The following is a 202,421-nucleotide window of genomic DNA, read 5'->3' on the forward strand; positions in this document are numbered from 1 at the left end:
GGTGCATGGCTGCACAGTTTAGAGGGAACATCGGTTGCTACTATTTACATAACATAACTTTATTTTTCTATACTGCCTTAATCAGAAGAATTCTAGGCGGTTTCCACAAAAGAGAAAAACTGGACAATCAGTGAAATACAAAATAGTAAAAAATGAATGCAACCTATTTTATTAAAAAGACATTAAAAATTAAAAATTGATAGGATAAGATTATGTTAAAAAAATGAAGATAAAAGCAAAGATTAAGAGATGAATTTATCAAATAATACTGTCTTGATTTCTTTTCTAAAAGCGCCATAGGACAACATGGTTCCACTAATATAGTTACCCAACCAGGACTGCTTGCTTGAAAAGCAAGCATCCTATCTAAATAAGACCTGAGTTTACAGCCTAAAATCTTCGGGTAAGCAAATAGGTTGCAGTTCCTGGTTATCCGCACAGGGTTATATAACACAAAATGAGATAGCAGGTATGTAAGTGCCAGTCCCCAAACTGACTTGAAACAGAGGCATGAGAACTTAAACCTTACTCGTGCCTCCACTGGCAACCAGTGCAGTGATCAGTAATAAGGACTGATATGATCACTTTTCTTTAGTCCGAATATCAAACGAACAGCCGTTTTCTAAACTATTCTTAATTTTTTCACAACTTTCTTCGGTGCACCCAAGTAGACAATATTATAGTAGTCCAATATGGATAATACCAATGCCTGCACCAACAGTCTAAAAGCTAAAAAATCAAAATAATTTTTGATGGTCTTTAACTTCCATAATATAAAAAGCACTTTTTCACCACCAAATTTGTGTGCTCTACCAAAGTTAAATGGTAGTCTAAGGTGACTCCCAATATTTTTATAGATTTTAAAATTGGATAGTCATGACCATTTAGGTGAAGTGATGTCTTAGTTATTTTGTCATTTGGACTTACTAAAAAGATTTTTTTCTGTATTCAATTTTAGTTTAAAATTGGTTGTCCATTGTTCTAATTCAGACATAATATAAGAAATTTATTCTAAAATTTCTTTCATTATGTTATTCAAAGGAATTAAAATGGAAATATCATCAGCATATATGTAAAAAAGATTAAATTTAGCTTCTGCAGCAAATGTCCTAGAGATGAAATATATATATTAAATAGCGTGGGTGATAATGGGGAGCCTTGAGGTACCCGTGAAGGATTACTCCAGGAATGGGAGTATTTTCCATCACTCACCACTCAATAGGATCTTTTTTTTAAAAAAACCCCAAAAAAACCCCTGAAACCAATTCCATGTTCTTTCCGAGAGTCCCATTTCATCTAAGCAGTGTAACATTATTTCATGATCGATCAAGTCGAACGCACTGCTAAGATCCAGTTGTAAAATTAAAGCACTAGTACCTGTGCTAAAAAACCCATAAAGATGACTTAAAATTGAAGCTAATACTGTCTCGGTACTAAAACCTTTTCTAAATCCTGACTGGTGTTCATTGAGAATATTATGTTTGTCTAGGTAATTCACCAATTCTAGATTAACCAATCTCTCCATAAGTTTAGTGAATAAAGGTATGCTTGCTATGGGTCTGTAATTTGATTTTAGAGCAATGGATGCCTTTTGATCTTTTTGGGATAGGTGTGATCAAAATGTCCCATTTCTTCATTAAAAATCCCTCTTGTTATAACAAAGGTTAACCAGTTGAATAAGTCCTTTTTAAAATCAAGTGTTGCTTCTCTCATTAATTTTGAAGGACATGCATCTAGTATGCAGTTTGATTTAGCATATTTATTAAACAAATTTAGAAATTGATGCCAGTTTGGGGATTCAAAGTGATCCCAAAACATATCTGCCCTAGACGCCTCTTCCTGAATTTCAAATTTGGATTCACTATTAAAATCAACTGTAATTGGAGATATTGTAGCTCTCAAATCAAGAATTTTATTATTAAAAAATTCAGCAAGGGTTTCAGACGACGGAATTGATTCAGTTTCCTTTTTCAAGATTTTTGTGGTATCAGTTAGCCTATTTACTAGCTTAAACAGTTCTCTACTATTTATTTTAGAAGTTTCAATTTTCTGTGCATAATATTTAGAACGCTTTTCTTTAATCAAAAATTTATAACTTTTCATTTTCTGTCTCCAATTTATTCTATCTTCTTTGTTGGATTTATGCAAATTCTTTCTAGTTTTCTTAGCTCCCTTTTAATGACTAATAATTCTGAGTCAAACCATTCATTTGAGACCCTCACTTTCTTTTTATAAGTTTTTAGTGGAGCTATTTGTTCTAAAACTTTCTTACTAAATTTTTCCCAATTTAGAGGGAAATATTGATTCTCCTCTGTTTTAAAATGTAATTCATAGTGGGACCAAAATTTTATTGGGTTTATAATACCTCTTACTAGTAATTAATTTAGTAGTTACATTTTTGTTTCTGGTTTTTGAAAAGGGTTGCTTCTTTTGCTAACTTAACTCAAAATTACATATATAATGGTCTGACCAGATGCATTTCTCCCATGCCCCCAAACTGAATTGAATCTTTAAATCAGTTATTTCTCTTTGTGTGAAGGTAATTAAATCTAGTTTGTGTCCTTTTTTCATGAGTTATCTCTGTGTCTAGTTTAGAAAATCCTAGTATGATTAAAAAAGAATTAATATCTATTACTTCTGGGTTTCCCGTTTATTCCATATGGATGTTTGTCACCCACTAATAAATTATAAGATCTTCTCAAAGTATTTGTAGTAAGAAACTCCAAGAATTCTTCTTTGGCATATAACCATTTTTTGGGAGGGATATAAAATAAAGTTATAACTAATGCATCTTCCAATTGATTACTTGAGACTTTGCAGGTTAGTATTTCCAAATCCTCTGTTAACTTAAAATCAATCTTATTAAAATCAAAGAATTATTTTAAAATTATTGCTAGGCTGCTCCCTTTTTTCCAACTCCTGCATCTAGTATGGGTTTCTGCCAGGTACTTGTGAGCTGGATTAGCCATTGTTGAAAGCAGAATACTGGGCTTGATGGATCACTGGTCACCCAATATGGCTGTTCTTACGGGTATTACCTCATACTTAAGGCTTCTGGTTTTCATGGATTTTATTTGGCAATCTGTGGATCCTGCGAAGAGCACAGAGCTGGCAGCAGCATGGACATTTTGGAACTGCTGTCATCTGTGGCAAAAATCATAGCTCTGCGCTACTGTTATAATTGGCAGGTACATCAGCACTTCTTGCATCCCAGAGTACCTTTTGGGCTATGCAGATTGTTTAAACAGACATTTGAAGACCAGAAGCTCTAACTACAGTGCACATTACAATACCCCTAGGGGAATTCTGCACCAAAGCCTTAAAGTTACTGTTTCTAGAAAAATAATTTCTATGTATGGTAGTTTAAATTTATTATTACCAGACAGTGACTATGCTATCTTGTCAAAGTGTCCAGTATCTTATATTCTTCATTGGATTTTTACACTTTTTTTGTTCCACAGAATTCTCCTAGGAGTAACCTACTGGAAAGTAACCTTTAAAATGGCAAAATAAACTCTAAATAATACAAATGTAAAATTATTACAATTAGAACAAAAGTCCAAGACTGTACAAGTTTAACAAATATCTGTATTTTATTTTGTAATGAAGCAGATAACCCTGTCAAAAATGCAGCTGCCTCTAGATTTGTAAGTGGGATGTGCACAGCAATTTGAACTCCTATGTTCTGATGGTTTGTGATTACCATGCAAATTGAATTTTTAGCGTCTGTTCATTTTCAATGACCGCAATGTCAAATTTTTACTATCTAGTGCAGAACTGTATAACAGTAAAATATTTTCTCTGAAAGTGTATGAAAAATGGTGTTTGTATCCATGCATTCTGAAAATTAGAAAAGTAGTCACATTGGTCCCTGTATTTCAGTGTTTGGTTACCCTTAAAAGGGTGATGAGTTTCCTATGAAGACATCATCTGTGATCATTCTTACTTGTATATTTTTTACTAATTTATAATCCCTTTAATATTGATAGTTTGAATGGTATTACTTTCAGAAATGAAGTCTTTCAACCACCCCAACTTCTAGTGTACTATCCTACTATTGTGAATTAAATTACTTGTGATTAGTACATTTGAGTTTGAGTCAAATGGTCATTACTTTTTATGTTAGAACTAGATTTGCTGCTACCAGAAATGAAAGTGCAAATTCTGCACTTGCACTCCACTGTTACCGCTGATGACTACCGCAGAATGTCATTTTGATACCCAGATTGCACCAAGCCAAAAAAAAGTCTACCTTTCAGTGGTGGAAGTTTTCTTTGGGGCATAAAGGGATTAGTGAAGAGAGGACCATTTGACCGTTGTTCACCAAAGGTCTCATTTTCAAAATAAATTGACTGTGCATGCCTTGCTCTGTTCTGCTAAGTTTTTGAGCTAAATGCTAATAGTCCAGTATCTTGAAATATTTATGCTCCATTTGTTCCTTATGCTTCCAACAGAGGACATTTGGGGTCAGCTGGAGATAAATTTGTTTCTGTTTCATAGATCTTGCTGTCTGATGCAGAGTAGAAAGGACCAAAGTCACTGCATACATGCTTACAGCCTGCAATCCACCATCACCAAATGTGGTGCTACATGAGACAGGACTCTAGAGACACTGAGATTCACTACTGGGAAGAAGAGGAAAGGGGCAACATGCAATGGCTTCCCTCTCATACATCTTTTTTCTATTCCCCTACCTCATTTATACCTTTTCCAATGACATAAGCAATTTCCCAAATGTCCTGAGAGAGATTTAAGTCCCCACTCCACTTTCTTCACTCACTTTTGTCCCCTATTCTACCTCTCTCTGTCTCTTCAGACCTAGTGACCAATGTGGGCATTCACACAGTGCTTCAGCTCCCTCAAGAGATTCTGAAAAATGGAGGCATTCAGAACACACAGACTGCGTACAATATCCCCTACAAGAAACTAAGGGAGGAGATATTAATGTGAGATACCATTAGCACAGGTTATTTTAGTTAACCTTGGTCTCTCTGCATAAAATGGGATCTGTGCTAAAACTGCATAAGTAAGTTATAAATTAACATATGTTAATGGGGCAGTTACTAAAGTGGGCTGGGGGATTAGAAACCCCTTTTATAAACCGGTACTAGTAAGTGCCATGTGGCAAAAGCCCAAAGCCCTTTAAATCCCTATGGGCTTCAGGGCATTTACCATGCCAGCCCGTACTAAAATGTTTTGGAAAAGAGGACCCAAGTCACTGTATAAAATTTAACTTATGATTTTTTAAAAAACATATAAACCATCTTAATGGTTGCTTATGTTATTAACGCCCCCCCCCAAAAAAAAAAACCCCAAACCTCTATTGCTGGATAATTAGACAAAAAAACCCCCACCATTTAAGATACGAATCTTGGGCTTTTTGGGCACAGTTGTATGCACATTGTTACTATTACAATTTTAATTCTGGTAGAAAAAAATAGCTGTCTTCATATAAGGAGAACTACAAATGATTTTAAGCTCTCCATATGTTATATTTTAAGACTTTCATTGCTGAGCTGCTCCAGCTATTTTTATATATAGGTAGAGGAGTAAAACGTTTCACACATCCATCCTCTGCAAAATCTTATCTTGCTTAGTTGAACCCATAGGATGAAAAGTGGGCAAACTACCCTCTTGGTTGACATAAAAGGTTGACACAACCTCTGTTAGAAAGGAAGTACCATACACAATGAAACTCCAGCTTCTGGGATCCTGAGGAAGGGCTCTCTGTAGAAAAGAGCCTGCAAGTCCAAGATCCATCTTGCTGAGACTATTGGCACCAGAAATACCGCCTTCAGCGTGAGATCCAGAAGGGATGCCTCTTGGGAGAGGTTCAGATGGAGGCTTAGAAAGGCCTTTCAAGATGATCTTAAGATTCCAAGATGGAAAAGGCTGGCACAATGGAGAATACAACCTGATCACCCTCTTCAAAAACCGGGTTACATCTGGATGAGATGCCAGTGATAGCTTACCTCCTCGAACTCGGAAGCATGAGATGTTTACCACCTGAACTTTGAGAGATGCCACTGCTAGGCCTTTTTCTAGTCCAGCCTTAAGAAATACCAGGATCACAGGAATTTGTGCTTTGAAAGGCTCTACTTGATGTTTGGCACTAGAACTGGAAAGCCTTCCAGGTCTTAGCATAAGCCGCAAACTTTGACGGTTTCTTTGCTCAGAGAGTAGTTAAAATGATCACCTTCAAATAACCCTTATGGGTTAAGGCTGTGTGCTCAAAAGCCATGCCAAAGCGCCCTCTGTGAACCAGTAATGTAATGCAGCTGTCTTGGAGATGCACTAGATATGACTCGTGATTCTGCAGATGACCATGACCAAGTTTGGGAACCACTGCACTAAATGTAAAAGAAAAATTAACAGCACACACCCATTCATAAAAACCCAGAGAACTCACCCTGTCATTTAACTTACTGCACTGATTTAATTTTGACACTTTTTCTTGATGAGCAGTACTCTCCAGCAACTTTGAACTTCCAAGATAATAGGAATTGGCCTCTATGGAGTTATAGCAACACAAGCCTTCAGTCTTAAATGTCATAAGCTCCTACCTCAATTTTTAGCCCTTCCCAACTTAGCTCTATATGAAACCTAGGGTCTGAGAGCATGGCTTCCATAGCTTAGACCTGTCCAATTAACACAAATAGCCTTGGAATCATCCCTAGGTTTTTTTAGTACACGGCCTTGGTCTAATGTCCTATTTAAATTTGGGAGAAGCTCTTTCCACAAAGGCTACTGCACTGATATCTGTATATTTATTAAATACAAAATCATAGTTCCAATATCTTAATCAAGGTCTCATGTATATATTTAAAAAAAATGAAATAAAAAAACCAAACATTCTTGAATGACCTACAGAGCTGTCAAACTGAACCATCCTTGCAAAAGTTTTAAATACAGGGTAAAGTCCTGCTTGCTCAGCAACTGGCTCGAACTTTAAACCACATTTGCTTCAGCAGAAAAGAGAACCAGAAATATATTGTTTTTCATTTAACATACCATTTAACACAGATCTTCTGCAAAAGTACTGTGTGTTGGATAAATGACTCAAAAATTGGCACAGTTCAATGTACACCAGGGCTGAAGCAGATGCCTAGAGAATGGCATGATCTTGTTTCAAATGTAGAAGAACATGGACATATTTCTTTAAAATCAAGTCAAAAGTTCCTTCTAGAGACTGGTCTATTCTACAAGAGAGCACAATACTAAAATTAAATAGGAGGGATCCGTTATCAGAATTTTTGTCACAAGGCAAATTTGGTATACAATACTTGGAGGGAACAAGTACTTACTTGCCACAGAGGGGGGACCAGGCTGTCAGTTGTTTTTGTAATATAGCAGAGAGAGAGAGATCAGAGAACCTTTTTTCATGGGTAACTCTCAATAAAAAAATTTTAACAAACAAAAATTGATACAACTCATTTAAGAATGAATTTATCAATATGGGCTATTGTTAAGACCTGTTATTTTACTGTTAACCCCAGTTAGTTGGTAAAATCTTAAAGGTAGCCTGCATTGATAACTATATCCCTTAGCATGTAATGAATACTGATTTTGCATAAGTAAAATGTATAGAAATTAGCATGCAAACATGCACCAAAGCCTTAAATTTGGTCTCCAGCTTTTCCTGATATTCACATAACCACACTAAGAACTAGAGCAGACTTATCCAAATTCAGTCCCCATAGGTCACAAACAGGTCAGATTTTCATAATACCCCTAATGAATATTGTGACAGGGAAGCCCCTGTTACAGCTAAAAAGACTGCTAGTCTAGTCAAAAGTATAGACCTCAAACCAGCTGTTACCAAAATAAAGGCTGTACACCCTGTTAAAAGCCCAACTTTTAGAAAGGATAAAGGCAGGTGATTTCCCAACCTGAAATGCAGGTACGGAGGGCACAAAAACCACTATGGCCTAGATTCACTAAACTCACCAGTCTGGATCGTTGTTGGGCGATTCATGGCCGAGTTCTGCCTGGCGACTGATTCACTAAAGAGTCCTCATGCAAATTATCTGATCGGATGCGTGCCCCACGGACGCTGCAGAGTGATTGCGACGCACACACAGACCATCCTGGTTGGCTGTAGATGCAATCCGTGCATGCGTTTGCTCTCCGCACAAGCAAGGTCAAAACAAAGGGGGAGAGGTAGCATAGGTACAGACAAGTTGAGATTATGCAGCTCCCGAAAGGAATCATTTTGTGCAGGCAGAATGGAACAGAGCACGCTCTGCAGACTACGGAACAGCACGCGCTTTAAACTCGCGGGTTAAAACCATGGGCTCGTAGAGAGCAGAGAGAAGGGCGGCAGAGAGCAGGGATTTCAGGGCGGCAGAGAACAAGTGAGTTGGCAAGGACAGTAGTGATTGGTCCTCAGCAATCATTTCATTTAGGATCAGCAAACCCAATCGGTGTTCCTTTTTCTGTTTAGTGAATCGATGGGTTCCTACTTATGCATGGCATTTCCCCCTCATTTGCATGTGCGGATCAGATCATAGATTGATCACACAGTTGTTTAGTGAATCGGGTCGGGGAACAATCAGGTTGGGAAATGATCGCAAAATCATAGGTACACGATCGGTAAGTTTAGTAAATCTAGCCCTATCTGTCCCCTATTATTCTTTTCCCAGCAGAGGGTGGGGTTAGCCAGGGTCCTGCAGTCAGGTCACTCCAAGTGAATAAATTAGCTCCAGCTGATTCTAATGAGAGAAGCAGAGCAGAGCACATGAGAGCAGTTCACAAACTTCTCTTACCCACCAGAAACGAGGTTTTTCTCCAGACCAACCAGCAAAGACAGGAAGCCAAACCCTAGAGGTATTGCAGCCTTCCAGTTGAGCCTTGGGGGGAAGGACTGGAGGTTTATTCTGATGCAGAAACCTGCTTTGAAAATGCCCAATCACTCAGAGAGGGGGATGGATGGGAGGTAGAGCAGGAAGTAGAGGAATTAATGGAAATCTCTAGTCCTAGTGCTAGAGTGGGGAATGTACATTGAAGCTGACCCAGGAGAATGTGTGCTGGAGGAAGTTATAGACATATGAATGAAACAGTGAGAGGCTGTTTCCTTCCTCCTAGTAATAAGTAAAGTCTCTGCCCACAGAAACCTGAGCTGAAGTAATGCTACAGGTAGCGACAAGGCAGCAGTGCCTAAATAAAACGGTGTTTAAACCTCACTTTACAAAGTCCCCAAGGAACCAAAGCTAAAGGACATTTGGGGGCATATGGGAGGGCCTGAAGACCTAAATGCAAGGGAGGCTTGCTTCCACACAGCTTGCAGTGCTGTGAAAGGCCTTAGGGGAACAAGTTGCTTTTAATTGAACTAGAGTGAGAGAAAACATTCTTGCCACTTGATTTTTGTATTGTGGTTTGAAGTAGTGCAAGCACCTGCAGTGCCCAAATAGAGCTGGCAGAAGTGTGACTAGGAGCAGCCCCCAACCCCAATAAAGAGGGAGCTTAAGAATACAAGAATCTGGAAAGTACATTTTTATTTTTGATATACTGGCAAGGACTGTCCAGTCCATGAAATGATTCACCCTGAAGTGTGGCGAAGTAAAACTGTAGGGCCAGAGACTGTAAAATGCAATTTCCTGTTTTGGATAATTTTCCTGTTGCAAACATTAAACCCGGTAAAGTTTTGTTTATAAGAAATCCAGACTCCGGGTTTTCCTTCTACCAGCCATATAAAAGGCACATCAAAAATCTTCCCTGTGGTCCAAGCTGGGTTTTCCCACTTGATCGGGGCATAGCCAGGACACAGTATGAAATACATTGATTTGCATACAATAGAAGCATCTCATGCATATTCATTAGGGATATCCTAAAAAGCTGGCACCTCTGCAGCCCTTGAGGACTGAACTTGGACAAGCCTGGACTATAGCAATGCTGGGGGACTACTAGCCTTGAAAATTAAAGTGTCAATAAACTCAGGTCTCCTCCTTTAAATTAAAACATATTTATTGAAAAAAAGACTAAAGTAACATTGTTATATCCTGTATAAAGCAAAGTAAAAAGAGGCATTTTTTCTGCACATACAGTGTACAATGAAGAGCAATATAAACCAGCAGCACAAAAATAAAACTTTTATTCAGATCAAAAATACAGAAACAGATCAGTTCACAAGGACCAGTTTCTAGTATATCTTCTTATAATCTATATATTTTCAGCCCAATACATTTTGGCACTAAGTCTGCCTCAGAGACTCAGTCTAACAGATGAAGTACTGATCCTCTGGTTAATGATAAATATTTTCTAATCAGGGCATAAACATCAAAATATCATAATAAATAAAAGGGAACAAACCATAAAAAAACAGACAGCAGAAGACAAAAAGGGGAAAACCAAAAAGAAGACAAATCAAAATCTCTTACCATATAAAGATAAAATACATCACCCTATTCAAACACATATATCTGAATACTGGACACAATATCCCTTATCCTTTCATAGTGTCATTCCAATCATTAAAAATTCAATAACCATTATAAATCCTGCACTAATACAGGTAGGCCATGGAAATGTAGCCTACCTCTTGCGATAGTACGACAAGATGAACGAGAAAGTGGATTGTTTTTATTCATTTACCCACAGAAGGGCTGAATAGGAAGGCAAAATAAAGCTGGAACACTGTACCCAGGGCAATACCACATCACCAGACAGAGAGCAAGGGGCTATGGCCTCATCCCAAGAGCGTGGCACCGGTATTAGAAGCGAGCTACTTTTCCGAGGCTCACCATGTATATTCCACAGTATTAGAGACACGGAATACTGTCTGTATCCAAATTAAACATAAAAAATGAAGGCAGATAAAGACCATGGTCTATCCAATCTGCCCATCCATGCCACTATCTACTATCTCTTCCACTCTTTAAAATCCTCTTTATTTATCTCAAGGTTTCTTTAATTCAAATAAACTGTCTCAATCACTTCTACCGGGAGGCCATTCCATGAATTTACAACCATTTCCATAAAGAAGTATTTCCCTTAGATTACTCCTGAGTCTGTCCTTTTCACTTTCATCCTGGGCCTCCTCATTACAGAACTTCCTTTCAATTATGCATTTATACCATGGCAGTATTTAAACGTCTCTATCATATCTCTGACCTTTATTCCAAAGTATACATACTGAGATCTTTGCTATCTAGTACCAGCTTCTTATCACCCAGAGAGAAACAAAATTCATACATATTCTGTTACGGAAATGGTAACTCTTAGTTAAAGAAACTTTAATTTTTTTTTGCTCCCCACACACGCTTTCATTTTTCTCCTCTTTGTTTTTTTAATGGTTTATTCTTCCTTTTTCTTTGTGTCAGATGTTCATGCTTTGATTAGGAAAGTGTACTTATCATTGACCACAGGACATCTATTAAACTGAGTCCCTGATGAAACATGGGCTGAAAATATACATGTATTGGTATAAGAAATTGATATAAGATGATATACTGGACACTAGTCCTTATGAGCCAATTTGGTTTGTACTTTTGATATAAATACAATTCTTATGCTGCTGTTTTTATACTACTTTATATTTGATATTCTATAGAAAAGCAAAATTTACTCAGTAACCGATGGTAAATGTCAGCATATGTGCAACAGTGGAACATCAGAGCTTGTAAAAGAAAAAAAAAAAAAGTAGCAGAATATCTTTTAGAAAAACTTATACATTCACAGAGACATTTTTTATAAAATATCTCAATATTCATCAGTTATGCCAATGAACAATTTATTACTTACAAAATTACTTTCTGAAAATAGAAAAATAGATTCAGGACTTTTACAAGAGACTAATAAAATCACTTGTGATTTAACCATTTATTTATATACTGTACATTGGTAATACTTCCCCAAGTTGCTTACTAGGTTTAAAAAAGGCAACAGAATACAGCAGTTTTCAAAAGGAGCACACCAAAAATACACACAAAACTGTACAAGTATTACTTCCAAGGAAAACTAAGACAGCAAACCATTTCAGATATTATAAGTACCGGCTACAGCAAATGTTTTGGTGAAGAATTTGTGTACTGCCTATAGAGTAACAGTGTAAACATTCCCTTGCAATACTGAAGTAGGCACAGCTGTGGTTAGGATCCTTCCATCTCTTTCTGACAATGATAAAGTAAACAGTCTGGTAGTGCAGAACAAGGTGATCTGAACCAAAGAGCTAACATCCCTTTATGGAGACGACTGTGCAGCAAAGCAGGCAAAGATGGAAGTAGCTGGCAAGCTATGATCCCTTCTTCACCTTAAAACAAACAAAACAAAAACTGCAGTCAAAAAATGTTTAAAGCAAGACTAGGTTAAAGCTCCTATAGAAAGGAATCCCAGCATCTCTGACGTAAGCACCCTCTTCTGACCTAGACATTCTCTTGCTCCTTTGGGCTTTCAACCAAGGTTGTGTTTAAAAATAATGGACGTTCCCTTGGACAAACGGGGGGAGGAAGGAGGCAGGCAGCAAGCATCTATACTATACTGCAGCACCGCAGCAAACTCACAGGGGAGCCACAGCAAATTTTAAGACCTGCCCCAACTAGTAACAGCTGCAGCAAACAAAATACAGCTGCACTGCAAAAAACCAAGGCTGTTGGTCCCGCATCCTCATTACTTCTTGTTCTGAAGAAGAGCCGGCAGCAGTGGGTTTGTACAGTACTGCCAACGATAGCTGTATTTTGCTGTGGCAGCAGCAGAGATATTAGGGGAGAAGGGGACAGATGCTGAAAGGATGGAGGAGAGAAAGAAGACAGATGCTACATGAACATAGTAACATAGTAGATGACGGCAGATAAAGACCCGAATGGTCCATCCAGTCTGCCCAACCTGATTCAATTTAAATTTGTAAATTTTTTCTTCTTAGCTATTTCTGGGCACGAATCCAAAGCTTTACCTGGTACTGTGCTTGGGTTCCTACTGCCGAAATCTCTGTTAAGACTTACTCCAGCCCATCTACACCCTCCCAGCCATTGAAGCCCTCCCCAGCCCATCCTCCACCAAACGGCCCTATACAGACACAGACTGTGCAAGTCTGCCCAGTACTGGCCTTAGTTCAATATTTAATACTATTTTCTGATTCTAAATCCTCTGTGTTCATCCCACGCTTCTTTGAACTCAGTCACAGTTTTACTCTCCACCACCTCTCTCGGGAGCGCATTCCAGGCATCCACTACCCTCTCCGTAAAGTAGAATTTCCTAACATTGCCCCTGAATCTGCCACCCCTCAACCTCAAATTATGTCCTCTGGTTTTACCATTTTCCTTTCTCTGGAAAAGATTTTGTTCTATGTTAATACCCTTCAAGTATTTGAACGTCTGAATCATATCTCCCCTGTCTCTCCTTTCCTCTAGGGTATACATATTCAGGGCTTCCAGTCTTTCCTCATACGTCTTCCACTTCAGGTTATTGAGGCCAGCAGCATGCCTGATTTTAAGGCCAAATGGAATAGACACGTGGGATCTATTCACAGAGAAAGGTAGGGGAGGGTCATTGGGGTGGCCCTTATCTGCCGTCTATTTCTATGTTTCTATCATTTTTGTCGCCCTCCTCTGGACCGCCTCAAGTCTTCTTACATCCTTCGCCAGATACGGTCTCCAAAACTGAACACAATACTCCAAGTGGGGCATCAACACCTTCTTCCTTCTACTGGCTACGCCTCTCTTTATACAGCCCAGCATCCTTATGGCAGCAGCCACTGCCTTGTCACACTGTTTTTTCACCTTTAGATCTTCGGACACTATCACCTCAAGGTCCCTCTCTCCGTCCGTGAATATCAGCTTCTCTCCTCCCAGCATATACGGTTCCTTCCTATTATTAATCCCCAAATGCATTACTCTTCATTTCTTTGCAATGAATTTTAGTTGCCAGGCATTAGACCATTCCTCTAACTTTTGCAGGTGAACAACGGGAAGGGATTTGATACACTGCCTTTCTGTGTTAAAAGTGGTTTATATATATCTAATATAATAAAGCCCTAAGCGCGCATGCGCACTCCCACCTGCGTGCTCCCATTTTCCATGCGCTGTAGGACACCGCAGGTAGGAGTGCAGGATTCCCCGAGGCGGATGTCGGTCGCCGCAGCTGTCGGCGGCTGCAGGCCGTGGTGGAAGATGGCTGAAGCCTAGCTGGAGGAGGACGAGGAGGAGCTGTGAGAGCTCCGCAGAGGCAGGAGATGAGGAGAGAGAGACAGAGACAGATGGATGAGAAGGACAGAGGGGTTACTAGGGGGACCAGGAGAGATGGTAGGGGATAGGGAGAGATAGACTTCAGGGAGTGTGGAGGGGGCAGGAGAGAAAGATGGTCTTGGGGAAGAACAGAGGGGGACAGGAAAGGGAAAGATGGCAAAAGAGGTGAAACAGGGTCAGAGAGAGATGGTAGAGGGTGTGAAAGGGGGAAAGGGAGAGATGGAATGGTAGGACCACTGCTGCTTTTGGGCACTGTGGGAGGAAAGGTTGGTATGTCAGGACTGCTGCTGCCAACTCGGGTAAGTAAAGACCCTGTCAGGAGGGCCAAAAGGGTACAAAGGAAATGGTGAAAGGTGAGGTGGTGGGACTGGGATCAGTGGGAGGCAGGGTCCGGGCATGATAGAGGTGGGGCATGGGTGGGGTCAGGGTCAGGGTATAGGTGGGGCTATTCTAGCACCCGTTACTGTAACAAATGTAAAGGGCTAAAACACTAGTATCTAATATAATAAAGCCCTAAGCGCGCATGCGCACTCCCACCTGCGTGCTCCCGTTTTCCGTGTGCTGTAGGGACCCGCAAGTAGGAGTGCGCATGCGCGCGGAGCCTGTCGGCCGCGGCGGTTCTTGCGATCTGAAGGATGTGAGCTGGCCAGGGTGACGTCAGCGGGGGCCGGAACGGACTTTAATTCTTGCCTCCCAGGCTTCTCCTCCTGCTCTGGCTGGGCCCGTGTAAAAAAACCAAAAACCACCAGAGCTCGCTTCAGGTCCGGCAAAGGCTGCGGGTCCTGAAACCTTCCGATTCAAGCAGCGTCTGCAGCACTCTACACATGCTGCTTCGGGGCCTTCTACTGCCCTGATTTGCTGCAGATGCTGCTGGAATCAGAAGGTTTGTCGGGACCGCGGTAAGGGGGGGGGGGGGGGGGCGGTAAGGGATTAAGGGAGCCGGCCAGACCGCGGGAAGGGAAAGGGGGGGTAGGGGAAATGTTGCTGCTGCACAGGGAAGTAGTGTGGGGGGAGGGAAATGGAGGAGGATGGAATGCTGCTGTGGCTGCTGCATAGGGAAGTGGGGGGAGAGAAATGCTGCTGCAAAGGAGGCAGGGAGAGAGACAAGATAGAAAGAAAGACAGTGGGTGGAAGGTAGACAGAAAGAAAATAAGAAAGACACAGGGGCAGGGAGAGACACAGAAAGACAGACAGACAAAGGGGGCCAGGGAGAGAGACAGACAGCAGGAGGGAGAGAGAGACAGAAATAAAGACACACAGACATATATTCTAGCACCCGTTAATGTAATGGGCTAACATACTATATGTGAACATTTCTTAAGAAAGAACTGACTATTTCATGGAGTGTCTTAATGTGTGTGTGTGTGTGTGTGTACTAATGTGTGTGTGTCCCAGAAATCAACCCCTTCTCCTATCTCCACTTGTAGTTCATATTGTGACCAATATTCCTCTGGATTGATATGAACCCTTGTGAGATGTTCTCTTTTTATCTGTGGACGCATTTTAGATTTTAAATGAGTCCAGATTAGATTGAAATAATAAGTAAAATGATCAGATATCATGACACCAACTGCCATCAGATTGAGAGATGGAAGAGTCTAAGATCTCCTTTGTGGACATAGCTACCACATCTAAATGATGGCCTTTTACATGTGTTTGTGTGGGTAAAGGGAGATTATAATTAAGCAAAGATAGAATGTTTTCAATGTCTTTCTAGTCTGGATTGTCCTCTTCATCTAAATGTAAGTTTATGTCTCCTGCAATAATATTATATGATGAAGTGATTGAATTATGTAGAAAAATTTCGCAAAAGTCCTCTCTAGCTTTTGGCCAACTTTTCAGCGGGACATAGAATAATATGCAAGAAAGGGATATACCTGAATGGAAAAAGAGGGGGAGGATTAGCAATTATTTTTAAGGAAGGATTTGAATTTGAACTACTGGATTCAAAAATGACCAATCAACTAGAAATATTAGCCTGCAAAATTAGCAATAAGGATATTGCTAATTTTGCAGGCTAATATTTCTAGTTGATTGGTCATTTTTGAATCCAGTAGTTCAAATTCAAATCCTTCCTTAAAAATAATTGCTAATCCTCCCCCTCTTTTTCCATTCAGGTATATCCCTATATATATAGGCCCTAAATCCCTAGTTATAGGCCCTAAATCCAGTAATTAAGTGTCCTCATTGCTCATATGTAACGTGACCATTTATTTTTTTCATCAAAACGGGACATCTATTAATATTTAGTCCCGCCCCCAATCCCGCCCTAGCCCCACCCCAATTCCACCCTAGCCCCACCCCCAATTTCTTCCATTCATTTTTCATGTACACACATTATCTTATTATTTCATAATGGTAACCATAAAATTTTTTAAAAAACCACAAAGCACCCTATACGCAGAGAAAATGTTAATTATTTATATTCGGGGGGTTTCAATGATGTCACCTCAGTAAGTATAGAAAAATAGACAAATATAGTGCAAAATATAGACAGCAGATATAAATTCTCAAAACTGACACATTTTTATAACTAAATTGAAAATAAAATTTTTCCTACCTTTGCTGTCTGGTGATTTCATGAGTCTCTGGTTGCGTTTCCCTCTGACTGTGCATCCTATCTTTCATTTCTTTCTGCACTCAGGCCCAACAATTGTCCCTTTCTATTCCCTCCCTCCTTCCTTTCTATGTCCTTAGTGCCCCCAGTACCTTCCTATGTCCTTAGTGTCCCCATCGCCTCCTTCCTATGTCCTTAGTGCCCCCAGATCCAGTGTCAGTTCTACTTTGTACCTTTGTTCCAGGTCTCCATTCCCTCTCTCTTCCTCCACTGTTATGATCTTGCCTCTCTCTCTGCTCTTCCTCAAGGGCTCTCCCTCTCTGTCTGCACCTCCCAAAGTCCTGCTTCTGCCTCCTGTCTTTCCCCTTTGGTCCAGGCCTTTATCTCTCTAGTCTTTCTTCTACTTACAACCCCCCCCTTCTCTGCCGTTTTCTCTCCTTCCTTCATCCCTCCTTCCTATGTCCCCTCACTGCTTACAGCCTTTGTCCCACCCCCTCCCAAAAAGCCTGCCGGCCTACCTCCCCAAAGCCAGCCTTCCTGTCTACCAACCCCAGAGCCAGCCTACCTCCCCCAGAGCCAGCCTGCCTGTCTCCCCCAAAGTCAGCCAGTCTGCCTGCCTAGCTCCCCCAGAGCCAGCCAGACTACCTGCCTCCCCCAGAGCCTGCCTGCCTGCCTACCTCCCCAAAGCCTGCCTACCTACCTACCTCTCTCCCCCAGAGCTAGCCAGCCTGCCTGCCTACCTCCTCCAAAGCCTGCTTACCTCCCTCCCTCCCCCAGAGCCAGCCAGCCAGCCTACCTCCCCTAAAGCCTGCCTACCCTCCCTCCCTCCCCCAGAGCCAGCCTGCCTGCCTGCCTCCTCCCCCCCCCCCACCGTGGAAAACAAAAGCCTCCCTCCAGGCCCGATTTAGGTCCACTGCCGCTGCTCCTCTGCTGCAAGCTACTCGAACCCGGAAGCCTTCTTTCCGACGTCAGAATTGACGTTGGGAAGAAGGCTTCCGGGTTCGAGTAGTGGCAGCAGAGGAGCAGCGGCAGTGGACCTAAATCGGGCCTGGAGGGAGGCTTTTTTTTTTGGTGTGGCAGGGGAGGGACAGGAAGCGATTGCCTGTCCCGTTGTCCCTGCGCATAGCTTCCGGACAATGTCTCTGAAAACGGGACATTTTGGGCGTCCCGAAGCTGTGTATGGGGACAACGGGACAGGGGATCCAAAAACGGGACTGTCCCGTTCAAAACGGGACATATGGTCACCTTACTCATATGCTCTCTCTTCCCTCAACCTTCCCCTGCTCCAATGAAACAGGAGACCGAAGCCAAGAATCAAATCTAGGCCCCTACATATGGGAGAGCAAAGCTAAGCCACCATGCCTGCCCTCTGCTTAGTTTTATAATGGTATGAAAACAAAAATATTTTATAATGAGAACTCCAGTGTGTTGATAATTTTATTGTTACATACTGCGTGTGTGTGTGTATATGGGGGGGGGGGGGGGAACCAAGGAGCCTAGGAGGAAGGCGAAGGCATCTTGACTGATATGTGATGTACTGCCGACAGTATTCAATTTATCATCCCCATCATGTTTGGCTGCTATGCCTGGTTCACATGATGGTGACTTCACAACCAGCATTTAAAAATGGGTGACCTGGGCCTACACAGAGTGATGGGCGGGTCTATGGTCGCTTTGTTAGGCAGACTGGATGGACCATGAGGGTCTTTTTCTGCCCTCATCTACTATGTATTTTGCTTACCTATAATGTCTACAACATGAAGTCGCAGTTTTTGCTGTAGAGTATTGATTATCACAGTCAGAGATTCCTGAGTATTTGGCAATTTAATATTTTGCTTTACATCATTAGAAAATGAAAGCCAACATTTCCCAAAGTCTTCAGTAGTAATTTTCAATGGCCTAAATAAAAAGAAAAAAAAAATACATATTACTTAAGCTTTATTCTACTTACCACGAACAACAACTCGTAATTTTTAAGAACATAAGAACATAAGAAGTTGCCTCCGCTGAGGCAGACCAGAGGTCCATCTTGCCCAGCGGTCCGCTCCCGCGGCGGCCCATCAGGCCCAATTGCCTGAACAGTGTCCCTGACTAATTTTGTAACTGCCTCTAATCCTCTAATCTTATCCCAATAACCTACCTCTACTCCTATCTGTACCCCTCAATCCCTTTGTCTTCCAGGTACCTATCCAAACCTTCTTTGAAGCCCTGTAGCGTGCTCCTGCTTATTACATCCTCCGGTAGCGCGTTCCATGTATCCACCACCCTCTGGGTGAAAAAGAACTTCCTGGCGTTTGTTCTAAACCTTCCCCCTTTCAATTTCTCTGAGTGCCCCCTTGTACTTGTGTTCCCCATAATTTGAAAAATCTGTCCCTGTCTACTCTTTCTATGCCCTTCATGATCTTGAAGGTTTCTATCATGTCTCCTCTAAGTCTCTATGCACTAAGTAACACACAAGCTTCACAAAAGCCAGTAGAGAGATGAGAAAACAAATAATTTTAAAGACCACAAGGCCAGAAAAACTGTAGATAAAGAATTCACAGCTCCTTATGAGGGAGCAAGCTAAAAAGCAGAAAGTGTTGACACCTTCGGGCTGGACAGTGGCATGGGCGCCATGATGTTCTGCTTCCTACTCTAGTTCACTCATTCATAACCAGATGACTGAGTTTTCAGGAGTCCCACAAAGAATATGCACGAGATAGATTTGTATGCACTGAAAACCTTAAGAACATAAGAATTGCCATACTGGGACAGGCCAAAGGTCCATCAAGCCCAGTATCCTGTTTCAACAGTGACCAACCCAGGTCCCTTACTGGCTAGGTGGCTTAGGTTACAAAAGATCAAGACTGCACCTGATCTGATACACCAAGGTGGGATAAAACTTCTTTGAAGATGCCTTCAATTCCAAACTTCAACCTACCTTCTAAGTCCCAATATCTGTCTTACTATTCATTCCCTCTGTAATTCCCTCACCTGAACACTGTGTCTTGATTAGCTTGTAAGTTCTTTTGAGCAAGGACTGACACTTCTGTGTTTGATGTACAGCGCTGCATATGTCTAGTAGTGCTATAGAAATTATTAGTGGTGGTAGTAGTAGTATAAAACTGAAGACAGAAAAGTCTTTAAGGCCATGGGATGGCACCACAGTAAGAATCAACTCATCCAAGCCGCCTCCTCAAGCCCCATACATAGTCATCAAGATTCAAATCTATGCAATTTGAGGTACAGGAGAAAGCATGGTGATTGCAAAGCAATAACCAGAAATGAATTTGGCCTTTATCTTCCGTCATGTTTCTATATACAGGGTACATGGTTTCAGGAGACTAAATTATTTCTTTTGGAGTTTTCCTGTGCCATGGTTGAAAGCAATATGATCTATAAATGCATAACCAGAATATTAGTATTTCTGTTTTCTGTATCACAATGTCAACAGCAATACTGTACCTGATGAAATCAGACAGAACTAAAGTCACTGAAAATTCAAGCTGCATGGGGACATCTGCCTCAAGGTGGTAATGAACATGGCCAGAAAGCATCCCCTGGTTACAGGGTTTCTCCATCTCTACCCAACCCAGCCAACTTTCCATACTTTGCGCAGTTATTACTGGAGAGTGACGGACAAAACTCTCCGATAGCTGTAAAACAAGAAAATGTAGTTTTAGGCAGCTTACCAAATTGTGGAACAATAAAGTCCCTGCCCCAAGGGTTTCAGTTCATCACTCTAACTACTGGACTATAACTTTACTTAAGGTAAACAAAACACTAAGACAAGATTTAAAAGACCACTATTGTTTCAATGAAAAAGGAAGGCCACTGGGAATATTTTTGTGGCCATTCAGATAGCAAGCACATTCACTTTTTGCTGTACTTTACTGTCAGAGGGAATGTGCTACCGAGGTGCATAGCGCCTGCGAGGTTCGCTACAGCCAGCTGCAATCCTCAGTAGGCTTTTTTGAAGAGGAGGGCAGACATGAATGACCAGGAAGCCAAATACTGAACAGGGGGAGCAGGGAAGAGGTGCTACTGGACAGGGGAGGGGAGATAACAGGAAGGGAGAAGGCCTACTGCTGGACAGGGGGAGCAGGGAAGGGGTGGTGGTGGACAGCCGAGGAAAGAGAGAGACAGAAAGAAAGAAAGACAGAGGCCAAGCAGAGAAAAAGAGAAAGAAAGACAGACACACACATCTATTCTAGCACCCGTTACTGTAACGGGCTTAAATACTAGTATTACAATATTTAAAATAACATTCTTCAATCCCTTCTGATCACATATATCTGAATAAGAACAGTTTGGCAGCCAAAACGCCTCAAGTCTAGTAGGTTATTATAGTTCAACCAAAATAAATACATTTATGAGAATGCCAATTTACATTTCCAAATGCTGTAGACTGGAATGTTGCATCAAAAAAACAGAGCTAACTAGCTAAGCTTAAAACCTATGCAAATTTAATGGGAAGATTTTTAAGATAGCCAAGCTGAAATGTTCCACAATCCCAGCTCAATAAAGATTCAGAAAGGGAAATCATGTGCATCTGATAATTTGTGTTCCTTGAGTCTTTACAGGCTAGTCCAGACACATGGGTTTATCCCTTCTGCCAGCAAATGGAGAAAGAGCAATACTGTGTGACTTTCCATACTAAGGCCTAGATTCACTAACCTCCTTTTTTTGGGCGATCCGTGGCCAAGTCTTAGCAGGCGACCGATCAACAATGCGCCCTCATGCAAATTGCGGTGATCGGAGGCATGCCCCACACTGACTACACGGATTGCTGCAGAGCGATCCTGATGCATGTGCAGACCATCTTCTTTGCCTCTAGATGGTTTGCATGCACTTGCTCTCCCCGTGGCATAAACTTTGCTTTCTGACTTTTTTGCAATTTTTTGACTTTTACTTGCGAGCCCGTAGTTTTAACCAGCGGGTTTAAAGTGGGGCTGCACTGCTCTCTGCTCTTTGCCCTTTAGCTCTGAAATCCAGTAAAACCATACTTCCCCCAAAGTAAAGCTGCCCTGCAGCCCTGAAACCCCAATTATACTTCCCCCAAAGTAAAACCACCCTGGTCTCTGCCTCCCCAACTCTCCTGACTCACACTACAGGAAAGGACTCTCCTGCTCTCTACCACCCTTCCATGTAGTGCGAGCTTTTGGTTTTAACCCGGGGGTTTAAAGCGGGGCTGCACTATGGCATGTTTTGTTCCAGAACACGCTGCAGTGCAGCCCCACTTTAAACCCCCAGGTTTAAACCACACGATTGTGAGTAAAAGTCATAAAATTGCAAAAAAGTCAAAAAGCAGTTTATGCCACGGAGAGAAAGCACATGCACAGACCATCTACAGGCAAAGAAGATGATCTGTGCATGCGTCAGGATCGCTCTGCAGCGATCCATGTAGTCGGTGTGGGGCATGCCTCTGATCGCCGCAATTTACATGAGGACGCGTTGTGGATCGGTCATCTGGGAAGACTTGGCCACGGATCTCCAAAAAAAAAGGAGGTTAGTGAATCTAGGCCTTAGTGGAAGTAAGATAACCAATGGGACACTGTCGTACCAGGATACAAATTATATCGAAGTGAAAGAGTGGATCGAATTGGTGGAGGCACAGCATTATATGTTAAGGATGGCCTTGAATCGAATAGACTAAAGTTCAAGTTCAATTTATTTGATATACCGCAAATATAAAACCAAGGTTTAAATCTAAGCAGTTTAAAATATAATAAAATATAAAAGGGAGGAACAGACAATAAACAAATATAAACCCTACAAACATTTCAGAAGACATGAGGGAAGAAATGTGGATTGGTTACAATAAAATCTGGCTACAAAAATTCAGATCTTAACATTGTATCTGGATATCTTAAGCGCTTCACTTCTGGCAGTGACCCTTAGCGAATTGAACACACAGGCATTTGTTGTTACCCTTATTCTTTGCGGTATATCTTATACCTTATTTACCATGGACCCCTGACGAAGGTGTACTGTCCGAAACGCGGACCGTGTCGGGTCCTATGGAGGCGTGATTCTGATTCCGATTTTTTAGGCGCAGGTAGGCACCTTGAAACTCAGTTAATAACATCATTTAAATGGTGTTTTTTACTGAGCTTGGGTGCCTAAAAAAAAAAAAAAAATTGGTGCTGGTTAGAGAATCAGGGGTCCAACTGAACACAAATACAAAAATAGCAATGTTTTCATTTTTGTTAATAAAACCAAATCAACTTACCTTAAAAGCATCAGAATCTACAAACATTAAGCTCACAGTGTTAAGTGCTGAGCTACTCTTGTTAGCAATAAATAAAAGAAGTAACAAACTGTCCTCCTTCCAGACTTTGCAAGAATAGACTCTTAGGACATCACTTTCAGCAAGCTCCTGGATATCTGAATGAGGCTCCTCAGCCAGATCCAAAGGTAAGGAAGGTCTACTGTGATTTTTACTGTTTTCTTGCATTTGTAGAGGGTGAAAAATGTTCAGGCTATTGCTAGAAAACAGGGATGAAAGCTTTGCACCAAGGTCAACTTCATTCAGGGACTTGGCTCTTTCTAGTGGTACTCTCGAGTCCAAATATTCAGGAGTATGCATTGAGGAAGTCCTTAGCACTGGCTGCTCAAAGGGATGACAGCGCTGCTCCAAGTTACTATGTTCTGCAAGGTCAGGCCTGGATGATAAGGAAGCGATATTTAGGACAGGGGATGCTTTGCCATTTTTCATCTTATGCGATTTAGAACTTTTTTTGAACTTTTGAGCTGAACGTTCTGACTTTCCCATCTGCAAATTAAGATGAAACAAAAAAAAAGCATGAATATCACTAAGAAATAGCATAGTTACTCAGCTGTAATAGGTGTTATTTGAGGACTGCAGGCAGATATTCTCATATGTGGATGAAATCATCCACGGAGCCTCAGCACAGACAGCCAAAAGGTGCATTTTTCTCCTTTCATCTCTCTTTCCTTCCCCCCATGTGGTTTTTAGCATTTCTCTCTTCTCATTTCTTCTGCTCAGATCTGATATCTGTCTCCTTCCCCATTCTCTGGCATCTCTCTCTCCTCTCTCTTCCCTTTCATTTTCTGGTCTTCCTTCTTTATTTTCTGCCTCCATCTAAATTAAATTCTTTCTTACTCTGCAGTCCTCAGTTTACCTCTTTTCATTGTGTCTACCCACAGCACGCCACCCCTTTCCTTCACCCCTCCACTATCTCACTAACTATCTTCTTCCCCCATCCAGCATATGTCCTTTTTCTTTATCCCTCCTTCCATCCAGTATGTGTTCTCTTTCTTCACTTCCATTCAGCATTTGCTCTCCCACTTCCCTCATCTGCCCTCTTCTCTCTCCCCTTTCTCCCCACTTCCATCATCTGCCCCTTCTCCCCACTTCCATCATCTGCCCTTTTCTCTCTCCCCTTCTCCCCACTTCCATCATCTCCTCCTTCTCCCCACTTCCATCATCTGCCCTCTTCTCTCTCCCCCTTCTCCCCAGTTCCATCATCTGTCCTCTTCTCTCTCCCCCTTCTCCCCACATCCATGATCTGCCCCTTCTCCCCAATTCCATCATCTGCCCCTTCTCTCTCTTACCCCCCACTTCCATCATCTGCCCCCTTCTCTCAATCTCTCCATCCACCACAGGCCCATCTCTCACCTTTCTTTCCAATTTTGGTAACAAGATCGGCAATGCCCCCCCCCCCAGATCGGTAACGGGCCTCCTCTTCCCCGGGCATCAACAGCACTTCAGATCGGCAACGCTGTGCTCAATCCAAAGCTTCCATTTGACTCGAACTGCCTGGGCAGAAACAGGAAGCTGCGTCAGAGGGAGAGCAAGGTCAAAAGAAGAAATGCTCTTAGTAGACAAAAGGCTAAATACTGAAGACCCTTGGTAAAATCACCGCCAAAATTGAAGTATAGTAGTCGTACCGGAAAAGAAAAATCCGAAGACGACAAGAACAGAGTATTGGAAAAAATGAGAGGCCGTAAGAAGGACCTGACCGTGCAAACTGCGCTAGGTGACTGAAAAGCGCAAGTACATACCGGAAGCCCTAAGGAATGATTTCAAAGAAGAGGCTTCCTTGAAAACCAAAAGAGCAAAAACTCGTGAAGAGTAAAAATACTGCACCTGGGTGCGAAAACAACAACAGAACCTGAAAGGTGTGAAATGAATCAAGTTGGAAGAAGAAAAAACAACAACTCCAGACCCCTAGAACTCAAGGATGCCAAGGGTCGGATAGCAGCAGAAAAGCAAAAAATCCCAAAGCCAAAAGACTAAAGGATCCCAAATGACAAAGTGTTGCGATCAAAATCAGGAGAAGAAAAAAATGATCCTAAAAGGATTGAACGGCCTCCTCCTCCCCTATAGCCACTCCCAAACTTCCGGCATGAAGTATAAAGGGACGTAGGGAACTGAGGAATAGTCTGGATGTTCCCAAGCAGACACCCTCCATCATTAGTGGAACAGTGGAAAACAGCAAAGAACGAATACACCTGGTTGATCCTGCATCGCAGCAAAAACAAGGAAAGAGCTGTAGTGACGGGGGAACTAACTGATAAGCTCTCCACCCTTGTTAGTTCCAGCCAGCCAGCCATAAAAAGTCAATGTTCATAGATGCTTCTGGTAGTAGTAATACGTAGGTACTGATAAGGCAGAGTCAAGCAGCAGAAGACGACACTATGTATCAATCAATTTGATGTACAGTAGGAATGTCAACTCTCCTTCTATAGCAAACACTGAAAAGAAAGTCTTAATGTTGAGGATATGCTCTGAAGGAACACGTAAAAAAAGGCTGACATGAGTTGAATGTTGCCGTCACTAGCAGGTATACAAACACTAGATCCTGAAGACTTCTTCAAGGTCTATTGTGACTAGTGATTCATAAAGAAGTTAAGGCATATCAAATGCAGAAATAGAAATCACTCTGTATAAAACAAGTCTCATAGAAGCCCCTGAAAAGAGGAAAACCAGATTCTAATCTGAAGAGAAAATCTGTTTCAAAAAGGGAAAATGTAAAAATGTTAATATTTCCCTAAAATTTTTGTGGAGACTGAAGAAGCAGAGTCAGGCAGCGGAAGACGATGCTGTGAGCAGCTGAACTGAAGAAATAGCAGCATCATGCTGTGGAGGAAGACTGGTACCGGCGAGTCATCAGTGTTGAGTGTTTGACAAGGAATAGTGGCACCGATGGAGACTCCACTGCAGATGCAACCAGTGTCGAAGACTCAGATCGGATTGGTACCGAAAGAGTTGGTGGTGACATGGGCAAGCAAAGGGTCGGCACCAGCATCAGAAAATGCTCACCAAATTCTTCCCCAAGCAAGTTGTGCATCTTTTGCATTAGGGTAAGCACCGGTATCCCTGCTTTGCAGACTAGACAGGCACCGAGAAAGTTGGGGTTGACAAGGATACAGTAAAAAACACACCCCCCCCAATTCCTCCCATAGCAAGTTATCAATCCTTTGCTTAAGGGAGAGCACCAGTACCGGTAGTTTTTTTTTTTGGTACCATCAGTATCACATTCCGGTCCCATACAGTACGGTCCCAGGTGCAAAGAAGAAACGCTGGTACCGTTGACTGTTCATCAGCATCATCTGTATCGCTGACTCGTCCCATACGGATGAAATCGATGTTGAGATCCAGATCGGGATCGGCCACTTACGGAACTGCAGCAAAGGTAGCATGAGTTGAACTTGAAGTGGAGCTCAAGCTTTGGTACCGTTTGCTTTGTCATTGGTACCATCAGTGTCAAGGTCCGGTGCTGTAATGATCAGTGACGGGAATGGGACATATATAAACACCGGTACCATTGGCGTTATCACCGGTACCCATGGTGTCATGCTCTGATCCCATGAGAATGAGGCCTAATCAAGCCACTCAAGATCGGAAGCGGGCGCCTACAGGACTATTTCAAGGTCAGCATGACTTGACTCAATGCTAGTGTGACCTGAGTCTCAATTGAAGAAGTCCACTTACTCAAACAGCACAATGCAACATTGGAGGCAGGCAGTACTGCTGATGTCGATAAGAGCGGTGTCGCCAAGATCGGCGTCGGAGTCGATATCGACATCAGTCTATGCTTAAAAAGTTGACATCGCTGGATCCTTTGACATTGAAACTTCGGCCCCACACCTCCAGTGAGGGGAAGTCAAAAAGCAGGATGAGAAATTCCATTGATGAAGAAAAGATTCTGTTCTTCTGGTTCTTCTTTTCTTTTTTTGTTTCTAAATTGAAGACAGTGGCTTCAAAAGAACTAAAGAAGCTAGAACACAGCTTCGTTTGATGACTCAGTCAACCGTTTGACATGAAGGGGAAACAACAGCCAAGTGAAATTAAGGTCTGAGGCTGAAGTAAAAAAGTAGGCCCCCATCCCCGAGTCAAACTTGAAGACGAGCTAAATTTAAAAGAGAGATTACTTTTTTTTAATATAAAGAAAACAACACTAAAGAAAAAAAGAGGAAAAAACTGACTAAAAGTCAGAAAGCCGCGAAAGCGGGAAGGCAATAAAAGTTAAACGATCGTTAAACGCTTCTTCTTAGCTCTGCGGAAATGACAAAAACTGAGGAGATGTGTGCCCTGTGTCGGGCGGGAAGGCACTCACGCATGCGCGGTGTGGGCTACTGCAAGCTTTCTAAAGTCTTAAAGTGGCGTCAGTGACGTCACCCATACATGAGAATATGCTGCCTGCTTGTCCTGGGATAAGTGATCTTTATGTATAGCGGTGATTGTGGAAACTGGTTTGATTAAGGTGTAACGAATTTATTTTATCCAGAAAATCAAAAAGGGACGTTAATACAACTTTTTCAGCAATTTTGGCTTGAAATGGCAAGTTTGAGCTTGAACAATAGACAAGTCGGTGACAAGAGTTTTGCTATTCTTTATCTTTGCTCATACAATAGCATGTTTCCAGATAGCTAGGACTAGTCCATATGTAAGGCTGGATGTTATCATGGTATGCATGAATGAACTAAGATGGGGAGGTATCTTTTGAGAATTCCTGATGGTATTAGGTCATGCAGGAAACAATTTTTGTGATCTCTTGAGGTAGGGGGGATGTTAAACTTTGATAGGGTACTGGTACAAGCATTATTCAATTTGATACACGTTACTGAACACTAATCACAAAAAAACTTACCAAACTGATAGCACCGCTGGACCCTAGTCCAATAAATAATGTTGAGGCTAGCTGCTGTTTTTCTCTCTCCCCTTCCGAAATAGCAACCGTGGGCTCATTGGCTGGAGGATTAGAGGGTTCAGCAGCATCTTCCAGGGGATTGGTGACCTGGGCCACATTTCCTGTTTTACTTTCCTTTTTCAGAAGATAGCCTTCTTTTCCCCACACTTTTTTCACACCCTCAATCTTTAAACGATTTTTCCTTTAAAAAAATTACAATTATGCTTAGTTTTTATTTTATGAAAAACTTAAATCACCGCTGGTAAATAATAAATACTCAAAAATACACAAACCAGGGCAAAAAAAAGGATTACTAAATATATATATATATAACAAAAATGCAGATAAGCACCAATTCAAATATAAAGGAAATAGGAGTAGCCCTCAGATAGTAAATTCAACCATGTTCATGGTCCATTATTACTACTGCTACTGGGGTATACTCTTTGTCTTTTACTGGGCAAACTCCATCCAAACAAACTGTGCTCGGTACTTAAAAAACTTGTGTCAAAACTATATGCTTCAAAATACATAAAAAAGTACTATCTGCTATCCATGAACTTCACTAAAAGCATTCCACCCAACAAACACTTGACACCGCAGATTTCGATTTTGAAACTGCATCAGGGACTCGGGTCAGCCAAAGGCTTAATCGTATACAGTACATAAACATTGCAGAATGCTACTCTTATATTCAGTCATTTCAAAAATCTTCACACTGCATTCTGACTTCTGCTGCTTTAATATGACTTGACTGCGTAAATATCTACCGAAAATATCTACCGGTAGTTCCACAGCTCTCTCCAAAACCCTATACAGGGCTCAATCACTACCTACTCTTCAGTCCTTTCAGCTCAGTCAACACCATATTGAAGAAGCACAAGTCCTAAGAAGAATTTTGAAGTGACAATACGTTTTGAAGCATACAAGTTTTTGAAATATCGAGTTAATTGTATATTTAGACATTCAAATATATTATACAATATCATCATATATTGGACAAAGAGCACAGTTTGTTTGATTCCGTTGGATGGAGTTTGCCCAATAAAAGACAAGATAGCAGAGTGCTGTGTGGATGGAAAGTCCAGCCCCACAGTGGCTGCAGTTTGGCTTGCCATTGCTCATCTAGAGAAACAGCAGCAGTTTGGGTGGAGATGGGAGGGAGGTCATCAGTGACACGGCAGAGGATTAGAGAAAGCCGCGAAGCAGCCGAAGCTACTGGAGGGAGGTTTGCTGCTCTTGCTGGGAGGGTGAAATTAGAAAGTACAAGAAAAACTGTATTTGTTTGCTACACAAGTGCTAACTGGTTTTGGAAATTTCCCCTATGTACACACTTACTCTTTTAGCCCTGGTTCAGTGCTGTTGCCAGAGAACTCCGAACGAAGAGAGAGATCCGAAGGAGAATGCCTTCCAGTGACAATCGAAGGGGGGAGGCTTGAAGAAAACGAAGGCCCATAGGGCTCAAAGCTTAGAGCTGTAACCAAAAATTGACAGGTTAAACAAACCACACATTTTGTGTTACATAAAATCTGAGTGACTCATTTTATATCGTTTGTAAACTATCAATCCAAAAATAAGAATTAGTTCTCAATGAAGCACAATCACAAATAAAATATAGAATTACACATAACTAACATACAAACAAAACACAAAACAGACATTCATAAACCAAATTACAACACAAAGCACACAAAGTCAACCAGACACATAAATAAAACAACAATTAAAACAGCAAGTTAACAGCACACAACTCCTGCTTACAGCAGAAAATTGAAAAATACCTGTAAGGCAAAATATGATTTCAACTTATGTTCTTATGTTCTAACTTCTTAAACCTCAAATAAAATTTCCTGTCAGCAGATGCTGCTGTAATGAATCCCAAAGATATGGGCCTGCAATTGAAAATATTTGACTGTTGTGTCTCCCCCATTTGATTTTTATTTTTTTAACAAGAGGACCTTCTCATAACATCCCATCAGCAGAGTATAAGAACACACAAATGTATTTTTTCAAAGCATCCCTTTGAGCACAGTGTTTTAGCCAGGCGCTCTGCCCGGCTAATTTAGGTGAGAACCTGGCTGTCATCTTGCATCCGCAGATCTACAAGCAGCCCCGCTCATCGCACCACCAGAGGTGTCCAACCTGCGGCCCAACAAAGAGTTTTGTGCAGCCCAGCTTCTCCCTCCCTCCCTTCTGTGCCTCCCTCCAGTGGGTAGTTTTCTGGCCGGCTCCCTTGCTGCAGTTGTCCGCGGGTGGCGGCTCATGCACGATCTGCGGCTGTGTCAGAAGCGTTCCTTCTAACGTCACGTCAGAGAGAAGGCTTCCGAATTAGCTGCAAGGAGCCGACACCACCCGCAGACGACTGCAGCAAATGAGCCGGCCAGAAAATAAATACTTGCCAGGAGACACGGAAGGAAGGGAACGCTAACAGCACAGGCGTGGATCGCTGACAGCCATAAAATAAATAGTTCCAGCACAGCCACGGATTGCGTGAGCAGCCAGCCACCACCGCCCACAGCTTTCACCAGAAAAAAAATTGCAGCATAGGAGCCGGCCAGAAGGGAGGGAAGGAGGGAGAAGGTAGTGTTGGGATTCGAGAAGGAGGGAGCACAAACTTTGGACAAATGATGAAGGAAGGAGGAGGGCGCATGAGACATAGGATTAAAGAATGGAGGGAGTGAGGGGGAGGGAACAGTAAGGGAGAACTGGGTGTCTGAGAGAGGGAAAGAGATGGTGCACATGGAGAAATGAAGAAAGAGGAGAACTGATGGGCAGAGAGAGGAGGGAGGGGAAGAGAGAATTATTGGATATGGTGGTGGGAGAGGAGTGAGATAGAGATGCATGGGTGTGGAAAGGAGGGGGAGAACATTATGGGCCAAAGAAGCCTCCTGGACTGTTTTTTTTTTTTTTTTTTTTAAAGTACAGAGGGGGAGGGTATTAAAAGAAGTGCTAAATTGGGTGTGGGGGGAGAGCTTATGGGGCCAGAAACAGAGGACAGAGAGAGAGATGGTGGGCAGTGGTCTGAAGGGAGAGAAGTTGGAACTGAGGTGGTGTGAAGGAAGACGGAAAGAGATACTTGAAGGGAGAACTGTTGAGAAGAGAAAGGGAGAAACAGTAGACCTAGGGGAGGGAGGCAGGCAGGCAAGGGGAGAGATGGAGAAAAGGGAGGGGAAGAGAAAGGGAGAGAAGTTGGATCTGGGGATGGAAGGGAGGTAGGGAGAAATTTTAGGCCTGTGGATGCAAGGCAGAGATGCAGCATCTCTCTCTCTTTTTCTCCATTTCATTCTGTATAGTGGTTTCTTCTTGTTCTGTGCTTAGATTAAGAGGTGAACTATTGTAGAACATCACCTTCTAACCCTATAGTAGACAAATAATCAAGCAATTAGCTATCTCATGGAGTCCTCCCATGTTCAAATCACCATAATATCATCTACTGCCGAATGGTGGTTCATATTTTCTCTTAAATGTGATACTACAGAAGAATAATCACACTTGATTTATACAATGACTTCCAAAAGAGACCAAATGGTGAAGGCTTCTAGTGCCTGTGCTGTTCTAGAGAAAGCTGGCTTCTTTACAAGCTGCTTGTGCTGGCCAACATAATTATGACAAGATAATTGTGTACAGTAAGCTTTGCGACCCTACAAGCTGGCATCTAAAAGGAGAGCCACGTAGTCTCAAACTCAGATATATCACCACAGAATAATTCTTATGATGTCTGATTATCTCTTAAAACCTTCAAAGAAATTAGATCATTTACGGTCAACTTCATACAAAAAATTGTTAAACTGTCCTTTTTAGTTTCTCTGTAAACAGTCTTCATCAAAAGTGTTTTTTTTATTATGGCCTGGATTCTCTAAACGGCGCCGTTGTCAGCGGCTATCGATCGTGTATCAATCACGCAACAGTGCCATTTACAGAACTGCATATCTGGCAAAGATAGGCATCGGAAATGTAGGCTAGTGTTTTCAAGACCTACATTTCCGGCACCTTTATAGGAGCTCTACAGTGCCTAACACCATTTCTGGCATTAGCCATGCCTACAGTGGCATTAGGTACCATAAAATGTCTTTAGAGGAGCAATTCTGTGCTGATTTTTAAGCGCCATTGAAATTTCTTTTAAGTCCTTTTTTAAACAGCATTTTGGACTTAATTTATGCACCAATAGGTCAAATGCTGGTGCCTAAGTTAAGGTGCCATTTAGAGAATATGGGCCTATGTGTCCCAAATGACATAGCCCCTAACAATTTAATCCACATACCAAACAAAAATAATCCATGTGTTCATGGCTTAATACAAATACTGCTTCATGTTGAAATGCATCAAGATAGTTCAACACATGGGGGAGCCCTATGACAAAAAGTGGCACAATTCAGTGTGCCATTCAAGAAAAATATTAAATTGTTATTTATATGGAAAGATCCTGTAAGTACTCATGAAGGGTTATAGGAATGGAGCTAGGAAGATAAAGAGGGACAGGGAACCAAAAAGCGGGAAGTGTTAGATTTTTGAAAAGAGACAAGTTTTCAGGTGTTTGCGGAAGGATTGGAGGGAACTTGAAACTCTGAGTGGGGATGTGAGGTTATTCCAGAGTTCTGTGGTTCTAAAGGGGAGAGATGTTCCTAGTTTTCCTATGCGGGATATACCTTTTGTAGAGGGGAATGATAGTTTCAGTTTTTGGGAGGATCTAGTGGAATTAGGGTTAGAGGAATTCCAGAAGAGTGGGATAACGGGAGGGAGGATGCCTTGTAGGATCTTGAAGGCTAAACAGGCACATTTAAAGAGGACTCTGGAGTGAACTGGGAGCCAGTGAAGTTTGGACAGAAGTGGGGAGACGTGGTCGAACTTGCCTTTTGCGAAAATAAGCTTGGCCGCGGTGTTCTGGATTAGCTGAAGTCTATGGAGTTTTTTTTTAGTTAGGCTTAAATAGATGGAGTTGCAATAATCCAGTCTAGAGAGGATGGTGGATTGAACAAGGATGATGAAGTGAGAATGATGAAAGTACGATCTCACTTTCCTCAGCATATGATGACTAAAGAAGCATTTTTTTACCAAGAAGTTGAGGTGGTCATTGAAGGAGAGAGAGGAGTCTATGATGATGCCAAGGACTTTGCTTGAAAACTCAAGCTGAAGAGTGGAGCCGGAATATAATGGGAAGGAGGTGGGTAAATGATCTAATATTGGGCCGAGCCAAAGTAATTTCGTTTTGGACTCATTCAATTTCATTTGTACAGAATGTGCCCAGGAATGGAGGTTCATTATACATATGGATATGTTCTCAGCGAGATTAGTGAGGTTCGAATCAGTCTCGAGGAGGATGAGGATATCGTCGGCATAGGTGTAGAGAGTTTCCAGGGGGGATAGGTGAAGAAGTTTCAGAGAGGACATGTAAATATTGAAAAGGATAGGAGAGAGGGGTGAGCCTTGCGGGACTCCACATATCGGCTTCCAGAGAGGGGATGAGGTACCGTTTATGTTAACGGTGTAGGAGCGTAAGCGTAGGAATTTCGAGAACCAGTCTTGGACTGTGGAACTTATGCCTATTTCAGAGAGTTGGAAGATTAAGATATCATGATGGACGACGTCGAAAGCTGCGGAGAGATCGAATTGTAGAAGTACAGCGAATTTGTTGCGAGAATGAAGTTGTTGTACCTTAGAGATTAGTGAGGCTAATAGGGATTCGGTGCTGAAGTTGGGTCTGAAGCCGAATTGGTAGGGTAGGAGAATAAGAATCTTTCTAGGTAGGATGAGAGTTGAGTGGATATGATGGATTCTAACATCTTGCTTAGGAGAGGGATGTTTGCTATTGGACGGTAATTGGAGGGAATAGAGGGATCAAGGTCGGTCTTTTTCAGTAGAGGGGTTAATGCAATATGTCCCATTTCGGAGGAGAAAAGGCCCGATGTTAGAGCAGCATTTATAAGTTTGGTGAAGGAAGCGATGGCCTGTGTAGAGATATTCTCGAATAGGTAGGAGGGGAAAGGGTCCAAGGTACACTTGCAAGATTTTAGTTTGAGGCAGAGTTTGGAGACTTGCAATTCGGAAACAAGCTCAAAAACAGTCCAGGATCTGTCGGCTGGAATAGGATTGGAGACAGGTAGGGAAGGGTTGAGGTCAATAGAGATTAGGGAGTTCTAGGAGACTGTAGGCGGGAAGGAGCATCTTAGGGTGGTGACCTATTCATTGAAGAATTTTGCAAGGGCATCTGCTGATAGCGACGAGGGGAGCAAGGATGGGTCCTTTTTTGTAGTTAAGGAGCGCCAAATGTTAAACAACGCACTGATCTGGTTGTTGGATCTGGAGATTTTATCTCCGAAGAAGTTCTTCCTGGCTTTTTTTAGTAATGAATTGTAACGTTTAATATTGACCCTCCAGGTCTGTCTATCTGAGGGGGATTTAGATTTTTTCCATTTGCGCTCCAAAGTGCGACATTTCTATTTCAGCTCTCTATGGAGCTGTAGATACCAAGGAGCCTTTCGGGGGTAGGAGATGGTTTTTGTGGATATTGGAGCGAGGGAGTGATAGATGGATTCGGAGAGGGAGATCCAATTGCACCAGTAGGTTCTATATTCAGATGTCAATTTTACTGTAACATGCAATCTAGTTTTTTGAAAAAAGCAAATGAAAGAGACAGTCCAAAGCAACCAAGTCAAGCAAAAAAAACACAAAGGGCATCCAAGAAAGGGTTAACATCCAAAATGTATTGAAGGACCTGACACAGGCCATGTTTTGTGGAATGCCTGAATCAGGAGTCTACTAAAATAATATAAAAATATGCATTGGCCACCTTATAAAAAAAACTTATAAACTTATATAAACAATTATCATAAAATAACGAAATACAAGTGTAAATATAATAAAATAACTTCTTGAACAAATAAACCTTATTATTTAGCAGACACAAATAATGCAAAAATATTAACATGATTTAACACTTACACTGATGATAATTTCATCACGTTAATATTTTCACATTATTTGCGTCTGCCAAATAATGCAGTTTATTTTTCAAGATGTTATTTTAACATATGTACAACTTATAAACATATAAACAATTAACTTAAAGAATATAAGTTTTATAAGATAATACATGCATATTTTTATATTATCTTTAGAAGACTCCTGATGCAGGCATTCCACTAAACTGATCCTGTGTCAGGTCCTTCAATAAACTTTGGACGCCAACCCTTTCTTGGAGGCCCTTTGTGCTTTTTTTTTGCTCTACATATACAATAAAGCAAACTATGTACTTTAAGGTTTATGGGTTTCACTATCAAGTCACCTTTTTCTTGAGAAAGCTTCTCCTCCTGGCGCTGGTGGCGAGGCTTATAAGGAGCTGCACCACAACCAAGTGCTTCTGCCACAAATCCGTCTAGGAAAGACAAGGAAGCATCTGCCTATATAAAATGCAAGATAAGAAAAGTAAGAATAAAGAAGACCCACTACTGGATAGAGTTAAGCTGTCACTTCTCAGAATCAGAAGAGTCGAGTATGCCAGTACACCTTAGTGTCAACAAGTCCTTCAGCAACTGAAATCCATCATCACCAAGGTGAACAATATCCGACATGGCTGCTACTCAAGTCCCTATCCCAAAAGAGCTCAACCCTTATTGGTGCACTGAGCAAATAGCAACAACACAGTAAAAGAATATTCAAAAAGGTGTTGCTATGTTGGCAAATATAATATGTAGAATGGCTAAGAACTGGTATATGGAAAAAAATTCTTAGAATAAAATGTATTTCTGTGTTGCACAACTCTTTCTTACACCCTACAATCAACACAGACCTAGTGCTTCAAGGATAACCACCTCCTATACAGGTTAAAACCACGAGATATACAGGGTGGGCCAAAAGTAGGTATACAGTATTTATTCATTATTTCTTTTTAGTTTACAGGTATTCAATGGGTATAATACAGAACTGAACAACAATCAAGTAAAAGCGAAACAATGTAATTGATACAAATGTTATTTGCGACACCTGTAAACTAAAAAATTCATAATGAATAAATACTGTACACCTACTTTTGGCCCACCCTGTATAGTAACGCCATACAGTCACAACTGCTTTTCATTATGAAAAACTTCAGAGTAGACTGTGTTGTATTATAGAGTCAGACCTGATATACCCACTATATTATCAAGCCACGTTAGGGTTTTTTTATCGCCAGCCGCAATGGTAAAAGCTCCGACACTTACTATAAGCGTCAGAGTTTTTACTGCTGCGGCCGGTGATTAAAAACTCCTAACACAGCTTAATAAAACAAGGGGGGGAGGGGGATAATCATATTTCAGCACACCAAACTACTGAAACATTTTTTATATGCATGGAATGGCATCAAATTTTTTCTGAAAGTTTAGATGTAGTGAAAAAAAAAAAATGCTGATGAAAGAAAGAGAGACATTTGTGTAACACCAATGTCATTAATTTTGCCTCTACTGTTGCACAGCAAATACATGGCCCTCTGTCATTTTGAAGAGGATTCCCAAGTACTCTAAGGAATGGGTCAGTTCCAGATTACTCTTCCGGAAACTGATGATCCACCCCAGGTCCTCTAACAGCTGCACTACTTGTGCCACTGCTTCGCAGCCTTCTGCCTGGGACGGGGCTCTGATTAGCCAATTGTCCAAGTATGGATGCATCTGAATACCTGACTTGCATAGGTGTGCTGCTGCCACCACCATTACCTTGGTAAAGGTATGAGGCGCTGTGGCCAATCCTAAAGGTAGTGCCAAGGACGGAAAATGCATCTTCAGCAAAGCTAACAATAAATCAATGGGTCACGGGTCAACAAGTTAGTGTCTGTGACAGTTCAAAATTTTAATATAGTGCTGAAAATAATCAAGTTTTTCTTCCAATTTCACAGTACTGTAATGTAATAAAATGAAAACAGCTGCACAATAGAATGTCATTGCAGTAATCTGTTAAAGTACTAAGGCTTAAGTTCAACAAAGCGAAATGCAGAATTGCACAGAGCATACAAAGTAAATATACAGTTGTATATATAGTAATCATAAAAAAATAAATAATAATAAAAATAAAACAAGCGAACTTGCACCATTGCTGTCTCAATTAGAACTAGAGTAGTTTGGCAATTAACGCAGTACCAATTAGCAAGAGGCTTATATTCATCAATTGTAGCTTTATCTGCTGACGCTGCATCTGGAGACAGGAAAATTCACTACGGGTTAAGGGTCAAAGGCATGATGGGTCTCAAAAGATGACCTACTGTCAGCTCTGCTCTCCAGGACATGAAACCTGAGATACTTCCTAAGTGCTTGGAAGATGGGAATATGCTAGTAAGCCTCTGTGATACTGAGACAATGACTGAACACACATTTACCATCTGAACTAAGGCACTCTCAGGATTGCATTGACAGACTTCAGATCTAGAATCAGTCTGCAGTCATCCGAGTCTTTCTTGAGCACAAAGTATATAGAGTATCTGCCCAAGCCTGAGTATGCATCTGGGACAGACTCCATAGCCTGAATTCCTATTAGGCGCTTTACTGTCGTCTAGATTTTGGTCACTTTCTCTGGAATTCCAGTCAGGAAATCCACAAAAAAATCCTGAAGTATAAGACAAAATTCGAGCTTGTAACTCTCTTGAGCGACATCCACTGGACTGATCAAATCTGATTCCAGTCCTCCCAGAACTCCAAGAGTCTCCCTCCTATTCAGAAAAGCTCAAGCTGCGGTCTGGCATCATTGGGACATCTTGGGAGAGGTTGCTCTAGAAAGACCCCAACGTCTGCACTCATTTGTAGCCTCCAAACCTCTGCCAAGTCCATGAAAGAGTCCCTGTGCTGATGAGCTTGCCAATTGGTGAGACCTCCTGTAGTCACGAAAGGAACTCCTACATGACCCCATAACACTAGTCATAAGGTTGGCCAACCCTTTGCCAAAAAGCATCTGCACTTTGAAGGGTAGTCTACTTAAGGAAGCCTTAGATGCCGAATCATCCACCCATTGTCTCATCCAAAGCGTTCTGCAGGTGAAAATAGAGTACGCAGAGACTTTACTCATTACTCTAATCACATCATATAGAGTATCGGCTACATAGTCCACTTCCAAAAGCAATACTTGGGGGAAAGTGCTCTCCTCCACAGCCAGAGCCTGATACAACATCTTGTGGCAAGCGCACACCCCAACTACCACTTTAAGACCCAAGGCTAAAGCCTCAATCTGCTTTTTGAGCATGAGATCCACCCTCTGATGCTGTGCATCCTTCAAGATAACTCCACCTTCACTAGGAAGCGAAGTTCGCTTAGTAACTTGCACTATTACTTAGGTTGTGTAAATAGCTGCTGAAAATCCAGAGCCATTGGATATAATTTGCACATGGCCCCGACACCCCTTAAAGGGCCCTCCAGCACATCCCAATGCTCTTTCAGCATCATGGTGATCTCTGGACACGAAGAAAAAGCACAGTTACTTACCGTAACAGGTGTTATCCAGGGAGAGCAGGCAGATATTCTCTACATGTGGGTGACGTCACCGATGGAGCCCCCTAGCGGATGTTTTCGCAAGCAAACTTGCTTGAAGACCTTCAGGCTTGCGATTCGCTCACGCATGCGCGCGTGCCCCTCCAGCCCTGCCTAGGGCATGCATCTCCTCAGCGTGTCCTCAGTTTAGATAGCAAGCAAAGAAGCCAACCATGGGGAGGTGGATGGGTTGCGAGAATATCTACCTGCTGTAACTGGATAACACCTGTTACGGTAAGTAACTTTGCTTTATCCCAGGACAAGCAGGCAGCATATTCTCTACATGTGGGTGACCTCCAAGCTAACTAGAAAGGGATGGAGGGAGAGTTGGCAATTTAGGAGAATAAATGTTGCAAAACTGACTGACCAAAGTGGCCATCACACCTGGAAAAAGCATCCAGACAGTAGTGAGAGGTGAACGTATGAACCGAGGACCAAGTGGCAGCCTTATAGCTTTCCTCAATGGGAGTGGAGCGGAGGAAAGCAACAGACGCCACCATCGCCTTGACTTGTGGCCTGTGACTCGACCCGACAGGGAGAGACCAGCCTGAGCATAACAGAAAGAAATACAAGCGGCCAACCAGTTAGAAAAGGTCTGCTTAGAGACAGAGCGACCCAAGCGATTAGGATCGAAAGAAAGGAACAGCTGGAGAGAACAATGATGAGCAGTGCGCTTCAAGTAGAAGGCCAGCATACACTTACAATCAAGAGAATGTAGAGCCACTTCCCCAGGATGAGAATGAGGCTTCGGAAAAAACACAGGTAGAACAATAGATTGGTTGATGTGAAAATCAGAAACAATTTTAGGCAAGAACTTAGGATGGGTATGGAGAACCACCTTATCGTGATGGAAGACAGTGAGAGGTGGGTCCGCTACCAAGGCTTGAAGCTCACTGACCCGACGGGCAGAAGTGAGAGCAATAAGAAACACAACTTTCCAAGTAAGATACTTTAAGTGAGCCCTTGCTAGTGGCTCGAACAGGGGTTTCATCAATTGAGCAAGGACCACTTTAAGGTCCCAAACCACCGTAGGAGGTTTGAGGGGCGGATGAACGTGGAAAAGTCCTTTCATGAAGCGGGAAACCACAGGATGAACAGAGATAGGCTTCCCGTCAATCGGCTGATGAAAAGCAGCAAGGGCACTAAGGTGACAAAAGGCTTTCAGAGCGAGGAAAATCGCTCGAAGCTCCAGAAGATTTATGTGAGAAAGGCGGTCTGCACGGGACCAAAGATCCTGGGTGCGCAGACCGTCCAGGTGAGCCCCCCAAGCATAGGTCGACGAGTCCGTCGTGAGGACCTTTTGCGGAGGAGGAGCATGGAACAGAAAACCTCTGGAGAGATTGGAAGAGAGCATCCACCAATGGAGAGACCTCTTCAACAAAGGAGTCACAATAATGCGTCGAGAGAGAGGATCCTGATCCTGGTTCCATTGGACGGCAGAGGTGAGACGGCAGAGGTGAGTCACCTTGAAGCCGAGACCCTGAAGGAGCAAGATGGTCTGACTTGTCGCTCGCAGAACTTCGTTGCGAGAAGACGCTTTGATTAACCTGTCGACGAGGTAGGGAAACACTTGCAGGCGCAGGGCTGCAGCCACCACAACCAGACATTTCGTGAATACCCTCAGAGAGGCCGCCAGGCCGAAGGGAAGAACACGATACTGGAGATGGAGATCCCCCACCCGGAATCTCAAGTACCAGCGAGAGGCCGGGTGTATCGGAATGTGCGTGTATGCCTCCTTGAGGTCCAGTGAGCATATCCCGTCCCCCTTGTCCAAGAGGGGATACAATGTGGGAAGGGTGAGCATTCTGAATTGTTCCAGGATCCAAAACTTGTTCAGAACATGGAGGTCCAGGATCGGCCGCAGATCCCCTGTCTTCTTGGGTACCAGAAAGTACCGGGAATAAAATCCGGAGTTCCACTGCTTCTCAGGAACTTCCTCGACCGCCCGAAGGCAAAGAAGAGCCTGAGCTTCTTGTAGGAGGAGGGGAAGCTGAGACTGAGCAGAAGGAAACTCTCTTGGAGGCAAGTCTGGGGGTATGCGACTGAAGTGGAGGGAGTACCTCTCCCGGATGATAGACAGGACCCAACTGTCGGAGGTAAGACTCTCCCACTGGGCATAGAAATGATGGAGACGACCCCTGATGGGGAAGGGGGGAAGGCTCCAGGAGGAAGGAAGCCCGAAGGCTCGGACTGGAATTGTCAAAAGGATGGCCTGGTCTTCGCTGGGGCCGGCGGCTGAGTCTTAAGTTTACGTTGTTGCTGCTGCAGGGGCCACTTCGAAGGAGGCCTAGAGAAAGCAGGAGTGGATTTTTGTGGATACCTCCGGAGAGGGATTTTATATGGGCGAGCCGGAGGGGCCTTAGGTTTAAGTTTCACTAGAAACGCAAAGGACAGCTCGTGGTCCGAGAGGCGCTTCGTGGCCACCTTGATGGAATCATCGAAGAGCTCATGACCCACACACGGGAGATTGGCAAGGCGATCCTGTAGATTCGGATCCATATCCACAATCCGGAGCCAAGCGAGGCGACGCATGGCAATCATAAAGGCTGAAACTCTCGAGGACAATTCAAAGGCGTCATAAGAGGCCTGAAACATATACAGGCGGAGTTGGGAGACGGTCTCCTCAAGGAGACGAAACTCCCGACACCAAGGCTCTGGTACGACCTCTCGGAACGAGCGGAGGCATTTATACAGAACCGGAGGTAGGATGTGAAGATGAAATTGTAGTTAAGGACATGGTTCACCATCATCAAATTTTGATAAAGGTGGCGACCGAATTTGTCCATCGTACGGCCTTCCTTGCCCGGAGGGACGGCAGCGTAAACCTTCGAGGGGTTAGACTTCTTCAAGGAAGACTCAACCACCAAGGATTGGTGGGAAAGCTGAGCACTTTCAAACCCTTTAAGCAGGATAGTCCGGTAACGGGACTTCAACTTGGAGGGAATAGCCATGACAGCATTCGGCATTTCCAGGTTCCGGAGAAACGTCTGCCGGAGAACATGATGCAACTCCCATTTCCGCCAGGTATTCCTGGGTAAAGCGGGAGTCAGCCTGAAGATCCAAGTTCAAAACTCTGCCAATGTCAGAGATGAACCGAGAAAAGGAGGAGGTCCGAGAAGAAGATTCATCCTCAGGGGAAGACTCCGATCAAGACCGGGGTGCAGCCGAGAAAGAGGGAGAAACTTCCCTGGAATAGTAAGCCGGAGCCTCAGAATCCCGTGAATGGGAGACCGAAGAGGTTCGACTAAGGCGTGTAGGGGGCATCGAGGAACGGCCCCGCGCCATATGGACCGGGGAAGACCCTGGGGCCCAAAGAAATCGCTGAGAAAGCCTCAGAGAAGATGGGGTATAGGAAAAATCCCCAACTGGCTTCGAAGCAGTCCCTTTAGAAGCTGGCAAGCGCCTCGATGGGGAACAAACACTAAAGTCCAACTCGAGGACAAGCATGTGTCTAGACAGTTTCGAGGACGGAGACCTGCCCCGACAAGGCGGGGAAGCCCAGGGCTGTTTAGAAGAGGTGAGCCTCGCCGCAGTAGCGGGGGGAAAAAGTGGCCCCCCAGCTTGGACCTCCCAAAAGTCACCGGTGACTCAGGAGAGGAAGACCCGCTCGAGGGAATCCGACGAGTCTTACGGTTGAGGCCTCGAGAGACGAGGGGACGCTCAGGCTGGTCAGACCGCGATTGGGTCAAGACCGAGGTCAAAGGCGTCGAAGTCGGGACTAGTTGGCTTACCACTGAGGAAAATTGTGTGGTAATAATAGCCTTAAGCATAGGCACCGAGAACAAAGGTAGGTGGGTCGGAGGTGCAGCAGTGCGCTCCTTTGGGAGCGACCTCAAGGAAGAGTATTCCCTACGTGAAGAGGCACTCTTAGATTGATGTCTCGAAGATGCCGATGAGGCGGCGCTAACATGAGACTCCGAGGTAGGCTTCTTCGCTGGCATACCTGAGGAGGAAAGAGGAGACTTACCCGAAGCCGGGGTAGCAGGAGGTGCCGAGACCAGAGCCTTCGAGGCCGACGGGGACTTCGAGGCCGAGGACTTCAAGGCTGAGGCGCCCGAGGGCGTTGAGGCCAAGCTCAAGGCCAGTCCCGCAGGATCAATGGGGCCAAAGAGTTGGAGAATCTTGGCCACCCGTCTACGAAGAGCCCGCGGTTGTAAAGTCGCACAACGGGGACACGACTCAGCGCGGTGCTCTGCACCCAGGCACTCCACACACCAACGATGAGGATCGGTTGCACTTAGTGCAGTGTTTAAATCCGGAACGAGGCCGGGACATAAGAAAAAGGAGAGCCGCAGCCCCGCGAGGCCAGGCGGCCAAAGGAAGACCGGGAACCCAGTCAAAAATATACAAACTGAAAAAAATGAAAATAAAGAAAACGAAAGACGCGAGTACAGTGACTCAAAAGAAACAAACCAAATAAGCCGCAGTGGAAGAGGGACAATGAGATTGTGCGAAGCAAGGGAGCAGTGTTTCTGGCTCCACGGAAAACAGAGAACTGAGGACACGCATGCCCTAGGCAGGGCGGGAGGGGCACGCATGCATGTGCGGGCCAATCGCAAGCCTGAAGGTCTTCGAGCAAGTCTGCTTGCGAAAACGTCCACTAGGGGGCTCCGTCAGTGACGTCACCCACATGTAGAGAATATGCTGCCTGCTTGTCCTGGGATAATATGTGGACTGGGTCTTAGAATTGCTTAACAGAGAAGATCGAGCTGTGGACTTCTGCGGGGGATCCAACTTTAACTCCCACAGGGAAACCACAAAGACTTCCATTAAATCCGACAGGTTAAAAGGTCTACACAGTGGTTGGGTCCTCTCCTTGGTTTATGGTTAGCACAGACTTCTGGCTATGAGCACCCACCTGTGACCTGGACTCCCAGCCTGCAGAGTCATTTTGGGAGAGCAGGGCATCAAGCCCGACTCCTCGTCATCCCAATCTTTCTTAGATCGGACCTCTGGATCCTGAAAATCAACCCTCTACAGTAGAATCGAGCTTTGCACAGGGGAACCCCCCTGAGGCTCCTTTAAGTTTCTGATAAATTTCAAACATTAAACTCACAAAATCAGAGTCAAAACCCTGCATTGGATCTCTTAGGATCTCTGCAAGGCCATATCATGTCTCCTCACAGGTTCAGAGGTATCTGAGTGCTTGTGTTTCTCCGACAATGCTGAGTAGCTCTCAGGAAGCTCTAAAAGGGGTTTCTGACTGAACAGCTGGCTGACTGCGACTCCAACTCTTTGAAGGGATCAAAGGAGGCTAAACCCAGTGTTCCTGCCTCCCCCCCCCCCCTAAACCTCCCTTCATGTGTCCTGCAGCATGTGGCGCATGGACACTCCTCAGCTAGCCATCACAAATTAGGCATGATATAGGGATAAAATAGCCTGAGGATTCCATTTCTAATGATTTTGAGTAAAATTGAGGTGTTTTTGAGGCAAGGCAAGATGGATTGAAAAATCCAAGATAGCCACCATGGCCACAATTTCAAGACAATATCAGCCCAGGAGAGCAATATTAAAAGCCAAAAAGTTCAGAAAAGGGGTTTTTGGAGGTGAGGGATCTGAATCATGGCCCCAGGAACCCCCAAACAGTTGATTTTCGGAGTTCCCCCACCCAATGTCTCCCATAGATGGTAATAGACTACTCACAATCCTGTCAGGTGACTGCCTGAATCAGCTTCACACAGCAGCTGGGATCTGGAGAAGATTTTCTGCCTCAGGTAAGCATGCAGATCCTCCAGAAGCTTGTCTCTTCGGGTTGCCTTTTAGTCAGGTTCCAAGAGCCTGAAACCCTCAATCCCACTAGTTCCAGACACATCTTTTTTAGGGGGGCTGTTGCCAGCAACCGCAAATACCTCAGGACCAATACGGAAGCCCATCAGCCTGCGCTTAAGCGCCTATTAACCAGGGGTGAGCTATGTTCTCAGGGGACCAATCCCCGAGCTGTTCATAAAGTGGACCAGATGTAGAGCAGAAGAAAAGACACCTATACAGCCTGCTTGCAGAAGGAAACACAGGGAGGTGGAGCTGAAGAATCTGTTTGATGCCTTCTGCAAGTTTCCCACTATTATGGGTATAAAACATATAGTCTAGACTACTATACCCTTTCCAATGGAAAGGCCCCTATACACGGCCAAAACAATACTAGATGGGAGGGATCTATCTCCAAGGCAAAAGACAACAGCTGACCGCTTATAGGAGGCGACAGAGAAAGAACAGAATCTGAGCACAGTGGCAAATCAGGCCCCAATGAAGATTTTAAAATGGCAGCGGTTCCCACTGAAATAGAAGCCGCCAGCAAAGTTCACTCTCCCTCAGTGTGTGCACTCGCTGAGTCCCCCTACACAATATTCTTGGCAAAGGCACTTTTTAAGATCCTGAGGCTGCTGATGGAAAGGCTATAGAGTCATTGCCGGCACAAAAAGTACAGATCCCAACCACATCCAGAGCTCGACACTGGCAAACCGCACTGTGCTTCTGGTGCTGCAAGCTTATCTTCCCTCTGGCCCAGAAAGGGATGCCCCTAGGAGAGAAGAAAACTGGCAGTGTCAAATATTGGAGAGAAAGACTGGCAACTGCAAGGAGCAGATTGAAAGAATGACTTGTTCCCGCTAGTCAATGTATTTTTATTATTATTTTATTTTTTCAATTGCTCGTTTGGTTATACAGTATAGCAAGCAGACTGGCTGTCGGCTTATAAGCAGAGCAGACCAGTCAAGGTTTTTATTTTGTTTTTTTAAAACTAGGTCAAAACCAAAAATAAAGTAACATAGTGACATAGTAGATGACGGCAGATAAAGACCCAAATGATCCATCCAGTCTGCCCAACCTGATTCAATTTAAATTTTTTCTTCTTAGCTATTTCTGGGCAAGAATCCAAAGCTTTACCCGGTACTGTGCTTGGGTTCCAACTGCCGAAATCTCTGTTAAGACTTACTCCAGCCCATCTACACCCTCCCAGCCATTGAAGCCCTCCCCAGCCCATCCTCCATCAAACGGCCATATACTTACACAGACCGTGCAAGTCTGCCCAGTAGTTGCCTTAGTTCAATATTTAATATTATTTTCCGATTCTAAATCCTCTGTGTTCATCCCACGCTTCTTTGAACTCAGTCACAGTTTTACTGAGTTCAGGATCTAGGAAGGGGAAGAGGAGAGGGACTTGGCTGCCCAGATGTGACACCCCTGGGACTTGAGAGTCTCAGTCCAGCAGCCAGTAAAACAAAGGAAAGAGGGAGTTCTTAACTTTTCCATACAACAAAAATGAATAGGGAATTCTCACCCCCAGAAAGGAATCAAAACCTCAGAGAGACTGTACATGCTTACCACATGTACCATCTGCTGAGAAAGAGAACAGACTGGCTTCCAGGTGACTGCAAAGCCCACTTATAGATTAAGTCAAAGCTCAGTGGTTCTCAGCCTCCATTTGCTGGTAGAAGTGCATAATACCCATTTGTGCCAGTCCAGAGGGATGCTATGGAAGATACTTATTCGGAAAATATTCATAGCATCTCTCTCATTGGTTTTTCTCTCTACATATCAGTGACATATATACAGTCAACTCTATGTCATCAAGAAAAATGGAATCATGTCTGTAAAGCTATTTACATTATACCACCTAATCTGAAGATTACAGAAGTTTGACAAAAAAAATTTCAGCTGGTAAGATATGCATGGGAAGAAAATCTCTCATTCCTTCATTTTAATGCTATTGTCACAAGTGTTACAAAAACCTGTAAGGACTGTTTTAGGCTTTCAATTTAATTTCAGCAAAATCCAGGAAGGAAGAACATTTTTTCAAAACACTTTAAACTCTAACCCTGGCTAAAAACATTCCAAACTGTTACCAAGTACGAGAGTATAATAATTCTTGTTTCCATGCTCCAACATACTTCAAGGACCTTAATAATAATAATAATAATTTTATTAAGAGAGTTGCCTGTCTACATGACCACCTCACGTTATGGATTCCTACCTATCACACTGATTTTAACAGTAAGGATTACTAGGCCTTGAGGAAAACTGTTAGTAGAAAAACATTCTAAAAATAAAATGCAGGATAGGATGTAGATCTTACCACAAGATCCTCACAACTGGCATTGACTGGAAGCAGCTTTTTCATGACTTCTGGGTTTTTGTGAAGGATTTGTAACTCAAAAGCACATTGTCTCAGGCACGTATCAAAAGAAGAACTAAACTTCTCAGTGAGTTTATCAACTATATCAGCAGACGGAGTGAGAGCTGCCAGCTTAGTGACAGCACCCAGGAGCCAAGCCTTAGTCTCAGAAGTCACAGAGTTGAGCTCGAGATATGTGGACAGTTTTGCCATGATGCTCTCTGGATGCACATCAGTTTTGAGGTAGGAATACTCTCCCAGCACCTGCGAGTAACAATATTAAGTGACATCTATATACAATACACTTGAGGCTGGTAGCATCTGCACGGCGGAGCCTATACTGTTCTGTTGGTGGCTGTATGGGTGCATTCTCTGCATTTCATTGCATGTCTTTTGCAAGAGTAATGTGTAATTGGGAGAGAGGCATCAGGCAGCTCTGCAACATGGCTTGGGTAAGCCAAAGCAAAGAAATCCAGCCTGAGAGGAACCAGAGACAGTGACTTGCATGGGCTACATGAGGGACTACTAGCCAGTAGCCTCACATGTTCAATGTAAAAAGGATAGAGCAGGAGAAAGGAGGGGAATTGAGGGAGTACAAGGATAAGGGAGTTAGGGAATAGGGTTAAGAAAGGAAAGAAGGAGGGGATAAGATGGCAGAGGGCACAATGTGAGGGACACTCAGGACACACTAATTTAAGGTTGAAGTCTGGATATGAGCAGGGGAGATGAGAACAACACGGAAATGCTGGGAAGGGGGAAAACCTGACCAGATACCCAATATGCAGGTGCCAGCCAACATTCAGCCAGGTCCCACATAAGTGTCATTCAAGCCCTTGCCAATATTCAGCTAGGCACTCACAAAAATCTGGTGGCCGTTCAGACCCAGATATTTAGTGCTAGTGCCCACACGTGGCCTAGCATTGAATATCCATGTCTAACCCAGCCAGTAACAGGCTTTAAAAAAAAAAAAAAAAAAAGACAGCGCCACGGGCTTAATATCGATCAATATATTTTTTAAGCAATTTTCTAATAGAAACATAGAAACATGATGGCAGATAATCTGATTTTGCTTTTTCTCATTTGCATTATTCTTCCACCAGATTATGTGGTACTTTATTACTACATTTTCCACAGATTAGAGGAGTACGATATAAACAACAGCTCAATTCCTCTTTTGCTTACGCTGCGATTACAATTTGGAATAATCTACCCGTTCACATTAGGAAAGGGATTGGGCCTTGTATACCGCCTTTTTGTAGTTTTACAACCACACTCAAAGCAGTTTTACATACAGGTACTTCAAGCATTTTCCCTATCTGTCCCAGTGGGCTCACAGTCTATCTAATGTACCTGGGATAGTGGAAGATTAAGTGACATGGTCTCAAGGAGCAGCGCGGGGTTTAAACCCACAACCTCAGGGTTCTGAGGCTGTACCTCTAGCCACTGCGCTACACTCTCCTCCTGATATTAATTAATTTAGGGTTTTGTAAAAATCTGAAAACTTTTTTCTGATTTGTTGTAATATTCATGGTATGATATTTTAATTATTGATTGCTTTTGTATTCTCCTGTAGATTTTACGGCTTCTTTCTTTTTTTTTTTTTCTTTTTTTTCAAATTCTTTATTCATTTTTTCATCTTACATCAAGTACGCAATATTACATCAATTGAACTTATACACATCACTTGAATTTCTTTCTATTATCATTTTAAAAACATAAATTTACTCCCTCCACCACCCACCCTTCCCACAGATATTGTAATCAAAAATATCATATAAACATTACATTCATAATTATTGATTAAACCTTTAATATAACTATATACCACCCCCCTTCCTCTAATTATAAATGTACTTATGGCTTCTTTCGATGTAAATCATCTTAAACCTTTTTGGTATAGTGCAATTAATAAGTTGTGTATTAGATTAGATAAAAGCCAAATGGCCCATCCAGTCTGCCCATTTGCAGCAACCACTATCCCCTCTTCTCCCTAAGAGATCCCACGTGCCTGCCCCACACTTTCATCAAACATCCTTACCCAGCTGATAACCTGAAGAAACCTCTGGGGATAATGAGCATTCTTCTCCAGCAAAGTTAGATATGACTGGACGGCATAAAGTCTTAGCTGTTGGGCTTCTTTTTCATCATCAAATCCTAAGCAGAAACAGAAGCAACACATTCTACTTAGTCATTTCAACTGCAAATATTTCAAAACATATGATAATGTAATTTTAAGCAAAACTATAAAAACAAAAACCAGACCTGTCTGGTTCTGTCCTCTGCAAAAGATCAAATATATGCAAAAAAAAAAAAATGCATAAGTGCATCTCCAGAGAACAGAGGGACATATCCCTCAAACTGATTCAAATATTTTTTCTTTGTAGTATATCAGCATATGCCATTAGCCAAGTAGCTCCAGAAACTTGTACAACACAGGAATGCTGCAAAAGTGTGGCATTAAGGGACTTGTTTTCAGTTAAATATATATTGATTGATGTAATTAAACTACATTACTCTTAGTCAACTGGTAACACCTCCAAGTTTACTGTGCTAATTGTAGTGCAATTAGTACACAAATGTATGAAAAATGAGCTACCTGTAGCGAGAAAACACATTTTTGATATTATGAATCAGACAAAACTGGCAAGTAAAGCCTGTGTATTGTGTAAAAAGCTGAAACCATAAACAGTCTTCTCTAAATTTTGGCAAATGAATGGATCTCCACTGTCCTACCAATAAGCTTACCATTGTTTCTTAGAATATGCACTTGTGACTCCAGTGCTTAAATATGTCTGTGACTCCTCAGAATTCTAGGTTGCTAAGACAATGTCTCCTTCTAGATGAGGAAAGATTAGATCCCTGGTCATAAGATTCCCTTAATCTCCATAACTGAAGAGATGTTTCAAGGTATTGTTAGTATCAGGGTAACAACTGTGTTTTCTAAGATCCTGTTCATTTGGAAGACCTCTTGTCTGATAGGATAATGTAAGGTTTGGGGGCTCAATGGGGTGGTACTGAGCAGTAAATAAGACTGATGGTACGGCAAATTTTTTAAAAAAATTTTAAAGTCTTTTCTTTCCTTATTTTATTGCTGTTTTATACTTGGCTTGTAGTCTGCTCCTTTTGTGGGTCTGAGTCAGCTATTTTCTTTTTTTTTTTTTACTTGCTAGTACAAATAATCTAATGCATACTATTGGCTTATATCACACACACTCACGCACACACACAATAACTGCTGGGTTCACAATCTGAAACAAACTGTCCTGTAAGCATATGATCTATGCCTGTGGTAGAAACCTCTACCATAGATTTGTAAAAGCCAGCACTAGGAACTAATGAAAGGCTGAGTGCCATCAGCCTTTTCTCCCCCGACATGGGACATATTTCATTGGCGAAATCTAAATTTACTTCCTGCTTAACTTTGTAGAAAGCACAAACTGCTAATTCAACATATTAGCTATAAGTGATGCCGTGCCTCAGAGACCGAGTCATCCAGCAAGATATTGTTATGCCATTCTTCGGTCGGAGTCTCAATCACTGGCAACTGGCATGTGCTGTCTGCACTAAATTATTTTTTAACTGTTTTCTTTTTGTACATATAAATCTTTTTTAATTTGTTTCTTGTGTGTTTTTTATACTTAAAATATATCGTAAATATCCAAAAACTCAACCATTTTGATAAGATAGTGCACAAATTCAAAAAGCACTTATCTGGATTATCTGTCAGCACTGTTTCAAGCCCAACGGGGCCACCGTTTCACCCTGTATGGCTTCGTCAGGGGAAATAATTGACAGTGCCTAAAACACAAAACATTCGATTATATTTTACTGTATATTACTTAAACATGATAGCACATTTACTATTCAAAGTTTAACTGAGCAACTTACGGAACAGGAGAAATACCTAGCTCCTCTGCATGAAACTATTTAAACTACCCAATGCGGGCCTGCTAGTACTTACGTCACTTACGTAACAAACGTAAGGGAACTATTTTTACTGAATGGGCAAACGTATCCAATGAACATGCAAAAAAAAAAAAAAAAATTCATTGGATACGTTTGCCCATTCAGTAAAAATAGTTCCCTTACGTTTGTTACGTAAGTGACGTAAGTACTAGCAGGCCCGCATTGGGTAGTTTAAATAGTTTCATGCAGAGGAGCTAGGTATTTCTCCTGTTCCGTAAGTTGCTCAGTTAAACTTTGAATAGTAAATGTGCTATCATGTTTAAGTAATATACAGTAAAATATAATCAAATGTTTTGTGTTTTAGGCACTGTCAATTATTTCCCCTGACGAAGCCATACAGGGTGAAACGGTGGCCCCGTTGGGCTTGAAACAGTGCTGACAGATAATCCAGATAAGTGCTTTTTGAATTTGTGCACTATCTTATCAAAATGGTTGAGTTTTTGGATATTTACGATATATTTTAAGTATAAAAAACACACAAGAAACAAATTTAAAAAGATTTATATGTACAAAAAGAAAACAGTTAAAAAATAATTTAGTGCAGACAGCACATGCCAGTTGCCAGTGATTGAGACTCCGACCGAAGAATGGCATAACAATATCTTGCTGGATGACTCGGTCTCTGAGGCACGGCATCACTTATAGCTAATATGTTGAATTAGCAGTTTGTGCTTTCTACAAAGTTAAGCAGGAAGTAAATTTGGATTTCTACAATTTTGACTGATACTTCCTTAGTAATTGTATTTTGGTTCCACCACATATTTCATTGACCCCTCTACTGAAAAAGGCCGACCTTGACCCCTCCATACCATCAAATTACCGTCCAATAGCAAATAACCCTCTCCTAACCAAGTTATTAGAATCCATCATATCCACCCAACTCTCATCCTACCTAGAAAGATTCTCTATTCTCCTACCCCACCAATTCGGCTTCAGACCCAACTTCAGCACCGAATCCCTTTTGGCCTCACTAATCTCTAAGGTGCAACAACTCCATTCTCGCAACAAATTTGCTGTTCTCCTACAATTCGACCTCTCCGCAGCTTTCGATATCGTCCACCACGATACCCTAATCTTCCAACTCTCCGAAATAGGCATAAGCTCCACAGTCCTAGATTGGTTCTCGAAATTCCTACGCTTCCGCTCCTACACCGTTAACACAAACGGTACCTCATCCCCCCCCCTGGAAGCCGAAATGTGAAGTCCCGCAAGGCTCACCCCTCTCTCCTATCCTTTTCAACATCTACATGTCCTCTCTGAAACTCCTTCATCTATCTCCCCCTAGAAACTCTCTACTCCTACGCTGATGACATCCTCATCCTCCTCGAGACCGACTCGAACCTCTCTAACCTTGCTGAGAACATATCCACATGTATAACGAATCTCCAATCCTGGGCCCAATCTGTACAAATGAAACTGAATGAGTCCAAAACAAAACTACTTTGGCTCGGCCCAATATTAGATCATTTACCCACCTCCATCCCACTACCTTCCGGCCCCACTCTTCAGCTTGAGTTTTCAAGCAAAGTCCTAGGCATCGTCATAGACTCCTCTCTCTCCTTCAATGATCACCTCAACAACTTGGTAAAAAAATGCTTCTTTAGCCTTCATATGTTGAGGAAAGTGAGATCCTGCTTTCATCATTCTCACTTCGCCGTCCTCGTTCAATCCACTACTAGACTGGACTACTGCAATTCCATCTATATAAGCCTAACTAAGAAAAACCTCCATAGACTTCAGCTAATTCAGAACGCCGCGGCTAAGCTTATTTTTGCAAAAGGCAAGTTCGATCTCTTCTCCCCACTCCTCTCCAAGCTTCACTGGCTCCCAGTATACTCCAGAGTCCTCTATAAATGTGCCTGCTTAGCCTTCAAGATTCTACATGGCGTCCTTCCTCCAGTTATCCCACTCTTTTGGAATTCCTCAAACCCACACTCCACCAGACCCTCCCAAAAACTGAAACTATCATTCCCCTCTATAAAAGGTATATCCCACGCAGGAAAACTTGGAACATCCCTCCCCTTTAGAACCACAGAACTCTGGAACAACCTCTCATCCCCGCTCAGAAATTCAAGCTCCTTCCAATCCTTCCACAAACACTTGAAAACTTGGCTCTTTTCAAAAATCTAATCACCTCCCGTTCTCCAGTATCCTGTCCCTCTCTATCTCCTTAGTCCCTCTCCTATATCCCCTCATTGTAGTTCCTTTCCTCTTAATTCTGTAAACCGTACCGATCTCTACGCTTGCGGAGATGGCGCGGTATACAAACCTAAGGTTTAGTTTAGTGTAGATAATAAATCTGAATCCTCAAATTCTGGATAAATTATACGAGGGGGGCTTAAAACATATGGGGAAAAAATTTAAAATATGTATATCTTGGAAGAGAGATAGAATAGGGGAAATTTATTTTGCATTTAGCTCACATCATTGTTAGTAGTAGCTCAAAGTGAGTTACAGTTTGGTACACAAAGTATTTGACAAAGAAAATTAAGTAATCCCATGGTATAAATGCTGCTCCTGGTGGAATTCTGCACAAATATTAAAAATAAAATGCTTTTTCTATACCTTTGTGGTCTGGACATCTTATTTTTCCAGTTTCTCTTTTCTGCTTTCCACTCTGTTGTCTGCTTCCCCTCTGACATGAGCCACCTTCAGGGGAAAGAAAGTGACCCGAAAAGGTGAGGGGAAGGGGGCAGATGATGGAAGTGAGGAGAGAGAGAAGGAGGACAGATGATGGAAGTGAGAAGAAGGAAGAGAGAGCAGAAGGCAGATGGATGTCAGTTGAGAGGGGAGAGCAAATGCTGAATGGAAGTGGGGAAAGAACACATACTGAATGGAAGGAGGAGATAAATAAAGGGCATATGCTGGATGGAGGAAGCAGATAGAGTTAGTAAATAATGGAGGGGTGAGAGAAAGGGGTGACAAGCTGTGGGTAGACACAGTGAAGAGAGGGAAACAGGACTAAATAGTAAGAAAGAATTTAATTTAGATGGAAGCAGAAAATAGAGAAGGAAGACCAGAGAAGAAAAGGGAAGAGAGAGGAGAGAATGATATCATATCTGAGTGGAGGAAATGAGAAGAGAGAGATGCTAAAAACCACATGGGGAGGGAAGGAGAGAGATGCCAGACCATGAGGGGAACAGAAGGAAGATGCTGGATGTCAGACCAAATTGGGGGGGGGGCAGGAGGAGAGATGGCAGGGAAAGACAGACAGTGGATGGAAGGGGCAGATGCTGGACTGAAGAGACAGAGGGCAGACGCTGGATGGAAGAGAGTGAAAAGACAATGAAAGCAGAAACCAGAGACGACAAAAGGTAGAAAAAAATAATTTTATTTCTATCTTGTGATTAGAATATATAAGATTTGAAATATATATCTTGCTAGAGCTGATGTTAGACATAACTGGGGAGTGCAAAGCCCAGGCAGTGCTTCTTTAGCTTCCAGCTGGCTTAGGGCTCTCTCTGACCAGGAGGCAGTTGCCCTAGTTGCACTCTCCTAACACCATTCCTGCCATGTGTGACTGTGGTATTCTGTTACATGATATTTGTGTAGCATTCTGTAATAATTTGGCTTATTCAGTTTTCTTGATAGTAGAGGGGATATATGTGAAGGGGAGGGGAGACAGGGGTTTTGTTGATCTTTGCCCTGTATTATTTGTATTTATAAAATGACAATTGTATAAAATATTGTTTCTTTTTATACTTTAATAAAATATGTTCAATATAAAATCATAACTATTTGAGGCTTGTGCGGATGGGATCAGATGGTTTGTGGGACCGAGCTCACGGGGACGGCAATGGTTTTTTAAAAAATTTCAGTCTTAGTAGTCTGCCGGTCCACAAAATAATTATTTTATTTCCGCCGGTCCATAGGTGTGAAAAGGTTGAAGAACACTGATCTAAAGCAATCAAACAGCAGCAGCAGCCAATCAGGAACTGGATCATCAAAACACTGCAATCCTGGGGTGTCAATATGTACACTTGCTGCTGTATAAACATAAAATTGCCATGGAAACAACCATGTCAAATCACCGGTAGGCGCTGCATCTAGAATCGCTTTTTTTTTTTTTTTTTTTTTAATATAGACACCTTAAATGTAGGCCAGCATTTTAAAGGCCTACATTTAAGGCACATAGGGATGCTTAATGCCACTTGCACACAAACCACGCCGGCTTACTGTCTAACTTTGGGACGTCATTTGGAGAATTTGGCCCAAAATATGTTTGGTTTTTTTTTTTAAAAAACTCAGAATATGCACAAAAATATAATTTGTAATTTACAATATCGACAATGATTCAGCAATTTCTGCAAGACATTTGTTTCTATAACTTAAGGTTTTTTTTCTTGAAGCAAGAGCAGAAAGATACAACTTGAAGCAAGCATCCTCCTGAATTCCATTCACATTCTAAAGCCAAGAATGCATCAAGTACTACAGCAAAGGTTATCAGCCACAACACTTCTGTACTGGGACCAATGATAACATGCTAAAAATGTAGCATACCAACATCCTTCTCAGAATTCTCTATTAGCCTTTTGTCACAAAATGAATTGTATTTACCACTGCAATGTTCTGATATTTCCTTACCTTCAGCAAGAAGCCTTAAGAAGTTGTTTGGGATGTATGGATGCATCATATCACCACCCACAGAGAAGATCACATTCATGGTCTGGATGAACCACTCATTGCTAGGAGAATATGTGTTCAAAGTGTTAAGGCCATTTACAAGGATTCTTTGCTTATAGTCTTTTTTTTGGGAGGGGGGTTCCTTTGCATTTGCCAATATATACACTAAAACAAGCCCACTGACTACTTCTGGAATGAATGCTATCAGGAAACAAAGTATATATTTTTAAACATCAGTTTTTTGCACAACACATCTTAACTGATTGCTCCCCACTATGAGCACATGTGATAAAACTGGTAAAATCCTAGTCATGGACCTTTCTCATGAGAAGCACCAAAAACTCCTTTCCTTCCATATAAATTAATAAGAGCTGAGAAAGATTTGAGAACAATGCTTTGTGAGCATGGTGCTACAAAACATAAAAGACCACCTGAAAATAGTAGTCCTATGTAGTTTCCTCACAAATGAGCAGTGGAAAGGCTGAAAAATAATCACTATTATAAACCCACTCATATTCCAGATATTCATCTGGGGGCAGGGTTTATTGAATGAGGCTGTGAGAAGAACCCAGAAACTCAATGCAAAAATATTCATCCACAGCATAAAACAATTGCAATCACTTCTTGATGAAGAGGTTCTACCTTGGTTATCTTTACTGCACTTACACTGACCCAATTAGAAAATACACTTCCCAATTTACAGTAGCTTTTTCACTCTTCCTCTCTTACAGAGGCCATTAAATAATTCATCCCCAAATTCTAGTCTTGCTACTAAAAAATTAGTGGTGTAAAAGAACTTTAAAAGCACACTGTAGAATCCAAGTGGGAAGTGATTTCAGCTAGGTGAAGCTTGTTCAGAAGTGTTTCTGGAGACCTATCACATGTAAGGAAACAGAACAACTGTTTTTTGTGTTTTTAAGAAAGAAAAGAAAAAACATTTATGGGGCATTGATAGTATCTTGGTCTGTACTTACCCTAGCACTGGATATATATTAGACCCTTACTGAGATTCTTATCCTGTGTCCACAGGAAATAAGTAAATCAAGCCCTTATAGGGAAATGATAGCACTTGAATCTACACAGCTAATATACATAAGAATAGCCTTACTGGGTCAGGCCAATGGTCATCAAGCCCAGGAGTCTGTTCTCACTGTGGCCAATCCCGGTCACTAGAACCTGGCCAAAACCCAAGAAGTAGCAACATTCCATGCGATCCACAGCAAGCAGTGGCTTCTCCCATGTCTTTCTCAATAATAGAGTATGGACATTTCCTCCAGGAAATTGTCCAAACCTTTCTTACCACAACCTCTTAACTATTGTTAAGACAGATGTCTCCACTCCATGCTTTCTCTTTTGCTATGGCTTCTTCATACCGTCTCAGTAATTGGGTTGCAACCTTCACACGCTGTTGCTTGTACAGATCAGTAAGCTGTTTGGGCATCCATCATGTGCAGACTTTCCTGTATTCCAAGTCATCATGCATTATGGCAAATGTAAATCCATAGCCGATATCCAAATTTTAAACCAACTGAGATACTGTTAACTGTCGGTCTTCTCTAATCAAGGCATCTGCCCTGTCAATGTGCTCTTGTGTGCGCGATGTTGATGGGCAACCAGAACGACCTTCATCGGTTACACCTGTTCTTCCTGTTTTAAACCTTTCATGGTGCTATATCCATACTGAGTCAATATTCGATGGTGAATTTCCAAGATTTCATGCCTTCTGCCCAAAGAAAGCGCACTACTGCACGTTGTTCTTCGATGGTGCAATCTTGCAATGGAGCATCCATGTTTCTAACTTTGTGGCTGCCATATGAATAAAGGCCAAACACTGCACTGTGTGTGGACAAACTATCCAACAGGCAATGTATGAGTACATATGTTGCATTTTGCTAGCTCTGTTCTGGTTATTGCATAATTTAACAATTGCCTTTAATTTTTGATTTGCCCTCATACTTTACTGGGCAGACTGGATGGACCATGTTGATATTGTTACTATGTTAAATCAGTATGGCACAATTTATATTAATATCCGTTCCAGTTAGGGAGTCTAGAGTAACACCAAGAACAAAATTAAGTCTCTAATGTCTGCTAAGGTTTCAAATTGTCAGTATACTCTCTGGAGAAAGAACTTCTTTCATTAAAAAAACCTTTGGAATTCACTGTTGGTTGACTGAGCAGATTTGTTTGTTTATTTCTCACCTGCCCTTATCCAGAGCGAGTTACACATTAACATACAAAATAAGACATTAACATTTGCCATACAAATCAATACAAAAACACACTATAACAAATTACAAACTTACATATAAAATCAAATTGCAAATGACATGCATTTCACATCAACAAGGAATATCGTTTAAGGCAGAAACTGGCGAAACCCTAACATACATCAAAATATAAAATTATATAAGATATACAAGATGCCTCAATGACAGACATCATTATGCCAGATAAAACAGACCAGACTATTGAACACCTCCATGACCAGCACTCAGCACTTAACAGTCATCACTCCTTCTCCCTCAGCTAACTCAGACTCTATATTTCATCTTACAGAACAGGTGTCTTTTTCAGCATTTTCCTAAAGTTCTGTAAATTTTGCTGTTGGCGAATGTATCCTGGAAGGTTGTTCCACTCCCTGGGGCCAATGCAGTGAAAGACACTGTTTCAGGAAGAGGAAAGCCTTAAGTCCCGCACAGATGGAACAGACAGATCACAATGCTCAACTGAGCGAACCAGTCAAGCTGGCTCATGTGGCAAGATGCTCTGGACCAGGTGTTTAGGGGCCAACTTCTGTAAGCATATGAAAACATTTACTAAAAGCTTGTAACGTATCTTGTCCCTTACTTTCAACCAATACAACCTTATAAAATATTCTGTTACATGCTCGCATCTGTCCAATTTAACCAGAGAGCATACCACTGAATTATAGGCCACCTGAAGCACACCCAAAACTGATTCTGGTACTCCCAAGAACACCAGACTGCAATAGTTGAAAATGGACAAAACCATCGACTTTAACACCATCCTAAACATTGCAACCTTCAAATAAGGTCTAAGACCATTGATTAACCAAAGATGAAAATACACTTTCCAAATTACTGCATACATTTGCCCTCTCTTAGTGAATCCCGAGTCCAAAACCCCTCCGAGATACTTCACCTCGCACCACACCAATACTCTCTCCCCCAACAACTCAACTGTCTCCGGAACATTAGCACTCTCCTCCTCCGCCAAATTTGGCAGAGGGAGGAGGAGGAAGCTGAAACAAAAAAGTGGAGGTAGAGAAACTACAGACAGACATTTGGTATATTTTGGGCCACAGATTCTCCTGTTAAACAAGTCTTGAAAAACAGACTGCAAGTATTGGTTCCTTATGGGACTATTACAAGAAAGTCCAACAAAACTCACAAAAGGCAAAGTCAAGATGACGAAAAAAAAACCAAACAAACATTGCAAGGTACATTTCAGCTTAAGGACAGTTTAATAGAGACAAAGAGATGCAAAAGCCTTCTTCAGATAACGAACTGATAATTTTAAGAAATTCTTGTCTATCTTGAAAGGAAAATGCAAACAATACAGAATGAAAAGCTGTTAAAAATAGACTCATTTGAAGGATATTTTTCAGCAAGTTCAGCAATTTTGCCAGTTAAGTTTATAATGGTATATTCTTCCTTGCTTTGTCTTAAATAATCCAGCATTTTCTGGACTATGGCAGTTACATTCTGTCCATTGGTAATTCTGTACAGCAGTTCTAATGTCTGTGGAGGAAACAAGATTATTTAACTAGCAACACAGAACTGAAAATAGTCTCAAATGCAGACTAGGGAAGCTAATGTTCAGTTACAATCTCAGACGGATCAATTGCTGAACTGTAATTTTACTAACTCTTTTGCTCAAGAGAGTTCCTGACAATTTTTGGAGTAAATATATGGTTCAGTAATGACTGGGTGACTTCTTGAAATCACACCACATTGAGATATCAGAAATGGAAGATTACCATTTTCTTTTCTGACAGCATCATTTTCACTGAAGCTAAGTTTGGAATGGATCAGCCACTATACCTTACAGGCCTGGAGTATATACCACAAGACCCAATGGTAAATAACTCATGATAAGTAAAGATGATAAAGGATCATCCATGAGAGTTGTCTCTGAAATTAACCATGTTCTAAGGTTCCATTAAAGTTAAAATTCTTAAAAAGCATATACTTTACCTCTTTCTTAATGATCAGATCAGGATGGTCTAAGCACTCAATTATTGTCATTTGGTGTTGCAGTGCCAGACTTGGATCTTGCTGGATCACATAAGTAAGAGCCTTGAGACCTACAAAGGGTAGCAACATTAAAATGTGCACTGCAGACAGCTAAAAATCTGTAGCAGCCTTCCAAATACTGAACAGTCTTACCTAAATACTTGAGATTGATCTTCGGAGACAAAACAAACTTTCCAATGCATGTGGCAGCCTTCTCAAACAAGTCTGATTTTGGATAAATGGTATAAATTGTCTGCACACACTCAAATAAAATAGCTGTAAAGAGGAAAAGTAGAGCGTGAACATTTGCAAACTGAGAAAAAAAAGATACAGAAATAAAAAGCAATTATAAAACCTAGAGTGATTTGTGCATAGATTCCCCCTTTTCCCTCTAGAGTTGCAGGAGAAAATTGCAACAAAGTAGATGGTTTCACTTCTCTGTTTCTCCTGTTCCAAGTCTGAACTGATTTGTAAACCTTGAACTGGGTTCTTTTCTAGCAACACTGCTGCCAAATCAAGACAGCAATCTGACCTAAAAACTCAGAGATTAGAAAAATATGGCCCAAAGTATTTCCCATTGTCCTGGGAACCACAGGTTTGATTAAAAAAACAATTTTACAGGTTGCCTATCCACATTACCTTTTATGAAATGCAGAAGGAAGCTCTCTGGCACTATGCAAATACAGGTACAAGATCCTTTATCTGAAATCCTTGGGAGCAAGCATATTTCGGTTTTCGGAATGGTAATGTTAAGTCAGAAAAAGACAGATCATAAGGCCATAAAATTGCCACCAAACTTTTTTTTTTATTTCAAAATAAAGCAAACATTAAACATTTCAAACACAAAACTGTTCACCAAAGAGCCTTCAGTCTGTCATATGCCTGTACTGGCTGACATGACCCTGCCTCAAATTTTCATGTAGGACAGATATAAAATAAAATAAATATATAGGAGTGCACATCCCAACAATTTTCCAACACTGCCAACAGCTGATGAACGAGGACCAAGTTGTTTATGGAGAGAGTGTGCACAACTGAGGAAAGAGTTTTACTTTCCCATTTTACAAAGCTGCTACCACGGATTTGTGAAGGGGCCAAAACAGTGCACATTACTGGGGAAAGAGTCGCAAACATTAAACACTTCAAGCACTTCAAACACAAACTTGTTCCAAACATAGGGGTCCTTTTGCTAAGGCGCCTATAGAATATAATGGGTACCTTAGCATTTAGCACACACTAATCTTTAGTGCGTGCTACATCAGTTAGCTAGCCTTAGTAAAAGGACCCCATAGTCTTTAGTCACACACAGTCTTTCTTAGCCAAAAATGTCTAATATGCATCATCTTCTGTCTGTATTCAACTATCTAACGATGGTGCAGGAACAGACTTTTTCCCATTTCATCTGTCTAATTAACAATGGTTTCTGTTTCAGTAGTCTCTCTTTGATCGAATAGACTGTCAATCTCATGCTCACTGATAAATGCAAGTTGTTCCATGCCAGCAATTAACTGGTCACACATTTTCACCATATCATCTATAGGGATTTTTTTTCTAGTGTTCACACAGTCTTAATCATCACTACTATCTTCAAGCTTTTCTTTTTTTTTTTTGAGTTCAATATTTTTTATTGAGTTTTTTGAAAAAATATAAGAAACAGTTCAAGTACAGGGTATCAAAAAATAAAACAAAACATTTAGTATAACAAATATTCAGTTGTATTGTGCAATGTAGAATTGAATCGTTTTAAAATATCTAAAGTACTAGGACTGTTCATGAAAAGATAATAAAAGAAAAGATAAGAGGAAAGAGAAATTGAAAGAAGAAAGAAAAAGAATAAAATGAGGAAAAAGATGAAGGTAAAGAAAAAGAAGATGAAGAAGAGAGGAGTGTCTATGAAATAGATTGAACATATGAGTCTAGGAATTTCCAGGGTGATTTACATTGTGTCAAACTTTTGGAAAGTCGAATTATATTTTTCTTTTCATAAGCATATGATTCAAATTTATGATACATGCTCAAAGAATTCCACCAAAAGGTATAGTTTAGTAATGAAGAGGACTTCCAATTTTTCAAGATGTGCATAAGGGCAGTCACAAACATTGCATCAATGAGTTTAGGAGGACAGTTAGACTGTGTAAAACAAGGGTGTTGAGATCGGATTTAACACCATTTCAGAATCACTGAAGGACTGCACAACAGGTGCATCTTAGTCAATATTCAGCTATTCATTAATATCGGCTGCCTCTAACTTATTAACATTTTCAGATGACAGACTTCTGGCATAAGCAATGAGGTTTGATTATCATTGTTTCATTATTGACTTGGAAACCTACAAAGTCTTCCTCTACAGGTTCATTTTCATCGAACATTGTTGATGGTCAAAGTGTAGAGTACTGAAAATCCCATAATTTCACTCCCAATATTTTTCTGTGAGTGCAGATGAATCTCTAATGTTTATAGGGATCCTCAGACCACCGCTCGAGTAGCATAACTCACAGTGGTCCTAATCCTCATTAGTCCCAATAACATTAGTTATAGCCAATAAAATTAATTTGAAGTATTTTTTCTTTAATTTTAATTAATTTTATAAATATAAGTTACTTAGCTTTTCTTAATTCATTCCCCTTGCTTGCCGACGCGTTTCAAAATACATGAACAAGGATACATGAACAAGGTCAGTCCTAAAGACTATTCATTAACAGACGCAATAGTGCTATCATGTATGTTGGCTCTTTCCAATCATTGCCAACTTTAATTTATGTGTGCCTGCAGCACTGGTACATGAAAGAACAGTTACCATATCCTTTGTATCCTTAAAACCAGATGGTGCTCGTTCATCAGCTGTTGTCAGTGTTTTTCTAGGAACATAGCACCAGTATTAAGCTGTTTTACCAGCATTGTAAATTTGTTCAGGACTAAGATTTCCAACAGATATCCTCTTGAGATATTTAACACCATGGTGCTTCTTAAATTTCTATAGCCAACCTTCTGAATATTCACACTCACTGTCAATGTTCAGTTTTTGATAGTATTTTTTGGATTGCTTCATTACCATCAAAACAGTCAATAGCATGTGTTCACACCTTCTTTCCCAAACCCACTCAATCAGCACACAATCTACTGTAAAACTTAATTTTTTTGCCCTAAGCAAAGTTTTTCTAGTTTTCATTAATTTCTGGTCACTCTCGTTGTAAAACTTCAACAACTTATCTTTCTGAGTGGAATCTGCATCTCTCTCTGTTACTTTCCAGCACATCTACAAAAGTCCTAGGGGTGACCATAGACAATATATTATCATTCCATCCACATATTTCTATGGTGAGTCTCTTCTTTTCTTACTCTACGTCAACTCCATTCTGTTTGCTCTTTTCTCAATCGCAATACCATGAGAATTCTCTTACACTCATTATTTTTTTCAAAACTCAATAACTGTAACTCCATTTTTATAGGTTTTCCTTACTATCAGCTTCACAGGCTTTAATTTGTCCAAAACACTGCTATCCATTTACTATATAACCATTCCAAGTTTGACCATGTCACTCCTCTTTTAAATTCTTCCAGTTACTTATAGGATCCCTTTCAAAAACTTAACATACTCTCATTTCAGATCCAAACCTCTGGTCATCCCTTATTTTTCGCTACTCCATTACTTCCATACACTCCCCAAAGGACACTTCATTCTACTCAGTGAAATCTCTTTAACAGTCACCTCTTTCAGACAGACATTTTTAGACACTCACAGAAACTCATGTTTCTCTGTTATAGCCTCAATCTTATGAAACTCTCTTCTTCTCTAAGGTCTGAACAATCTTTTTACATTCAATTAAAAACCTATTATTTTGCACTGGCTTTTATTTTACCTTCTGACATATCTTAAAAATTATGATTTTCACCCAAATTCCTAACATCACATAAGTCACGATTCCTCAACTGGTTTTTGATGCATAAAAATAATTAAATTCTCCTCCCCTTCCTGTTTCAGCCTTTTCCATGCAATCCCCTTATACTTTTAAGATTCTTTCCTATACCATTTTCCTTATGTACCTGGTTTTTTTTTTGGTCAAAGACTTTGCCCCAACCCTAATTTTTCTAATCTAATCTAAGCCTTAGATTTATATACCGTATCATCTCCTGAATTAGGGGGTCAACTCGCTTTACCTAAGACTTCAATAAACAGGGAAATCAGTTTAACTAACATGTGGAATTATTAAACAAAAGACAATTAACACTCCTTAGTACCATTTCCCAAAAACTGTTGAAATAGCATTATTTTCATCGATTTACAAAAAAATCTGGAGATAGTTCTAATATAACTTTTCTTTATATTTGCAGTCCATCAAATAAACTAAATTAAACTCCAAACTTTTCTGCTTCTGCCACCCTGAGTGGAATCTACAGCTCTTCTTTGTCACTTTCCATCCCTCTGACCTGAATTTTGCAGAGATCAGCAGAAATGCATGCACCTGCATTGGTTTCAGCATATGTTACATCGGGAAAATTGATTACTTCCGGTTCGCGTCAAATTTTGTTTTTCAAAGCTTTTCGGTTAGAATTTCGGATAAAGGGATCTTGTACCTATAAGCAAGCATTAGCAGTAAATTTGAGAAACTGAGACTATATATTCTGGCTTAGGAGAGAAGTTCATTGCTTTCATGGAATGCACAAAATTAAGGAACAAAATGCCTTTGGGAAAACCAAACTAAAAAGAAAACGAGTAGACAGAAAACAGTGGGCACTGATGATATTCAAAAGGTAAGATTTATTGTTTCTTACTTCACAAACATATAAAATTGATCAATGACTCAATACAAATCATATTTCGGTCCGAAGGCCTGCCCCAGAGGTCAAAGTTTGCCAAATGTTTTAGTTGCAAAGGATGAAAATGTAACATGACACAAAATGAAAGACAGAGTGATTTCTTATATCATCCAAAAGAACTGCAAATCACAAAACAGTAGCAAAACACTCAAAACTGTGTCAAATTGAATACGGTCTTTTGGTGACATAGCATACAATTTGGCACTGGAAATGGAGAAGGGACTTCTGCCTCAGACAAGCAAGGGTGGCTTGCCTCTTTGGGTTGCCTTTTATTCAGGTCCTAAAACCTGAAACCCTCGACCCCCTCATGCTCCCACAAAATCTTTCAGGGGGGACGCAGCCAACTTCCACCAGGCCTCCTGGCTAGTCACGGGGTATAATCAGCCTGTGCTCCAGCATCTGACACCGCAGGGGTGAGCACCGCTCCCACAGAACTTAATCCCCTGCTCCAAGTTTTAGAGCAGGCCGGTAAAGCAGGTTATCTTTTAAAAGTGTGGTCCTTCTGGCCCTTTTTCCAGGCAGAGCTGTCCCAGGACTACCAGGAACCTCTTAGCACAGGGAAGCCTAAAAAAAAATCTAGTGCAGAGCAGAGGAAGACACCTTCCCAACTCGCTTGTAGAAATTAAGACTGAGGAGAGAGTGAGACAAGGAGGCAGAGCTGAGAAAAATGACAAGTTGGGGTTCACAATCTACCTGTAAGGAATTGTATGCTATTTGCACAGGAACTGAGAGTTAGCACTCATGCACTTGCTACTTCCTATTTAAGCAGCAGGTGCATCTGTGCTACCTGCAAACATGATAGCATGTGATAAGTTACCATGTGCAAACTTCAGTGCAGAGTCCACACCCATTTCCCACCCCATAATGGAGTATGCAGCTAGCATCTGTTTAGCACATGTTAGTAAAAGGGTCCCTTAGTTTTTCAGCCTGTCACATGCAGATTTTTTTTTCTTTTGTATTTTCTTCATTTTATTTTTGACCACTTCTCTCTTTTATGCATTTCCTTAGGATTTTTCTTTTATTCACACCTGTCATCCCATGCTTTCCTGTCAGATTCTGTCTCTATCCCTTTTAATTCTGCATCCTTTTACCTACCCTCTGCTCTTCCAGGAAGGTTATACTCCCATTCCAAATGAGCTCAAAGTACAAAAGTGCAAGAGGTAACTACCAGGCCAAAAATAATTCTACCCACATGAAAAGCAAGTGCTAAATCCTCATTTTTACCCGTAGAAAGTTCACAGTGTGCTTTCCCTTTGAAATCCAATGCAAAGCCTATAGACGAAGAGTAACTGAGCTTTACATCAATGCAAATACCCTGAAAACTGCCTCCTCAAAGAACTTACTACAACATGGCATTATGGGGAAAGCTAAACCATATAGTTGTCCCAGTTAAATGCATTCCATCTGCTCAATGTATCTGAGTCAGCAACAGGAAATTAACTATTTCTGGAAAGAAACATATCACAGATTTATAAGTTTCATTTGTTCAATGACTTAAAAGAAATACATTTTTCCTCTTAGACCAATCTTCTTTAAATAATCAGAAGAGAAATTCAGGAATCCTGCAAATTAGGAACAAATAAAACAATCTTAATTTCAGGTATCATGTGAACTTCCCCCAGGTTATAAACTCATGCAAAAAAAATAAAATTCATATTTCTACATACAGGATTTGTACTTGACACCCACCATAAGTAATATTGTGATTTATCTCGGCTCTTCTTAAGGATTCATCCAAAACGTCATATATTAATTCACTTGTCCTGTTACAGTGTAAAAAGTCACTTTGTGAGAAAAAAAAACTAGAGGATGATAAAGCAAAACTAATTTTCAACAGGTTGTCCAGTTTCTAGGGCTGGGCCAGTGGTTCAGGGAGAGAGGTGCAAGAAATCTAGGTTTGATTCCTGAACACAAAGCTTTCTCTTGAGCTGGGGATACTGCAAAGGTAACGCTCACAGTTCCCACCGGAGCAAGAAGTCTCAGCAACCAAATACACATAACAGAGACCGCATAGGGGGTGCACACACTAGATTCTAGAGAGAGTCACAGTGTGTGGCCCCCAGCTGAGGACCTCACAGGAGGGTGGCAAATAAAAAAACAATGTGCATAATAAAATCCAAAGTAGCTATGAAGGAGCCACCAGCTCTAATTAAGCTAGAAACCCAGAGGAGCAGAAGGAAGCTACAGGGCTTAAACCAAAGAAGTCAGATCATCTAATAAATTGCTAGAGAAAATGAATAAACTTAACATTTTATTGACAAATTTTGTCAAAATTCTATGCCAAAATTTTGGAATTTACTTAGCAAATGACTAATGTACCTGGTATATTGCAACAGTAGTTTGCTCAAAATTTTCCAAAAGCAATTTACTAGGATGTGCTATGCTAATAATAACAATATATAGCAGACCTAAATGCTTCAGCAAAAGGTATTACTGCTCAGCCCTGTAGATTAGTTACCCATGAGAAACAATGAAAAAGAGATAAAATTAGGTTACAGTGTGACAGTGCTATCAAGATTTAAAGTCCCAATACACAGTGTCCTCCAGGTGTAACATCTCATGCCATCATCTTCCAAACTAATCTTGCACAAAGGAAACCAGTTACCTTGGATCATCTTTTCCTAGAAACCTCAAGATTCTTAAGAGCTGAATTTGTAACCATGGGGCTGGAACGCTGTGGTAATTAAAATCCACAGGAAGCTTCCCTCCAACAACCTGCTTCAGAATCATTACAAAACTCCCCGTCAACTCTTTGTAGCAGGATGGATTGTCCTACATAACAAAATATATGCACAACTTATTTTAAAATATTGTCTAAAAAATATCAAGAAATAGGCTACAATGTGAACTAGCAACTACTGATGTGGCGATCATTCGTGTGAATTATTATTATTTTTTTTTTTCACTATTTTTATCCCAGGGCTTTTGCTCATTTTTAATAACCTTCTCCCATTCAATAGCTCAGTTATAACAATAGTATGAACATCCTCTGAGCCTAGCTAATAGGGGTCACTACTATATAATGCTTGGGAAGAGCTCCAACTTCTGTAATATTTTCAGCTAGAATTACAAATGTGCCCCACTGCATTAACCTGAATTATTAGTAACTAGGTTCCACTAAATAAAATTGGACTTGTGGTAAAATAACTCATGTTAATTGATATTAGGATATGCTATTGCAGTACAGCACTCTACGAGTAGTAACGCTGGCCGCTATATTGTAAGGTAACAGGAAATCGACTTCTCCTATAACCCCACTCCCCTTCTTCATGCAGACATGCTGATGGATTAGGTAAGGTCACTGCAGTTACGTATGGGCATTCTAAATTTTTAAAACTTCATTGTAATTTGGTTTCATCTACAACAGCGGTCACAAACACGCGGCCCACGGGCCACATGTGGCTCTCCAGGTTTTATTTGCGGCCCACGGTCTGGAGGCAATCATTCTCTTCCTTTTGGAGCAGCAGCCGGCTCATTCGTTCAAAGTCGCGGGTTGGCAGCTCCTTGCACTATCCACTCCTGCATCGGAAGCCTCTCCGATGTCACAACATCAGAGAGGCTTCAGACGCAGGCACAGATCTCGCAAGGAGCCGCCACCCGCAGCTTTGAACGAACGAGCCGGCCAGACACGCTGCTGCTCCATGGCGTACCAAGGGGGGGGGACGGTCCACTGTTCTCCCTAGAGTGCGGCTCGCGGCTTGTCTAGAGCAGTGGTGCCCAACCTGCTTCCCTTCCCTTTGCTGCCATCGGGGATCAGGCTGGCACCGTGTTCTTTGATCTCCCTGCTTCTCTTCCCTGCAGGGCCGACCAACTCTCGCGGCCCGACATCAATTCTGACGTCGAGAGGACGTTCTGGCTAGCCAATCGCTGCCTGGCTGCCCGGAACGTCCTTTCCGACGTTAGAATTGACGTTGGGCAGCAAGAGTTGGTCAGCCCTGTGCAGAAGAGAAGCAGGGAGATCTCGGCCTGTTCCCGATAGCGGCTGCGGCAGCAGCCTATTCCGCAGCTGCGGTGGCATGGGGGAGGGTAGGAATGAAGAAAGAAAGAAAGAAAGAAAGTGGGGTGGGGGCAGGGAGCCAGAAAAAAAGCAAAAATGGGGCACGGAATCAGAGAAAGACAGACATAGAGAAAGAAAGAAAAAGTTGGGGAAGGGAATGAGGTCTGGAGAAGAAGAAGCATACAGGAGGCTGAAAGAAGGGAAGAAGTATTGGATGCAGAGTCAGAAGAATAAAGTGCAACCAGAGACTGATGAAATTACCAAACAAAGGTAGGAAAATGATTTTATTTTCAATTTAGTGATTGAAATGTGCCAGTTTTGAGAAAGAAAAGATATTGAACTTTAAATGTGAGTGCTGCAGAAAAAAATAGAGTACTTGTAGGGCCAAAGAAAAAATAGTTAATGTCTTATTAAAGACATGACAATTTTGCATGAGGTAAAACTCTTTATAGTTTATATATCTTTCCTTTTAACTGTTAAAGGAAAGTTTTATAAACTATAAAGAGTTTTACCTCATGCAAAATTGTCATTTCTTTAATAAGACATTAACTATTTTTTCTGCGGCCCTCCAAGTACCTACAAATCCAAAATGTGGCCCCGCAAAGGGTTTGAGTTTGAGACCACTGATCTACAAGATTATCAAATAAAAACACATCCTTTTCTTTCACCCAGTCCCCCACCTTCCACTCTCAGAGGAAATCATTTGGCAGGTACTTCTGCACATGATTACAGACACATTTCAGACCTTCCAAAACAGTGGGAGCATACCTTCAGAATGTGATCATCTGTCAGATCTCATATCTTTTAGACTTTTATACTGCCTTCTTTCCCAAAAAGGAGACTCATCGTAGTTTACATCATGAGAATTATAAAATAGATGAATATAGCATACTTAAATACAAATAACAGAGTTTAAAAATCCCTAATATAAGCAGCCATGTACTTTGCTCTCACTAGGGACAAGAAAAACAGTTAAGGAAACTAAAAAAATGGTTTTCCCTCCGTTCTAAAGAACTATACTATTCAACCATCTGATCAAATTTAACCATGTGTCTTAAAGAGCTTAATTATAAGTATACCTTAACCAACTGAAGATAAATATGTAAAGAGGCTGCCATGACACCAACATCTCTGTCACAAAGTGCTTTCCGAAACCAGTCATGAATGTGCTGAACTTGATTGGGAGCGATGAGATAGAACTTATACAGCGCCAGCACTGCTTTTGCCCTTATTATTTCTCTAAAGACAAAAAATACTTTTTAAAGATCACTTTGATTTTACAGTGGAGGTTTGCTCAGCAAAGGTCCTTCTCCCCTCCCATCTTGTGACACAAGTACTAATCTCCATAAACAACAGAAACTAGAAACATCAATAAGATACTGTGGAATACTAAAACATCATCACCTGTCTTTAAGAAGCTGACAGTACCAGATTACAATCTATATTTTAAATCCAGAATGATCCCAAATATCAAAATAAATCTCAAGAGGAAAACAAAATTTAAAAAAAAGAAAGAAAACCCCTCAACACTAAACCAATGCTAAGACATTAATCAATATATTTCTATTTTCTATTACTATAAAGGAGTAGGAGACTATCAGTAATTTTATATCATTAAAGTAGCATCCACAACTGCTTAACTGCTGTTACACTATTGTTTTAAATGCAAAAACACTACCCAGTTTAAAACATACATCATTGGTCTACCAACCCTGATATATAAGGTCTGCTCAAAAGGTTCCAGGGCAGTTTGAATTGTGCACCAATGGGAAGTTGTTTTGAAACGCGTTAGGCGGCGTTGAGTAGCTTGAAACCTCATGAGTAACCTCCTTTTTTCCATTTGTTGATATCTGTTTTCATCTTCGAGCAACAGCAGTTTATGAGAAGGTGTGTTTTCGTGACTGGCTACTTTTCATCATGTGCAACCTCAATGAGCAGCACTATAGCGTGATGTTCTGTTTTAAACTGGGTAAGACTGCTTATCCTATGATACTGTGATATTTGGTATGGAAATGAGAGCAAAAAGTCAAATTTCTGCAAATAATAATAAATTACTGCTAATAATGACTGGTGTTGCCATTCAGCAAATTACATACAATTGGAAGGATTGCAGGAGATTGAATTACACCTTTTGGTGGAATTCTTTATGTCACATCTATAAAATGGAAAGATTCATTGCGTTGCAAAGATGATATTTTAAGAAGTTTCAGGATGTGTGGAAACCATTGACAAGATATTGTACAGAGTAACTGGATACGTTTCCCTTAAATATATCAGTTTAAAAGGGTAGGGTGGGGATTGTGGTATTGATGTGTATTTATATGATTATTAGTTATGTGGTAGGGAGGGATGGGAGGGGGAGGGGTAAGAAGTTATGTAATTAACCAAAGATAGAATGTAAGTGAAATTTGCATTGATTATCTGATTGACTATGTACTTACACTTTATGTAATTTTGAAAATGAATAAAAATTTGAAAAAAAAAGACTGCTTACAGAAACTTATGAAATGTTGAAAGTGGCTTCTGGAGAACATGTCATGAGTCATGGAAGGTGGTCTGAATGCATCAAAATTTGTGAGTTTTGCGCAAAAATGGAATGACAGTTCTTCCCCAGCCATCTTGCTCTCCTGACTTGGCTCCTGCTGACTTCTTGTTTCCTAAACTTAAATTCACGCTGAAAGGAAAGCAATTTGACGCCATTGAAGACATAAAGCAAAATTCGACACAGCAACTTTTGGGGATTCTTGAAGATGCATTTAAGAACTGTTTCCAGAATTCAGGAGCTAGTTGAATAGCGACCTTTTCCTGCTGGGAGATAGAGAATACTGGATAAACAGGAGGAGTGCCAGCCAATAGGACCACCTGTTAATCAGTTTCTCTATCTCCGCCTGCTGGTAGATGTAGGCTATCCCATTGGTCTCTGGATTCATCTGCTGCTGTTGCTAGGGAAGGAGTACTTTGAAGAGGACCCAATGGAATAAATTGTAAGATTGTTTAACTTTTTGGACAGACCTCATACGTACCAGTACAGTCTATTGAACTAAACACATGTTGAATAAAACTACTGAAAATGTGCTGCCCAAAAATCAATGCATAGTTACCAAGTCAAAATTGCTTTAAAAGTTCTTGAAAATGGTGATAAAAGCTGTGTGTATTGTTTGTATTTATATTGGACATTGTGATGTATGGTTTGTATTTGATTTTACATTTGAAATTTAATAAACATAAAACCTGGAAAAAAAAAAGCTGTGCCAAGTTTATTGCACAGACATAACAGTGGTGTGTGAGCCAGTTTGGTCCCTGAACCAATTTTATACTATTGAGAAAAGTGTTTTTTGCAGCATTTTCATTCCACACTGATACTTATTGACTTTATAATAGACAGGAGATGCTGTAGTGTGATTAATTTTATTAGCCGCGACCAATAAATGCATTTATCATAGCATTAATAGTGATTAACATGCAGCTCTTTTAATTATTATTCAAGTCATCCAGAAATATCTAGAATATGGACAGGGTTGTTAGATCTGGTGAAAAATGTGCTGCGCAGTAAACCAGGTGAGCACACACAAAGCAAAAATCAAGAATCAATCTAGGAATAAATACCACTAAATAAGAATGACCAGACTACTAAACAAAGCACACTAACATCATGGTTTACAATATGCAGATTTAGGAGTAAGAAGCACAAAGAGAAGTTCTAGTGTACTCGACCAGTACTTTAAAAGAGAAAAAGCCTTTGTTAAAATGACAAAGTGAACTATGCCAAGTGTAAAAGACAGCATGCCACGATTTTTCTCAATCTCGTCAAATGAGCTGCAACAATACATACTTGGAATGCTGTAACTTGTCTTCTATTAGTGGAAGTACAGCTGGGATCATTTCCCGTGGAAAAATCTGACAGACAACTGTAAGAGCCATACAGACTTCAACTAGATTAGTGCTCTGTAGGTCCTGTAAAAAAGTGAGAGGACAGAGTTATGTTTAAGGGAATACTAATCTATATTTATTTATTTTAAATATATTATCATCCACCCTAGGCTGCTTACAATAAAAACAAACATTCTTAATAACTTTAGAAATAAACTTACATTAAAACCAATAAAACATCATCTTTATCGTACATAAACTGTAATAAATAAAACAAACAGCTCCCTAAATTCACAGATCTTCTATGTTCAATAAAACGCCTGGACAAAGAAATGGGTTTTTAACAATTTCCTAAACCTCAAAACATTATCACATATATAATAGGAAATTTCATATTTTCGATGTTACTGTTATGTGCTGAGTTTTTACTGCTAATCTATAAGCAAAATTGTGTGCCTTGCAACCTCAAGAGAAGCACAAGGAGAGCTCTGAACAGTTTCTAGACTTCACTACAGCATATTAAAAAGAAGTTTTCCCAATTATTAATCTAACCTGTGTTGGTCTTTCTAAGAAAACAAAATCATGTAATATAATTATTTCACAAATCAAAGTATAGAAACTAACATAGGTGGAACAATGTCAACCTCAGAAATGTAGGCTACCCTGGGATAAATACTCAGTGAGTCACTTGCTATTCTACATGTCAAACCACAGCTGTGAAAACCAATTCAAAGGAAAGCAGAAAAATACTGTAACAACAAAACACACTTCTACTTGTCACAAAAAACAAAACAGGTACATACATGTATCACAAACACTACACTACAACAGAAGCCAGGTCAGAAGCCAGAAACATAGAAACATAGAGTATGACGGCAGAAAAGGGCCGGTGGCCCAACAAGTCTGCCCACTCCAGAACCCTCCCTCCCGCAAGTCTGCCCATTTAATCAATATGAACCCACCTCCTTGTGGTATCCATCTTTTGGGCATAGCTCTGTGGTGCCCCCACCTGTTTGTTCCATCGACTCTTAAAGTCGAGCATGCTACTGGCCTCGACCACCTGGCGTGGAAGATCATTCCATCGATCAATAACCCGTTCGGTGAAGAAGTATTTCCTGGTGTCACCATGAAATCTTCCCCCCTTAAGTTTCAGCAGATGCCCTCTTGTCACCCTGGGATCCTTTAGAAAGAAGATTTCTTCCTCCACTTTAATGTGACCCGTGATGTATTTGAATGTTTCTATCATGTCCCCCCCTTTCTCTTTGCTCTTCGAGAGAATATAAGCGCAGTCTGGTCAGATGTTCTCCATAAGGGATGCCTTTCAGTCCTGAGACCATCCTAGTGGCCATTCTCTGGATTGACTCCATTCTCTTCACATCCTTTTAATAATGTGGCCTCCAAAACTGGACACAGCACTCCAGGTGAGGTCTCACCATGGCTCTGTATAACAGTAGTATGACTTCAGGCTTTCGGCTGACAAAGCTTCTTCTGATGCAACCCAGCATTTGACTAGCCTTTGCTGACGCTTTCTCCACCTGATTGGCAGCTTTCATATCTTCACGGATGAGAACTCCCAGGTCTCTTTCTGCAGTAGTTCTAGTTAAGTTTTCCCCGTTCAAGGTGTATGTTCTGCATGGATTTCCGCTCCCAAGATGCATTACCTTGCATTTTTTGATCTCTCGGCTGCAGGACCCAAACAGGGAACTGGAATCACCCAGGACTCAAGTCATATTCCTGGGACAAAATCAGCATGTATTCTGACATTCCATTTGTCCCGTTGGGATCCAAAAGGTCACTAGAAACAGGGGCTGACTTGTTTGGAGAGGACACCCCCCTCCCCCCCGGTCAATGGCTGTGCACCTGTAGGCTGTGCCACCTGTCCTGGATGTGTCAGAAAGGCTCTCCACATGAGATTCACAAATCCCAGGGAAAAGCCTGGTGCAGGGGAAGTAAATGAAGCCTGCAAGTCCTCCTGCTGAGCTCTCGTAGGATCCCCAGATGCTACACACCTCTGTTTTGCATCACTGCAAGAAAACGGTCTTGAACAGTATATTTTACCCATGATAGACCCATAGAGGTTCACCAGCCCTGAAGGACAAAAATGAGGCTGAGCCTCAGGCTTCCATCACTCCCAGCTGACTGGGAGCAAAAACATGGGGGGAGGGGGAGGCAGACAGAGGTGGGATGGTATAGCTCATTGATAGAACTGCTGCCTCTGCACTCAGAGGTTGTGAGATCAAATCTCAGTTCTACTTTTTGTGATCCTGGGAAAGTCACTTAATCTTCCAGTGTCCACCACTTTGAATGTCAGCTCTGAAATGCCAAAGCCACAAAAGACAGTATACAAGTCTCCATTCACTTTCCCCTTTTGAAAAAAAGATTGTTTGAAACCCAAGATGGCTGCCGGCAGTAAAATCATGCAAAAAACAGCCTGTGGAGACTTTTTGAAAAGCTCAAACACACAGAAAAAGGGGTTTGGGAGATGGAAGATCTAAGTGTTCCCTCTAAGGTGAGCGCATGAGCGATCGCTCACTATTTTCAGTGGCGTCGCTCATACGCTTTCTCTTGTCGCTCACTCGAGGGTGGGCGGAGGTGAGAGGAAGCGGCGGCGGCCTGTGTTTTAAAGTTGAAAGATGCAGCGGTGGCTCCTCTCAAGATCTCCGACTACATCGGACTTCCGACGCAGGTGAGGATTCGTGAGAGGAGCCGCTGCCATGAATTCAGTGTTGTACCAAGGGGGGGGGGGCGGTCTGCCCCGGCTGTGCACCCGCCCTAAGGCTGCAGTCGGAGAGGAAGTTCAGATCAGCCAATCACTGACTGGCTGGGCGGAACTTCCTCTCCGACGGCAGAATTAACGTCGGGGGATTGCTAGTCGGCCCGGTGGGAAGCAGAGAGAGCTTGGGGCAGCCACGGCGGTGGCTTTGGGGCCTGTTTCCCCCGATGGTGGCAGCAGTGGCTTTGTGGAGGGTAGGGAGAAAGAAAGGGGGCAGGCAGGGAGACAGAAGGGAAACAGAAAAAAAGAATGGGGCATCAAGAGAGAAAAAAGAAAGAAAGGGCAGGGAGAAAGGAAGAAAAAGTTGGGGGAGGGAATGAGGTCTGGAGGAGAGGAAGCATACAGGCTGAAAGAAGGGAAGAAAGATTGGATGCACGGTCAGAAGATGAAAGTGCAACCTGAGACTCATGAAATCACCAGACAAGGTAGGAAAAATGATTTTATTTTAAATTTAGTGATCAAAATGTGTCTGAATTTATATATGCTGTCTATATTTTGCACTATGGCCCCCTTTTACTAAACCGCAATAGTGTTTTTTAGTGCAGGGAGCCTATGAGCGTCGAGAGCAGCGCTGGGCATTTAGCGCAGTTCCCTGCGCTAAAAACTGCTATTGTGGTTTAATAAAAAGGGAGGGGGGTATATTTGTCTATTTTTGTATGGTTGTTACTGAGGTGACAGTGCATAGAGTCATCTGCCTTGATCTCTTTGAAAAAAACCCAGAATAGGAATGATAATTAACATTTTCTCAGCGTATAGTGTGCTTTGTGTTTTTTAATTTTATTGTTGGTAGATCATTTTGACTTGGTCATTTTAAAGTAGCTCGCAAGCCCCAAAAGTTTGGGCACCTCTGAGCTAGAGCGTTGAAGCTATGTATTTCAATTTTATCCCCCCTTTTACAAAACTGTGGAGCGTTTTTTAGCGCCAGCCGTGGTGGTAGCAGCTCTGATGCTCAGAATTCTATGAACATCAGAGCTGTTACCACCGTGGCTAAAATCCACACTACAGTTTTGTAAAAGGGGGAGGGGTTAGTTTGTGATGACATATTCCATACTAGGCGAAGGTGTTTTCTGTGTTCTGTGTGTTCGAAAGACATGGTTTTTTTGTTAGGATTGACGATGTAGGATTGATCTGTGCTGGTCTGGCTTGTTTAGTTTGGCTTGTTTAGTTTTACAATGGGTGTATTGATGTACTGCTCACTGCAATATGTAAGATGCTGCCTTTTCCTAGGCAAGGTGGATGCTGCCTTTTCCTAGTTGAAAAGGTGGAAAAGACTTTTCTGCTTCAGATATTTTTTGCAACTCTCCAAAACCAAAGAATCTTCAGGCTGTAAGTGAGACCGACAGAGACCTCCAACCCCAGGGACCTCGAAGCATGATGAGGGTGGGTAAATATGCAGCCAGCACCCTGACACCCCAAGGGTTCTTACTCAGGGCACCCATAGTCTGCACTCAAGCCACTGAGAAACTCAGAAGGCAATTTGCCTCCCAGGGGAACGGACCCCTAGCCCAGAAGAAACACAGTAGGCTGGTTCTCCAGGTCCCCCTGAAGGATTGCCCTGAAAAGCTGCAGTTCGGCTCAGCAGAACCTGAATTCTTTCACAGGTAGAAAATCCCCCAGAAGCGAGTCTTAGGTCACCGGAGCCTCAATAAAATGAACTTTAGAAAGGAAAAAGAAAAAAACTAAGCAGAAAAGATCAGAAACACCTCTACACAGTTCGCTTGCAGAAGACAAAATGGAGGGTGCATCGGGCTCCACCTCCAAATGGAAGGTGCTCAAAGCTGTAAGTATTCTCACTTCTGCAAGTCCAGGTGCGGGAAGAATTGATCACCACATGTACAAAATCCAGAGTAGATGTAACAGAAATATATGTACTCGTGTGTATATATATATATATATATATATATATATATATATATATATATACATATACATATATACACACACACTTCAACGTTACAAAGAGCATTATATATGTACATACTGTGCCTGATAAAACACTGATTATACCGACAGTAAATGATAAGAAACTAAGTATACCTTTAAACAGATATTTCAGTAAGCTTCAATTTACAACAACATTTTCAGAGGTAGTGGATTGAAGATATTATTAGTGTTGTACCTAGTAGTCTTTCAGGGTGCGATCTAAATCGCACTGGGTCCCTCAGATATTTGTGGAACTTAGTATTCACTTTGGTAACTTGGATTTCCACAGGAAGTGAGTTCCAGGCTCTTAGGATCAGATAGTTAGAAGATTTGCAGTGTTTTTATTTTATTATTTTATATCTTTCATGGATGGAAATGATAGTCGGTCGGTCAGAGTTGCGGTATCCTACTGGTCTGCTTTATAGTTCAGTGATTCTAGGGAAGCTGCCAGGAGCATCTCCACATAGGATCTTAAATGCCCTAAGCATAGCTTGAACTCAACCTGTTTTGCTAACAGGAGGTCAGTATAACTCAACAAGTAGTAAAGTGACATGATCTAATCTTGATTTGTAAAATATTAGTCTTGCTGCAGTATTTTGTACCAGCTGGATTTCTTTTTATTATTAATTTCACAAAGATACCTGAGAGTAGTGTGTTGCAGTAGTCCAGTGAGAACAGAATAATTGATTGTACAATTATTCGATAGTTTTGTCGGTAAAAGTGTGGTCTAACTCGCCTTAATTTTTGGAGTGTACAAAATGATTTTCTGACTAAATTGTTAACATGGACATCAAAGAGCTATCCAAGTTAATTCCAAGAACTTTGGTTGATTTTCCAATGTTAAATGAATTCCATTAGCTAGTCTAATAGTGGGTAAGATGAATTGTGCGTGTAGTCCAAACCATAATAGTTTGCTTTTTACTGTGTTTTGTTTAAGATGGTATCTTGCTGCCCATTCTTGTACTCTCGTTAACGCTCTTGACAGCTCGATAGCCATGTTTGTTAGGTTCATGTTTGCAGGAATTAACAGAAAAAAGCATTCCCCAGGTCTCTAATCAATAGAATCTAGAGTGGTCATGAAGATGTTACATAGTAGCGGTGAGATAGAGGATCCTTGTGGTATACTACATGGCAGAGTCCAATAGTCAGAATAGGATGTCTAGTACTCTGTAGGAAAGCATCACAGTGTCGCAATCTCGATCCGCTACCTTATTTTGTTCTACCACTGTGGCAAATATGCCTATGCCAGGAAAACACATAAATCAAATGTATAGGAAGAAAATTATAGATCTGGAGCAATAGGTTCCAAACAAGAAAAGAAACACAAATAAGGTAAGAGGCTTGCAAATGCATATTCAGCAAGAGGTGGTATGTCAGAAAATCTTATTAAAAAAATTCTCCCAGCATCATGAAATATACTGGTATGACAAATAGAGAAAAGGATAATGGAGGATGCTGTGAAAGTGGTCTATAGTTTTCAAACAGAGCTATGCAGTTCCTAATAGCTTGCAGCTTTTTTGTTGTTGTTGAAACAAATACAAATGAAGAAAAATAGTGTTCCTAACAAGGAAGACTTTTAGCAAACTTGACAAAATGAGAATCAAAATAACTCTGGCTAGTAGTATTAGAGGAATATTACTGTACCTTCAGAACTGTATTCACAAGTAGAAGCAACAAGTCATGATTTTCATGTAAAAATAAAGAAACGGCCAAGTACCCTACAAAAAACCAAAACATAATAAATGGCAACACTTTTTCAGTAGAAGCTCAAGGCAAGTTACAACATGTGCTTCTCTCTCCCTAAAGAGCTCACAATCTTCATTTGTACCCAAGGCAGTGGATGGTTACATAATTTACCCGAAGTCACAAGAGTACCAACAGGATTTGAAGCCTGGCTTCTCTGACTCTCAGCCCACTGCTCTATTCATTAGATCAGGGCTGCCCAAATCCGGTCCTCGAGATCTACTGGCAGGCCAGGTTTTCTGGATATCCACAATGAACATGCATGAGAAAGATTTGCATACCAAGAAGGCAGTGCAGGCAAATCTCTCATATGCATATTCATTGTGGATATCCAGAAAACCTGGCCTGTCAGTAGATCTCAAGGACCGGACTTGGGCAGCCCTGCACTAGACTATTCTACTTCACATGTAAAGCCCATTTTACATCACAAAAAATTGCACCCTCCAAAATACAGGACAGAAAAACAGAAAAAGAGCTTTATCAAAACTGAATGGCTACATTCGTGCATAAAGAGTAGGTGCTTCCGGAGGGTGTGATAGGACAGAGTACGGTATTGGGGTTCAAGAAGGGATTAGATATTTTCCTGAAGAAAAAGGGGACAGAAGGGTATAGATAGAGGATTACTATACAGGTCCTGGACCTGATGGGCCGCCGCGTGAGCGGACTGCTGGGCATGATGGACCCCTGGTCTGACCCAGCAAAGGCACTGCTTATGTTCTTATGAAAGTGTGTACACTTCCCCCTCTCCATTCGCGGTTTCTATACTCGCGGTTTCACATATTCGCAATTTTTTTTGGGGGGGGGAGAAAAAACCCATGGTTTACCACGTTCCCGCCTCTCTCCAGCCTTCCTCCCGTCATCCCGGCCTTACCTGGTGATCTATCAGGCTTTCGGGGCAGGAGCAATCTTCCAACGCTCCTGCCCCGAGTAGATCGCCAATAGGAAATGGCAGCCCTGAGCTCCCGTCATAGTCTCAAGAGACTATGGGAACTCACGGCAGTCATTTCCTATTGGCAATCTGCATGGGGCAGGAGCGTAGGAAGATCGATCCTGCCCCGAAAGCTTGCTGGACCACCAGTTAAGGCTGGGATGCCAGGTGGAAGGCGTGAGGAAGGCAGGGGTGGGTCAGAGCAGGACGAGAAGATATTCACAGTTTTTCTCAATTCGCGGTCCGACTCTGCCCCTATCCCCCGTGAATACTGAAGGAGAAGTGTACACACTTTTGCACAGTCTGCACACAGGTGGAGAAATGGAGTTGGAGTTGCAATATGTGCATGTATTTCATAAAACATATGTGTACATGCATAAGACTACACTATTTAAAAAAAAAAATGTCAGTCTCACTCTGGCAAACATATTTACTCATTTTTTTCCAGAGCACAGTCATTTGTGCACTACTGAGGCTACTTCCAAGAGGCTGTCTGAGAAAGATACAGAGCTGTTTATGCTGCCTTTATACAACAAGCACCTTTTTTAGACTTCCCATGTAGGTTTCTTGCTATAAAATTAGCTTCTATAAATAGGGTACGGTGTCCTGGTATTTCATACAGCTATAACTAACGTTATGTAAACTGAAAAGAGTTCTGCAATATACAGAGGAGGGGAAGCTACTGCTGTCCCTGGGATCAGCAGCATGGAATGTTGCTACTATTTGGGATTCTGTCACTGTGGAAACAAGATACTGGGCTAGATGGACCATTGGGTTGACCCAATTTAGCTGTTCTTATGTTCATCTGGAGAGACTGTAGTGTTCAACAAGAAAATAATTAAAAACAATAATCTGTATCAAATGTTTTTCTGTAAAAGAGAAGGGCATTGAAGGGGGAATTCTATAAGAAGTCGTAGGCGGCATATAAATGGAGATGTTGTAGTTATTTATGTGCACAAATGACCTTTTCTAGGATGCCCACTAACAAAAGATATATACCATCCATGTGGGGCTCATGATAATATCTAGATGAAGGCATTTATACCAGTTAAAGGGCCAGAGTAAGAGAGTGTACCTTACAACTACCGTATTTTCACGTAGATAACGCGCACCCGTGTAAAACGCGCACATGGGTATAGCGCGCGGGAAACACAAATTTATGTTAAAAAAATTTAATATAGCGCGCACACGCATATACCGCGCATGCTAAAACCTCCTCCCGCCTACTCCGAACCAGCATCCTCCCCCCCCTTCCCTGCGTTTTACAACTTTTTTTTTTCAATCCGATCCGGCATCCCCCCTGCGAACCGGCATCCTCCCCCCCGCTCGTCACCCCCCCCTCCCCCACGATCCTACATCCCCCCCAGCACCAAACATCTCTTACCCGATTGGGCACCGGCACCAATGCACAGGACGTGCCAGTGCCAGTGCCCGAAGATCCTCCCTCGTTGGTTTGGGCTGGGCTGGGCTGGGCTGGGCGGTGTGGTACAGGAGAGATCCTCCTTCTTCCTGCGCCGGGCTGGACTAGGCTTTGAGCATTTGCACATGCTCAAAGCCTTCTGGTCTCGCTCTCTCCGAGATAGAGAGCGAGACCAGAAGGCTTTGAGCATGCGCAAATGCTCAAAGCCTAGTCCAGCCCGGCGCAGGAAGAAGGAGGATCTCTCCTGCACCGCACCGCCCAGCCCAGCCCAGCCCAAACCAACGAGGGAGGATCTTCGGGCACTGGCACGTCCTGTGCATTGGTGCTGGTGCCGGTGCCCAATCGGGTAAGAGATGTTTGGTGCTGGGGGGATGTAGTATCGCGGGGGGGGGGGGGGGGACGCGAGCAGGGGGGGAGGATGCCGGTTCGCAGGGGGGATGCCGATCGGATTGAAAAAAAAAAGTTGTAAAACGCGCTCACGCGTATAACGCGCAAGGTTATGCACGGTTTGTAAAATCATGTATAACGCGTGCGTTATATGCGTGAAAATACGGTACACACATTTTCAGCTATTTGCACTAGTATTCTTAAAACAGAAGTAGATGCTTACTGTTCTTTTTAGAATAGACTTTAGAAAAGAGGCAACATAACCAGCACCTACAGTATTACACAATTACCCTCAACAAGGCAGATTCTTTCCTAGAAAATATAAACGCATTTTAACGTGTTGTCTAAGCTAAATACCACCCACTATGCTTCTTATAGCAGTACGATTAAACATAAAGTCACTTATATTGGAGCGCTTTATCACCTACCGACTCTTTTTTCTAAGAGGTTTCCTTGTTGGGCCAACTTGATGGCATGAATGTAACCAAACGAAGCTTCATATCCCAGCATTTCACAATATATCAGTCTCACCATACATTCCTTCATCTGTCTCTAAAACAGAATACAAGGAAAGATTAAGATTGCTGCATAAACAGTTGTCCTGTTCCTCTAAATGTTACTGCTATTGCTTAATTCTCTATCACTGTACACAGTCTACTCAAGAGACACAGATTGTGATAACACTTTACTGATGAAATGCCTATTCCAGGTTCACATGATTGTTTTGCACTTTGCATAATGAATTTTATCATTCTAGTCCGGACCAATTTATCTACTAACAGAATATCTTTATTTACTTCAATTTACTAGGTACTTAAATTTGCTAGGTGAATAACAACTAATAAGTACACTAGTAAACTTCATTAAGGAGTAATTTTATGAGGAAGGGGAGCAAGATAGTATCTGTTAGGTGGGAATTCCTGTGATCTCTGCCTGCAAGCTCTAAAGGGTTAGGAGAAAATAAGTTTGCCTTTTGGCAGATGATACACAAATGTGCAACAGAGTGGACAACCAAGAAGGTAGACAACGTGAGAAGTGATTAACAACAATTAGAAATATGGGCTAAAACTTGGCATCTAAGCTTTCATGCAAAGAAATGCAGAGTGATACATTTTGGTTGCAGAAATCCAAAGGAGCTGGATAGGAGGCGATAGGGACCTTGGAGTGATTGTGTTTGAGAAAGGTGGCAAAACAATATGGCAAAATGGTTGTCAAAGCCAGAAGGATGTTAGATTGCACAGAATGAGACACAACTGGCAGAAGACAGGAGGTGCTAAAGACCCTAAACAAATGGATTGGCAAGGCCCTAGGAGTACTGCATTTACTTCTTAAACTAAACTAAACCTTAAGTTTATATACCGCATCATCTCCACGGATGTGGAGCTCGGCACAGTTTACAAGAACTTAAAATATAGGAAGAGAAGGAAAAAAAAGGTTTACATGAACTTATATATAGAAGAGAAGAGTAAGGGGGGATATAATTACATTTTAGTGAAAAGCCAGGTTTTCAGTTGCTTACGGAATAATTGGAGGGAGCCCAGGTTCCGCAGTGGGGTAGTAAGGTCGTTCCAAAGACCTGTGATTCTGAAGAGAAGGGATTTTCCCAGTTTGCCTGCATAGCAAATACCGTGTAGAGAGGGGAAGACTGAAGACTGAATTTTGCTATGAATATAAAGATTTGAAGCAGTTCAGAGAAAGGTGACCAAACGACATGGGGTCTGCACCAGAAGTGTCGCAAACTGTGTGCCTCGACATACTGGGGAGGAGGAGAGACGCTGGCACTGGTTGCTCTCCATTAATATTGTTCTTCAATTCATATTGTGCTTCTGTGTGTTTTGGTTTCAGTCCTTCCCTATTTTTTCAAACAACTCATTACACTACCTTAAGCATCTCTAATGCTTCACATCACTTCATCTGGATATAATCAACATACTCGGACCGCTGCTGTTCAATGTATTTATAAATGACCTGGAAACGGGGACGAAGTGTGAAGTTATCAAATTTGCGGATGACACTAAACTCTATAGAAGGGTTAGAAATGTGGAAGAGTGTGAGGACCTACAAAGGGACTTAAACAAACTGGAGGAGTGGGCGAATAAATGGCAGATGGACTTCAATGTAGGGAAATGCAAGGTCATGCATATAGGGAGAAAGAACCCGATGTTCAGCTACCAAATGGGGGGATTAGTATTAGAGGGAAGTAACCTTGAAAGAGATTTGGGTGTACTGGTGGACACAACAATGAAGTCAACAGCACAATGTGCAGCAGCCGCGAAGAAGGCAAACAGAATGTTGGGTATTATTAAGAAGGGTATTACGACCAGAACGAGAGAAGTCATTCTGCCGTTATATCGGGCAATGGTGCGCCCGCACCTGGAGTACTGTGTTCAGTATTGGTCACCGTACCTTAAGAAGGATATGGCAATACTTGAGAGGGTCCAGAGGAGAGTGACACGAATGATTAAGGGCATGGAAAACCTTTCATACACTGAAAGATTGGAGAGATTGGGGCTCTTCTCCCTGGAAAAGCGGAGACTCAGAGGAGACATGATAGAGACCTACAAGATCATGAAGGGCATAGAGAGAGTAGAGAGGGACAGATTTTTCAAACTTTCAAAATATAAAAGAACAAGAGGGCATTCGAATAAGTTGGAAGGAGACAGATTCAAAACGAATGCTAGGAAGTTTTTCTTTACCCAGCGTGTGGTGGACACCTGGAATGTGCTTCCAGAGGACGTAATAGGACAGAGTACGGTACTGGAGTTCAGGAAAGGATTGGACAATTTCCTGCTGGAAAAAGGGATAGAGGGGTATAGATAGAGGGTCCTGGACCTGTTGGGCCGCCGCGTGAGCGGACTGCTGGGCACGATGGACCTCGGGTCTGACCCAGTGGAGGCATTTCTTATGTTCTTATACTGGGTTGGAGTATCAAAAGTGTATATTTCTTCAATAGGACACCTCAGCCCCACCACTCTACCGCTATGCCAACTCAAGAAAGCGCCACATAAATCTCCCGCTTTCTTGAGTTGGCATAGCGGTGGAGTGGTGGGGCTGAGGTGTCCTATTGAAGAAATATACACTTTTGATACTCCAACTTGATTATATCCAGTTGATTTGAGAGGGTTGGTATTAACATTACATATTGGCCATTGTTATATAAGCTAGTAGTGAAATCACATCACTTCATAACACACCCCATTATTCTAGTTATTCACATTTTTCAATAATATTTCATCATTTAGTTTTCACAGTTATCTACTTCACCACTTCATGTATCCTTTGAAGATCTACATCTCTCACAACAGACAAAACAGGATGACATATAGGCAATTTTCTAGTTTCATTTCTCCATTACTTCCCTTAGCAACAGTGGCTGCTTAACATCTGATACAACAAGAAGGCATATAAGCAATTTTCCGATAACCATTTAATCGTTTTTTTTCCTTTATCTTCATTCCTCAACCGCTTCTCTCAGCAACAGTGGCCACCTAACATTAGTTTCTGCATTAACTCGATATTATTTTCCCTAGTCTCTGTCTAAAAAAATTAGTCAGGGACCGCTGCTCAGGCAATATGCCTGATGGGCCGCCGCGTGAGCGGACCGCTGGGCGGGATGGACCTCTGGTCTGCCCCGGCGGAGGCGACTACTTATGATCTTATGTTCTTTGATGTATTTCATCCATGCTCCATTCATCCTTTTGCTCACACACTACAGAGCAGCTTCACCTTGTCTTTTCCCAGGATTCCTTAGCGACTCATTCAAAATATACTTTCTACACTAATTTTACTCGGTTCATAGACAACGGCGCGAAAGACAAAATTACAGTTTTTAGGGGCTCCGACGGGGGGGTTTTGTTGGGGAACCCCCCACTTTACTTAATAGACATCGCGCCGGCGTTATGGAGGGTTTGAGGGGTTGTAACCCTCCACATTTTACTGTAAACTTAACTTTTTCCCTAAAAACAGGGAAAAAGTTAAGTTTTCAGTAAAATGTGGGGGGTTACAACCCCCCACACCCCCCCACAACGCCCCCACAACGCGGCGCGATGTCTATTAAGTAAAGTGGGGGGGTTCCCCCCAAGCCCCCCCCCATCGGAGCCCTAAAAACAGTAATTTAGAGCAGCGCACGCCTCCGCACTGCGCTCAATTGTCTGGGCGCGCCTTTGTCCCGGCGCGCTTTTGACCTGACACCATTTTACTCAGGGTTCTCGCATGCTGCACATTTACTCACTATCCCAGCTGATCACCAAATGTCTCGAGATCACTCCCTTTCCTATCATCACCATCCTCTCCTTACTTCTTCTGTGTCCCAAAAACATCGCATACTTATTTATTTTTTCAATCAGAATAGTACACAATCATCAGCTTTTACATTATTCACCCTATGCACAAAATCATCATCCTGTTTTTTTTTCTTATCATCTGCTTTCAATCTGCAACATATGTCATTGATGCAGCACACTGTTCTCATCACTCCCGTACACAATCAGTTTGATCCACATTCTCTGTCACTCCTCATCTGCCAACCCCCCTTCCTTGCGCACGATACACTGATCTTTTATACCACTCTCATTTTCATGAACGTCACAATTCGTCATCTATTCAAAACCAGCTGGCTTCACGCGGTGTCTTTTCTTTCACTTTTGGTAGCAATACTCACCCTGTGCATTTGCTCAGAAGGAGAATTTCTTGCCTCTGATTTAAAGTAAGTATCCATCCTTTACTTTGGGGTCTTTTTATAAAGGTTGGTTCAACACTCATTTTGAATAGTCAAACGTTTGGTGTACAACAGAGTCCTGTAATGGGTGCAAATGGGCTTTCACCCACGGGAAACCTCTATGGTGACTATCATAGATCCTATCACCTGGAGGTAGTGCCATGCCATGGGAGCCGGCATCACCAAGAGCTCCACAATTTGCTGAGATAATTTCATCCTGTGCATCTCGGGCAGAAAGACATGGCCCTCCGCTGTGTCAAACCTCAAGCCCAAGTACTAAAAGTATGTCTAATGTTTCAGATGGTTTTTCCTGAAGTTGATAATCCAACCCAGCTCCTACAGCAGCTGGACCTCTTGGGCCACTGCTTTCTCTCCCACGGATGGGACTCTGATCAGCCAATTGTCCCAAGTACGAATGCACCTGGATCCATGCTTTGCACAGATTTGCTGCCACCATGACCTTCACTTTGATGCAGGTGTGAGGAGCCGTCACTAGACCGAATGAAAACAGTGAGAATTGGATATACCTCCCTAATAAACAGAATCTCAAGTGCTTCCTGTGATCTAGAAAAATGGGAATATGCAGATAAATCTCAATAAGATCCAGAGAGGCTATAAATTCTCCCAGCGCTACCAAGGCAACAACTAACCCTTCGGTCTCCATGCAAAAGCACAGCACTGTGAGTGCTGCATTGACCGACTTTAGATCCAAGATTGGTCTCCCATCTTCTCAGTCTCTCTTTGACATGATGAAATAGACAAGAGTAACTGCCCAAGCCCAATTCTGTTATTGGGGCGGGCTCTACAGCTCAGATTTCCATGAGCTGCTTCACTGTTGCTTGCACTTTGACCGCCTTTACAAGTCTCGAGCTTGTAACTTTCACAAATGACTTCCAAGGCCCAGAGGTCTGAGCAAATACTCGCCAAGGCCTCCCAATGAACCTACAACCTCCCACTTATCTGCAGAGGCACAGCTGCCAAACTAACGTCATTGTTGTTTCTTGGAGGCTGCAGATGGATGGGAACCAAATCTCTTTCAAGAGCCCAGATATGACATTTGTGCAGTACCCCCTGCATACTGGCGAGGTCTTCAGGAGCCACAAAAACTACTCCAAGCCAGAACAGGGAGCCAGAAGGACCACTTCCAGGACTCCCTTCTGTTTCCCGTCATTTAGCGATGTCCACGCGATAACACTTCGCTATAGATGCCAGATCGTTAACTGAGGGCTCTAAAGAAGGATATCAGGGAAAAATGCTTGAGTACCTGAATAAATTCATGTAAACTGTTCTGAGCTCCCTTGGGAGAACAGTATAGAAAATTGAATGAATAAATAAATATCTGAACCATCAATTGAGCTGACTACAGAGGAGCCCATGGCTTCCACCCCTCCTCTCGTGCCCCTTGGCATGTAGAACACGGACACTTCTCAGGCTGACATCCATCGCTTATCTGGCATGAATCCAAAGTATCAAGACCTGAGGAGTCCATTCCTATCAAGGGGTATTGAGGCAGATAAAGGCTTTTAATTCCAAACTGGGAAATCCAAGAAAGCTGCAACAGCAGCAGCAGCAATTGTACACTAAAAACAGCCCGGAAGAGCTAAATCAAAATTCAAAAAAAGAGTTTATGGAGGTAGGAATCCTGAATCCTGGCCCCAGAAACCTTTAAAAATGCAATCTTCAGAACCCCCCCCCCCCCCTCCCCATAGGCCTCTACAGGTTGTACTCACTGTGCCTGTACTGATGCTGTTCAGCTTCAGTGAAAACTGCAATCAGGGGAAGACTCTACTTCAAACAAGCATATAGTAAGTTCAGATTTCTGTTTCTTCAGGCTGCCAGTCAGACCCAAGTCTGGACTGAATCTCCAACACCCCCCCTCCCCCAAAGGATCCCTCTCAACAATGAGGAGAGGGGAAACGCAATCTGCACCCGCTAGAGTCACAATGGCTAATTCAGGACCACACAGCCTACGCTCAAGCTCCAGATAAATCAGGAGTGAGCAGAGCTCCCAGAGGAACAGTCCTTGAGCCTAAAGTCCAAATAGTGCAGGCTGGCTAGGCAGGTGTCCTGTACAAAGGGGAATCCCGCTACCAATTGGAAATGTGAGTCTAGAAACAGTTTTGATCTGACACAACAATTTCATGGATAACTCAGGTGACTGAGTCCAAATGAAGGGCCACACAAAGGACCCTTCAGGGGGAGAGCCTGTCTACGAGGCAGCCCTCTTCTACGGTGTTACTGATTTATGTGATGATATTGTACAGAACCAATGGCTTCCAGAATCACAGCTCTCTCAAAGGGGGGGGGGGGGGAATTAATGTTAGCAGAAGTCTGTGTACTCTCCTTACCATGAAGTGATATACCTTTCCAGATCTGCTAAGGTGCACCTTTACTAAGAGGCAGCCCTCTTCTAGAGTGTTGCTGTTTGACATGATGACCTTGTTCAAAGGGAGAGAAGCCTAGGTCCAATGGCTTCTGCAAATACAGTTTTCTTGCAGGGGAATGAGATTAATGACAGATTTGGAACACTGCCATCAAGTGAAGATAGCAAAGGTTAAAGGCCAAGGAAAACCACACTATGCTACTACAGCTGGCCTGAAAGAAGACAGGGTGAGGAAGAGCATAGCTAGAAAATAAAAATTAGAACAGAACAGATGTCAAGGCTACACACAGCAGGAAGTTCTCAGGAGATGATATACTAAAATGTTAAAAATTCATCTTCCTTTCCTAAAGAAATATGAGCACGTGAGAAGAGCAAAATAAGTTATAAGTACAGTGTTTTTGGGTTTTGTTTTGTTTTTTTTTTTGGGGGGGGGGTTGTTTGGTTTTTTTTAAGTAAAGCAAAAATATAAAGCCCATGAAATCTGTACGCACACAGAAAAAATTGCCCGGCTCCTAAAAGTTTAGACTGGTACCTAACTTTCTAAATATTTTCTACAGACTTGTGCAGGTTTTTTCCTTACAGCCACGTAATTACGTGCCTCATCTGTCAAGGTACACACTCAAGCCTGAAGAATTAAGTTACCGTGTTTCCCCGAAAAAAAGACCTACCCCTAGCATGATTTTCAGGGTAGGTCTTAATCTAAGCCCTACCCTCGAAAATAAGCCCTAGTCGCAGGCAGCAGCAGCACTTCCCCCTGCACCCCCCTCCCCCTGATGACCCATCTCTCCCTCTCATAGAAACCAAGAGACAGGAATACCTTATAACAGGTCGGCAGCAATCTACACAGGCTGATTTGTGGCCTTCTATCTCCTGGGTGTTCCTCTGCTGCATCACTGATGATGTCAACAGCAACATGACAGAGGAAAATGCCCGGGAGATAGAAGGTCGTGAAGCAGTCTATATAGATTGTTGCCAATGCTGTTATAAGGAATTCCTGTCTCGCGGTTCAGATGGGAGGGAGAGATGGGTCAGTGGGGGGGGGTGGCGGGGGGGGGGAATAGAAAGTTGCTACACAGGAGGATAGGAGGAAGGGAGGGATAGAAGCTGCAAGGGTTATGCTGCACAGGGGATGGGAGGGAGATACTGCACAAGGGGATGGGTGAGAGGGGAGGAAAGATGCTGCACATGTGGAGGAGAGAAAGGAAATAGGAAGAATTGGGGCGGAGGAGAGGAAGGGAGAGATGATCATTACATGAAAAAAATAAGACATCCCCCAAAAATAAGACTAGTGCCTTTTTTGGGCCCCAAATTAATATAAGACAGTGTCTTATTTTCGGGGAAACACGGTAGTACTTTCCTCCTAAATGAATGGGCCTGATCTTATTGCTGGACACTATCTTTAAACAAATACATTTACAAGTGAAGCCTCTGCAGCCTCTTCCTTACTTCAGGCTGGGGATTTTTCTACAGTTAGATTTAGTTTTGACATAGAATTTGGATTTTAGATTTAATTTTGCTTTTCTAAGCTCAGAGCAAGTTTCAACAGATGGAGTAGAGAGATTCCACTCCCAGATGGCTTACAACTTAAGGACTTCATTTAATAATTTGCATTACAGGTTAATCAAGAGAAGTACGTCATCTTGTCCTCTCCTTACAGAGACATAAGGAACTCAATCTGAGAGCTTTGACAAAATCCTGCTACGCCTTCAACCAACCATCTGCTCATCAATGTTTCCACCACACACATGACAATTTTCATTAAAAAATGCCCAGATAAGTGAGCAGTTACTCAGATAAATTTATCTTCCTCTTTTGCAGGTAAAAAACCGACACTGTTTGCCTAAAGCAGGACTTTGTACCTGCTGAAAGGGAAATGTGCTTGTAAGAATTCCATAATGTTTAAAAATGAATCCAATAACATATATGGGGGATATTTAAATAAAAAATTTTAAAAAGAGGACTTAATACAACAACCTTACAAATTCAAATAAAATGAATGTTTGCATTGTTTTTGTTAAAAAGAAAATACTTGACTATAATCCTAGTGGCTGGTTTGGTGCCCATATAGTTTACTGAGGGGCAGCAGTTATGATCCAAATTTAAGTTTGAAACTCAAACAGACCTGCAAGTCAGCTTGATTGAAATTCTGAAATGGTACTTTTTACACAAGGAATTTAAACCCAGAAGTTCCTAGAAGAAAAAACATTTCACTGAAACTAAATTGCCCCAATACAATTGCTACATAACATTTGACCTCTCTTAAAAATTCTTGAATTTAGGACTCTCAAACAACGTCCCACAGACATTTTCACTTCCAACTTCAAGTCACATTAACATTACATAGACTAGTAGTACTGCTTGTAGATTTCTGGGGTTGTTTTCTAATGCTTTACTTACCAAGGTGGTACTGGGAGAAGACACTGTTGCTTTCAGATTTGCTAGCTCCTGATGTATTAGTTTTTCTTCTTCCTAAACATGAGTCAAAAGCAAATTTTAGTTTTGAGAGTTTTTTCCAAAATGATCAGATGTAAAAAAAAAAAAAATAGTCTTCTCTGTAAACCCTGACCATCAGTTTTCAGTGTTCATACAGCATTTTTAACATACATGTGAAAAAAAAGTTAACTAATTAAAAAAATATGTAGAGCATGAGATCACTCAAAAATACATTCACATTGAAAAGCACATTTTCTACCCAGTTAATAAAGATTAAATTTACTAACTATGAGGGCCGATGCTCACAACTACCACCGGCATTAGCATGTGATTAACACCAGGTTTGCATGCACATTATAAAACACTCAGGCCTTGATTCTATAAAGGGCGCCTAAGCCATTCCTAAAGTTAGGCATTCTACCTGCAAGGTAGAATGCCACAATTAAAATATGTGCTGGGGGAGCTGGTTGGGATTTGAACCCATGATCTCTGGAAGATGAGCACAGGGCTTTTAATTATTGAGCTATTGCAGCTTGCAGGCAGGTATCTCTGACTGCCCTGTGATATGATAACTTAGGATCTGCGAAACCCCAAATAGTTATATTTCTAAGAGAGACATTATACATATGAATTCAGACTTCTAAGCAGTCATTTTCCTCTGTCAGCAAAAGAGAGAGATTCACCTTTGCTCCAGAAACCAGCAGTCAGAACTCCTGACTGTGGCATCATTGTTTTGGGACATGATATGTTGTCCTCCTAAAAAGCACTAGCAAGGGCAGTGTAGGGGCCTGTTCTCCGGAGTTATTAGCCTTAGTTTTGGAAATGCATTTGTCAGGGAAATATAGAAAGGTCAATTTTGGCACCAGGTGACGTCACGTTTCAGTATGGCTCCAAGATGAGTGTTTACACCATATAGCCAATAGAAAAGCAATTATGTAATCTGTATCTTAGACTACTGAACAAAAGTGTATAAATGTTATGCTGGCTGGCATAAGGCGGGAGGGAGAGGAGAAGAGATGAATCCTAAGTACAGAAGCCAGCTATATTGTATGTATATTATCCTTCTCTGCCCTGAGTGCTGCTTTTCAGTGTCTTTTGCTAACTTTTATTTATTGCTAATAAATATATTTCATACCAGTAACCAAGGAGTATGAGGTCTATTTCTGATGACGCGATAAGCAGCCTGTCGCTGTCAGGATGGAGCTACCTGCCTCAAAGCCCTCCACTTCCAGCTTGTCTAAGCACCGCATGAAATCCCCAGTAAAATGCCAATCTCAGACCTTTAGATGTTGAGAAGCATTGCCTGACCCTGATCCACATCACCGGCCTCTGGAACGACCTCACTGTCCCGCTGCAGAACCTGGACTCCCTCAAACTATTCCGAAAACAACTGAAAACCTGGCTTTTCTCTAGCATATAATAATCTCTTCTCCTGATTACATCACCTCTTTTAATGCTTTGTAAACTTTTTCTCTTCTCTCTTCCCATATTTTTTAAACTCTGTAAATCGTGTCGAGCTCCACTTCAGTGGAGAAGATGCGGTATATAAACCTAAGGCTTAGTTTAGTTTAGTTTAGTTTATCATTGGCATCCACCACCGACCAGCATCTCCGTCATGCTATGGGGCCTCATTGAAGGAGCACAGCTCTTCATCTCACTCCATTCATCATTCTTCCAGTCGACAAACATCCCAGTATTTTCCATGACAATCTCATCAACAAGTAGTGATTAAATCAAAGAGTAAGACAACATGCAAAAGTAGAAACATTGTCTATGCCATAGTATGTACTTGCAATTTGATTACCCAATCAATTCTACTATCAAAATCCTTGGAGTAATCCTGGACTGATGCCTGACTTTTGAAGACCATACTAATGCTCAGGTTAAAAAATGCTTTTGCACCCTTTGGAAACTTCGCACTATCAAACACTATTTTGACTTCCTCTCTTTTCGATTGCTGGTTCAATCTCTAATCTTAAGCATCTTATAATTACTGCAATATCATATACTTTGGATCCTTTAAGAAAACCATCAAACGATTGAGAGTCATTCAGAATGCTGCCGTCCGTCTCATTTATAGTCTCAAAAAATCAGATCATGTAAGCCCGTATTACAGAAAACTACACTGGCTGCCGATGGAGGCAAGGAACATCTTCAAGTTTGCCTGCCTCTGCTTCAAAACCTTAACAGGTTCATCCCCAATCTATCTATCGCACCATTTTGAATTTCCAGGCACCACATGCACACATAGTACCTACCTATTTGCCTTCCCATCCTTGAAGGGCTGTATCTACAAAAGATTCCTTGATAGATCTCTGTCATTCCAAGCAGGCAAATGGAATAAATGTCTAACCACCCTCATTTCAAATGCACCCTCCTACCAAACCTTCAGGAAATCAATTAAAACCTATCTCTTTGATAAATTTCTCTGACTCCCTTCCTGCCTTATTGTATATCTCTAATATGCCTCCGGATATACCTGACTACTCTTGACTTGCTAATGTAATTTGAAAATCTTCTCGGTAACATCGCTGTCTGTGTACAGTCTCTTCCTCTGTAAACCGCTCTGAACTGCTGTAGTATTGCAGTATCTATAATAATAAAATGCTAAGCGCGCATGCGCACTCTTACCGCCGTGATCCCTGATCTGTAGGTCAGTGGTCGGCAGGAGTGCGCATGCGCGACACTAGGACTCCTCCTCCTGAGCCCCAGACACGCTGACCGCCTTCGATCCCGCGGGCCTCTCAAACTGCGGCGGTAGCAGGGATTGCAAATATTGAGGCGGCTGTCGGCTTCAGGTGCGTGCTAACCTGTGGCAGAGAAACACGGAGCCAGTCCCTATTGCCAGCCATGTCTTCCTGAATGAACTTAGCGCTGGCCAGCATCAAACAAAGACAGTGACCTACCATAGAGAGAGAAGAGAAAAACTCAGAGCCCTCCCCCTGATTACCAGGGCGCACAAAGAACTGACCAAAGGTTAGAATAGAAAGCTGTCACCCAGAGAAGGACAGAACCTGAGGCAAACCCCCCCAAGAGGTGGCCACAACCTGACTAACATGTCTGACCTTCTGTCAGCCAGGTCAACCAACAGAAGACCCTAATCAGTGTCCATGAGAGAGAAGAGAAGCCAGAACAGAGCCCTCTACAGGGTCACCCTGACACCTAGGGAACTGCCAAAAGACAGAAGGAACAAGTAGTGATGAAAGAGTAGAGCGACTGAATACCCTAAAAGCTCCCTGAAAGCTGAAAAAGGCATTACCTTGATATGGACCACAAAGTACCAGAGTCTACACAAGCTAGTCTATAAGGACGGCCTAGCAACAACACGCCACCAGCTGTGAACATAGCTTGTGACATAAGAATGTCAACTTATGCAGGAGGAAAAACTGACCCTTCATTCAGCCTACAAATACCCTGAGAATAAGGTGAGCGGAGACACTCATTCGCTGGAGACCAAAGATAGCATCCCAAATGCACGTCCCAAGCCACTGCCTCCACCTCTTACCTGAAAAGGGAAGCAGAAACCAGAAATAACCATGGCCAGGCAACCCCCAGCCAACCATTACATGCTGTGCCAGCAAAAAACTGACCACTTCTCCTGGGCAAACAGTGGGTCCGCTGACTACCGTCAGTGACAGAAACTGCCCCTGTCCCCCGCATGTAAGAGAAAAGGCTTGATGGAAAAGAAAAAAATGAAGTATCACCTGCCAGGACAGCATGCTGACAGCAGCTGTCCTCCTCACATGCACAGCTGAAAGATAGCGGCCTACCCTTGGCCAGACCAGGATCATAGGGAGTAGTGCAGAGAAAAAAACCTGCCCCCCCCCCCCCCTAGGGTACGCAAGCTGTAGTGAGAACCACCATGCCATACTCTCTCCAACTATGGCCAGACCAGGCCAAAGCCCTCACTGGAGTCCGCCCCAACTTCGGGTCCCTGCTGAAAAAACACCATCAAAGGAGAACACCGCCATCCAGTCCCTGCCCTAACATGGGCAAGCAGAATCAAATCCCAAAATGAAACTTCCTCGCTAACAGATGGCCAGAAAAGGAAAAACGGAACCACTAACCCCATTAACTGAGGCATCACCAAAAGCTTGTTCCTGCTGCTGAAGTGCACCAAAAAACTGACGAACGCTAACGAAGTCCCAGTGACCGTCAACTCCCTCGAGCCTCCGATTCCACATCCTGCCTTAGCAAGCACGCCACCCAATATCATAGTGAAGGAGCGACCAGGCACTAGATACCCGAAAGCGAACATCTGATAACTCACCCTCCCCGCGGCAGTTGCTACAATCAATCCGGCCGCGGGCAAAATCAGCATCCGCTTCCTGCGTGGGAAAACAATCAGCCCCTCCCCACCGGCGCCCTCTGCAGCAAACATACCACCGTATACTCAGCGGCTGGTGCAACTCCTTCAACCAGCCAGAATAAAGAATAAAAATGCAATACTCACTTGCACTGAAGGAGCCGTGACCCCGGGCTCGGCAGGAACCGAGCCAGCAGCTTCATAAGGGTAATGTAGCCGTTGAAAGCCCTTACCCCTTTCAACGATGCCTGTTCCTCTTTTTTTTTTTCAGTCTTCTTGGGAAAGGAGAAGTAGACATCAGGCACAACGACAGCTTGGGGGTAGGGACCTGCAGTGAGCAGGTGTACCCCCAGGAGGGTGAGGTAGAGAGCTGGGGGAGCCCAGGTGTATCCTCCAAAGCTGGCAGCATTCTGCCAGACACCACTCCTCTGCAAACATCCAAGCTGGGACCAACAACCAGAAGAAGAAGCCAGGAGTTGTGAGGAACACATCCACCACCCTGCTGGAGATAAGAGTATACAGTACAGTCAACTCTGCTTAAGTGCACGCTCTTAGGACCGGGTCACCACATGCGCTTAAACAGAGTATGTGCTTAATAGGAGTGGGGAGGGGAGGTTAGGGGGAGGCTGTAGCTAAGTCGGCTCAGTTTAAATATGGCACGTGGGCTGCTGGAGCCTAAAGTACAGGAAAGCTATGCCCTACAGCTTGAGTGGAAGCGGAACACTCACTTTCCCAGCTGTCAGCACGTGATTGCATTTAACCGAAGTGAACGTAACATGAAAGAATAGAGGTTGGCCCTATGACATCAGTGTGCATAAACGGATTGTGTGCTTATCTGAATTGCAAATATCCAGAGTTTACGTCCACTGACTTTAATGTAAAAAAACGGGACCTTGGTGGTAGGGTGCGGATAACCGAAGCCTGCACTTAACCCATGTGTACTTAGCTGGAGTCGACTGTACTGGTTGGCCAGGAGGCTGTGCATCCAATATATCTGAGGACAACTCAATGCTCTCTATCTCCTCCTGCTGGTTGATGGATGTAATCTCACTAATTTCTAAACTAGTAGTGATCTCACTAAAGTGGTCTCAAACTCAAACCCTTTGCAGGGCCACATTTTGGATTTGTAGGTACTTGGAGGGCCTCCGAAAAAACTGTTACTGTCTTATTAAAGAAATGACAATTCTGCATGAGGTAAAACTCTTTATAGTTTATAAAGCTTTCCTTTTAGCTAAGTCTTAATAATAATATTGTAATTTATAGCTAAAGAGACATATGATCATGAAACTTTTATTTTACTTTTGTGATTATAATAATAATAATAACTTTATTATTGTATACCGCAATACCATGCAAGTTCAATGCGGTTAACAATAGAAGAGACTGTACATTTACAGCGATGATACATATTACAGTGTTGTTACATTTACAGAGATGTTACATAAATAGCCGTATTAAAAAGGCATATACTAAAGAAGAGACTGTACGTATACAGCGATGTTACATGTTATAGCGGTGGTACATTTACAGTGATGTTGAATGTGAGGCAATGAAAAGGCAGGGCAGTTAGATAAAACAGAGATTGAGAAAGAGAGGCCATAGTGGCTTGGGGGGGGGGCCTAGTCAGAGGGAATGGAGGGATGTCGAGGTCAGGAGGGTGCAGGGAAGGAGGGAAGGCAGCGTTAGCGGAATTTGTCGAAGAGGTATGTTTTTAGTGACTTCCTGAACAGGTGGTAGGGCGGGGAGTTGGAGATGAGGGCGGTAAGGCAATTGTTCCATTTGCCCGCTTGGAATGCTAGGGTTCTATCAATGAATCTCTTGTAGAGGCAGCCTTTTAGGGAGGGAAAGGTGAATAGGTGGGCGTTTCGTGTGTGGGAGGGGCCTGCTATTTCAAGGTGCTCAGACAAGTAATAAACATACCAAGGGCCTCAAAATAGTACCTCCGGGCAGTGAGTATGAGACCACTTCATTAGTCTATGGATTCATCTGTTGATGTTGACAAGGAACAGTAATTTATGCTGCCAGGCATGAACTATACATTATAAAATACAGAGATAAAGCTTAATTTTATAGCTAAAGTACTCTAAAAGTATTTAACAAAATAGTTTATTATATTACCAAAAAATGTGAATGCAGAAAGATGGAACTTTTTTTTTTTTTTTAATTATGCCCCTTGACTCTCCTAGTTTCAATATGTGCTCTATCAGCAGTTGGAAAACATGAAATGGAACAAGAAACAAAAAGGAAAACAGCCACGGCAAATGAGGAAAATGGTAGCTCCAAATTCAAATGCCACTTTTCTACAATCTTGTCACCGGTGTATTGAGTCAGTCCCCTCACCACCCAAAAAAAATCCCAGTAAATTCCACTCCAGAACAAAAACCACATAGCAGAAGAGAAAGGGATTAAGCCAGTGACAACCATTTTGGGACTTTAACAGTGACAGCATCAAGCCCAGGAGATGAATAATACAGAAGAGAATGGACTGCCCTTCCCACGCTTGCACAATGATCTGAGAGAAGATGGGAAGCCGAGGGAGGACCCAAGTTAAAAACGGGGTGCCCAGTGCTAAATACTGCAAGACAACGTCACTATACTGGTTCCCACGCGCATGACTTGATGGGGGAAAGGCGCGGGGAGAAGAGAACCGAAGTCTGGCAGCTGGACCTGGGCTCTGACGAGGCCTGGAGAGCGGCCCCCGCGACCCACCTGCTTGGAGCTGAGCGCCGTGATGCTGCGGATTAGGGTCCCGAGCCTGGAGGTCCCCGAAAGTCTGCCAGCACCGGGCTGCGACTCCTGAAGCAGGAAGACCGGCAGAGAGCCCAGGGTTTTCGCCATTATGTCGCTCATCTCGCCGCGCCCTCGTCATTCTCAGAGCGGAAGAAAACAAACAATGAACCGGCCTCACGCCAGCCTCCACCGGAAGGCGCCATCTTCTCATTGACATCACGTCCTGTTGGTGTGTTTTGCCTTTTTTTTTTTTTTTTTTTTTTACACTAACAGCTTTATTCACCTGAACATAATACTGACGCCTGAGGGAAAATTTACCGACAGGGGGGCTCTTGAGAACTTCAGTTTGCACATTTTATGTGGAAATGTCTGCAACATCAGAAAGCAAAAGTATCCAGGATCTAGGGCAGACCACCTTAAGAATGGAATGTTCTTCTTTTATGACAGCAGCAGGCTGCCTTTTAGTGGGGAATCCCCATGCTCTTTCTCACTTCTCTGTAAAGTCCTGCCCCCCTATGATGCAGTACTTTTCTTCTGTGGGTGGGATTGGCAGAGAAGGACCAATGATATCAGCAAAAGGGCAGGATGACAGAAAATGAGTCAAAACAGTTGGTGCAAGTAGCAGAGCTAAATGGTAGGCAAGATAGTGGAAGCTGCTGGAGGGAGTGATTGGGGGGGACTGAAAGAGGCATAAAATACAATCAATATGTTCCAGAAAGGAGCAAAATAAATAGTAGACAAAGTAAAGTGAAGGGGTGAGGAGGGGACAGTGCCAGGAAACATCCATATTCTGTACTCCTTCCCCATCAAAAGTACTGGATCTGCCAAGATCCTGCAATTCTGACCCCAAAAAGAGCTGTATACACCTGGATACTGCATCTTTCACAACCTATAAGTAAAGAATCATCCATTCCCTGCACACATAGAAACATAAAGTATGACGGCAGAAAAGGGCCGGCAGCCCAACAAGTCTGCCCACTCAAGAACCCTCCCTCCTTTGAGAATCCATCTTTTAAGTAAAACTCTGCAGCAACCCCACCTGTTTGTCCCATTGTCTCTTGAAGTCGAGCAGATTACTGGCCTCGACTACTTGGCATGGAAGGTCATTCCATCGATCAATCACTCTTTCGGTGAAGAAGTATTTCCTGGTGTCACCATGAAATCTTCCCCCCTTAAGTTTTAGCGGATGCCCTCTTGTTGCCGTGGGACCTGTAAGAAAAAAGATTTCTTCCTCCACCTCAATGCGGCCTGTGATATATTTGAATGTTTCTATCATGTCCCCCCTTTCTCTGCGCTCTTCGAGAGAGTACAAGTGCAGTCTGCTCAGACGTTCTTCATATGGGAGATCTTTAAGTCCTGAGACCATCCTTGTGGCCATTCTCTGGATCAATTCCATTCTCTTCACATCCTTTTGATAGTGTGGTCAACAAAACTGGACACAGTACTCCAGGTAAGGTCTCACCAAGGATCGGTATAACGGCAGTATGACTTCAGCTCCTTCTGATGCAACACAGCATTTGTCTAGCTTTGGCTGAAGCTTTCTCCACCTGATTGGTAGTTTTCATATCCTCGTGGATGAGAACTCCCAAGTCCCTTTCTGCAACAGTTCTTGTTAAGTTCTCCCCGTTCAAGGTGTATGTTCTGCATAGATTTCCGCTACCAAGATGCATTACCTTCCATTTTTTGGCATTAAAATTTAGTTGAATCAAAAATAAGCCCCTCACATTCAATAACGTCAAAATAATATAATAATAAAAATGGAAAAGCAAAAAAGTGTAAATGTCAGAAATAGACATAAACAATTTACAAAACTTTATTCATTTCAGAAATATTATAATATGAAAAGTATCATTAACTTAATAAGACTATTATAAAATCAGTATAAAGATATATAAAAGACTCAAGCCCCACTAGCAAAAAATGTAAGCTTCATGATCATGAATGAAAAAGGGATCCCAATAGCAAAAGTTTCCACCCTTTAAACACTTTTAAATCTAGAAAATATCATCTATATAAACCAAGAAGAGTGCTCAGAAGCAAAAGCATCAATAGTAGAATAATAGATACAATTTTAAATGTATAAACAAACATGTATGCCAGCTTAAAAGATGCAAAAACGATTACATTCAATAACAGTTACAGACAAAGCAAACACAGGCAAAAAAAGCACATGAAAGGGTCACCTGACAATCAAGTGAAAATATCATGCAAAAAATAAAGAGTTCAATCAGGTAAAAAGTGAGAAAAAGTTCAGGCAAAATCCAAACAAAAACATAGTACTTTTCTGCCCAAACAGCAATATGATTTACTAATTACAACACCTTTGGATTTCCTGCTTAAAAAGAACCCCTATTGATATGATGGCTTATTAAATGTATTAGGAGGAGAAAAAAAGTGGAAAAAACATATTCCTGAACTCTATGTAGAAAATATCATTTCGGAAATCCAAAGCACACCTAAGTTTCATCCATAGAAAGTTGCATTCAACACAAGCTAAAACCACACTTAGACCAGTTTATCATTCGCCTACAATTTCTGCAATGTTTACATGTGGTCTGTCACCCTAGTAGTGTCTATCTCGAGTCTAACCCTAACCACGCCCGTGTTCCACTCATGTTCCACCCACGTCTACATACTTAGACGTGACTTTTAGTTGGGGGCACCTATAAACATGCAGACGTGACTTCGAACTCACGTCTATATTCTGAGGGCGCCTATCTCCATCTAAGTCCCAATTAACGCTTGTTAAGACCCTTAAATCGCTCATTAACTATTCAATTCTAACACCTAAACAGTAGGCGCCATTAGGTACACTTTGCAGAATCAGGGCCTCAGTCAAGGAAATTGATCAGATTTGTCAGACAAGACCTGCCTCTAGTGAATCCATGTTGCCTCAGGTCCTGCAACGCACTGGATTCCAGAAACTTCATTATTGTCTGTTTTAAAAGCATTTTCATGAATTTACTTATCACAGAAGTCAGACTTACCAGCCTATAATTCCCTACTTCTTCCTTACTTCCACTTAATCCTCCACTACACCAAGTACATTAGATAGATTGTGAGCCCATCGGGACAGATAGGGAAAATGCTTGAAGTACCTATATGTAAACCGCTTTGAGTGTACAAAAAGGCGGTATACAAGTCCCAATCCTTTTTGGTCAGACCCAATAAGTTAATCTTATGTTCTTATGAAAGAGAAACAGCACGCTACACTTTGGAATATAAAAAGAAAGCAATGTAAATTTACAGTAAAACTGCTTTTTCTGTTTATGAAATTAAAAATAAAATAATTTTTTTTCTACCTTTGTTGTCTGGTCATTTTATTCATGTTTATCCCAGTTTCTGCTTTCTTCTGTCTTTTCTTAATTTTCTTTCCAGGGACCACATCTTTCCAGGGACCACATATCTGCTCTTCTCCAGTCCTCCGGTACCATTCCCGATTCTAGAGAAGCATTGAAAAGATCAGCCAGCGGAACCACCATTTATAGAATCATGTCAACACCTAAAGTGGTCTTGGGTGCCAGTATGCATTGAAACCTTAGGTGTACTCTATTTATGCCAGAGTTTCTTGGCCTAAATGAATGTGTCTATGTTAGGCACCTATTGGCACCTACATGAAAATCCACCCATAATCCACCCCCTAGACACAAAACATGCCCGTGATCCACTCCATAACTACACCTTCTTTCTGGTAGGTGCCTTAGAGTAGATGCCTACTTCGAAGTGGTAAGTGCCTACCATCAAATTAATTGTGATTTAATTATTTTTTTTATTTTAATTTTCAATTAACAGCATCAATTAAGGTTTTTTAGATTAAGGACTCCTTTTACTAAACTGCATTAAAGCTTCTTTTTTAAAAATTAATCTTTATTCATTTTTAAAGCTCACAATAAGTGTAACATATAATACAATCATTTATACTTTAACATCACTTAATATATCATCAAATTCTAACTCGCATTAAATATCCCCCCTCCTTTATACCCAACAGTTATTCATACCAACCACAACCAACATTGAAATCAATGCAATCAACTACCCCATTCAAGCCACCCTAAAATTACTAGGAATAACAATCGACAGATGCTGCACCATGCAACCGCAAATCAATAAAACAATACAAAAATCATTCTCAGTCATGAGAAACTTAAGACAAATTCGTAAATTCTTCGAGAAAACTCAATTTCAGCTCATAGTTCAGTCCCTAATACTAGACCTACTTAACTACTGTAACATCCTCTATCTCCCTTGCCCTGCAACTATAACAAAACAACTACAAACTATCCAAAACACAGCACTAAGACTCATCTACTCATTGAAGAAACATGACCACATTACAGAAGCATATCTCAAATCACATTGGCTTCCAATACCAGAAAGAATACAATTTCAATTCTACTGTCTACTATTTAAGACTTTATACGGAGACAGTCCAATCTACCTGAATAATCGCCTCATCCACAACACCACAACCAGACATAGGAAAACTCACACCCCTTTCTCATACCCCCCAATTAAGGAGGTCAAACGTAAAAAACTATATGATGGCCTCCTGGCCACTCAAGCAGCCAAACTAGACAACCAAATCGCCAATCTACTGACGGCATCCCTCGACTACAAGACTTTTAGAAAAGAAATAAAGACCATACTCTTCAAGAAAGCCCTGAAAAAAGAAATAACACTGCAAGTTTCAATCACCACCTCTCACTAAAGCTAACTACCCAAACAAATAACCATACATAATTCTTACTCTTTGAAAATGTCCAAACTGGTTTTTTTTTGTTTGTTTGTTTGTTTTCTAGTAAGTTCTTGTTGTAATACATCCTTGATAATTATTTTGTGATCCGCCTTGAACTGCAAGGTAATGGCGGAATAGAAATCCCTAATGTAATGTAATGTAATAAGCAAAAGAAATCATAAAATATTTCCCCACCCCACCCTGGACATGTATGAGCGTCAGAGCATTTACCTCACTAGACGCTCTACCGCAGTTTAGTAAAACCCAGCATAAGTTATGGAATCTGGGCCTGTTTATTTTCCCATTATATAGTTGATCAATATTATTATAATCCGCAGTGAACTGAAAGGTATATGTGGAATATAAATGCATTTGTAATTTCTAACGAAGGAGTTTAAAATGGCAGAATGTCCTTGAACTTAGGTGACCTCTGCTCACACCTCACGTGCATTCTGATAATACCTCTCCTGTTCCCTGATTATTTTATTCTTAATATGCCACTTTTTTAAATTGCAAGAAAGTAATTTGAGAAGCTTGTGATGGTAATTAGTGCATCTTTATTCTGTTTCTGACTACACATGGTGTGCATGATTTTCCATTATTTTAATAATATTAAGTACTGTATATTTATGCTGTTGCTAGTCAGGAAAAAGCTGAGCCACAAAGGTTTTGCAAGATCTCATTTAAAAAAAATTCCTTGCTATCAATCTGCTTTTTATGTGCATTAATTAACCTTAAAAATGTTGTAACCAACTTGAGAGAGTATCTGCAGTGCCACAAACAGTAGACAAGATTTTAAAAAAATCTGACAGGAAATTGAAATACTTCAATAGTATGCTGACCTAATAATGCAAGAGCAAATGCTCTTTATATAATCTCTTTCCAGTGTTTCTCAGTATGAATATTGAATATGAATAATGGACATTGAACTTTAACATAACAAATAACAAAAGAAGCAACATAAAATCAGAGATCAAGTGTTTATTAAGTAAGATTTAGTACTAGGCCCTCTGATTATTCATATTCAAATTTAAATTACTATTCAGCTGAAAGTCAAAGTAGGCTTTTATAGGAAAATCTGGCCTAACACATCCTGAATTCTCTAGAATTAGCATCACTAATATCTGTAAGTAGTATAATGGGTACACCTCATGTCAAAATGATTGACAGCTGTCAGAGATAAGGATCGACCAATCAGGGTTCACTTCTGGGTTAAGCCCCGCCCACACCCCGCCCCACCCACCCATTTCCCCGCCCCACTCTCCGCCCATGCCCCGCCCCTCCCATATGAATGAATGGTGGTAGCCCCACCCATGGCCCCACCCCACTCTCCACCTATGCCCCGCCCCTCCCATAAGAATGAATGGTGGTGGCCCCGCCCATTCCCCACCCCCTCATGTCCCGCCCCAATATAAACTCTTCAATACTGGTGTAATAAGATCATTCCTGGTGGTGCTGTGTCCATGGAGGGAAAAATAGGGGGATGGGTTCCCTGTATATGGGTGGGGGGAGGGGACAGAGAGGGGCATGTTAATTGTAGGTTTGTGAGTATGTGGGGTAGAAAGAGGTGGCAGTGTTCATGATGGGAGAAAACAAAAGAGAGGGACAAGCTGGCCTTGTGAATTGAGGGGACAGTCGGGGACAAAAGAGAGTATAATGGGTACACCTCATATCAAAATGATTGACAGCTGTCAGAGATAAGAATCAACCAATCAGCGTTCACTTCTGGGTTAAGCCCCACCCACACCATGCCCCCGCCTGCCCCTTGCCCCGCCCCACTCTCCGCCCATGCCCCGCCCCTCCCATATGAATGAATGGTGGTAGCCCTGCCCATGGCCCTGCCCCGCCCATGGCCCCACCCCATTCTCCACCTATGCCCCGCCCCTCCCATAAGAATGAATTGTGGTGGCCCCGCCCATGCCCCACCCCCTCATGTCCCGCCCCAATATAAACTTTTCAATACTGGTGTAATAAGATCATTCTTGGTGGTGCTGTGTCCATGGAGGGAAAAATAGAGGGATGGGTTCCCTGTATATGGGTGGGGGGAGGGGACAGAGAGGGGCATGTTAATTGTAGGTGTGTGAGTATGTGGGGCAGAAAGAGGTGGCAATGTTCTTGATAGGAGAAAACAAAAGAGAGGGACAAGCTGGCCTTGTGAATTGAGGGGACAGTGGGGATAAAAGAGAGGGAAGGTCTAGCGATATGAGTGTGTGGAGGGCAGAGTCAGAAAGAAGTGGTAGTGTGCTTTAGGTGAGGAGGCAGAGAGATGAAGAGGTTAGCTGTGTGCATTAGAGGGACAGAGGGAGAGATGAGCTGTCAATATGTTGTGGGAGGACAGAAGGACATATTGGCTGTAGGTGTTTGCTTAGGACAGAGAGAGGTGGCAGTGTGCATTTGGGAAACAGACAGAGAGAAGGGAGCACAGTCTGGTATTGGGGAGGGATATGTTGACTATAGAAATGTGAGTTTGAGAGGCAAAAAGAGATGGCAGTGTGTGTGGTGGTCAGGGGGAACAAAAGAGAGACACGGTCTGACCATATGAATTAGAGATGAGAGAGAGGGATGGGATGGCTGCATGATTTTTTTGTGGGCTGTGGCAAAAAAAGATAGTAAAGAGCATTAGGTGAGAGTAGGCAGAAAGATGAAGAGGCTGGCTGTGTCCATAGGGGACAGAGGGAAGAACGGCTCTATGTGCTCTATGTGCATGGAGGTTCTGAGAGGGACATTCCAGCTTTAAGGGGTACTGAGAGGGGCATGCTAACTTTAGGGTGTGTGTATGTAAGAGAGAGACAGGAAGCACATAGATGGACAGGGTGGACATGTGCATTGAGAAACAGAAAGGGATCGTTTTATTTTACTGTTTATGTATTAAATGTTTATGTTTATTACGAATTTGCAATACTGCCTATTCAGACAAGCAGGTCTTGGCTGGTTACAATTCTAAAAACAGTTAAAACAACACAGGAAAAGAAATCCATTCAAAGACAGGAAAGAGAATCATCTGCATTCGTATCAGAGACACAGGCAACATTAAAACAAGTATGCAAATGAATCAGTCTGGCAAGTCATCTTCACACCATCCATCTCTAAAGGCCAAATTAAAAACCATGCCATGGTCCCTATACTCTTCTGAACCTCTACCTAATTATGTTCTAGGCTTTTTAATACTGTACCTTTTACTGTACATTTTCTGACATTTCAGAGTCATGTGGCTAGTGGCACATAACTAATAAATGTGACAACTTTGTAAAATTTGGTTTGGTGTGACCCAAGAATTAGGTAAGCTTGAAAGTGTGCCCCCCAAATGAAAAAATATTGAGAAGCATTTACTGTATAATTTAAGAAAACCCCACATAAATTATGTTTCCAGTAGGATAACTATACCCTGCTTACAGGTTTAACATAAGGGCTTCTGCCTCTTTCATCAGCTGAGAATACTGCAATCAGCCAATTAGAAGGAAACATGTCACTACTCTTTAAGACGCTGATGTCTGGCGTGACCTATCAAGGGCCTATTTACAGCTCGTCGGGGAAAAGCTCCAGTCACCTTTCGCTTTGCCCGAGCCTGGTGACGTCAGCGTGTGCATTGAGCCTCTTCTTTTTCCCGGAGCTGTCATCAGGGACGAGCACATCACTGTCTTCTGGCGAACAATAGGGGCGCGCTCCCTTCAGCGCCAAGGAGTTCAGCACCACGGGCTCCGAACAGCTCCGCATCAATCCCAGAGAGCCGACGGAGGTTGGCAGAGCTTAGCCAAAGCTCTGCTCCTTCCCAATCCCCCCCGGCCGAAAGCGGTGCTTGGCAGCTCTCAGGCTCCAGCAGCAGGATCCCCGGACGAGCCGGTGTACCGCTTTCTTGAAGGGCAGGAGCTTTCTCAAAGATGGGTCCACGGCTGCCTGTTTGCATCCTAGTCCTGGCGCTGGTAATATGCCAAACGCAAGCTTTTCCCACGCCTGATTGGAATAAAGGTAAATACAGAACCACGGAATAAGGATCGGATTAATAATAAGAACTTCTTCCCAAAATCTGTCCACATAGAGGCGAATTCAAGTTTTTAAATAGAAACCAACAATTGCGAGTTACATCGTTATTTTACAAAAAAATAAAAATAAATGAATCTAAGAAGTTGAAAGAGAACGTGAGGTGTGAAAGGGAGGAGATTCAAATTAATTCTCAGTCAAGTCACTGCTATAGTAACGCGTTAAATCGATTTGTTCACAACAGCCCTAGGAGTAGAACCATGAAATTGTCTAGTCTAGAAAAGCATGGTGATTTTCTGTGCACTGTAATGTCAGATACGCGTTTCTGTTCAAGAGCCTCTTATGTCATCGACCTTTCAGTATTTAAATCTGATCAAGCTATGTTAATTTTCGCCGAATGATAGGTATGCTACAATGTTGTGTGTTTTAACCCAAATTTATACTGTTATATATGGGTTTAAATTATTTATTTATGCAAAATGTTATTTGTATGTCCATCTCCATCATAAAATTCATATGTATTCCAGATAAAGCGGAACAAAATAGAGAGCTAAGTGTAGAAAGACCCTTGAAGGAACAGGTAAGTGAAACAGAATGTTGTATATTATTTGTAACTGAAAATAATTTTACTAATATTCACTTTTAGAAACAGTCTTTGTGCTTTCAGATACTGAGTTAGCATAACAGATATGAATAAAATGTTTTGGAAGGAATGATAAGTGGCTACTGCACTGACTTACGAAATTGTAACTTTGCTGTAAATGTACAGTCTCTTCATCTGTTAACCGCATAGAACTTCCATGGTAATGCGGTATACAAGAATAAAATTGTTATTATTATTATAGAAATGCTCTGCTCTGAGACAAGAATAAAAAGTCCGAGAGCTTGTCTCGACGGACGGCTCTAACGCGGAGCTGGGAGGCCCGCGGGGCCGTCCGTCGGGTAAGGTTTAGTGAAGGGGGGCAGGGTTAAGGTAGGAATAAAGGTTTTGAATCGGGAGGGTAGAGGCCTTCCCGCTGAGGGATTGGCCTCTGATAGGTTAAGTCGCGGCCGTGGGGTGGGGTGGGAGGGTATATAAGGAGGGATCTCGGAGGACCTTAACGGTTTCCGGTCCTCTGAGACAACTTTCCCGCCCTCCCGCCCGTTGGTACCTGGGGGTGAGTGTTTGCTTCAGTTGGCGGTATCTCGAGGTACTGGCGGCTGGTCTCATCATGGGGATGAGCGGTGGGCCGGTTGGGAGCCGTGCCTGGTGGGTCGGATGACCCTGGACAATGGGGCATGTGGGGACATGCCACCCCTCGGACCCTTGCTTAGATGGCAGGGTCGGGGGCCATTTACATCTGAGTCAGTAGCTCGGGTTCTGGGTCGCAATGGTGATACCATTGTGCGGGTTTAATGGATAAACTGTTATTTAATGTTGTTTGTAATGATATTTATAATATGTACAATGTTATTCTAATATGTTAATTTTTCAATAAACAGGGCTGTGGCCAGGTTTCTCCACGCAGGTTTACGTGTCTTCTTGGGGTTTGGTTAGGGGTTTGATGGGCAGGAAGATGTTAGCATTAAGAAAGCGGGCCGCTCCAGCTTCCGCTGTTATTCAGGATGCCTTTCTGCCTGGTGGCTCTCTGTAAGCCCTGGGGAAGACACTATAGGGCTCATTTTCAAAACAGAAAGATGTCTGAAAAATGGCATAAAGTGGCATTTGGACGTTTTTCTCACCAAAATGTCCAAGTTGCCATTTTCCAAACTAACTTTCTAGTTGCGTTGCTCGGCTTTTTGACTGCAGTGTGTCTAAATCTCAAGGGGCATGTTGGAGGCATGTCAGGGGCGTGATTTGGGCGGGCTTAGCTCTTGGACGTTTTGGAATGATAACCGAACATTTTACAAAATGTCCAGGGCACAATTTGGATGTTTGGGGCTAGACCTGTTTTAAAAATGCATAAGGGTGCCCAAAAAGGTGCCAAAACCGGCCAGATGACCACTGGAGGGATTAAGGCATGGCCTCTTCACACTCCCCCAGTTGTCTTGAACTCCTCCAGCTCCCCAAACATCTCATTCAGAGCATTCTGCCACATGTTCCGCCAGGTCCTCTTCAATCTGCAGAACAATTGGAGTTACAAATTCTGTCAGGCAGCTAAAAATGGTAGTGTCTAGAGACAGTCTATTTCATTGTATGGGGCCAAGGGAATGGAATAAGCTTCCTGAGTATATTGAACAGCAGCAGAATATACAGAACTTTAAAAAACAAACAAACTGTTGAAGCGGCACCTTTTTTGCCAGATGAAAGATAAGGTTTGAGACTGTGTTATTAATGAAAAGAAGAAGATAGTAAGGTGCTGGTCGCCTGTGTATTTGATGGTTTGTATTTCTTGTATTATGGAAGTTTTTGTGGGTGTATGCAATGTTTGATGTAATGTTATAGTTTTTGTATGTAAGTTTGTAACTCACCCTGGGTAAAGGCAGGATATAAATGAACAAACAAACACTACATTCCATCCTGTATTACAGCTTTAGATGCTACACAGAAACATTTCAACAGAGCAGAGGGGCACCCTGGGGGGTACTGCAGTGAATGTCACTTTAAAAAGTCCTAGATACAGATCTCACATAACCTGCTTATATTATATGATGAGCCCTCCAAAATCCACCCAAACCCTACTATATCCACATAAAGATGACACCTGCAGGCATAAGGGCTATTGTTGTGGTGTACAAGTGGGTACAGTAAACTTTGAGTGGGTTTTGGAGGGCACACCATATACTATAAGCAGACTGGCAAGACTTTTTAAAATGATGTTCACTGCAGTACCCCCTAGGATGTGCCTCTGCTCTGCTTAGATGTCTGTGTGGCCAGTTTGCTAAGAATGTTGGCTGCTTGAACATCCCAATGGCTTGTTTTATTGCTTTTTTCATTTGGACATTTTTGTATTCAAAAATGGCCAAAAAAAGATAGACAAAAAAAAAACACAAAAATTGTGGAACAGGATCGGATGTACCAGTTGTAGTTTAATAAGAGTTCAAAAAATCATAAAAGCAATCCACTGTATGGGGAGAGGGGATGGGGGGTTGGGGGTCCCGGATGTGGTGAAATATTATCAGGCTGCTCAGCTGCGCGCCCTTTTAGAATGGCAGACACAGACGCCGAAACCGTGGGTGGAAATTGAGCAAGGGTTAAGTGAGGGGGTACCTTTGTTACATCGGCCGTGGGTGCCTGGTAGGGCGCGACTGGTAGTGGGGGTATCCTCGGTAGTGACTTCTTTGAGGGTCTGGAATCAGACCAGAGCTTGTTTATTGGGGAGTAGGCGACATTCCTGGTATACTCCGTTGAGACACAACCCTGACTTTCCACCAGGAAGGGATGGGGGAGTGTTTGCAGACTGGGGGTCACGGGGCTTAGTTTGTGTGGGACAGTTGTGGGACCCGGTTCTGGGCGGTGTTAGACCCTTTACGGAACTCAGGGGCAAGTATGGGTTTGGGATAAGGGATTTGTTCCCCTACCTGCAGGTTCTCCATTATATCAGGGCCTCGGGTCTTCTGGGAGACTTGAGGGGTGGTAAGATGCCCTTTGAGCTGCTATTGGGTCCAGTGCTTCGGAAGGGAGCTCTCTTTGCAGTATATAGGTGCCTTAATTGTCGGGGGCTCCCCTTCCCTACATGAGGGCTTGGGAAGATGATTGTGGTTCAGCTATTCCCTGGGACACTTGAGGTGACATATGGTCGGAGATCTCCTCGGCAGGTATAGCTGCTTTGCTAATCAAGAATGGTTACAAGGTCCTCTTTCGGTGGTACTATACCCCTCAGGTTGTGGCTCGTTGGCAGGGAGGTGCGAGTGACTTATGTTGGAGGGGCTGTGGGGAAGTGGGTACATACTTTCATATGTGGTGGCAGTGTGGGCAGGTGTGTGGATTCTGGACTGAGGTTTTTGTTCGGGTGTCCCGGATCTTAGATGTCCAGATACCGGCTGATTGGCGACACGCCTTGTTGTTTTGGCATCAGTTGGATTTGACTTGGGGTGACTATTTTGTAAGTTGGCATTCATTGCTGCTAGATTGGCCATTGCCTCTCTGTGGAATCAGGCGCTCCCTCCCACGTGGGCCCTGGTGGAGCAACGCTTGCTAAATTGGCAGAACCTTTATCACTTAACGGCTTTGCGTCATGGTAAATTACATGGCTATGCTCATATCTGGCGTTGTTTTCGGGCTTCTGTGGGGGTTTGTGGTAGGGGTGGCTAGGGGCTTTGGGTTTGTTTTGGAGTAGGACTGGATGGGCGATACTTGGGGGGATCCCATAACCATATTCCTTTTCACGTTTTGGTTTCTGTTTGGAATAGATTGTTTCTCAACCTTATTGAGAGATGTTGGTATTGTGCTCTGTCCCTAGGGGGGTGGGTGGGGGGTATGGGCTATGATTTGGTGGGTATTTTTGATTGCTCTTATTAGTCTGTGGGACTTGCACATGTTTCTGTTGTTATTTTGGAGCGAGGTATTTTGCTCTATGTATCTTTGTTCCTGCGTTTCCTGTGAAATTGTACTGTTTGGAGTGTATTTCAATAAAAGCTTTTCATTGAAAAAAAAAAAAAGCAATCCACAAAGGATATAAACAGTCACAAGTGGCCCACAGTAAAATCCAAATAATATATAAAATTATAAGTGACCCGACATGGACTGTTTTTTGGCAAAACTAAAAAATGCTTTCATCAGGGGTCTTAATGGGTATAAAACAATATAAAAGTCACAAAAAATCCAACAGTGGAAATTTGTGTGTGTATGCTGCCTGATTTCAGCCTTTTAACTACAGTAAAACCTTGGTTTGCGAGCATAATTCATTCCAGAAGCATGCTTGTAATCCGAAGCACTCGTATATCAAAGCAAATTTCCCCATGGGAAATAATGGAAACTCAGAAGATTTGTTCCACAACCCAAAATTTTAATACAAAAAACTATTCATACTTGTATTGCAAGCCCTCGCTCATTTAGAACAATCACTACACTCCCGCAGCGTCAGAGAGAGAAGAACCATTGGCTCAGTTTTGATGTTGTGACACTTGTATACTGTATGTACTCGTATTGCAAGACCTTGCTTGTTTAGAACAGTCACTACAATCTTGCAGTGTCAGAGAGAGAAGAGCCATCGGCTCATATGTGATGTTTATATATACTGTATGTACTTGTATTGCAAGACATTGCTTGTATATCAATTTAAAATTTAATAAAATGTTTTGCTTGCCCTGCAAAACATTGCAAACCAAGTTACTTGCAATCCAAGGTTTTACTGTACTTGGATTTTTTGTGACTTTTATATTGCTTTTTATATATAAGATAGCCAAGGACCCATTAAGACCCCTAAGGAAAGCATTTTTAGTTTTGCTGAAACACGGCCCATGTCAGGTCACTTCTAATTTGATATATTATTTGTTTTTTATTGTGGGTCGCTTCTGACTGTTTATATACTTTGTAGATTGCTTTTATTTATTTTATTTTTTTTTGGACACTTAGGGACTCATAATCGAAATGGCAATACGCCTAAAAACCGGCCTAAATTGGCACTTAGACAATCAGTGAGACAAGTTGTCCAAGTGCCGATAATCGAACCGGGTTTTAGATGTATCTAAAAATGACTTAGGCCTTCACAGTGCTGTAGTATGCCCAGAGCTAAAAGAGGTGTTTTAGGAGGAGTGGTGAGGGCAGGATTTGAGTGGGACATGGGCCTACCTAGACTTACTCCCTCTTTTACTAAGGTGTGCTAACCAATTAGCAAGCGCTAATCGAATTAGCGTGCGTTAAACGCTAACGTGTCCATAGACTAACATGCACGTGTTAGCGTTTAGCGTGCGCTAAATCGATTCGAACGCGGTAATCGGTTAGCGCACCTTAGTAAAAGAGGGCCTTAGTCGTACTGCATGTATAACCAAAAGTTTTACAACATTGCCTAGACGGAACTTGGACGTTGTGACTTAGGCCATCTAAAACCAGGTCTAAGTCCACAGAAGGTATCCAAAGTGACCAGATAACTACTGCAGACACAAAGTACAGACCCCCACACACTGTCCAGTGATCACTGACCCCCACCCCCATAAAAATCCTAATAATAACTTTACATATCTGGCTCCAGAACATCAGCACCTGGCAGCCTGGCATAGGAAAGCCTAGTAGAGCTGCACACAGGTGGCTTAAGTGGTCTTGGAGGTGGGTTAGTGAACATGGAGAGGAGGACCCAGGCCCATAAGCCACTCTAATCTGTCTCAATAGCAGTCTATGGACTTTTTCTCCTGGAACATGTTTAAACCTTTTTTAAGCCCAGTATCGGTAACTACTGTTACCACATCCTACAGCAATGAGTTTCAGAGTTATTTCCCTCTATTTGTTTTAAAGGTATTTCCATTTAGCTTAATCGACTGCCCCCTAGCCTTCATAATTATTGAAAGAGTAAAAAAATTGATTCAATTTTGGTCATTTTATACCACTCAGGATTTTGTAGACCTCAATCAAATCTATTTCAAACTGAGGAGCCTTAACATTTATAGTCTTTCTTCATGAGAGGAGTTCCATTTTGGTCATTCTTCTTTGAACCTTATCTAATTCTGCTATATCTTTAAACACAAAACTCAAGGTGAGGTTGTATCATGGAGCGATACAAGGCATTATAATATTCTTGGTCTTATTTACCACCCATTTCCTAATAATTCCTAGCTTCCTGTTTGCTTTTTTGGCCACTGCCACACATTGGGGGGGACATTTTTAGCATATTGTCTATGATGAAACCTAGATCTTTTTCTTGGGTGCTGACCCCTAAGGTGGACCCTAGTACAGTAGGATGCCAATTATCCAGACTAACTAACATTGGTAGAAAGCAGTCCAGATAATGGAAAATCTGGATGATTGGACATAAGTGTTAAGTGTGGAAGACATTTTTAAAATAAATAAATTCCTTTTTGATTGGGTGGATATGAGGGTTAGGTAGCACATGAATGCAGTTGGGGGATGATAGGTTGGTAGTATGCAGTTTTGATGAGAGGAATGGGAAGGGGAGTGGAATTGCATGGGGAAGGATGGTTAGGTAGTAGAATGGTAAAGGGGGTTGATGGGTGAAGGCTGTTCTGAGGAGTTTTGGTGGGCTTGGGTAATTTAGGGGGTGTGAAGGGAGTGGGGAGGTAGTAAGGTGGTGGTTGGGTTGGTTGAAAGCCAGCTATATTGTTAGGGAAAAAGTATCTTGGGTTTAAGGTTGTAAAGTTTGGTACCTGTGTTGGGCTGTGAGGTTGGTGAGGCTGCTCTGTTCTGGAAAGGTGGGGTATTATTGGGCTTCTTGGGTTCATGGCTGTTTTTCTGTGACAGAGCTTTGGTATGGGGAAATATAGTTACACCACATTTAAGAGGAAGGCAACATAGTTGCAGGTGGCTATCCAATAGGTGCAGGACAGATTCACCAATAAGAAATCCAAAAAGGCAAAGGGATGAGGAGTTACAATGTCATAGAAGGAGGTTATATATAATTACAAGGAGGAGACAATTACAGGTTCACAATTGGATTAAGGAACTTGCGAAAAAGGACAAGAGAGGCAGTGGATTGTTGCTAGATCCTTGTTTAGAGGGAAAGCAGAGTTGCTGAGTTGATAGAAGTTTATCAAACAAATATGTTTTCAGTCTTTTCCTTAAGGTGAGGTAGTTCAACTCTGTTCTTATAGATGATTGCAGCATCCCATCCACCCAGAAGCAGCTTTTGGAAGTAAGAAAATGGGCTTTTAAATATATCTGAGTACAAGTGTATGTTAGAGTGTAAGCTTTTAACATTCAACTCATCGATACAAACCCCTGATGAAACCTAGTTTGGGGCGAAACATGGACCACGTTGGGTATTTTGGACTCAATAAAGTTGACATTTTATTTATCTGGGATCTGCTTCTCTGCTTCTATTTGTCTTCCCCTTCCTGGTGCATCCTGGGATGCACCAGGGAGGGGCCTAAGGACCTGATTGGTCCAGATACCTAAGGCCCCTCCCATAGAATAAACGTTAGGCACCTAGGACAATCAGGACCTTAGGTCTTCTTCTCAGTACATCCTGGGATGCCCTGGGAGTGGTATAAGACTCCGATTGGTCCAGATGTCAAAAGTCAAAGGGAGTGGGCATCCCTCTTGCTGGCCATCTTCTAAAGGTATTGGGGGGGGGGGCTCAAGGGTGTCAGGGTGTGATTTTGGAGTGTGGGGGGAATGTAAGGTGGGTGCTTGAGTGTGGGGTAGGGTGTTGGGGAGTATCCAAGAATGTTGGGGAGTGTCAAGGAGTATGTGGAGGATGTCAGGGAGTGTCTAGGGGTGTTGGAATGTCAAGTGGAGTGTCAGAGAGTATCCATGGGGTGTCACGGAGTGTCAGGGTGTTGGAGTGCCAGGGGTGGGGGAGGTGGAGGGGGGTTCAGGGAGTGTCAAGGGTTCAGGGGATTGAGGAATCAATAGGTCCAGTGGCAGGACAGAGTCAAAAAAGGGTGTGTGGAAATGGACAGGTCATGGGCAGATCAAGGGCTGCATAAGTTACTCACATAGTAACCACACCTAAATTTAGATGCAGGCTATATGCTGCAGCTCCCAGGCATATGCTCTATTCTATAAACTGCACCAAATTTTAAGTGTGGCTTATAGAATAACACATTATCAGCACCAAATATAGAATTTACCAGTAAATCCAATAACATACCTTAGTAAAAGGAGCTCTTACTATTATATCCTAATTGTTCATGGAGCAGTTAATTTAATTGTTGCTATACTTGATTTTAAAGTGCATTATAAAACTTGGTGATTTTCATTTCCTTTTCTGTTCCATTAATAAGATTTCTGAGGCAGATACAGTGAGCAAAACACATGCTGCAGGTAAATCCCTCATTTTTAAAGAACCTAAATTTTATTATATGGTATATGATTAATTCACAAAATAAGCATGTATATTTTTTTTCTGTTACTATCTTCTAGAAAGCAATACCGATTTAAGCAATGACTCTTTTGCTGATGACTTGAGACTTCTGATGTTAGCAGTGGAAAAAGAGAGGAAGGAGGGTAAAGGTGACTCGATAAGAAGCTCCCTCAATGATCAACAACATGCTTTGGATGGTGGAGACTCAACAAAGAGCCGCAAGCTAGTGGATGACTATGACTCTACCAAAAGTAGAGTAGTTGATAAGTTTTCTGGTATTTGTCCTCAAATTGCTTCTAGTTGAAAATTATGGGCAAATGATGCCAAACTACATAGTTCCTAATAGAAAACTGATTTAAAAAAAAAAAAAAAAAAAAGCTTCATGTGTAAATTTAAGAATCTGCAAAAAAAAATTAACATGGGAGCACTTAGGACTGGATTCTCTAAATGGCTCCATTATCTGCGTCCGCCTTAAAAGTGGCTGTTGATTGCGTGTCAATCACATGACCGCTCCATATAGACAATTGTACCTCCGGCAAAGATAGGTGCCGAAATGTAGGCCACGGTTTTCAAGGCCTACATTTCCGGTGCCTATCTTTGACGTGAATCGCGTATCTGGCAAAGAAAGGCACTGGAAATATAGACCAGGGTTTACATTTCTAGCGCCTTCCTTTGATATGAATCATGCCTCAGGAGGCACCTACTGGCACCTAATGTCACTTCCAGCATTAGACACAGCTACAGTGGCATTAGGCACCAGTAGACGCCTACGAAGGCATGATTCTGGCACCGTATGTTTAGGCTCCAGTAGGCGCCTTGTCATTTTTCTTAAGTCTGCTTTTAAACAGTGTTTTGGACTTAACTTAGATGCCTGTAGGGAGTAGGGTTACCATATGGCTTCAGCAAAAGGAGGATGAATTGAGGCATCCAGGTTTTACTTCCATTGCTTTCAATGGAACTACAGTCCAGATGTCTCAATCTGGAGCCACATGGTAACCCTAGTAGGGAGCCTACTGGTGCCTAAATTAAAGCGTCGTTTATAGAATATGGGCCTTACTGCCTCCTATTCAGGAGGTACTAAGTGCTTATGTGTTAACCTTGCATTATCCAGTTAGCAGGCTCTAATCCTAATGTGCTAACATAATTTTTAAACATTGAAAATGCATGGGCTAATGTGCAAAAACAGGCAAAATACCACAAAATGCTTTAACATGTTCTGTGGTGGCTTGCCATCATGCACCAACCGGAAATTAAGGGCTTAGCGTCCTTTAGTAAATAGACACCTAAGTTGGATTCATAAATAATGCACACATGCTTGCTTTTATCCGAAGTAGAGGGCCGATGCTCAAAACCTAATTCCGGTGCTAAAGGCGATTAGCACCAGCATCGGTGTGCCACCCGATTCTCTAATGCAGTGTCCCGCAAACCTTTTGATGCCATGGCACATTAAACTTGGTGCCACGGCTGGAGGGCATCCAGAAGTGCATGAACATTGAATCCACACATGCACAGAGGCCCTCCTGCTGTGACCCTAAGCTTATTTCTATGCCGGTAGGGGTTACTGTTGGAGGAGAGAGGAGGGGAGAGGAGGAGAGACACCGGTGAGGAAGAGAGGTGCCAGCACCAGCTGATAGCCTACAGGACGTGCCTCTCTCTGTGAGAGGCATATCCTCTAAATAGGCAGCCAGCGCCTTTCCTCCTTGCTGGCATCTCATGGCGCACCTACAATCTGGCCTGGCACACAGTTTGTGATCCACTGCTATAATGGTTTCAGCATAATCACCACCGGTGTCAGGTCAAAAGCGCGCCGGGACAAAGGCGCGAGCAGACAATTGAGCGCAGCGCGGAGGCGCGCGCCAAAGAAAATTACTGTTTTTAGGGCTCCGACGGGGGGGGGGGCGTGGGGGGGAAACCCCCCCCACTTTACTTAATGGCAGTGCACCTACGATTTTAATGCCTACTAGCACCTCAGAATGCTTAGGTGCCCCTAGGTCCAATTCTATAAATGGCGCCTAGTGGATAATTGACAATCATGTGAAATGGCGCTTAGGAGTTAGGCGCCGTTTATAGAATCAGGGCCGAAGGGATCGCAACACTATCCATGTGCTAACCAGTTAGTGCTGTAGCTGTGCTAATTGATTAGAATAGTAATGCCTACTCTCTGCCCCCCCCAACATGTCCCTTAAAAAAACCCATTTTTTTAGGACATGGTTGGTATGTATAGATTTGGCAGTTATTGCTGGTTGCCTGAGCATATCTCATAATACACCATTTAATCTGCATTAGGTGTGCATTAGCGTGTAAAACAGTTTAATATAAGGGCCCCTAAGTGGATAAAGGGAGCCCTTTTACTAAGCTGTGTTAGCCTATTACCCCTTAATTTGGTACCTGTGTTGGGCAAAAAATGTTATTTTAGTCACTTTCTGCCATTTTACATTTGAGAAACAAATTATATCCATGGCTTAAAAAGCTAAATAGAAGTTATCAGTATATAGTGGGGAAATATTTCCTGTTGACTTGCATGAGAGAGGAATATCAAAAGTGCCAGACAGTGCTTAGTGAATCTGATTCTTGCAGATGATCTGGATGGTCTTCACCAATTAGATGGCACTCCGTTAACAGCGGAAGATATTGTCCAGAAAATTGCCAACCGAATCTATGAAGAAAACGACAGAGGTGTATTTGACAAGATTGTTTCAAAGCTTCTGAATCTTGGTCTGGTAGGTTCTCACCAGTCACACTATATTTTTGTTTGGGGGAGATTTTTTTTTTTTTTTTGCTAAGGTTTTCCTCTTTTCCTTTTATAATCCCTCTACCGTTGTTCACCCCCACATCCCATCTCCGTATGACATACTTGGATAACTGAAAATCCTTGCTAGCCCAAGACTGGGAAGAGCATATCCTCTAAGGTGCAGCTTACTGGCTGGCAGGAATTGTCACAACACCAACAGCCATTTTCTCTTCCTTCCTGAGCCTGTGCAAGTCACTGGCTCCCTATCTGCCATTGCATACAGTTCAAGATCTTATTGTTGACCTACAAGTGTGTTCATTCTGCTGCCCCTCAATATCTCTCCTCTCCTCTCTCTCTCCTTATATACCTCCCAGAGAACTCCATTCCTCAGATAAGTCACTCTTAACTTTACCCTTCTCCTCCACTGCCAATTCTAGACTTAGTTCCTTTCATCTAGCTGCCTCCTATGCCTGGAATAAATTACCCAAGTTTGTCTGTCAAGCCCCTTCCCTTTCCTTGTTTAAAAGCAGACTGAAAACCCACCTTTTTTATATAGCCTTCATTTCTTAACCCTACTCTTCTGCCCCCCAGCCCAGCCAGTTGATTATCCGTTCCCCTTAACTGTATCCATGACATCCTGTTTGTCTGTTTTGGCTGTTTAGATTGTAAGCTCTTTTGAGCAGGGACTGTCTTCTTTGTCACTCTGTACAGCGCTATATGCAGTGGCGTACCAAGGGTGGGGGTGGGGGTACACAGCCAGCCCTAGGGGCTGGGTCCGAAACCTCCTGCTGCTCTAAATGGCACCTGTACCTCAGCGTGGTTCCATACTTATTCCGAAGCAGAGTCGGCAGCCATACTGAAGTGCAGGAAGGTCCCGCGATGACTGCATCTGCCATCTCTGCTCCGGAAGATGTAAATGACATCAGAGGGGGGTGGACCGGCAGCCGCAGTCATCAAGGGACCTTGCCACAACTCCCTGCTTCTGCCAGCCCACCTCCTCCGATGTCACTTACGTCTTCCAGAGCAGAGGCATCAGAATTAGTCATTGCGGGACCTTGCTGGTTTGGAAGGAGAGAGGATAATAGGGACAAGTGGAATTGTCCAATAAGAAAAGGTGCAATGAATAAAGATGTCTTTCAACTCATCTGAACAATCAGGTAATCCTTTATTCTTCCAAAAATACTCGACCCGACATGTACATGTTTCGGCCCTACGGCCTGCGTCAGGAGTCTATAGGCAATGTATAAAATCATATGAACATATATGAAAATATATAAACACTATCAAAATATATATTAACACATTCAAATTACTAAAAATATATTATAAAAGAAACAGCAATATTGATTAACCAATGCACACAACCATATATTTTAATACACCAAACATAAAAAAGTATAAATAGCTTATATCGTATAAATGTATCATATAAAAAACCTATATATATTCATATAAAAAACCTTGTGTTGGAAGGAGAGAGGAGCATAGAAGGGTGGTGGAGGGAGAGAAAGAGGGTCAGGGTGGTATGGAAGGGTGGTGGAGGGAGAGAAAGGGGGCAGATGTTGATGGAATTGGTATGCAGGGAAAGGAGAGAGAGACATAAGGGGGAAGGATACTGGACAGAATTGGGTTGGAGGGAAAGAAAGGGGCAGATGCTGATGGAAGTGGGGGGAAGGGATAGGAGAGAGTGAAATGCCAGAACATGGGGGTATGGGAGAGGGAAAGGAAGAAGAGGAGAGGAGAGGAGAGAGATGTCAGACCACTGGAGAAGGGAAGGGAAGAAGATGGATGCCACGCCAATGACAGTAGATAAAAGGAAGACAGTGACAAGAAGATGAGGCAAGCAGAAACCAGAGAAGACAAGGTAGAAAAAAAATTCTATTTATTTATTTTTTTGCTTTAGGGGAGATGCATCACTGTTTCTGTGGTGTTGCATTGAATGCAGAGTCCAGCTTCTTGGTGGTTCAATTTAACCTTTGTCTACGTATTTCAATTTTATCCCCCTTTTACAAAACTGTAGAGCGTTTTTTAGCACCGGCCGTGGTGGAAAGAGCTCTGATGCTCCGAATTATATAAGTGTCTGAACTGTTACCACCATGGCTAAAAACCATACTACAGTTTTGTAAAAAGGGGAGGGGTTAGTTTGTGATTACATATTCCAAACTAGGCGAAGGTGTTTTCTGTGTTTTGTGTGTTCGAAAGACATAGTTTTTCTGTTAGGACTGATCTGTACTAGTCTGGCTTGTTTAGTTTTACAATGGGTGTATTGATGTACTGCTCACAGCAGTATGTAAGATGCTGCCTTTTCCTAAGTACACGCTTGTGTGACATGTGAATTGTTACTATAAATCATGTTTTTCATACAGAGGAGGGGTGTCAAAAAATGATGGGCCCCAGGTGTCACATATGCTAGGTACGCCACTGACTACATTCGTCTGGTAGCGCTATATAGATAACTAGTCTTGAAGCCCGTTACATTAACGGGTGCTAGAATATATGTCTGTCTGTCTTTCTTTCTGTCTCTCTCCCTCCCACTGTCCCTCTCTCTCTCCCTGGTCCCCTTTCTCTGTCTTTCTGTCCCTCTCCCTGCCCCTGTGTCTTTCTTCATTTCTTTCTGTCTCCCTCCCTCCTGCTGTCTGTCATTTTTTCCCTGCATTTCCTTGTGCAGCAGCAACAGCGTTTCGCTCGCCCCCCCCTACTTCCCTGTGCAGCAGCAGCAGCAGCAGTATTTCCCTTCCCCTCCAGGTCCCTGTGAAGCAGTAGCAGCATTTTCCCCCACCCTCCTTCCCTCTTCTTACCACGATGTGACCTGCCTCTTTTGGCCCCTCCCCCTTCCCTTCCCGGGGTCTAGCCTGCTCCAAGGGCTCCCCTTCCCTTATTGCGTTCCTCGCAGGCAGGCCCAGTTTCTCCGTGCACGTTACCTTTTTTTTCATTCTGTTGGCCTCCCTCGCATGGCTACCTGGTCCCGTTGAGCAGCTCGCAGCTGGAGACTTTTTTGTCAGCACTTCACTGCCCGCCCTGCAGTCTGGCCTGCTCCGGGCGAATTTTGTTTTTGTTTAAAAGTGTCACGGCGGCTCCTCTTGATCCCCGCCAGCATCAGAAGCCTTCAAAATTACGGCCCCACACCGCCTCCCTGCTCGAGCAGACCTCCATCAACGAAAAACGGCACTACCATGTGAAGTATATTTTTAAGTTTTAAAGTCGCTGCGGCTCCTCTCATGAGCCGCACCTGCGTCGGAGAAGGCTTCCGACGCAGGCAGCGATCGTGAGAGGAGCCACTGCATCAACTTTAAACTTTAAAAATATACTTCACATGGTAGTGCCGTTTTTCCATTTACGGCTGTGCCCTTGCTTTCTCCCTAGCTCCCAGTGCCCTACCGGTCTGTACACCGCGATCTGGAGAGCAGGGAGTCCAACGATGGCGGCTGGAAAGCAGTGCGGCTGGGCAGCAGTAAGGCTGGGGACTCACGCATGTGCACTCCTGCAAAGCCACGGACATACAGATCAGGGAAAACAGAAGCACAGCAGTTGAGTGCGCATGCGTGGCTAGCATTTTATTATTTTAGATTAATAGTAGTAGTAGTAGTAGTAAATAGGTGATTTCTGCATTTCAGAATATATTGTCCCTTAACAAGACATCTGGCTTGTATGGGGTTTGCCTTCTAATTATTCTACTTCTTTCTATTTACATTGTTTGGGGGTAGTGCTATAAAGGTTTTATGCATGTAAAGCAAATTTTACATGAAGGATTAGTTCTAATTTAATTACACGGCCTAATCCACTCATAAAATTACACATGCCAAGTACACATGTACATGCACAATGTGCTTTCCTGGGGGCAGAACAGAGTTTCAATGTATGAATTTGTTTTAAAGATGCATGTGCTTACACACAGAATATGCACACAGTTTCACCTTCATTGCTGGTATAAATTTGGGTAAGAACATTTGTGTGCTATTGTAGGGGTATATATTATAGAGTCACAATGCCGTTAAGGGTTGCCTTTATAAAATTAAAATCCTAAATCACACGCACCCATGTATATAAAACTCTACTTGATCAATTATTTTTGGATCAGCAGCAGGAAACGTTTTAAAAATGCTTACCTAATTCCTATCACATTATCCGCAAGAGGCAGTTATGATCAAGTGCTAGCTTTTTCTAGCAAAATGTTGCCTCTGGATTTAAAAAAATAATAATTTTAAAATATCTTATATACTGCAAATCTAAGCGGTTTACAACATATATTTATTCTATGTATGTAACATTAAAGCATACTACTCTTCAAGGTATATGGTATTCAAAATCAGAACAATGTTTAACTGGACCCCTTTTTAAATTTTTACTGTAAAACACTTAGAATTTACGATTAGTGTTTTATCAAATTTTTCATTAAACTTTTAATTCATAAAGGCCCTGTTTTACTAAGCTGCAGTAGAGGTTTCTACTAAGCCCTGGAGTGCTAAATGCTCAGACACTCATAGAATTCTTATGAATGTAAATGCATTTAACGCCCCGGGCCATGGTAGAAACTTCTACGGCGGCTTAGTAAAAGAGAGCCAAAAATGCCTGAGAAAATAGATGTGCTGTTAAAAGATTTCTAAATGAACTCCATGACTCAATCTTTCTCAATTCCTGATTATGGGAATGAAGGGGACATCCTGGCACATGAACCCTTAGAATGGTGGAAAACTGGAGCGCTCTTCCAGAGGCTGTTACAGGGGGAAACACCTTCCAGGGATTCAAGATAAAGTTAGACAAGTTCCTGCTGAACCAGAACGTACGCTGGTAAGGCTAGTCTCAGTTAGGGCACTGGCCTTTGACCTAAGGGCCGCCGCGTGAGCAGACTGCTGGGCACGATGGACCACTGGTCTGACCCAGCAGCAGGAATTCTTATGTTCTTATGTTTCAGTCGGACAAAGTGGTTGTTATTCATAAAGGAAGAGTAAAAATCTAGTTACCAGTAGTTGAACACAGAAACGTTCATCTTTAGATAGGATGTCTTTTCCTAAAATACATTAAGCAATTAACATGGAAATTAGCATGTACTGCTAGCACACGGAAGAGCTTGACACTTTGTGTGTGTTAATTCCTGTGTTAAATGACAATCGTTGGGTTTTTGCCAGTTACTGGTGACCTGGATTGGCCACCATGAGGACGGGCTACTGGGCTTGATGGACCATTGGTCTGACCCAGTAGGGCTGTTCTTATGTTTTTATACAATGGGACAGGGAATGGGCAGAGAATGAGTGGGAACAGTACCTCATACAGAAGGCAAGATCTGGTGTGTTGGCACAGCAGTTAACATGGAGCAGTTGGTTGGCATTGTGCTGTCTCTGTGTTAACTATATGGGAAGATGTTGGGCAATTAATCCTGAGGCTTTGCAGTTATTGTGAATGAATTTTTGCAGCTAACGTGTGGTAGCCACAACATTGTAATGCAGCCTAGTAAAAGGAAGCTGGTGGAGACTATTTCAGATCCAGAATTACAGATTCCTACAGGTCATGACTACATCACAGTTATTAGATTATCAACTAAACAAGTGTTAGTGGTTACAACTGAATGCTCATGGCATGACTATCAACACACGCTCACTCTTCGTTTCACATATTTAATTTATTCGTGACAAAGTTCTTTTTCATTCTGTTCAAGGATCCTTGAGGAAGGCAAAGCACTGCCGAAACAGGGCCCGTGTAGGGTCAGGTTTCCAGTTTGTGAGCATCAAAGATACAGCGTGACCATTGTATTTCTTGACATAGACTGTTGTACCTTATGTGTATTTGATTTTTGATCATACAGTACTTTGAGAAATAAATATTTTATCATAAACTCCCTGTTACTCCAGGAACTTGTCATTCCACTTTGTGTGGCTTCTGATGACTATCCATGCTACTCTACAATCACTAGAGTGGGTACTATTGATCGCCCCCACTATAAATGTTAGCAATGCAGCCATTGATTGCATACGGCAGTCTTCTTAGCTTTAAAATAATATTATGGCACAATGGTAGGCCAGTATGGGGAGAGTTGCATTCCTCTTAAAGCATTGTTGTTACTTTTGATCAGTGTATAATACTGAGGGAGTAATTGGTTTATTTACAGATCACGGAAAGTCAAGCATATATATTAGAAGATGAAGTGGCAGAGGCTTTACAGCAGAAAATTGCTAATGAGGCAAAGTATCGTGACAAAGGCTCTGAAGATCCTGATTACCACCCAATTAGAACAGAAAGTGACACGGGAGCAGAGAAAAAGGAGGTGGGAATGGTAATTCCTGGACAAGTAATCAATTCTGTCATCTAGGACAAGAATATAAAGCAGTTGCTCTTTGACTTTGGGGATAATTGCATCAGGCTGGAGGCTAAATAAATGTTGTAAAAAAAAGTTTATTCTGATAGAAACAATATATTAAAGGGGGGATTCTATATATGAGCAATTGAGTCGGGGCACAGCCCTGACAATAGTGACAGGAGAAGCAACCTCCTGTCACTGTTGTCAGGGCTTCTGCTGGGTTTTTTGTTGTTGTGTTTTAAAATCAGGCAGATATTTTGCATGTATTACACATGCAAAATATTTGCCTGATTTAAAAAAAAAAAAAAAAAGTAGTGAATTAATTGCTGTTTTAAAATCAGCCAACAGCAATTGGGCCTTAGTACTGTGATTTGGCAGGAGGGAGTGTAGAACAGTGGCATAATTGTGGATGGGCCTGGGTAGACACAGACCCACCTAATGGTGCACCGTACTGCCCTTTTCCCTCTCTCCTCTATAGCATCCTGGAATTTACCCTTCTGTCTCTCAAGTCCTTCTCTCCCCAATATAGCATACACGCATCCCTAGCATCTTCAGTGATTCTTTTTTGCTGCTGGTGTTGGTCTTAGCCCCAAAGACTTTCCTCTTCCGCAACCCACCAGGCAGGAAGTAGGAAATGATATCAGTGAAGGCAGGATGCAGCAGAGGAAAGCCTTTGTGGCCAGCAGAAAAAAAGAATCACTGGACGTTCCAGGGATGCATGAAAGGTATACTGGGAAGGAACGGTCTTGAGAGATAGGAGGGCAGATGCCAGGATGCCATGGAGGAGAGAGAGGCAAGATGTTGGTTGGGTATTTTTTTTTTTTAACACCTTTTTTTAATATCTCTGGGAGGGGGGGGGAGGCATGGAAAGGCGTTTCCAAGTTAAATATGGGCCCATCCAAAATACTAGGTCTAGCTATGCCACTGGTGTAGAATTGATTTATGTTCCTTAAAGTCTGATAGCTGAGAGCAAACAACTTTCTCTGTCAATATAGGCAGGAAACAAAGGTTGGAAACATGAGGGGTTTGAAGGATCAAGAGCCTTTTTCTTGATGATTGGTCATACTAAGGCCTGTTTCCATAAAGTCAGGCTGTGCATCAATAGGAGCAGTGCCCAAGGTTTAGAAATTTTGAACCAAAAGGAAGGGAGGTGCATGGGTGGGTCAAAGTGGGCATGGTTAGGAGTTATGAATGCAGGGTTATAGAATACTAGGAGTTAGATACACCAGGTATAAGTACTCCTGCCTAAAGTTAGACTCTAAACTATAAACGTTTTCTAGTATTCTATAATGGCAGTTCCATGCAGAATTACTGTTATAGAATCTGAGCTTAGCATGCGTCATCCCGAGAATCTAGCCCTACACGTGTGGGAGGAGTGACCTAGCAGTTAGAGCTTCTGCCTCAGAACCCTGAGGTTGTGGGTTCAATCCCAGTGCTTATCCTTGTGTGGGCAAGTCACTTAACCCTCCTTTGCACCAGGTACCGGAGTTACTACCACGACAAATAGGGAATAACTCTCAGAGTACCTGATCAATGTAGACCACTTAATACTAACATATTTATGAAATATGCACACATCACAATGCTCCACCCAAACTAAATCTCCATTAATGCCTGCACATATAAGTAGCAAAATAGTATGTGGGTGTAATGTCATAAAACAAAGCAGATTCAAACCAAAAACATTTTTTCATTTGTATCTGCAATTTGCTCTCAGAGATGACACATTTTTGCTTTTTTAGTGAATAAAAACTGCTAATATGGTTCTCTCAGGTTCCCATACTTTGTTTTATGACATTACAACCATACACTCTTTTATAACCTCATCAGTTGTTCTGTCACCTGAGGAAGGCAAAACCAGAATCTTTGTTGGGACTATATTTACATTAATAAATTTACTTTGGTTGTATTAAGACATCAGCCATGCCTTTCTTTTTTGTGCCTTTCCCTACATTGGGCATAGGTACTCTCCCTTCTCTCTGTGTTTGCACATATAAGTAACACAATTCAAATACACTTGCAATGGAATCTAATATAATAAAATCTAGGCCGCGCATGCGCACTTCCTATGCGTGCGCCGGTTTTCCATGAGCTGTAGCGACCCATAGGAAGTGCGCATGCATGGCTTACGGTCTGTCCTGCTCCCTGTTGAAAGACGCAGCTCCCTTCCTGTAATTTGGCTGTCTCCAGCACCGTCGTTCCCTCGCGCACCGTACTCTCTCCGCTCTCTCTCTTCCTCCCCCCCCCCCGAGGCGGATGTCGGCCGCGGCGGCCCGAGTCGGATGTCAGCCGTGGCGGCTGCTGGCCGTGGCAACCAAACCCGGAAAGCATTTTAACATGGAGTTCAGGAGGAAGGTATGGGGGGAGGAAAATACTGCACAGGGAAGTGGGTGGGAAGGAAATGCTGCAACACACGGAAATGGAGGGGCAGAAAAGGGGTTGATGGACAGGGGAAGAGGTGCTGATGAACAGGGAGGGGGGTCAGAAAAATGAAGACAGGCCTACTGCTGGACAGGGGGAGCAGGAAGGAGGTGATGATGGACAGGGGGAGGTATAACAAAGGGAGAAGGGCTTCTGCTGGATAAGGTGAGCAGTGATGGGGTGGTGGAGGACACAGGGAAGGTAAAAGGAAGGGAGAGTGGACAGGGGGAGCAGGCAAGGGGTGGTAGTGGACAGCCAAGGGGAAAAAAAAAAAAATGACAGACAGAAATACAGAAAGCGGCTAAGGAGAGAGAGAAAAAAAAATAAAGACAGGCACACACATATATTCTAGCACCCGTTAATGTAACGGGCTATAAGACTAGTAGACTATAAACTTTTACTATTCCATTGGGAAACTATTATAAGACCCCCAGTGAGTTTATCATCTAACTATCTTTTTCCGCTAACTAACTCTTTTCTTTTTTTGTGTGTTTCCTTATTCTTTATTTTCTAAATGGAAAAATAGTCTCAGAGGTGTTAAAATCCAATTTTATGGTCACTCTTTTAGTTGTAATCATTGGCTTTTAACCACCGGCCACCCGCTTAATTTTTATTTATTTATTTATACTTTATCTTTTTATATATATATTTTCTCTCTTCTTTCCTTTTCCAAACTTCTTATAAAAAATGTAATACTTCCTTTCTTCCTTTTCTTTAAAAATGTCAATATCTTAATAAACTGTTAATCTCTTTCTTCTCGGGAAGGCTTGTATTAACAATCCACTTCATCAGCGTTCATTCACATATTTAAGTCCTATAATATTTCATAGAAGAAACACTTGCTGAAAAAACATACACTTCAGTACTTATCCCAAATGTTCAACTTTCAAGTAGCGACCATTCCCAGCCACTTTCTTCACAGGTAACCAGTAATCACTGTGCATAAGCCGCTTCACTGAACATCATAAAAAAGATAAAAAGTATAAATAAACAAAAAAAAAAAAATAAAAATTAAGCGGGTGGCTGGTGGTTAAAAGCCAATGATTACAACTAAAAGAGCAAACATAGAATTGGATTTTAACACATTGGTGGAGCTCTGAGGCTATAACAGCGGAAGCTGGAGCGGCCCGCTTTCTTAATGCAAACATCTTCCTTCCCATCAAACCCTTAATCAAACCCCCAAAAAGACACGTAAACCTGAGTGGAGAAACCTGGCTGCAGCCCTGTTTATTGACAATTAACAAATTTAAATAACATTTACATATTATAAATAACATTACCAATAACATTAAATAACAATTTATCCCTTAAACCAGCACAATGGTATCACCATTGCGACCCAGATCCCGAGCTACTGACTCAGATGTAAATGGCCCCCGACCCTGCCATCTAAGCAAGGGTCCGAGGGGTGGCATGTCCCCACATGCCCTCATTGTCCAGGGTCATCCGACCCACCAGGCACGGCTCCCAACTGGCCCACCGCTCATCCCCATGATGAGACCAGCCGCCAGTAGCTCGGGATACCGCCAACTGAATCAAACACTAACCCCCCAGGTACTAACGGGCGGGAGGGCGGGAAAGTTGTCTCGGAGGACCAGAAACCGTTAAGGTCCTCCGAGTGCCCTCCTTATATGCCCTACCCACCCCCCACTAGGGCCGTGACCTTTGCCCTATCAGAGGCCAGTCCCACGGTGGGAAGGCCTCTATCCCCCCAATTTCAACTTTTCCTCCTTCCTTAACTCCCCCCCCCTTCACTAATCCCGACGGATGGACGGCCCCGCGGGCCTCCCAGCTCCGCGTTAGAGCCGTCCGTCGAGACAGGCTCTCGGACTTTTTATTTTACCACTTAGAAAATAAGAGAATCAGGGAAAACAGAAAAAAGGAAAGAGTTAGTTAGCTGAAAAAGATAGTTGGATGATAAACTCACTGGGGATCTTATGATAGTTTCTCAATGGAATAGTAGAAGTACTAAATCATTTACAGAGCACTTATCTTGCCACAGTACTTATTTATCCACGTGTATACTGCTGCACAATTTTATAAAAGGCCTTTCTCATGTGTGAAACAGGCTATATACACAGAAAAATCTACATAAAATTAACTCCTTAAAGAGCATTTTTGAGAGAAATAAAATAGAAAAAAATCTTCCTTTTATTTTTTTTTTTACATTTTCATTTTATTACAATTTTAACATAATTCACAAGAGAACTCTTGCTTAAGAAAAGCAGACTGAAACATCATCCAAAGAAATTTGCAGAATTAATCTGCAATATTAAAGCATTCAACTATATTTTCCTTAGACTACAATAACTGAGTGGGGGTGTCACAATAGAGCGAAGAGACAACTGCGTTCCCTATAATCAAATTACTGTTTTATACTAACTAAACTTTCCCAGTTGCCAATTTCTTCAAATCCAGAAAGGCTCGTAACTGTTCACATGAATAAAACCCATATTTCAATCCCAAATATTTTACCATGAATTTACATGGATAAGCCAAAAGAAACATTGCACCCAAAGTTACTGTTTCAGTTCTCATTGCCAGAAATAACTTCCTCCGCTCCTGTGTCTGTTTGGTGACATCAGGGAAAATATAAACCATATTTTGCCATGAAACAAAATCTGAGTTACGAAATATAGTCTTAGGGCTCCTTTTACGAAGCCGCGTTAGTGGTTTTAGCACACGCTAAACCTGCGCTACGCGGCTAGAATTCACGCCAGCTCAATACTGGCGTTAGCGTCTAGCGCAGACGGCAGTTTAGCACGCGCTATTACCGCTAACGTGGCTTCGTAAAAGGAGCCCTTAGTCCTGCATTAATGTCTTATTCAAAAACGAATGAAACTAGTAAAGTAGCTCTCACTGAAATATCAGATAGCGTGGTTTTAAGCAGGTCAGTAACATTTAAAGGTTCGGTTGCGCTTAAACTCAATTCTTCTGTTTTTGGGGTGGCTTTCTTCATAGGTAAATAATATATTCGATTAAGGAAAATTTTCCTTCTAAATTATATCATTTGGCACCTCATAGTTTGTAAGATCATGAATCACTTGCTCTAAGTTATGTTATAGTATGTTATAGTATTTGTAATTGATTTAGTGCTCCTTATATAAGCCACTGCCGGCCACGCTAGCCACGACTGCCGGCCACGCTAGCCACGACTGCCTCCCTTGAGCAGGCGGTAGTTTTTAGGCCAGTGTGGGGGTTAACGCATGATGAAACGTCACGCGTGTTAACCTCGCTAGTGCAGCTTGATAAAAGGAGCCCTTAGTCTGGATTGCACTATGTGCAAATATAAGAAAGAAAGAGAGTAGAGATTACATTAGATAGAGGTACATAGATTGTGAGCCCACCGGGACAGATAGGGAAAATGCTTGAGTACCTGATTGTAAAACCGCTTAGATAACCTTGATAGGCAGGATATAAAATCCTAATAAAACTTGAAAACTTAAAACTTAAGATTGGCAAAAACATTTGCTAACGCATTACAAAAATGATGCTCTCTCATTATCTGCCTGTGAAACAGTATTTTACTCAGCTGCCATTAAATGCCTGTGATACAAAGAATTAGTAAATGGTTCTTGAATAACTATATCTGGGTTTCCATTTACTTACAGCTTTATTTTATGTGTATCTATGCAGAACTCAAATAAAGAGGATCAGGATGATTTAATTACTGGAAACACTGACGATATTGAAGATAAGGTTGGGAGTTCTTCAAATGGCTTGGAGAGAAGAAATGAATTCTCAACTGAAGATAACTTTGAAGACCTAAAATATTTCCCCAATTTTTATAGACTCCTGACCAATCTGAAGTCAGGTAGGGTATGTAGTTTCTGAACAGGATGTTCTATATCTGTATCTAAGGGCTCCTTTTACAAAGCCACTGTAGTGGTTCTCCCACAGCAAACACACCAAAGTCCATAGGAATTGAATGGACTTCAATATATTTGCCGTAGGAGAATCACTACCATGGATTTGTAAACGGGGCCCTAAATCTACAATGGTGTGCAGAAGTCTGTAATAAGTAACTCTTAATGCTCTGTGAAATTTCTGTAGGTGGAACATCATACTTCATGAATGACATTTTAGAAGTAATGTCCAACTCAAAATAAGGGTATCCAAGTTAATGGTTGTGCATTTCTCAGGTATGTCAGAATAGGCATTAGTAGATCTTATTCTAAAATGTATTAGAAATGGACATTAGATGGGGGGGAGGGTCACATGATGCCAGCCTCCTAGTAGAAGCAGTAGAGAAGTGCTTCATATGGAACCTGCAAAAATCGGCTACATATATCTATTTCGGGGCCTTTTTCCCTGCTGATTTGATGGTACCAAAATACTCAATGAGCATGAGGTCAGACACCAAACATTCTGAGTGGAGAAACCACAGTAGGCCCGCAAAGACCCAAAAAGCTGCCCAGGGCAAAACTCCACTAAGCGATACCAAGATGGCAGAAAAGTACGCCCAGGCAGTGGCGTAGGAAGGGTAGGGGGCACCCTCTTCTCTATACCCCTGCTCCTTCCCTCCCCCCACTCCACAATCATGGTCTCCCTACCCCTCCCCCATACCTCCACCAGCACAAGTAGCTTTTCTCTAGCATGCTCCTCCCGCCAGTGTTGGTTCATTTCTTCTCTCACATCACTTCCTGGCCCCATGACCCGGAAGTGATTCAGAGGCGAACCAGGCTGGCACAAGCAACAGGCAGGAGAAGTTGCTTATACTAGTGAAGATCTACAGAGGTACAGGGTGGGGGGGAGGGTTGGTGTGAGCAGGACGGGGCAGGGTGGGGCAGAGAGCTGCCAGCACCTCCACCAACATGGCACCTGGGGTGGTCCGCCCTACCCCCCCTTACTGTGTCACTGAGCCCAGGAGATCTCCCGAACAGTTACAGCTGCACTGAAGGATCATTTAAACAAGCTCCAGTCAGCAGTTAAGAAACATTTCATGTGGAACCTGCAAAAATCAGCTGTTGATTAAATTAACAAAAAATTTGATTCATATTCTTGGTGCCTCACTGAAGTGGAGTGTCGGTTATCAGAATGGGAAGATGAGGCCTTAAGAATGGTGTGCTAGCTAGAAGATCTGCAAAAAAAGAATGCTGCACTCCGCAACTGGGTGGAAGAGCAAGAGAATAAGCCATGCAAAAACAATTTCCAGGTTGTTGGCCTCCTGAAGTTAGTGTCAGAACCAGAACTGTGTAAATTTTTCAGCCACTGGCTCACATCCCACCTGGGCCTAGATAACACAGCCACCACATTTTGCTGAGAACAGGCCCACAGAATAGGCACATGAAGGGCCACAGATACTAAACTGCCCACAGCTATTGCCAGCTTTCTTAACTGGGCTGAAAAAGAACCTGTATTAAGAACATACCATAAATAGGAGCGGCTGGTCTATGTATGAGAACCACAAAATCTTCCTGTTCAGCAATTACTCAGTCCAAGTGGCAATTCAGAGGAAGAAAATGACACCCATATTCTCGTCTCTGCATCATTATGGAATTTGCTTTGCACTGGCATACCCAGCCAAACTAAAAGTGTGGCACAATGGAAAAATGTTCACACTGATGAATAAAGAGGCAGCAAAAAAGTTTTTACATGGTTTACCTGCAGAAAATGGTGGTAGAAAGGATGCACAACTGCATGGCGGGCAGGAAATGGTTTCCACTTCCTACCCAAGCTGATATGGTTGGACACTTTAGACAGAAACATAGAAACATGACAGCAGATAAAGGCCTAGTGGCCCATTCAGTCTGCCTTCCCCACCATCCATTATCGTATCTTCTCCCTAAGAGATCCCACTTGCCTGCCCCATGATATCTTGATTCAAATGCGGTCTTTGTCTCTACCACCTCCACCAGGGGACCATTCCCTAAATATACCTTGCATTCATTTCTTCTCCAGTCATCATTACTTCACAGATGCCTGTGGGGGAGTTGTTTGCTGTGGGATAGCTCCCCGCACAGCTCCTTGGAAGTCCCCTTGGCACATATACCCAGTGATGCAGCGAGGGGGTGTGGGCAGTTCACTCAGGCACCTGCCTAGCGGGGGGTGCCAGAACCGGTGCCTCTTCTCTTCTCTCCCTGACAATGGGATGGGTCTCTGAAGGGTACCTTCTTGCCACTACTTCTTCAAATCTTCAAGATCAGCGAGCAGGCTCTATGCGCTGCTCACGCCAACCTCGTCCCTCACTCTGACATCACTTCCTTTTCACAGGGCCAGGAAGTGATATCAGAAGGAAGTCTCAGCCAGTATTCCAGCCTGCTCACTGCCAAAGAAGATGTGAAGAGGTACGGGGGGGGGGGGGGAGCACAGCGATAGTAAGGAAGAGCAGGGAGTGCAGCGATGTTGGGGCAGCAGGGAAGAGCACATCAAGCGGCGCACAGAGTGGTGATGCTGGGCACTTCCACCCCAGGTGCAAACTTCCCTCCCTAAGCCACTGCATACATCAGGGTTGTCAGGGGGGACATATTCTGTTCATGATGGACATGGCAGCTTGGCAGTCTTATGGTCAAGCATCTTGATGCTATATGGATATATTAAATGCTCGCATGAAGTCTGGATGAAGTATATTGAGGGCATCTCTTGAATACATGAATTGCTGTTCTTTCCTGTACCATACTGCAGGGGGGCTCGATATAGCCCACACAATACTGTTCTAGGACTCGGTACTTTTTATTCAAGTTACTTTAGGGAGCATTCAGATACAGAAGCTCTAAATGTTTTGCCCGGGGCTTACTATTACAGACATATTCTATTCTCCTCATCTACTTAATGAACACAGAAAATGATGAAGATTTCAAGCTTGAAAGCGATAGAATAGAAGTTGTAAAGGATTTCAATCTCCTGGGCTCTTTCGTAAACAAAGAAGCAATTAGCAGGGAAGAAATACAGTGGTACTTTGGATTACAAGCATAATCCGTTCCAGGATCATGCTCGTAATCCACAATGCTCGTTTATCAAAGCGAGTTTTCACATAGAAAATAATGGAAACTCGCTTTCCCCCCCCCCCATAACCGGCATCACTCCCTCCTGCTCGCAAAGGCCCCCTCGCTCCAATCTCGGCGAGAGGGAGAATTAGAAGTCCTTGAGCATGCGCAGATGCATGCTCAAGGCAGGCAGGCAGAAGCCGGAAGCCGGAAGATCTTCTAGGCACACGATCTGTGCCTGCGCTAAACAGGGGGGGGGCTAAGTTTAAGTTGTTCGGGCGGGGGGGCCAGTTCATATGGGGGGGCAGTTGGAGCGAGGGGGCTTTTGCGAGCGGGGGGAGCGATGCCAGTTATCGGGGGGGGGGGTGCTCGCAATCGAGTCAACACTCGGTTTGCGAGTCAAAAGTTTGCTGATTGTTTTGCTCGTCTTTCAAAACACTCGCAAACCGGGTTACTCGCAAACCGAGGTTTGACTGTACTCTGCAGAATAGCACTTGGTTGCTCTTCAATGAAAGTTCTTGATAAAGTATTCAAACACAAGAAAATAACACTCCAAATGAAGATCAGACTTGTCCACACACTCATTTTCTCAGTGGTCAATTACGGATGCAAAAGCTGGACACTATGGAGTTCATAATAAAAAAAAAAAACACGTCTAAAAAGTGTCATAAATGGCTACTTGGACGATCAAAAAGCCTTATCGTCCAAGTACCCATAACCAAAGCAGGCCTTTCCACTGTCTCTAAATGCACAGAGAGAAAAGAGGCGTGTGTAGAGGAAGGGAAAGGGCGGGCGGTGGGCCGACCTACACCTAGGCGTGCAGCAGGTATAACCAAATCATTTGACAGGTTGCCTAGTTGGCACTTAGACCTTTTTGACTTACACGAAGTCAAACCAGGTCTAAGTGCCGAAAAAGGGGCCGCTGAGCTGATGGCCGCTGGCGCGATCAGTTCAACGGCCCGGCAACCTACCCACCCACTCACCACAACCATCACAGCAGGAGAGATGCCTCATCTCCCCTACCGCGATGCCATCACTCCTCTACCCGAACTGCCGTGACCCACAACAGGAGAGATACCCTATCTCTCCTGCCGCGGGTCGCGGCAGTTCAGGTAGAGGAGTGATGGCATCGTGGTAGGGGAGATGAGGCATCTCTCTTGCCGCGATACATCACCCCCCCACACACACACACAACATCGTGGCAAGAGGGAGCCCAAGCCCTCTTGCCCCGGCGATCGTGCCCCCCCCTGCCGAGTACGATCGGGCCAGGAGGGAGCCCAAACCCTCCTGGCCCCGGCGAACCCCCTGCCTGAATCTGGCCAGGAGGGAGTCCAATCCCTCCTGGCCCCAGCGACCCCTTACCCCCCACCCCCCACTACAATGACCACCCCCCCCGAACCCTCGATCCCCCCGGCCGACCCCATAGGAGGAGCCTAAGGCTCTCGGGCCTATTATGATTGGCCCAGGTGCCTCAGGCCCCACCTATGGGCGGGGTTTCAGCCACCTGGGCCAATCCGGCCCCATTCTGGAGCCGGCTAGCCTGCCAGATGGGCGGGCTTCGCACCCGTCCGTCTGGCCAACATTGAAAAGTACAGGGAAGGGGGAGTGGGGGTGGGGGGTTGTGGGATCGGCCGTGGGGGTCGTGGGTCAGCGGGGGAGCCGATCGAGGATTCGGGGGGGCGGTCATTGGGGGAGGGGGGTTGTGTCGAGGGCCAGAGGGCCTAGGATCCCTCCTGCCCGTATTGTAGTGGGGGTGGGGGGTATGGGGTCGCCAGGGCCAGGAGGGCTTGAGCTCCCTCCTGGCCCGATCGTACTCGGGGGGGGTCACCGGGGCCAGGAGGGTTTGGGCTCCCTCCTGGCCCGATCGTACTCGGGGGGGTTGCCGGGGCCAGGAGGGTTTGGGCTCCCTCCTGGCCCGATCGTACTTAGCGGGGGGGTGGGGGCACGATCGCCGGGGCAAGAAGGCTTGGACTCCCTCTTGCCCCGATGTCGTCGGGGGGTGCCGCGTGTGCCCGGGGCAGGGGGCTTCGGTTTCCTCCAGCCCCGATGTTGTGTGTGTGTGTGTGTGGGGGGGGGGGGGGGTTGGGGGGAATTCTGTAACCAGTGTTGTTTTTGACAGACACCGGTTACAGAATCCAGCTTTTAGGCGAAGGACTGGCTCCTCCTTTGCCTAAAAGCCCTTGTGTTGGAAGTTTTGGGCTTATGCATTTTTTTGGTTCATTATGGGGTATAAGTGTAGACGTCGTGGGGGTGTACTTGTAGATGTAGTGGTTGGCTGGGTGTTTAAACAGCTGAAGGTAGAGGCAGGCCATAATCAAAACAAAGACGTTTGTTTTGGTTATGGACACTTTCCATGCTTCTGCTTTCAACGTTTAAGGCCTTAGGCCAAAAAGGGACTTAGACGGTTTTTTTGATTATGCCCCTCCACGGAAACAAGACAGAAAGAAGATTGACTCATCTGAGCTTTGGTGCTGGAGGATTTTATGCGTGCCGTGGACCGCCAGAAGAACTAACAAATCGATTCTGGAAGAGATCAAACTGGCTATGTCACTCAAAGTCCAAATGATGAAGTTAGAACTGTCTTATTTTGGTTACACCGTAAGAAGAGAAAGATCATTGGAGAAAGACATCATGTTTGGAAAGAGCAAAGGAACCAGGTGAAGAGGACAACCTGCAACCAGATGGCTGGACACATTGAAAACAACCATACGGATGACGCTGAAGGGCCTTACTGGACTAGCACAAGACCAATTTCTTTTTAGATTTGTAATTCATCAAGTTGCTAAAACTCAAACATGAGTCAATGGCACTTAGCTAACTAACTTAATGTTTTCAAGTACTTTGTTACCACAGTTTTCATTGTTTGATGTGGAGGGCTTTTTTCAATAAGACGTCTAAATCCTGGGGTGTTACACTTTGGGGCTTTGTTCTACCTCAGTTTTACTTGTAAATGCATGGTGAAATATAATAAAAGAAAATCTATTTTGTCACCATGTCATTCTCTACTTTGCATCCCACCATTTCTTCTTTTGCATAGGTAAAGGATGAGCAATTTGTAGCCTAGAAAATGTATCCAGGGAACTATTAGTCACCCAAGCAAATTCTTTTTTAAAATGGCCCTCTTACTGCTCACTCTCTTCACACAAATAATTTATATTATTTTTAAACAAGACTGTGTTTAAAACATACACCACTCTATCCAAAGCATAGCAACATGGTAAATGCCATCAGATAAGACTTCCTATTGAAATATCATGATAAGGGAGGATTCACCGTGTATTTAAAGAAATACAAGAGACAATAGTCAAAGTCTACATTATTTTACAAACATTTTCTTGTCCTTTTCCACAGAGAAAGATGAAAAAGAAAAAGAGACACTGATTACAATAATGAAAACCTTGATTGATTTTGTGAAGAAGATGGTTAAATATGGAACAATTACACCAGAAGAAGGTGTTTCTTACTTGGGTAAGAATGCATGTTTCTCTAGACTGAATAATGTTTTTGACATCTTTTTTGTAAAACAGGTTCACATGTGAAAGCAGGCTCCTAGTTAGTTAACAAATACTGACTAAGCCAACACTGGTATTCAACAGCACATGACCAGACACATGACCAGGTGTCAATGAATATCAGCTGTGACTATCATGGCACCACCCAGGCAGTGCCAGCTGTGTAGAGTCAAGGTGAAGTAGAGAAGCTGTTCTAAGTCAACCATCTAGATATCTCCCAATCATAGTGAGGGTAGAAGGTGCCTGGAGTGGTGCCCTGTTCTGGGCAGGTCATTTTGTCTCTGCTGGACACCATTCTGGGACACTTTAACACCTAGGGCTCGTAGTCATCTGTTGAATGTATAGGAATCTTATAGGGACTGCACTGGACTGGACTTTGTACATTGTTTATTGGTTTGGCTGGGGGGTTGGGAGTGGTATTGGGAGGGGGTGGGGGGGGGGTTGGCTCAGGTAAATGGTGAAATCGAGCTGTGTATGGGAACTCAATTTTTCTGTTGAACGCCATGTATAGTTGAGCCTTTTGTTTACCTTGAAAAAGCAATAAAATATATCTTTCAAAAAAAAAAAAAATAAAAAGACCTGCAGGGCCCATCAGTACATTCCTCTCCCATGACCTACATGTTATATGAAAGACAGAAGAGAACAGGGTCTAGGAGAGGAATGTGCACTGACAGGTAGAGTTACCAGATTTTACTTTAGTAAAATCCGGACCCCCTAGATCTGCCCCCCAGGCCCGCCCAATTCCACCCATCCATGCCCCGTTATGCCCCGGTCCTGCCCCCAATCCTGTCCTAGCCCCACCCCAGTCCCCCCCAAACGACATAATCGTGTGACATCCGCGCATGCATGAATGCCCTCCTGCCCAACCTGATTTTGAGGAAGCTTTTCAAATGCCGGGTTTTGGAAAGCCATTCGGACCCCCGGACATGTCCTCATCAAGGAGGACATGTCCGTGGAATTCCGGACATCTGGTAACCCTACTGACAGGCCCTGCATGTCTTTATAACACCTTGTTGTTGCTGCTGCTACCACTGTCAGTGGGTCTGGCACTAGCCTCTACTTTTATAGGCATGTCTGTGCGGGCAGAGTACAATAGGGGAGGGGAGGACTGCTGGGAGTTGCCGGAAGAAGGGGAAATATTTATTCATTCGATTTTTTAGCCCATCCTCCCAAAGGAACTTAGAATGGGTTACAAATCAGGTGCTCAAGCATTTTCCCTATCTGTCCCAGCAGGCTCACAGTCTATCTAATAGACCTGGGGCAGTAGAGGATTAAGTGACTTGCCCAGGGTCACAACAAGCAGCACAGCGTTTGATCCCACTTCAGCGTACACTGGCTGTAGCTCGCCTAAGTATGCCTATATGCCTAAGTATGCCTATATGCCTAAGTGTGTGCTTTCTAACTTGTTCTGTTTCTTTTCTAGTTTAAAAAGAAATTCCAGCTTGTGACTGCCCAGTACCATTTATTTACTTGCTAAGATTTTTCATTTCATTTATTAAAAATGTATAGACTGCCTTACAATCTCACCCACCTCAATTTCTGCTTCCATCTCTCCCTCTTCCCCTCTCACCTCCATCAGGCTCTCTTTCCCAGCCACATAATTCCCTCTATGCATCCCATCATTATTTTTCTCTTTCCCCACCCATCCCCATTAGTCTCTTTTCATCCTCCAACTCCTATCCATCTTTTCCTCTTTCCTCCACCACTTTCTCTTATCTTCCTCGATCAATCTTTCTCTCCTTATCTTCACACACCCCACCAATCATTTTCTCTCTCTCCCCTACACAACCTCATTAGTCACTCTTTCTCCCACCCCAACTGTTTCTTTTGCTCATACTTTCACTTTTTTTTCTCTTCTCATTACTCAGTTTTTCTCTCTTTCCTCCTCCCCCTCCCCTTCATATTCTTGCTGATCGGCACCCCTTGTAGGCCACCGCTGGTTTCTTGATGTCTCTAAACTCCTCACCCATGCTAGTCACTGCTGCTCTCATCCTTCTGCAGGACTGCTTATGGCACCCAGTTTGCACGCCTCTGGAACAGAGTGAAAAAAATGAATTATTTCTAGCATGTTACTAACTGGCAGCAGGTCTCTAAAGTGCCTTAAATCCTATGCAATAAATTCTGATTTGCCAATAAGAGCCATTTTGTCTGTTGCCCTTACTGACTTTGATAAAGCGGCAGGTGAGTGGCTAGGCCAGTGAAGAGAAATATCCTCTAGGACTCTTCAACTATCTAAAAGAATTTGTTTCCAAGGAAACCAAAATGAGAACAGTCATTAGTGTCTATAAAAGTATCAGGATGCTCAGTTGCTTAGATACTAAGCACATCGTACATTGTCATTGCTCAGGATGATCAGTCTCAGGTGTTTTCTCATACAAATCAAGGCAACTTTGTTTGCTTGTGAACTTCTGTATTCATGTTTGAAAAATAAAGTAAAATTAAGTTCAGGAAAGGAATTTGTTTTATAAATTATCTGTTTAACCCCCCTCCCCCTCCCCTTTTTATGAAGCTGTGTTAGCGTTTTTATTGCTGGCCATGTCGATGAAAGTTTCGTCACTCATAGGAATTCTATGAGCATCCATCAAACAAAAGGCCAGGGAGACGTCTTTTCCAACCAATGATCAAGTCTTTATTTGAACCAGTGGTCCCAACAAGGATCTTAGTTTTGGCGTATTAGAGACACCTTCCTCAGGGGACACTTCTCTATCATTCCCGATTCAGACCTTCTCCTTTAGATTCTGAGCGATTTTACCACATTTCCTGCACGGTGTTGCTACCTCTCCACCAAGATCACCGAGTTGGAGTGGTAGCGATCCAGGACAAGTAGAGTCTTCCTCCATGTCTTAATAACAGACTATGGACTTTTCCTCCAGAAAATTGACCAACCCTTTTTTTAAAACCAGCTATGCTATCTGGTCTTACCATAACCTCTGGAAAGTGTTGCATTAGTCAAAACCATATGTTCACTTGGTGTTATTCTTGATCCTGTATTGAGATGTTTGAAGGATTATCTCAATGAACAAAATTTCAGACTATTGGTGCACGTAATTCCAAATTTTGATTAGTGTATCAACTTGCTGCTCAGCTAGCCTAGAAAAGCGTTACGAAGCTTGCAGATTGCACAAAACGCAACTGCATGGATTTTATGCAGTTTATCTAGGTTTGAACATATTTCACCTGTAAACTTCTCTGGATGCTGAACATATTTCACCTGTACTCAAGAAATTGCATTGGTTACCTATTGAATTCTGGATACAATACGAAATCCCTCTGTTGGTGTTTAAAGTAATAATTGGTCAAATTTCAGTAGTAATAGCCTCGTCTTTACATTTACATCAGCTGTCTCGATCATTGTGATCAGAATCAAATAATTGTTGGATATCCTCTCCTTTCAAACTGTTTCCTTGAATGAGTATAGGTCTAATATATATATATAGGTGGTCCTCTGTTATGGAATGCATTGCCAGTTCATAAGAGGGCAACGAAAAAACTTGATTTCAACAAGAGCCTAAAGACCTTTTTTTTGAACAGGTATTTGGGGCAGAGTACTGACTGTTACTATATGTTGCTTAAACTGGAGTAATTTGAATTAGAGTGATCTGAGTTCATGTTGATGCTTGTTGTATTTTATATGTTATTTTAATTTTCTTAATTTGTTTTATTTTGTTATTAATTTTTATGTATGCTCATTTGTGATCTACCTAATCCCCCCTTTCAGGAAGCTGTTAGGCTTTTGTATCACTGGCAGCAGCGTTATTACCTCCGATACTTAATACTGCCACAACTGGTGATAAAAAAAGCCTAAGGTGAACCCGAAAGGAGAAAATCAAAGATAACGTTGGAAGCGGATGCCTGAGAGGAGGCTCCGTTATTGAGCCATGATGACTCTGCTAAGGAATCTTCCCCCCCTACCTGTGGATATGGGTAAGAGAAAGAGAGCGACCCGCACTGTCACTCCGGCAGCGGCGGCAACCCAGCAGCGGATGGTGCAGGCAACAATAATGGAAGTGTTCTCTCGTTCGGGCAAGTCTGTAGTTCCTACTCCGGGGGAGAGCCTGGTTTGTTCGGGCAAACCTGTGCAGGCAGAAAGGGCGTCATTGAGCCCTGAGCAGTGGATGATACCACTCCAACCCGTAAGTACACTGGTGGAGGGAGAGCTGGTAGCATCGTTCCTTAGATTGGAATCTTCACTTTACGGCTTTGGAGGGAGTCCCGCTCGAGCCCCGTTGGTAGAGGGAGAGCAGGGAGAAGATCAACAGCCCCACACCTGAGGTCTGAGGTGCATCGGGAGGGACCAGCATATAATTTGCATACAATATGAATTGTTGGAGAAACCCACAAAAACTGACATGGAGGCACTATGGCAAGCTATATCGGTTATCTTTTTCTATTTTATCTACTAACTATGGAACAGTCTTTTCCAAAGCTGAGCAACAGGGTATAGATATTGTTCAAATAAAAGAAAAACTAGAAAAACAGGAGACAAAACTCTCCGAAATGAAACAAACAGAGTTTGGACTGTTAAAAGAAAGAACTTATATGGCTAGAAAAATGGAGAGCTTTGAAAACCAGTTGAGGAAGAATAATTTGAATTTTCCTAAATCTCCTGTGATCTTTTCTATTGAGATGGTTAGAAAATATTTTAAGGAAATAGAGTTAGTTACTTATAATTAAAAAGTTCTGGGGAGGCTTCTATTCCTAATGAGATTCAAGGAGATAAAGGGGGGGGGGGGGATTTGGATTTGACAACCTTCTTAGAGAGTTCACTAGAGGTGGTAATTGAGAGGAGGACCCTATTAGTGACATTAGCATTGGAAAGTGACCGTGAATATATTCTGCGTTTGTACTTTTGCCATTTAAATGACCAGCTTTTTGGGTCCAAAATATTTCCTGATATGGCTCAAAAGTCCCAGAGGTGGAGAAAGGAGTTCTTGGCATTAAGGCCAAGAATCCTTGTCTTGGGTAGAACTTTTCTGTTAAAATTTCCCGTAAAATGTTTTATTACCTATCAAACTAAGAATTTCTTATTTTTTGAACCCAAACAACTGTTGGAGTTTATTGAATCAAGAGAAAGAGAAGCATCTGTAGCAAATAATGTATAACTTGCTATACCGGCTGTAGGTAATTCAGAATACTGCTTTCTTATTGTGTTAGGATATATCATTTGAATTTTATTTCCTGTTGATTTTCTCAAAATATTGTGGACTAAATATCTACATAATTTGTTTTTCCTGTTTTTAGGAGTTTCTATTATGTTTAATTGATCTATTCAAGTTGTAATTGTTCTGCTTGATTGTAATAAGAAAGATGCTATAAAAAATTTTTTTTAAAGCCTAAGGTGGCTTTGTAAAAGGGGGGGTGGGGGTGGGGCAAAATAGTAGATAGTGTGGAATATATTTTTTAAAAAATAAAATAAGTAATAAATAAATGTGTACTATAAATCTCTTTTTGTTGTTTCTTCAGAAAACCTGGATTCAGCAATAGCCTTGCAGGCAAGAAATAAACTTGGAAAACTATCAAGTTACTCCCAAAACAAATTTGAAGGTATTCTTTTTAAATATCAATTCAGCCACAACTCATTTTCATTTTAACATCCCCCCAGCTCAGTCCTAGACTATTCTTCCTTGTGTTGATGCTGAGGCCATCTCCTTAGCTCTCTTCCCAAACCACCAGGAGACTTCAACACCTGACTTTCACTCTAGAACAGGGGTGTCCAACCTGCGGCCCAAGGTCCTCATGCGGCCCCATGAAGTATTTTGTGCGGCCCCGGTTGAGGGCGATGCCTTGTTTTCCTCTGCTGCCCCCGGGTGTTTACCGTCTTGCTGGCTCCCTCCTCTGTCTTGCTGCAGCATTTGCGTGGCCCCAGAAACATTTTTTTTCGGCCAATGCGGCCCAGGAAAGCCAAAAGGTTGGACACCCCTGCTCTAGAACCTGACCAAAACTGCTTTTTTTCAGTTTCAGCCAAAACAGAAACTGCCACTGAAAGCTTTTGGCCAAATCCAAAATTCATCACCTGGTTTCAGACAAAACTAAAACTAAAAACTCAAGGTTGATTGTGTGAATGTGGGAGAGTTTGGTGCAGTTGTAAAAGCTACAGCCTCAGCACCCTGGAGTTGTGGGTTCAAACCCACACTGCGCCTTGTGACCCTAGGCAAGTCACTTAATTGCTTCCATTGCCCCAGGTACATTAGATAGATTGTGAGCCCACCAGGACAGACAGGGGAAAATGCTTGAGTACCTGAATAAATTCATGTAAACCATTCTGAGCTCTCCTGGAAGAACGGTATAGAAAATTAAAATAAATAAATGAGGGCTGCTGGCCATTGTATCCCTCTACAGAATCCAAGCCAGAATATAATATAAATAATGAAAGCTTGTATGATTTTTTTCCCCTAAGCAAAATAACTTCCACACACATGGATAGGGTTACCATATTTTTTGCCTGAAACAGCTGACATCATAACTCCATAGATAGGCTAATTCCTAAGGAGCTTGTCATCCCAAATTTACACTGGCTTTTACCAAACTGTGGTAGAGCTTCTTATCACAGGCTGGAAAGGTAAATGCTTTGACGCTCTTTGGAACTGAATGCGCTTCAGAGCATTTACCTCGCTGGCCCGCGATAAGAAGCTGTACCACAGTTTAGTAAATGGAGCCCTTACAGAATTACATACCTGCTAAAATTTTGTATTAAAAGCATTTATTTGGAGCAAACTGCCATTTAAACTATTGTGCAAGTTCATAAGAACATAAGAAGTTGCCTCCGCTGGGGCAGACCAGAGGTCCATCCTGCCCAGCGGGCAGTATAAAAAAAAGAATACAAAGAGTAGAACCCCTCCCCAGGACTGCCTTATAATCCCTGATACTGTAGTGGTGTCGTCAAGGCCAGAAGATACTCCAGTTGCTGCAGCCATTTTTAGAGCAGAGTTGGAATGGGAAGGAGTAACTGAGGACAGCTCCTGTGCCAACGACACCCCTAGACTACCAAGGATTATAAAACAGACTCAGGGAAGGGGGAGGAGACATTCAGGGGGGTTGGGGAGGAAGACAAATCCTGTTTCGGGGCAGGGAAAGAGGAAGGCAAATGGGACAAAGCGCACATTTTTGCCTTCTACTAAAAATACATGGTCATTTTTGACCAAAACTGAAAATGTGGCTAAAAATTTATATAACCTTTTAGCTGAATGTAAGTCCAAAGTCACAAATGAATAAAAGATCATATTGTTCCCCATTCATCAGGACAGTTGTGCTCTTTTTGGTTGAACATAAGAGTTGACCGGTGTCAGGTCAAAAGCGCACCGGGACAAAGGCGCGCCCAGACAATTGAGCGCAGCGCGCACCGCCGCGCTGCTCTAAATTACTGTTTTTAGCGCTCCGACAGGGGGGGTGTGGGGGGGAACCCCCCCCCACTTTACTTAATAGGCATCGCGCCGCGTTGTGGGGGCGTTGTGGGGGGTGTGGGGGGTTGTAACCCCCCACATTTTACTGAAAACTTCACTTTTTCCCTGTTTTTAGGGAAAAAGTTCAGTTTACAGTAAAATGTGGAGGGTTACAACCCCCCAAACCCCCATAACGCCGGCGCGATGTCTATTAAGTAAACTGGGGGGTTCCCCAACAAACCCCCCCGTCGGAGCCCCTAAAAACTGTAATTTAGAGCGGCGCGGCGGCGCGCGCTGCGCTCAATTGTCGGCGCGCGCTTTTGTCTTTCGCGCCGTTGTCTATGAACCGAGTTGACCTACTGGGACAGACCAAAGTTCCATCAAGCCCAGTATCATGTTTCCAACATTGGCCAATCCAATCCCAATACCTTGTATAAAAACACGTTAATATGTATGTAAACTTGTAACCCGTTCTGAGATCCCCTGGGAGGATGGGAAATAAAACCAACCAACCAAATAAATAAAATGTATTAAATGTTAATTCTATTTTCAATATTTCTAGCAGTGAAATGGTTACATTAAATATGTACATATTTATTTATTTGCAGTTGTTAGAGCACAGCTTCGGCAAAAGCACTCATAGTTTCATAGTTTATTTAAAATCTGATTACACGCCTATCAAAAATTCTAGGTGAAAGTACAATATTAATAAAAATATGGGATACAATAATTTAAAACACGGTTATCTTCAAACTACAGGCAAACCATACAGATTATACATGGAAAGGGGAAAGAACTACAATAAAGTTAAAAAAGGAAACATGTTAGGAACAAACAATAGGAAGAAGAAACACATGTTATGCTGATGAATTTCTGTTAAAAGAAAGAAAAAAGACTGGATGAGACAAATAGCAGATACGGAAAGAGTGCCTGGCATCCCTGGATATCTTTAGGCAGAATGAAGTATCTAGAGTTCAAAGGCATCTTTGCATGTAGAGACTTGGGAGTTATGATCGACAAGTCGATGAAGCCGTCCACGCAATGTGCAGCGGCAGCGAAAAGGGTGAACAGAATGCTAGATCACAAACAGATTGGAGAAGGTTATCATGCCGCTGTACCGGGCCATGGTACGCCCTCACCTGGAGTACTGCGTCTAGCACTGGTCGCCGTACATGAAGAAGGACATGGTACTACTCGAAAGGGTCTAGAGAAGAGCGACTAAAATGGTTAAGGGGATGGAGGAGTTGCCGTACAGTGAGAGATTGGAGAAGCTGGGCCTTTTCTCCCTCATACAGAGGAGATTGAGAGGGGACATGATGGAAACATTCAAGGTACTGAAGGGAATAGACTTAGTAGATAAGGACAGGTTGTTCACCCTCTCCAAGGTAGGGAGAACAAGAGGGCACTCTCTAAAATTGAAAGGGGATAGATTCCGTACGAACGTAAGGAAGTTCTTCTTCACTCAGAGAGTGGTAGAAAATGGGAATGCTCCTCCGGAGTCTGTCGTAGGGGAAAACACCCTCCAGGGATTCAAGACAAAGTTAGACAGGTTCCTGCTGAACCAGAACATATGCAGGTAGGGCTAGTCTCAGTTAGGGCGCTGGTCTTTGACCAAAGGGCCGCCACGTGAGCAGACTGATGGGCACGATGGACCACTGGTCTGACCCAGCAGCGGCAATTCTTATGTTCTTATGAATAAAAAGCATTTTAAGGTGCCTTATCACGGGCTAGTGAGGTAAATGCCCCGACGCGCATTCAGTTCCTGTGAATGCAATCACCCATATACACAATAAAACTCATAAATACAACAATCATTACTATTTGCTTAATCTATCTGAAGCGCTGAATTCTTTCAAAAACACATTAGTACTACAATTATACAATTAAAAAATGTCTACCTAAAACGGAAAGTTCTTAACTGCTTCCAAAAGCACAAATGCCCTCACATTGTAATTCACAGGTACATTTTTTCTCTTGCATATGATTTGGACTCATACATACATAGGTGATCATCTTTATTTCTTGACAGCTAGGGTCATGAAATTACAGAATTCTTCATAAGCATGTATCTCTATATTCAGATATTTAATGTTTTCACTGAAATAAAGCCTCAGAACTTCCACTGTGCTCTTTTAGAAATATAACCCCCCTCTCCCCCTCCCCTTTTATGAAGCTGTGTTAGGCTTTTTTTTTTTTTTTTTATCACCAGCCATGGCGGTATTAGCTCCGATGGTCATAGGAATTCTATGAGCATTGGAGCTAATATCACCACTGATAAAAAAAAAGTTTAACACGGCTTCTTAACCAACCTGAAAGTTATCTTTACATAATATGCAGATATACGGTTCTATGCTTCACCTTCAGGAGACAAAAGCACTGAAGACGGAGACAGCACAAAAGAAGCTGCAGCCAACATGGAAAAGGAATACTCAACATTCAAAGATTCCACCAAAAATGCAGAGCACAAGGTTTCACAAAATACAGAAGAACCAACAGGTATTTCATTTCCATGATGTACTCAATAGATGCAAGCGCTTAACTGTCAGATTACTTTTTCTTTTCAGAAGAGGCCTGAATACTACTGAACTCTCTATTTTCATACTGATTTTAATTTTCTGGTGTCCCTCAGTTCCCTTCGCTAATGATTAGTGTGCACTAAGTGGCTGATTCTGTATAGAATGCCAGTATTGACAGCTGCCTAAGAAGCAGCTGAGAATTGCACACCGGTGTCCTATACAGAATCACATCTGTCTTAAAGAACAGATGTCATACCACTCCCCCCAATTCTCTAACCAGTGCCCATGTAATTGCCACTGGTTAAAGAATCTTACCTGTCTGATTGCAAAGATAGGCAGCTCAGCCGCCTCTCTTTACTGAGAGATCCCTTGCCATCAACTGATCGGGGATTCCCTTGCCATGATCACCTGATCTGGCAGAAGCGTCTACTTTTAGGAAGAAATGTAGGCCATCATTTTGCAAGCTTACATTTCAGGCAGGAATGCTTAAACTCGCCCAAGGCAACTTCCAGGCAAACTCATGCCCACAGCAAACTTTGAGTGAGCTTAAATGTTCCTATATGTCTCCCAAGACCCGCGACAAACGCCTATAGTGTAGGTGTCCTGTCTCGGGGAGTTAAAAAAAAAAAAATGCATCCTGATTGGCGGTAAGACGTCTACCACTGCCTACAGTTGGCACATCTGTGTGCAGAATCAGCCCCTAAATGCTAAGAAGCCCATAGGAATAAAATAGGCTTTTTAGCATTTATCATGTGCTAATCATTCGCACACCTTGTAAAAGAGCCCTAAGTTAATAATATAATTAAATTCACTTAGAGGGCCAGTTTCTAAAAGAACATCTAAGTCTGACTTGGACATGTCCCGCAAGACATTGAATGTTGGAAGCACAGAAACATCCATTTTTGGAAGCCAAATCGCTAGACATCCAAAAATCTTTTTTTTTTTAAATCGCCTAGGTAGGCATCTTGGCCGACAGGACGTCCAACCCTTGATGGACCATTGGTCTGACCCAGTAAGACTAGTCCTCCTTCTCAGACTGAGGTAAAAGGTATCCCTCTTGAAATAAGATTTGTTTTGTAGTCATGCACACAGAGGGTTAAATTGATATCTTTCCCCAGGAGAAGGAGTGAATTACATAAAAAAATAATAATTAATGTAATAATAAAATGTAATGTAACCTAGAAATAAAAATATTTATTAAACATATAATAAAAGAGATATAAAGAAGCACTAAGGATTCAGAATTTAAATTAGAAATAATATTTAATAAACAAATGTTGTATATCAAATCTAGACAAAGAAATTCTACTTCCCGTCTGTATAGTTCTTCTTGGAGGTTTTTCAGGTTAGGGTATTTGAGGCTTTATGTCCTTTCTATGTAGGAGTACCACGTTGGCGCACTGTTGCTAGTAGACTCTCTCTTTCTCTCTGGAACCAACCTACTACCAACCTACGGACTTGATGGACCTAGGGTCTGTTCCGGAGATGGCGCTTCTTATGTTCTTATGTTACTCTGACTAAAACAAATCAATAAGGGAAAACCCTATCCTAATTTAATAACCCCAAAGTTGCCTAAAATACTTCCTAAGCTAAAAAAAAACCAAAACAGATAATTGATATTCCCTATATTTTGCCCCTATCTTACTTAGTTATCCTTTCTAGCCATTGGAGTATTGTCGTCTCTGCTGTTTTGTTCTGCTACGCACCTAAATTTAATAATGGTTCCTGAGCATAAGTGCATTCTATAAACCGTGCCTAACTTTAAGCATGGCTTATAGAATAGTTTTTTTTTGGCACTGATTTTTTTCTACACCACATGTAGAATTTATCCCTGACAGTATAGAGTATATTATGTTTCTATGTTTCTATTTTGGGCTGCAAAAACCCAAGGGAACAGTACAGTTTAGGGGGTGAAGAGCGGGACTTGGGTATGATTGTATGTGAGGATCTTAAGGTGGCCAAACAGGTTGAAAAGGTGACAACAAAAGCTAGAAGGATGCTAGATTGCATAGGAAGAGGTATGGCCAGTGGGAAAAAGGAGGTATTGATGCCCCTGTATAAGACAATTTTGGAGGCCGCATCTTCAAAAAGATATAAAAAGGATAGAGTCAGTCCAGAGGAAGGCTACTAAAATGGTGCGTGGTCTTCGTCATGAGGCGTATGGGACAGACTTAAAGATCTCAATCTGTATACTTTGGAGGAAAGAGGAGAGGGGAGATATGATAGAGACGTTTAAATACCTATGTAATGTAAATGCGCATGAGTTGAGTCTCTTTCATATGAAAGGAAGCTCTGGAATGAGAGGACATAGAATGAAATTAAGAGGTGGTAGGCTCTGAAGTAATCTAAGGAAATACTTTTTTTACAGAAAGGGTGGTAGATGCGTGGAACAGTCTCCCGGAAGAGGTAGTGGAGACAGAGACTGTGTCTGAATTCAAGAGGGCCTGGGATAGACACGTTGGATCTCTCAGAGAGAGAAAGAGATAATGGTTACTGCGGATGGGCAGACTAGATGGGCCATTTGGCCTTTATCTGCCAGCATGTTTCTATGTAGATCAGCAAAACATATTTCAGCTTTACTGTACTGTGCAGCCTAACCAAATTCTCTTGATTTCATCAGCACCAATTAATCCCTTGTGATAGACATTTGACATCTTTTTGGTTTTCTCCATCTCAAGGGAAGGCAGAAGCATATTTAGAAGCAATCAGAAAGAACATTGAATGGTTGAAGAAACAAAACAAGCAAGGAAATAAGGAAGGTAGGAGCCAGTTCTTTCTCTTTGATGAGAGGATCTGCAAATATATCAAAACAAGGAAAGTAGAATAGTCTCTCCCTCAACTAGTATACATCCTGCAAAATGTATTTTATTTATTTAATTCATTTTCTATCCTGTTGTCCCCAAAGAGCTCAGAATGGGTTATAGGTTAAACATACATAATTTCATTTAAGTTTACGATACAAGTTTTCATCCTAACCTGACACATACAGTTAACCGGTTACAATTTGCCATAGTTATCCGTACAGTGCAAGGTTTTACTATACAAGTTTTCCTTACGTGACACATATTGGTTCTGGTACCAATATACATTTTTTGTAGTCCAGGGCAGAGGTTTAGGTGAAGTATGTTTTTACAAGAAAGAAACTTCATTTAGTCTCACCTCAAAGACTCTTTACTAATTTTGTAATAAGTGTCTTAAGTATGAGAAGAAATTGATAAAATCAATAAATAATGGATAGAAAGGTAGTTTTCTTTCAACTTATCTTTTTTTGTGATACAATATTTGCTCTCCATCCTAGACAGTTTTCCGAACATAACACAGCACGTAAACTTTGATAACTTTCCTCCTGAGTGAGATATATTCCCATCTATATAAACATCACATGGTATTGGCTGTGTCACTTGATCTAAATACCACTTTTGATTTGGTAGACCATCATCTGTTTCAATGTTTGCAATCACTTGGGCTGACAGATACAGTCCTAAATTGACTTGCTTCTTTTCTCATTAAGTCTTTAAGGTACATACCTCACTTTCCCAGTTACCTAGTCAACCACTGATCTGCAGAGTACCTCAAGGCTACGGACTTTCGTCACTTTTATTCAATCTTTTCTTAAGTCCTCTTGCCTCATTAATTCAAGCTCAAGGAATTTCAGTCCATTTCTATATGGTTGACATTCTCTTGCTATTCCCTATAAACCCTTCTATCCCCTCTATGCTCCCCTTGCAAAGTTGCTTAAAATTGGTTGCCAACTGGTTTTCACAAAAAGCACAGTTACTTACCTTAACTGGTGTTATCCAGGGACAGCAGGCAGATATTCTCACGTATGGGTGACGTCACCGACAAAGCCCTGGTACGGACCACTTTAAAAGTGCATCGCCACTTTAAGTCTTTAGAAAGTTTAAGATTGCTTTTCTAAAGCTGAGGAGTCCTTCAAGGGATCTGATCTTCTGTCAGTCTAAAGTGGGTATGGGATCGATTCCATGGGGATGGATGAACTTCTGTCCCCATGCTACGCATTAGCATAGAGCTAATAATCTTTCGAGAACAATTGAATAGCCTTTCTCTTTCTCCCCTATTTTCAGACTATGATCTTTCAAAGCTAAGAGATTTTGTTGACCAAGAAGCTGATGGATATGTGGAAAAAGGAATCCTGGACCAGGAAGAGGCCAGCACGATCAAGCGCATCTACAGTAGTTTGTGAGGAAAGAGGAGATTAGGAAGACTCCCGGCTGCTGAAGCTGTAGGAAATACCACGTAGACCTATTTCTAATTTAATAACCTACAAAAGATTGTTTTCGGGATGGTGTTTAAATGTGTTTAATTTGCATTATACTGGATCTTTTCTAGATGTTCTTATCACTCTGTTGCTATTACACAAGCTCTGCATATTTTATCTGCAGACAAATTGCATCTAAAAGCCAAATTATACTGTAATAATATATTTAACAGGGTAAATAAGGACATAGAAACATCATTAAATTGCTGCCTGGGGAAGGAGCTGCTTGTTCAGACGTCATATTCAAAATATAGTACTATTCACTTTCTTAGCTTTCAGAAATGCTGGCTGCATAAAAAGAACAAAAGCCCCCCAAAATATGTACTTGAAAAACACTTTTCTGCTAGAACAGCTTTAGGATTCATGTTCTGATTTAAAATTACATTAGCCAAAAATCATCTTTAATGTCAGGGATGTCTTATATAAAGTTAAGAATGTAATGTCATTGTAGATCACATTTTGTCAACTGTTGTGTTTTATGTGTTCACAATGTATCTGTTTAAATATCTGTGCCATTAAGTAGACAAATAGGCTTGGGTTACTCACTATCAATGGTGGGAAAAACTTAGTAAGTCAGGCCTAAAGTGTCTCTTGTTTTGCATCTCCAAGCTGTTGCTATATAGGCTGCACAGGAAGGAGCTTTTCTCTCCTGGGCATTATTACTGTTCCTGGAAACTGCAGTAGATTTGATTACTCAAGCTCCATTTTTACTCTTGGTAACATGCCAATAACTGTATATAGCTGTAAAAATCTAAGAACAAAATGCAAGAATGCATTATGGTTTAAGATAGAACACTCACCAAACCCTCACGCACCCTCAAAGATAACAAGACAGACTCATGTTAATACCATGACATTAACCACTTGCAAAATCTCAGGAGAAATATAATTATGTTCGCACATATTTTTTTTTTCACATGTACCTCAAAGTCAATTGACCGTGCATTCACCCAGTGTTTCAGATGGAGTGCTGAAGTCTGACACATCACCTGCAAAAAATATGAAAATAGAATACTAGGCTACAAAATGGTTTAGAATAAAATACAAGAGTACTGTTTTAGAAGACACTTCCACTTGAAGAAAGTCACATAATGCAACTTGAGCTGGAGAAAGTTTAAGTCAAGGCAAAGTAGGAATCTGTTCTAGTAGTAAGAGTAGAGTTTAGAGCATTAGTTTTCAACCCAGGGGTAGATTCTCAAAACTTACCGTGCCCTTAACAATGGTCACTAAACTTGTTCCAGCCAATTGAGCGTGCATATATTTTCGTGGCCGATTATCAAAACAGCTGACCGTGGTCTTTTCCAAGCTTTCTACAGTCTCCGACTCTGCCATGCAAATGTAGTACAACTTGGTCATTAATATTAAAATGGTAGTAAAATGGACTCATCAATATTCAAAGGAGCACTCTGGGCAATTCTCTATCATCGCCGTGTGATTCCCCAAGCACAGTGCCAGCTTTTGGCAACCAAAAATCACCGACTGCTCCGGGGATGCCAGTACTGTGAAAATCACATCTCAGGCATGTGTTTTTAGCTCTGGCTTGTGATAAAATTTCCAGATAGATTAAAGCAATCAAATTTCTATAGAAGGAATAACTCTAAATCAAAAATAAAGGGACGGTATGATTCAGCCTCCCTTGAATGCCTTCTATATAAATAACTCTTTCGGCCCTCAGAAGTGCCATCAAAAGTTCAATAAACTTTCATGACAGTTGGCTTTATGCACCCTGTCGTCATCGGGTCGTTGATATGATATTGTGAAATCTTAAATAAGTTAGATAAAACCGTTAGCTTAATGAAGTAAGTAGTACTTAGCTTGGGTGGTAGGCCAGGAGGGATAAAGTCGCCAACATGTTTCACCCTTAGGGGGTTTCCTCAGGGCACAATCCCTCAGTTTAACTCGTTTATCACGACGTGGCCACCCACATGTTGGCGACTTTATCCCTCCTGTCCTACCACCCAAGCTAAGTACTACTTACATCATTAAGCTAATGGTTTTATCTAACTTATTTAAGATTTCACAATATCATATCAACAACCCAATGACAACAGGGTGCATAAAGCCAACAGTCATGAAAGTTTATTGAACTTTTGGTGGCACTTCTGAGGGCCGAAAGAGTTATTTTGATTGTGATAAAATTTGGCATAAAACAATTACAAGATTCACATGAAATGATAATAGTTTTTTTTGTTGGGGGGAGGGAATCAAAAGCACATTTCTTGAACTCGTGTATTAAAGGCGTATCTTATGCACGCGTGTTGAAATCTGATGCTTGCATCTCCCTTCCCTTCCCTATGATTGACACACCGCCCCTCATATCCACCCATGCCATCCGTGGGTGAAGTTATATGATGTCATTGTTTTATGGCAGGGAAACCCCCACAAAGCCTGTGTTGCTTTTCCTGGCATATACGCACAATTAAGCCTCTTTTCGTGGTGTATTCTATGCATATGCTGATTGCTATCACCAGCGACTCATCACATGTAAATTTAGTGACCCTTCACAAACCTCATTTGCATGTATGGTTTTTTTGAGAATGACTTGTCTTTTTGAAATCATTACAATAACGGCCACGATAGCGGCCTGTCAGATTTTACCGAGCATATTAGAGAATCTAGCCCTCGTCCTTGGGACACACCCAGCTAACCTGATTTTCAAGATACCCACAATGAATATATATATATATAAGACAGTATTGCATGCGATGCCTTCGCAGTATGCAAACCTACTTATGAATATTCATCATGGATATTCTGAAAAACAAACTGAATGAGTGTGGCCCAACAAATGGTTCTGAGCATGACCCTGAAAACTCTATCTACCACTCATTGTGTGAACTACAGCAAATCACAACCTCACTGCCTTTAAATCTGGTTTGTAAATACTCCGGGGCTAGAGTTATGAATCTGTGCTACGTTAGTGCATATTAACCCAGTTAATGTGCTATTTTGTCATATCTTCATTTTATACAGTAGGACCTAGTTACTAATGAAGTAGAGGTGTGGCCAAGTGATTAAGGCTGCAGCCTCAGCACCCTGAGGTTGCAGGTTCTGCTCCTTGTGACCCTGGGCAAGTCACTTAATACTCCATTGCCCCAAGTACGTTATTTAGATTGTAAAATAGAGAGAAATACTTGAGTACCTGAATATAAACCACATAGGCTATAAGTGGTCTATAAATACTACAATAAATAATAATTTGTATTAACCATGTTAACACACACAAAACCAGTAACACACACTATAGCTCATGGAATAAAATTAGACATATCCGACTTTTACTTCACCCTAATAATTGGTAAACATGATTTGCTTTCATTTAGAAATCATATTAAAAAAAAGAAAAGCAAAAGGGAAGAAGCTATCAATGTAGGCTACTATTAAGATTGCTCCATGGTGCTACCTCACCTGGAGTACTGCGCTCAATTCTGATCGCCTTATCTCAAGGAAGATATGGCGGCACTAGAAAAGGTTCAAAGAAGAGCGACCAAGACGATAAAAGGGATGGAACTCCTCTCGTAGGAGGAATGACTAAAAAGGTTAGGGCTCTTCAGCTTGGAAAAGAGACAGCTGAGGGGAGATATATGATTGAAGTCTACAAAATCCTGAGTGGTATAGAACAGATTCAAGTGGATCGATTTTTTGCTCCGTCAAAAATGACAAAGACTAGGGGGGACACTCAAAGTTACAGGGAAATACTTTTAAAACCAACAGGAGGAAATATTTTTCCACTCAGGGAAAAATTAAGCGCTGGAATGCATTGTGAGAGGTTCTGGTAAGAGCGGATAGCGTAGCTGATTTTAAGAAGGGTTTGGACAATTTCCTGGAGGAAAAGTCTATTGTCTGGTATTAAGACAGACATGAGGGAAGCCACTGCTTGCCCTGGATCGGTGGCATGGAATGTTGCTACTTTTTGGGGTTTTGCCAGGTACTAGTGACCTGGATTGGCCACCATGAAGTCAGGCTACTGGTCTAGATGGATCATTGGTCTGACCCAGTAAGGCTATTCCTATGTTCTTAAGATAAGTTATTTTAACACAGGCCCCATTTGTGCGAGGCCTAGTTATTAATAACTGAGGTTAACAGTAAAATAACATGTCTTAATAATAGTCCACACTGATAATTCACCCCTTTCCCCACCAAGTGTGCTGACATTCAAAATAGTCTTTGTAATGTGCGAGTCAGTTTCAGAAAGAAGTAGTCATTAATGTTTCCAAGTTTTTTAAACATTTGATATACCGCCTTAAAATTGTCAAAGCGGTGTGATCTAAGTCTGTACCATTTCAAAGGCAAAAGTGAAAAGGAAAGAAAGTGGACCCTAAGAAAGTTGACGAAGAACTTATTCATATAACTTTAATACCAGGATCACAATCTTTCACCAAAAAATCTGTCTTTTGAATAATATTTTGTAGGGGTTTCTTAAAATATTGATATGTGCTTGGTTTATTGCTTTTCCCTCTAGAGATACAAATTTATTTGGATTTTGCATCATGGAAACGAGTTCCATAAATTTGCATGCAGTTCATAGGAACATTAGCTTAGCAATAGAACGGCAAATAAAATAATAGGTTAAGAAAAGAAGCTAATGATTAGCTAAGCTGTTTAAAACCCAATAAAATGTCCCTCAACTGAAAAGCGCTTCATATTAAGCAAGCTACCTTTCTGGATAGGGAATAGGATATACAGTACAACAGAAATACAGTTTTAAATGGAAGTAATTTAAGATATTTGTTTCATCTATTGATGATACTTTTATAACCCAGCAGTTTCATTCTGCTTCTTTTTGGGCTTCCAGATCAAATGGAACTGGCCTTTACTGAGCTATGGCCATATGGGAGAACGAATTGAGAAATCCGGGTTATACTTCCACCAAAAGCAATGAATGTAAAACCCGGATGTCTCAATCTGTCCTCCTTTTTCTGGAGCCATATGGTAACCCTATCCAGAGGCTCTCTTTCACAACTACCTGAGGATTGTTCCTCTATTTTTACTTGTCCCTCTCAACTCAGGTCAGCCATGGTAACAACAGTCCTCTGTCAGGGCCTCAGACTCCAGCTCCATCAAGATCTTAGCTAAAGCGGACCTTGTCTGCTTACTACATGTCACCAGTAAGCAAAGGCCAAGACTCCTTCTGCCTAGGGACTAAGAATGCTGCTTCCACAGCACCCCCAACCCTGGATGGCCCAGCGAGCAGAGCCCTAACCTAGTGTCCTTATCTGTCATAATTTACTGTGTTACTATAATCAAATTCAGTTCACAACGCTATCATTGAGCAAGCTCTGCTCATAAAGTTCTCATTGGCAAAGCTGATTCATTGTCACCCAGGCACTGGATCACTTGCAAATTAACTAAAAAATCAATTTGGATGAAATGTGAAATGCATTAATTGTAGACTGACAGTGGTACTAAAGCCTTGTCACATGTGTTGGATTTTCTTCTTTGGCTGTTTGTATCTGCTGGGAATCCTTTACTGTCTAAACAAATACTGGCACATAAAATGCAACAAATATTATATATGATATTCAGAGTACAAGCTTTTCTATTAGACTCATTTCTGAAACTATTCTTTATTAAACATCTTTGCTAAAAGTTACAGTATTATGTGACATTCTTGAAGTTGCTTGAAATGACTTGTCAAAATCTACATGGTACTGAGAATTTGTACAGTTAAATATTTAGAGATGGATTATTCAAATACTCAGTGTTCAGTTTTATTTGATACCACTCCACCAATAACATATCTAAGTGGTTTAAATCAAAAACATAAGGCGCAAAAAAAAGTTTAGACTCCTGGCTTGGGGGTCCTTATACAAAGCTGCAGTAGAAAGTGGCCTTGGCCTAAGCTAATAAAGGGTATGGAGGACCTCTCATATACTGACAGACTGAAAAAGCTGGGGCTTTTCTCCCTGGAAAAGCGGAGACTTAGAGGAGACATGATAGAAACCTTCAAGATCATGAAGGGCATAGAAAAAGTAGACAGGGACAGATTTTTCAAATTATGGGGGACCACAAGTACAAGGGGGCACTCAGAGAAATTGAAAGGGGAGAGGTTTAGAACAAACGCCAGGAAGTTCTTTTTCACCCAAAGGGTGGTGGAAACATGGAACGTGCTACCGGAGGATGTGATAAGCAGGAGCAAGCTACAGGGCTTCAAAGAAGGTTTGGATAGGTACCTGGAGGACAAAGGGATTGAGGGGTACAGATAGGAGTAGAGGTAGGTTATAGGGATAGGATTAGAGGTAAGTTATAAAATTAGTCAAGGACCACTGTTCAGGCAAGTAGGCCTGATGGGCCGCCGCGGGAGCGGACCGCTGAGCAAGATGGACCTCTGGTCTGCCTCAGCGGAGGTAACTTCTTATGTTCTTATGTTCATACCCTTATTTATTTAAAAATTTTATAGACCACTACATCTACCATGTTGAGTGGTTTACAATAAGACATCATAGCATTATAAAACATAGCATTATAAAACCTTTTTCTATCACAGATTCATTCAACAAAAGACCTGTTGAAGCAGAAAAGCTTTTGTTTCTTAAAAGGACAGAAATGGCAAAAATCCACAGAACTGCATTGGAAGTGAATTCCAATATTTAGAAACTATAAACATCTGCTCCTTATAATCATCCTTATGTAGGTTTTTCCCATGTGCTGAAAAGCCATTTCTACCACAGCAGGAAATTGTTCAATTTTTCAAAGTAATGGACAAGCACTAATGTTACCATTAACGTGTGGCCATTAACAAAAATTAGCATGCGAGCCCTTACCACCACCTCTTCGTAAGAGATAAGGCTCCTGTGCTAATCAGCTTGCAGCAATGCTAATGCACTGATTAGTGCAGAAACACTCACTCTTCACCCCCAGCCATACCCCCTTAAACAAATGATTTAAAACATTTTAGTGCATGGGTAGCGTGCACACATTTGAACCTAAAGGACCTAAATGCGGTATCCATTTGTGCTGATATGTCCACTCTGTAAAGCTTTGTGAAAGTATGAGAAGTGGGCCATGTAGCTGCCCTACAAATCTCCTCAGGCGGGACAGCCCAGGTTTCTACCCACGAGGAAGCCACACATCTGGTGGAAAGTGCCTTCTGAGAGATTGGCAGATAATGTACAGTTGTACACAGATGAAATAGTCATGCAAATTCATCTGGAAATTGGAAACTTGGAGGCTGGTTTTCCCAGTCTGCTAGGACTGGTGAGCACAAAAAAATGATCTGAAAATCATTCATCACCTCTAGATAATGTGAAATTTTCTTTATGCCTGTAGGCTGGAACGCAGGCAGCTGAACCTTCTGACCGACATGGACCACCGACACTACCTTTGGCAAAAAGGAAGGCCCTGGGTGAAAAGGCACATCCGCCTCTGTAAATCTGAGGAATGGCTCCCTACATGACAGAGCCTGAAGCTCAGAGCTCCTTCTTGCTGAGGCTATGGCTACCTGGAAAACCATCCTGATGGTCAGATTCATTAGCGACACCTCTTATAAGGGCTCGTACGGGGCTTTATTGAGGGTTATTGCATGAAAGGATGCAAATGCAACACTTCCTTCAGAAACCTAGACACATCCAGATGGCCAAAGAGCCCATCTCCAGTCAGGCCCTAAGCACAAGATGCTTGCTACCTGTACCTTGAGGGAGTCAACTGCTAGGCCCTGTTTGAGACCAACCTGAAGAAATGATAGGACTGCAGAAACCAGAGCCCTAAAAGGCTTTACCTTCTGTTCTGCACACCAGTGATGAAAGGTCTTCCAAGCCTTAGCATAGGCTGTGACTGTGGTTGGCTGTTTGGATCATAGGAGGGTAGCTATGACCCCCTCCAAGTAGCCCTTTCTTCCTTAGAGCTGAGTGCTCAAGAGTTATGCCATAAGCCCAAAGCATTCTGAACGCTCCAGGCCATTTGGACCCTGTGGAAGCAGCACTGGGTGAAGTGGCAGTCTGAGACACTCGTCCTGCTGTAGCCGAATTAGATCTGTGTAATATGGGTGGCATGGAAAATCCAAGGCCATGAGAATTGCTATCCTTTGATGGGTTGCTATTCTTCCAGATGGCCATGGGGGAAAAGGTACAACTGTTCCTTTGCTGGCTATGGTTGCATCATGGCATATATGCTGGTGTTTTCTGGCTCTATTTTGTGGCTAAAGAATCGAGGAGCCTTCTTGTTGCCCGGTACCCCTAATACCTTATAATTTTGTTGAAATTGCTCTGGAATAAGGACCACTCCCGCAGATCGATAGTCTTGCTACTGAGATAGTCTGCGTGCACAATGTCTACCAACGCTACCTGCGCTGCCAAAATACCTGGTAGGTGGAAACCTGCCTAGCATAACAATAACTGATTCTCTAGCTTCAACAGAGCACTCTTTGTGCCTCCCTGTTTGTTGATGTATGCCACCACTGTGGCATTGCCCATGAAGACCCTGACTGCATTGCCTTCCAAGGTCTTTTTGAATTACTGCAGCACTAGGTGATTTAGCTTTCAGTTCCAAACTGTTGATGGGCCATGTTATTTGAGAGGCTAACCATTGGCCCTGGACTGGGTGACTATCGCAATGATCTCCCCAGCCATAAAGACTGGCATCTGTCAATAGTACCAGAAGAAAAAGCAAAGAGGCAAGCCTTTGGACAGTGTCTCCACCCATAGCCACCAATGCTAGCTTTGATGTGCTTCTGCTGTTCGGGACAACAGCATCTGGAGTGAGTCCGTCTGCGCAGACCAGTGGGATACCAGCGCATTCTGAAGAGGGTGTAAATGAGCTTTTGCCCTAAGTACCACTTCTATGGTCACTACTATTGACCCCAGTACCTGTAGGAAGTGCCAAGTCACTTTGGCATTGCCAGGAATGCTAAAATCTGGGCTCTTAACTTCAGCTTCAGAAGACAAACACAGCCTTATGCCATGTTAAAGAGGATCCCCAAGTACTCCAGGGATTGGAACGGTTCCAGGTGACTCTTTCAGAAATTGCTAATCCATCTCATGTTTTGCAGGCTCTGGACAACTTGTGTCAATGCCTTGTGACCTTCGGTCTTGGACAGAGCCCTGATTAACCAAACATCCAAGTATGGGTGAACCTAAATCCCTGTCTTGCACTGCTGCCACTACCACCACCTTAGGAAAAGTACAAGGTGCTGGTAGTGCCTGGGAACTTTCTGCGTTCCAGGAATATGGGGATATGTAAGTAAGCCTCCGTCAAATCCAGTGAGGCTAGGAATTCCTCCAGTGCTACTAAGGCAATGACTGAGTGCATGGTCTTCAACTGGAACCTGGGCACATTTAGTGACACACTGACAGACTTAAGATCTAGGATTGGCCTCCAGTCAACTGAGTCTTTCCTGGGCACAATAAGTATATGGAGTATCGGCCCAAGCCAGACTTTGTCCATTTTCTCTGGTCTTCCGGCTGGAGACCCCACAAAGAAATTCCAAAGAGGATGAAAAAATTTGAGCTTGTAGCCCTCTCAAATAATGTCAAGGACCCAGTTGTCTGAACAAACTTCGCCCAGGCCTTCCAGAACTCCTAGTCTCCCTCCTATTTGCGTTAACTTGGGCTTTGGTCTGGCATCATTGGAGCTTCTTAGAAGTGGCTGCTGGGGTCAAGTGATGCGCTCATCGTGAAAGGACATGTGCTGCTGGCCTCCACGATCCGACCCTCAAAAAAACAGTGATATATCTCTCCTAACTGAATTCTCAGACTTCCTATAGTGGCAGTGGATACCATCAATGTTGCTGGGGGCCCTGAGGAGTGTGGAGAAGGGCCAGTGGTATGAAAGCGCCAGCAGCTTTTAATTGACTGTCTGAGTTTGAGGCCTGTTTTCCTCAGTTGACTTTCTGTAGCTATTGCTATGCCATGCTGGGGTATGGGCTGGTGGTGCAGATTTGACGGCCCTCCTGATTTTGGTGTCCTATGTGATCCCGAACATGGCTGTTTCTTCCATGGTTCTGGAGTTTGGCCCAGCTGGTGTCCGCTAGTTTGGCGGCAATATATGCAAGACAGTTTTGAAAGGAATTTGCCTAACTAACTTTAAAGCTATCTGGCTCAACTCCATGGTCTGGTTAGATGTGGTATGATCCCCATGAGTAGGCTGATTGAAGATTAGGAGGACCGGGGTTAGGATTGATGTCCCCAGCAGAAAGCATGAGAATGAGTAGGATAATGCACTCGCATTAGTGTGAGTGTAGAAGACACATGGGGAGAGTGTGGCACAGTGGTTAAAGCTACAGCCTCAGCACCCTGAAGTTGTGGGTTCAAACCCACGCTGCTCCTTGTGACCCTGGGCAAGTCACTTAATCCTCCCCATTACCCAAGGTACATTAGATAGATTGTGAGCCCACTGGGACAGACAGGGAAACATGCTCAAGTACCTGAATAAATTCATGTAAACCAGGAGATGCAGTGTTTTCCTCTGCTTCCCCCAGGTGTTTACTGTCTTGCCGGCTCCCTCCTCTGTCTTGCTACAGCGTTTGCACATTTGTGCAGCCCCAGAAACATTTTTTTCGGCCAATGCGGCCCAGGGAAGCCAAAAGGTTGGACACCCCTGATGTAAACCGTTCTGAGCTCTCCTGGGAGAACGGTATAGAAGATTGAATAAATGGGGGCTATGCTGTGGTTGAGATGCATATACTGTAGGTAGAATGGGGATATCTGAATGAAAGGGAGAAATTTTAGTAGCTGTAGGGCTGAGAAAAGGGTGGGGAAGAAGAGGGAGGGTGAGGTGGTGGTAACAGGTTAAGTGGCTTGGGAAGGGGGAGGGGATGGGGAAGGTCAGTACAAGCAAGAGAAATTGGTAAACAGGGGTAATTGGGACGGAGAGGGAGTCAGTAGTACCTGCCTCCTAATTGGACAGTGAGAATTGTCCTGGATATGATGGTGTAAGACAGATGAGTGGGATCTGAAAATAATGGTGCTAAGTCTCATAAGATGAAAGGAGAGTAAATTTTTAAACTAAACTCACCAGGGAGAGTCCACACGTGAAGGCAATAGCTACAGAAAAGTAAGAATAAGGAAGGGTAAAAATTTTCTGAAATAGAATGAGTGAATGGAGCTATATGGACCTTTAAAAGTACTGTTCCAGGAGATGCAGTCTGCTAGCCAACTGGATAAAGTGCATTTACCAATGGCTGCCTATCAGGGTCAAAGAAACAAAACACTGGCTGGACTGCCTATGGAATTTAGCCTGCTCCAAATAGAAGGCCCATGCTCTCTTGCAGTATAAAACATGAGTATGCTTTTACCAGGAGGAGAATTGAGTTTTGGGAAGAATATGATGAAATCTTGTAAAAAGGTGAAATCAGCTACTAAGGCCTGGAGCTCAGACTCTGCAGGTTGAAGTGACTGCCACCAAGAATAAGAGTGTCCAGGTCAAAAACCAGGTAGTAGTATCAAGTGGTTCAAATGTAACTTTTATCAGCTGGGTGAGAATGACATTGAGATTCCATGATACCGTGGGAGGCTTGACTGGGGCATGAGTAATAACAAGCCTCTCATGAAATGGACAGCTAGAATGCGTACAAAGATGGGCATTCCTTCTGTACACTGAGGGAATTACGAAGGAATGAGACTCATGGTGGGGAAGAAGATTAAGAGAAGGATAGGTGCTGTAAAAACGCTGGTGCAAGCATGGTCCCTTTTCAAGGACACAGTCACCGAGGCGCAAAATCTATATATACCGTGTATCAACAAGGGATCCAAGAGGAAAAAGGAACCGGCGTGGCTCACTGTAGCAGTGAAAGAAGCGATCAGAGACAAGAAGATTTCTTTTAAAGTATGGAAGAGGTCAAAAAAGGACAAAAACTGAAAAAAGCATAAGCAACATTAACACAGGTGCCATAAGGCGGTAAGAAGGGCCAAAAGAGACTACGAGGAAAAAATTGTCAAAGAGACAAAAAACTTCAAGCCGTTCTTTCGATATATTAAGGGGAAATGACCTGCGAAAGATGTGGTAGGGCCGTTGGATGACCATGGAATAAAGTTAGTGTTAAAGGAGGACAAAGCCATAGCCGACAAACTGAACACGTTTTTTTGCATCTGTATTTACAGAAGAGGATATACGCAACATACTGGAGGCTGGCAGGCTATACCTAGGAAACGAAGACAGGAAACTGACTGGGTTGATGGTCAGTCTAGAAGAGGTATGCAGGCAGATTGACAGGCTTAAAAGCGACAAATCCCCGGGACCCGATGGCATCCGAGGGTAATCAAGGAACTGAAAGGGGTTATAGCTGAACTGCTTCAACTAATAACCAATCTGTCAATCAAATCAGGAAGGATTCCGAAAGACTGGAATGTGGCGAATGTTATGCAGATCTTCAAGAAAGGTTCGAGGGGAGATCTGGGAAACTACAGGCTGGTGAGTCTGACCTCGGTACCAGGAAAGATGGTAGAGGCGCTGATAAAGGATCACATCGTTGACCACCTTGACGGACACAATCTGATAAGAACCAGCCAGCACGGCTTCAGCAAAGGAAGATCTTGCTTGACGAACTTGCTGCAGTTTTTCGAGGGAGTTAACAGGCAGATAGACAAAGGTAACCCGGTCGACATTGTATATCTGGATTTTCAGAAAGCATTTGACAAGGTCCCGCATGAACAACTACTTCAAAAAATTGCAAGCCATGGGATTGAGGGTGAAATATACATGTGGATCAAAAGCTGGTTGGCAGATAGAAAACAAAGAGAGGGAGTAAATGGACAATACTCGGACTGGAAAAGCATCACCAGTGGAGTGCCGCAGGGTTCGGTGCTTGGGCCTGTGCTCTTCAACATATTTATAAACTACCTGAAAATTGGAATGACGAGTGAGGTGATTAAATTTGCAGATGATACGAAGTTATTCAGAGTAGTGAAGACGCAGGAGGATTGCGAAGACCTGCAACAGGACATAAACACGCTCGAGAAATGAGCCAAGACATGGCAAATGAAGTTTAAAGTGGACAAGTGTAAGGTGATGTATGCTGGTAACAAAAATCTTGTACACGAATACAGGATGTCTGGTGCAGTACTCGGAGAGACATCCTGGAAAGAGACTTGGGAGTACTGGTCGACAAGTCGAAGCTGTCCTTGCAATGTGCAGTGGCGGCGAAATGGGCAAACAGAATGCTAGGAATGATTAAGAAGGGGATAACGAACAGATCAGAGAAGGTTATCATGCCGTTGTACCGGGCCATGGTACGACCTCACCCGGAATACTGCGTCCATCACTGGTCATCATACTTGAAGGACACAGTACTTCTCGAAAGGGTCCAGAGAAGAGCGACTAAAATGATTAAGAGGGAGGAGTTGTCGTACAGTGAGAGATTAGAGAACCTGGGCCTCTTCTCCCTTGAAAAGAGGAGACTGAGAGGGGACATGATTGAAACCTTCAAGATAATGAAGGGAATAGACTTAGTAGATAAAGACAGGTTGTTCACCCTCTCCAAGGTAGGGAGAACGAGAGGGCACTTTCTAAAGTTAAAAGGGGATAGATTCCGTACAAACGTAAGGAAGTTCTTTTTCACCCAGATAGTGGTGGAAAACTGAACACTCTTCCGGAGGCTGTCGTAGGGAAAAACAACCTCCAGGGATTCAAGACAAAGTTAGACAAGTTCCTGCGGACTGGAACGTACACAGGTAGGGCTGGTCTCGGTTAGGGCGCTGGTCTTTGACCTAGGGGCCACCGCGGGAGCGGACTGCTGGGCATGATGGACCACTGGTCTGACCCAGCAGTGGCAATTGTTATGTTCTTATGTCATGAGAGAGAAATTTCTATTGGATGTCACCTCAATTGCTTATGTACCCCAATCTATTAATGAAACCATATGGGTTAATAGAAACAATGAAATGATTAGCCTTCAATTTGTTCATTTATCTTTTAATATATATTCTTAAATTAAAATGACAGTAAAAACATTGACATATAAAGCTATGAACATCAAATATCACTTATCACACAAATGAAGTATTATTGGATTCTTCCTTGCAAATTAATCGAAATAAAGACAAGCAATTTGTTTCAACATATTTGTTAAACTTTTTAAAAAGGATTAAAGCTGAAATATGAACACACTTTTTGCAAGCAGTTATTCCACTAAAATTCTGCAAACAAATTTGCTACATTTTGATAGTGAAATTTCTGGTAAGCATATTTTTTCTTACACACTTCAGCTCTGCAATTTTTCAGCCAAAGCATAAAAAAGATTTGGGAAATTAAGACAGTTTATGAAAGGAAAAATCAACCATGCAATAATCTTTGCAGAAGGTGGTCAATTTCTCTAAGCTTGCATTCCTAACTGAGATCATAATAACATTAACCAATGAAAGGCAAACAAGGTCAAATCATTTCAGTGCAATTGGAGAGTAAATGGAGCTCCCCACTCAAGACCTGTGAAAGGTATACCACACAATAATCCATCTCAAATCTTCCATTTTATTTATTTTTTGAAAACTCAGTGCATATCTTCTACTGCAGGTTTATAGCGGTCATTTATTTATTGTTGATAGGATGAAGTTGCATAGGGTGCATCATCAGCACATCTGAAAAAAAAAACAAAAAACACATATACACGTTAAATATAAATGTTAACTAATAAAAACACTAAATTTTATCTATCATGCAACATAGCCACTAACCTTGCCATACCACCAAAAACTTAGGCCCACTGCACAACAGCTCAATTTTCATATTAACCATAATATGAAAACTGATTTGTTTCTGAAGACTAAGGCCTTGATTTTGCAAAATGAGTCTAAAGTTAGGCATTGTTTAGGCATCTAAGTTAAGCTTCCTTTGTAGAATTACACTCAGCGGCGTTCAACACTGTTTAAATGTCTAACTTTTTAGGCGCCCTTTAGAGAATCAGGTTTTAGGTGAGAATTAGACGTCTAAACAATGTCCTTAATGTTATAATACTTTATTATTACGTTATTAGAATGACAATTTTGTGCTGTTTTTCATTATAATTGTAATACTGGGAGATGGATCTGTTTGATGCTTTTATTTATTTTTCTTCCATCAGACAGAGTGAGTGACTGGGATTTGAACCAGCAACATTAGGGTAGAAGGCTGTAGGTTTTAACCAGTATGCTACAGAGTGAGCTAGCAAGCTGCATAGCAATTGTAAAACTAGGTCTTATAGGCATTGTAAGGAAGTCTACTTTTGAGCACAGTTTAGGCTTCAGATAGACCTGAGTGGCCTGAGGTCTAAGGATGGAACTAGGCACAGATTGGACGTCCTTAAAGCGATCTGCTAAATAGCTCTCTGGGTTTTTATTTTTGCTTTATTAACCTCAAAAAGCACAGTTACTTATAGTAACAGGTATTATCCAGGGACAGCAGGCAGCTATTCTCACATATGGGTGACGTCATCCACGGAGCCTCGCAAGCAGACTTGCTTGTAGAAACTTTAGAAGTTTCGAGTCAGCCGCACCGCACATGCGCGAGTGGCTTCCTGCCCATCGTAGGGCGAGTCTCATCAGTTCAGATAGCTAGCAGAGAAGACAACCAGGGGAGGTGGGTGGGTTGTGAGAATAGCTGCCTGCTGTCCCTGGATAACACCTGTTATGGTAAGTAACTGTGCTTTGTCCCAGTACAAGCAGGCAGCCTATTCTCGCATATGGGTGACCTCCAAGCTAACCAGAATGAGATAGTGGGAGCGTTGGCAACTTAGGAGAATAAATTTTTTAATACCCTCCGGCCAAAATGGCCATCCCGTCTGGAGAAAACATCCAGACAATAGAGAGAGGTGAAAGTATGAACCGAGGACCAGGTAGCAGCTGTGCAAATTTCCTCACTAGGTGTAGATCTGAAGAAAGCTACTGAAGCCGCCATGGCTCTGACTTTATGGGCTGTGACTCGACTCTGTAGATGTAGTCCAGCCTGAGGAGCTCCCCAAGCGTAGGTCGAGGAATCTGTTGTGAGGACCTTCTGATGAAGGGGCGTTTGAAACAGCAAGCCTCTGGAGTGATTGGAAGAGACACCAGCGGAGAGACTAACTCAACGAAGGAGTGACTCTAATGTGTCGAGAGAGTGGGTCGCAAGCCTGCATCCACTGAGATGTCAGTGTCCACTGAGGAATGCTGAGGTGAAATCTGGCAAAAGGAGTCACGTGTACTGTGGAGGCCATATGACCTAGTAGTATCATCATGTGTCTCGCAGAGATTGAAGAGCGAGAAGACACTGCATGACAGAGTTGAAGGAGAGTTGTTGCGGAAGGAGAGTTGTTGCGGAAGGAGTGCTCCGAGTTGGATAGTGTCCAGAACAGCTCCGATGAATTGAAGATTGTGAGAGGGCTGAAGTTGGGATTTGGGAAAGTTGCTTTCGAATCCCAAACTTTGTAGGGGTCACTAAAAATCCCCCTGAGATGTTTAATCTGTGATAAGCCAGTCGTCTAGGTAGGAAAACACCTGGAGACTATGGTTCCTTAGAGCTGCTGCTACCACCACCAGGTACTTGGTGAATACTCTAGGAGATGAATCCAGGCCAAAGGGTAGCACTCTGTATTGATAATGCAGATTCCCCACCCAAAATCTGAGATACTGACGAGAGGTCAGATGAGAGGGGATGTGAGTAGAAACCTCCTTGAGATCCAGATAATATAACCAATCGTTCTGATCTATATTGAAAATGGGTCTCAGATCGCCTGTCTTCGTTGGAACTAGGAAGTAACGGAGTAAAACCCCCTGCTCTGCTGGTCCAGGGGAACTTCCTCGATGGCACAGAGACAAAGCAGAGCTTTAGCTTCCTGAAGAAGAAGGGCGGTCCAGATATTGGCTTTACCGCATATGCTTATGCAGATGACATTCAGCTTTTACATCCATTTGACCCTTCGACCCCTCAGAAACATTGGCAATTAACAGGAAACTAGAGGAGATTCATCAATGGCTTGATTTGAACAGATTAGCCCTCAATATTAATAAATCAAACGTCATGTTTTTCCCTTGGAAAGATAGCTCTAAAATTCCCTCCCCAATTTCTATTAAGGGTCGCCTTACAACTGATAAGTAATATCAAAATTTTGGGGGTTGTTTTTGATGATAAACTAACTTACCATAACCACATTAGTAATATTGTCAAATCTACCTTTTACAGACTGCGTCAAATTCGTTCTCTATCCAAATTTTTATGCCCAAAGTCTCTCAATATTCTAATTCATTCCTTGGTTATCTCAAAAATTGATTACTGCAATGCTTTATTCAAGGGAATAGCCCAAAAAGAAATTAGACGCTTGCAGATTATTCAAAATGCCTCAATTAAACTTATAATGAAAGCACGGAAATTTGATCATGTCACTCCTCTTCTTAAGAAAGCGCACTGGCTTCCAGTTGCACATCGAATTCAATATAAATTAAGTCTGCTCACCTTCAAATCTCTGGTATATAAGACCCCTGCCTTCATTTATAAGTTACTAATTCCTTATACCCCATCCAGATCACTGAGATCTATCGACCAACATTTATTAGTTATACCATCACTCAAAGTTATCAACACACGGCGGCATTTTATTTTTTCTGTTACAGCTCCTCAAACATGGAACTCCCTTCCTATTTATTTAAGAGAAGAAAATAACTTAGATAAATTTAAAAGTAAACTTAAGAGCTTTCTTTTTAAAGATGCCTATGATGCTTAGGAGTCCGTACCTACCGCTATAAACTCTTACATGGTTACTATCTTATTCCCCTCCTATTGTTCTCTGCCATAATTGTTCCTCTTTCTATCATTAATATTGTATTTCCTTACCCATTCATTCCCTCTGTTTCTTCTGTTATTGTTTATATTGTTAGTTACTAATCTGTTATGTTTGCTTAATGTCTACTTGTTTTTAATAACCCTAGTGTCTACTTGTTTTTAATAACTCCTGTTTTAATCTGTAATTTGAAAGATTTGTTCATCGCTTAGAAATCTGAGTAAGCGATTAATCAAATACACAATAACTTGAACTTGAAACTTAATAAAATCAAACTGAACTTCGCCCTGGTTTACGGAGTCCTTAAGACTAGACAAATAGCTATGCAAATGTCTAAAGAGGAAATGGAGGACCAACAAGACACCAGAACACAATGGAGAGCAGACATAAATAAATACAAGGACAATATATCCGAAACAAAAGAAAAACTATTACGCCAGTAAAATAGGAGGTAACACAACCGACAGCAAAAAACTGATTCGCCTAGTATGACAACTGACATCCCCCAAACCAAGAATCTGCAACCCTTTCTAATAAAATCTTAGCCCAAGAACTAGCAGATTTCTTCCTCAACAAAGTCAAGTTGGTCCAATCGGAAGTTGCTAAGACAGCCACAACAAACACTTCCCAATACAAATATACTGTATACACTGAACCCTTAAAAAGCAGACCAGATCTGGTTGTCATTCACTAACCTTTCCATCCCTGATACCAATAAATTAATAGCAAAGCTAGTCTTACGAAGCAGCCCCCTAGACAACTGTCCTCCATACCTTCTTTCTGAAGCTCTGCATCATATCATTAATTGGCTCACCAACCTGCTAAATAGTTCACTGAACCAAGGGTATCTACCCAAAGAAATGGGTAAAATAGCCTTAACTCCTAAACCGAAAACAGCCCAAGCAGACCTCTCCATAGCATCTTACAAACCGATTGCTGGCATTCCATCCTCACTAAAATCTTTGAGTCTCATACATAGAGCAACACTCCTGCCTTCACACATCCCAATACGGCTTCCGAAAAAAACACAGCACCAAGCTCCTCATCATCACTTTAATCACTAAAATCAAACAGTTGCTAAGCTCGGGTCATCAGGCAATACGGCTCCAATTTGATATCTCCGCAGCCTTCGACTCAGTGGACCACCAATTACTCCTAACCAAACTCTCGGAAATTGGAATAACAGGGACTGTACTGAAATGGTTTGCCAACTTCCTACAAAATCACGAATACTTGGTCAAAAGGCAAGAATCATACTCCAACCCTTGGAAGGCATTCTGTGGCATCCCACAAGGCTCTCCTCTATCCCCAATCCTATTCAATTTATTCATGAGCTCGCTGGGACACATCAAAATGGAAGACAAAACTGTATATCTTATGCTGACATCCTCCTCCTCATTCCCATAACCATCCTAATATTGCTGAAAAAATCTCAAACAATATAGATAAAATTTAAACCTGGGCAACGAACAAGCAGTTACGTCAGAAAGGCTGGACCCGGCAGACGCAGGGAGCTGCGGCAAAGTCCCGCAATGACTGCGTCTACCGGGTCCACCCCCTCTGACATAACTTACTTCTTCTGGAGCAGAACCGGCAGACGAATCATCGTGGGACTTTCCTGCACCTCAGCGTGGCTGCCGACTCTGATGCAGAGAAAGTAAGTCAGAGGTAACGTGACCATTTATTTTTTTTCATCAAAAGGGGATATCTATTAATTGACTGTGTATCCTTTCTTTCTGCACTCAGGCCCAACAATTGTCCCTTTCTATTCCCTCCCTCCTTCCTTCCCATGTCCTTAGTGCCCCCAGTGCCTCCGTCCCGTGCCCCCAGTGCCTCCGTCCCGTGTCCTTAGTGCCCCCAGTGCCTCCGTCCCGTGTCCTTAGTGCCCCCTTCCCGTGTCCTTAGTGCCCCCAAGTGCCTCCTTCCCGTGTCCTTAGTGCCCCCAGCCTCCTTATGTCCCCCACTGCCTTCCAGATTTTGTCCACCCCTAAAGTCAGCCTGCCTACCTATCTCCTTCCCTCCCTGCCGCGCTAAAGCCAGCCAGCCTGCCTACATCCTTCCTTCCCTGCCGCGGAAAAAAAAAAAGCCTCTCTCCTTCCTTTCCCCCGGTCCACGCTGCTGCAGTCTTACCTCCCCGCTGCTGCTGCTAATCGTCGACAATAAGTCTTCTTTCCGACGTCAATTCTGACGTCAAAGAGATCGTTCCAGGCCAGCCAGGCAGTGATTGGCTGGCCCGGAACGTCCTCTCCGATGTTAGAATTGATGTCGGAAAGACTTCTTGTTGGCAATTAGCAGCAGTAACGGGGAGGTAAGACTGCAGTGGCGCGGTCCGGGGGGAAAGGAAGAAGGTGCAGGTCCGGTTGCACAGTAGGGCAGGAGGACCCGGACCTGGCTGGCTGTGCACCCGGGGCGGACCGCCCCCCCCCCCCCTTTGGTACGCCACTGATTACATTATTTTTCCATGTCACATTTCACTCCATTTATTTTTCTATGCTATAGAATCTGGACTCTCCTATTCTCATGGGAATATATTGGGTCACACTTTTGGGGGAGAGGGCAGGGAAGATTATTTTTCTGGAACTGCCTGTTCAATCTGGCCCATTTTTTAAAACTCATTGTCTCTTATTGGTTTTTCCCTCATGCAGCTTTTCATTCCATTCTATTAGAGTTATTTTGTCCACAGACAAAAAGACACTCAATCCTTTTGTACAATTTCCAATTTAAATTATGTCCTTATGTGGATTGACTGTAGTCAAGTTTCCATGTGGCAGCAAGTGAAAGCAATAAGGCTCCTGAAAAAAGTCTGTTAGTACCATGCTCTGCCTACTCATGTTACAGTGACCTTTTCACAAGGCCAACTTTCCATCTAGAACCACATAAATGATTTATCTATTTTCCTTTAACAAAATGCATTTACCTTACAAAGCATAAATGCATTTTACGTCCTTTTTGGATGCTATCTGTTGCCTTTATTTACATTTCCAACAAATTAATTTGGCTTCACTCTCACTTTCTCACTCATTTAATTATTTTATTTATAAGTTAAAAGCTAGAGTTTGACAGTAAAATGTTTGAAGTTATTTTAAAAGCAATTATTGCCACTGGTTGGGTGTACTGCTAAAAATAAAGTCATATTTTCAAAAAAATTCTTAAATTCATAACTCAATAAATAACGAACTGTGGATACAATAAGTATAAAGATAAGCACATAGGGGAAAATGATCTCAAATGCCAGGGTTCTTAACTGGGAATCACCACACAAGGAAACAGTTTTGGAATAATTTTAGATAATATATTTTAGTCCAATGTGCCATGACTGTCAAAACAGGAAAGAAAATGGTAGAGATTATTTGAAAATGAATGGAGAACAAAAACTGAGAATAGCACCATGCCTCTGTATACAGTAGATCAGGGATGTCAAACTCAATCACATTAAGGGGCCAAAATCCAAATTACATGCTAAGTCGCGGGCCAGACCCCGCCCAATCTCCGCCCCCATAATAGTACTAATTATAACACAATTTTTTCCATTCATTTTTCATATATACACACACAATATAATCTTATTAACACATAATGGTTAACCACAAAATTAAACAACACAAAGCACACTATATGCTTCTCAACATTCATTCCTACCAGAACATTCATTCCTACCAGAATCTATGCAAATACAGGACCAAAAACTAAAAGTACTAATATATAAAAAATAAACCCTAAGATTCAAGGCTCTGCATGTAGTACAACCCCCAGAGAAAAAGAAACAAATGTATTTCTTCATGAGCAGTGCAAAATTTAGACAGCAGATTAAAATTCTCAAAATTGACAATTCAAACACTAAATTGAAAATAAAATCATTCCCCCTACCTTTGTTGTCTCCCTCCCTCCATTCTGTGCCTCCCTCTGGCGGGTGTCTTACCTTTTGGCTAGCTCCCGCCTGGCTGTTTTATGCGGCCCGCAGTCCGATACCCCCGGTGTTATCTTGTGGTCAGCTCCCTCCTCCTCATAGCCACAGTGTACACGAAGCTGCGTGCAGCGGCTCCTCTCTCCTTCTGCGCCTGAACCAGAAGCCTTCTTTCTGACATCGCAACGGCAGAGGGAATGCTTCTGGATGAGGCACAGGATGTGGCTTCGTACACACTGCAGATGTGATGAGGAAGGAGACGGCCACAAGATAACACCAGGGGCATCAGGCCACATAAAACAGCCAGGTGGGCCGAATTCAGCCCGTGGGTCTTGAGTTTGACACCTGTGCAGTAGATCCATAGTGCAATGACACCTTGAATACTGTATGCAGTTTTGGTCACCTCCCATCTCAGAAAGATATAGCAGAATTGGAAAAGGCTGAAAGTAAGAAAAATGATAGAGAATGGAACACATTTCTTAAGGAGAAGGACTAAACCAGTTAGGGTTAATCGCGAGAGACAGAAGAGAGGATATAGGATTCTAATATCATGAGATGGGTGGAATAGTTAAATAGATTACTTTTTAATACCTTTAGAGCTGGATTATATATATCGCATCTAAAAAAATTTTAATTAAAAAAAAAAAATCAATGCCAAAACAACACATATAAACTGTTGTTTTGGCACTTGGAAGCCACGCCTAACTTTAGGTGCGACCAACTGTACCAACAGAAACGTGGTACAAAACCTTATGCCTTAAGTTAGGCATAGATGCCTCTTACTATAAATATATGCATAATTTTAAGGAACACCCCAACCTGCTCATGACTCATTTCTGTGCCTCCTTTTAGTGCCACACATAAATTTAAATTTAAAACAATTAATGCAAATAATTGCTTCTTAAGGAGCTAATTATCAGCGCTAAATGGCTTGCAATTAAGTTGCACATGCAAATTGTGTGCACACAATTATGCTAGCACAACTCAAAGCATCATTTACAGAATTTGGGGTGGGTTGGGGGGAAGAAGGTTAGAATTTATACCCCCAAGGGGGAGGATCCTCCAAATCGAAGTCCAAAGGGGACTGGGGGGTCCCATATTGTATCCTGATCCTCCACCGATATGCCAGAGATGACTGTGGTGTCCAGAGCCTTCCCCAAATTCCCCCTAAGGCACTTGGCCCAAAGAACAGAGCCCTGGCCAGAGACATCTGAGCCCCTAGGGACCCCATAGCCTTTGCCAGAAGGCTTGCTTAACCATTTAGGTAAGCTTTGTAGCCAAGAACCACCCAAGAACCCCCCCCCCCTCCAGCTCTCACAGATCACACTGTATGCAAGCAGGCATGTCCAGCAATATGACCAGTGCATTCAGGTCTGTCCTGCCACACAGGCTGACCTCAACCTGGGGCTCCAGCATCTCAGCCAGTCCCCTGCTCTCTTAGGTGTGCAGTCTTTTTTTTTTTCAACTACATAATGAGACTATGAGAGCATCATACCAAGTGCTGTACAAAAAGTGGGATATCACGGGTTGAAAATATGGAGAAGTGCAAAAATTGCTCCCAGCCCACCATCTTCTCTCATTAACGGTGGCAAAGCAGGTGTGGTAGGGAGGCACCAGTGGGCAAATCACATAGGGTGCAACTATAATTCAATATAATCTTTGGTTATGGAGATAATTTTGGAAGGGAAATGCAACATTGCAAATGTAAAAAGCTAGTTTACATCTATAAATGGGCATATACTTGTAAATAAAAGTTTCAGAAAAGCCACTACACATATATCCACAGTAGAGACCGAGGAGAGGTTCAGGGGATGGAGGGGAATCGTGGGAGGGGGGTAGATGAGGGCAGGAGGGTCTGGGATCCCTCCTGCCCATATCTTAAGAGAGGGTTGGGGGGTAGGGAGTTTCTCCAGAGCAGGAGAGCTTGGGCTCCCTCCTGCTCCGATGTTGTCAGGGGGGTCGCGGCTCGCCGGGGCAGAAGGGATTAGGCTCTCTCCTACCCCAATGTTGTCGGGGTGGGGGGTGTCGCGGCTCGCCGGGGCAGGAGGGCTTGGGCTCCCTCCTGCCCCGATCGTGTCAGGAGGGGTGGGGAGTTGCTGGACAGGAAGGCATGGGCTCCTTCCTGTCTGATCCGATCGGGGGAGGGTGGATCGCAGCAGGAGAGATTGGCTATCTCTCCTGCTGCGATAGCGATCCCAAGTGCTGCGGTTGGCGGCAGGGGTGATGAGCCGCGGTGGAGCTGCAATCAGCTGAGCAGCCCCTTTTTCAGCACTTATACCCGTTTTGACTTGGTCTAAGTCAAAACATATAAGTGCCGACTAGGCAACCTGTTAAATGTTTTGGTTATACCTGCTGTACAAATATGTCTAGGTCGGTCCCACCCTTTCCCCTCCTCTAAAAACGCCTCTTTTCTATGCGTTTAGAGGCAGGGGAAAGGCCTAAGCTGGTTTCAGATTTGTCTAAAACCAGCTTTGGTTATGGGTATTTGGACGATCAGGCTTTTATTTAGGCCACTGTTTTAGACTTTTTTTTTTTTTTTTTTTTTATTATGAGCCCCTTAGTTTACAAAGCCACATAAAAATGCCGAAAATTTGGAAAAACTCAGCTCCTTAGTTAGCTCCTCTCAAAATGTGCAATTTTAGAAAATCTAGCAGTTTTACAATAAGTTACAAAAATCAACACCTGCATGCATAAGTGCCAGCCAATATGCATGCAACAGAGAGAAGCCACTTTTTTTGCATTCTTTTTTTTTTTAAATAAATATGGGTATTCTGGCACATATAGTAAGAATATAGAGAACCTTTTGTAAAATACCCAGGAAATTTTGAATGTTCCAACTTAGACAGCCTTTTGATTGTCTTATACAAAATGGGGGTTCTTTTTCTAGTGCTAATGGGAGTGTTTGGGGGAGAGAGAGGTGCCTGGATAGACAAATGAAGGCTCTGAATCTATAAACCAATTGATGCCAGAAGGAAAGCTGTCAGACTCAAAAAAACATAAAAAATAAACAGAGGTAAGCAACTTGTCACTAGTTCAGACTGGCACATACTTAAGTGTAATTATGTTATTTTTAAGTATTTATAACCTGTGAAATTATATACTTTGATTACCTAAGTGTCTGCAATGACTACTATATTAGCAAAAGAGACAAGCTGCAAAGCATTTTTAATCAAATGACAAAAAATATGCAATTAACACAAACATAAAATTAGTAACATTCTCAAGGCAAGAACAGTTCATAATTGGAAAGTTTCTAAAGACACTGACTTTTGCACATTCACAAACAAGATGCTGAATATTTAGGGCTCCTTTTATTAAGGTGCGCTAATGGATTAGTATGCACTAAATGTAAGATACCTATAGGAATAAAATTTGCTAGCGTACCTTAGTAAAAGGAGCCTTAGTTTCTTAACTTTTTCAAAAGATATCCCTGTTACTTTAAGGGAACACTATCAATATTTTTTTTTTATGTACATAAAAAAAAATCCTTTGGTACAAACTGAAAAAAGCAGTGCTCAGCTAGATGCATGATCAGCAAACCCACCATGACCGAACAAATCTTGTCTGCGAGCCTAGTAACTATCCCGAGGAAGCTAGAGGCAGGGTATCCAAAGGCAAGACCCGAAATTAGCCCTATCCAATTACCCACAGCTACACAGAGTTAGGAAGGATGCCGAGATAAGGGCAGGAACCTACCAATACAGCAAAGGGTACAGAAACCAAGCAGACCCCCAGACCAAGTGGTTGAAAGTGTACCATTGCCAGAAAGCACAGTTACTTACCATAACAGGTGTTATCCAGGGACAGCAGGCAGATATTCTCACACATGGGTGATGCCACCAACGGAGCCCTGGTACGGAACACTTTAAAAGTGCATCGCCGCTTTAAGACTTTAGAAAGTTTGCGATAGCCCATACCATGCATGCGCGAGTGCCTTCCTGCCCGACGCAGGGCACACGTCTCCTCAGTTAAGATAAGCTAGCTAAGAAGCCAATCAGGGGAGGTGGGTGGGTTGTGAGAATATCTGCCTGCTGTCCTTGGATAACACCTGTTACAGTAAGTAACTGGGCTTTATCCCAGGGCAAGCAGGCAGCATATGCTCACACAAGCTAACCAGAATGGGATGGTGGGAGAGTTGGCCTTCAAAAAATTAAATATCATCATGCAAACTAGCCAAATTTTTGAGTGCAAGTTGCCAGAATTAGAGGGCTACTGGTAGGGTTAGGGTGCAAGCAGTTTCCCAAGGCCTGCTGTTGCAATGACTGGTCACAAAGAGAGGGAAGTAGGAACAAGACCACAAAAAACCCCAAGACAGACATGACTGAAAAACACACCACACCATAGCTTCAGACCCCTCCTGTCATTCATGATAGCCAGGATACATAAGGCAGGTTCTGGCTGGCCTAGAAGTCCAGGTGTGAAGGAAGGCAAGTCAGATCAATTTATAATATCAAGGTGTATGCCATTGCATTTGCAGCTTTCCAGTCCTCATGGATGTTTATATTCAAATATATTATCTTCAATGCTTCAAGTAGAATGCTTGAAAATCTGACACCTGCTACAGCATGTTGACAGTAATAAACAACTCCTCAAGATATGCTGTTTATTCTCTTTTCGGGAGCACTCTATTGTTGGACGTTATTTTCCTATAAAATCAATAAAACTGATTGAACTAAAAAAAAAAAAAAAAAGATATGCTGTTTATTTTTAACACTTTTCATTGCACCACCAGAAAAATTCAGAGATACTATATGATGGTACCCCCCCCATTGCATCACTTCCAGCTCCCCTTCCCTCCAGTGGGTTCAGAATCTCTCTCCCCCTACCAATCCAGTCTTCATCTGCCTCCTCCCCCCAGCGCTGTCAGTTCAGCACTGCTCCCTGACCTCTCTCAAGCCCCCACTGTCCTTTAAAGTTTGTCAGTCACCAATGACAGCAGCACGACAGCTCCTGGGTCTTCCCTCTTCCGTGTCCCATCCACAGGAAATTACATCAGAGGAGACAGGACATGGCAGAAGGAAGTCCAGGTAAAGTATTTTTGCGCCCTTAATTGCTGGCACCCTAGGCCAGAGCTTCACCTGGTCCAATACAATACAATCTTTATTTATATACCACCAATACCTTCAAGAGGTTCACAGCAATTTACATAAATAATTATGAAGATACAAATTATTAAATAGTACAGTGGTACCTCGGTTTATGAGTGCACCGGTTTGCGAGTGTTTTGCAAGACGAGCAAAACATTTGCAAAATCAGCACCTCGGAAACCGAGCACCCCCTCCCCCCCTCCTGCGACCTGAAGTCCCCCAGACCCACCCGAACCCGCTTCTTACTTTCATCTGGCCTCGGCACTGGCATGTCCTGTGCGTTGGTGCCGGTGCCCGAAGATTGGCCTCCTCTTCTGTGCTGGGCCTTGAGCAGATAAATCCGTTCCTTGGTCCCACAAACTCTGCAAGATCGGGCCTACCTGGCAGAAATAGCAAGATTGGGACCCCCAGCAGCAGAGGCAGCAAGATCGGGACCCCCAGCAGCAGATGCAGCAAGATCGGCAACGGCAGCTGCAAGTAGTGTTCAGCCCAAAGCTTCCCTCCCAGGCGGAAACAGGAAGCTGCGTCAGAGGGGAAGCTTTGGGCTGAGCACTGCTTGCAGTTCAGATTCCAAAGCAGCGTTTGGATTCCGGGGCAAATATGAAGGAAAAAAAAAGTTCGGATTCCAAATCGTTCAAGTTCTGGGGCGTTCAGATTCTGAGGTACCACTGTATAAGCTTTCCAAACCACAAGGATCTCCCTCTGAATTCTCTCTGCATAACAGGCCTATGCAGTCTCCAAAGCTCATGAATTATTCCCATGTTGTGCCAACAAAAGATAACATTATATGTAAAATAATCCTGAATAAATGAAGTATAATATTTTTTAATCTACATATGCAGCACACATAAGCCCACATGAAATCTATTCTGGAGTCAAGTGGTGACTGATCTAATGTTATATACAATTTACCTGATATCATCTTCTTTTAGTTTCTTAGCTGCCTGTGTAGACAGCTTTATCTGCAAGTCAAGTCTCTGTAAGAAATCTTTGGCAGACAGTTCCTCAGGCTCCTCGAGTTGATATTCAGTTTCTTGTGGACTAGGAGAGGAAGAGGTCTCTTCCTGTGCCGATACCTTATCCCAAGACGTACAACTCTCTAAACTTTCATTCTCTGGAGAGTCCAGCGAGTTAAAGCCATTGAATAGTGACTTCTTCTCAGATATAACTGGGATATTCAAGGTTTTCCGCAAAAATATGCAATCAGTAGTAAACAGTTTATTTGCCCTTTTTATTTGTTGCATCTAGAAGAAATATGAAAAGGAAAATAATTATACTAGTTCTGTTTGGAAGTTCCATAATTGAAACAGGTGAAACTGTCTTGACTTCATTACTCGATGTTGATAGTACAAGGTAGTATTGTGGAACACATTGCCTCAGGATGTAAGGAGTGCATCATCTTTAATAAATTTTAGGAAGCTAGTTGAATGCTGTTTGAGAGATATTTTTCATGTAAGTGAGATGGTTGAGAGGAAGTCATTATATGGCTGCCAGTCAATAGGCCTGTTGCACTGAGGCTGGTTTTTAGATTCTTTGACAGTTTAATGCATGTGGTTTTCGGTTTTCTATGATGTTTTTTGTCTAATGTTTATTTGTTAAATTATGAGTGTTTACTTGCAACTCGCTCAGAATTGTAGATGTAGCGAGTAAGAAATTTTTAAATAAATAAAAATAAAATCTCATTTACACTCATACAGAAAGCTATATTACCACAAAACAGTACTTTGTAGCTATTGCTTTGCTGAACATCTAATATAATAAAACGCTAAGCCGCGCATGCACACTCCCACCTGCGTGCATCCGTTTTCCGTGAGATGTAGGGCACTTGAGGTAGGAGTGCGCATGCGCACGAATCTCTCTCTCTCTCTCTGGCTGGTTGTCAGCGTCATCTTCGTTCCTCTCCCCAGCACACCCGAACCCCTGTTCAGCCTCCCATCCGACTCTACCTTCGGCTCCCTTAGTCCCTTGCCGCCGCTCCTCTTCTCTTTCCGCCCCGCGGTCCCGACAAACGTCCTTACTCCAGCAGGGGCCGCAGCACTCTAAACACACTGCTTCGCGGCCTGCTACTGCCCTGATTTGCTCTGCCCGACACAAAACCGCGGGAAGGGGGTGGCAAGGGACTAAGTTGGCCGGTAGTGCTGTTTTTCCATGATGGAGGTCTGCGTGAGCTCTCCCAGAGCCTGGCCCGCACCAAGACGCGCTCCTATGGCACTACGGCTAACATGCAAAAAGAAAACAAAAGAAAACGTTGGCCCCCGCTGAAGAAGCGGAAGGTGGAGGAGGGGCGTGAGGAGCCAGAGAGCTGTATGTAAGTGTGTGTATGCATGTGTATAGCCGAGGAGGAAGTGCAGCAGGAGCAAGGAGGTGGGGAGAGTGGATTTCCCCTACTTGGATGTCAGGCATCAAGAGGATTGGAGTAAAAGCTTTGGTCCTGCGATCCTCACTCTTTTCCTGGGGCTACTGCTGGACAGGGGGGGAGCAGGACGTAAAGGAGAAGAGCTACTGCTGGACAGGGGGGAGCAGGGAATGGGAGGGGTGTTGCTGGACAGAGGGAGATAAAAGGAGAAGGGCTACTGCTATATGGGGGGGAGCAGGGAAAGGGGGTGAGGTGCTGCTGGACAGGGAGGAGGTAAAAGTAAGGGAGAAGGGCTGCTAGCACCCGTTAATGTAACGGGCTAAACAACTAGTAATTAATAACTTGTTAAAAATTAGTTAGCAATGTTTCTGAAATCATGACTAACTTCCTCAGCCTTAATTTTCAACTCACTAGACCAGCATTTATCAGTGTCTGTAACGTTTTGCAGATTATAGTCATACCCCGCTATTTGCTATCTAGACAGGGCCTACAGTAGACTCCTACACTGGCACATTGGTGCGTCACAGCTGCTTCCCAGATATGCTGCAGGAGGTTTTTTGTCACTCCTGTCCCATCCCCTACCAGTGACTCAACATTATACAGTAGGATTTCTTTTGTAGCGGTCGACAACAGTGGGCAGAAATTCAGAAAACCTGCTAGCACCAACCTAACTCTTCTCTCTGATGTAACTTCTCACTTCAGCATAGGCAGGAAATGTCAGAGAGGGCTCAGGTTGGTGCAAGCAGGCCATCTGAATTGCTGCCCACTGCTGCTACCGCCCACTGCCCAATACAGGGAAAAGAGTGAGGCAAAAATAAACAGACTAGATTCTGTAGTTTGTGAACCCACACACTATGAAGAAATTAATGAAACCTTCATACTAAATCTTCTTTAACTTGGCCATACATTGTTAACTGGCTCAATTACAGCGCATCCTTGGGTTTGATGTGGGTATTCATGTGGTAGTTTGCTAGTTCTCATCACAAATTTTAACCAGTTTATTACACAGTAAAACATGCATGACAGTAGATAGTATCCATTTGGTATGATCTCATTACTTTGTCATTATAGGAGTAGTTCTATAAATGTGTTCCTGGTGAGAATTTAGGCCTACAGCCTGGATGCAGTGAAGGGATGCAATCGCCAGCAATGTGGTGGGTTGGAGGGGGGGGGGAAGAAGTATTTGCTTTAAAATTGTTGTTTTTGAACTCATGCAATTTGTAACCAATTTATTATTTTTGACGTGCATTATTGACCTTTTGCCAACTTGTGTCTTTTTTACTAAACCGTGGTAGAGGTTTCTACCATAGGCCGGAGTGCTAAATGCTCCAATGCTCATACAATTCCTATGAGCATAGGAGCAGCATTAGAGTATTTAGCACCCTGGGCTGTGGGAGAAACCTCTACTGCAACTTAGTAGAAGAACCATTTAAAAGACATTTGTTTTGCAAAGTGGGTCTGCTAGGACCAGAAATTCCACAGAAATAGCTTCCCTCAAAATAGTGCAAAGCAATATTTATTTATTTAAATTTAGCTCACATATTTTTCAGTAGGACCTTTAAGTGAGTTATTGTTAAAGTAGTTCCTGTCCTTGGAGGGATTACAATCTAATTTTCTATCTGAGGCAATGGAGAGTTAAGTGACTTGCCCAAGGTCACAAAGTACAGTAGCAGGGTACCTCAACTTCAGAAAACTAATTAAAACCAACCTGTTCAACCGATTTGTGACCAAGAATTCCTAAAGTCTTCACTGCTTATCCTACACCGTATGACCTACCCTTTTTTGTAAATCGCCTTGATCTACTTCCTATTGACCAAGAATTCCCAAAGCCTTCACTGCTTACCCCACACTGTTCGACCTGCTCTTCCTATTGACTTACTCTTATTGTAAACCCATCCCTACAATGTTACCTTACTCTCTACAAACAGTCATGTACTCAAAGACTTCATTGTTTTTTTCTCGCTGAATGTCCAGCTCTTCTTTATTGTAAACCGCCTCGAACTACCTTGGCTTTGGCGGTATATAAACAATAAATTATTATTATTATTATTATTAGAGAGATGCATGGGGATGAGGATCATGGAGATGGAAGAAGTTGCCCAAGGATAAACATAAGAATTGCCTTACTGGGTAAGACCAAAGATCCATCAAGCCCAATAGCCTGTTTTCATGGTGGCCAATCCAGGTCACTAGTACCTGGCCAAAACCCAAAGAGTAACAATCCAGGGCAAACAGTGGCTTGCCCCATGTCTTTCTCAATAACAGACTATGGACTTTTCTTCCAGGAAATTGTCCAAACCCTTCTTAAAAACAATATTTTATCATTTAAAAAGCAAATATATATATATATATATATATATATATATATATATCCCAAGAGGATCCTAAGTGGTCAGATCCTCTAAAACACAGGTATCAAACTCAAAGCCCACGGGCTGAATTCGGCCCACCTACTTGTTTTATGCGACCCGCAGTCCGATGCCCCCAGTGTTATCTTGTGGCCAGCTCCTTCCTCCTCACAGCCGCAGCGTCCCACATCTCATCCAGCATTCCCTCTAATGTTGTGATGTCAGAGAGAAGGCTTCTGGTTCAGGCGTAGGAGGGTCTGGGGTGGAGATTGGATGGGGGCTGGCCTGCAACTTAGCCTGCATTTTGGATTTCGGCCCCTTAATGTGATTGAGTTTGACACCCTACTCTAAAGCGTTTTCCCTATCTATCCCAGTAGGATTATAATCTGTTATCTGGAGCTATCTGCTCAGGGTCACAAATAGCAGCGCTGGGATTGAACCTGCAACTAGAGAATGACACGGTGTCAGAATCCTCACTGCCACCATCCCCACACATAACCGTGGGAAACCATCCCATGCCATTCTTTAGTGTTTATCTCAACCTCAGTCCTTTTACACCAGCATTCTTCAATGCAAGGCTTGAGGGTCAGTGGTTGTGTCCATTCATACTCTTGATTCTTCCTTCTCTCCTTAAAGAATGCAGATGGTTTATTGCGGTTATCCGCAGGGATGGGGACAAATTCTGTCACCGTGTCATTCTCTAGAACCTCACAGTGCTGAGGCAGCAGCTTTAACCGGTGTCAGGTCAAAAGCGCGCCGGGACAAAGGCACGCCCAGACAATTGAGCGCAGCACGGAGGCGGGCGCCGCTCTAAATTACTGTTTTTAGGGCTCTGATGGGGGGGCGTGGGGGGGAACCCCCCCACTTTACTTAATAGACATCGCGCCGCATTGTGGGGGCGTTATGGGGGGTTGTAACCCCCCACATTTTACTGAAAACTTCACTTTTTCCCTGTTTTTAGGGAAAAAGTTCAGTTTACAGTAAAATGTGGAGGGTTACAACCCCCCCAAACCCCCCATAACGCCGGCGCGATGTCTATTAAGTAAACTGGGGGGGTTCCCCAACAAAACCCCCCGTCGGAGCCCCTAAAAACTGTAATTTTGTGCGGCGCGTGCCTCCGCGCTGCACTCAATTGTCGGCGCGCGCTTTTGTCTTTCGCGCCGTTGTATATGAACCGCTTTAACCACATCAAATTTGGTACCTTTCCATTACATTTTCAGAGAATAGTTTTGCCCCCAGTTATCCGGCCACCGGTCTGTTTTTCTTCCCCCAACCTAACTAAAGCAAATTAGCTCTGACATTCCTGCATCTGAGGCATATGACTCCTGCCATTGAAAGGCTATGTTTCAAAAGTTAACACCAGCCTTTTTGTGAGGGGGGGGGGGAGGTGATCACTTGGGTAACCAAGTCTATTTCTACCTTTGTAGTTACCCTGGAAGACTGTTTAAAAGCATCTTAAATAAACTAAAACCCACAGGCAGAGCCAGCATCTCCCTCTGTTAACAGGCCACTTCGGTGACTTTGTAGAGCGCTAGGAAGCCTCTGTAGCCCTTCAAAATACCGCTGTCACTAATTTGAAGGTGGGCCGTCCAGGACCTCCACAGGGCTCCCTCACCGCAGGGGAAGTGCCTCCGGGTGGGGGGCATTTGGCCTATGGCGCCTTACCGTCACTCCGTACTTGAGCGCGATGCCCTGCAGCGTATCGCCGTCGCCCACCCGGTGCTCCACGTAGCTCTCGGCCAGAGGCGCCGTCACGCTAGCCGTGCTGCCGTAGGAGCGCGTCTTGGTGCGGGCCAGGCTCTGGGAGAGCTCGGCCTCCGACTCGGACCCCGAGCCCGAGCGCGGGAAGACGGGCGAGCCGAAGCGGCCCGGCCCCACCTCAGCGCGCAGCGGCGGCGAGCCGTCCGCCATCTTCCCGCCACCGCGGGTACCAGCAGATGCTGCGCAGGCGGAAGGATGCGACCCCCACGATTCGATTGGCGGAGGTGGGGAGGGCCCGCGCGCGCGCGCGCCGCACGCCACGCTGCCTCTCTCCTGGGAGGGGAGGGGCGCCCAGCGGAGCCCCGTGAAATTTGATACTGGAAGAGGAAGGGGGGGGGGGGGGGTCGTGTCGCTCGCGCGCAGCATTTAAATTTAGCTCAGGTCTTTTCAGGAGTAGCGCGAGGCGAGATATGCTGAGGTTGAGACAGGATCCGGTTGCTACGATTTGCCCTCAGGTGTAACATATCTTGGCTGCTCATGCGTTTTATTCCTGTTTGTGTGTCCGTGCCAGAAAGGAGACATTACTATTATTTCTAGAGTGCTACCAGATGTACGCAGCGCTGTACAGAGTCGCAAAGGAGAAAGTCTCTGCGTACATTCTTTTTTTTTTTTTGAGTTCAATAGTTTTTATTGAGTATTTTTAGAAAATACAGGAAGCAGTTCCAAATACATGAAGTCAAAATAAAGCTTTCTGTATAAAGAGCATATAAATCTATATTTAACTATAGAGGAACATAACAGTGAGAAAGGTTCCTACTATTAGAACTGCATGTGAAGAGAATATAAGAAGAAAGTGAGGGAGAACAACAGAAAAAAGGGAGAAAGATGAAAGAAAAATAAAGAAAAGGAAATCAAAGAAAAGGAAGACGGGAGTGTCTCTGCGTACATTCTAAACAGACAAACAAGATGCAAGGGTGGGGATTCAGTTAGGGGCATTGGTCGATGTAGTGGGGGTAAATGTTTCCCTTTTCTGTAGTCTCCTTCACAACTGATTGTACTAAGTATTGATTTAAAAAAAAACAAAAAACAGCAACAACAAATTTTATGCAAAGCTTTGATTCCAAAAGATGAGTAAATCACAACGGCTGGATACAAGATCTGAGCAGTAAAGTCTGGCATTCATTGAATTCAGTATACACTATATAAAACATCATTACCTGGTCTGGAAGCATGCAGGATAAGATGGTCGTCCATACTAAAATAGTGTTGTATAGATGAGCTAATTACACAAAATTATTTTTGCAATTTCTGTTGAATCCTCCCTAAAGTGGTTCTCATCCTGGGTGTTGTGATGCACTGGTGGTGCCCCAGGATGCTTAGTCTCTTCAATCCAGGCAGGTCTGGTGGCACTCACAGGGAAATGGGAGGAGGTAACTGGGTTTCACACTGAAATTCCCTTCAGCAGTGATGCCCCATTTGAATAGTCCCAGGAAGACTAGCAACAGGAGAAGTCCATGTAATCTCCTTTTGCCAATGAGGCCAACTCTCCTTGAAAGAGGCAGAAAAGATCAGTTGTTACTAGTGCTACCTGATTCAGGGAAAAAATTTTTGATTTGATTCGATTCAGCCTATTGAATCGATTTTTTGATTCGATTCGATTTTCCTGCCCAATTGGGTGTTTTGTTTCAAACATCCTGGTGGGTTTATTTCATACTGAATCAGAAGCCAAGGACTGGCCTCAATGATGAGTCGTGAGGCTAAGATGTCAGGAATTCAGCCATGGGTATATAGTTCAAAAAGTCACTTTATTGGTGAATTTGTCACAATAGCTCAAAGACTCGACACTGGTAGTGTTTCGGTGCATGTGCCTTTATCAAGAATCTAAAGGACCATGTTAAAACAAAATAAACATAATTAAAGACATAATTTTTAAAAAAAATCATAAAAACATATATATAAATGTAAAAGATATGGATAAGAACAACATTATAAGCTGAAAATAAACAGCATAATTAAAAACATAATTAAAAAATAATTAAAAACGTGTATAGGAATCACATTATAAACTGAACATGAGCAAGCAGCAAGAGTACATAACGTAATTGAAGCCATGCAATGAAAGAAAAATGTAATTTAACTCTTAATCAAAAACCATGAATAAACACATGTAAATCAATAATATCTACCCAGGTGGTTTAGGTATGGATAAAAAAGTATATGTATATTCAATATGAAGCAAACCGAGGCAATTAAGAACAAATAAGCGTGGAGGGGCATAATCAAAAGGGACGTCCAAGTCCGTTTACGTCCATCTCGCAAGTCATCCAAAGTTAAAAAGAGCCTAAGATACATTTTCAAAAGATACGTACCACTTTTTTTTACTTTCGAAAATTGTTTAATTATACGTTCTGCCGATCTGATCATCCAAGCCGCTAAATCGTCCATCTTTATACCACATTTCCATCCAACTTTCCATCAAAGTCCAAAACACCTAGAACAAGCCCTGTTGGATGTGGGAAGGGTCTGCAAAGTGATGGGCTGCACACCCAGACATGCCACCTAAATAGTGGGGTACCTTACAGGGCACTGCTGTGAATCTCACAAAAAGGGTGCCATGGCTTCTCCTCACTACAGCTCCCTTATAGGTGACGGTGAGCCCCCAAACCACCTCCAGAATCCCCTATCTACCCACTTATCTACCACCCCAATAGCCCTTATGGCTGCAGGAGCCACTTATATGCCAGTAAAAAAGGGTTTTGGGGGTGTATAGGGGAGTGCATATGTTTAAGTATCAATGCAGTGATTACAGGGGCTTATGGGCATGGGTCCTCCTCTCTATGGGTCCCTAACCCACCCCCAAGACGACTTTAGCTGCCTCTGGGCTGGATGACTAGGCTTTCCTATGCCAGGCAGCAAGGTGATGATGGTCTGGAGGCTGAAATTTAAAGTTGTGAATAAAATTTTTATGGGGGTGGGGGGGTTGGTGATCACTGGGGTAGTGTGTGGGGGTCAGTGTTATGTGTTTTCAGTGCTTATCTGGTGAATTTAGGTGGGTGTTTGTGATATAAGCCATGTTTTACATGGTCTAAGTCACAACGTCCAAGTTCTGTCTAGGCTCTGTTGTTAAACTTTCGGTTATACATGCTGTACGACTAAGTCTAAGCCGGCCCACGTCCCGGCCAACTCCCACCCTCGACACGCCTCCCGAAACGCCCCATTTAGCTTTGGACGTTGAGCGGCACTATGAAGGCCTAGGTCGTTTGGAAATACGTCCAAAACCCGGTTTTATTATCGGCACTTGGACGTTTTTGAGAAATGTTTGTCGAAGTGCCGACTTAGGCCGGTTTTTGGACGTTTTTCTCTTTCAATCATGAGCCCCATAGTGTGCCAAAAAGTCATACAAAGCACTTAAAGAGCAATAGAAAAGCAATTACAGTATGATGGGGCAATAAGCAAATAATGTGGAGCAATTGAAAAGCAAAGGTAATATACTGTATATAAGCAACTGAAACATAGAGCAATAAAAAACAATTTTGCACACTACAGTTTAGAAAAATAAATAAAGCAAGTATGGAGAAAAGGCTATACAAAGCAATTATAATGTCATCATAAAACAATTAAGCAAAACATATTGAGGAGTAATAGAAATCACGTTAGTAAAACACAAAGTGAAATGCTCAACGAGGCATAAAACTCAGGAAAATGAGATAACATCTAAAAGGAATTAAACCATCGTGAAAAATAATCTAACGCATTGCTAAATCAAGGCATCACAGCAGTAACAGAATAAAATAAAAGATATGTATGTATATTGTAGGGTGAATGGCAACCTACTATAATCACAGTTGAATACATGGCAAGGACAAACAATACATATAATTAACACAATCCAAGAGAGATATTGTAGTAGTAATGCTCATCCGGAAAAAATGCTAACAGCCATAATAAACATAAGGCATACCGAAGCAGAAAAGTCTGAAAACGAACAGTGTGGAAGGGCAAACGAGACGTGTAAAATACACCAGATGAAAAAGAAAATATGGTCAGTGAAAGGAAATGTGGTCAAAACATACCATTATGATTTAAGTTAAGCTAATGAGTTGACAATTTAAACATAATGGGCAATTAAAGTTGTAATAACACTTTCCCATGAACTGCCAATGTTCCCACATCTTCCCATGACACCAAGGCATCAACAACAGCCCCTTCTCCTTTCCTTTCTCTACCCCCTGCATTAGCTCCCTATTCTTCCAACCCCAGCTGCAGCCACCCCCTTCTGCTGCGCCAACTATACAGAAGGCATTGTGAGAGGCTTTGAGATGTGTGAACAGGAAGGGCCAGATTCTATAAATGGTGCCAAAATCAGCAGCCATCCACAAAAATGGGTAGGTGGTGTTTAAAGAATCATGGCTAATGGTGTCTACCACAAAACTTAGGCTTCTGCAGTGTAGACCAGGGTTTTACTGACCCATTGCAGATGGGTTCTTTTGAGAATTATGTCTAATGGCACCTAAGTCATTTCCACCCCTAACCACCCCTACTTTGACGTTAAGCACCGTTAGGTAGCTTCATGTAGATGCAATTATGATGCCTACTTTTTATGAGATTACATTTTTTTTAACAGCATGGTTGATTACTGCACTGATTAATTAAAACAATTAAGTTAGGCGATTTTAGGGCATTTTCCACTGCCCAACTTATGGCGCTGTTTATAGAATTAGGCCTGACGTGCCTTTTCTCACATTGCAAAGCCTTTCTAGTGCTGGGGGGGTGGGGACTGGCTAAAGAAGAAAGAGTATTAACAAATGCTCTAACTCACAATTTGCTAATGTCACAGAGTAAGGAAAAGAGTCAAACATTTATCTTTATCATCGATGTTGTATTAATCAGATCGTAGGGTCTCTTTTAACACACAGTTATTTCATATCCCCATCCTGAAAACTGAATCTTAAATCATCTCTCCCCTCCGTTGCTCACATCTAAATACGAATGTCCCACACATTCAATTATTGGCAACCACACTTAATGGTCTGTAAAGGACTCCAACGCTGGCACATTTCTTGTAATTCCCAGTGCTTATTATTAGCTTAATTGAAGCATTTTGATCTCCATGATCTTCATCAGGGGAATTTTACCAAGAAATTGCCAATCTCTCAAAATTACTAACACAATCAAACATGCCGTTTCTGGCTGTGCAATCTAATGCACGCTTGGTTGCATAAGAGTTAATACAATATAGATGATAAACATAAATGTTTCACTCTTTCCCTTACCCTGTGACAAAAGAAGAAAGAGCGGCAGGAGTAAGAGGAAAAGTTCCCACTGCCAATAAGGGATTCTGATGTAGTGGCTGATTCTTATGATGTCATCCTCCTGCAACAGCAGCTGCCAAATTATGTCATCAGAGCCAATAATCTGGCAATTTTTCAGAGTTTTTCAATTATAACTGAAAACACCAAATTCTTCTTCAGGGGGGTTTTATCAGGATTTTTCAACTGGAACAAAAACCCAGAAGTTCCAAGAAAATATGAACAAGAATAAAATACATATACAATTATATGAAAAATGAACATATGCTAAATATGATTAAATTGAATATTTCATAACACATTGTGTTGTGCTTCAAGAATAGTGATATCTATGACATCAGTAATAATGGCTCCCCCTGTGGCAGTTGGATTGCATATTGAATGCCAAATAAAATCTGGAAAAAACAACATGCTTTTAGTTTGACTAAACCATATAACAAAAATGCTTTTAGTCAACCACTATTGCTTTCTACAACCCACAAGTTATGCCGCATACAACAGGGCTTGCTTTCAATTTCTAAACTGGTTAGCTTATGTACTATAGGCAGCAGGGATGAATCACCATTTTTCTCATTCATTCACTTAGCTCATTATAGACTATGAAAACAACAACCTTGACATTCTACTTTCAGAAAAGAGTTGCTATAAATACAGAATAAAACTATTAAAAATACAGGTCTAATGTTTTTCTCTCTGTCTTTCATTCACTACATCTGAATAAAGATTTCAGCATTACACACAAAGGAGATAATCCTATGAAGGAATTTAGGTGTCTACTTTATGCAAAAATACAGGAGAACGGTATAGTATAGGATGTAAAGAACTTCTGTGCATGCAAGAAGAGCAGGACTTGGGGGTGATTGTGTCTGAAGATCTCAGGGTGGCAAAACAGGTAGAAAAGGTGATGGTCAAAGCCAGGAAGATGCAGGAATACATAAGGAGAAGAATAACCAGTAGAAAAGGAGAGGTAATAATGCCATTGTATGTCTCTGGTAAGGCCCCATTTGGAATATTGTGTGTAATTTTTGAGACCACACCTTCATAAAGATATAAATAGGATGGAGTTGGTCCAGAGGACTTCACAAAATTGGTTAGTGGTCCTATGCCTTAAGTGTGAGCACTTATACCAACCACGGAGCTGGCATGTGTGGACCCAAATTCCAATGATAATGTATGTAACTTATAGTATGTAAACTCCTGAATTCTGTATGTGGCACCCAGATTTGGGCGCCTAAATTTGGGGTGATCCTGAGATGCACATACAACCTAATTGGCTAACGAGCCATTAACAATTATTAATTGGCTGGTAATAACCGATTATTGACATTAACTGGCACCATTTAGGATAAGAACATAAGAATAACCTTACAGGGTCAAACCAATGGTCCATCAAGCCCAGTAACCTGTTCACACAGTGGCCAATCCAGGTCATTAGTACCTGGTCAAAATCCAAGGAGTAGCAATATTCCATGCTACCGATACAGGGCAAGCAGTGGCTTCCCTCATGTCTTTCTCAATAAGACTATTGACTTTTCCTCCAGGAACTGTCCAAGCCTTTCTTAAAACCAGCTACGCTATCCGCTCTTACCACATCCTCTGGCAATGCGTTCCAGAGCTTAACTATTCTCTGAATGAAAAAAAATTTCCTTCTATTGGTTTTAAAAGTATTTTCCTGTAACTTCGAGTGTCCCCTAGTCTTTTGTAAACTTTGAACCCATTCTACTTCACTCAAGATTTTGTAGACTTCAATCATATCTCCCCTCGGCCATCTCTTTTCCAAGCTGAAGAGCCCTAACTGTTTTAGTCTTTCCTCATATGAGAGGAGTTCCATCCCCTTTATCATCTTGGTCGCTCTTCTTTGAACCTTTTCTAGTGCCACTATATCTTTCTAGGAACCCCCACGAATCTTGAAAAACCGCGAATACGGTTTTTCATGGAGCCTGAAGATGGCAGCAGGAGAGCAGCCGGAGCGCTGCGAGTGCAGGAAATCACTCGCGGTTTGCTCCGACCGCCTCTTCCTGCACGAAGTCAGGCCTTATCCAATCAGGAGCTGCGTGTCAAAGTCTTTTTCCTCCTTATAAACAAAAACTAATTTGATATAAATATTATTATGGTATGCTACATTGCATAGTTTTATTAAGACAGAAAATTGTCCAAACCTTTCTTAAAACCAGCTAAATTAACCACTCTTACCACATAAAACCAGCTAAATTAACCGCTCTTACCACATCTTTTGGCAACACGTTCCAGAGCTTAACCATTCTCTGAGTAAAAAAATATTTCCTTCTATTGGTTTTAAAGGTACAGTATTTCTCTATAATTTCATTGAGTATCCCCTAGTCTTTGTAATTTTTGACGGAGTAAAAAATCAATCTACTTGTACCTGTTCTACACCACTTAGGATTTTTTAGACTTCAATCATATCTCCCTTCGGCCATCTCTTTTCATCTCTTGGTACGTTGTCTAGGGAGTGGCAAGTGGACTTGATAATGCATAATGCTTTTTGAAACTGCATTTGATAAAGCAGTTATGTCCATACTCAGACAATAAAGTTTTGAAAATTGACACATTAGTGATTTAATAATTGAACTGCTATCTGGGTAGTGCATTTGATATGCTGCCTTTCTGTGATACAATCAAAGTAGTTTACATATTATATATATATATATATAGGTATTTTTCTGTCCCTTGGGAGCTCACAGTTTATGTTCCAATCTGAAAATGCCTGCCACAACCTTCTGTAGTAATCTCAGAAGACTGCCGAGGGAGGTTGCAGTAGCCATTTTGAATGGGGAGCAAGCATGGGCAGGAATGACTGGAAATCACTTCTGCCTCAATGAGGCCACTAGATAGATGGGTGCCAGATTTCGGTCTAGAGATTGCAGCAATATTCGGTGACAGAGTCTGAGGGCAGCAGGCCAGTCTTCTTTTGGGGAGGCATTTTTGGAAAGGGAGCTATGCCACCCCATTTTGTTTTCAGCCAAAACTGTGCAATGAATTTTAGCCATAAATTCAGTTTTACTCTCCTAGTTGCTAAAGTGTTAAGTTTTGAGCTCTTTGTTTGAAAGTTTTTATAAAATAAGCACAACAAATGCACCTAATATAGATACCCTGCAGAGCTGCTCAAACCAGTCTCAAGAGCCACACTGGTAGCACTATGCCAGAAGATCTGGAGGACCTGAATATGACCAAAAGACTGGAAAAGATCAGTTTTTATCCCACTGATGAAGAAAGGCGATGTCAGGGACTATACCAACTACAGAACAATCGCCCTGATCGCTCATGCCAGCAAGGTGCTACTAAAGATCATCCAGAGGCGCATGGGTAATGTCCTTGATTGAGAACTTCCTGATTCCCAAGGTGGATTCCATAAGGTGGATCATAGGAATGGTGAGGGAGTACCAGAAGAAGCTCTACCTATGCTTCATTGATTATACCAAGGCTTTTGACTCTGTTGAGTATGACAAGCTTTGGCAAGAACTGCTAGGTATGCCACTGCCTTTCTGCAATTTTTTTAGGGCAGGTTTTACAAAAACTAAACAATGTCCTTAAGCTAACTTCTCCTCCATCCCTCTGTGCATGCTTATCCTCCCCCAACCCCTCCTCTTTACAAAAGCATAAGCACAGGTTTTAGCAGTGGCTGTGGCGGTATTCTTTGGGCTTTGGAACTATTACCACCATGGTCAGTGCTAAAACCCGCGCTACACTTTTGTAAAAAGAGGGGGGGGGGGGGAGGGGGGTTAGTAAGCCATGATGGCAGTATGCACACCTTTTTTTCTGAAGAAATTCTGTTCCCTAAAGCCTGCGATGAGGGTGTTGTGGTTCTCATAGGGAAGCACCATCTGCCAGCATGCAGTAGAAGGCCCTATGAACACTTATTTGGAAGCTTGTCAGAATTTCTTTATGAAAGAAAGGTACATCTCCCAAAATAGTTTTAGCTTTAACAAAACACAATAATAGTCCATTCTTAGATTTGCATTGAAGTGGGTGCTGTACGCTTGTTTCTAGTCTTCTTCCAACCCATTTGAATTTAAAAAAAATATATATTTTCCTTTGTTCTTTTCAGTGACAGTAGTTCAGTACATGAATTTGGTACCTCCTCTTTAATACAGCATTCTCAGAATAAGAGGCTGAATAAACTCTACCAGGCAATCAACTGTATCAGCATAGAGAATGTTTTTATGATCAAAGCATTCAATGAATGGTATCAAAAGAAAAGGGAATGAAATCAGTAATTAGGACTGAAGCAAAAATAATATCTGAATAATACAGTGACAAGAGCTGTTACCATGACAATCCCTCCCTGCTCTGGTGGCTGAGTCACCCTCTCTGTGGATTTGCTGTACTGCGCCCGGATTATTTTCTAAAGCTTTTCTTTTGAATAACTGTATGATGGAAGCTAATCTCTTAACAGAACACCTTTCTGTAGTTGAGCTGCAGCTGGGCAGCCTCGGAACATTACATTTAAAATGCTGCCTTAAGAATAACATGGCTGGATGGTTATCTCAGAGGATTTAATAAATCCAGAAAACATTTTGTGTTCAATGAATGCAAAGAAAATGAACCTCATCAGACACCTTCAAGTAGAAGAAAAGGAGAGGCAAAATCAGTGGGCTTTGTAATATCTTTTATCCCAGGACAAGCAGGCAGCATATTCTCATTGATGGGTGACGGCACCGACGGAGCCCCGGTATGGACATTTTAGAGTGAATTGCACTCTAAGAACTTAGAAAGTTCTGGCTAGCCTGCACCACACATGCGCAAGTGCCTTCCACCCGACATAGGCACGCAGTCCCTGTTTCATAGTTTCCACGGAGCTAAGAAGTCACATTTCAACTTCTGTTGAACTTTTTTTCACTGCCTTCCTGCTCGCGCAGCATTTTTTCTTGACTTTTTTGTCTCTTTTCGATTTTATTTATTTGTCTCTTCTTTTCTAAAAATAGTAAAAAACATTGTGTTTTTTCAGGGGGGGGGGGCGTTCTGGCCACGGCCCAGCGGGGCCTGTTGCCATGATTCAAGCCTCAACCTTCGATTATGCTGCAGCCGTGTTTCCATTCATATCCCGTCTACAATCAGGTTTCAAAAAGTGCCAATGGTGTGCTAGCCCTATATACCTTAAGGATCCGCATCGCTGGTGCCTCCAGTGTTTGGGTCCAGACCACAGGGCTGATTCCCACATCCATTGTTCTTCTCTTCAGAAGCGGACCCTCCAAAACCATCAGATTTAGCAGTGGTTATTGTTCCGCTCCAGAATGGAGGGTGATTCGACACCGGCTCCAGCGTCGGCGTCCACACCGAAATCGACGTTGCATCAGTCGACACTGCAAGAATCTTCCTCGGTGTCGCAGCCAGTAGGTAAGCCAGCTAAGAAGCCTTCCCCTACCCCTTCGGGCCCTCAGTGAGCCAAGTATTGCAGACCTCGAGACATCCCATTGAGGTGAGTGCCTCGTCGTCGGCCTTCTCATCTCCGGAGAGCAAAGCGGCACCAAAGGTACCGGCAAAAAAGCAAGCGGTACCAGTGCAGTCTCTGGACGACAAAATTGCAGCAATACTGCAAGTCCAGTTACATGAGCAGTTACAACACATACTCCCTGCCTTGCTGACACCGGCTCCCCCGGTGCCGGTCCTGTTTGAGCTGTTGGTATCAGCATTTACCCTTACGGCACCGGTTCACTCTGACTCTTGGGTACCGACGCCGGCCCTTTCGGTTCCAGTCTGTCTCCTCAGTACCGACCTTTGCAGAATGGGCATCTACAGTTGTTTGCCTCAGCAAAGAGTTGTTTCGGTGCCACCGGGCCAGTGGTCGATGTCGGAGCCAGTTCGACATCGTTCTTCTTCCCATACCTCCCCTGACGCGATGTTGGTCAGATCAGGGAAATTGGTACGGAAGACCAGAAATATTGAGTCCTCGACTCAAGATTCTCGGGGTTGGTTATCACCAGTGTGGGACACAGATCTCTGGGATGATGTGACAAATGATGAGGCTTCTTCTGATGAAGCTCCTTCTTCTCAAGAGCCTGTTCCTAAACCAGAACAGACTTCTTTTCAAAGTTTTTGAGGCACTTTCTATCCCTCTAGAGTCTGATTCAAAGAAATCTAAAGCATTTTTAGATGCATTGGATTTTGATCAGCCTCCTAAGGAGTTCTTCAAGCTCCCCCTTCATGACATTATGTGGGAGACATTATAAAAATCTCAAAACTCCTTTGACAGTCCCTGGTGCTTTTCATAAGCTTGATGCCCTTTATAAAGTGATTCCTATTCCGGGCTTTGACAAGCCTCAGCTTCCTCATGAGTCCCTCCTGGTGGAGTCCACTATGAATAAGTCTGTTGGGGCCAGTGTATATGCTTCTGTTCCTCTTGGCAGAGAGGGTAAGGCCATGGATCGCTTTGGCAAGCGTTTATATCAGAATGCAATGCTTGCCAAGCGGTCTGGTAATTATGCTTTCTATTTTTCCTTTTATCTCAAGCACTTGATTCAGCAAGTGTCTGCCCTTCAGAAGTATCTTCCTGAGCACAAGGTACCTCTTCTGCAACAGTATACTTCCAGTTTGTTACAACTCCGGAAGTTTATGGTGCGTTCAATCTATAACACCTTTGAGCTTACATCTCGAGCTACCGCCATGGCTGTGGCTATGAGGCACTTAGCTTGGCTTCGGGTATCTGAGCTGGATGTTAACCATCAAGATTGCCTAGCCAATGCTCCTTGTTTGGGCGATGAACTTTTTGGGAAATCCTTAGATACTACTACCCAAAAGTTATCGGCTCATGAAACCAGGTTGATGCCGATACTTTGATTAAAAACAAGAAAAAGCCTCCACCTTTCAGACCACAGTCTTCTTATCAGAGGCGTTTTACTGCTCGACCTCTGCAGACCTCTCAGCCTCAACCTCATAGACCAAGGCAACAATAGCAGCAGCAACCACAACATCAGCAGCAGAACAAGCAAGCTGTGCAACCCAAAGCTGCACAGCCTTTTTGACATGTTTCTACTGGGCGTAGCCAGTCTTCTCATTTCTCAGCCTTGCCCTCAGCCCATCGGGGGGTCATCTTCAGTGATTCATCAATCGTTGGGAACTCATCACCTCAGACATTTGGGTCCTCAACATCATTCATCAGGGTTACTCTTTCAATTTTCAGACTCTTCCACCACACAGTCCTCCAAAAGAATCTGCTTTGAACCCTGCACAGTCCTCCCTTCTTCTGCAGGAAGTACAATCCCTTCTTCTGCTGAATGCCATTGAAGAAGTTCCTCTCGATTAGCAGGGGAATGGGATTGTACTCCTGTTATTTCTTGGTTCCCAAGAAGACCAGAGGACTGAGACCCATCTTGGATCTCAAAGATCTCAACAAATTTCTGGTGAAGGAGAAGTTCAGAATGTTGTCTCTTGCACTTCTTTATTCTCTCCTCAATCAAGATGACTGGATAGATCTCAAGGAAGCCTACACACATATACCTATTCACTCGGCTCCCAGGAAATACCTCAGATTTCAAATCAATCGTTGTCATTACCAATACAAGGTACTCCCCTTCGGCCTGGCATCTTCTCCCAGAGTATTCACAAAGTGCCTGATTGTAGTGGCCGCATCTCTCCGTTCTCACGGCCTCCAAGTCTTTCCTTACTTGGACAACTGGTTGATCAAGGCTCCTTCATCCCAGGAAGTGGTCCAAGCAACATCTCAGACCATTTCTTTCCTTCAGCTTCTGGGATTCAAGATCAATTTCCCCAAATCGCATCCCATTCTGACTCAGCGTCTTCAGTTCATTGGGGCAGTCCTGGACACCACTCTCATGAGAGCATTCCTCCCACCGGATCGTCTTCAGACTCTCATCCGTCTCTGTCAACAATTGCTTCCACTTCAGACCATCTCTGCCAGACACATGATGGTTCTTCTAGGCCACATGGCTTCTACAGTTCATGTCACGCCATTGGCAAGACTTCATCTGAGTATTCCTCAGTGGACTCTGGCTTCTCAGTGGTCTCAGGCGACGTATCATTTTTCACAGCACATATCTGTGGCATCGTCTCTTCTGCAGTTGCTTCAATGGTGATTGACCTCCTCCAATCTTTAGAGGTTTTCTTTTTCATTTACCTCTTCATCACAAAATCATCATGACAGACGTGTCTCCTTATGCATGGGGGGCACACATAGATGATCTGCAGACTCAGGGTCTTTGGACTGCCAGGGAGCGAAAGTTTCACATCAATTTCCTAGAACTCAGAGCGATGTTTTATGCCCTCAAGGCGTTTAAGCATCTTCTCTGAGCAAGTCCTCCTCCTTTGCCCGTACAATCAAGCATTACATCAACAATCAAGTATTACATCAACAATCAAGTATTACATCAACAAGCAAGGAGGCACGGGTTCTCTCTTGTTGGGTCAGGAGGCCCAAAAAATTTGGGTGACAGCTCACAATCTGTTTTTGAAGGCTACATTCAAGAAGAGAAGAATTCACCAGCAGACAACCTCAGCAGAATTCTTCAACCTCACGAATGGACTCTCGACTCTGTAACTCTCCAGTCTGTATTTGCTCAATGGGGCACTCCACAGGTGGACTTATTTGCAGCCCCTCACAATCACCAGTTGCCCCAGTTTTGCTCCAGACTTTACTCTCCTCTACGTCTGGCGGCAGATGCTTTTCTTCTGGATTGGAAGGGTCGGTTTCTATACGCCTTCCCTCCACTTCCTCTCATGTTGAGAACTCTTTTCAAGCTCAAAAGGGAAGCAGCCACCATGATTTTCATTGCTCCACAGTGGCCCAGACAACATTGATTCTCCCTTCTACTTCAACTCAGTTCCAGGGAACCCATACTTCTGCCAATATTTCCTACTCTGATTACTCAGAATCAGGAATCGCTTCTACATCCCAACCTGCAGTCTCTACACCTGAGAGCTTGGTTTCTTTCGAACTGAGTTCCTCTCAAATTATCCTCTCTCAGCCTGTCCATCAAATTATTGATGCCTCCAGGAAACCGGCCACACAGCAGTGTTACCAACAGAAGTGGACTCGGTTTTCTTCCTGGTGTTTTCTTCATCATGATTCAACTTCCATGGCAGTGGAATTGGTGTTGGATTATCTACTTTCTTTGTCTGACTCAGATCTTAAATCTACATCCATTAGAGTTCCTCTCAGTGCTATTACTGCTTATCATGAACCAGTGCAGGGAAAACCTCTTACTGCTCATCCTTTGGTATCCAGATTCATGAAGGGGCTTTTTAATGTGAAACCACCTCTCAAGCCTCCACCTGTAGTCTGGGACCTTAATGTGGTTCTTTCCAGTTTGATAAAACCACCGTTTGAACCAATGGCCACAGCTCATCTCAAGTTTCTTACCTGGAAAGTGGTCTTTCTTATTGCTCTCACCTCTGCACTAGTAGCAGATCTACCTTTCACAGTTTTCCATCATGATAAAGTGATTCTGTGCACACATCCAAGGCTTCTGCCAAAAGTTGTCTCTGACTTTCATCTCAATCAGTCGATTGTCTTACCAGTTTTTTTCCCTAAGCCTTATTCTCATCCTGGAGAAGCGGCCTTGCATACTTTGGACTGTAAACATGCTTTGGCTTACTACCTTGATTGCACAAAGCCTCACAGAACTTCTCCCCAACTTTTCATCTCATTTGATCCAAACAAGTTGGGATCAAAGAGAACAATTTCCAACTGGCTTGCCACCTGCATCTCATTCTGCTATGCTCAGACCGGACTGGCACTGGAGAGCCATGTCATAGCCCATAAAGTTAGAGCTATGGCAGCTTCTGTGGCTTTCCTCAGATCTACTCCTATTGAGGAAATCTGTAAAGCTGCCACCTGGTCCTCAGTTCATACCTTCACTTCTCACTACTGTCTGGAGTCTTTCTCCAGGTGGGATGGGCACTTCGGCCAATCTGTATTACCAAATTTATTTTCCTAATGGCTAACTTTCCCACCATCCCATTCTCTTAGCTTGAAGGTCACCCATCAGTGAGAATATGCTGCCTGCTTGTCCTGGGATAAAGCAGTTACTTATCGTAACAGATGTTATCCAGGGAAAGCAGGCAGATATTCTCACAACCCACCCTCCTCCCCAGGTTGGCTTCTTATCTGGCTTATCTTAACTGAGGGACCGCGCGCCTACGTCGGGTGAGAAGGTACTCATGCATGTGCGGTGCGGGCTAGCCAGAACTTTCTAAATTCTTAGACTGCAATTCACTCTAAAATGTCCATACCGGGGCTCCGTCGGTGCCATCACCCATCAGTGAGAATATCTGCCTGCTGTCCCTGGATAACACCTGTTACAGTAAGTATCTATGCTTTTTATTAAAGTGGGGTCTTATTGATTTCTTGCGTATCAAGGACCCTCTATAATACTCCAGTTCAGCTGGAGTCCAAAAGACAGTTTAAAGTGATGGGGATTCCATACTGAAGACTACAGCTGACATCATCTGTGATTCAAATAGTGAGAATCCCATATCATGTAAAATTCTTCTTTTAACTTTTAAAATTAAGACTTTCCACCTCCCTGTCTTCCTCGACAAATATCTCATTCCACATATCCCTGCACAGCCCCTATTTTCTCAGCAGCCTGCTCTAGAGCAGTGTTTCACAACTCGGTCCTGGAGTACCCCCTTGCCAGTCAGGTTGTGAGGATATCCACAATGAATATGCATGAACTTCATTTGCACACACTGCCTCCATTATATGCAAATTTCTCTCTTGCATATTCATTGTGGATATCCTGAAAACCTGACTGGCAAGGGGGTACTCCAGGACTGAGTTGAGAAACACTGCTCTAGAGCATATTGGCTGTGACTCACAGGGTCTTCCCTCTGATAGCTTGCAAACTTTCATGTAAACCTGTTCTTGAGGTGTAGGTGTCCATACCTGCATTCAAGGCATGGCTTCTGCCACTTATGTCTTTTGTAAAATACTCACCTGCTTAGGCACTTACTTGGCTTCTTCACCTAGGCACTGTTACATCTCTCAGTGTACTGTCATCTCTCAATGGAAATGAGGCAGACTACTGTTTCCAAACACAGTCCCCAGCTCATAAGAAAAAATTTACTTACAGTTTCACGATTAAACACAATGAGACAAGGAAAGGCAAGCATGATGATTTATTTTAAGAAAATGATTACACGTTTGTTCTGTGTACTGTGGAGCAAGTCATATAATGAAACATACTTTCTAAAATAAAACTTTTTATTGTGTACATAGAATATTGTTCTAGTCAACAACTATAAACAGAACAAGCACATCTACAATTTATAAATTCTCTTTGTTGTAAAAAATAAATTAAAGTACTATGCAAATAGAGGTTTTGCATCCTTGGCCTTAGTTTGTTGTTCTTTTAAAAAAGGCTTCTTCTACAAGTTCCCGTGCTATAATAATAAAAACCAAGAAATTACATATTTGTATTAAATATCATCCCTTTGATACTACACTCAAATTTCCTCCCACGTAGTGTTCCATCTTTACGTTAAATATGAGAACATAGGCAGAAAACTGCTACCTTCAATGACAATTAGTATGATTTTCCAGAAGGCAATAAAAAAACCCCCACAATGCTAGTTTTAACAGTATAGTTGAACATGCTACAAACATCTGAGCATGTGGTTCAGGGTATGATGCCAAGTCCATGGGGCAGCACAAATTTCCTGCCACAACAGATACCTTTCTCCAGCATTTTGTGCCAGGAAAAGCCTAGACAAGCCACCAGAATAAATGAGAACTATAATAGATAGAAAACAGTGGAAATAAAAATGTTAGCACCAAAATTCTAGATTTCAGATCCAAAGCAACAGGAAATATTACAACAGTTGTGCTTGTGTCATGGCTTGGAGCAGGTCCAATATGCACAGTATAAGAAAAGTCTCCTATCGCTTGAAGGTGTGAGGTTGGGAAAAGGGGGGAGGGATCAGAGTGTCACAAAGGCAATTAGGAAGTGAGAACAGAAGAGAGTCACCTTGCGGCCAGTGGATTCTAAACTCAAATGCAGTGGTCCTGTCAGTAACAGAATACTTGTCCACTAAGTGGAATTTAAGACTTTGTGTGTATTCAAAGATTGTGTATGTTAATTTGTGAACCACTTTGGTCAAAAGTAGAATATAAATGTTTTAAATAAATAAATAAATAGGCATTTACTCAAGATAGTTTGAAAATTGCCCTTCTCAATGTGACTAAAAGTTTTGTGTGGGTGGAATGGCATGCACGTTTTTACCCAAAGGAAAAAGCACTCCAGGGTACAGTGTTCCCTTTAAAATGTACAGTTCTCCAACTACATTGATGCCACTAGGGGGGTAGTGTTTCAATATTATGTTTTCAATCATTTAAGAACAGGCTCATTCCCTAGAGTCTTGCAAAGCTTCCCTATCCCTCAGTATTAAAAATGTAATAATGAAATAGCACCCCCTACTGGCAGGACTGAAGGTGGAGGATTTCTGCTCTGCTTAGAGAGAAAAGTTCCTGGGAGTGTGCTTAAATCAAGAGAAGAAAACAGCATGCATACATTTGCTTTTTAAATGTATGTAACATATTATGTGCCATATCTCCTCCACCCCCACAAACAGTGGGTGCAAAGTATACGGATGCTTTCAGCAGACATATGTTGCTGTCACGAGGGTTACCAGATGTCCTCTTTTTAGACGACTGTTCAGGTAGATTGTGGACTAT

At 42.5% G+C, this 202,421-nt stretch overlaps 3 protein-coding genes across 6 annotated transcripts; 1 reads left to right on the plus strand and 2 right to left on the minus strand.

The window, feature by feature from the left end:
• Positions 1–11,790: 11,790 nt before the first annotated feature.
• Positions 11,791–98,194, minus strand: AP4E1 (adaptor related protein complex 4 subunit epsilon 1). Of its 4 annotated transcripts, XM_033920353.1 has the most exons (22): positions 97,722–97,773; positions 90,671–90,742; positions 90,396–90,463; positions 81,602–81,725; positions 78,340–78,413; positions 71,962–72,083; positions 69,209–69,368; positions 66,738–66,904; positions 65,822–65,895; positions 59,468–59,590; positions 59,276–59,385; positions 58,680–58,819; positions 55,017–55,129; positions 48,505–48,620; positions 46,428–46,730; positions 35,155–35,269; positions 29,211–29,346; positions 27,834–28,074; positions 22,946–23,488; positions 20,179–20,369; positions 18,476–18,633; positions 11,791–12,247 (listed from the first exon to the last, which is right to left on the minus strand). In XM_033920353.1, exons 4-22 carry the CDS (start codon positions 81,717–81,719, stop codon positions 12,087–12,089), a joined length of 3,165 nt encoding a protein of 1,054 aa, XP_033776244.1. In that variant the 5' UTR covers positions 81,720–81,725; positions 90,396–90,463; positions 90,671–90,742; positions 97,722–97,773; the 3' UTR covers positions 11,791–12,086. The 4 variants fall into 4 exon arrangements, with proteins under 4 accessions (XP_033776244.1, XP_033776243.1, XP_033776242.1 ...); XM_033920352.1 differs by lacking the exons at positions 90,396–90,463; positions 97,722–97,773 and adding an exon at positions 98,026–98,194; XM_033920351.1 differs by lacking the exon at positions 90,396–90,463 and having other exon boundaries at positions 97,722–97,961.
• An 8,164-nt stretch (positions 98,195–106,358) lies between these two features.
• Positions 106,359–151,359, plus strand: SCG3 (secretogranin III). Its single transcript, XM_033920751.1, has 12 exons — positions 106,359–106,446; positions 106,986–107,038; positions 115,276–115,315; positions 115,415–115,630; positions 117,933–118,075; positions 124,190–124,354; positions 130,436–130,613; positions 137,077–137,193; positions 142,701–142,781; positions 146,981–147,112; positions 149,811–149,891; positions 151,218–151,359. The coding sequence occupies exons 1-12, from the start codon at positions 106,359–106,361 to the stop codon at positions 151,334–151,336; spliced, it is 1,413 nt and encodes a 470-aa protein (XP_033776642.1). The 3' UTR covers positions 151,337–151,359.
• A 14,044-nt stretch (positions 151,360–165,403) lies between these two features.
• Positions 165,404–184,847, minus strand: LYSMD2 (LysM domain containing 2). The gene is made up of 3 exons (XM_033921123.1): positions 184,428–184,847; positions 178,971–179,302; positions 165,404–165,918 (listed from the first exon to the last, which is right to left on the minus strand). Exons 1-3 carry the CDS (start codon positions 184,671–184,673, stop codon positions 165,873–165,875), a joined length of 624 nt encoding a protein of 207 aa, XP_033777014.1. The 5' UTR covers positions 184,674–184,847; the 3' UTR covers positions 165,404–165,872.
• Between the last annotated feature and the right edge of the window lie 17,574 nt (positions 184,848–202,421).

The sequence above is a fragment of the Geotrypetes seraphini genome, chromosome 14 (genome assembly GCF_902459505.1).
Source record: "Geotrypetes seraphini chromosome 14, aGeoSer1.1, whole genome shotgun sequence".
NCBI lineage: Eukaryota > Metazoa > Chordata > Amphibia > Gymnophiona > Dermophiidae > Geotrypetes > Geotrypetes seraphini.

Excerpts from the sequence above, each read along its gene's own strand:
- AP4E1 (XM_033920351.1), bottom strand. The coding sequence starts at position 97,862 with ATGAGCGACATAATGGCGAAAACCCTGGGCTCTCTGCCGGTCTTCCTG. Across the intron at positions 66,905-69,208 it reads TTTATCTTCAGTTGGTTAAG|GACAATCCATCCTGCTACAA; the intron begins GTATACTTATAA and ends TTTGTTATGTAG. Across the intron at positions 55,130-58,679 it reads ATTGCTGAACTTGCTGAAAA|ATATTCTCCTAGCAATGAGT; the intron begins ATATCCTTCAAA and ends CACTTTGAACAC.
- SCG3 (XM_033920751.1), top strand. The coding sequence starts at position 106,359 with ATGGGTCCACGGCTGCCTGTTTGCATCCTAGTCCTGGCGCTGGTAATA. Across the intron at positions 124,355-130,435 it reads AGAAAAAGGAGGTGGGAATG|AACTCAAATAAAGAGGATCA; the intron begins GTAATTCCTGGA and ends GTATCTATGCAG. Across the intron at positions 137,194-142,700 it reads AGAAGGTGTTTCTTACTTGG|AAAACCTGGATTCAGCAATA; the intron begins GTAAGAATGCAT and ends TTGTTTCTTCAG.
- LYSMD2 (XM_033921123.1), bottom strand. The coding sequence starts at position 184,673 with ATGGCGGACGGCTCGCCGCCGCTGCGCGCTGAGGTGGGGCCGGGCCGC. Across the intron at positions 179,303-184,427 it reads CGCTCAAGTACGGAGTGACG|ATGCAACAAATAAAAAGGGC; the intron begins GTAAGGCGCCAT and ends TATTTCTTCTAG. Across the intron at positions 165,919-178,970 it reads CTAAAAGAAGATGATATCAG|ATGTGCTGATGATGCACCCT; the intron begins GTAAATTGTATA and ends TTTTTTTTTCAG.